Below are 288,358 nucleotides of genomic sequence, written 5' to 3' on the forward strand. Positions count from 1 at the left end.
AGGCCTTGTCAGACAACCATTTTGCCTTTTTGCATTTCTTTTTCTTGGGGATGATTTTGATTGCTGCCTGCTGTACAGTGTTACAAACCTCTGTCCATAGTTCTTCAGGCACTCTGTCTATCAGATCTAATCCCTTGGAAAGCCTCCTGATATTAGGTGCTATCAAATATATAGGTATTCTAATAAAATAAAACACAAATTTTAGGAATAGTTGAGGTTCAAATTTATATAGTATGTCTAATAACATCATGTGATTGGGGGGAGCAACGGAGAAAGAAGTTCAAAAGATAACAAGAAAAAAGTCAGCATGGAAGGCTTATTTTACCTTTTTTCCTTAGTTAACCAGTGACAGTGCATAAGGGTCATGTGGAACAGTCACTGCAGGTAAAACAGCATTGCTGGTTCTTGAACTTGTTCCAACTTTGGTGATAACAAAGCTCTGCAAAATAAAAGGACTGTCCTACTTACCTCTTTAGGCCTAAACGTCTATTCTGTTGTTATTAAAAAAATAGGCACTAGACTGAGGAAGAAAAGTGAGTGTCAGCAACCAAAATTAAACTCCATTCCTTAAAGATTTAGGATGCTTAGTATACTTCAGACTTGGTGGTAAGCAGTGGGGACACAAGTCTGTATTTGTGAGAGGCTCAGGTGCATATAACATACACCCTGATTCCTGCAGAGCCTTGAGTAGCCATTCAGAAGAATGAAGTTAGTGCTCAGCATCCCTGCCCTGTGAGTCCCCAGCATCACTGTGGTTAGGAGGGCATTGGGATCGCCAGAACTGCCCCTGCTGTGCAGTGGAAATCAGTGAGCTGGATGAAAGAGTAGGGGTGGAGATGGACAAATCCCCGCTCAAAGGGAACAATACTTGCTGGCCTGTGGCAGAGTAGGGGTGGTAGAGGAAGAACTGGAACCAGCTTGGGAGAGTGTGTGAGCCTGGACACTAGTGAGGGGAAGGCAAGCTCAAAGGAGTCTGTAACTCTCAAAGTCACACTTGTTGGAGTTACAGCACTCATGAAATTAGATCACAAATGAGCTATTTGCTGTTCCCTGGAGAACACAAGTTCACTAAACTATGTCATCATGAGGACAACATGAAACCATTGTGAAAAAAATAAAAGTGTAATTTACCAAAATGTAGGCAGACCTGAAGTTTAACGTATAATTGTGTGAGAATAGTTCAGTTCACTTCAGTTGCTCAGTTGTGTCCGACTCTCTGCAACCCCATGAATCACAGCACGCCAGGCCTCCCTGTCCATCACCAACTCCCGGAATTCACTCAAACTCATGTCCACAGAGTTGGTGATGCCATCCAGCCATCTCATTCTCTGTCGTCCCCTTCTCCTCCCGCCCCCAACCTTTCCCAGCATCAGAGTCTTTTCCAGTGAGTCAACTCGTCGCATGAGGTGGCCAAAGTATTGGAGTTTCAGCTTTAGCATCAGTCCTTCCAATGAACACCCAGGATTGATCTCCCCCAGAATGGACTGGTTGGATCTCCTTGCAGTCCAAGGGACTCTCAAGAGTCTTCTCCAACACCACAGTTCAAAAGCATCAATTCTTCGGTGATCAGCTTTCTTCACAGTCCAACTCTCACATCCATACATGACCACTGGAAAAACCATAGCCTTGACTAGACACACCTTTGTTGGCAAAGTAATGTCTGCTTTTTAATATACTATCAAGGTTGGTCATAACTTTCCTTCCAAGGAGTAAGCGTCTTTTCATTTCATGGCTGCAATCAGCATCTGCAGTGATTTTGGAGCCCCCCAAAATAAAGTCTGACACTGTTTCCACTGTTTTTCCATCTATTTCCCATGAAGTGATGGGACCAGATGCCATGATCTTTGTTTTCTGAATGTTGATCTTCAAGCCAACCTTTTCGCTCTCCTCTTTCACTTTCATCAAGAGGCTTTTGAGTTCCTCTTCACTTTCTGAAATAAGGGTGGTGTCATCTGCATATCTGAGGTTATTGATATTTCTCCTGGCAATCTTGATTCCAGCTTGTGCTTCTTCCAGCCCAGCGTTCCTCATGATGTACTCTGCATATAAGTTAAATAAGCAAGGAGACAATATACAACCTTGACGTACTCCTTTTCCTATTTGGAACCAGTCTGTTGTTCCATGTCCAGTTTTGACTCTTGCTTCCTGACCTGCATACAGGTTTCTCAAGAGGCAGGTCAGGTGGTCTGGGATTCCCATCTCTTTCATAATTTTCCACAGTTTATTGTGATCCACAGAGTCAAAGGCTTTGGCATAGTCAATGAAGCAGAAATAGATGTTTTTCTGGAACTCTCTTGCTTTCTCCATGATCCAGTGGATGTTGGCAATTTGATCTCTGGTGCTTCTGACTTTTCTAAAACCTGCTTGAACATCTGGGAGTTCACAGTTCACATATTGCTGAAGCCTGGCTCGGAGAATTTTGAGCATGACTTTACTAGCGTGTGAGATGAGTGCAATTGTGAGGTAGTTTGAGCATTCTTTGGCATTGCCTTTAACAACCTGATAATATTTGTAAATTAGAAATGAAGATATACACTTCATACTTTGGATGAAATTCTATCACAGCTGTTTGAATTAATCCTTAGCATCCTGTTGGGAGCATCTCTTTACTGTATCACTTAATATCTTCCTGCATGATGGTCCATATGTGAGTAGGTGCACCCTTCAGTGGTCCCCTCACTGGAGTCACTCTTTGGAATGTGACATTTTTAAAGAAATATAATTGATCCCAGTTTTAAACCCTGGAGAGAAGAAACTGACTGGGTCAAATGGAGGTGTCAAACAGGAATTGGGTCTGGCTTGGAAATCTGTAGTGAAGTGCCAGTCATTCTCCCTGGGGCAGAGCCAGTGGGATGAACTCCAGCTCATTCTGCAGCTTTATAATGTGCAGCACTGCTGACCAGCAACTCATCTGGTGAAGTTCTCAGAGATCGTTTGCTTCTCAGGGAAATGTTATTCATTCACATCTGTTTTCAAGGTTGTTAGGAAGAAAAACACATGATTTTCCTGTCTCTACAGGCAGGCTTGGAGAATGACACTGCCATGCCTTTTTTTTTTTTTTTAATATTAATATTTTCTGTGTGTGTGTGTGTGGTGTGTGTTACTTGTTCAGTTGTGTCTTACTCTTTGAGACTTCATGGAATTCTCCAGGCAAGAATACTGAAGTCCATTGCCATTTCCTTCTCTGGGGGCTCTTCCCAACCCAGGGATCGAACCCAGGTCTCCCAAATGGCAGGCAGATTCTTTACCATCTGAACCATGAGGGAAGCCTATAGTTGTCAAGTAATGTTTTTTTCCCAAATTATTCTTAAAAGAAAGACAGTGGGCATGTATTGGGGGAATGTTTTACTTAGGAAGCAACTTCAGTATTACCTCTGAAATATTTTTCTAACTTAAAATGATTAAGCATAAAAAGGGGAAAAAAAAAAAACAAAAACCTAGTCTTTTTAGTTATTTCCCTGAATTTTGCTTAAGAAATCCTTTTACCAAATTAGAAAACTTGCAAGAAAAAAAAAAACGTTTCACTGCAAGGAGATCCAACCAGTCCATTCTAGAGGAGATCAATCCTGGATGTTCATTGGAGGGACTGATGCTAAAGCTGAAACTGCAATACTTTGGCCACCTCATGCGACGAGTTGACTCACTGGAAAAGAGTCTGATGCTGGGAAAGGTTGGGGGCGGGAGGAGAAGGGGACGACAGAGAATGAGATGGCTGGATGGCATCACCGACTCTGTGGACATGAGTTTGAGTGTACTCCGGGAGTTGGTGATGGACAGGGAGGTCTGGCGTGCTGTGATTCATGGGGTCGCGGAGAGTCGGACACGACTGAGCGACTGAACTGAACTGAACTAAACTGATATTTACATTGGTATAACTAGATATCTATGTTTATTTTGCAAAATATTTTAGTTTCTATACTATTGAGTTAATCTTCATAATTATGACAATAGTCTTGAATTATTGGGTTAGTAATTATTTAATTTCTGTACACTATTTTAAAATATTGAAAAAAATGAACAGAAAAGCACACCCTGACTGTCAGTATAAGGTTTTGCTGAAATTAATCTACCACTAAAATGTATGGGACAAAATTATTCACAAATAATTGACTAAAATTTTCCATTTTTACCATTTTTAAAGCTATGTTTTATCAATTTAAGCACATATATAAAAGAGAGAGATTAAACTATTATATGCTTACAGATATTAGACAATAGCCAACTAAATTTAGATAACACTGTTAGAATAAATAGATTTTTATGTTATTCATTGGATGTGATAAATTATTCTAACAGCAAATATATTAAAGCTTCATAGCTATTCAAGCTAGTCCTGTCTCATACACATACATTCTGATTATGACTATTATTGGAATTATTGTGCTGTTTTAAATTACATATTTTGATAATTCTCACCCTTACTAAGCTGTTGCTGCTAAGTCTATTCAGTCGTGTCAGACTCTGTGCAACCCCATAGATGGCAGCCCACAAGGCTCCCCCATCCCTGGGATTCTCCAGGCAAGAACACTGCAGTGGGTTGCCATTTGCTTCTCCAGTGCATGAAAGTGAAAAGTTAAAGTGAAGTTGCTCAGTTGTGTCCGACTCCTAGTAATGCCATGGACTGCACCCTACCAGGCTCCTCTGTCCATGGGATTTTTCAGGCAAAAGTTCTGGAGTGGGTTGCCATTGCCTTCTCCGTACTAAGCTGTTCAGTTCAGTTCAGTTGCTCAGTCGTGTCTGACTCTTTGTGACCCCATGAATCAGCACGCCAGGCCTCCCCGTCCATCACCAGCTCCTGGAGTTCACTCAAACTCATGTCCATCAAGTCGGTGATGCCATCCAGCCACCTCATTCTCTGTCATCCCCTTCTCCTCCCACCCCAATCCTTCCCAGCATCAGAGTCTTTTCCAGAGAGTCAACTCTTCGCATGAGGTGGCCAAAGTATTGGAGTTTCAGCTTTAGCATCAGTCCTTCCAATGAACACCCAGGATTGATCTCCTTTAGAATGAACTGGTTGGATCTCCTTGCAGTCCCAGGGACTCTCAAGAGTCTTCTCCAGCACCACAGTTCAAAAGCATCAATTCTTCGGCGATCAGCTTTCTTCACAGTCCAACTGTCACATCCACACATGACCACTGGAAAAACCATAGCCTTGACTAGATGGACCTTGGTTTGCAAAGTAATGTCTCTGCTTTTTAATGTACTATCTAGGTTGGTCATAACCATAGGTTTCTTTAAAAGATGATATTTACTAAACTGATCCAAAAATTCATGTAGTCTGAGAATAAGGAGCCAAGAGAACTAAGAGAGTTTGAGGATTGAGAATAAGGAGAAAGAAAGTGACCTGTCAGTTATCAAAATGGTTTACTCTGGTAATTCAGACAGTGGAGTGGAACTGGCATAGGAATAGACAAACAGATCTATGTAATATGTTAGAGAGTTAGAAACAGATCCAACACTTATTAGAAATTGATACTAAACATCGTTGGTTTAGTTCTAGGCAGGGAAAGGATAGACTGTACATTTGGTTAAGAGTGCTGGGACAGTTGGATATCTATAAGACATGTATGCACTGATATATTTAAAATGGATAACCAACAAGGACTTACTGTATAGCACAGGGAACTCTGCAATGTTATGTAACAAACTAAATGGGAAAAGAATTTGAAAAAGAATAGATAAATGTGTATATGGACAACTGAATCATGAAAATGGTATTGTTTACAGGCAAGAAATTGGGCTTCACTGTTTAGCAGAAGAGAAATGAGATAGAATTTCAAGGAATTATTAGGATAAATACTCCAGGGATAATCTATAGCAATTTATTAGATAATGGTAAGCAGTTTACAGTTCAATATGTTAGTCAACTTACATTCATAGTGGTATAGATCATTTATGGCCAATTAAATCATACCTACTTGACTGCAGAATTCTTATGGTATATTAATATAGTTTAGGTTCCCAGCATATGGTATACAAACCTGTGAAAAATCCCATCTAAAATCATAAATTTTATGATTATACTGATAAAGGGTAGTTCAACTCACTGCAGCAAGTACTGACTAAGTGTCTTCTATAGCCAGTACGCTCTTCAGTTGTTGCTGTTCAGTCATTCAGAACATTTTATTTTCTACGACATCAAATTTCCCTCTCTAAGAACATTGTACACCATCCCACTTGTTCATCTGCACTTTCAAGACTTGAACCATTATACGAAATTGTTGTTATTGTTTAGTTGCAAAGTTGTGTCCAACTCTTCGCACTTAATGGACTGTAGCTTGCTAGGCTCCTCTGTCCTCCACCAAATATCTAAATATTCAGTCCTCTGCTTTGTTATTGTTCAGTTGTTCAGTTGTTACCTACTCTCTGCGACCCCGTGGACTGCATCACGCCAGGCCTCCCTGTCCCTCGCTATCTCCCGGAGCTTGCCCAAGTTCATGTTCCTTGCATCAGTGATGCTATCCAGCATTCTCATCCTCTGCACCCTCTTCAGGCATGAAGCTAAATGAGAAAAATTCAGTCCCTCTTCTCACTGAAGGAGGTTTAGTTATCAAGGAAGTATAATACCCTCTGTTAAGCGATGTGATTGGGTGAGTTACTCACGCTATGAGAAACTAATCTATTTTAATTGGTTAAGGTAGGACGTCAAAGAACTAACAACTGTGATGAGAACTGTAGGAAATTAGAAATCAGACCATTTAAACAGTGGAACATACATTTTCTAGTCAGAGAAGAGTATCTGGAATGGCTCAAAATTGAGAAGACAGCATTGTTAGAATATAAAGCATAAGTGAGGGGAAAGGGGGAGACCTTGAAAATCATACTGAGAAATGTATATATTTTTTTTTTTTTGAACAGAGGAAAATTTATGCGTCGAACCTGGACTGGTCACTTATGATAATATACATGCTACAATTCCGTTCTCTCCAATCATTCCACCTTCACCCTCTCCCACAGAGTCCCAAAGACTGTTCTAAATGCCTATGTCTCTTTTGCAGTCTCTTATACAGGGTTTAGGTTACCATTTTTCTAAATTCCATATATATGCATTAATATACGGTATTGATGTTCTTCTTTCTGGCTTACTTCACTCTGTAAAAAAAAAAAAAAAGAAATGTATATTTAAGATTCATAACTTCATGGAGATGTTTTACCAGGATAACCACATGATCAAGTTTTGTTTAAGGAAAATCATTGGTAGTGGTGTAGAGATTGAATTGGAGAGGATGAAATAGTCAATCTGAAGGATATTTCATAGAACTGTGCAAAAGGAATTATTATTATATCCATTCAAAAATGATAATAAGAATAAATAGTGCAGGTTCCAGAGCTATGAATAGCATAGCTATCCTCAGAAAGATTTGGTGCTAGATCTGGATCCTGAGAGGAAAAGGATGTTAAGAATTTATGACCTTTCAACGTGGTAGAATGGGTAAAGTACCAACAGATGTTGCTATTTTCTGAGACATTTCTGAGAAAGGAGAAATGCATTTTGGGACTAAAATTCATGAAGTTTTAAGGCATTTTAAAAATTGAGTTGCTCTTGAAACGAATATCAAAATAGATGGTATCAATACCATCAAAAATATACTGGACTTGAGATGGGGAGAAAGATGTGTTGCAGTAGCTTCAACTTACTTTTTCAGCTTGTGTAGGACATTTCCCAAGGTTTATTTACTATGGGCTGGACAAAATCTCTGCTGTAACTCTTGTTGCACACTTGGGCTTGAGGAGTAGCCAAATGATGGCTGTTTGAAGAGATGGGGGAATTTTGAAGAGACCGTGATTATGTGGACAAGGTTTCCACCTCAGATACTCAGGAGCTCCAGATGTCAGAATTGTAGGTAGGCAGGGCTAGGAGTCTCCAGGTGTACTGATGCACCAGGCTGTAAAACTATTAAATGTGGCCATATATAAAAAGATTTTCACAGGAGTTTGTTAGCAGTAGAACTTTGCTAAACAATTCAAAATGCAACGCTTTATTCATAAGCAAAATAAAAGACAACTTTAAAATACTCTACTATTCAAAAGAAAAACAGAATAGAAAAATAAAAATAAAGATGACCCATGCTGCTGCTGCTGCTAAGTCACTTCAGTCATATCCAACTCTGTGCGACCCCATAGACAGCAGCCCACCAGGCTCCTCCATCCCTGGGATTCTCCAGGCAAGAATAGTGGAGTGGATTGCCATTTCCTTCTCCATTAAGATGACCCATAGAAAGCATAAAATAGAGCTATAAATAAAAAATTAAAATAATCAATAATCAGTTTAAATAGTTTAAATCTTTCAGCATAAGATCATCAGGAGAATGATAAAATATACTCACTTGTGTGATAATAAAATATACTCACAGTGTTTAAAAGAAGCACATATAAAATATAAGAAATGAAAATGTTAAAATCTAAGAACACACATACATATTCAAATGTGTGTCTATATATATATGTGTGATAACAATTGTAAATTAGCATGCACCTATGAATATAGTTTTGCAATTTGTCTTTGGGTCGAGACCCTACAGTTGCAAGCCACGGATTGCATAACTAAGGTAGAAAGGAAAATTTTGATACAAAATGTATTGCTTAGCTCATAGTGTTGGGAGGGCCCAAGACAATTAGGCGACAGAAGGGAAGACTAGGCTCTAAGACCTGTAACCAAGGGCATGAGGCAAGGAGCAGGCAGAGTCCATTGCCAAAGGAGATGTGGCTGGCACCGCAGGACACGGACACTGCTGTCTGACACAGCAGCTGCCACTACCCGATGCCAGCAACACTTCCTCTGGATCTGCCTCCATAAGCCAATTCTATAATCCCCTATTTACCATTGTGTGGCTGTTTACTACCCAAAGGTTCAGAGTAGGAGCACTTCTTTGTGTCTCAACTTTTAGACATCAGGGAAGGAGAAAACTTCCTCTGGTTTCCTTAGGGGATAATGCAGTATTGTATGTATTGTACCTTTTTTATTTTCTCTTTGATTGTGGATTGAATGAAGATCTTCTAACATTTAGGTAATTACCTCCATTTTCTGAGATACAGTGTATTACGTAATTTCCTAATAAATATATGACCACCTAAAATGAGAAGTTGGTGATGGACAGGGAGGCCTGGCGTGTTGTGATTCATGGGGTCTCAAAGAGTCAGACACGACTGAGCGACTGAAATGAACTGAACTGAATTGAGAATGAGAAGTGGGTGTGGCTGTATGCACGCACATGTGTGCCCCTGCATAAGAATAAAAAATGGCGCCGAAGCATCTTGATTATAAGTTCCTTTCTGTGTTCTGGCTACAACCTTGTACACACTCTTACCACCTACCCTGCTGCTGCTGCGAAGTTGATTCACTCGTGTCCGACTCTGTGCGACCCCACAGACGGCAGCCCAGGAGGCTCCCCCATCCCTGGGATTCTCCGGGCAAGAACACTGGGTGGGTTGCCATTTCCTTCTCCAGTGCATGCAAGTGAAAAGTGAAAGTGAAGTCGCCCAGTCGTGTCCGACTCTTAGCGACCCCATGAACTGAAGCCCACCAGGCTCCTCCATCCATGCGATTCTCCAGGCAAGAATACTGGAGTGGGATGCCATTGCCTTCTCCGACCACCTACGCTACCACACACATGTTCATTTAGCAGTGATATTTAGTAAAAGGAAATGAAAGACTAAGATATATCGAGACAGACTACTAGCCTAGCAAATAAGAGAATAAAAATTTCCCTCAAAACTCTAGCCTAAGCTTCAAAAATTCAATTTTTCTTGGCAGTTACCACTTAGAATGAATTCTACTTGCCTTTTCATGCCTAACTCTGAATGGGATTTCATTCATCTGTAAGAAATGTTCCTAAAATAACCTTAATAATTAAAATAAAAAAATTTGATTTCCCAACAATTAGCTTGTCTCATATTCACTTCCAGCACATACTCACACACACATATGGTACTGAGACCTTTGTATATGGAACTCTGCATACCAGAACTCGCTTACCCTGAACTACTCACAGGAAGCTGCTGGCAATTTGTTAGGGGCAGAAAAGCTGACAACTTCTCATCACATATCAAACACTGTCTTGTTTCTAATGTCAACCTGGATCTGACGTTTAATGTTAAAGGTATCTTAACATTTTGGCCACCTCATGCGACGAGTTGACTCACTGGAAAAGAGTCTGATGCTGGGAGGGATTGGGGGTGGGAGGAGACGGGGACAACAGAGAATGAGATGGCTGGATGGCATCACCGACTCGATGGACATGAGTTTGAGTGAACTCCGGGAGTTGGTGATGGACAGGGAGGCCTGGCGTGCTGTGATTCATGGGATCACAAAGAGTCGGACACGACTGAGAGACTAAACTGAACTGAACCCACAATAAAATAGATAGCAGCTACAAAACTGATTTTGTCCTCTTCAGTGCTGAAAAATGCCTCTTGCCCAGAAGGAAGAATTATTTTAAGAAAAGCATCACTGCTGTACCTCTGGGAGTATTGGCAGTACTAAGAATACAGCATTTTCATAAGTTCAGGATACTGGATTTAGCTCAGAAAGGAAATAGTGGTGTTCAGTAAGAAAATTGGATTGCTGTGAATATAAAATTTCTATTGATATGTTTATTTACCAATTTGGATAAAAGTGTACTCTACTAGCATGTATTTATATCTGTGTATGCACATGTGTGTGATCCTAAATGCATATAAATGTGTATACATAAACGATACATATATCATATAAACTTGCATTTATATGATGCACATTGCATCTTATAGATTGTATCTTTTTTTGAAAAATAAGGGCTTTATCAGCTCATGGCATATATTTAGAGACTAGAAATGACATTGTTTTAAAAATAATTGTATTTATTTATTTGGGGGGCTGTGATGGGTCTTCATTTCTGATGAACTTTCCTCTAGGTGCAGGAAGCAGGGACTTACTCTCTAGTTGCAGTGCACCGGCTTTTCACTACAGAAGGTTCTCTCGTTGCAGACCACAGGCTTTAGGACACATGGGCTCGGTAATTTCGATTCCCAGGCTCTAGAGCACAAGCTCAGTTGCTGTGATACACAGCATGTGGTGCACATGGCATGTGAACTCTTCCAGGGTCAGAGGTCGAATCTCTCTCTTCTGCACTGGCAGGTGGATTCTTTACCACTGAGCCAACAGGAAGCCTGAAATTATATTTTGATTTCACAGGAAAACAAGTACATTCTTCAGATCACTCAGTCATGTCTGACTTTTTATGACCCCATGAACTGCAGCATACCAGGCTTCCCTGTCCATCACCAACTCCCAGAGCTTGCTCAAATTCATGTCCATCGAGTTGGTGATGCCATCCAAACATCTTATCCTCTGTCATCCCCTTCTCCTCCTGCCTTCAATCTTTCCCAGTTTTAGGGTCTTTTCAAATGTGTCAGCATTTCACATCAGATAGCCAAAGTATTGGAGCTTCAGCTTCAGCCTCTGTCTTTCCAATGAATATCCAGGACTGAGTTCCTTTAGGATTGCCTGGTTTGATCTCCTTACAGTCCAAGGAACTCTCAAGAGTCTTGTCTAACACTATAGTTCATTCTTAATATAACACAAATTATTAATATAGTATTAATATAATATAATGTGTCAGATTGAATATATTTTCACCATATTATCAACTTAATAAAAATGTTTCAAATTTATTTCAATGTGATAAACTTTTTAAAAAATATTTTGGTGAATAACAGATTTCAGTATATAGTTTTCAGTGTATCAGGTTGTATTAGGACATCAGAGTTTAATATACGTCATAATCCCTTGAACTTCAAATTAGATTATAAACACTTGGCTAAATTAACACAGTAAAAATTATAAGAAAATTATTTACTTGTTACCATAAAAAGACTTTGAGTGGCAATGTCTTAGGTTTAAAATGCCTGCTCCTTCCTGTGCTAGTAGTAAGCTAGACGTTACTGTTGTGTCAGGAACATTTCTTATAACCCCCTTTCTTCAATGGTTCCAAATTAGAATTTGCCAATGAATGGCCATCACATGTGTTATATAAAGCAGAAGAAAACCCCTTATAATCTCATAAGATGTTGTTTTTATTCAGTCGCAAAGTGGTGTCTGACTCTTTGCAATACCATGGACTGTAGCACACCAAGCTTCCCTGTCCTTTACTATCTCCTGGAATTTGCTCAGACTCATATCCATTGAGTAAGTGATGCCATCCAACCATCTCATCCTCTGTTGCCCCCTTCTCATCCTGCCCTCAATCTTTCTTAGCATCAGGGTCTTTTCCAGAGTTAGATTTTTGCATCTAGTGGACAAAGTATTGGAGCTTCAGCTTCAGCATCAGACCTTCCAATGAATAGTCAGAGTTGATTTCCTCTAGGATTGATTGGTTTGATATCCTTGCTGTCCAAGGCACTCTCAAGATTCTTTCCAGAACCACAGTGTGAAAACATCAATTCTTCTATGCTCAACCTACTGTATGGTTCAACCCTCACATCCATACATGACTACTGGAAAAACCATAGCTTTGACTAGACAGAACTTTGTCAGCAAAGTGATGATGCTGCTTTTTAATACACTGTCTAGGTTTGTCATAACTTTTCATCCAAGGTGCAAACATCCTTTAATTTTGTGGCTGCAGTCATTGTCCACAGTAATTTTGGAGCCTCAAAAAATAAAATCTGTCACTATTTCCACTTTTTCCCTATTTACCATGAAGTGATGTGACTGGATATCATGATTTGGTTCAAAAAACATTCTTAGCTTTCTGAAAGTTGAGTTTTAAGCCAGGTTTTTCACTCTCCTTTTTCACCCTCATCAAGAGCCTCTTTAGTTCCTCGTCACTTTCTGCCTTTAGAGTGGTATCATCTGCATATCTGAGGTTGTGCTATTTCCCCAGCAGTCATGATTCCAGCTTGTGAGTCTTCCAGCCCGGCATTTTGCATAATGTACTCTGCACATAAGTTCAATAAGCATGGTTACAATATACAGCCTTGTATATACAGTATCCTTTCCAAGTTTTGAACCAGTCTGTTGTTCCACATCCAGTTGTAGATATTGTTTCTTGTCCTGTAAATATTGCTTCTTGTCCTGAAAAAGAACTAAAGAGCCTCTTGATGAAAGTTAAAGAAGAGAGTGAAAAAGCTGGCTTAAAGCTCAACATTCAGAAAACTAAGATCATGTCATCTGGTCCCATCACTTCATGGCAAATAGATGGGGAAACAGTGAAAGGCTTTATTTTGGGGGGCTCCAAAATCACTGCAGATCGTGACTGCAGCAATGAAATTAAAAGATGCTTGCACGTTGGAAGAAAAGTTATGATCAACCTAGACAGCATACTAAAAAGCAGAGACATTACTTTGAGGTCTGTCTAGTAAAGGCTATGGTTTTTCCAGTAGTCATGTATGGATGTGAGAGTTGGACTATAAAGAAAGCTGAGTGCTAGAGAATTGATGCTTTTGAACTGTGGTGTTAGACAAGACTCTTGAGAGCTCCTTGGACTGCAAGGAGATCCAACCAGTCCATCCTAAAGGAAATCAGTCCTGAATATTCATTGGAAGTACTGATGCTGAAGCTGAAACTCCAATAGTTTGGCTACCTGATGTGAAGGACTGATTCATTTGAAAAGACCATGATGCTGGGAAAGATTGAAGGCGGGAGGAGAAGGGGATGACAGAGGATGAGATGGTTGGATGGCATCACTGACTCAATGGACATGAGTTTGCGTAAACTCCAAGAGTTGGTGATGGACAGGGAGGCCTGGCGTGCTGCGGTCCATGGGGTCGCAAAGAGTCGGACATGACTGAGCGACTGAACTGACTGACTGTCCTGCATGTAGGTTTCTCAGGAGGCAGGAAAGATGTTCTGGTATTCCCATCTCTTTTAACAATTTTCCAGTTTGTTGTGATCCACAAAGTCAAAGGCTTTAGCAGAGTCAGTGAAGCAGATGTAGATGTTTATTGGAATCCTCCTGTTTTTTCCATGATGCATCAGATGTTGGCAATTTGATCTGGTACCTCTGCATTTTCTAAATCCAACTTTTACATCTGGATTTCTCGGTTCACATACTGTTGAAGCCTAGCTTGGAGAATTTTGAGTATTACCTTGCTAGCATGTGAAATGAACACAGTTGTACTGTAGCTTAAACCTTGCTTGGCATTACCTTTCTTTGGGATTGGAATGAAAACTGAACTTTTCCAGTCCTGTGGTCATTTTGAGTTTTCCAAATTTGCTGACATGTTGAATATAGCACTTTCACAGCATCGTCTTTTAGGATTTGAATTAGCTCAGCTATAATTCTGTCACCTTCAGTAGCTTTGTTCATAATGTTGCTTCATAAGGCCAGTTGACTTTCCACTCCAGGATGTCTTTAGCTCTAGATTAGCAAAAACACCATCATGATTATCAGGGTCATTAAGACCATTTCTGTACAGTTCTTCTGTGTATTCTTGCCACTTCTAATATCTTCTGCTTCTGTTAGGTCCTTGCTATTTCTGTCCTTTATTGTGCTCATCTTTACCTGAAATGTTCCCTTGGTATGTCCAGTTTTCATGAAGAGATCTCTAGTTTTTTCCATTCTATTGTTTTCCTCTATTTCTCTGCATTGTTCATTTAAGAAGGCTATTTTTCTCTCCTTGCTATTCTCTGCGACTCTGCATTCAGTTGTGTATGTCTTTCCCTTTCTTCTTTGCCTTTCATTTCTCTTCTTTTCTCAGCTATTTGTAAGGCCTCCTCAGACAACCTGTTTTGCCTTCTAAGATTTCTTTTTCTTGGATATGGTTTTGGTCACCATTTCCTATACAATGTTCCAAACCTCCATTCATAGTTCTTCAGGCACTCTTTATGAGATCTAACTCTCTCCTAACATATTTTTGGCTGAATATGGCTGCTGCTCAGTTTTCCCTGCATTTTCCAGCTTTCCTGTTGCAGTTTGAGACAGTACGTAGGATGGTATCCATATAATTGAGAGTTGTGGCATTTTCCCTGCAATCATATGAAAGCCATTTCATTTGGCTGGCCATGATGTCACAGTACCTTCTGTGACTGTTTCTCTAACCTTCCAGCCACAGCCCCCTCACCTGCACAACCCACTCTCTTTCTACGTATGCAAAAGCCCAACCCCCTTTATTAAACCCGTTTGTCTCATAATACTTAGTGTGGCTCTATTTACTTGTGAAAATCCAGAATGATGAACTTCATTAAGGACCTACACTGACCTATAGCAATAATGCAAGTACAGCAGCTACAGAGCATTTAGGGGTTTGCTTTCTTCAAGTTCCATCACAGGCAGGACTGGCCTGTTATCCAAATAAACAGCAAAAAAAAAAAGAAAAGAAATTAAAAAGCAACTATCAAAAAGGCAAAAAAAAAAAAAAACACCCTTTCTCATGTAGAGATTAATGACATAAATTTTGTTTTTTAATATCCTTTATAGATACATTTTATTTCCTTTTACATAGAAATACCTAAAGGGGTATTATAATAAATAGTGGCATTCATGTATATCTCACTATAAAGAACAGTCTAGGGCTGTATTCTCTACCAGAGCATGCCATTCTAGTGATCTTTATTATTTTACTTCTATCTGATTTCAACAAGTCTCTTCAAGGAGAGAATGATTATCATCTTTTAGCTGAGACAAGACTTAAACCTTGGAATTTTAAAAGAAGCAGATTTCCCCTGTCACTCAGCAGTAAAGACTCCACCTGTAATGCAGAGATGTAGGAAATGTGGGTTTGATCCTTGAGTTGGGAAGATCTCCTGGAGGAGGAAATGGCAACCCACTCCAGTATTCTTGCTGGGAAAATTCCATAGACAGAGGAGCCTGGCACAGTCCATAGGGTTGCAAAGAGTCGGACACAACTGAGCAAATGAACATATACACACACACACACAACTAAATACGTGTTCCCTTTTGGAGAAACATGAAGGAAGGTCTGTCTCAAACTCAGAAAATATTTTTTTCCTTTACATCATAATGTAAACTGCTTGTGGACAAAAACCAAGACTTCTCTGTCAACACACACACACACGCCTTTTGTCTTTTCAATTGCAGCATACAGCACTGTTCCTACACATAAATAGGTGCTTTTTAAGTGTTCATAATTAAAATAATGAATTTCAGTTCAGGTGAGTAAAAGATAGGAAGGTTAAACAGAGAAAATCTATGGTTGGATTATATTTACTATATAGGTATGGTAGGACTAATTCATGGCATGGTAAGAATAAGAACAATGACAAAGATATTCCATCTTCATCAGAGGTTTGTAACCTTCTGTTCCATATGCTTGTATAATTATGTATACACTCCTCTGTGCAGGAAAAAAAGAAGCCATTATGTTTTACTTTCTTAAACTTGTTAAAATGATTCTGTGTGTTTTATAAAATCTGATGCTTTCAATAATCTGATGTAACAGAAATAACCACTACTTACAAAATCAAATTTGAACTTCTCATATATCATTTTCTCTGAGAAGCTTTTGTTTTCTATTTCAAATCAAATTATTCACTCTCTTCTTTATGACCTCATATTATACCAACTTTTATCACAGCAATTTAAACATTTTATTGTATCTATTTCTCTACTGAACTGCTGAATTCTTATATTGTGCCTGCCTCGGGGACAGAAAATAAGCATTGAAAGTACATCTACCTCAGCTAGTGTAGCCCTAAGAAAATTGCTTGTTTAATGAATGAATGTTTTCGAAGGAATGCAAGGAGAAACTGTTCTTTCCCTCTAGGTTTGTACATCCAAAATTATTTTTATTTGAACCTTTGAATAGAGTGTTTGTCATTTATAATCAGCCGATAGAGAGGTCACAGAGAAGGATAACAGACTATTTGACTCATTTCACCCAAAATGAAAGTGTCAGTGAAAAACTGTTGCCTGCCACCTCAGTCAACAAACGTTGCAGCCATCAAGTCATCACATTACAGCCACCCCCTGAGTGTGAGCCCTGAGGGAACTCAGGATAGAAGCAGGATGCCTACCATCAAGCAATCAGCCATTGCTGTCATGACCCCCAAAGGTGTACCTGAGGAGCCTCAGGAGGGAAAAGCATGGCATACTGGCCACAGATGGCGGAGGTGCATATCAAAGGAATGACTTCAATGAGTCCAGATTCTGCACTTTCCCTTACATAGAAAAGTACTAAGTTCATTACCTTGGGCTCATTAATTAACAGTAATCTTTTGATGTTCCAACCATCTGGTCTTACCATGGCTTCTATCTTACTTCTTCTGAGTAGTCTCTCAGAGATATCCGAGAGGTTGGCTCTCAGACTTGAAGTCCTCATTTTTGCCCACCAAATAAAACATAATTCTCAACGTTTAGATTGTGCATTTTTTTTCAGTTGGTCACACCATTAATCTAACCTGGACACTCCATCTCTGTCTGCAATTATCTTTTTGACGTCCAGTAGTAGAAAAGGTATTTTTGTTAGAGGAGGAGCTGGAGGGGAAAGAGAGAGAGTTTAGGGTAAATGATGACATGTCTATTTCCTTTGTGGCACCAGGGAAGAAACTTGAATAGCTAGGTGAAGAGGTAGGGCCACAAATTCCCAGGATTAGATTGGAAAATACTGCAAGTCTTTTATTGGGAGCCCAGCTACTTTGATGTTCAGATAATCACATGTGATCACAGGTTGAGAGGAACCTTTTTTCTGCCACAAGGTTGAGCTTTGCATCATTCTAACTCTGCAAGGGAGAAAGGTGCTTAGAGCATTGAGTGATAGCATTCCTGGTGGTGATGTTATGATATCAAGATAGTGACTGGCAGTGGGGAGGTTTTCACAAGCAACTGTGTGCAGAGTAGGTGTGGGCAAGTGGAAGCTGAAGTAGTAGAGACCAGGGTAATGCAGTGTGGGGATCACAGTTCATAAATTCATAACTCAGTGTGTGCAAAAGACTCAGAAATAAGTATAGAATGCTGAGGATGGGAGATACGGGCTCACACCATTTCACAGGTCAGAGCCATTAAGCTCAGAGTCGTTTGAGTAAATGAATTGACAGCAATTTTGAGGACCCAACTGAAATTGGAAACTATAAATCTGCCCCATCTGGCAGAGTTATGTGATTTTTCTCCAGGAAAGCTCAGCAACTCAGAAGATGGAAAATATTTGTGATTAGAGAGATTGCAGGTTGCAGGTATGTTCAGAAGGAGGTAGAAGAAAATCAGAACAGGAGTCTGAAGATATCAAGAAGATGAATAAGAAATGGCCAAACATAATGATGAAATTCATTAGGAAAGTAAAGCCAAGAAGCATAGTATGAAAAAAATATATTGGGAGGTTTAATATGAAACTAAGTGAAAAAGAAAATACTTCATGGGGATAAGAATTTGCTATCAGAGAGAGGGATTTAGGGCATAGTTCACATTATAGGATTATTAAACTTGCCTTTGGCCTCAGGAGTAGTTTATTAAAGAAAAATTAAGGGAAATTATAGTCATTAAAATATTAAGAAATTCAGAATGTAATAAAGTTATCTGGGATAATGAAAATTGTGGAAATAGAAACAAAATGAGTGAATCATTACATTCTTCTTGTAATTAATGATTGTAACCTGGTATTTAGAAGATGTATTTATCCCTGTAACTCAAACGGTAAAGAATTTGCCTGCAATTCAGGAGACCAGGGTTCAATCCCTGGGTCAGGAAGGTCCTCTGGAGAAGAGAATGGAAATCCACCCCAGGATTCCTGCCTGGAGAATCCCATGGACAGAGGAGCCTGGCGGGCTACAGTTCGTGGGGTTGCAAAGAGTCAGACACCGCTGAGTGACTAACACACATACACATTAATTAAGAACAGTAACAATAGCTATTATTTTTTGAAATATTTATTTATTTGGCTGTGTTGGGTCTTAGTTAAAGCACATGGGATCTTTGTCATGTCAAGCGGGGTTTTTCCTTGTGGTCACGGCCTCTCTTGTTATGGTGCTTGATCTCCAGAGCATGTGGGCTTCAGTAGTTGTGGTGGGAGGGCTTAGTTGCTCTGAAGCATGTGGGATCTTAGTTCCCCCACCAAGGATTGGACCCATGTCCCTTGTATCAGGGAAGTCCCATAGGTATTCTTGTTAGCCTCAAATTTCTTTCATTAAAAGAAGAAACCTCTGTATGCAAATGAATGTGTGACAGGGTATAGAGGTAGCCAGGATTTGTCCCCACCCTTGGGCACCTTGGAATTTGCTTCATCTGGCTGACAGAGGAGGGAAGAGAGGGAGGTGGGAAGAGTTCAAATGAGAAGTTTCACAGGCCAGCCCTGTAAATGGTACACTTCAAATTCACTGAATTTCCGTTACCTGGAACTCAGAAGAAAGCACAACATGATTGCAAGAGAGCTGGAGATTCAAATGTATTTCTCCACCTTTGAGAAAGAGGAGAAATAGGAGTATTGGCCAGCATCGGCATTCTCTGCCACAGGAGGTGATGGTGAAAACCTTGCCGTGTGGTCTGAATCTCCAAGAAAGTGATTTTATGTAAAGAAGAACAATAATAACAAGGTTGGTGTCTGGAAGAATAGTGTAGATCTTGGAAAATTCTTACCTTGTCCCCAGAGAAAAGGTTTGTGAGAAAAAAAGTAACTTTCTGAGGCTATTGCAATAAGCAGATATTATTCAAATAAGGGTTTTAACTACCATCTGCAAAACAGCAGGAATAGATGAGAGTTTTGTAGGTCACAGTGTCAAAGGGAGGGTTACTGTTAAGTAAGGATACTCAGAAGAGGTGACGTTATGAATAGCTAAGGACCGAGATAAACGGATGAAGGAAGATTCTCCCCATGAGCATCATTCTCCCCATGAACATCGTGGGATGATATGGAAAGGATAAAGGACTGTCTGAGAGTGAAAGAATACAGAGGTGACATATGCCAACAATTTTAAATATAACTTCAGTGAAATCAATTTTTTTTAATTGGCTATTTCTGTAACCAGGTGTCCCATGTGTCAATGGTTATGAAGATAAGCAGATAAATCACTTCTAACAGGCATTATCGGCATTCTGGTGGTATATTTCTGTGATAAGAGAATGAAGCAAAATCTACTTATTTTCAGGAGATATTTAGATATGATATATTGTGATATATCTTGAGTTATTATTTTATTCACAATAGTCTTACTTATCCTTTCAAACAATGCACATGTATCAGTTCAGTTCAGTTCAGTCCTCAGTCGTGTCCGACTCTCCGCGACCCCATGAATCACAGCACATGTATAGTCTCTTGCTATTTGCTTCACCCTGCAGGAGAACAAAAATATGGGCCAGTCTAACCTCAGAGTACTTAAAATCTAAAGAAGGAAGCATGGGTATGAATGTGAGTTCTGCACTTAAGTATGAACATGAATATGGCTGGAGTAAGAGAAATACCACTGAAGTGGATAACACATCCACACACATACATCCACACACTTACACCCAAATTACAAAGCTTGTTTGGCTACCTGGGAAACACATACATATGTTGTGGAGCAGGCAGTAGATACAAAGTGGAAAGCATAGTGCAAAATAAGTTGCTTTCCCAACAGCAGGCATTTCTAGGGAAATTCTAGAGTTTTGTGTTGATAAGAAAGAAGAAATAGCTAAAGAATTGCCAGGAGACAAAACTATAAAAGTTGGTACCAGCCAGAGCAGGAAACACTTTTGGCTCCATGTTAAGACATTTAAGCCTGTAGTGACTCACTGAATAACTATAAAGGGAGACATGGCTTTGCCAGTGAACGTTATAGGAATATCTCTCTGGCTGTGGTGTGGAGAATGGAGGGGAACACAAGAATGGCTGTGCAATTTATTAGGAGGTTAGTCCAGTTGTTCAGGTTAAAATGATAAATCCTAAACAAGGGTAATGACCAATGAAAATGAGGGAAGGGAATGGGTATAAGAGACGTTAAGAGAGTAAATTCTATAACTCTTTGTGGCTGATTCAAAGAACAGGATGAGTGAAATCAGAAGCTATTTCCTTGGGTGATACTGGCTGAGTGAGTCCATTCATTGAGACAAGGAAAACAGGAGGACACCATCGTATCATCAATATCTTGTTTTGAGATATCTATGTGGAAGTGCTTTGTATGTGAATTAAACTTTAGTGATGAGACTCAACAGAAATGATTGAGTTGGAGATCTTGCTCTGAGATTCATCAGTGTTTATATGGAATGTAAAATCATATCACGCATAAGGTCACAGAGGAAGATACATATAAAAGGATTTGATAAAAGAAAATGTAAGAGATGATTGGAGGAAGAAAGTAATGTAAAAAATGAAATAAATATGGAAGGAAATTTGGACCTTGTAAACAAGAAGAGAATTTCCAGAAAGAGAATGGGCAACAATTGTAAATAATGCAGAAATCTTTACAAGACTTAAATGTGTTGAATCACCTTTATGAATAGTATGATGAAATTATTATCTGAATAATAAAAACTGCAGAGGCATTGAAGAAGTCACGGTGGTGGATTTCTTAAATTATTCTTTTGTCAATGCTTTTCTGTAGTGATGTCTAAACTAGTAGTGTCCAAAGTTTACCCTTGTATTTCTTTTGTAAAAGTAATTAAAACATGCTTCTTGTGAATGTGTGCTGAATGCATAAAGGGCAAAAGATACTGTTCATGCTCTTTGTTAAAAAAAAAAAAAGAAAACAACAGCAACAATAAAACAAATAAAAGAGAAAATATAATTGGAGCAGCAGAATATGTCAAGGAGAAACTCTGTTAAAATTATATCTGGAAACCCAAGAGTAGAATACAGTAACATATTAGAGTTCTATATAAGGGTAATTGACTTATATCAGCTGCCTCAATTTCTTCCCATAGTTGACTATGTCAATGTTTGGGGAAGATTCAAATGAAGAGATGAAAGTAAGTGATTTTTATTATGAGTTTCCCTTATGGCTCAGCTGGTAAAGAATCTACCTGCAATGCAGGAGACGTGGGTTCAATCCTTGGATTGGGAAGATCCCTTGGAGAAGGGAAAGACTACCCACTCCAGTATTCAGGCCTAGAGAATTCAATGAACGATATAGTCCATGGGGTCTCAAAGAGTTGGACACGACTGAGCAAATTTTATTATGGATGTAGACTTAAAACAGCCAAGCTGTAAAGAGTATATGGCTAATATTTTCCTAAAACAGATTACAAGGCCGACTCCAAGGTGAGCCACTGTGAATATAAGGGAAATCTGTCCATTTAGCAATTGCTTGAGACACCCTATTTTGTTAAAACTAAATAATCTAACTAATTCCTTATATTGCTGAAACTTTTACTTTTTCTGAGAATGGTAGATATGAATACCAAAGCTTTCCAAATATTGAAGATTAGCACAAAGGTCCTCCAAGTAGTTATGGAGGTGGTGGATTTGTTTTAATTTTAACTTACTTAATGACAATTGTATATTTTCTGAGGATTAGGATAAGGTCATGCGTTCTATTACTTTACTTTGTAGTATAAGATATTGAAACTCTTTAATTCTAATTAATAGGGAAACTAAAAATGTATTTTTTTGGTGAAAGGTTTTTCAAGCAGTCTTAAGGAATAAACAAGAAGGAATTACTTGAGAGGGAATGATAGTAACCTAGGGAATAAATAATCCTAATGATGGCATCTTCATGTTTATGATAATTATGCAAATGAAGATAGGTCATTCATGGACCCTAGAGTTTAGGAAAACAAACTTCAAAAGTTAAAACACAATTTATTTCATACATCTGAAATGAAGAATATCTCATACACTCTGAATAGCACTAAATTTTTTTGAAGTATATCTCTCTGTGCAATTATATATGACCTCAGTGTGGCAAAAGAAATGGAAGTATAGTTTAAAAGTCAGTATAGCTATATATGAGATCAGAAGAAATTCAGGGGTGAGATATATTTATCTAAGATGCAAATAAGGAAATTAAAGCATATAAATTTAACACTAGCAAAGAATTTAAGAAGAATATCAGAAGGTACAATGCCTCAATAGAGCTGATTTTATAACATGAGCTTTAATCATTGCTAATTCTTGCAATAAATGCTTTTTAAATATATTCCAACCAAATGATTAGAGTAGCTGGATCACTGCTTAAGGCTGACGTTGTGATGTTTATGTATCATATTGCAGTGGCAGAATCTGCCAACTTTTGTTTGCTTCAGTTTTCTATAGAAAAAAGAAGAATTTAAAAGTATTTATAAAGAATATATAATTTCATTTGAAAGAATGAATTGCAACCTAAGATGAAATAAGTAATTGTAAGATCAACCTAACTTCTCTTTATAAATCAAATTTGCCTATGGCAAATATTCACTAAATAATGGTGAAAAAAGTAAAAGTTACCAGAACATTGAGAGCAAGCAAAGTGTGATTATTTTAATCTGCTCATTTTAATGTTGGTTTAGACATAGATGATGAATCAGTACTTTGATGAAAGGTGATATAACCCCTGGCTTCCCAGGTGGCTCAGTGGTAAACAATCCACCAGCAAGAGATATAGGTTCAGTGCCTGGGTGGGGAAGATCCTCTGGAGGAGGAAATGGCAACCTACTCCAGTATTCTTGCCTGAGAAATCCCATTGACAGAGGAGACTGGTGGGCTACAGTCTATGGGGTCACAAAGAGTCAGACATGACTGAGCCCCTGTGCACGACAAGCATGATATAACCAATACCAGTGTGGATTAATTCATATTTATAAAATACCCAGTCCTTTATTCTTTTTATTTTTTCTCTCTTTTTTTTGGTAATTAATTTATTTTTTATTGGAGGCAAATTATTTTACAATATTATATTGGTTGGTTTTGCCATACATTGACATGAATTCGCCCCAGGTTTACATAAGTTCCCCCTCCTGGACCCGTCTCCCACCTCCCTCCTCCCTTTATCCTCCCTCTGGGTCATCCCCATACGCCAGCCCCGAGCATCCTATAACATGCATCGACCCTGAACTAGTGATTCGTTTCACATATGACAACATACGTGTTTCAATGCCATCTTCCCAAATCATCCCACCCTCACCCTCTCCCACAGAGTCCCAAAGACTGTTCTATACATCTGTGTCTCATTTGCTGTCTCGTATACAGGGTTATCATTTCCATCTTTCTAAATTCCATATATATGTGTTAGTATACTGTATTGGCTGTATATACACACGCACATACATATTTTGGCTATGTCATGAAGCTTGTGAGACTTTAGTTCCTTGACCTGGGATCAAACCCAAGCCCTGTTCAGTGAAAGCGTGGAGCCTTAACCACCAGTCTGCCAGGGAAGTAGAAAAAACCACTAGACCATTCAGATATGACCTAAATCAAATCCCTTATGATTATACAGTGGAAGTGAGAAATAGATTTAAGGGACTATATCTGATTGATAGAGTGCCTGATGAACTCTGGACGGAGGTTCGTGACATTGTACAGGAGACAGGGACCAAGACCATCCCCATGGAAAAGAAATGCAGAAGAGCGAAATGGCTGTCTGAGGAGGCCTTACAAATAGCTGTGAAAAGAAGAGAGGCGAAAAGCAAAGGAGGAAAGGAAAGATATAAGCATCTGAATGCAGAGTTCCAAAGAATAGCAAGGAGAGAAAAGAAAGCCTTCCTCAGCGATCAATGCAAAGAAATAGAGGAAAACAACAGAATAGGAAAAACAAGAGAACTCTTCAAGAAAATTAGAGATTCCAAGGGAACATTTCATGCAAAGATGGGCTCGATAAAGGACAGAAATTGTATGGACCTAACAGAAGCAGAAGATATTAAGAAGAGGTGGCAGGAATACACAGAAGAACTGTACAAAAAAGATCTTCACGACCAAGATAGTCATGATAACGTGATCACTGACCTAAAGCCAGATATCTTGGAATGTGAAGTCAAGTGGGCCTTAGAAAGCATCACTACTAACAAAGCTGGTGGAGATGATGGAATTCCAGTTGAGCTATTTCAAGTCTTGAAAGATGATGCTGTGAAAGTGCTGCACTCAATATGCCAGCAGATTTGGAAAACTCAGCAGTGGCCACAGGAATGGAAAAGGTCAGTCTTCATTCCAATCCCAAAGAAAGGGAATGCCAAAGAATGCTCAAACTACCGCACAATTGCACTCATTTCACACGCTAGCAAAGTCATGCTCAAAATTCTCCAAGCCAGGCTTCAGCAGTATGTAAACCGTGAACTCCCAGATATTCAAGCAGGTTTTAGAAAAGGCAGAGGCACCAGAGATCAAATTGCCAACATCCACTGGATCACGGAGAAAGCAAGAGAGTTTCAGAAAAACATCTGTTTATGATTCATTGACTATTCTAAAGCCTTTGACTGTGTCGATCACAATAAACTGTGGAACATTCTGAAAGAGATGGGAATCCCAGACTACCTGACCTGCCTCTTGAGAAACCTGTATGCAGGTCAGGAAGCAACTGTTAGAACTGGACATGGAACAACAGACTGGTTCCAATTAGGAAAAGGTGTACGTCAAGGTTGTATATTGTCACCTTGCTTATTTAACTTATATGCAGAGTACATCATGAGGAACGCTGGGCGGGAAGAAGCTCAAGCTGGAATCAAGATTGCCAGGAGAAATATCAATAACCTCAGATATGCAGATGACACTACCCTTATGGCAGAAAGTGAAGAGGAACTCAAAAGCCTCTTGATGAAAGTGAAAGAGGAGAGTGAAAAGGTTGGCTTGAAGCTCAACATTCAGAAAACGAAGATCATGGCATCTGGTCCCATCACTTCATGGGAAATAGATGGAAAAACAGTGGAGACAGTGTCAGACTTTATTTTTTTGGGCTCCAAAATCACTTCGGATGCTGATTGCAGCCAGGAAATTAAAAGACGCGTGCTCTCTTGGAAGGAAAGTTATGACCAACCTTGATAGTATATTAAAAAGCAGAGACATTACTTTGCCAACCAAGGTCCGTCTAGTCAAGGCAATGGTTTTTCCCGTGGTCATGTATGGATGTGAGAGTTGGACTGTGAAGAAAGCTGATCGCCAAAGAATCGATGCTTTTGAACTGTGGTGTTGGAGAAGACTCTTGAGAGTCCCTTGGACTGCAAGAAGATCCAACCAGTCCATTCTAAAGGAGATCAATCCTGGATGTTCATTGGTGGGACTGATGCTAAAGCTGAAACTGCAATACTTTGGCCACCTCATGCGACGAGCTGACTCACTGGAAAAGACTCTGATGCTGGGAAAGGGTGGGGGCGGGAGGAGAAGGGGAGGACGGAGAATGAGATGGCTGGATGGCATCACCGACTCTGTGGACATGAGTTTGAGTGTACTCCAGGAGTTGGTGATAGACAGCGAGGCCTGGCGTGCTGTGATTCATGGGGTCGCGGAGGTCGGACACGACTGAGCGACTGAACTGATACTGTATTGGTGTTTTTCTTTCTGGCTTACTTCACGCTGTATAATAGGCTCCAGTTTCATCCACCTCATTAGAACTGATTCAAAGGCATTCTTTTTAATGGCTGAATAATACTCCATTGTGTATATGTACCAAAGCTTTCTTATCCATTCATCTGCGGATGGACATCTAGGTTTCTTCCATGTCCTGGCTATTAGAAACAGTGCTGCAATGAACATTGGAGTACATGTGTCTCTTTCAATTCTGGTTTCCTTGTGTGTATGCCCAGGAGTGTGGTTGCAGGATCATATGGCAGTTCTATTTCCAGTTTTTTGAGGAATCTCCACACTGTTCTCCATAGTGGTTGTACTAGTTTGCATTCCCACCAACAGTGTAAGAGGGTTCCTTTCTCTCCACATCCTCTCCAGCATTTATTGCATGTAGGCTTTTGGATAGCAGCCATTCTGACTGGTGTGAAATGGTATCTCATTGTGGTTTTGATTTGCATCTCTCTGATTATGAGGGATGTTGAGCATTTCTTCATGTGTTTCTTAGCCATCTTTATGTCTTCTTTGGAGAAATGTCTATTTAGTTCTTTAGCCCATTTTTTGATTGGGTCATTTATTTTTCTGGAATTGAGCTGCAGGAGCTGCTTGTTTATTTTGGAGATTAATCCTTTATCAGTTGCTTCATTTGCTATTATTTTCTCCCATTCTGAAGGCTGTCTTTTCACCTTGTTTAGAGTTTCCTTTGCTGTGCAGAAGCTTTTGATTTTAATTAGGTCCCATTTGTTTATTTTTGCTTTTATTTCCAATATTCTGGGAGGTGGGTCTTGGAGAATCCTGCTGTGATTTATGTCGGAGAGTGTTTTGCCTACGTTCTCCTCCAGGAGTTTTATAGTATCTGGTCTTACATTTAGCTCTCTAATCCATTTTGAGTTTATTTTGGTGTATGGTGTTAGGAAGTGTTCTAGTTTCATTCTTTTACAAGTGGCCAACCAGTTTTCCCAGCACCACTTGTTAAAGAGACTGTCTTTTCTCCATTTTATATTCTTGCCTCCTTTGTCAAAGATAAGGTGTCCATAGGTGCGTGGATTTATCTCTGGGCTTTATATCTTGTTCCATTGATCTATATTTCTGTCTTTATGCCAGTACCATACTGTCTTGATGACTGTGGCATTGTAGTAGAGCCTTAAGTCCGGCAGGTTAATTCCCCTAGTTCCATTTTTCTTCCTCAAGATTGCTTTGGCTATTCGAGGTTTTTTGTATTTCCATACAAATTGTGAGATTATTTGTTCTAGTTCTGTGAAAAATATCGTTGGTAGCTTGATAGGGATTGCATTGAATGTATAAATTACTTTGGGTAGTATACTCATTTTTACAATATTTATTCTTCCAATCCACGAACATGGTATATTTCTCCATCTATTAGTGTCCTTTTGATTACTTTCAGTAATATTTCATAGTTTTCTACGTACAAGTCTTTTGCTTCCTTAGGTAGATATACTCCTAAGTATTTAATTCTTTTCGTTGCAACAGTGAATGGAATAGTTTCCTTAATTTCTCTTTCTATTTTCTCATTATTAGTGTATAGGAATGCAAGGGATTTCTGTGTGTTGATTTCATATCCTGCAACTTTACTGTATTCATTGATTAGCTCTAGTAGTTCTATGGTAGAGTCTCTAGGGTTTTCTGTGTAGAGGATCATGTCATCAGCGAACAGTGAAAGTTTTACTTCTTCTTTTCCAATTTGTATTCCTTTTATGTCTTTTTCTGCTCTGATTGCTGTGGCCAAAACTTCCAGAACTATGTTGAAGAGTAGCAGTGAGAGTGGGCACCCTTGTCTTGTTCCTGACTTTAGGGGAAATGCTTTCAGTTTTTCACCATTGAGGATAATGTTTGCTGTGGGTCTGTCATATATAGCTTTTATTATGTTGAGGTATGTCCCTTCTATTCCCACTTTCTGGAGGGTTTTTATCATAAATGGATGTTGAATTTTGTCGAAGTCTTTCTCTGCATCTATTGAGATAATCATATGATTTTTATTTTTCAGTTTGTTAATGTGGTGTATTACATTGATTGATTTGCGGATATTGAAGAATCCTTGCATTCCTGGGATAAAGCCCACTTGGTCATGATGTATGATCTTCTTAATATGTTGTTGGATTCTGATTGCTAGAATTTTGTTAAGGATTTTTGCATCTATGTTCATCAGTGATATTGGCCTGTTTTTGTTTGTTTTTTTTTTTTTTTTTGTGGGGTCTTTACCAGATTTTGGGATTAGGGTGATAGTGGCCTCATAGAATGAGTTTGGAAGTTTCCCTTCCTCAGCAATTTTCTGGAAAAGTTTGAGTAGAATAGGTGTTAGCTCTTCTCTAAATTTTTGGTAGAATTCGGCTATGAAGCCGTCTGGACCTGGGCTTTTGTTTGCTGGAAGATTTCTGATTACAGACTCTAGTTCTGTGCTTGTGATGTGTCTATTCAGATTTTCTATTTCTTCCTGGTTCAGTTTTGGAAAGGTGTACTTTTCTAGGAATTTGTCCATTTCTTCCAGGTTTTTCATTTTATTACCATATAATTGCTGATAGTATTCTTTAATAATCCTTTGTATTTCTGTGTTGTCAGTTGTGATCTCTCCATTTTCATTTATAATTTTATTGATTTAGTTCTTCTCCCTTTGTTTCTTGATGAGTCTGGCTAGTGGTTTGTCAATTTTATTTACCTTCTCAAAGAACCAGCTTTTGGCTTTGTTGATTTTTGCTATGGTCTCTTTTCTTTCTTTTGCATTTATCTCTGCCCTAATTTTTAATATTTATTTCCTTCTACTGACCCTGGGGTTCTTCATTTCTTCCTTTTCTAGTTGCTTTAGATGTAGAGTTAGGTTATTTAGTTGACTTTTTTCTTGTTTCTTGAGGTGTGCCTGTTTTGCTATGAACTTCCCCCTTAGCACTGCTTTTACAGTGTCCCAGAGGTTTTGGGTTGTTGTGTTTTCATTTTCATTCATTTCTATGCACATTTTGATTTCTCTTTTGAGTTCTTCTATGATTTATTCATTATTCAGCAGCGTGTTGTTCAGCCTCTATACGTTGGCATTTTTAATAGTTTTTCTCCTGTAATTGAGATCTAATCTTACTGCATTGTGGTCAGAAGAGATGCTTGGAATGATTTCAACTTTTTTGAATTTACCAAGGCTAGATTTATGGCCCAGGGTGTGATCTATCCTGGAAAAGGTTCCGTGTGCGCTTGAGAAAAAGGTGAAATTCATTGTTTTGGGGTGAAATGTCCTATAGATATCTATTAGGACTAACTGGTCTATTGTATCATTTAGAGTTTGTGTTTCCTTGTTAATTTTCTGTTTAGTTGATCTATCCATAGATGTAAGTGGGGTATTAAAATCTCCCACAATTATTGCATTATTGTTAATTTCCCCTTTCTTACTTGTTAGTAATTGTCTTACATATTGTGGTGCTCCTATGTTGGGTGCATAAGTATTTATAATTGTTATATCTTCTTCTTGGATTGATCCTTTGATCATTATGTAGTTTCCTTCTTTGTCTCTTTTCACAGCCTTTGTTTTAAAGTCTATTTTATCTGATATGAGTATTGCTACTCCTTCTTTCTTTTGGTCTCTATTTGCATGGAATATCTTTTTCCAGCCCTTCACTTTCAGTCTGTATGTGTCCCTCGTTTTGAGGTGGATCTCTTGCAGTCAGCATATATGGGGGTCTTGTTTTTGTATCCATTCAGCCAGCCTTTGTCTTTGGTTGGGGCATTCAACCCATTTACGTTTAAGGTAATTATTGATAAGTATGATCCCGTAGCCATTTTCTTTATTGCTTTGGGTTCCAGTTTATATACCCTTTCTGTTTTTCCTGTCTAGAAAAGATCCTTTAGCATTTGTTGGAGAGCTGGTTTGGTAATGCTGAATTCTCTCAGCTTTTGCTTGTCTGTAAAGCTTTTGATTTCTCCTTCTTATTTGAATGAGATCCTTGCTGGGTACAGTAATCTGGGCTGTCGGTTATTTTCTTTCATCACTTTAAGTATGTCTTGCCATTCCCTCCTGGCCTGAAGAGTTTCTGTTGAAAGATCGGCTGTTATCCTTATGGGAATCCCCTTGTGTGTTATTTGCTGTTTTTCCCTTGCTGCTTTTAATATATGTTCTTTGTGTTTGATCTTTGTTAATTTGATTAATATGTGTCTTGGAGTATTTCGCCTTGGGTGTATCCTGTTGGGGACTCTCTGGGTTTCTTGGACTTGGGTGATTATTTCTTTCCCTATTTTAGGGAAGTTTTCAACTATTATCTCCTCAAGTATTCTTTCATGGTCTTTCTTTCTGTCTTCTTCTTCTGGGATTCCTATGATTCGAATGTTGGAGCGATTAACATTGTCCCAGAGGTCTCTAACGTTCTCATTTCTTTTAATTTGTTTTTCTTTTTTCCGTCTCTGTTTCATTTATTTCTACAATTCTATCTTCTAGCTCGGTTATCCTGTCTTCTGCCTCTGTTTTTCTACTGTTTGTTCCCTCCAGAGTGTTTCTGATTTCATCTATTGCATTATTCATTGTATATTGACTCTTTTTTATTTCCTCTAAGTCCTTATTAAACCTTTTTTCCATCTTCTCAATCCTTTTCTCCAGGTTATTTATCTGTAACTCCATTTTGGTTTCAAGATTTTGAATCATTTTCACCACCAAAATTCGAAATTGTTTATCAGGTAGATTCCCTAAATCTTCCTCTTTTGTTTGTGTTGGTGGGCATTTATTTTGCTCCTTTACTTGCTGTGAAAGTGCTGCACTCAATATGCCAGCAGATGTGGAAAACTCAAGCACTGGCCAAAGGACTGGAAGAGGTCAGTCTTCATTCCAATCCCAAAGAAAGGCAATGCCAAAGAATGCTCAAACTACCGCACAATTGCACTCATCTCACACGCTAGTAAAGTCATGCTCAAAATTCTCCAAGCCAGGCTTCAGCAGTATGTAAACCGTGAACTCCCAGATGTTCAAGCAGGTTTTAGAAAAGGCAGAGGCACCAGAGATCAAATTGCCAACATACGCTGGATCATGGAGAAAGCAAGAGAGTTCCAGAAAAACATCTATTTCTGCTTCATTGCCTATGCCAAAGCCTTTGACTGTGCCGATCACAATAAACTGTGGAACATTCTGAAAGAGATGGGAATCCCAGACCACCTGACTTGCCTCTTGAGAAACCTGTATGCAGGTCAGGAAGCAACAGTTAGAACTGGACATGGAACAACAGACTGGTTCCAAATAGGAAAAGGTGTACGTCAAGGTTGTATAATGTCACCTTGCTTATTTAACTTATATGCAGAGTACATCATGAGGAACGCTGGGCGGGAAGAAGCACAAGCTGGAATCAAGATTGCCAGGAGAAATATCAATAACCTCAGATATGCAGATGACACTACCCTTATGGCAGAAAGTGAAGAGGAACTCAAAACCCTCTTGATGAAAGTGAAAGAGGAGAGTGAAAAGGTTGGCTTGAAGCTCAACATTCAGAAAACGAAGATCATGGCATCTGGTCCCATCACTTCATGGGAAATAGATGGAAAAACAGTGGAAACAGTGTCAGACTTTATATTTTTGGGCTCCAAAATCACTGCAGATGCTGATTGCAGCCATGAAATTAAAAGACGCTTGCTCCTTGGAAGGAAAGTTATGACCAACCTTGATAGTATATTAAAAAGCAGAGACATTACTTTGCCAACCAAGGTCCGTCTAGTCAAGGCAATGGTTTTTCCCGTGGTCATGTATGGATGTGAGAGTTGGACTGTGAAGAAGGCTGATCGCCGAAGAATCGATGCTTTTGAACTGTGGTGTTGGAGAAGACTCTTGAGAGTCCCTTATACTGCAAGGAGATCCAACCAGTCCATTCTAGAGGAGATCAATCCTGGATGTTCATTGGAGGGACTCATGCTAAAGCTGAAACTGCAATACTTTGGCCACCTCATGCAACGAGTTGACTCACTGGAAAAGACTCTGATGCTGGGAAAGATTGGGGGCGGGAGGAGAAAGGGACGACAGAGAATGAGATGGCTGGATGGCATCACCGACTCTGTGGACATGAGTTTGAGTGTACTCCGGGAGTTGGTGATGGACAGGGAGGCCTGGCGTGCTGTGATTCATGGGGTCGCGGAGAGTCGGACACGACCTAGCGACTGAACTGAACTGAACTGAACTTACTTGCTGGATATTTCTCTGCCTCTTCATCTTGCTTATATTGCTTTGCTTGGGGTGGTCTTTCCCTCTTCTGGCCGTTTGTGGAGTTCTTTTTATTATGTAGTTTCCTCGTTGTGTGTGGGGTTTGACGGGTGACTTATCAAGGTTCCCTGGTTATGGAAGCTTGTGTCAGTGTGTTCTGGTGGTTGGAGCTGGATTTGTTCTCTCTGGAGTGCAATGAAGTGTCCAGTAATGAGTTATGAGATGTCAGTGGGTTTGGAGTGACTTTGGGCAGCTTGTATTTTGAAGCTCAGGGCTAGTTTCCTGTGTTACTGGAGAATTTGCGTGGTATGTCTTGCTCTGGAACTTGTTGACCCTTGGGTGCTGCTTGGTTTTAGTGTAGGTATGGAGACATTTGATGAGCTCCTATCGATTAATGTTCCCTGGAGTCAGGAGTTCTCTGGTGTTCTCAGGATTTCGGCTTAAGCCTCTTGCCTCTGGTTTTTGGTCTTGTTCTTGGAGTAGCCTCTAGACGTCTCTATCTGTCATTTCCAAGGTGGTTCCCTCTGTTTTAGCTTCTGTTTGCTGGTCTCTTCAGTGTCTAATTTCCACCCTGATACTAGGGGTTGGGTGGACACTTTTTAAGGCTCAGTTGTTCAGTCCTGTTCTGGGAAGGGAGGAACGCTGCAGACGAATATCTCTGGCATCTGTGGGGAGTGCTCACAGCGTCTCGACCACACTGGGTTTGCCCCCCCTCACAGCACGTATGCTGTCCCAGTCTACACTGCACAGGCTCTAGGTTGCTCCGCCGGGAACTGTCTGAGGCCGGTGCCGGGTTGTATGCACTTCCCAGGTCTGAGCGGCTCAAGTTCAGGTTCTCAGGTACTCCACAAAGGCGCACACTTGGTTGGGCCTGCGTTTTGTGCCTTCCCTGGTCCGAACAGCTCAGGGGACCAGGTGTTTGGCGAGCACGGTCTCTGTGACTTATTGCCTCCCCAGTCCCCGCCACTCAGTTTTCTGGGTGTACAACTGGCGCACCTTCTCAGGGGGATATCGACTGGCCCGAGCCCAAGAAGTCCTGATTAGCAACAAGCCTGTCTGCAGTTTGTATCAGATGCCTTTCTGGGGCCGCGGTTGCCCGCTCCGGCTCTGGCTGACCTCCCTGCCTGTCTTGGCGGGGGATGGGGGATGGGCCGACCGCAGCCTGCTCGCTCTGCTCAGTCCTTTATTCTGTGAGCGGGGCTGGCTGAGTCTTAGGTTAGAGCTTTCCGCCTTTTCGTGGGGAAGCTATCCCACAGTCTGCTTTGTTCTCCCCAGTTCTCTCAAATTGTTCTCGCGGCATTCAAGCCCAGTCCTCTCTCTAAGCAGTTCAGCCGGCTCCTCCCTGCCCAGCCCCCACTTGCTAATGGCGTATGCAGGCGTCTGCGCTGCTTCTCCCCTGGGAGTAACCGTTTGGCAGGTAATCTGTGGTTTTTAAAAAAATCTTAAAAAAAAAATAGGGTTATGTGGCCCTCTGAGCTTCCAAGGCTTGCCACAGATTCGCCAGTGAGAGTGTTTCCTGGTGTTTGGAAACTTTTCTCTTTTTAAAGCCTCCCTTCCTGGTACGGAGCTCCGTCCTTACTTCTTTTGTCTCTCTTTTTATCTTTTATGTTTTTTCCTACCTCCTTTCAAAGACTATGGGCTGTTTTTCTGGGTGCCTGATGTCCTATGTCAGCATTCAGAAGTTGTTTTGTGGACTTTACTCTGCGTTCAAATGTTCTTTTGATGAATTTGTGGGGGGAGAGAATGGTCTCGCCTTCCTATTCCTCTGCAATCTTGTTCCTTCTCCTCAGTCCTTTATTCTTAATCTTGCTCCGGTAAACGATTGTGGCAATGATATCTTCAGAAAAATAAAAAGGAAAATCAACATTTTTTTTGTGCATGTGTAGTTGAAGTGTAGAATATCTCAACAGAAAGAAAAAACAGACGGTAATTTAAATCTTAAGCTTTCTTTCTGTAGCACTTAAATATGTTCTTTCATCTAACGCTCAAATTAATTCTATATATTAGATACAGGCATAGTTTGTTTAACCAGGCTTTAGATTATTGCACTTTGTAAATATGTGTTGTTGTTTGTTGTTTGTTTGTTTGTTTTTACAAATTGAAGGTTTGTGACAAATCTGTGGTGTTAAACAAGTCCATTGACGCCATTTTCCAATACTGTTTTCTTACTTCATGTTTCTGCATAATATTTTGGTAATTCTTACAATATTTCAGACTTTCCATTTTCATTACTGTTATATATTAATGGTGATCTGTGATTAGTGTTTTTCCATGTTAGTGCTTTAACTGCAAATGTGGCAAAAATAGCAAGAGAACTACAATTATAAAGTGGAGACTAAACATGTGACAAATTGCATCTCATGATAAAACAATCTACTGTAAATGTCATCAAATGGAATTATATGCTACAGAGAAATCACTCATGAAAGAGTTAATCTATGCAGTACACTTAATAGACTACAGTATAATATAAATATAACTTTTATATACACTAGGAAACCAAAAAATTTTTTTGACTTCATTGTGATACATTCTGTATTGTGGTGATCTAGAACATGCAATGTCTATGAGATATACCAATATTGTTGTAAGTATTGTGATAGCTCTTTATGCATCAACTTGACTGCACCACAGAGTGCTCAGGGTTCAGTAAGACATTATCCTGATGTCTCTTTGAGGGTGTTTCTGGATGATTTTAACATTTAGAATTGGTATACTGAGTAAAGCAGATTGCTTTTCCCAATATGGGCAGGCCTCATCCAATAAGGTGAAGACCTCAGTAGGACAAAACACTGAAGCTATGCTGATAAGAGGGAATTCCTCCTACCTAACTGCCTTCAAGCTGGGACACTTTTTTTTTTTTTCCTCCTTTCAAACTCAACTAAAACATTGGGTATTCCGTGTCTCCACCTTCCAGCTTTCAGACTGAAACTGTACTCAGCCTTCCAGCTTGTCAATTACAGGTCTTGGGATTTTGAGCCAATACTTTATAAAAATTTCTCTCTCTCTGTCTGCCTCTCATACACACACACACAGTAGAAATGGAGCCTCTCTGACCTTGGATGGCCCCAGGTAGTTTTTCTCTGGTTTGAGGTATAGTCAGGAGCATTGTGTGTGTGTTGAAGGGAGACCATCTTCCACAGTCCCAGAGATGACTGACGTAGGATCCAAAGTGCCATGTCCTGTCTCACAGTGTAGCATAAATTTTCTGTAGTTTCACTGAGACATAAAACACAATCCCTACATATGGAATGGGTGATAGTATATACTGTGAGTTCAGAACGTGGCCTCCCTGCTTCACATCTACCTAAACATTTAGCCATTGTCCATCTAGGTCTGGACACCACATAGTAAGCTAAGCATAACTTTATATTAAGAGTTGACTTATGGAAGAAGAAACAAGGTTAGAAAATCACCATGTGGAAATACTTCAGAATAACAAATATTTTTTTTCCCCTCCTATCAAAGGCTTTGCTTTGATTAAATGTGTACTATAGATAAATTAAGAATTTTACCAATAAATTCCTTAAGCATGAACCACAAAATCTCTTGGGAGAGAAGGTCTATCATTTATTCAAATGATATTACTTAACTTCATTTCTGTAATAGTAGCCCCAGATTAAATAATGACTCAAGCACCCCATCTCCTACTCATGTGCATGCACACACATGCACGCACGTACACACACACACACATCCTCATGTGTGTCTCTCTAAAAGCAGATGTTTCTCATAGCACATTATTGTTCTCAGTGTGGTGATCCAGATGCAGGGTGCCTCTGTGATGTGGTTCTGCCTTTCCGAGAGCCCTGTTAATCATCAGTCCTTCTGAGAACTGAAGGAGAAAAAGGGACACATTCTCTTTCTTAAAAAGAGTGTGCTGTTATGTAGCAGAACTCACTTCTGTTCACATTTCACAGGAGGTTAAAAATCAGTCATATAACAATGTTTAATTGCAAGGGAGGTTGTAAAATGAGGTTAGTTATAGTTTTAAAAAAAGGGGGATACATATTTTTTGGTAAATAGTATTAGTCACACCACACATGGATCATTCATTGTCTGGATGACCTTAGGTTCCCTTTTATGAGTCTGTGTGCTGTGTCTAACCCAATGACTTTGAACCCACTGGCATCATATTGGTTAGCAATGGACAATAATTATAGATTTACTGTGAATAAAAATTAGTCTTGTGACATTAATCCAGTTCTTTTTACAACAGTGTATTAGATTACACATTTGCATACATAAACGTTGTATATCTACTTTTGTCAGATGTTTGGCAAAGTTTCTCAAAAAATTATTTGTCTCGGAAATAGAAATGTGGAGTAGATCTCAGTTTAGTTAGATAAATTAACACCCATTACAATGACCATATCTAAAATGTGCCAGTGTTTATATCAGTGTTGATCTCTTTGGGGGTCTCCAATGCTGTAGCTCAGGACTCAGGCTGACTCTGTACTCATTAAATACTTTAAAGGTAAAAATGTTTATTTTATCATCCTTTACCACTAGGTAGGACTTCCCTGGTGGCTTAGATGATAAAAAATCCACCTGCAATGTAGGAGACCTGGGTTCAATCCCTGGGTTGGGAAGATTCCCTGGAGGAGGGCTTGACAATCTACTCCAGTATAGTTGCCTGGAGAATCCCCATAGACAGAGGGGTCTGGCAGGCTACAGTCCATGGGGTCACAAAGAATAAGTCATGAATGAGCAATTAAGCACATTACAGAACCACTAAATAAAGCAAAAGACTATGGCTGTATTGGTTTGGCTAATACCATTGTTAGGGTTTTTCTATAAGATGTTAGATAAAAACCCGAATGAACATTTTGGTCAACACAATACAAGCCAATTTTTAAAAGTTCTGTTCAGTCTGAAACCTGTTACAAGACTAAAATAGTAGGACTGTGTATAGACATCTAGAAACTCCTATGCTAGTCTGTTTGCACCTTAGGAAGCATCATTATGAACAAAGCTGGTGGAGGTGATGGAATTCCAGTTGAGCTATTTCAAATCCTAAAAGATGATGCTGTGAAAGTGCTTCACTCAATATGCCAGCAAATTTGGAAAACTCAACAGTGGCCACGGGACTGGAAAAGGTCAGTTTTCATTCCAATCCCAAAGAAAGGCAATGCCAAAGAATGTTCAAACTACTGCACGATTGTACTCATCTGTAATGCTAGCAAAGTGATACTCAAAATTCTCCAAGTCAGGCTTCAACAATACGTAAACCTTGAACTCCCAAATGTTCAAGCTGGATTTAGAAAAGGCAAAGGAACCAGAGATCAAATTGCCAGCATCCATTGGATCACCAAAAAAGCAACAGAATTCCAGAAAAATATCTACTTCTGCTTTATTGACTATGCCAAAGCCTTTGACTGTGTGGATCACAACAAACTGTGGAAAAGTCTTAGAGATGGGAATACCAGACCACCTGACATGCCTCCTGAGAAATCTCTATGCAGGTGAAGAAGCAACAGTGAGAACTGGTTATGGAACAACAGACTGGTTCCAAATTGGGAAAGGAGTACATCAAGGCTATATATTGTCAGCCTGCTTATTTACATTATATGCAGAGTACATCATGAGAAAAGCTGGACTGGATGAAGTATAAGCTGGAATCAAGATTGCTGGCAGAAACATCAATAACCTCATATATGCAGATGACACCACACTTATGGCAGAAAGTAAAGAAGAACTAAAGAGTCTCTTGATGAAAGTGAAAGAGGAGAGTGAAAAAGTTGGATTAAAACTCAACATTCAGAAAACTAAGATCATGGCATCTGGTCCCATCATTTCATGTCAAATAGATGGGGAAACAATGGAAACAGTGACATATTTTTTGGGGCTATGGGGTCAGGCTCCAAAATCACTGCAGATGGTGACTGCAGCCATGAAATTAAAAGACACTTGCTCCTTGGAAGAAAAGTTATGACCAACCTAGACAGCATATTAAAAAGCAGAGACATTACTTTGCCAACAAAGGTCTGTCTAGTCAAAGCTATGGTTTTTCCAGTAGTCATGTATGGATGTGAGAGTTGGACTATAAAGAAAGCTGAGCACTGAAAAATCGATGCTTTTGAACTGTGGTGTTGGAGAAGACTCTTGAGAGTCCCTTGGACAGCAAGGAGATCCAACCAGTCCATCCTAAAGGAAATCAGTCCTGAATGTTCATTGGAAGGACTGATGCTGAAGCTGAAACTCCAAAAGTTTGGCCACCTGATGCAAAGAACTGACTCATTTGAAAAGGCCCTGATGCTGGGAAAGATTGAAGGCGGGAAAAAAAAGGGGATGACAGAGGATGAGATGGTTGGATGTCATCACTGGCTCAATGGGCATGAGTTTGAGTAAACTCCGGGAGTTAGTAATGGACAGGGAGGCCTGGTGTGCTGTAGTCCATGGAGTCTCAAAGAGACACGATTAAGTGACTGTACTGAAACTGAAGTCTGTTTGCACAACAGCTGAAGAAAACAATGAATGAGACCCTTGGCTGATTATGATTCATGTGGGAAGAATAAGTTCAGTAAGCCATCAGAAGAGCTGAAAAAAAAAATGAAAAGAAGTAGTTCCCTTTGCATTCTGTACCCCTTTTGGAGCATCTCTGGGGTGACTTTTGTTCTGGGTACAGTATTTGAGGGAAACAGTGAGATATTTGTTGTGTCCAGAGGAAGATATAGAGGATGGTGAAAGTAGGAAAATGAATCTTTAAAAGAAGAATTGAATAAACAGAAATTTTGTTATTTGGAAAAATAGAAGGTAAAGAAATATATATCAAAAGCTATTCAAGTGGCACAGCAATTGGGTGTAGGACATCTGACTGGAAACTAGTGAACAAATGCTGTTTTAGAATAATTTCATAGCAAAAACACTTGCTAATATTGATTGTGATTCTGATATTGTGCTTAAGTTTTTAGTTGTGATATCTCATTTAAAAGGTTGAATATAAATACACTCAGCAATCACTAGTTTCAATCTGAAAATTACACTTAGGTGAATGTTGCCAGATCCTTCTACTAGCAGGTATTATATGTTTCTTCATTAAGATTCAGTCCTGCTCCTTGTGTGAGTTCCCCAGTTAATTTTATTCCAGTGTTCTGCTGATCTTTGCAGGCCTTGTTCAAGTTGGCTTGCTCCCTCTGGTTTCCCTGGTTTTGGATGACTTGGTTGGAATGATACAGTTGAGCTTCTCATAGTCTCCAATCTAGCCTTCTAGCCCAGGCTTATTTACATGGCAGTGAAAATGCCTGTTGAGTCCTGGATCACAAATGCTATCCTATTACTCCTGATGTCTTGTATGGGCCAGTCACAGGGCCAGCCCAGATTCAATTGGATTAACATTGTAATTCACATAATATCACAGAGTATGGAGAACTGGTGTTATTTTTAGGTTCTACATGTAGCAAGAAGTATAAGAAAAATTTTGTAGCTAAGAGAAACATTTATTTTGATTGTCATAAACTTAAAAATTTTTTTTGGAGCTGTCATGTTCCAGTTAAGATTTCAGTACTTCTTTTTAATTTGGGAAGATGAAAGTAAGTAAAAACTGTGTATCCTGTACTTTTAGCATTTCTCATGAGAAACACTTTTCAGAAATCAGTGGTTTCTAGGGAAATGAACATCAGTAAAAAGGAAGAAATAATTTTGAGATCTGTAATAAAGGGTACTGGAAGGAGGTGTTCATGGAAAAATATAAGTACTTATATTTTGTACAAAATCTGTGGTATATTTAATGTGAGTAAACATAAAATTTTCTTTCTCTCTGATTTATTTAAAATCCAATTTAAAAATAGATCACATATGCTTAAAAATACCAATTGTAGAAGGCAGTGAATTGTGTGTCACATTAGTTATACATAAAAAGAATTCTGTAAAAATTCAAAGGGAGATTGTTTAATTTGTCTGTGTAATTAAGGGAATTTGTTGTCATATAAATAGCACTAGTCAAGGCTCAGAGAATAAATACACAGATCATGGCCAGAGGCCACTGAGGAATCTAACTGCAATGTTGGGAATTAAATAAAAGGAAAAATGTTGACTGAAATTTAGATTAATCAAGCTTGAGAAGTTTTAAATGAAAGAATTGCTAGGCATCTAAATTATCAAAATGTGAAACTAACAAAATTATTCAGGAGAATTAACACCAAGAAATGTATTTTAATAACATTTAGGTAGAGTTAGTTTTTGTTTTTTTTTTTAAATAATCTACTTAAACTAAAAACAAAACAAATATTTGACCCATTTTTTACCTCCTACCTTCAACTTTGGCAAACACCAATCTCTGTATATATGTGCTTTGTTTGTTTGTTTTAGATTCTACATGTAGGAGAGATAATACATTATTTGATTTCTCTAATTTATTTCATTTGGCATAAAGTCTTGAAGTCTATCTATTTTTTCACAAGTGACACGATTTCATTTATATGGCCGAATAATATTCTATGAAAGTAAAGTCCAATGCTTTAATGAACAATATTGCTTAGAAACATGGAATGTTAGGTCCATGAATCAAAGTAAATTGGAAATTGTCAGACAAGCAATGGCAAGCGTGAACATTGACATTTTAGGAATCAGTGAGCTAAAATGGACTGGAATGAGCAAATTTAATTCAGATGACCATTATATCTACTACGGTGGGCAAGAATCCCTTAGAAGAAATGGAATCACCTCTTAGTCAACAAAAAAGTCTGAAATGAAGTAATTGGGTGCTATCTCAAAAATAACAGAATGATCTCTTGTTTCCAAGGCAAGCCATTCAATATTACAGTAATCCAAGTCTATGCCCCAACCACTAATGCCAGAGAAGCTGAAGTTGAAAGGTTCTGTGATGACCTACAAGACATTCTAAAACTAACACCAAAAAGATTTCCTTTTCATTATAGAGGGCTGGAATGCAAAATTAGGAAGTCTAGAGATACCTGGAGTAACAGGCAAGTTTGGCCTTGGAGTACAAAATGAAGCAGGGCAAAGGCTAACAGAGTTTTTCCCAAGAGAACACACTGGTAATAGCAAACACCCGCTTCCAACAACACAAGAGAAGACTCTACACATGGATGTCACCATATGGTCAACAAGAAAATCAGATTGATTATATTCTTCGTTCCAAAGAGAAGTTCCCTACAGTCAGCAAAAACATGACCAGGAGCTAACTGTGGCTCAGAACATGAACTCCTTATTGCCAAATTCAGACTTAAATTGAAGAAATTAGGAAAAGTCACTAGAACATTCAGGTATGACCTAAATCAAATCCCTTATGATTATACAGTGGAAGAGACAAATAAATTCAAGGTATTAGTTCTGATAGACAGAGTGCCTGAAAAACTATGGACAGAGGTTCGTGATATTGTACAGGAGGCATTAATCAAGACCATCCCCAAGAAAAAGAAATACAAAAAGATCAAATGGTTGTTTAAGGAGGTCTTACAAATGGCTGTGAAAAGAAGAGGGGCTAAAGGCAAAGGAAAAAAGGAAAGATATACCCATTTGAATGCAGAATTCCAAAGAATAGCAAGGAAAGATAAGAAAGCCTTCTCAGTGATCAGTGCAGAGAAATAGAGGAATAAAGTAGAATGAGAAAGACTAGAGATCTCTTCAAGAAAATCAGAGAAACCAGGGGAATATTTCATGCAAAGATGGGCACAATAAAGGACAGAAACAGTAAGGACCTAAAAGAAGAAGAAGCTATTAAGAAGAGATGGCAACAATACCCAGAAGAACTATCCAAAAACGATCTTAATGACGGAGCTAATGACAATGCTGTGACCACTCAACTAGAGCCAGATATCTTGGAGTGAGAAATCAAGTGGTCCTTTGGAAGCATCACTATGAACAAAGCTAGTGGAAGTGATGGAATTCCAGCTGAACTATTCCAAATTCTAAAACAATGTGATGTTAAAGTGCTGCATTCAATATTCCAGCAAAACTGGAAAACTCAGCAGTGATCACATGACTGGAAAAGGTCAGTTTTCATTCCAGTCACAAAGAAAGAATATGCCAAAGAATATTCAAACTACCACAAAATTGTACTCATCTCATACGCTAGCAAAGTAATGCTGAAAATTCTCTAAGCAAGGGTTCAACAGTACATGAACTGAGAACTTCCAGATGTTCAAGCTGGATTTAGAAAAAGCAGAGGAACCAGATATCAAATTTCCAACATTTGAAGGATCACATAAAAAGCAAAATAGTTTCAGAAAAACATCTGCTTCTGCTTTAGTGACTATGCCAAAACCTTTGACTGTGTGGATCACAACAAACTGTGGAAAATTCATAAAGAGATAGAAATTCATACAGAGACCAGTTGACCTGTCTCCTGAGAAATCTTTATGCAGGTCAAGAAGCAACCATTAGAAACAGACATCCAACAATGGACTGGTTCCAAATTGGGAAAGGAGTATGTCAAAGCTGTATATTGTCACCCTGCTTTTTTAACTTACATGCAGAGTACATCATGGGGAAAGCCGGGCTGGATGAAGCACAAGCTGGAATTAAGATTGCCTGGAAAAATATCAATAACCTGTTATGCAGATGTCAGCACCCTTATAGCAGAAAGGGAAGAGGAACTGAAAGTGAAAGAGGAGAGTGAAAAATCTGGTTTCTTAAAACTCAACATTCAGAAAAGTAAGATCATGGCATCCAGTCCCATCAGTTCATGGCAAATAGATGGAGAAAGAATGGAAACAGTGACAGACTTTATTTTTGGGGGGGCTCCAAAATCACTGCAGATGGTGACTGCAACCATGAAATTAAAAGACACTTGCTCCTTGGAAGAAAAGCCATGGCCAACCTAGACAACATGTTAAAAAGCAGAGACATCACTTTGCCAACAAATGTCCATCTAGTCAAAGCTATTTTTTTAGTAGTCATGTATGGATGTGAGAGATGAACCATAGAGAAAATTAACCAATGAAGAATTGATGCTTTTGAATGGTGTTGGAAAAGATTCTTGAGGGTCCCTTGGAGTGAAAGGAGATCAAACCAGTCAATCCTAAAGGAAATCTGTCCTGAATATTCACTGGAAGGACTGATGCTGAAGCTGAAACTTCAATACTTTGACCACTTGATGTGAAGAATGGACTCATTGGGAAAGATCCTGATGCTGGGAAAGATTGAAGGCAGGAGGATAAGGGGACAACAGAGGATGAGATGATTGGATGGCATCATGGACTCAGTGGCCATGAGTTTGAGCAAGCTCTGGGACTTGGCGATGGACAGTGAGGCCTGGCCTGCTGCAGTCCATGGAGTTGCCTGGCCTGCTGCAGTCCATGGACACTACTGAGCTACTAAATTCAACTGAGTATTCTATTGTATATTTGTATCACATCTTCTTTATCCGTTCATCCATTGATGGACTCATAAATTGTTTCCATATTTTTGCTATTGTAAATAAACCTGCTATGAACCTGGAGGTGATACAGTGGTAAAGAATCTGCCTGCCAATGCAGGAGATGCAAGAGACACAGGTTTGACCCCTAAGTTGGGAAGATCCCCTGGAGTAGGAAATGCAAGCCACTCCAGTATTCTTGCCTGTGAAATTCCATGGACAGAGAAGCCTGGAGGGCTACAGTCCACAGTGTCACAAAGATTGAGACAAAACTGAGCGCGTGCACTCACACACACACACACACACAAACTCGAAGGTGCATATATCATTTTGGCTTAATGTTTTTCCCCCCCTTTGGGTAAATATTCAGAAATGAAATTGCCAGATCATATGTCAGTTCTACTTTTAATGCTTGAGGAACTTCCATACTGTTTTCCATAGTTCAGTTCAGTTCAATCGCTCAGTCGTGTCCGACTCTCCGCGATCCCATGAATCACAGCACGCCAGGCCTCCCTGTCCACCACCAACTCCCGGAGTTCACTCAAACTCATGTCCACAGAGTTGGTGATGCCATCCAGCCATCTCATTCTCGGTCGTCCCCTTCTCCTCCCGCCCCCAACCCTTCCCAGCATCAGAGTCTTTTCCAGTGAGTCAACTCGTCGCATGAGGTTTTCCATAGTGGTTACACCAATTAATATTCCCTCAAGCAGTTCATATGGAGAAGGAAATGGCAACCCACTCCAGTGTTCTTGCCTGGAGAATCCCAGGGATGGCAGAGCCTGGTGGGCTGCTGTCTATGGGGCCGTGTAGAGTTGGACACTACTGAAGCGACTTAGCAGCAGCAGCAAGCGGTTCATAAGGGTTCCCTTTTGTCCATTCTCTTGACGTTTATAATTTCTTGTCTTTTTGATAGTAGCCATTCAACAGGTGTGAGATATTTCACTGTGGTTTTAATTTGCATCTCCCTGATGATTGATGATGTAGAGCATATTTTTATGTACATGTTGACCATCTGTATATCTTCTAGGAAAATATCTATTCAGACCTTTTGCCTACTTTTTAAATTGAATTTTCCTTTTACTTTTAGTTCATTATATATTTTGGATATTAACCCCTTATCAGATATATATTTTGAAAGCATTTTATCTCATTCAGTAGGTTGCCTTTTGTTTTCTATTCCTTTGCTATACAGAGGCATTTTTATTTAATGTAGTCTTAATTGATTATTTTTGTATTTGTTGCTTTTCCTTTTGATATCAGATTCAAAAAGTCATCACCAAGACCTGTGTGAAGGACCTTTATTGCCTAAATTTCTTATAAGGAGTTTGAAAATTTCATGTCTTAGGTTCAAGCCCTAATCCATTCTAAGTATGGTATAATAAGGTGATCCAGTTCAATCTTTTGCATATGGTTGTCCAGTTTTCCAAATATCATTTATTATAGTTATTTATTTACTGTCTTTTCTCCATATATATTATTGACTCCTTTGTCATAAATTAATAGGCCATATATATATGAGTTTATTTCTGGGCTTTCTATTCTATTCCATTGATCTAATAGTCTGTTTTTATGCTAATACCATATTGTTTCAATTACTAAAACTTTGCAATATAGTTAGAACTCAGCATAATTCCTCCAGCTTTTTTCTTCTTTTTCAATGTTGCTTTGACCATTCAGAGTCTTTAATAGTCCCATACAAATTTTAAGACTGTTTTTTTCTATTTCTGTGAAAAATACCATTGTGATTTTCACAGGTATTACATTCAATTTCTTTTTTTATTTATTTTTTAAAATATATTTATTTTAATTGGAGGCTAATTACTTTACATTATTGTATTGGTTTTGCCATACATTGACATGAATCTGCCCCAGGTGTACATGTGTTCCCCATCTTGAATCCCCCTCCTACTTCCCTCCCCATCCCATCCCTCTGGTTCATCCCAGTGCATCAGCCCTGAGCATCCTGTATCATGCATTGAACCTGGACTGGTGGTTCGTTTCACATATGATAATATACATGTTTCTATATGCTTTAGGTAGTATGGAATTGTAATGGTTTACTGGGTAAAGGTCACTAACCTTTGTGGTTAAATTTATTCCTAAGTACTTTATTCTTTTTAATAAAATTGTTAATGGGAATCTTTCTTATATTCTCTTTCAGAAAGTCACTTATTTGTGGACAGAAATGCAATGATTTGTGCATATTGATTTTTAAATCATGCAATTTCACTGAATTCATTTATTAGCTATAATAATGTTTTAGTGAAGTCTTTATGGTTTTCTATATATAGTATCATGACATCTGCAAATAGTAAATGTTTTACTTCTTCTTTTTCAGTTTGGTTACCTTTTATCCTTTTTTTTGATCTGATTAAATTGATTAAGACTTCCAATACTAATACTGAAAAAAAAAAATGGTGACAATAGGCACCTGATCTTATAGGGAAAGCTCTTACTGAAACATGAATGTTGGCTATGGGCTTACCATATTTATTTTACTGAAGTATGTTCCTCGATATCCACTTTACTGAGAGATTTTATCATCAGTAGATGTTGAATTTTGTTAAAGACTTTCTCTGCATCTATTGAATTGGTCATATGATTTTTATTTTGTCTTGTTAACATGATTTATCAAATTGACTTGTTTATGGATGTTGAACCATTTTTACACTCCTGGAGTAAATCCCAGTTGATTGTGATGTGTAATTCTTTTAATGCATTATTGAAGTTGGTTTATTAATTTGTTGTTGAACATTTTTACATCTGTGTTCATCAGGGATACTGGCCTGTAATTTTCTTATCTTATGGCATCCTAGTCTGGTTTTGGTATCAGGGTGGTGCTGGTTACATAAAATGAGTTTGGAAGAGTTCCTTTCCTTTTCTGTTTTTTGAAAGAGTTTAAGAAAGATTAACATTGATTCTTCCTTGAACGTTTGGTAAAATCTACAAGTGAAGCAGTATGATCCTGGACTTTTGTTTGTTGGAGGTTTTTGATTACTTCTTTAATCTCTTTACTAGTAATTGGTCCGGAGAAGGCAATGGCAAGCCACTCCAGTACTCTTGCCTAGAAAATCCCATGGACGGAGGAGCCTGGTAGGCTGTAGTCCATGGGGTCGCTACGAGTCAGACACGACTGAGTGACTTCACTTTCACTTTTCTCTTTCACACATTGGAGAAGGAAATGGCAACCCACTCCAGTGTTCTTGCCTGGAGAATCCCAGGGATGGTGGAGCCTGGTGGGCTGCCATCTCTGGGGTCACACAGAGTCGGACACGACTGAGTGACTTAGCAGCAGCAGCAGCAGTAATTGGTCTGTTCAGATGTTTGTTTGTTTGTTTGTTTTTTCTGTTTCTTAAGTCAGTCTTGGTAGGTTGTATCTATCTGTTGTATGTTCCAAAGAGTTTATTTCTTCTAGGTTGTCGAATTTGTTGACATGTCATTGGTCATATTGCATCATATCATTGCTCACAGTCCTTTTTATTTCTGCAGTATCAGTTGTAAAATCTCCTCTTTCATTTCTTAATTTATTTCAGTCCTCTCTTTTATTCCTTGCTGAATCTATCTAAAGGTACGTTATTTTTGTTTATCTTTGTAAAGAACCTGCTGTTAGTTCCTTTGATTTTTTTTTTTCTATTGCCTTTTTAGTCTCTATTTCTTTTTTTTTTTTTTTTTTTGGTATAATTTTTGTTAGTTCCTTCCTTCTACTGACTTTGGTTTTCATTCTTCCTTTTCTAGCTCCTCAAGTTGTAAAGTTATGTTGTTTATTTGAAGCTTTTCTTGTTCCTTGAATTAGATGTTTATTATTGTGAACTTCTTACAGTTGTTTCTACTGCATACCATAAATTTTGATTGTTAAATGTCCATTTGCATTTGTCCCAAGGTAACTTTTCATTTCTCCTTTGATTTCTTCTTTGACCCATTGGTTGTTCAATTGTATGTTGTTCAATCTCCATATGTTTGTGAAATTTTAATTTTATTTGAGTAATTCATATCTAGCCTCATAAATTGTGATTTGAAAAAAAATGCTCGATAGAATTTCAGTTTTCTTAAATTTGAGATTTGTTTGTGTCCACATGTGTATTCCATCTTGGAAAAAGTCCTATGTATTCTTGAAAAGAATGCATATTCTTTTGCTTTTGAATGGAATATTCTAGAAATATCTGCTAAATCTCTCTAGTCTAATGTGCCATTTAATGCTAGTGTTTCCATATAAATTTTCTGTCTGTTAATGGAGTATTAAAATCCCACTGATGTAATTCACTGATCTAAGTGAGGTAACAAATTTCTCTACTATTATTGTGTCAATGTCTATTTCTCCCAGTAGTCCTGTTAATATTTACTTTATATATTTAGGTGCTCCTATGTTTAGTGCATAAATATTTACAGATGTTGTATCTTCTTATTAAATTGACTTTTTTATTGTTATGTAACATACTTTCTTTTCTCTAATTACAGTCTCTGTTATAGAAGTCTATTTTGTCTTATATTAGTATAGCCACTCCAGCTTTCTTATAGCTTCCATTTACATGGATTTTTTTTTTTTTACATGGATTTTAAAAGTTCGATTCCTTCACTTTCAGTCAGTGTGTTCTTAACTCTGAAGAGCTTCTCTTGTAGGGTGCATATAGATGAATCTAGGTTTTTTGTTTTTGTTATTATCCATGAAGCTAGTCTGTTTCTTTTGATTGAAGAATCTGGTCCATTAGTATTTAAAATGATTATTGATAGGTATGCTTGACATGTTATTAATTGTTTTCTGGCTGTTTTTGTAGTTTTTCTCTTTTTTTCTTCTCGATCTTTGCTTTGTGTTTTGATGAGTTTCTTTAGTACTATGCTTATATTCTTTTTTTTTTTATCTTTTGTGTGTTAACTATATTTTTGTTTTGTTTTGTGGTTATCAGGAAACTTACATATAACAAATTATATTTATAACAATCTATTTTTAAGTTGATAATAACTTAAGTTTGGTCTCATTGTAAAGCTCACTATTGTTACTCTCACCTCAAATACTGTGTTTTTATGTCACATTTTACATCTTCTTATTTTCTGTATCCCTTAACTGATTATTATGATCATATTTTTACTACTTTTGCCTTTTAACCTAACTTTACAAGTGATTAAAGCCTGACATTTACTATATGTTTACCATTCCTTTGAGATTAATTTTTTCATATGTTTTCTTGTTACTAATTAGCACTCTTTCTTTTCAGTTAAAAAAAAAATGTCCCTTTAATAATTTTTGTAAAGCCAGTTTAATGGTGATGAACTCCTTTAGTATTTACTTGTCTGTAAAAATCTTTCTCTACTTCTGAATGATAACTTTGACTTGTAGAATATTCTTGCTTGATTTCTTTCCTTTCAACATTTTTAATATATGGTGCCTCTCCTTATTAGCCTGTAGTTTTCTGGTGAAAGTCTGCTGTAAGTCTTATAGGGTTCTTTTGTAACTAATTGTTTTGCTTCTGCTGATTTTAATATATCTCTTTGCTTTAACTTTTGACATTTTAATTTTAATGTGTCTTGGTGTGGGCCTCTTTGGGTTCCTCTTGTTTCAAACTCTGGGATTCCTCAATCTGGATGTCTTTCTTTTCCCAGGTTAGGAAGGTTTTCAGCCATTATTTCTTCAAATAAGATTTATTCCACTTTCTGTCTCTCCTCTCCTTGTGGGAGCCCTGTGAAGCAAATGTTAGTCCATTTGATGTTTTACATAAGCCCATTAAACTAACTGTCCCTTCACTTTTTTCATTCTTTTTGATGCTCTTATTGTGTTCCACTGCCTTGCTTTGAGCTGACTGATCCTTTCTGCCTTTTTATTTTGCTATTAAAAAAATAAATATATTTTTCTGCTCAATTATTGTATTCTTCACTTCTGTGACTTCTGTTGGGTACTTTCTTATATTTTCCATCTCTTTGTTTAATTTCTCACTGTGTTCATCTATTCTTCTCCACAATTTTGTTGAGTATCATTATTGCCATCATTACTTTTAACTCTTTATTGGGTCAATTATTTATCCTTGTTTCATTAGCATTTTTTTTCCTGAGGTTTTATCTTGTTTTCCTCATTTGGTTCATGGTCCTCTGTTCTTCATTTTGCTATTTCTGTATTGGTTTCTATCTTATCAATGAAACAACCACCTTTTCAAATTTGGAAGGACTGGCCTTGTGTAGGAGATGAACCTTGTCATTAATCTGTCTCAACTCTTGATTGTCTCCCAAGCCTCTGTGCTTGTCCAAGCTGTCTATTATTTGAGGATTTGTCCAGTATTTGAGGATGTGCTAGGTCCTGTCAGTGTCTTATATTGGAGAATCTCCTCACATAGATTTAGACTGACAGGAAGCCAATCTCTCAGGCATCAACATTTTAAAGTATGCAAATATATACAATCCCATAGGACTGTAAGCATAACTTCTGCCATCCACCAGAACCAGACAATCTGGAGTTGTCCCTGTGTGGAGGTCACAGAGATGAGTGCCCCAGATGAGTGCATATGCTCTTTTCTGGTTGATACTGGTGAGCTGGGGCAAGGAAGAGGGAAGATACAAGATGCATCTGCAGCCTGTGTTCCTTGAGAGCAGTTCCATAGGCTACGAAATGTGTGCCAGACCTGAAGTCTGCCCCTCAGGCCAGAGTTCTAGAACAATTTTTCTCGTAAAGACTGGAGAGAGTACTTCAGTCCACAGTCTGTGAAGTGCCTTGGAGGGGTGTGTGTGTATGCATGTGCATGCGCACATGTGTGTGTGCGTGTGTACAACCTCTAGGTCGCTTCAACCGTGTCTGATTCTTTGCAACCCCATGAACTGTAGCCTACCAGGATCCTCTGTCCATGGGATTCTCTAGGCGAGGATACTGGAGTGGGTTGCCATGCACTCCTCCTGACCCAGGAATTGAAGCAGTGTCTCTTATGTCGACCTGCATTGGCAGGCGGATTCTATACCACTAGTGCCACTTGAGAAAGAGTTGCCTCCCAAGAAATGTCTCTATAATTGCCACAATCCTATGAGATCCAGGAATGAAAGATCCTTCAGCCACCAGAGACAGATGATCAAAGGCTGTCCCCTGGGTAGAAACTGAAAAAACCAGGGCACCAGAAATAAAAACCAGGGTACAAGACACATGTAAAAACTCCCCTCCAGTAGATGCTGGTGCTCCGGCACATGGATGGAGCATGAAGATAGCTAACACTCTCTGAGGTCTCTGGAAGGGACTGCAGTCAGCCCCTAGATGCATGTTTAATTAAAAGTCTGCTCCTTAGGCTGTAGTCATTTTGATTACCTAATAGAACTTCTTCATAGAAACAATGAGCTCCTGGATCTGTTGCTTTTTGCTGTGCCCTGGGAGTGGTAGATGATTAAAGATCCTTTTTCCATTAGTTACAGTCCTGTGGGGTCCACTGGGCTCCCAAACCAGGCAATTTAGAGGTGACCCTAGCTGCAGTCACAAAAAACTGGGGTACCAGGCAGGAATATGTACTCCTTTTTGGGTGACATCAATTATTATAGTTGCATGGCACCAGGAATGTAAGCTCTGCTGGACTCCAGAGCCAAGGTAATAAAGAGGCATCCTTGGGGCAGCAGGAGTAAAAAATGGGGGAATAACCAGTGGTCATGCATGGATGTGAGAGTTGGACTGTGAAGAAAGCTGATCGCCGAAGAATTGATGCATTTGAACTGTGGTGTTGGAGAAGACTCTTGAGAGTCCCTTGGACTGCAAGGAGATCCAACCAGTTCATTCTAAAGGAAATCAGTCCTGGGTGTTCATTGGAAGGACTGATGCTAAAGCTGAAACTCCAATATTTTGGCCACCTCATGAGAAGAGTTGACTCACTGGAAAAGACTCTGGTGCTGGGAGGGATTGGGGGCAGGAGGAGAAGGGGGCGACAGAGAATGAGATGGCTGGATGGCATCACCGATTCGATGGACATGAGTTTGAGTGAACTCCTGGAGTTGGTGATGGACAGGGAGGCCTGGCATGCTGTGATTCATGGGGTTGCAGAGAGTCGGAAACAACTGAGCGACTGAACTGAACTAAACTGAAACTCATGTAAAATCTGTCTCCTGGGAGATACTGGTGTTCTAGAGCATAGCAAAAGGAGAGCACAAAGATCGCATCAGCTAAGCCTCCATCCCTGGAGAGTGTTCCAGCAGGCTGCTAGATGTGTTTGCTGGATTAGACACCTGCCCACTTGGCTTGTATTTTAATATCAACACAGGAGTCTCCCTCACTTTCAGTCTGATGCAGTCAACTGCTTTGATCTGGGCCCTGGGGTGGGTGAGTCTGAGCGCGTTAAAACCAGTTTTTCATATTTCTTCACTTCAGTGTGGTTTTCTTCTCATTTGTCACAGTCTTGAGGGTTTGCTATAGGATATGAGTCTCACTGGTTTTCAAAGGTACATGTTTTGGGGTTTTATCTCTCACGTGCATATTCTTTAAAGTTGGGGTGCTTCATTGGGTTTTAACTGTTTCACTCCTTAGGGAGAAGCTCTGGGTTCCAAGTTCCCTCATATTGTGACATGCTATAACCAGGGTAGGGTTTATGGCAAGATTGTGTGCTGGTCTGTCCTATCCACTTCAGTGTGGTTTTATCCTCATCTGCCTGATTACCAGTGGCTTAGTTGCCACTCAGGCAGCCTTTATGTTTTTTTTTTTTTTTTTTTTTTGGGGGGGGTTGTTGTATTTGTTTGTTTTTTAGAGGAAATTGTTCTATATTGAGCTGTAGATTTAGGGTGTTTGTGGGGGCAAGTGAGTACAGGGTCTTCCCACATCACCATCTTGAACTGGAACCATCTAATTTTGTATTTAAATTAGAAGGTAATGAGACAGATCAGTGAGGAAGTTGTTTTCATAAATTTATAGACTTTGGCATTAAATTTTAATGGTAAAGATCCCCCCTGCCAGTACAGGAGATACAAACAAAAAAGGGTTAAATCCCTGAGTTGGTAAGATCCCTTGGAGGAGGGCATGGCAACCATGACTGAAGCAACTTAGCGTGCATGCATCCATTAAATACTGGGACTATAACTTTGATGGTGAAATAGAGCGATTTTATTATGGAATCATTAAAAGAGAAATCACAGGTAAATACTTGTAAATACTGTCATAGGTGAAGTTATTACTAAACCTCTCATTTATTTGACTGGAACATGAGCATGCTGTGTGAGAAGAATGGCCTGACTAGTGGAGGCACCATCAGGAAGATTTTCATGTACTTGCCTCCATAGAGAGCAACAAATATTGTCAGTTATTCCTATTTGAAACCATGCTGAGAAACCGACAAAGCACTCAAGTTACTTGCCTTGATAAATCTGTTCTCTTGCTGAAGAGCAAACTGCCTCCCTTGACATCTTTCTGCCAAAAAGTTCATTCAGAAAGAAATTATAATAGTCCTTTCCCACAGACTGAATTCTGCCTTTAAAATGTTACATTTGCCTTTGTTTACAGTTATAAACTATATCTTTAAAATTTGCACCAATAATTATAAATGCCTAAACTATAAGTGATAGGTGCAGCCACATTGTGTGGTACAAATGAAAGGTATTCTGCAAAACATTTCACTGCTACTAATATTCCTGTTTATTTTTAGTGGCCCTCTTAAACTGAAATTGTTTCCTAATTGTACCCTAATGTTTTTCTACCTTAATATTTCCAGGTTATTAAGGCATGTCTAAAAATGACAGGGGAGTCATTGCAAATCTCATTAGTTTTTATATCCCTGAAATTCAATTTTGTCAGAGAACTCCTGTATTTTAAGTACATCCTTAATTTTATTCCTGTAGCTGATTTGAAATATATAATCATTCATTTGAGGAAATAAATATTTGCAGTTTGAGTTTAGCATATCTTTAACTTTTGCTGGAATTCACACTCTGCAGCAATTAGAGAAGGGTTCTGGTCATGTGAAATTTTTAGAAGATTAATTAGAATAACAATATGCAGATGACACCACCCTTACGGCAGAAAGTGAAGAGGAGCTAGGAAGCCTCTTGATGAAGGTGAAACAGGAGAGTGAAAAGGTTGGCTTAAAGCTCAACATTCAGAAAACAAAGATCATGGCATCTGGTCCCATCACTTCATGGGAAATAGATGGGGAAACAGTGGAAACAGTGTCAGATTTTATTTTTTGGGCTGCAAAATCACTGTGGATGCTGATTGCAGCCATGAAATTAAAAGACGCTTGCTCCTTGGAAGGAAAGTTATGACCAACCTAGATAGCATATTAAAAAGCAGAGACATTACTTTGCCAATCAAGGTCCGTCTAGTCAAGGTTATGGTTTTTCCCACGGTCATGTATGGATGTGAGAGTTGGACTGTGAAGAAGGCTGATCGCCAAAGAATCGATGCTTTTGAACTGTGGTGTTGGAGAAGACTCTTGAGAGTCCCTTATACTGCAAGGAGATCCAACCAGTCCATTCTAAAGGCGATCAATCCTGGGTGTTCATTGGAAGGACTGATGCTAAAGCTGAAACTGCAATACTTTGGCCACCTCATGTGATGAGTTGACTCACTGGAAAAGACTCTGATGCTGGGAGGGGTTGGGGGCAGGAGGAGACGTGGACGACAGAGAATGAGATGGCTGGATGGCATCACTGACTCGATGGACATGAGTTTGAGTGAACTCCGGGAGTTGGTGATGGACAGGGAGGCCTGGTGTGCTGAAAGTCGCTCAGTCATGTCCAACTCTTTGCGACACCATGGACTATACAATCCATGAAATTCTCCAGGCTAGAATAATGGAGTGGGTAGTTGTTCCCTTCTCCAGCCGACAAAGGTCTGTATATTCAAAGCTATGGTTTTTCCAGTAGTCATGTATGACTTGGACCATGAAGAAGGCTGAACACCAAAGAATTGATAGTTTTGAACTGTGATTCTGAAGAAGGTTCTTGAGACTCCCTTGAATAGCAGGGAGATCAAATCTAATCCTAAAGGAAATCAACCCTGAATGTTCATTGGAAGGACTGATGTTGAAGCTGAAGCTCAAATACTTTGGCCACCTGATGCGAAGAGCCGACTCATCAGAAAAGACCCTGATACTGGGAAAGACTGAGGGTAGGAGGAGAAGGGGATGATAGAGGATGATGGCCGAATTGCATGAGTGACTCAATGGACATGAATTTGAGCAAACTGTGGGAGATAGTGAAGGACAGGGAAGTTTGGTGTGCTGTAGTTCATGGGGTCACAAAGAGTCAGATGATATAGTGACTGAACAACAAGATTATAATTTTTTCACCTTGATCTAGCACACTGAGAATTCCCTCCCATGCATATTCCCCATAATTTGTCTACATTATTGGCTAAATTTTGCAATTCCTTTGTTGAGGCTAAGTCTTGCTGAGTCAGACTAAGTACCTGAATCCCCTGGGCTTTCATGGTGCGGGGATGAGCTGAATCAGCTGTCTTCTGCCTGAATACTACCTTGGAGGAGGCTATAACCCTTTCTTCAGATAAGAGTAAACCAAACACCTCAGACAAAGAAGGAAGGGCTTCTGTTATTGGCAAAGGTTTGGTAGAATTAAAAGGTTCAAGGTCTTTACCTTCATCAGAATTTCCACACATTCAGTCTTTACTTATATAACTCATTTTATTGTTTTCAATTGAGCCACTAACAAAGGATACTGCTTGCATATGACCATGACATTGTTTTGGTAAACTCTTTTTTTCAGTTTTAATTGGAGGATAATTGCCTTACAATGTTATGTTGGTACACATACAATCTTGATGTTTAGGTTCTTTCTTCCTCCCAGTCTGTGTCCTATAGTAATGCCATGTTAGTGCTCAGTATTTTTCTATCTTGCTAATTACTAAGTACTGACATTAATCAGATCTTCCTGGTTGAAAGGAAACCCATATTGTTGAACCCAGGTATGATCTTTATTTCTAATATTTGTATTTTTTATTGTAAGCCTACTGAGTAATGGGATAACTCAGAGAAAAGACTGATGGACATCCACAGATTGAGTTACCAGATCTGCCTGATTTTTGACTACCTTCTCTTCTTTGGTGAGCATTCATGCAGAACAGACTCAAAGTCCATTCTGAGAGGTTCAACTGCATAGCGTTTCCTTCCCTTATTTGTCATCAATCTTCTTTTCAAGTCTGTGAACATCTATATGTGTGAACCAATAGCCTGTGTTAAGAGTATAGATCTATGATTCAAGCTAAAAATCCCCTAGAGGCAGAATAAAAACAACAAAGCAAACAAATGCAAAAAAAGAGATATACCGCTCCAAGTTCTGCCTGTTACAGAATTTTCTTTCCAAATGTCTGTTGAGAATAACTCAGCTGGGACTATAGTTGTTTATTCTGGTAGATGTCTTCACGTCATGAAAAACCAACTGCAAAACATTAAACTTGTCATATTGAAGTCTCTGTGAAGACTTATGTGGACTGAGAAACTGCTAATGGCATAAAAGAAATACCTAGGGTGTAAGAACCATTTATTCCCCAAATTTAATAGTGCTTCTAAGAACCTGCTTGAGTTCAATATTGAATGTGATTGGTTTTAGGTGCCAAATAACACATTGATTTTATTCCCAGTCTGACTTAGCCATATACCATTATTTTTTTTAAAAAAAGATCTGTGTTCCACTCAATTATGTAATGAATATATAACAAAGTACCTATTTATATTCTCTCCTCCCTTATTTAGTACCATCAAAATCTGTTCCCCATGCCAGGATCACCATTACAAATAAACACAATCTTATAATTCCTTTGGCATGTAACCTTTTTGTTCTTAGATTTGATTTTGTAATTTACTCCTCAGCCATAACTAATTCTGATTGTAGTTATCAGTCAGGAGTCATAAGGAAAGTTGGTTATCACCTTGCAAAGAAGCTACATCATGTGATGTCACAATGGGATCCTCATGAAAAACAGGACCAGTGTCATATGGCAGGAAGGGACATCCCACTCTTACCCACAATAGTTCTTGTTTCCCCATAATAGGCTGGCCTGGCTGTGAGTTTGATCGACTTTGTGACTTAGCAGTGCACAAAATTAAATTCTGTATCTGACTTTGGTATGTCAATCATGTGTCTTCAAATGGACTGCTTTAAAGTAGTCATGCTTGCCATGCTCTGGGCCAGGCAAGTGAAGTCGCTCAGTCATGTCTGACTCTTTGCGACCCGGTGGACTGTAACTCACCAGGCTCCTCTGTACATGTGATTTTCCAGGCAAGAGTACTAGAGTAGATTGCCATACCTTCTCCAGGGGATCTTCCTGACCCAGGGACCGAACTTGGGTTTCCTGCACTCCTGTTATTTACTCTTTGGGCCTCACTTTTCAATGGTAACTGCATAGTTTCAATACCTCCAAACATGTTTTTGAATAGATAAATTCTAACACTGGATAAATAGATCTAGGGGGCTTATTGCCCCAAATCACTTCAAGTACCAAATATTATGTAAAATATAATCCATAGTAAAAAAAAAAAAAAGAAACCTTTCTAGCTATTTTAAAGAGAAAATATTTTTGGACAACCACTCATTTAGTTGAAGAATCAAGGAGGCACATACTCAGGGTTCCATTGACTGTGATGCAGAGACTAGGAAACTTCCTTGAGGAGTCTTATATCCAACTTTCTGAAAGAATTCTGGTGTTTAGTTTTAAATAATATTCAGTGCAAGTCAAAGTCATACATCTATTTTTCTTCAATTCTTTTCAACAGATTGGTAGTAACTTGTGAAGTAAGATTAGAGAATTTGTGTGTCTATTTTTTTTAAATAATGTTAAATTTATGAAAACTCAGAAACTGTAGAATAAAATGCTGAACCCTCTGGACTATAATTCCATAAATAGCTACAAAGTTTAAAGAAAATAGAGAGAAAAGACACTATTTTATAGGAAAATAAGTCCTTGCTTAAAGCCAAAGAAAAAAATACCCTCAAATACAAAGGACCAGTTTCATAAAATGCGTAAGTCCAAGCACAAAGGTATTGTACCAAGGATACATATAGTAAAGACATTGATTAAAACAACAATGAAAGTCAGGGAGAAGTATATTGAGACAAGTTTCAGTTCAGTTCAGTTCAGTCACTCAGTCGTGTCTGACTCTCCGCGACCCCATGAATCATAGCACGCCAGGCCTCCCTGTCCATCACCAACTCCCGGAGCACACTCAAACTCATGTCCACAGAGTCGGTGATGCCATCCAGCCATCTCATTCTCTGTTGTCCCCTTCTCCTCCTGCCCCCAACCTTTCCCAGCATCAGAGTCTTTTCCAGTGAGTCAACTCATCGAATGAGGTGGCCAAAGTATTGCAGTTTCAGCTTTAGCATCAGTCCCACCAATGAACATCCAGGATTGATCTCCTTTAGAATGGACTGGTTGGATCTCCTTGCAGTATAAGGGACTCTCAAGAGTCTTCTCCAACACCACAGCATCAAAAGCATCGATTCTTCAGCGATCAGCTTTCTTCACAGTCCAACTCTCACATCCATACATGACCACGGGAAAAACCATTGCCTTGACTAGACGGACCTTGGTTAAATTTCTATTTTTTTTTTAATGTTACAATTTACTTCTTTTGATGCCAGTAAGATTTTATATAGCAGTATTTTGTCAGGAGGACTGTCATATTGAAATATTGTATTTCTAAGACTTTGGCCACCTCATGCGAAGAGTTGACTCACTGGAAAATACCCTGATGCTGGGAGGGATTGGGGGCAGGAGGAGAAGGGGACGACAGAGGATGAGATGGCTGGATGGCATCACCGACTCAATGGACGTGAGTTTGAGTGAACTCTGGGAGTTGGTGATGGACAGGGAGGCCTGGAGTGCTGTGATTCATGGGGTCGCAGAGTCAGACACAAGTGACCAACTGAACTGGACTGGACTGAAGAGAAAAGAACAAAACCAGCTATTGGAATCATATACTACTCTTTCATTTTCTTAGGGTATGAAGATTGTCCATTTCGTTCTCTCACACAGTTAATAACTGTACATTCATGTTCTTTTTATCCTGAATTGTCCAGGAAAGATTTTGAGTTTGTCTTTGCCAGATTCTGAAGGTTTCACATTTTCTGGACTGACACGATTCTAATTTCTCACATTACATTTCTGATACAATGTTTGTAGTGACTTATCAGTGGCCTCAAAAAGACATGTCCAAGTCCTCACCTCTAGTACTTGTGAATGTGACCTTATATGGAAGTAAAATCTTTGCAGGTATAATCAAGTTAAGAATCTCAAATATTATTCACAATAGCCAAAAGTTTGAAGCAACCCAAAAGTCCATCAATGAATGAATGAATAAGAAATTGTGGTACTGACATACAAAGGAATTTATTTCCTTATAAAGAAAGAAAGAAATCCTGTAACATGTTGCAACATGGATGAAATTTGAGGATATTAGGTGAAATAGGTATTCATAAAGAATACTGTATGGTTCCAGTATATGGATCAAACTTAAAGAAGCAGAAAGCATAATGGTGGTTGCCAGGGCCTTGAGGGTGGGGAGAGAACAGAAATATAGGGAGACATTCAACAGATACAGAGTTTCAGTTTTGCAAGATGAAAAGTTCTGGAGTCAATGTAAACGGGTTTCCTTTGTGGCTTAGCTGGTAAAGAATCTGCCTGCAATGCGGGACACCTGCCCTGGGAAGATCCCTGGAGAAAGGAAACACTACCCACTCCAGTAGTCTGGCCTGAGAGAATTCCATGGACTGTATAGCAAAGAGCTGGACATGACTTAGTGACTTTCACTTCACTTCCATGTAAATAGAGTTAACATTAATAAACTGTATAGTTAAAAATGGATGGCTTTGATTTTTTAAATTTTTTAAAAATGTATTTATTTTAATTGGAGGCTAATTACTTTACATTATTGTATTGGTTTTGCCATACATTGACATGAATCTGCCCTGGGTGTACATGTGTTCCCCATCTTGAACCCCCCTTCCACCTCCCTCCCCATCCCATCTCTCTGGTTTATCCCAGTGCACGAGCCAACAAATCACCAGTCCAGGTTCAATGCATGGCTTTGATTTTTTTTAATTTAAAAAAAAAAAAAGATGCAGGGGTCCTCTCAGACCTCTAATATAAACATAGCAGGAAATAAGAGAATTCTGGCTACTTGCTGCTGCTGCTAAGTCACTTCAGTTGTGATTCTCCAGGCAAGAACACTGGAGTGGGTTGCCATTTCTTTCTTCAATGTGTGAAAGGGAAAAGTGAAAGTGAAGTCGCTCAGTTGTGTCCAACCCTTAGTGACCCCACAGACTGCAGCCTACCAGGCTCCTCCATCCATGGGATTCTCCAGGCAAGAGTACTGGAGTGGCTTGCCATTGACAGCATATTAATTAGTTCAGTTTAGTTCAGTTCAGTCACGCAGTCATGTCCTTGCACAGTTCTTTAGATATTCTAAAGACAGAAGGTCATATATGAAAGCAGGGTGAACAAGTTTACCTAAAAACCTTACAATTTTTATATAAGTACCTAATATATCACTAGATGTAGAAGCAGAAACCACTGACTCTGAAGCCAGCCCATAAACTCGACGTCTGATGCAATGTGTTGTGTTAAATGCAGTCACCCACTGCTGCATCCAGCCTTCCTCCAGGTGATGTGCAGCAGCATCACTCCCCTGAGCCACCTCCTTAGAGCCATACCCAAATGACAGGTCTGTAAGTCACAGAGCTTTGCGGCACATCCCAGTTCCTCCTCACTTACGCACGTCCCAGCAGTGCATGCAATATATCTTAGGCAGCTTACCTAATGCATGCCTGTTATTGCCTTTTTTTTCCAGATGGAACACAGAAACATCCCAGGTCCTTTTCTTTAAAAACATCACTCATGATTTTCTATTTGTCTCTTCTCCTCCAACTTTGTAATATGTATCTGTGGTAACAGGAAGGAGCCTCTGATTGTGATTATGTTTTGCCATCCTCTAATGACAGGTTGTGGGACTATTAAGATACTGATTTGAATTCAACACTTCTAAAAAATTTGAAACCAAATGGGCTCCAGAACGCATGTCCCTTGCCAGGCAGTGTAGTTTCCAAGTCAGAATCTCTGAACAGGTATTGCTGTCACCTACTTCAGGACCAACAGACATCTGGAATGTGCCTTTCTTATATTTTGTTGACTCTTGGCAAACGTTTTCTGCCCATATGTACTGCACAACATTGATGTGAGAAACTGCTTCTCCAGATGCTGTAATAAGTAATGTATGGATACTTTTGAAGAATTTTTATAATGGTCAAATTGTGAGAGACTTCACTGTTAACTACATGTCAAAGGTAATACTGTAGGATGTCTCAAATATTATTTTGATGAAAAGCAAATTATAATATAGATAGCAATTTGTCTCTATCAAAGGGTAAGTCTAATTTTGAAATTTACATTGCTACTGAGAATTACATAGACCATATTTTCACAATTTAATTATTGATGAGAAATCGTCTTGTGTTTGCTGGGTTCTACTTGTAGGCCAGAACATAGCACAGTCTTTTTTTTTCTCTCTGTTTTGCCTATTTGGACAAGATTGAACATTTTAGAATATAGGAATCCCAAAAAGGAGAATTGATATCAAATGCTTCAATATGCCTTAAGGGAGCTATTTTAAACAGCTTTGGTTTCCAAAGTCAAGGACATGTTTAATTATTTAACAATATTTTGGAGAATGTGTATCTACTTTCCGGTATTTTCAAAGTTGTCTTTTATCAGAATTCTAACTTTACCAGCAAACTGTAGTATTAGTATGAGCAAAACAATCTAGGGATCAGCAGATTCTCAACACAGAATGCTGTCGGGGTCAACTACACAGTTTGTGGGGCTCAGTGAGAAATTAAACCGTGGAGCACCTTGCTCAAAATGCAGGAAAAATGTGCTGTTTGAGGTACTAACACATAGAGGTTTTCCCACTTTCTCTGAGGTTTCTCTCTGAGTTCTCATGGTGTTTCAATTTGCTATGTGTCAAAGTAAGAAAAATTAATGTTTTTATTTAGTTAAATGTTAGTCTAATGTTACTAACATGAATTTTACCATTCATTTTTATTTTGTACAATGCCAGACTTATTTTTAATTAATTTTTATTGGAATATAGTTGCTATGCAGTGTTGTGTTAGTCTCTCAAAAAACTAAAAGTATAAATATCATTTGATGCAGCAAGCCTGGTGGGCTTCTGTCTATGGGGTCACACAGAGTCGGACACGACTGACGTGACTTGGCAGCAGCAGCAGCAGCAATCCCCCTATGGGGCATATACCCAAAGAAAAACATAATTCAAAAAGATATATGCACCTTAATGTTCATTGCAGGACTATTTACAATCACTAGGACATGGAAGCAAACTAAATGTCCATCAACAGAGGAATAAAGAGGATATGGTACATATAATGCCAGTTTTAAATGCAAATAGAACATTCTCCTCATATGCAGAACTGCCCCCAATGCCTAACTTGTCTGTCCCAGTGTGTGCACACACATGTACACCTACTGAAACCGTGGACATGCTGCACAGAACTGACTCACGTGCTTTCTTGTTGTTTCTGTACACACACACAGTCAGCCACCACTCTCTGCCTTTGGCTTACTGATTCTGATAGGGAAGATCTGAAAGGGAAGGGAGTGATATGTTATGCTGTCTTTCTGTTTCCTTCTATGGAAGAAATATATGAATAAGAAAGAATTCAGAGGGTTCTTCGATTGTCGATGTTTCTTGGAATGTCATTGCCTTCTTTGTGAGTTCTGTTTCAGGTGCAAAGCATGGCTTCTTATTGTTGTTAGTACCCAGGCTTACTCAGTCCTAGAAGTCACACACACCCACTTCCCCTGCACTTGTTTTGAATCTTGCTTAACCCTTTTCCTATGGTACATGGGTCCACAGACGTCCTATGCTCATGAGTACATATGCAAGTCAGATGACAGGGAATGTCTGCCTGTCAGACATTAAGTGTATCTCCTTTGCTCACAGCTTACTTCATTGCACTGTTAGATTCCCTTGTAAAACAGCAGCTCTGAGATAAAGAACATTATTAGTTAACATAGTTACAGAACATTAATCATGGGGGCCCTTCTCGGTGAAGGGCTTTATGCTCTTGCATTTTTACTGGTCACATGCCCATGAATTCAGCCCTAAATGCTGCCTTAATGCAAAAATGATTCAGGAGTAATTTTATTTGAAAAATCATTGCAGTGTATGATTTTAGCAATAAAAATTAATGTTACTCATAATAATTGTTAGTAGCTCATGTATACAAATCAAGGAAGCTTGAACAGAACACTAACAGATAGTTATAAACCAAGTTCAATTGCTACCCCAAGCCTAGAAAGCAGTGGGCACCAGCAATTAATTATTTCAATATTTTAATTATTTAATTGAATAAGTATATATTGGCATGGATAATTTTCACTCCTTCTTAGTTTTAAATGATTGAATACTTTAGAAAATAACTCTCAGTAAATGCAAGATACTAGAGACAGGCATAAAACTCAAACATTAATGTTTACTTTTAAAAAATATAAAGATTGTCATTATATTTCTGATTTAGTAATAGACTTCATTTTAGTTTAATTCATTTTGCCCCTCCCCCACATTTCATGCTAAAAAATAACCAATTTATATTGTCTTTCCTATTCTTATATTTTTTTCTTTCTTCCTGCTTGTCCATTAGCTTTAGGAGAAGGTTACAAATTGGAAAGGACCTCTGGTGCTATTCTTTTTTACAAATCTTTACTGCTATCCATAAAGGTTGTAAGGGGTCTACATCTGCCTCTGAGTATGTGTGAATCTCCACTCTCAGTATATGTAACCACCCCAAATGCCCCGCATTTTGAGATCTCCATGTTTTGAGATCTTCTTACCCAAAGCCCAAAACTTTTTAGATCCATTGCCTATGTAATTTGCCTAAGCCTTTTTCCCCCACTGAGGCATTAAAAAACACTCAAGCTTCCTGCAGACCATAACCAGAACATGAGAAGGAGGATGTCTTGTCCTGAGCTTTCTCTCTAACCCAACCATTCCATCTCTCCTGCAGTCACTACATGTTGGCACTGTGTATTTTTCTCAAGAATCTCTTGTCTCAGAGTTTCAAATGGGAAGCAGATTCTTTCTCATTGGAATTCTCCTGAAGACTATCATATTTTTCCAAAATGTTGGCAGAAAAAAGGGGTGGAAACGTTACTGAAAACTCACTCAAAGGGAAGGATCTTCTCTCTAGTTTTAGCCCAATTAAATTTCTTCCTGAAATTTCACTCCCACAAAGGAGGAAGGACTTTTGTCTCCTTATATGAGAAAAAAAAATTCTTAGTCTGTTGATCATTTGTCCTATTTTATGTCATTTAGGAAACACTTGAAATTCCGAGAAAAAAAAAATCTCATCTGAAGCAGATGATTTTTGCAATGAAACACCATGCAATATTTTGTCTGTAGTCTTTATGCAAGGTCTGTTTTGAAAGGCAAATATAAACAAAATTTTGTTTCCTGATTTTAGGAGAGCTTACAAATTGTCATTGAAAAGTCCTATACTCTTCTTCAAATCCATATGGATATCCACCGGGGATGCAATGAGTCCATGGCTCTGGTTATGCATAGATCTCCACTCCCATTGTATGTGTTAGGCAGTCGTGACTGACATTTTGTGATCCCATGAACTGTAGCCTGCCAGGCTCCTTTGTCCATGAAATTCTCTAGGCAAGAATACTGGAGTGGGTTGCCCTGCCCTCTTCCAGGGCAATCTTCCCAACCCAGATATTGAACCTGGGTCTCCTGCATTACAGGCAGATTCTTTACCCTCTGATCCACCAGGGAGCTCAGGGTATGTAACTACCCCCCAAAAGAGAGGATATATACATATATGTATATATGTATACATATAGCAGATTTACTTTGCTGTACTATAGAAATTAATACAACATTGTAAAGCAACCATACTCCAATTAAAATTAATTAAAAATAAATAAAAATAAGGTTAAAACAAAAGCAGTTCCTCCCTCTTCTGAAAATGAATCTTGACCAGTTATTTTTGAAAGCAGCAGAATCATCCACATAATAAAGTTCTCAAAGTACTGTACCTTCCTTCCCCTAGTGTAAAATCCTCCTCTGGAATTGCCTCCGTATTTGGAATGAAGGCTCATGTTTAACGATGCACTGGGTGATTTTGTTGTCACTCTACTGTAAGAAATGTCTGAAACATTTCTACCAAAGAAAAAGTTTGATAGAGCTATCATTACTATGAGTGCTTTTCTCTTAAAGGAAAGGTGAAAGCAGGATGAAGGTTCACAGTATATAGTTTAAAAACATTTTTAACTATCATGACTAGGATAGTTGAGACTATTAGCATCTGGTGGATAAAGGTCCAGTATGCTAGTCAACTTTCTACATTGCATAGGACACCCTCTCAGAACAAAGAATCACCTGATGTAAAGAAATGTCAATAGTGACAAGATTGAGACACTCTGGCCTGGAAAGCAGATATGGTGCCATTTTTCTAAGTAATTTATGTACTTCAGTGAAATGAGTAAATTAATTATTTTACCAAGCATATGAACTCTTTGAAACCACTACAAGATTAGTGACTTTCTTCAAAGGATTAACACGTTTATGGGAAAGTTCCATTATATCTGGAAGAAGATAGATTAGAGTTTAAGATTATGGAGATGAATCCTAGTTCAAGATTATGGAGCCTCTGATCATTGGTGAGGGGGCTTCCTTGGTGGCTCAGCAGTAAAGAGTCCTTCCAATGCAGGAGACACTGGTTTGATCCCTGTGTTGGGAAGATCCTCTGGAGAAGGAAATGACAACCCACTCCAGTATTCTTGCCTGGGAAATCTCATGGACAGAGGAACTTGGCAGGCTACAGCTCATGGGGTCACAGATTGGGACATATCTTCAGTTCAGTTCAGTTGCTCAGTCGTGTCTGACTCTTTGTGACCCCATGAATCACAGCACGCCAGGCCTCCCTGTCCATCACCAACTCCCGGAGTTCACTCAAACTCATGTCCATCGAGTCGGTGATGCCATCCAGCCATCTCATTCTCGGTCGTCCCCTTCTCCTCCTGCCCCCAATCCCTCCCAGCATCAGAGTCTTTTCCAGTGAGTCAACTTGTCACATGAGGTGGCCAAAGTATTGGAGTTTCAGTTTTAGCATCAGTGCTTCCAATGAACACCCAGGATTGATCTCCTTTAGAATGGAATGGTTGGATCTCCTTGCAGTCCAAGGGACTCTCAAGAGTCTTCTCCAGCACCACAGTTCAAAAGTATCAATTCTTCGGCGATCAGCTTTCTTCACAGTCCAACTCTCACATCCATACATGACCACGGGAAAAACCATAGCCTTGACTAGACGGACCTTTGTTGGCAAAGTAATGTCTCTGCTTTTTAATATACTATCTAGGTTGGTCATAACTTTCCTTCCAAGGAGTAGGCGTCTTTTAATTTCCTGGCTGCAATCAGCATCTGCAGTGATTTTGGAGCCCCCAAAAATAAATCTGACACTGTTTCCACTGTTTCTCCATCTATTTCCCATGAAGTGATGGGACCAGATGCCATGATCTTTGTTTTCTGAATGTCGAGCTTCAAGCCAAACTTTTCATATCTTAGCAACAACAATTAGCTGGTAAGAGGCATATGTGTGTGCGCTCAGTCACTTCAGTTGTGGTACCTGGTACTTGATAAATGGAAAAGCTAACATAAGCTCTGCACTAATTTATTCAAATATTTTTATGTATGTTTTATGTTATTTTCTTAAGCAAAAATCATTAGGAGTAGGAACCCAGGAGTATTCAGTTAAAAATTAATAGTAAATTTAAATCTAAAATACTTTCTTCCCTCTTTTGTTGAAAGAATTCTCTTCCAGATTAATATAAGTCTAAAGTAGATATAAATCTCCCAGGAAAAAGTTTTCAACATTGAGCCTTCTGTAGACTCTTGGATTTACCCTGTGATAGAGTCATATTTTACAAGTTTCATAATTTTAGTTTCTTTTTTATAAAAGAGACTTTTCTCTGTTAGAAATCTCCTTTTTGAACCCAGAGGAAAGTCACAGTGCTAATATATCTTTTATAACCCTAAAGTGTCTTTTAAAAGATATTTTTCACAAAAGGTAGAGGATTTATAAACACCTGGGAGTTGACTGTAATAACAGTCAGATGAATAGGGGAACAAGCTGGAATTTAGGAGGTAAACAACATGCTTTATTAATAGCATGGGAACACTAGTCTAAGATTCAATGACTGAGAGCACTCAATTTCCCTTAAGCTTTCTGTAGTCTGGTTGTATATTATTTCAGAATGTCAGTTTCGTCTACTGAAATAAAAGGGCCCTTTCTCTATGTAATCTTCCTTAAGTAGAAAAATTTGAAGAGTCAGATGATTTAGTTAAAAGTGAAGAATATGTGAAATTTAAAAAAATATATATATATGGGGTATTTAAAGTAATATGTTTTTTGAAGAGATGATATTCATTATTGATGAACTCCTAATATTTACATTCCATTCAGTTAGAAAGACTTCAAAACTGTTAATATTTATAGTAAGACTTTTTCATAAAGCTCTCTAAAGTTTTAAAGAAACACTTCATTCTTCCTCAGATTGAATGGTTATAACTTTTTCAAAGAATCGTCCTGGGAATTGTAGTGTGTCTCTTACTGACAGTAATTCACAGTAGTTTCATTGTTTGTCTCGTCCCTGTTCAATGATGTATTGTCAGCAGTCAGAAGTCAGAAAGAATAAAAGACCCATATAAATAATGCTTCCCTGTGAACAGTTGAGCTCAGTCATTTGTATGGATATGGTGAAGACTTGAATATTACCAGGAATTAGGTAAAGACAGTTTAAACCTTTATATTCAGTTACTGCAGAGTCAAAAACAATTGGGGTTGAAGTTACAGATGTATTTTTAGTCACTAATTGTTTTCATATGTGAGTGTATGCAACATGGGAATGGTTTTAAACCATTTCAGTTTTTTTGTCTCTTTTGCTGATATTTTTTATTTAGCTTTCACTCAATTATTTTTGTTCTACTTGTTTTCAAGCATTTTAAATTTTGTCCTGCCTCTCAGGGAATTGTCTGAGAGTAAAAAGCTACCAATGGTTGTTTTGAAATTATTCAAGTATTTTCTTTTATAAAAGTGGAGATTAAGACATTTGAAAATCATTTGAATTAATTTTTACATTTTCTCAAGTATTTTTATTTTAAAACTTTGTATTTGAGGAACGATGGCTATATTGCCTCTCTAAATATGTTTTTATGATTTTCCTTACGTCTCTAATTTATAAATTTCTGCCACTCATTTTGTAGTTGATTAATACAATTTCTGCTTTCACGACTAAAGCTTTTGAAGGTATCATATGCCATCTCAGTCACACTGAGTGACATGTTTAGACACAGAAAATGAAACTATGATGCTAAGAATCTAGTGTAAGTTTTCAAAGCTATCTCGGAGTTTCTGAAAATTTTGTCCCAGATTTAAATTAAAAGGTGAAAATGCTCAAAGGTGCAGTAAAATGACAAAACTCCTCCGTGTGCACAATGTTTCTAATCATTGAAAGTAGCTAGAAATCATTGTTGATCAACTTGACTTTTTTGAGTTACATGTCATAATTATCCTTTTTTGAGTCAACAGGCTCTTTTTCAACTACTTCATTTTGAATTAAACACAATAGGCTATGTTTCTCAGTGCTAACCCTGCCTGAAAATTATGTTTGGCTCATTAAAAATAAATTCTCATGAGGAAATTAGATTTTTTTCTCTTTATTCATTGAGGAATTGTGTGGAAATATCTTAGAATTCTCAACTATACTTCAGAAATGAAAGATGTCTAAGAATATATTATTGAATAAAAGTAGCACTTTTCCAGGAACATATGGTTAGTATTACACTGCTTTCATACAAGAAAAACATGATTAAAAATGTCTATGTGCAATTGATTATCATTTCTCTCAGGATAGTAAATAGTAGTGATAGGAGTGTTCTACCAGTCCTTGGGTCATCTTTCAGCCCCATCAAACTGACACATATAATTAACCACCATGTAGCCCTATATTGCAGGCTACTCAATGCAGTTTTGGGGAAAAATGATCTGCCTCACGATTGAACATTAAGACCATGATTTTAGTATACTTTGCCAATAAAAGTCCATATAGTCAAGGCTATGGTTTTTCCAGTAGTCATGTACGATGTGAGAGCTGGACCATAAAGAAGGCAGTGAAAGTCACTCAGTTGTGTCAGACTCTTTGCGACCCCATGGACTATATATAGTCCATGGAATTCTCCAGGCCAGAATACTGGAGTGGGTAGCAGTTCCCTTCTTCAGGGGATCTTCTCAACCCAGGGATCAGACCCAGGTCTCCCGCATGGTAGGCAGATACTTATTAACTGAGTCACCAAGGAAGCCCAAAATTACTGGAGTGGGTAGCCTATTTCCTTTCCAGGCGATCTTCTTGACCCAGGAATCAAACTGGGGTCTCCTACATTGCAGATGGATTCTTTACCAGCTGAGCTACCAGGGAAGCTGGTAAAGAAGGCAGAGTGCAGAAGAATTGATGCTTTCAAATTCTGTTGCTGGAGAAGAATCTTTGTAGTCACGTGGACAGCAAGAAGATCAATCAGTCTTAAAGGAAATAAACCCTGAATGCTCATTGGAAGGACTGATGCTGAAGCTGAAGCTCCAATACTTTGACTACCTGATAGGAATAGGAGACTCACAGGAAAAGCCCTTGATGTTGAGACAAATTTAAGGCAGAGGAGAAGAGGGGGACAGAGAATGAGAGGTGACATGGCATCACCAATTCAATGGACATGAACTTGAGCAAACTCCAGGAGATGGTGAGGGACAGGGAAGCATAGCGTGCTACAGTCCATGGGATCACAAAGAGCTGACCACAACTGAGCCACCGAACAACAAAGCAAAGGACTAAATATATGTTTAGTGGGGAAGAGAGGAGCCTGGTGGGCTACAGTCCGTGGGGTCACAAAGAGTCAGACAGGACTTAGTGACTAAACAATAACAACAATTTAGTATAGTAGGTAAAGTCTTGAAAGTGCAGATGAATAAGTGAAATAATGTACAGTATTCTTAGAGAGGGAGATTTGACAGCATAGGAAATAAAATGACCTTTAACTATTTTTGTACATGTTCCCTTTCAGAATTTGAATAATTGGAAAGGAGGGAAAAAGAGATCTTGAAATTAATAGGGTAATCAGTATATTAGACTGTCTAAGAATATTGTCAATAGAAGACCTATGATATGAACTTACCTTACCAAATTTCACAGCATGTGATACAGAATTTGTAATGTAATCAACATGATTTAAGTATAGGCAAGTAAATGAATGAAGCAGAATAAGACATCCAGAAAGAGATTTCAGCGTACATGGAAAATTAATATTCAGTATAGCTGTTATCTCCATCAGTGAGAAAGAATGGGTTATTAATATATGTTGTTGGAAAAACTGTCAATCCATAAATAATTATATGAAACTAGACCTTATCTCAAGTCTTACACAGAAAATAAATTTGTAAATGATTAAATAATATTAAAAAACCCTGAAATAACTTTCAAATAGTTTTGAAATTTAGCTCTTATCGAATGAGAAAACTCTTTATTTACAAGGACCACTATTTTGGTGTCTGACTATAAATTCTCACAGTGGAAAGAACCCAGTGTATGATCACATTCGTTTCTTCTTGTCTAGGAGGGAAGTGGGGCACCCTTAGAGACGGCAGGACTGGAGACCGGAATGTGAAGGTAACTGACCTGGAGCAGAGTGGAGTAAGGACCTAGTGCTCCACGCATAAGCATGGTTTGTGTATTGAGACCGGCAGATGACAGAAGCTACAGAAATACCTGCACGGTTGTCCTACTTCCCTGCTGACTGCAAGATAGTACAGAAGAGGAGAGCAGAAAGAGCAGAGGGAATGTCTTCTCAGGAAGCCAGGGCAACAGCATTCTTCAGATTCTCTTGCTCAGTGGAGGCCGAAAGACTCCAAAATGTTTCATGTGCTGCACGTGAACCTGCTGGTGTCCTGGCTTTTTGAGCAGACACTTCCTTCTGCTATTTCTGCTGGTATTTCTGTAGCCTTTTGCTGCACAGCTGGTGGTCACTGGCAATGTGTATAAAGTGAATGGCCTCCCTTCTTGAAGAAAAATAATTATTTCTGTGTTTTTGTATACATCAGGAACTGAGGAGGGTGCTAGAGTACCCCATGGGGACAGACTGCGTAGGAAGTTTGAACATTACATTGACTGAATAAAATGCCCCCAAATAACTCAGAGTGAGAAAAGAAAGGGGGAGAAATAATGACATGTTTAATCTCCTAGTTATTTTTTCCCTTCCATCAGTGGAAATTAGAGTTTGTGAACAAGCTAATATAGAAAAAATGTTCCTTTAGAGATATTTTTGCATGCATGGCTTCTACTATATAAATATTAGTATCATTAGAACTTCCTGGAGAATTGTTATTGCTTTTATTTCCCATTATAATTTGTATAGAAACTCCGAACAAAAGCTATTGGACATCAAAGAGGTAAACTCATCTTAGAAAAACTAGTCCCAGTCCCTATGTATAAAATTTTACAATTGAAAATACTTGTTTGTTAATTTCTGCTTGACATTAACTGTATCATATGTTTTGCCATCACTTAAAATAAGAAATCTATAAAAAGGAAGAAAAATAAATATTATATATTTATAAAGAAAGAAAAATTTTAGTTTTCAGTGAAATTTGAAAAATAATCAGAAATCATGGCAAAAACGTCCTCTGTCATATTTCTATGACATTCTGTACTTCTGACCTTTCCTTAATCTTTTTATCACTGATGACTTTCTTCAGTGTTTGTTGGGAATGGGGGCTGAGGTTTTCTTCATGTCATTCTTTGTTGCTTTTATAGTTTTTCAATTTGTGATTGATCTCTCACGTTATCATTCCTGAGGCCCCTCTACATTGAGAAATATAGATGATCAGTAGGTTAGGAAAAGGCAGATCTTGGAGGGAACATTTTATTTTATTTTATTTTTTAAGATAGCAGAGTCTTGAAAATGTTTGCTTCTTCATAAAGGCAATTCAGTTCAGTCACTCAGTCGTGTCCACCTCTTTGTGACCCCATGGACCGCAGCATGCCAGGCCTCCCTGTCCATCACCAACTCCCAGAGTTTACCCAAACTCATGTCCATTGAGTCGGTGACGCCATCTAACCATCTCATCCTCTGACGTCCCCTTCTGCTTCTGCCTTCAATCTTTCCCAGCATCAGGGTCTTTTCTAATGAGTCAGCTCTTCGCATCAGGTGGCCAAAGTATTGGAGTTTCAGCTTCAACATCAGTCCTTCCAATGAACACCCAGGACTGATCTTCTTTAGGATGGACTGGTTGGATCTTCTCGCAGTCCAAGGGATTCTCAAGAGTCTTCTCCAACACCACAGGAGCTGTGCCTAAATAGTTAAAGAATCATGCAAGAAGGAGCAAAACTGAAAAGAACGGCAACAAAACCCCCACATCATTAAGGAAGAAATGAAAACACAATTTGGGCTCCAAATTCCAGGTGAGAGGAAAAACCTGGAGAAGAAAATGCTCACATTTTTCTTTAACCTGAGGAAAGATATAAATTGAAATGTTACTAGATAGCATGCTCATGGGCATTTATGTTCCTCACTCATATATAACAAATACCAAGTGGGCTTCCCAGTAGTTCAGTGGTAAAGAATCCACCTGCTAATGCAGGAAATATGGGTTTGATCTCTGGGTCTGGAAGATATCCTGAAGAAGGTAACGGCAATCCACTCTAGTATTCTTGCCTGGGAAATCCCATGGACAGAGGAGCTTGGTGGGCTACAGTATATGGAGTCACAAAAGAGCTGGACACAATTTAGCAACTAAACAGCAACAAGTGGAAACATAAAAAATGATTTGATATTCTGGATTTTAGTTCAAATCTAGGCCCTTTCATATGCAATACTACAGAATTAGTGAAAGTGAAAATGTTAGTCACTCGGTTGAGTCTGACTCTTTGTGACCCCATGGATGGTAGCCTGTCAGGCTCCTGTGTCCATGGAATTCTCCAGGCAAGAATACTGGAGTAGGTTGACATTCTCCTCTCCAGATCTTCCTGACCCAAGGATCGAGCCCAGATCTCCTGCATTGAAGGCAGATTCTTTACTGTCTAAGCCACCAGAGAAGTCCAAAGAATTAGTAAATTTCATATAGTTAAGTGAGAAAATATACTGTTCCAGAAGAGACCAAAAGCAGATGAATAGGAGCTCCTAAAAGTTTTAATGGCTAGGTTCCTGAGTATTGTGAACTTAATTTTGACATTAAGTTACTCAAGGATCTGAATTTTCAGTACCTGTTCTAACACAAGATCCAGTTCTATTCATCCAAATCATGATTTTCAGAAAAGACTGCATACTTGCCAAAGTCTTATTTATATTTTTGTTTATTGTTCATACAGATTCTGAGTGTAAGAATAATTATATGATTTTAGGGAAGATAAATTTGAGGACCAGAGAGATTAAATAAGCTACTGAAAGTCACACATACAGTATTTGATGGAAAAGAAAAAGATTCAATGCCTATTACTTTTCCTAAATCACAATGTACTTTGGGATAAAAGCTTTACTCTTCAAGCAACTAGTATAATATTTATAATTCACAAAAATTCATTGATTGATTATATAAATGATTTATTGATATGTTAGATTTCCTTTGATATCCATACTTTCTATATAATATATTTACTATTTTCTTAACAATATTTGAATAAGAACAACAAAAATAATAGCCTAATGTTAGGGTATGCTTCAGTTCCGTTCAGTTCAGTTCAGTTCAGTGGCTGTCATGTCCAACTCTTTGCGACCCCATGAATCACAGCACGCCAGGCCTCCCTGTCCATCAACAACTCCAGGAGTTCACTCAAACTCACCTCCATCGAGTTAGCTTCCCCAAATAGAGAAGTTAATTTGCATTTAAGACACTTGGAAATATTGTTTCCAATTTTTGTCATATTTTTTCTTTGACCTGTTTTCCTAATCAGCTTCTCTAGTCCTTCTACTTTATGTTTGGCTTATAGAGAGGTAAGTAGGGAAAATCACTTTTTGTAAAATAACTGAGGCCTTAATGCCCATTTCATTCTTCAATCCATGGAACAACAAGTCCAGTTTTGGAAAACCACCTCAGATCCAGGAGTGGGTCCTCACTAGTTAAGCCCAGTCACAATATCCATCCTTCTTGTCTGTGTTTGGTTCCGTGGTAAGAAAATGGTTAACTCAGCAGGACTGGCTTGCTGCGACCTGCATATTCCAGAGAAGGGCATTTGGTCAGCTCTCTGGAAGATAACCCTTGAGTCCTTGGAATATTCTGCCTAAGAGGTTTACCTGAGGCCTTGTTGTATGAGTGAATATGTATATCACAACAATATGATGTATCATGGATGCAGGTGATGATGTGTGAGTAGCTGAGGTCAGTCATATGGGGTACTGCCCCTGTGATGCTGTGGCTTGTATGAGCTTCCCAAGTTGGCAGCGTTTTGTTTTTTTTTTTTTTTTGTGTGTGTGTGTGTGTGTGCACTTGCTGGGAGAGTTAAGCCCACCCCAAGGTGACTTAGATGCGAGCTATTTCCAGAATTGCTGGAAACATGGGCTGTTTTTTCCTGGACTCTGCCACATGAACTCTTTCTTTTTGCTGATTTTAACTTGTACCCTTTCACTGTAATAAATCATTTAAGAGCTACTGATTTTTGTGAGTCCTTCTAGAGAATCATCAAAACTAAGGGACTTAGTTTTGTGTCTTGTGTCTTGCAGACTCCTGACACATTCAGAAATCCAACTCATGCTGTTCATTGAAGTGTTTACTCCTTAGAATTAAATAAGCATGTAGCCTTAGTGGGCTTCCCAGGTGGTGGTAGCAGTAAAGACCTCAGCTACCGATGCAGGAGACTTAAGAGATACCATCCCTGTGTGGGGAAGAGTCCCTGGAGGAGGGCGTGGCAACCCACTCCAGTATTGTTGCCTGAAGAGTCCCGTGAACAGAGGAGCCTGGTGGACTATGGCCATGGGGTCACAGAGAGTTGGACATAACTGAGCGACTAACACACACAGTCTTTTTCAGCCCAATCAGAATACAAAATTTAAATATCAGACTACTGCTAGATTTTGTGTTATTTCCACATTAAGCCAGTGAGTTTTAGTTTTGTTGCTTGTTTTTTCTGTCTTAGCCCCAGAAAACATTCTAAGTGAAACACACAGGATATATTATTCAAGAAGCAGTTCCTTTTGGGTTCAATGTTATTTCAAATGGAGAACTTATATGACCTATAGTATTACCAGAGTTTAAGAGGCTATAAGGCTATTTTTAAGGTAACATGCAGGTAATTGGATTGCCTCTTTAAATATAGATCAAATATAGGTCAACATTTTGTAAATATTATAGAGTATCAAACATGTTTGTGAGTGTGTGTATGCCTCTATGTGTGTATAATTTGTATATAATTAACAAATACATGTATTTTCCCCAAATGAGAAATTGTGGCACTGGTAAGTTATCTTCTAAATAAACATCTGCAGAAGTTGCTTCAGCTATAACACTTTTCAAATTAAAAAAATATTGCTTGCTAATGATGTTAACCCTGTAATTTGCATTCCTATTGTCAATAACAGTAACAACAGCGAACACGTTATTTCTGCAAAATATCCTTTGTGGCATTCAGATTTTAAAAGCAAACTGAGCAGAAATAATTAAACAGGGTAAACTTAAAAAAGAATGTGAGAAGGAAAGTTTTATATGAATACAATGTATTTTGTGTTTTATGTAAAATGTATATTTTATTATTAGCAAAAGTTTAGTTTCCTTTGGACAGGGGAAAATAGAATGACACAAGTGTCCATTTCACTGTGCCAAAAGAGGAGAGACACATATGTTTATTGAAGGAGTCTTTAAACTACTTTTTTCTTTGATCTTTAATATTGAATTTTTAAAGACAACCCAAAAAGTTGTGTAGCAACTAGCTGGTGATACTTTGCATATTATATCATAAAAAACATAATGTATTGTGACACTTGTAAAGTATTATATCAGATAGTAAGTTAAAATGAATAGATTTTAGAGGCTATTTTCTTACATTTTCTTGATGTGAACAATTTAAAGTTAATTGAGTTTGGCATTTAGATAATCGAGCTAAAAGACCACATTTCTTCCCCTCCATTATTATAAGTTTTACTTTATCCCAGCCCTTCCTCTTCCTCCTCCTCATCTTTTCCTCATTTTCTTGAATTTGCATTTAAAAACACTACATGCTCTAAGAACATATTTATATACCTAAAGCAAAATCTTAGTTATAAGATTTTTTATCTTACTTTTTCTAAGAGTTCCCAAATGCTCTTTAATATCAACTTCAGAAGAACTTTCTTTAGACTCAATAGTTTCTTGATGTCATTAAGCTTGAAGAAAATATTTAATTTTGCCTGTTGGAATAAATTCTATTAAAATATACTCTTTTTTAAGATTGGAAAGCTTGGTCCTATTTGGAGAAAGTTTGGTTAAAAAGTTAACCAAACTTTCTTTTGGTTAAGAAAGTTTGGTCCTATTTGGAGAAAGGCATTATCTATACATGAGAAAAATACAGAATAATTATAAAGCAAACGAAAACATAAAGAATAGTTCCAGAGGAAATTAATTAGACACTAAACTTATTAGTCGGTTGGGTTCATATCTGTTTATTAAAATCTACAAAACAAAGACTAAAATGATATACATGCAATTTTTCAGTTCAGTTCAGTTCAGTCGCTTAGTCGTATCCGACTCTTTGCGACCCCATGAACCCAGCACACCAGGCCTCCCTGTCCATCACCAACTCCTGGAGTTCACTCAAATTCATGTCCATTATTCTGATATATGAATATAATGAGAACTATTGTTGTTGTCCAGTTGTTAAGTCATGTCTGACTGTTTTCCACAACATGAACTGCAGCATGCCAAGCTACCCTGTCCTTCACTATCTCCCTGACTTTGCTCAAACTCCTGTCCATTGGATCAGTGATGGCATCAAACCATCTCATCCTCTGTCGGTCCCTTATATTCTTGCCCTCAGTCTTTTCCAGCATCAGGATGTCAGCTCTTTGCATCAGGTGGCCAGAGTATTGGCGCTTCAGCACCAGCCCTTCCAATGAATATTCAGGATTGATCTCCTTTAGGACTGACTGGTTTGATCTGCTTGCAGTCCAAGGAACTCTCAAAAGTCTTCTCCAGCATCATAATTTGAAAGAATCACTTCTTTGGCACTCAGCCTTCTTTATGGTCCACTCTCACATCTGTACACGACTACTGGAAAAAACATAGCTTTGACTATACATATTTTTGTTGGCAAAGTGATACCTCTGCTTTTTAATATGCGGTCTAGGTTTGTTGGAGAAGGCAATGGCACCCCACTCCAGTACTCTTGCCTGGAAAATCCCATGGAAGGAGGAGCCTGGTAGGCTGCAGTCCACAAGGTCGCTAAGAGTCGGACACGACTGAGCGACTTCACTTTCACTGTTCACTTTCATGCATTGGAGAAGGAAATGGCAACCCACTCCAGTGTTCTTGCCTGGAGAATCCCAGGGACGGGGGAGGCCGTCTATGGGGTCACACAGAGTCGGACACGACTGGAGTGACGCAGCAGCAGCAGCAGCAGCTAGGTTTGTCAGTCTTCCCTGAGGTGCAGCTGAAAAGAATTGCCTGCAATGTGGGAGACTTGGGTTTGATCCCAGGGTTGGGAAGATCCCCTGGAGAAGGGAAAGGCCACCCACTCCAGTATTCCGGCCTGGAAAATTCCATGGGCTTTCTTGTCCATGGGGGTCACCAAGAGTTGGACAGGATGGAGTGTCTTTCACTTCACTAGGTTTGTCAATGAGAACTATACTAATTCTTAAATTTAAGATGGTGGTGATAAAGACTCTCTCCTTTGCTAAATTTTAGTCATGTTCCTCAAAGCATTCGTTTTTGACTAGGCTTCACTCTTAGCCCCTGTCCTGTCCTTGAGCTGACTGTTCAGTCTTAACAAAGAATCCTGCTATCTCCCCACACACACAACTTTGATATCTGATCACTCATGATATCAAGTTCCATCCACCACTTTTGATATATAAATACTTTGTTTGCCTTTGAAAGAATGTATTAAGCCACCTTAACAAGAATGCCCTACGTTTTTAGTGATTTTCCATCCACTGAACTTCTTACTCTGTTCATTGAATACAAATTCCCACGTATATTTTCTGTATTCAGATTCGACGACAGTTTTCCCTATTGCAAAAATCATGGCTGCTATTGTAGTTGCCTGAAATAAAGGCTGTCTTATCTTCCTTAATGAGTTTCAGGATTATTTTGATCTATAACAGTAGCTAGTGTTGAGGGATTCAGTGAATGAATAACAAGTAAGGAGAAGTCCTGAATTTTATGCCAAATTATTAGCTGGAGCTTAGAATTCACACTCTAACACTTAGTTTAGTATCTTCAATAAAGTTCATTCAATTTGTTTGTTTGTTTTGTGCAAAATGGAAAACAAAATGCTAATAAATAGAGGAAAACAATAGAATGGGAAAGACTAGAGATCTCTTCAAGAAAATTAGACATACCAAGGGAACATTTCATGCAAAGATGGGTACAGTAAAGGACAAAAATGGTATCAACCTAACAGAAGCAGAAGATATTAAGAAAAGGTGGCAAGAATACACAGAAGAACTATACAAAAAGATTTCCATGACCCAGACAACCATGATGGTGTGATCACTCACCTAAAGCCAGACATCCTGAAATGCAAGTCAAGTGGGCCTTAGGTAGCCCTAAGGTGATGGATTTCCAGTTGAGCTATTTCAAATCCTAAAAAAGGATGCTGTGAAAGTGGTGCACTCAACATGCCAGCAAATTTTGAAAACTAAGCAGTGGCCACAGGACTGGAAAAGGTCAGTTTTCATTCCAATCCCAAAGAAAGGCAATGCCAAAGAATGATCAAACTACTGCACAGTTGCTTTCATCTCACACACTAGTAAAGTCATGCTCAAAATTCTGCAAGCCAGGCTTCAACAGTATGTGAACCATGAACTTCCAGATGTTCAAGCTGGATTTCAAAAAGGCAGAGGAACCAGAGATCAAATTGCCAACATCTTTTGGATCATTGAAAAAGCAAGAGAGTTACAGATAAGCATCTGCTTTGTTGACTATGCCAAAGCCTTTGACTGTGTGGATCACAACAAACTGTGGAAAATTCTTAAAGAATCTGGTACACCTGGCCACCTGACCTGCCTCCTGAGAAAGCTGTATGCAGGTTAAGAAGCAACAGTTAGAACTGGACATGGAACAGACTGGTTCCAAATCAGGAAAGGAGTACGTTAAGGCTGAATATTATCATCCTGTTTATTTAACTTATATGCAGAGTACATCATGAGAAACATTGGGCTGGATGAAGCACAAGCTGGAATCAGGACTGCCAAGAAGTGTCAATTACCTCAGATATGCAGATGACACAACACTTATGGCAGAAAACAAAGAAGAACTAAAGAGCCTCTTGATGAAAGTGAAACAGGAGAGTGAAAAAGTTGGCTTAAAACTCAACATTCAGAAAACTAAGATCATGGCATCTGGTCCTGTCACTTCATGGCAAATAGATAGGGTAATAGTGAAAACAGTAACATATTTTATTTTGGGGGGCTCCAAAATCACTGCAGATGGTGACTGCAGCCATGAAATTAAAAGACACTTGCTCCTTGGAAGAAAAATTATGACCAACCTAGACAACATATTAAAAAGCAGAGACATTACTTTGCCAACAAAGGTCTGTCTAGTCAAAGCTATGGCTTTTCCGGTAGTCATATATGGATGAGAGAGTTGGAGTATAAAGAAAGCTTAGTGTCCAAGAGTTGATGCTTTTGAACTGTGGTGTTGGAGGAGACTTTTGAGATTCCCTTGAACTTCAAGGAGGTCCAACCAGTGCATCCTAAAGGAAATTAGTGCTGAATACTCATTGGAAGGACTGATGTTGAAGCTGAAACTCCAATACTTTGGCCACCTGATGCGAAGAACTGACTCATTTGAAAAGACCCAGATGCTGGGAAAGATTGAATGTGGGAAGAGAATGGGATGACAGAGGATGAGGTGGTTTGATGGCATCACCAACTTGATGGATATGAGTTTGAGTAAACTCCAGGATTTGGTGAAGGACAGGGAAGCCTGCCATGCTGCAGTCCATGAGGTCACAAAGATTCCGACATGAGTGAGTGACTGAACTGAACATTTCTGTTTGTTTTTTTTTTTCTGGCAAAATGGAAAATACAATGTCACATCCCATTCTATCTATAAAATGTTGTTGCTCCATCACAAAGTTGTGGCTGACTCTTTGTAACCTCATGGACTGTAGGATCCCAGGTTCCACTGTTCTCCATATCGCTCTAAGTTTCTTCAGATTCACGTCTATTGAATTGCTGATGCTATCTTTCTATCTCATTCTCTGCTGCCCCTTTCTCCTTTTGCCTCAATCTTTCCCAGCATCAGGGGCTTTTCCAGTGAGTCGGCTCTTCACGTCAGGTGGCCAAAGTATTGGAACTTCAGCTTCAGCAACAATCCTTCCAATGAATATTCAGGGTTGATTTCATTTAGGAATATCTGGTTTGATCTCCTTGCAGCCCAAGGGCCTTTAAAGAGTCGTCTCTAGCACCACAATTCAAGTGCATGAATTATTTGATGCTCAACCTTCTTTATGGTCCAATACTCACATGCCTATTATGAAAATGATAGCTTTGACTATATGGACTTTCGTCAACAAAGTGATGTCTCTGATTTTTAATACACTGTCTAGGTTTGTCATAGCTTTTTTCCAAGGAGCAAGCTTATTTTAATTTCACTGCAGTCACTGTCTGCAGTGATTTTGGAGCCCAAGAAAGTAAAGTCTGTCACGGATTCCATATTTTTCCCTTCAATTTGTCATGGAGTAATGAAACTGGATGCTCTGATCTTAGCTGTTCCCAAGTTGAGCTTCAAGCCAGCTCTTTCACTCTCCTCTTTTACCCTCATCAAGAGATTCGTTAATTCCTCTTCACTTTCAGCAGTTAGAGTGATATCATCTGCATATCTGAGGTTGTTGATATTTCTCCTAGCCATCTTAATTCCAGGTTGTGATTCATCCATCCTGGCATTTTGCATAATGTACTCTGCATGTGTGCCTACTAAGTTGCTTCAATTGTGTCCTACTCTCTGTGACCCTATGGACTGTAGCCCCCCAGGGATTTTTCAGGCAAGAATACTGGAGTGGGTTACCTTGCCTCTTCCCAAACCAGGGATCAAAACTACGTCTCTTATGTCTTCTGCTTTGGCAGGCAGGTTCTTTACCCCTAGTGCCACCTGGGAAGCCAATGATGTACCCAGCATAAAAGTTAAATAATAAGGGTGACAGTATACAGCCTCGTCTTACTCCTTTCCCAGTTTTTTGAATCAGTCAATTGTTAGATATCCAGTTCTAACGTTTGCTTCTTGACCTGCAAGAAGTTTCTCAGGAGGCAAGTAAGGTGGCCTGGTATTCCCAACTCTTTAATAACTTTCCACAGTTTGTTGTGATCCACACAGTCAAAGGGATAAAGCAGAAGTAGATTTTTTCAGGTATTCCCTTGTTTCTTTATGATCTAATGAATATTGACAATTTGATCTCTGGTTTCTCTGCCTCTTCAAAACCCACCTTGTACATCTGGAAGTTCTCAGTTCATGTACTGCCTGAAGGATTTTGAGCATAACCTTGCTAGCAAGTGAAATGAATGGAATTGTATGGTAGTTTGAACATTCTTTGACATCGCCCTTCTTTGGGATTGGAAAGAAAACTGAACTTTTCCAGTCCTATGACCACTGCTGAGTTTTCCATCTTTGCTGGCATATTGAGTACAGCATTTTCACAGTATTGTCTTCTGCATTTTAGATAGCTCAACTGGAATTCCATCACCTCTACTAGCTTTGTCTGTAGTAATGCTTCCTAAGGCCCACCTGGCTTCATACTCCAGGATGTCCAGCTCTAGGTGAATGACTACACCATTTGATTATGTGGGTCATGAAGACACTTTTTGTATAGTTCTGTGTATTCTTGCCACTTCTACTTAATCCCGCCACTTATATTAGGATATTATCATTTCTGTCCTTTATAATGCCTATCCTTAAGTGAAATAGTCCCTTGATAACTCTAATTTTCTTGAAGAGATTTCTAGTCTTTCCCATTCTATTGTTGTCCTCTATTTCTTTGCACTGTTCATTGAAGAAGGGCTTCTTATTTCTCCTTGCTGTTCTCTGAACTCTGCATTCAGTTTGGTATGGCTTTCCCTTTCTCCCTTGCCTCCCACTTCTCTTCTATGCTCAACTATTTGAAAAGGCTCCTCAGGCAACCTCTTTGCCTTCTTGCATTTCTTTTTCTTTGGGATGGTTTTGATCATCACCTCCTGTACAATGTTATAAACCTCTGTCCTTAGTTATTAAAACACTCTATCAGATCTAATCACTTGAGTCTATCTGTCCTTCTACTAACCCTGGGGTTCTTCATTTCCTCCTTTTCTAGTATCTTTAGATGTAGAGTTAGGTTATTTAGTTGACTTTTTTCTTGTTTCTTGAGGTGTGCCTGTATTGCTATGAACTTCCCCCTTAGCACTGCTTTTACAGTGTCCCAGAGGTTTTGGGCTGTTGTGTTTTCATTTTCATTCATTTCTATGCATATTTTGATTTCTTTTTTGATTTCTTCTATGCTTTGTTCGTTATTCAGCAGCGTGTTGTTCAGCCTCCATATGTTGGCATTTTTAATAGTTTTTCTCCTGTAATTGAGATCTAATCTTACTGCATTGTGGTCAGAAAAGATGCTTGAAATGATTTCAATTTTTTTGAATTTACCAAGGCTAGATTTATGGCCCAGGATGTGATCTATACTGGAAAAGGTTCCATGTGTGCTTGAGAAAAAGGTGAAATTCTTTGTTTTGGGGTGAAATGTCCTATAGAGATCTATTAGGTCTAACTGGTCTATTGTATCATTTAACATTTGTGTTTCCTTGTTAATTTTCTATTTCGTTGATCTATACATAGTTGTGAGTGGGATATTAACATCTCCCACTATTCTTGCATTGTTGTTAATTTCCCCTTTCATACTTGTTAGTAATTGCCTTACATATTGTGGTGCTCCTATGTTGGGTGTATAAATATTTAGAATTGTTATATCTTCTTCTTGGATTGATCCTTTGATCATTATGTAGTGTTCTTCTTTGCCTCTTTTCACAGCCTTTGTTTTAAAGCCTATTTTATCTGATATGAGTATTGCTACTCCTGCTTTCTTTTGGTCTCTATTTGCGTGGAATATCTTTTTCCAGCCCTTCACTTTCAGTCTGTGTGTGTCCCTCATTTTGAGGTGGGTCTCTTGTAGACAACATATATGGGGGTCTTGTTTTTGTATCCATTCAACCAGCCTTTGTCTTTTGGTTGGGGCATTCAACCCATTTATGTTTAAGGTAATTATTGATAAGTATGATCCCGTTGCCATTTTCTTTATTGTTTTGGGTTCAAGTTTATACACCCTTTCTGTGTTTCCTGTCTAGAGAAGATCCTTTAGCATTTGTTGGAAAGCTGGTTTGGTGATGCTGAATTCTCTCAGCTTTTGCTTGTCTGTAAAGCTTTTGTTTCTCCTTCATATTTGAGTGAGATCCTTGCTGGGTACAGTAATCTGGGCTGTAGATTATTTTCTTTCATCACTTTAAGTATGTCTTGCCATTCCCTTCTGGTCTGAAGAGTTTCTGTTGAAAGATCAGCTGTTATCCTTATGGGAATCCCCTTGTGTGTTATTTGTTGCTTTTCCCTTGCTGCTTTTAATATTTGTTCTTTGTGTTTGATCTCTGTTAATTTGATGAATATGTGTCTTGGAGTATTTCACCTCGGGTTTATCATAAAGACAGAAATATATATCAATGGAACAAAATAGAAAGCCCAGTGATAAATCCACACACCTATGGACACCTTATCTTTGACAAAGGAGACAAGAATATAAAATGGAGAAAAGACAGTCTCTTTAACAAGTGGTGCTGGAAAAACTGGTCACCCACTTGTAAAAGAATGAAACTAGAACACTTCCTAACACCATACACAAAAATAAACTCAAAATGGATTAAAGATCTAAATGTAAGACCAGAAACTATAAAACTCCTAGAGGAGAATATAGGCAAAACACTCTCCGGCATAAATCACAGCAGGATCCTCCATGAACCACCTCCCAGAATATTGGAAATGAAAGCAAGAATAAACAAATGGGACCTAATTAAAATCAAAAGCTTCTGCACAGCAAAGGAAACTATAAGCAAGGTGAAAAGACAGCCTTCAGAATGGGAGAAAATAACAGCAAATGAAACAACTGACAAAGAGTTAATCCCCAAAATATACAAGCAGCTCCTGCAGCTCAATTCCAGAAAAATAAATGACCAAATCAAAAAATGGGCCGAAGAACTAAACAGACATTTCTCCAAAGAAGACATAAAGATGGCCAACAAACACATGAAAAAATGTTCAACATCCTTCATAATCAGAGAAATGCTAATCAAAACCACAATGAGATACCATTTCACACCAGTGAGAATGGCTGCTATCCAAAAGTCTCCATGCAATAAATGCTGGAGAGGGTGTGGAGAAAAGGGAACCCTCTTACACTGTTGGTGGGAATGCAAACTAGTACAGCCACTATGGAGAACAGTGTGGAGATTCATTAAAACTGGAAATAGAACTGCCATATGATCCAGCAATCGCACTCCTGGGCATACACTCCAAGGAAACCAGAATTGAAAGAGACACATGTACTCCAATGTTCATTTCAGCACTGTTTATAATAGCCAGGACATGGAAGCAACCTAGATGTCCATCTGCAGACAAATGGATAAGAAAGCTTTGGTACATTTACACAATGGAATATTACTCAGCCATTAAAAAGAATACATTTGAATCAGTTCTAATGAGGTGGATGAAACTGGAGCCTATTATACAGAGTGAAGTAAGCCAGAAAGAAAAACACCAATACAGTATAATAACGCATATATATGGAATTTAGAAAGATGATAAGGATAACCCTGTATACGATACAGCAAAATAGACACAGGTGTACAGAACAGTCTTTGGGACTCTGTGGGAGAGGGTGGGACGATTTGGGAGAATGACATTGAAACATGTATATTATCATATGTGAAACGAATCACCAGTGCAGGTTCGATGCATGATACAGGATGCTCGGGGCTGGTGCACGGGGATGACCCAGAGGGAGGAGTAGGCGAGGAGGGAGGTGGGAGGGTGGTTCAAGAGGGGGAACACATGTACACCCGGGGTGGATTCATGTCAATGTATGGCAAAACCAACCAATATAATATTGTAAAGTAAAGAAAAAAAATTATTCTTGAGTAAACTTAAAAGTCTTTTATTGCAAATATATATGTGTGTGTGTGTGTGTGTGTGTGTGAAGATACGGTCAATAGAGTGAAAAGGTAAACCACAGAATGTGAGAATATATTTGTAGATCATATATCTCATAAAATTAATAATAAGAATGTAGAAAGAGCTCCTGCAACTCACCAATAACAGAAAACAACCCGATTAAAGAGGACTTGAATAGATATTTATCAAAAGAAGATGTAAAAGTAGTCAGTATGCACATGAAAATTTGCTCGACATGGATCAAGTGGTGAAGAATCCACCTGCAATGCAGGTTTGATCCCTGGGTCAGGAAGATCCCTGGAGAACTAAACGGCAAACCACCCCAGTAGATTTTCCAGCCTGGAAAGTCCCATGGACAGAGGAGGCTGGAGGGCTATAGTGCAGGGTTGCAAAGACACGACTGAGTACTGGATGGATGGATACTTATGACAATTGATTTTTGCAAATTGAAAGGCCATTAAAAATTCCAAAGAAACCTGGGAACACTATGTTTTGTTACATGTTTTTACTAACTTATATATTAAAATTTTTATTTTACAATTTTTGGTATTAAATTTTTAAGCAAGGTCATCCATATAAGGTTTACATGTTAAATTATTGTCTTTGTGTTAGTTAAATAGATAATCCTGTTTTCTAACCATGTCACAAAATATATACATTAACAATCTCCGACTTATTGGCAGTCAATGGTATCAGTGTCATAAACCCAATCCTGAATCCAGCATTATTTTGTATCTTTAAACCATATGCAAAATATTATAGTCCAGTGAATCACCAACTAGTTTGGTTAATGATCTCTACCTAGACATGAAAATATGACAATTCAAAATCTTGTCCACTAGAAGGTTTATAATTTCTTGATAATTATTAACATGCCTTCTCTTCTTATTCAACATAAAACTTTTGAAAGCAGTTGTCTTCATTTCCTGTCTTTAAGATGCTTCAAATGTTTTCTACAAAATGTCCTTTAGTATTATACAATGTATGCCATCAAGGACAGAACTTATACCACAAACAGATTTCTTACCAGCTATTAAATAATTTATCAAAGGGTAGCATCTGCTAGTCACTATGAAAGTTGGCAGATGTGAAGCCATATGGTAATTGGTAAAAAAAATCTCATTGCATTCATCCTTAGTGGTAACTATCGTTCTGTTTTGAAGAAAAGTCCCACACAAGGGTTTCATATTATTTGAAACATTTTCTTGATATCAATAGGCTACCCAATAATATAAATTAAAATCTGGGAAAATGTTTCTAAAGCTGTAACATAATTATACAGTCTTCTGGAAGAAAATCTCAATGCTTTATAGTTTGTCTCAAATATAATCATTGAATACTAAATAGTGTGAATATATTTATTACATTTCCTTCTTATTTTTATTCCAAGTTACATTTTAGGCCTCACATATATGTATTTTAAATGTTCTTTAAGTAAAATCAAAGTTCATATGGAAAGAAAGATAGAAGGAAAGCATAAGTTTTTATTCAGTCACTTATTTAATTATATCCAAACTCGTCTACTGTCCAGAAAAAAACATGCATTGCATGCTTTCTTATAATCTTTGTTAATGATTAATTAAAGCTTTTAATTTTTAAAATTTTATTAATTAAAGTTTTAAATTTTCTTTGACTCAGAAGAACAAAGTTCATTTTGTTTTTCATGTGAATTTACTTTATTGGAAGTACAATGTGTGCCTCAGATTTCCACTGTGTGCAGTAATGGACATAAAATTATTAAATCAGAATAAACTTTTAATGGTTTAAAATTGTCTTGGTATTGAAAGTTAGACTTAATAGCATTTTTTTCTAGAAAAAAAATGCTCTATCAACAAATTTAGATGCATTTGAAACAAACCCCAAATCTACAAAATTGTGGTCAATTATTTAAAACATATAATACCCCTGGTTTACAAAGCAGAGGTCATAAAATAATTTTCAACCTGAATTATAATATTCCATCATAAATATCTATTGATAACTTAAGAAAAGTTGCATTGTACTAGTGCTGGGTTTTAAACTAGTAAATAGATGTCCTTTGCTTGAACTCAGTTGGAAGTCTCAAAAGACTGTCCTGCAATAGAATTGCCAGAATGAAAATAGAAAAGTAAAGACCAAAATTTGAACAGAAGACTTTTGTGATGGTTATATATTTTATACTATATTTTATACATATTCTTATATGTATAAAAATATTTTATGTATAATTATATTCTATTTTTATACTATATTCTTTGATACTATTATATACTATTCTTCTTGTACTCTATTAGTAAACAAAGCTACTATGACAGCTTTTAATTGTTCTCCAATCACATCAGTAGTCTAGAGAGCTTGAGTCAAAATCCAGGGAATCCCTTCACATTCTCTAGGGAAAGAGTAAATTGAACTCTGCATTAGGTCCCTAATAGATGGATGCGGGCTATCATATATTCTGCTAGAACCAGTGCCATTTAGCTTTGTCACTTTCTAGACTGTAAATTTAGATTTTTTTTGCAAGTGATGCTTATCTCAGATATTTTCTTTCAGCTATAGGTGGATACCATCCTATTAAATATTTATTTTACAACAAAGTACAAAATAGGTTGTTTGTAAGAGCTAAAAAAACAAACAAAAAAAAAACCAGCTCGCCTTCCAGGAACAATATATTCACATTTTACTTTGTTTCACTTGGGGAAGTAATAAAACATCCTTGCCCAGTTTTCATCAGGGATTCAACCTAGATTGTTGCAGAAAAAACTCACAAGAAAATATCTACATGATGACATCTGGAAATGCTCCAGACAAACCTCTTCTAATACACAATCCATCTGGCTCCTGCCTATGAGAAAAGCTTCAAAGAGAAGCAAAATACAGTGCAAATATTCTCTCAAGTGACACCCAAAGGGATCTGCAAACTCATCTGGTGTATCTTTGCTTGATTGAATCTTTGCTTCAATTTGGTATCTGTTGGTATGAAATTTCTTTTTTTTTTCTTTTAACAGTGTCCTATTTATGGAATTTTAGCCTATAAGTTCATTTATTTGTCTAAGTTTTAGCCTCTATTCTTTTCTTAAAATATTTCTAATATGATTTATTACAAGATATAAAGTATAATTCCCTGTGCTGTACAATAAGGCCTTATTGTCTGTCCATTCTATATATACTAGTTTGTATCTGCTTATCTTAAACTACGACTCCAATCTTTCCCCAACCTCTCCTCCGCCTTGGAAAACACAAATCTGTTCTCTATGTCTGTGAGTCTGTTTCAAACTTCCATTCTTTCTTGGACAATGTTATGTTAGTTTTTTATAGTGAAACACAAGGAAGAAAAGTTTGCTCCATCTTTTTTTAAATTGAAGGATACCTGCTTAACAATGATGTGTTAGTTTCTGCTGTACAACACGGTTAATCACCCATAAGTGTACATATATCCCCTCCCTCTTGAGCTGCCTTCCCACTCTCCCCACCCCCATCCTGCACCTTCAGGTCATCAAAAAGCACCAGACAACTCCCTGTGATATACAACAACTTCCCACTTCTTTTTACTCTTTAATTTCATGGTGTACCTGTTTTGACAGGATAAAATTGTCCCTACAGAGCCCCTCCTGTCTTGCCTTCATCTCCCTTTGCCTCCTAAATTATTACAAGGATGGAATAGGATGGTACATATACTGAGAAACTTTTCTTCCTTTTTCTGTTCCTTAAAGCTGTGAAAATGCATCCCTTGCTTGAAAATCCAATAGATTTTTACTCACTTACATTTTATTTCATATAACTTGTACATTTTGTACTCCAAGGCCAAATTTGCCTGTTACGTCAGGTGTTTCTTGACTTCCTACTTTTGCACTCCAGTCCCCTATAATGAAAAGGACATTTTTGGGGGGTGTTAGTTCTAGAAGGTCTTGTAGGTCTTCATAGAACCATTCAACTTCACCTTTTTCAGCATTACTGGCCAGGGCATAGACTTGGATTACTGTGATAACTGAATGGTCTGCCTTGGAAACGAACAGAGATCATTGTCATTTTTGAAATTGTATTTAAGTACTATATTTCAGACTATTTTTCTGACTATGATCTCTACTCCATTTCTTCTAAGGGATTCTTGCCCACAGTAGTAGATATAATGATCATCTGAGTAAAATTCATCTATTCCAGTCCTTTGGTTCGCTGATTCCTTATATGTCGACATTTACTCTTGCCATCTCCTGTTTGACCACTTGCAATCTGCTTTGATTCATGGACCTAACATTCCAGGTTCCTGGAAAAGGTTTTCACTCCAATCTCAAAGAAATGCAGTGCCAAAGAATGCTCAAACTACCGCAAAATTGCACTCATCTCACATGCTAGTAAAGTAATACTCAAAATTGTCCAAGCCAGGCTTCAATAGTACCTGAACAGTGAATTTCCAGATGTTCAAGCTGGATTTAGGAAAGGCAAAGGAACCAGAGATCAAATTGGCAACATCTGTTGGATCATAAAAAAACCAAGAGAGTTACAGAAAAACATCTACTTCAGCTTTATTGACTATGCCAAAGCTTTTGACTGTGTGGATCACAATAAACTGTGGAAAATTCTGAGGGATATGGGGATACCAGACCACCTGACCTGCCTCTTGAGAAATCTGTATGCATGTCAGGAAGCAACAGTGGGAACGGGACATGGAACAACAAACTGGTTCCAAATAGGGAAAAGAGTATGTCAAGACTGTACATTGTCACCCTGTTCATTTAACTTACATGCAGAGTACATCATGAGATACGCTAGGCTGGATGAAGCACAAGCTGGAATCAAGATTGCTGGGAGAAATATTAATAGCCTCAGATAGGCAGATGGCACGAACGTTATGGCAGAAAGCAAAGAAAAACTAAAGAGCCTTTTGATGAAAGTGAAAGAAGAGAGTGAAAAAGTTGGCTTAAAACTCAACATTCAGAAAACTAAGATCATGGCATCCGTTCCCATCACTTCATGGCAAATAGATGGGAAAACAGTAGAAACAGTGTCAGACTTTTTTTTTTTTTTTCTGGGCTCCAAAATCACTACAGATGGTGATTACAGCCATGAAATTAAAAGACGCTTACTCCTTGGAAGAAAAGTTATGACCAACCTAGACAGCATGTTAAAAAGCAGAGATATTACTTTGCCAACAAAGGTCCATCTAGTCAAGGCTATGGTTTTTCCAGTGGTCATGTATGGACGTGAGTGTTGGATTATAAAGAAAGCTGATTGCCGAAGAGTTGATTCTTTTGAATTATGATGTTGGAGAGGATTCTTGAGAGTCTCTTGGACTGCAAGGAGATCCAACCAGTCCATACTAAAGGAAGTCAGTCCTGAGTGTTCATTGGAAGGACGGATGTTGAACCTGAAACTGCAATACTTTGGCCACCTGATCTGAAGAACTGACTCATTGGAAAAGAACCTGATGTTGGGAAAGATTGAAGGCGGGAGGAGAAGGGGACAACAGAGGATGAGATGGCTGGATGGCATCACCGACTCAATGGACATGAGTTTGAGTAAAGTCCAGGAATTGGTGATGGAAAGAGAGGCCTGGTGTGCTTCAGTCCATGGGGTTGCAAAGAGTCAGACACTACTGAGCAACTGAACGAGCTGTATATTTTGTAAACTTGTATATTTGGAGAGTTTAGCTCTAAAATTCTTAACATCAAAGACCTTTTCAAAATTGCCACAGAGTCATACCATTCGAGCTTCTAACACTCAAAAATTGCAAATTGTGAATTTTTATAAACCATTGGCACCGTGATTAGGATCATAAATGTGTGCAATATATTTCACTTAATAGTAATGTCACTTACTGGGCACTCAGGAGGAGATTATTTTCTAAAATTTTTATATGGATTTTTCTCTCTATCTCAAAATAATTGAAGCTAGTACTGTTATTCTCAATATACACATAATGAAATGGAAGAACTAGGATTTTATGATAAATGTCCATATTCAAGTAGCCAATCAATTGTGGAACTGGCATCCAGTTTGCAAAGTGATTTTAATAGTCTGAAAATCATCCTCTAGGACTGAATTTTCATCTCAAAATTATTCATGTTAATATGAATTAATGAATAATATCATTAATGTCTGAAGCTGAGATTTTATAAAACATTTACTTTACTTGAATATTGTGATCCACTCCATAATTTTCTTTCTAGTACTGTTTATTTCTACAAAATTCATCTTCATATATGTTTATTCAACCTATATTCATTTATCTTTATAAATATTTATATATGAATGACTTTTTAGTTTGAAAATATTTGGTCTTGACTTTTCCCATTGAGATCTGTTCCAAAGAGAAAACATTGCAATCTCTGCTTTACACCACCTGCCTTTGGAATAATTAATTTCTGTGATGACAGAGAGCCCTTACATGGCCAAGAAGAAAATCAGGATCCTTGTTCATTGTCAAAAGTGTCTGAAGCTATTGACATTGAATCTAGAATCTTGACTTAAGTGTGTTCCCTAAGACCTCCTCATCATATCCCTGATCTTAAAACTACTCTCAGGACTTACTGCAGTGTCTTTTTGCTTCATTAACTACAGGTGTAAGCAGCTGCCAAAGGTCATGCATGTGAGGTCCACAAGGACAAGAGGATGGAGAGAAAATTGTGCTATTTCTCCGCATAAGGATAAGAAGAGCTAAAGTAACCATAAAATAATACTGTGGGAAGCAAGATGGTCTGTAAGGGTTATATGTGATGGACAGCACTAAGAAAGATAAAAGGGAATTATATTAGCAATATAACGTTTCTCTCAGTCAATAGGCAAAGTCCCCCCCTTGAGTTAAAGAGGTAAATTTTTCCAAAACACAAACACACCCACACAATTACTCCTTCTTCACCTTCCAGTTGGCTTATGATATGACAACATGCAGTTAGTTTGTATAGAATGATTTCTTACCTGTATGTTTTTTTAATTTATTCATCATATCTCAATTTTTTTTTCAAATGAACATGTATTATGTTTTTTACTGTCCATGTTCTTAAAGAGCTGTTTGTAAGTCAGTGGAAAATTCTGAATATAAATATTATTACTGTAAAATTACCCAAAGGAAAAGATGCTAATTTAGAAGCAATGATTTTAGCTAATAGTTGATGCAAAGGGATATTTCAATTGATTTTTAGATCAACTAATAGATCACCGACTCGATGGACATGAGTTTGAGTGAACTCCGGGAGTTGGTGATGGACAGGGAGGCCTGGCGTGCTGTGAATCATGGGGTCACAAAGAGTCGGACATGACTGAGTGACTGAACTGAACTGAACTGAACTGAATAGATTATATTAGTGGGTCCAAATTTAAAACTGTAACTTATGGGCACATATATTCGTATATACACACACCCACAGATGCACACAGGTGCTGACACAAATTTGGAAGTTTTGACATTCCCTTCTCTTTGTCTCCAAATCCACAGTGAATTAGCCAACTTCTATTTAAATGTATCTTGTTTGCATGTCAAATTGCTTCTGTTGTGTTGCACTCTTTGCGACCCCAGGGACTGTAACCCACCAGGCTCTTCTGTCCATGGATTCTCCAGGCCAGAATACTGGAGTGGGTTGCAATGCCATTCTCCAGGGGATCTTCCCTACCCATTGATCAAACCCACGTCTCTTATGTCTCCTGCATTGGCAGGTGGGTTCTTTACCACTAGCACTGCCTGCATAGTATCAAAAGTGTTTCTAGATTACAACAAACATCTAGAGATTTAAATGAACACATTCAGAATTCAGAATCAATGAGATATGGAGACCAGTTTTTTAAAAAAGTAAAAATGAAAGGCTGTAGCTGTGAATGTACATATAGAACAACTGAGAAAATATGGAGATTCTACAGAAAAAAAAAAAAAAAGCTGTCTGCACTGGTCACACCTAGGTTTACTTTTGGGCACTGTTTCAAACTGAAATTTATCTAGAGGAATATGTAAAATTTGGGGGTGGGGGGGAAATAAAGAATGTGGAACAGTGTTCAAACCTAAACTGATCAAGAAGAATATTAAAGATCTGGAAAAATGTGTTGATGGATTTGAACGTTTATTACCATAAAGGAAATAATTTAGTGGGAACATGACATTAGAGAGGCATAATTCTGTTCAGAGAAACACTACAATGGTGAAAACTATTCCAGTGAACTTTACTGTAAGAAAAATGTGTCTTAAATGGTTGTAATCCTTTACAGCTTCAGTGCCTTTCAAAAAAAAATAGAATATAATTGCTTTACAAAACTGTACAACATAGTGTATTGGCTATATATACACATACATCATGAGGAACGCTGGGCTAGAAGAAGCACCAGCTGGAATCAAGATTGCCGGGAGAAATATCAATAACCTCAGATATGCAGATGACACCACCCTTATGGCAGAAAGTGAAGAGGAACTCAAAAGCCTCTTGATGAAAGTGAAAGAGGAGAGTGAAAAGGTTGGCTTGAAGCTCAACATTCAGAAAACAAAGATCATGGCATCTGGTCCCATCACTTCATGGGAAATAGATGGAAAAACAGTGGAAACAGTGTCAGACTTTATTTTTTGGGCTCCAAAATCACTGCAGATGCTGATTGCAGCCATGAAATTAAAAGACGCTTGCTCCTTGGAAGGAAAGTTATGACCAACCTTGATAGTATATTAAAAAGCAGACACATTACTTTGCCAACCAAGGTCCGTCTAGTCAAGGCAATGGTTTTTCCCGTGGTCATGTATGGATGTGAGAGTTGGACTGTGAAGAAAGCTGATCGCCGAAGAATTGATGCTTTTGAGCTGTGGTGTTGGAGAAGACTCTTGAGAGTCCCTTATACTGCAAGGAGATCCAACCAGTTCATTCTAAAGGAGATCAATCCTGGGTGTTCATTGGAGGGACTGATGTTAAAGCTGAAACTGCAATACTTTGGCCACCTCATGCGACGAGTTGACTCACTGGAAAAGACTCTGATGCTGGGAAAGGTTGGGGGCGGGAGGAGAAGGGGACGACCGAGAATGAGATGGCTGGATGGCATCACCGACTCGATGGACATGAGTTTGAGTGAACTCCGGGAGTTGGTGATGGACAGGGAGGCCTGGAGTGCTGTGATTTATGGGGTCGCGGAGAGTCGGACACGACTGAGCGACTGAACTGAACTGAACTGATTCTCTCCCTTTGAGCCTTCCTTCACCCACCCACCATCCAACCCCTCTCAGTCATCACAGAGCACCGGGCTGAGCTCCCTGTGTTATACAGCAACTTCCCACTAACTGTCTATTTTAACATGGAAGTACATATATATATATGTCAATAGTACTCTTAGTTCATCCCATCCTCTCCTTCCCCTGTTGTGTCCACAAGTCTGTTCTCTAAAATTTCTGTCTCTATTTATGCCTTGCAAATAGGTTCATCAGTAACATTTTTACAGATTCCATATATATGTATTAATATATGATGTTTGTCTCTTTCTGACTTATCCTGAGTCTTTTAACATTAATGATTTTATTGTTCTCTTACACCTTAATTGAAACAATGCAAAGTGGACATTTATAAAGGAAGAAACTGAGGACAAGAAAGATAAAAAGTCATTACAGTTTCAAATCTCAAATACTGATTTTGTTATTCTAACCATCTTTTTTATTCACTACTTCACAGTGGTCTCTAGTAGGTCCAATGGCTTGGGCGATATGGCTTAGTTGTATAAGTGCCTAGAGCTGAACCTAAGAGAAGTTAGAGAGGAGCGAAGAGGAATACAGACTCTGGAACTAGATGGTGTTAATACCGATCCTAACTCTAACTCTTACTAGCATTTTCTCCTTTGTAAAATGGTGTTAAAATGTGTGCATGCCTTAAAATACTGGTCATGAGTTTGTCTGACTTTATCTCAAGTGGAGAACCTCAGGGTGACCTGGCGACATCACCAGCTTTTCTTCACCAGATCCTTCTGCTCTGGGGTCTAGGAATTGGAAATATTCAACAAGGAAATATACTGTTTCAAAAGTGAAATACACTCGAGATTTACCTAGATAATCTGAACTCCTAGTGAAATTTTCAAAACATCACACACAAAATGTTGTTTTGTAAGAATTAAACACATTATGGAAAGTATTTAGCAGTGTGTAAGAACTGTGTGTTAGCTAAGATCATCACCATCATTACCATCATCATTTGGCATATGAAATGTGCTCCAATAATGTTAACTTCTTAATATTGGCTCCAAAATGTTATTTTGGGGGACACTTTTTAAAATTTATTTTTAATTGAAGGATAATCACTTTACATTAATATTGTGTTGGTTTTTGACATATATCAACATGAATCAGCCATAGGTATATGTCCCTTCCCTCTTAAACCTGTCTCTTGTCCCTTTGCTCTTGAACCTCTTCTCATGTCCTTTCCCTCTTGAGCCTCTCTCCCACCTCCCTAGAGGATAGATTTATATTTGTAGTAGGAATTGTAACAATACAGGAGTTGAGAGAGTGTGTGGTGGTGGTGGTGGTTTAGTTGCAAAGTCATGTCCAACTCTTGCAACCCCATGGACTGTAGCCTGCCAGACTCCTCTGTCCATGGGATTCTCCAGGCAAGAATACTGGAGTGGGTTGTCATTTCCTTCTCCAGAGACAGTGGGTAGTAAGTTTGAAAATGATAACCTCTTGAGTTGACTTCTCACTCTGATAATCTGCTATGCATATTATTATATTGTAGCTGCCAAACAGAAGTCATCCCCCAAACCAGATATTTCCTTGATTTTTTTCCCTATAGGATGTATCCCTATGGGATATAACTCAATCCCATAGGTTTCTAAACTAGATTCAAAGTGAAAGGAATGGGGATGGGGTGGTTGATAGGAATTGGAATACTAATATGATCTTTAGTAGAGAAGGAGAATTTGAAATCTTATTTAGTAATATATGTTTAAATTGTGCTAACTGGATGAATTTTCTTGAAATATTCAGTTTTGTTCTTAGTATGCAGTATTTCCAGGCTTGCAGTCTCCTAACTTGGTAAAAAAAAAAAACAAAAACCTCTTACTTGCCTTCTTGTTCACAGGGCTGAAATTCTTAGGACAATAACCAAGTTTACATATTTACTTTCATACTCTAAAACACTCAGGATTTATTTTCTTAACAACTTTCATATATAAAGTACAGCAGTGTTAACTGTATATGCCATGTTGTACAGTACATCCCTGGTGCTTATTTATCTTGTAACTGAAAGTATGTAGCTTTTGACCACCTTCATCTAATTCCCCCTCCCACTACCGCTTGCCCTGGTAATCAAAGACCTAATCTCTTTTACTATGAGTCTGTTCATGTTTGTTTGTTTTTGAAGTGTAATTGACCTACAATACTATGTTAGTTCTTGTTATACAACAGAGTTTTCTATTCACTTCAAATCATCTCCACAATTGGTCTAGTTATGACACGTCACCATACAAAAATATTACTTAGTTGAATGTATTTCCCAAACATTTCATATGTGTGAATCATTTACTTTCCAACTGGAAGTTTGTATGTCTTCATCTTCCTCAATTTCTTTTCACTCCCTCATCCCCATCCCTTCTGCCAACCACCAGTTTGTTCTCTGAATCTATGACCCTGTTTCTGTTTTGTTGTTGTTTTTTTTTCATTTGTTTTGCTTTCTAGACGTCACATATAAGTGAAATCATACAGTGCAGAACCCTCAGACTGGGGATCCAGATGTGGGGCTCAGACCACTCACTGCTTGGGAAAAACCTCTACAATTGTAATTACCCTCCCATTTGTGTGTTACTTACCTGAGGGTGGTAATCTTCACTGTGTAGCATCTCCACTCTTTCCACTGGTCTTGTTGTGATTCCTTCTTTTTATCTTTAGTTGTATAAGACCTTTTCTGCTTGTCTTATGGTTTTCCTCATCAGTGGTTTTGCTGTAAATAGTGGAAATTTTGGTGTTTCCATGGGAGGAGGTGAACTCAAGGTCTTCCTGCTCTGCCACGTTGGCCACTATGTCATTTAGTTTTTCACTATTTGCTCAGAAATGTGTATGAAATATTGGTAGGCATTTTGTTATTATAACCATGTATATGAGACAGCAAAAGAGACACTGATGTAAAAACAGTCTTTTGGACTCTGTGGGAGAGGGCAAGGGTGGGATGATTTGGGAGAATGGCACTGAAACATGCATATTATCATATGTGAAATGAATCGCCAGTCCAGGTTCAATGCATAATACAGGATGCTCGGGCCTGGTGTACTGGGATGAACCAGAGGGATGGGATGAGGAGGGAGGTGGGAGGGGGGTTTCAAGATGGGGAACAGATGTACACCCGGGGCAGATTCATGTCAATGTATGGCAAAACCAATACAATAATGTAAAGTAATTAGCCTCCAAATAAAATAATTTTTTTTAAAAAAATCAAAGTTTATCTATGTGACAATGTTTTTTTTCCTGGTTATTATGCAAAACTTGAACCAAATCTTTAAAAATGGCAACTTGTGGATATGAATTAGTTAATTTTGACTGCTTTTCATCTCCTGTGCTAAGGGCAAAGTTTGAAAACATCAATAAAACAGTGTATTTTCTTTTTTCCATAAATGAAGCTTCAGGTTTTAGAATCTCTATGTGTGGGTGGATCTTCCATCATGTGCAGGAGAACCAAATACAACTAAACTGATGATTCACTCCTGCTTAGAGAAATGCTAATACTTCAGGTTTCACTGCCATCTTTTCAGACTGAAATAGTTCACATTCTGGGCACCAAACAGGGAAACAAACTCAGTAGTAAGAAAAGGATCAGGACATGAACAGCTGTGCAGACTACAGCACTTTGGTTGTGGGGAAGCTGAGGTATGTGTGGGATCTGCTATGGATCTGCTATGGCAGAGCAATAATGTCAAGTGAAAACATACAGGAAATTAAACTCGATAGACCGATAATGAAGAAACCATTCAAAATTCACAGTGGTTTTCTCTAAGGAGGCAATTATGGTCCTTGTTAAAATAAATGGTTTATTTTCTTCTTGTCTAAATACTTTCCCAAGGAATCCTATTTTAAAGGATTTTATGTAGATATTCTCACAAATGTTAAACTGATAATCTGCTGTGATCTTTCTCCATATCCTGCTACCTGTTGCTTAACACTTAATTGTTATTATTTCATTAATAGTGTAGTTATAATAGAAGGACCTTATTAGTAGTTTTATCACATTATTTTTTCCTTACTGATGAATGAAAATCCAAGAACCATCACTGAGTTTATCTTTTAGATTGCCCTAAACTGACTTTTTTATTCTTGAAAATGCTTAAGAAACAGGATTCTGTAATCTTATCTGGTACCACACATATTCATGAAGTTTGTTTGTACTTTTGTATTTTTCTTTATATCAAATCCAGATTGCTCCTATTACAAATTATGCCCATTTCCTCTAGGTCACTAAGGATAAATGCAGCAAATGTTTGACATTTTCTATGTATTGACATTTAGGATGAAATTTGTTAGAGAGAAGTATAATTGTGATACAAGGAGCAGAATGATGAAGAAAAGATGAACGTTTGTTAATATACATCAGGTCAATATGAAATCATTTCAAAAAAATTCACAAAAATTTTCTGGGATGACACTTCCCAATCTCAGATTGCTGGGAAAAATATCAACAACCTCAGATACCACTTTAATGGAAGAAAGTAAAGAGGAATTAAAGAGCCTCTTGATGAAGGTGAAAGAGGAGAGTTGAAAAAGATGGCTTGGAACTCAGCATTCAAAAAACTAAGATCATGGAGTCCGATGTCGTCACTTCATGGCAAATAGATGGGGAGAAAGTAGAAGCAGCAATGGATTTTATTTTCCTGGGATCTAAAATTACCGAAGATGGTGACTGAAGCCATGAAATTAAAAGATGCATGCTCCTTGGAGAGAGACCTATGACGAAAGTAGTCAGTGTATTAAAAAGCAGAGACATCAGTTGCCAATAAAGGTCCATCTAGTCAAAGCTGTGATTTTTCCAGTTGTCATATATAGTTGTGAGAGTTGGATCATAAAGAAAGCTGAGCAATGAAAAATTGAAGCTTCTGAATTGTGGTGCTTGAGAAGACTCTTGAGAGTCCTTTGGACAACAAGGAGATCAAAACAGTCAATCCTAGAGAAAATCAACCCTGAATATTCATTGGAAAGAGTGATTCTGAAGCTGAAGTTCTAATACTTTGGCCACCTGATGCGAAGAGCTGACTCATTGGAAAAGATCCTGTTGCTAGGAAAGACTGAAGGTGGGAGGAGAAGGGGGTGATGGAGGACAAGACACTTGGATGGCATCACTGACTCAGTTGACAAGAATTTGAGCAAACTCCAGGAGACAGGAAAGGACAGGGAAGCCTGGTATGATGCAGTCCATGTAGTCGCAAAGAGCTGGCTCCACAACAAAGAGTGACTAACAACAAACCCCAATAAACTTAATAAAGTATAACAGAATTCAATACACTCTGAAAAGTGAAAGTGAAGTCATTCAGTCGTGTCCGACTCTTTGTGACCCCATGGACTGTAGCCTATGAGGCGACTCCATACATGGAATTTTCCAGGCAAGAGTATGGTAGTGGGTTGCCATTTCCTTCCCCAGGGGATCTTCCCCACCCAGGGATCGAACCCGGGTCTCCTGCAATGCAAGCAGATGCTTTTACCATCTGAGCCACCGGGGAAGTTCATGTACTCTCTCTCTAGCCTTCTTATATTTTTTCAGATTAACATTTTATTTTATTCCTCTGCACATGTATTCAATGCTGTAGGCATTTAGCAGTTGCCTCACTATACACAACTTAGCTAGGAAACAAATCACTTAGAACGTTATTTACAGTTGTTCTGTGTTTTTAAATGTCAGGCCTTACATATAAGTATATAAAAGATTGGGATTAATTGAAACATTTTTAACTTATTCAATAAACATACATAGAATTTGCCCAATTTCTGTGCATGAAGCTCTTAATAATTATACTCAATGTAATCCTCCCCCAAATATTATGGGATAATTAGCATAGTTATTCCATTTTATATTTGAGGAAAATGAAAAGGGAGGACTGTTTGAAGAACTATGGCGTAGTCACTTGATGGTATGCTATGAAGCCAGAAAAAGGAATGTAAAAGATCACTATATCATATAGTTTTAGCTTTGAAAATTTATGGTTGATTTAAATATAAAAATATTTAAAAGGAACATGCAATTCCTAAAAACTGAAAGGCCTGGCGTGCTGTGATTCATGGGGTCGCGGAGAGTCGGACACGACTGAGCGACTGAACAGAACAGAACAGAACATTTTAGATAATGAATGTTGATTGTATATTTTTAAAATAATGTAGTTTGAGGGTAAATAGATCTGCAATAAAAGCTTAAAATTCTTTTCAGTGATTTACTGAGTGAAGTTACATTGATGAGTTATATTAAAAAACTGTATACATTTCATAGAATAATACACATATTTAATTACTCTTTTTAGCAACCACCATGTGCAATGTGACAGAATTTATACAAGTATATAATCAAACATCCATAATTCTATAATTGATATAAATTGAGAATGCCATATATATTTAATATATTATCTATATATACTTAATACACAAAATGCATACCATTTTTTTGGCTTTATTAGCTGACTTTGTCTAGCTATAATTCCAATCCAGTAGCAACAGATACACGTAGTGTTTGAATGTATTTCAGGTCTAAAGAGGAAACTCATTCATGAAGACTCTGATTCTTCTTTGCTAGAAAGTAATGAAGATATTGGAAACTAATAAGCATTAGTGAACTTGTGACAAAGGGAACAAAGACATACATTGTGGTCCAAAAGTAAACTGCTTAAACATCAGAAAGAATCATGAGTGTAGTGTATAGATATACATTGCATTTATCAATGTATGGCAAAACCAATACAATAATGTAAAGTAATTAGCCTCCAAAAAAAAAAAAACTGTGAAATTTCACTGATTGTTATATATAAACAGAGGAAACCAGCAAGACAACAGTGAGTCATTTTAAGCCACTTGACTAGAGCATGAACACTTTATTCTCATGATTAGCTATTTAGGAGGAAAAATCTAGGCCATGGCCAGTTTTACCCTTTGTTCCCTTGTGTAAACTGCATTTCAGCTTTGATGATGTAAAGTTCTTCTTTACAGTAGTTTTCCATTGAATAAATGTAGAAAGTATTATGGAAACAGAAGAAATAAGTGATAATCATGCAGCTCATTTGGAATAATTGATTCAAAGGTTACCAACAGATGAATGATTAGATGACAGGTTATCAGAATTTGTATGGTGACAGTATCAAGGGTCACAAGGTGAATCTTTTGATCAAACTTAGTATGGTTATAGAAAAAATTAAACTTTCACTGATGAATTTGCTGAATACCTTATTAAATTTGCTTATCATGCAAATTTTTACCTATTTTTTTATAACAACTATTTTTGCTTTAGTCTTGTTGAGAAATTAAATATACTTTATTATGTCTGAATTAATAGATGTAATAGATTCAAATTTTAAGGTAGAATTAAACACTGACTCTTTTGTTGAAGTGATTTGGAGGACCATCAGACATCTGTTTCATTATTCAGAGGCAGTAAATTTGGTTTTATCTACTGTTTTACGTCATCTACTAGGTAACATGTTGTGGAATGTTATGCCACATTAATTTCTTATATAATTTTATTTATGGTTATGCTACGTCTTTGTTTTTATATGGCTTTTCCCTAGTGCAGTGAGCAGGGGCAGCTCTCACGTTGAGATGCACAGGCTTTTCATTGTGGTAGCTTCTCTTGTTGTGGAGCATGGGCTCTAGGGAGTGTAGGTTTCAGTAGATGCAACTCCTGGTCTTTAGAGCGATCGCTCAGTAGTTGTGTTGCATTGACTTAGTTACTCCACGGTATGCGGGATCTTCCCAAATGAGGGACTGGAGTCATGTCTTCTGCATTGGCAGGCAGATTCTTATCCACTGTACCACCAAGGAAGCCCTAATTTTTAATCTCTCTTTTTGTCTTAAAATATTTTCAGTGCAATTATTTTTTAAATTACTGTATTCTTATTTATTTTTAGCACCAAAAGCATTTAGTATTGGGGTATAACTAATTAACAATGTTGTGATAGTTTCAGGTGAACTATGAAAGGACTCAGCCATACATATATGCATTCTCCCCCAAACTCCCCTCCCATCCAGGCTGGCACGTAACATTGAGAAGAGTTCCGTGAGCTATACAATAGGTTTTTGTTGGTTACCCATTTTAAATATAGCATTGTGGACATGATCTTCCCAAAGTCCTTAACGATACCTTCCCCTCTGGCAACCATGAGTTTGTTTTCTAAGTCTGCGCGTCTCTTTCTGTTTTGTAAGTTCATTTGTATCGTTTCTTTTCGATTCCATAGACAATGGGTGTCATATGATGTTTCTCATTCTCTGACTTGCTTCACTCAGTATGACACTCTCTAGGTCCATCCATGTTGCTGCAAATGGCCTTATTTCATTCTTTTTAATGGCCAAGTCATATTCCACTATATATGTATATACAATACCTTCTTTATCCATTCCTCTGTCAATGGACATTTAAGTTGTTTCCATACCTTGGCCATTGTAAACAGTGTTGCAATAAACAATAGAGTGCATGTATCTTTGGATTCACATTATTTTCTGGGTATATGCACAGGAGTGGGATTGGAGGGTCATATGGTAGCTCTATTTTTAGTTTTGTAAGCAGTCTCCATACTATTCTCCATGTGTGTGCTTAGTCGTTCAGTCATCTCCGACTGAAGCAACCCTATGGACCATGGCCTTCCAGGCTCCTCTGTCCATGGGATTCTCCAGGCAAGATTACTGGGGTGGGTTGCCATTTCTTTCTCCAAATCTGATAGTGCTATAATAATTTACATTCCCACCAACAGTGCGGGAGGGTTCTCTTCTCTCCACACCCTCTCCAGCATTTGTGTTTTGTGGATTTTTTGATGATAGCCATTCTGACCAGTGTGAGGTGATATCTGATTGTAGTTTTAATTTGTATTTCTCTAATAACTGGCAATTTTGAACATCTTTTCATGTGTCTATCAGCCATCTGTATGTCTTTTTTAGAGATATATCCATTCAGGTCTTCTGCTCAGTACAATTCTATAAACAGATTGTAGCCTTACAAACTCATTTATTTATTTCAGTTGAACAATTAAATTCATCTTTAGATGGTAAATAAAGCATGGATAATATAATATAATATTTTCAGAAATTGCTTTTCCCCCATTTGCCAAACAGATGTCAGAGAGACTTGAGAACAAGACGGCCATATGCCAACACTGTCAACTGTTTCATACCTTTAGTCTCTAAAGCTAAATCAAATTTACTCTGACTTTGTGAGACAGCTACAGAAAACACTTCTCAAGAAGCCTTCTCATTTTATCTAAATTCATAAATTTTTCATTTATGAAAGTTGCCATCCACTTAAATGTAAATAATGTCTTCTTCTGATGTCTTAGTTTCTCAAAGTAAAAGGGACATGTTTTGCCATAGGCATATCATTTCCATGAAAAGCCATATGGGGAACCAGACAATAAAAAATCCGTCAAGTTGGAACAAGATTAAAGTTAAGCACCCTCTAAGTTTGCCCCCATTTATGACTATCTTTAAAAGCTTCTTACCAATAAGGTTATTTGAAATGTGTATAGGACTGCTTATTTTTAGAAGCAAATAAAGTAAAAAATTTTGAAATACATCTATTAACAAACAATTTAATGCAGGATATTTTTATTTTTAGAAGTTTACTCTGTAGTAAAGTTTATTTCACACATTAATGAAGGTAATATATTTGAAACAACTCATGTGATACATTTATACAACGATGCATGCATATGTATTCATTACAGTTTATAGTATCAGTTCAGCTCAGTTCAGTTCAGTCCCTCAGTCATGTCCAACTCTTTGCAACCTCATGAATCACAGCACGCCAGGCCTCCCTGTCCATCACCAACTCCTGGAGTTCACTCAAACTCATGTCCATCAAGTCGGTGATGCCATCCAGCCATGTAATTCTCTGGCATCCCCTTCTCCTCCTGCCCCCAATCCCTCCCAGCATCAGAGTCTTTTCCAGTGAGTCAACTCTTCGCATGAGGTGGCCAAAGTATTGGAGTTTCAGCTTTAGCATCAGTCCTTCCAATGAACACCCAGGACTGATTTCCTTTAGAATGGACTGGTTGGATCTCCTTGCAGTCCAAGGGACTCTCAAGAGTCTTCTCCAACACCACAGTTCAAAAGCATCAGTTCTTCGGCGATCAGCATTCTTCACAGTCCAACTCTCACATACATACATGACCACTGGAAAAACCGTAGCCTTGACTAGACGTATACATATTAAAATAAGTTGCTTTTTAAGTCTAATTGATTTTTCTCATATAAATTGTTTTGCATTGTACCAAACTCCATATATATTTAGATGCACATATATTTATATGTATATCAATGTATTCATTTTTATGAATATATGTATATTTCTGTTTATATATATATACATACATTTGTGTTTATATGTACCCACATGTATATGAAAGGAAATTGAAACAGAGAAGAAGTTAATGAAATTAACATAAGAATTTAGTTCTGGAGGCAGTGAAGATAATATAGTATTTTAATCCAAAATCAGTATAAATGTCAACATTTCAAAGAAGAAAATATATTCAAGAAAAACAAGCAGAACAAAGACAATAGGGGTAAGCTACTTTAAAAACAATAAATTTTAGCAGATAACATTTAATGTTTTCAAGGATACAGAGAAAAAAAGAAATCGAGACAACATGGTGAAAGGTGTGATCGTGTGTATCCACTCTCTATCTCAGGCTTCCCTGGTGGCTCAGTGGTAAAGAATCCACCTGCCAATGCAGGAGACATGGGTTTGATCCCTGGGTCAGAAGATCCCCTGGAGAAGGAAATGGTAATCCACTCCAGTATTCTTGCCTGGAAAGTCCCATGGACAGAGGATCCTGATGGGTTACAGTCCATAGGGACACAAAAGAATCGGAAACAACTTAAAGACTAAATAACAATGATAACATATGACGACTACTGGAATTATAGAGCATGTACTTTTCTCTTATGATTTACCTTTCTAATGTAAGTTTCTCCTTAGAAGCCTTTGAAGTAACTACCTGGCTTCATCTATCTAATAATGACACAGACCGTTTCCACAATAGGATGCTGGAGATACAAACTAGTACCTCAGAACAACTGAAAGCCATAAACCATTGAGTAGTGGGGAAATCAGCAGATGTCAGAAATTACTGATAATATATTTGGAGAAGTAAATATCTTCTGAAGTCAGAATCTAACTTATAGTTACCAGTATATATTGAACAATGCCTGTCTGTGCTTGTTCATGTTGATGACAGGAGACAAAAACACATGTAGTTGATGCAGGGTCTATTTCTTTGCAAGTGGAAAGTGGAATTGCAGACACCAGAATAAAGTTAGGCCCAAAGAAGTTAGGCAATTTCAGTGCAAAAGCAATAAATGGAAATATAGTGGCCTGATTTATTGCCTTAACTTTAGTTCTGGATTGAGCAGGAATACACAAATATATCCCTTGAGACTCCTACCACAACTCTGCCCTTCTGTTCATTTGGAACTGATTCACAGTATCTCAGCCCATACTAAGCATGAATTTGTTTCCTCAGACATCTAGAAAAAAATAAACTCAAAACTAGTTCCTGGATGAACGTGCTATAAACCTAGGCCACAAGGAATTTCCACATATATATTTCCAAGATCATTTTCCCATAACAAAAGATACAGGAAAACACAATCTACTGTTAGTAAACAAAAGCAACTAAAGAAGTACTTAATGTTGTAATGACAATGTAAAATACATGCAATATTAATATTTTATATGTTAAAAATTACAGTGTATGACTAAAGATCAGGAGACTGTCAAAATTGGCCTGGCAGTTTCAGAAAGTACTAACTAGAGCTTTTAAATTTAGATATACATACATTTATATTAAAAAAAATAGATTATATTTAAAGCAAGTTATATGCAGCTAAAGGAGCCAACTGTAATGAAACTTTATCTGTGTAAATTACCTAGAATATATCTAAAAGAGTCAAAGAAATAAAGACTATGAAAGACTGAGAGGCATTAAGGATAGTAAAAAGAGTCTCAGTTTAGTTTAGTTCAGTCTCTCAGTCGTGTCCGACTCTTTGTGACCCCATGAATTGCAGCACGCCAAGCCTCCCTGTCCATCATCAACTCCCGGAGTTCACCCAGACTCATATGCATCAAGTCTGTGATGCCATCCAGACATCTCATCCTGTCGTCCCCTTCTCCTCCTGCCCCCAATCCCTCCCAGCATCAGAGTCTTTTCCAGTGAGTCAACTCGTCGCATGAGGTGGCCAAAGTATTGGAGTTTCAGCCTCAGCATCAGTCCAATGAACACACAGGACTGGTCTCCTTTAGGAATGGACTGGTTGGATCTCCTTGCAGTCCAAGAAACTCTCAAGAGTCTTCTCCAGCACCACAGTTCAAAAGCATCAATTCTTCGTCACTCAGCTTTCTTCACAATCCAACTCTCACATCCATACATGACCACTGGAAAAACCATAGCCTTGACTAGACAGACCTTTGTTGACAAAGTAATATCTCTGCTAACATGCTTTTAATCTGGGTTCCAAAGAGTATAATGGAATATACAAAAACAGAAAAAGATTAAAAGTGTCCAGTATTTTAAAAGACATCTATTCGTAGATTAAAAGTTCTCTACAAACTTTTAGTCTAGAGTGGTAGCCCCAATTAAATTCTATTCCAAACATGAGTATAAATAAACATTTAAAAACAAACTTACACTGAGTTTATCACCAACCTTGCACCGAGTAATCCCCACAGGATATAACTTGGGAAAAAGAAAAACAAATATTAGATCAGGAATTATTCTTTAAAACTGAGCTAAAATTCATGCTGAGTGAGCAATTATTACATGGAAAAAACCTGGAAGAGGTCAAAATTCCACCTATGATGGAAAAAGTAAGACTTTTAACTTTGGAGGATGAGAAATAGAATTAACTGAGAGAAGCTGGAAGAGATATTGGGGGTTATGTTCTTTCTCTTCCTAGATGTTTGGGTTACACAAGTGTAACCAACCAAGTTTCTGTACTTGTGAAAATATTGTTTGCTCATTTTATTATTTATAAATTTAACCTCAACTAGAGTATAAACACAGCTTACCTGGTGGCTCAGTGGTAAAGAAACTGCCTGCAAGGCAACAGATGCAGGAACATGGGTTAGATCCCTCTATCAGGAAGATCCCCTGGAGGAGGAAATGGCAACTCCAGTGTTCTTCCCTGGGAAATCCCATGGACAGAGAAGCCTGACAGGCTACAATCCATGGGGTCACAAAGAGTCAGACACTACTGAGCATGCACACACACACAAAGTATAAACATATGGTGAAATCTCATTAATGATATGTCTTCGGCAGTCGGCAGTGTTTAGTGTTGAAATGTACTGATACCTGTAATTTGCTTTGTGCTGTGCTGTGCTTAGTCACTCAGCACTCAGTTGTGTCTGACTCTTTGCCACCCCATGCACAGTAGCCTGCCAGGCTCTTCTGTTGATAGGGATTCCCCAGGCAAGAATACTAGAGTGGATTGCCATGCTCTCCTCCAGGGGATCTTCTCAACCTAGGGATCGAACCCAGGTTTCCCACATTGAAGATGGATTCTTTACTATCTGAGCCACCAGGGAAGCCCTCAACTTGCTTTCAGTTCAGTTCAGTTCCGTCGCTCAGTCGTGTCTGACTCTTTGTGACCCCATGAATCACAGCACGCCATTAGGGAGGTATTAAAATAAGACGCATTGATTAATGGATAAAATAATGAATATATGGCTATTTACATGTTAAATAAAATTAACAGTAGTTATATAGGTGTTCACTGTGTGTCTTTTGTCTTTTTTCAATATATCTTAGATGAGTTGATCAAATAATGTGCCATAAGAATCAACTTTGTTGGAGGAGTAGGTGGACATGGAGTACATCTCTCTCCACAGATACATCAGGAATACACCTTCAGACACAGAAGTGCACGCAGAACACCAGCTGAGAGTGTACAGGAGGACTTAAACAGTGGAAAATAATATATAGAACCATGCAAAATTCAGTAGGATGAAGGAACTAGGGAAAAAACAGGAGTATTAATAGGACTTGACCTACTCTCAGCAGGTAGGGGAACTGAAGCAAGGGTCCAATCCCCACAGAGGGGCATTTGTCTGAGTCAGAGGCGAAACATTTAAGGCTGAGAGTGAAACAGCTGATCTGTGGCTGCCTAAATGGAATGAGAATCAGACAGTGCTTGCAGCAGCCATACATATGCTGGGCAGGAATGAGGGTCTCCTGGAAGGGCAGCGGCTGGGAGCTGGAGGTTAGGGGTTGTGGAGCAGTCCCAGTGCAAGGGCTGCTGTTGACTGTGGAGAGACAGATTGAGGGGATATGAGGATGTGATAGGGCCATAACTCCTGCCAAAGAGGCAGTTTGTGTCCCTGGCACTTGGCACTGCCAGGGTCCCTGTAAACCAAGCAGGTGTACCACCTTCACATTCAACTCTCACTGGGGCAGAGCTGCCACAGGCAAAAAAAATATTGTGTTTATGCACACAGAGTTGCTTCAGTCTTGTCCAACTCTTTGTGACCCTGAAATGTGGCCTGCCAGTCTTCTCTGTCAGAGAGGGGGTTCTTCAGGCAAGAATACTGCAGCATATTGGCCAATACTGGCTGCCATACCCTTCTAGAGCACTATATTTCCTTCTGCCCTAGCCGCCAACCCTCCTGAGTACCTGGTGCTGCCAGAACCCCTGTAACCCAAGCAACTGCACCACCTCCACACCTGGCCCTCACAGGGGCAAACCAAGCCCTCCAAGGCAGCCTCATGTAGACCCACAGGTAGAGGTGGAAATAAAACGACATTTGAAACCTAGGGGCAGTGTGGCTAAGGAAGGAGACCCAAAACCTTCCTGCCAGCTGTACTAGCTGCAGATTAAATCCACACGATCAACTAAGCAGACTCTGTGCCTATGGAATATAGAAAAATGTTCAAATGGTCACTGAGAGCTCCCACAAAAGAAAACACACAAGCTCTGATAGCTGTGGACTTTGAAGGCAAGAACACACAGGAGTAGGACCAGATTAGAATCTGAACAGCCCTCACAGCAGGACCAGAGATCAGTACAGTGTTGGAGGGCATCCTAGGAAGGTAAGGTGGGCTATGACTCCCAGGGCGGGAAAGGACTCTGACAGCAGAGACTCAAGAAAAGCATCTATTATTCTTATTTTTTGACTTATTCTGTAGATTGTTTTGGATTTTTTTCCCCTCCCTTCCCCCGTTGTAGTTGTCGATTTTATTGGCACAAAGAAGTCCAATTAAGCTTTTGAGCTTTTTTATTTTTCTTTTTCCTTAGTCACATTTTTGCCATAAACCTCTCCCTCTATGTTGGGCTTTTGCACTTCTATGGAATTTGCCTCTTCTATTTCCCTCCTTTTTTTTTAAATTTTTTAAACCTATAATTATTTTTTCTACATTCATTCCTTCATTCGCCTTTCATACTGTTCTTTTCCCCTTGCAGTTAATCTTCAGTTCAGTTGCTCAGTCATGTCCGACTCTTTTGCGACCCCATGAATCACAGCACACCAGGCCTCCCTGTCCATCGCCAACTGCCAGAGTTCACTCAAACTCATGTCCATCGAGTCAGTGACGCCATCCAGCCATCTAATTCTCTGTCGTCCCCTTCTCCTCCCCCCCACCACAATCCTTCCCAGCATCAGAGTCTCTTCCAGTGAGTCAACTCACTGAGGTGGCCAAAGTATTGGAGTTTCAGCTTTATTATCAGTCTTTCCAATGAACACCCAGGATCGATTTCCTTTAGAATGGACTGTTTGGATCTCCTTGCAGTTAATCTTAAATGTATGTAAAACTTCTTTATCTACCTCTATTTAACAATGCATATCTATTCTTTCTTTCTTTTTTTTCCCCTTTCCTCTCAACATATTTGTTAGTTTTGTTTTCATTGCTTTATTCCCCACTTGGGTTTAGTTTTGTTTTCCAGTTTGTGCTTAAGTTAATTTTGTTCTTAACTGGTAAATATAATTTTTTATTTCCTTTGCTTGCTGGATTAGTATACTGTACTTTATTTTTGTTGGGCTGTTTTTACATTGCTCATGGGTATATATGTATATTCCATTATTTTAATTATTATTTGCCTGATTTTGCAATTGCCATTTGTCTGGAGTTCATCTTTGGTTTCTCATTTTTGGATATTTGTTTACTCTTCCTTAATGCCATAATAAACCATTTAAGGAATATTCGATCCTGACCAGAGATCAAGCCCTGAGCCTTTGGAGTGGGAGCACAGACTCCAAGACCCTAGATTAACAGAGAACTAACCCTCAGTTCAGTTCAGTTCAGTTCAGACACTCAGTCGTGTCCGACTCTTTGCGACCCCATGAATCACAGCATGCCAGGCCTCCCTGTCCATCACCAACTCCCGGAGTTCACTCAAACTCATGTCCATCGAGTTGGTGATACCATCCATCCATCTCATTCTGTCGTCCCCGTCTCCTCCCGCCCCCAATCCCTCCCAGCATCAGAGTCTTTTCCAGTGAGTCAACTCGTCCCATGAGGTGGCCAAAGTATTGCAGTTTCAGTTTTAGCATCAGTCCCTCCAATGAACACCCAGGATTGATCTCCTCTAGAATGGACTGGTTGGGATTTCCTTGCAGTCCAAGGGACTCTCAAGAGTCTTCTCCAGCACCACAGTTCAAAAGCATCAATTCTTCGGCGATCATCTTTCTTCACAGTCCAACTCTCACATCCATACATGACCACGGGAAAAACCATTGCCTTGACTAGACGGACCTTGGTTGGCAAAGTAATGTCTCTGCTTTTTAATATGCTATCTAGGTTGGTCATAACTTTCCTTCCAAGGAGTAAGCGTCTTTTAATTTCATGGCTGCAATCAGCATCTGCAGTGATTTTGGAGCCCCCCAAAATAAAGTCTGACACTGCTTCCACTGTTTCCCCATCTATTCCCCACGAAGTGATTGGACCAGATGCCATGATCTTTGTTTTCTGAATGTTGAGCTTCAAGCCAACTTTTTCACTCTCCTTTTTCACTTTCATCAAGAGGCTTTTTAGTTCCTTAGGTAGTATCAAATAATGAGAACTCACACAAAGGAAACCACTTGAAAACAAGATCTGGCATCACCCAGCCACCAGTAGCATCCTGTGCAGGACACCTCATCTAAACAACAAAGAAAACAAAAATACAAACACAATCATCAAAAGATAGAATTACCACCTCACACCCAACCTTGTTCACCAGAAGAAAAACAAACAAATACTCAGTACAAATCTCATTGGAAGGACTGATGCTAAAACTGAAGCTGCAATACTTTGGCCACCTCATGCAACGAGTTGACTCACTGGAAAAGACTCTGATGCTGGGAAAGGTTGGGGGCGGGAGGAGAAGGGGACGACGGAGAATGAGATGGCTGGATGGCATCACCAACTCTGTGGACATGAGTTTGAGTGAACTCTGGGAGTTGGTGATGGACACGGAGGCCTGGAGTGCTGTGGTTCATGAGGTCGCAGAGAGTCGGACATGACTGAGCGACTGAACTGAACTGAACTGAACAAATGTCAACCTATATGAAGTTAACACAAATCACTGGACCAACCTTACAGGGCAGAAACCAAAAGGAAGAAAGAATTCAACTTTTCTCGAAGCCTGGGAAAAGGAGACTGAAAACACAATAACTTAAAAAGAAAAAAAAGAAAGAAAAGAAAAGGTAGAGAAATAGGCACAAATGAAAGAAAAAATTAGAAACATAGAAATCCAAATAAACGAAGAGAAAATAGGAAAATTACCTGAAAAAGAATTCAGAATAATGATAGTAAAGATGATCAAAAACCTTGAAAACAAAATGGAGAAAATGAAAGAATCAGTTAACAAAGACCTAGAATAATTAAAGAAGAAACACAGAGACAAGCAACACAATTACAGAAATTAAAAATACTCTAGAAGGAATCAATAGCAGAGTATCTGAAGCAGAAGGACGAATCAGTGAGCTGGAAGACAAAATGGTGGAAATAACTTCTACAGAGCAGAATAAAGTCAAAAGAATGAAAAGAAATGAGGATAGTCTCAGAAACCTCTGGGATAATATCAAACGCACCAACAGTCGAATTATAGGGGTCCCAGAAGAAGAAGAGAAAAAAGAAAGAGTATGAGAAAATTTTTGAAGAGATTATAGTTGAAAATTTCCCCACCAAGGAAAAGGAAATAATCAAGTCCAAGAGGCACAAAGTGTCCCATACAGGATAAACCCAAGGAGAAACATGCCAAGACACATACTAATCAAACTAACAAAGACTAAACACAAATAAAGAATATTAAATGCAGCAAGGGAGAAGCAACAAGTAATGTACAAGGGACACCCCATATGCTTAACAGCTTATCTTTCAGCAGAAAATGGAGGTCAGAAGGAAATGGCAGGATATATTTAAAGTACTGAAAGGGAAAAATCTACAACCAAGTTTACTGTGTAACTTGCAAGGATCTCATTCAAAATTGATGGAGAAATCAAAAGTTTTTCAGAGAAGCAAAAGTTAAGAGAATTTAGTAAAACCAAACCAGCTTTATAATAAATGTTAAATGGCTTATATAGTCAAGAAATACAAGAGAAGAAAAAGATATCCAAAATCAAGTAATTAGAAAATGGCAATAGGAACATATATATCAATAATTACTTAAAGTGTAAATGGATTAAATGCACCAATCAAAAGACACAACTGGCTGAATGGATACAAAAGCAAGACCCATATATATGCTGTTTACAAGAAACTCACTTCAGACCTCAAGACACACATATACTGAGAGGATGGAAAAATATATTCCATGCAAATGGGAAGCAAAAGAAAGCTTTAGTAGCAATCCTCATATCAGACAAAATAGACCTTAAAGAGGATTACAAGAGGTAAGGAAGGGCACTACATAATGATCAAGGGATCAATCCAAGAGGAAGACATAACAATTGTAAACATCTATACATCCAACATAGGAACACCTCAATCAATACATAAGAAAAATACTAACAGACATAAAAGGAGAAACAGACAGTAACACAATAATCGGAGAATTTAACATCCCACTCACACAGATCATCTAAACCAAAAATTAATGAGACACACATTTTAAATGATACATTGGATGAGATGGACCTCATTGATATCTTCAGGACATTCCATTGAATTGCAGAAGAATACACCTTTTTCTCAAGTGCACATGGAACATTCTCTAGGATAGACCACATCTTGAGTCACAAATCAAACCTCAGTAAATTTAAGAAAATTGAAATTGTATCAAGTATCTTCTCTGACCACAATGCTATGACACTAGATATCAATGACAAGAAAAAAAAAAAAAAAAAAAAAAAACCTCTAAGAAACACAATAGCATGGATATTAAACAACACATTTCTAAATAACCAACAGGTTATTGAAGAAATCAAAAGGGAATTCAAAAAATTTCTAGAAACAGATAACAAAGAAAACATGAGAAATCAAAACCCAAGTGATGCAGCAAATGCATTTCTAAGAGGGAAGTTTATAGCAATACAATCCTATCTCAAGAAAAACATCAAATAGACAAACTAACTTTATACCTAAAGCAACTGGAAAAAGAAGGAAAAAAAATACAAAATTAGTCAAAGGAAGGAAATCATAAAGATCTGAGCAGAAATAAATGAAAAATAAATGAAAGAAACAATAGTAATGTTAACCCTGTATGCGAGACAGCAAAAGAGACACAGATGTGTAGAACAGTCTTTTAGACTCTGTGGGAGAAGGCGAGGGTGGGAAAATATGAGAGAATAGCATTGAAACATGTAAATTATCATATGTGAAACAGATCACCAGTCTAGGTTCAATGCATGAGACAGGGTACTCAGGGCGGGTGCACTGGGATGACCCAGAGGGATGGGATGGGGAGGGAGTCGGGAGGGGGGTTCAGGATGGGGAACACATGTACACCTGTGGCTGATTCATGTCAGTGTATGGCAAAAACCACCACAATACTGTAAACTAATTAGCCTCCAACTAAAATAAATAAATTTAAAAACAAGATTAATAAAACTAAAGCATGTTCTTTGAGAAGATAAACAAAATTGACAAACCCTTAGCCAGACTCATCAAGAAAAAAATAAGAATCAAATAAACAAATTAGAAACGAAAAAGGAGAGGTTGCAACAGACAATGCAGAAATACAAAGGATTATAACAGACTATTATCAACAACTATATGGCAACAAACTAGATAACCTGGAAGAAATGGACAGATTCTCAGAAATTTTAATCTTCCAAGAATAACCGGGAAGAAATAGAAATTATGAAGTATCCAATTACAAGCACTGAAATTGAAGCTCTGATCTAAAATCTCCCAAAAAACAAAAGCCCAGGACCAGATGGCTTCACAGGAGAATTCTATCAAACATTTAGAAAAGATCCAATGCCTATTCTCCTAAAACTCTTTCAAAAAATTGCAGAGGAAGGAACACTTCCAGACTCATTCTACAAGGCCACCATCATCCTGATACCAAATCCAGAAAAAGACAACACACAAAAAAAGAATACTATAGGCCAATATCACTGATGAACATAGATGCAAAAAACCTCGACAAAATTTTAGATAACAGAATTCAGCAACACATCAAAAAGCTCATATAACATGATCAAGTTGGGTTTATTTCAGGGATGCAAAGATTCTTTAATATTCAGAAATCAATCAATTTAATACCTCATATTAAAAAAATTGAAAGATAAAAACCATATGATCCTCTCAATAGATGCAGAAAAAGCCTTTGACAAAATTCAGCACCCATTTATGATTAAAACTCTTCAAAAAATGGGCATGGAAGGAACCTACCTCAACATAGTAAAGGCCATATATGATACGCCTACAGCAAACTTTATTCTCAATGGTAAAAAACTGAAAGCATTCCCCCTAAGATCAGGAGCAAGACAAGGGTGTCCACTTTCACCACTATTATTCAACATAGTTCTGGAGGTCCTAGTTACAGCAATCAGAGAAGAAAATTAAATAAGATGAATCCAGATTGGAAAAGAAGTAAAGCTCTCACCGTTTGCAGATTACATGATACTGTACACAGAAAACCTTAAAGATAGTATCAGAAAATTGCTAGAGCTAATCAGTGAATTTAGCAAAGTTGAAGGATACAAAATCAACACACAGAAATCACTTGCACTCCAACATACGAACAATGAAAAATCAGAAAGAGCAATTAAGGAATCAATCCTATTCACCATTGCAACAAAAATAATTAAATATCTAGGAATAAACTTACCTAAGGAGAAAAAAGAACTATACACAGAAAATTATAAGACACAAATGAAAGAAATCAAAGATGACATAAACAGATGGAGAGATATTCCATGTTCCTGGGTAGGAAGAATCAATATTGTGAAAATGAATATACTACCAAATGCAATCTAAAGATTTAATACAACCCCTATCAACTTACCAATGTCATTTTTCACAGAACTAGAACAAACAATTTCACAATTCATACGGAAACACAAAAGACCCCAAATAGACAAAGCAGTCTTGAGAAAGAATGGAGCTGAAAGAATCAACCTTCCTGACTTCAGGTTATACTACAAAGCTACAATCATCAAGACAGTATATTATTGACACAAAAACAGAAATATAGACCAATGAAACAAGATAGAAAGAGCAGAAATAAATCCATGCATCTATGGGTTCCTTATTTTTGACAAAGGAGGCAAGTATATACAATGGGACAAAGACGGTCTCTTCAATAAATGATGCTGGGAAAACTGGACAGCTACATATAAAAGAATGAAATTAGAACACTTCCTAACACGATACACAAAGATAAACTCAAAATGGATTACAGACCTAAATTTAAGGCCAGAAACTATAAAACTCTTAGAGGAAAACATGGGCAGAACACTTGAAGGCATAAATTAATACAAGATCCTCTATGACCCACCTCCTAGAGTACAGGAATAAAAGCAAAAGTAAACAAGTGGGACCTGATTAAAGTTAAAAGCTTCTGCACAGCAAAGAAAACTATAATCAAGGTGAAAAGACAATGCTCCAAATGGGAGAAAATAATAACAAATGAAACAATTGACAAAGAATCAATTTCCAAAATATACAAGCAGCTCATACAGCTCAATACTAGAAAAACAGGCAACCCAACCAGAAAGTGGGGAAAAGACATAAACAGACATTTCTCTAAGAAGACATACAGATGGCTAACAAAAACATGAAAAGATGCTCAACATTGCTCATTATTAGAGAAATGCAAATCAAAACCACAATGAGATATCACCTCACACCCGTCAGAATGGCCCTCATCAAAAAGTCAACTAACAATAAATACTGGAAAGGGTGTGGAGAAAATGGAACATTCTTGCACTGTTGGTGGGAATGTAAATTGATACAGCCACTATGAAAGATGGTATGGAGATTCCTTAAAAATAGGAATAAAAGGAACATATGACCCAGCAATCCCATTCCTAGGCTTATACCCTGAGGAAACCAAAATTGAAAAAGACACATGTATCCCATTGTTCACTGCATCCCTATTTACAATAGCTAGAACATGGAAGCAACCTAGGTGTCCACTGACAGACGAATGGATATAGAAGTAGTGGTATATATATATACACACACTGGAATATATACAGTGGAATATTACTCAGCCATAGAAAGGAACACATTTGAGTCAGTTTCTAATGAGGTGGACGAACTTAGAACCTATTACACGGAGTGAAGTCAGTTAGAAAGAGAAAGAAAAATACCATGTTCTAACACATATATATGGAATCTAGAAAAATGGTGCTGAAGAATTTACTTACAGGACAACAGTGGAGAAACAGACATAGAGAATAGACCTATGGACATGGAGAGAGGGGAGGAGAGGGTGAGATGGATGGAAAGAGTGACATGGAAACTTACATTACCATAAATAGGTAGCGAATGGGAATTTGCTCTATGGTTCAGGAAACTGAAACAGGGGCTCTGTATTAACCTAGAGGGGTGGGATTGGGTGGGAGGTGGGAGGGAGGTTCAAACGGGAGGAGATATATGTATACCTGTGGCTGATTTATGTTCAGGTTGGACAGAAAACAGCAAATTCTGTAAAGCAATTATCCATAAATAAAAAAACATATTAATAAAAAATGTATTGGAATCATATTCCAACATGAAATGATTTCAAACAAATTTATGTAATGACCTGACCTACATTTCCAAAAGTCAATCTGGCTTTCAGTGGAGAATATTTTAGGATTAGTTGTAGAAGCCTGTTTGGAGGCTATTGAAGAGTCTAGGTACCAGTTATGGGGGACCAGCTAAGGTGGGAACAGTGGAAGGGAGGAGGGCATGTGTGTGGTTTGAGATCAATTGGGAGTGGGAGCTGCTGTTATGGAATGACCTAGATGGACATAAGTAGGTACTGACTGAAAATGAAGACTCATTATTGCTGACTTCTAGGTTTCTGGCTTGAAACCTATGTGATTTCAATAACACCTTATATGTGAACAGTACTTGAGAGTTTATATAATACATTATTATTTTATTTATTTAGTCTTTGTTCTATATGTTAGCTTTGCTATGCAGAAAAGAAAACCAGAGTTCTGAAAAGCAGTGTTTATCAAAGTTTCATTGATATTAAACAGCAATTTTAAAACCTGTGTCTGAGTTTAAGCCCTATATACCATCCATAATCCCACTACTTTTCTACAGTCCCAACCATTTTTCTTCTTCAACAACAAAAATGACAACAAAATTGCTCTCAGATTGGTCATATATGGAATGTGGGTGGGGAGCAGAAAATATATGGTCTCTTAAACAGTTCAGTGAAGAACAAGGGCAAGAAAACAGGAAGCAAAGTTAATTGAGATGTAAACTTTTGAGTTAATTATTGGTTATGTTTTCTGTAAAAGTACAGTGCCCAGGGCACAAAAAAGTCTTACAAACTGTTAAAAAAAAAAAAAAAATCAAGACTGCTAGAAGACATTTTAGTTGTTAAGATCTATTTTTGTGTACTCCTTGACTTTTATCTTCTGTAAGCATTTTAGGACTCCCCACAGGTACAATAATACAGTTAAACAATAAATCTAAACACATGCATTGCTGGAATATTTTACCAGAAGTAGAATTTTTTTAATGCTAAAATTCCTTCTATTGGCACAAAAAATGAACATCTTACTATGTAAAGTAGAATTCAAAAGTATATATCCAGTGAAATAATTACAAAGTACTAACTGTGAAAATTTGGAAATAAAATTTCTTCTGTATCTGAAATCTCAGCAAAAATAAATGAGTAGAAAGAAAATCATTTCTTGAGTCAGCTAGAACTGAAATTGGCTTCACATTAATAAGATCATGGATATTAGAGAAAGCAGATATCAAGACCTTCTATTTTGAAAGGTTAGATTTCCATCATTTTTTATCTTCATTCTGTATGAATAGTTTTATTGTATTGAAACATTAAATGTGTTTGGAGGCAGTAAATTTTATATATATATATAATATATATATATGTATATAAAGAGCAATGATATAATTTCAGATTCATTGTTGCAAATAAAATTAAAGACTTTGGATGAAAATATTCAGATTTATATAAAATTATTAGACGTTTTGAATATTAAGATGAATGAAAGCTATGACAAACCTAGACGGCATATTAAGAAGCAGAGACATTACTTTGCCAACCAAGGTCCATGTAGTCAAGATTATGGTTTTTCCAGTAGTCATATACGGATGTGAGAGTTGGATCATAAAGAAGGCTGAGCACCAAGGAATTGATGCTTTTGAACTGTGGTGTTGGAGAAGACTCTTGAGAGTTCCTTGGACTGCAAAAGATTAAACCAGTCAATTCTAAAGGAAATCAATCCTGAATATACGTTGGAAAGACTGATACTGAAACTGAAGCTCCAATACTTTGGCCAGCTGATGCGAAGAGCCAATTCATTAGAAAAGACCCTGATGCTGAGAAAGTCTGAAGGCAGGAGGAGAAGGGGACAGCAGAGGATGAGATGGTTGGATGGCATCACTGACTCAATTGACATGAGTTTGAGCAAAATCCAGGAGATGGTGAAGGACAGGGAAGCCTGGCATGCTGCAGTCCATGGAGGTCACAAAATGTTGGACACACCTGAAGTACTGAACAAGAACAAAAATGAATGAAAATATTTTGAAGATGTATATGATTAAAGACAAATATCATACTAACTAGAAAGTAGATTTTCATAACTCAGAATTACAAAATAGGAGAATAGTGACTGAGAAGATTAATAAAGAATTGAGCATTGTTCAGTTCAGTTCAGTTCAGTCGCTCAGTCATGTCCGACTCTGCGACCCCATGAACCACAGCACACCAGGCCTCCCTGTCCATCAAAAACTCCCGGAGTTCACTCAAACCCATGTCCATAGAGTCGGTGATGCCATCCAGCCATCTCATTCTTGGTCGTCTCCGTCTCCTCCTACCCCCAACCCCTCCCAGTATCAGAGTCTTTTCCAGTGAGTCAACTCGTCGCATGAGGTGGCCAAAGTATTGAAGTTTCAGCTTTAGCATAAGTCCTTCCAATGAACACCCAGGATTGATCTCCTCCAGAATGGACTGGTTGGATCTCCTTGCAGTCCAAGGGACTCTCAAGAGTCTTCTCCAACACCACAGTTCAAAAACATCAATTCCTCAGTGCTCAGCTTTCTTCACAGTCCAACTCTCACATCCATACATGACCACGGGAAAAACCATAGCCTTGACTAGACGGACCTTTGTTGGCAAAGTAATGTTTCTGCTTTTTAATATGTTACCTAGGCTGGTCATAATTTTCCTTCCAAGACACTGGCATTATTATTATTATTTCTTATTTTAAATTTCAGTTTCTTTCTACTTTTTAAAAATTATGCACAGACACCATTTCACTTTCCTATCCTGGTTTCATTTTATCCCATGCCTAATTCTATGTTATGTATTTATATATTAGTTAATGTATATTTATATCCATTTATGGTTATATGTTTACCTGTGGTTAAAGAGAATGATTTTCAGCCCTCCATGGATGTATAAGTTATTTGCAGTCATTTACAATTTGAGATTCCTGAATTCTATAAGAGTATTAAGGAAATATATATAGAAGTTAGCAAATTTTAAAATTCCCCTGGTGATTTTGACCCAAACCTCACTCTTGGAAATCCCTTTTTTATAAAGACAGTATATGAGTATTTTTATTTCTCCAGATTATTACCAATATTTGGTGTTGTCTAACTTTTAAACTTTCCCAGTCTATTGAGTACAAACATCTTCCCATTGTTGTTTTAGTTACTATTTCTAATATAAGCAATAAGTATGTACTGCTTCTTGGAGAAGGAAATGGCAACCCACTCCAGTGTTCTTGCCTGGAGAATCCCAGGGACGGGGGAGCCTGGTGGGCTTCCGTCTATGGGGTCACACAGAGTTGGACACGACTGAAGTGACTTAGCTTAACGTGTACTCCTTCTTATTCTTGTTAGTTAGCGGAGTTTGTTCTTCTGCCAATTGCAAATTTATGCCTTGATAAGTTTTCACCTAAGGTTTTTTCTTTATTGCTTTGATTTGAAAGATTCCCTTTGATATTATAAATATTCCTTTTCATGTTTCTATAATATGATTTGGGCGACTTTTTTTCATAACTTGAAGACAAAGAATACCATAGGAATTCTATATCTAAACACCTCTGGAGACTTTTGTTGTTTTCCTAAGTGTGTATGTATTGTTCCTTGTCTTTCCCACTAGTCTTTCCTACTTAACTGTACAGTCTTTATGGACAGAGTACATACATGTTTCATCTGTGAAATGTACAACATGCCTGAAAAATGTCAGTACAGATTTAACACATTTAATATTTTTATTTGTCTATTTTTAACTTTTTTATTTTCCTTTTTAATTGGAGGATAATTGCTTTACAATTATGTGTTAGTTTCTGCTGCACATGAATCAGCTGTAAGTATTTAAATATATATGATATTTTGACACAAAAAATAACTATATCCTCAATTGATAGATAATTATTAAGAATCATCTTTAAGGAAGGATCATTTTCTTTATATATGTGTGTGTGTGTGTGTGAATATTTATATATTGATTTATTTGCCACTGTTGGGTCTTAGTTGTGGCATGTGGTCTCCAGTAGTTGTGGTGTCTTAGTTGCCCCTTGCCATGTGGGATCTTAGTCCCCTGACCAGGGATTGAATCCATGTATGCTGCATTGCAAAGCGGATTCTTAACCACTGCCACAGTCCCAAGGAAGGATCATTTTCTGATTTTTAGCAGATAACTTAGAAATGTTCAAAAATTGTCCTTGTGATAACAAAACTTTTAAATTCATTCTTGCTTGTTTCTATAAAGAATTTTGTTCTACACTACTTCTTTAAAAATGAAAAATAATAATATGATTGTTTAGTTATATGTTTAGATATAAAAGGGCAAATTTGAATATGTAAGCTATCTATGCTTAAAGATTTTATGGGACACACCATTGGATTCTTGTAAAATTTTAAGATTTATTATAGGATTGCATTTGTTAAAAATCTGAGTCACATTTATTAGTTTCAGTCAATTATTCAGTCATTTGAGTAGGAAATGAGTAGATTATATCAAGGCAAATAATTCTACGTTTGTTATTCAGTAGCTCAGTTGTGTCCTACTCCTTGTGACCCCATGGACTGCAGCATGCCTGGGCTCCCTGTCCTTCACCATCTCCTGGAGCTTGCTCAAGCGCATGTCTGTTGAATCAGTGATGCCATACAACCATTTCATCTTCTGTTATCTTCTCCTCCTGCCTTGTATCTCTCCCAGCATCAGGGTCTTTTCCAGTGAGTCATCTCTTTGCATTAGTTGGCCAAAGTATTGGAGCTTCAGCTTCAGCATCAGTCCTTCCAGTGTATATTCAGGATTGATTTCCTTGAATATTGACTGGCTTGATCCCATTGCAGTCCAAGGAACTGTCAAGAGTTTTCTCCAAATTCTACCTAAAATGTGTATAATAGCTGGGTCTGTCAGTCTGCCATCTGTTACAAATATTACCATCTTGTTTTCATGAGCTCCCAAGTCTTACCCATGTTTTCCTCATGATTTAAGATTCACCAGTCATTTGACAAGTATCAATATACTGTGGGTATGTGTCTGTTGGGTTGGAAGAGATTGGAAAAAAAAGATTAAATTTAGAGATTATCCATTTATTTATTTGTAAGAGATTCTGCTACCCAATGAAACCAATTATTTAAACAAATATTTTTATATTGTTAGATTAGCTGCAGCAATTATTTCTAAATGTTTGTTTTATATTTAAATGCTAACTATAAAGTCTTTGTAGCTCAGTCGGTAAAGAATCTGCCTGCAGTGCTGGAGACCCGGGTTTGATCCCCGGATTGGGAAGATCCCCTGGAGAAGGAAATGGCAACCCACTCCAGTATCCTTGCCTGGAAAATCTCATGGACAGAGGAGCCTGGTGGGCTGCAGTCCATGGGGTTGCAAAGAGTCAGGCACGACTGAGCGACTAACACTTGTCTTTTTCTAATGAACATACTATGTTAAATTATATTATTTTGTTAATGCAAGCAGTAAAACAAATGCTATGTTTATATATTTTGGCATAAAATATTTTGTTTTCATTTTCTATGAGAACATGAACATTCACCATTGCTTATTTTTTTAGTTTTTTTTTTAAATTGAAATATAGTTGATTTACAATGTTGTGCCAATCTCTGCTATACAGCAAAGTGATTCAGTTATACACACATTCTTTTTATTATATATTCTTTTTCATTACTGTTTACCATAGGTTATTGAATATAGTTCCCTCTGCTATACCGTAGTAGGACCATGTTGTTTACCCATTCTATATATAATAGTTTGCATCTTTTAATCCCACACTCCTAGTCCTTCCCTCCCGCACTCCTTTCCCCACTGACAACCACAAGTCTGTTCTCTATGCCTATGAGTCTGTTTCTGTTTTGTAGATAGGTTCACTTGTTCTATATTTTAGAATAGACTACACATGTATGTGATATTACATGGTATTTGTCCATATGAATTTCTGACTTATTTCACTTAGTAGGATAATCTCTAGTTTTATCCATGTTGCTGCAAATGAACATTATTTCATTCTTTTTGATAGCTGAGTAATATTCCATTGCATGTATGTACCACATCTTCCTTATCCCTTAATCTGTCAGTGGACAATTAGGTTGTTTTCATATCTTGGCTATTGCAAATAAGATTGTTGTGAACAATACTATTGTGCATGCATATTTTAAAATGAGAGTTTTGTCCAGGTACATTCCAAGGAGTGAGATTTGTCAATAATATAGTCATTCTATTTTTAAATATCTGAGGAACCTCCACATTGTTTTTCATAGTGACTGTACCAATTTACATTCCCACAAACAATATAGAAGGGTTTCCTTTTCTTCACACCCTTTCTAGCATTTGTTATTTGTAGACTTTTTAATGATGTCCATCTGACTGGTGTGAGTTGGTACTTCACAAAAGTTTCGATTTTCATTTCTACAGTAATTAGTGATGTTGAGCATCTTTTCATATGCCTAGTGGTCATTCCTATGTCTTCATTGGTGAAATGTCTATTAAGGTCTTCTGCCAAATTTTTGATTGAATTGCTTGTTGTTGTTGTTTTTTTGTTGAGTTGTATGATCTATGTGTATGTTTAGAGATTAACCCTTGTCTGTCGTATCTTTTGCAAATACTTTCTCTTCTCCCATGCCTTAAATTGTCTTTTTGTGTATGTATGTGGGGTTACATTTGCTGTGAAAAAACTTGTAAGTTTGACTAGGTCCCATTTGTTTAGTTTTGTTTTTATTCCTATTGCCTTGCCATTACTTTTTATATCAGAGTTCTATTGCAGGATAAAGAAACTATTTAAAATATTTTAAGTAAAAAACTTCAATAATAATGTAAGTGCTTATGCTATTATTAGAAAGGCTAGAGGAATTGTCTTTAGTCGAGGTCTACAGGAATGACTGAAAGATGCTTTAGCAGAGGGACTGCTGCTTCCAGCACTATCAAGAAGAAAGGGAGGGAAGAGAACTCCACAATTTCACACAGTTGTATTGCTGCCAGAAAAACAACCAAGCCAAAATCATTTCTGCCTTCCAAATCTAATTTGGCAGAAACCAATCTCCTGATAAGGACTTCCTTGGTGGCTCAGTGGTAAGGAATCCACCTGCCAAGGCAGGAGACCTGGGTTGGGTAGATCCCTTCCTGAAGGAAATGGCAACATTCTCCAATATTTTTGCCTCAGAAAATCCCGTGGACACAGAAGCCTGGCTGGCTAAAGTCTATAGGGTCACAAAAGAGTCAAACATGACTTACCAACTAAACAGCAACAACAACAAATCTTCTGATAGGAGTCTGGGAACTGTGTGTTTTAACATTTTACCTTTCCAGGATAAGAAGGCAAAATGAATAAAAGGGTGAAGAATGAGAGAATTAATTCTTCATATTCATCACAATTCTAAATTACCTTTTTTTTTTTTTTCAAGTCACTATTGATTGTATGGTCTTTTCTAAATTAGAACAACAAAATGAAAATAAAGACAAACAAATATTCTAATGGGTACCTGTATGCATGAAATCAAATTGCTTTATCCAAGAGGAAATACTTTTGTTGATGCAAACTTCATTTGCAGTTGTTACAAAATTCAAATTTTCTAACATGCTAACCTGTTACTTTGAATTGCATGTTAAAATGTATACTGGTTGAAATACCCCAACAATGAACTTCACACTCCATATAGCCTCAAATAGAGTCAAAGGCTTTCAAGAAGCCATCACACTTTGAAAATATTAGAAAATGGAAGGGGTATGAGAGTGAAAAAAAGGAGAAATAAAGTACCTGATTTAGGAAATGTTTCTGTCCAGCAACAGAGTCACAGGTGTGTTTATAGTCAATTCAATATTGCTGCTCTTTCACGAAATTCAATTAGTCTTAGTGACTATAGGATTCTAAGTTTTTCCACTTGTTTTCTTGTCTTCTGTGGTCTTCTTCATAGTATCAGGCAATTAGGTGCATTTTTTTTAATACCACAAATGCCAAAATCAACCCACTCTGGTGGCATCTTGGGTTTGACTATTTTCTAACCATGTTTTCTTGCACAGTTTGCTTACTCTTTGTTCCTCAATTTCTTCATCTATAAAATGGGGACCTTTTACAGGATTGTTGTAGTGTTTAAATGTGATTCTGTAAAGTTCTTTGTATAATAAGGACTCAATAATTAATTCATAGCAAATCTGAATCAATCAGAGTTATTATAGTATTGTAATTTAAAGAGGCTTTTTCTCTTAGAGAATTGTGGAAACATTGTGTAATAAACTCCAAGTGCACACAGAACAGGTGTTTGCATGTTCATTCACTTAGCAGTTAATATTTATTGATCTATTTGAGAAACATAACTATATTTTTGTTTGTTTCTGATTTATTTATTTATTTATAATTTATTTATTTTAATTGGAGGCTACAGCAAAAGAGACAGAGATGTATAGAACAGTCTTTTGGACTCTGTGGGAGAGGGTGAGGGTGGGATGATTTGGGAGAATGACATTGAAACATGTATATTATCATATGTGAAATGAATCGCCAGTCCAGGTTCGACGCATGATACAGGATGCTCGGGGCTGGTGCACTGGGATGAACCAGAGGGATGGGATGGAGAGGGAGGTGGGAGGGAGTTCAAGATGGGGAACAGATGTACACCCGGGGCAGATTCATGTCAATGTATGGCAAAACCAATACAATATTGTAAAGTAGCTAAAATTGCATTAAATTCCTACAACATATTTCACACTTGTACATACACAATATACCATGAAAATAATGTAGTAGTCATTTAACTCTAAGTTTATTTTAGTTCTTATAAGCAGAAAAAATAGGAAAAAAGTTAAGTGATGAGGCACAAACATATAAAAGATTGAATTATTTATTTGAATGAGATGATAGTAAGTATTATGACTTATGAGAGAGTATTATGACTAGCATATTCCTATGACATATGTGCATTGCTTATTAAATTCATTATATAAGGTGAAAATTCACCAACAGTGATAATTTCAGTGAAACTATTTTTAAGGATGAAAGCTAAGCTCCAAACTTGCTTTACTATATAAATCACAAAATTTCCTTGAAGATAAGAAATTTTTTAGGTACAGAACTGGCATTCAACTTATGATCTATATACATTTGTATGTAATTAAATTATAACATAAGTCATATACCACAATTTTTAAATTGTGACAAAAACTGAATGTAAATTTAAAAAATCATGAGAGAGTTCAGAAAGTTTCATTGTATAATGTGTAAATGTGTATATAAATGATTCATCAATACTTAAAGGGAATTATGAATAAATGCCAAAAGTTAGTTTTGAAAATAAAACCTAGAATTTAATATCATAGTATTTGAAGGGAATAGTTTTTAAATAATATAGATGATGGGGATTTTTATTCTCATATTTACTTTAACAGTTGATTCATTTACCTATTGGAAAATAAATCATTATAGAACGCTGTAATTATATGAACTATATATATTTGCATGTTTTCCAGTCATTTTCCAACACTTTATTTTGTTATGCTGCCAGCAGGATTTTGAAATACAGTTAGGTTTGATCTATTATTGATGGATGACCTTTTGACTAGATTGGGTGACATCAGTGCTAATAAGCTGGAGGATGTGATGTCTAATGAACCTGTATATAAAATAATAATATTAGATTTAGTTGGGATTCTATAATTAGAGTACAGTCAAGTATTTTGAAGCTAACCTATTTTAGAGAAAAGTTTTATTGATTACATGAGAAAGGGCACTTTTTAATCATTTTTACATCACTCTATTGCCTAAGGCATCAAAATCCATTATATGAGGATTATAAGCTTTGCTTTCAACTAGATTTTAAATTGATTCTTGATGTATTGTCAACAAAAGCTCTGGAAGATCTATCAGAGCTACTAAGCCATATTAAAATTAACTTATTTATTTTTAATTGTTCATATCGTGGCTCTCTGAGATGTTGCTGTTCGTAAATCTAAATAACCTTTCTCTTGGATAATGTAACAGTTGTGTGTCACATTTCACTCAAAAATATAGCTTTTGGTGGTTCAGTTCAGTCACTCAGTCGTGTGCAATTCTTTGTGACCCCATGGACCCAGCACACAGGCTTCCCTGTCCATCACCAACTTCCAGACCTTGCTCAAACACATGTCCATTGATTTGGTGATGTCATCCAACCATCTCATCCTGTCATCCCCTTCTCCTCCTTCCCAGCATCGGGGTCTTTTCCAATGAGTCAGTTCTTCACATCAGGTGGAGCCAAAGTATTGGAGCTTCAGCTTTAACATCAGTCCTTCCAATGAATATTCAGGATTGATTTAATTTAGGATTGACTGGTTTGATCTCCTTTAGTCCAAAGGCCTCTCAAGAGTCTATTCCAACTCCACAGTTCAAAGGCATCAGTTGCACTCAGCTTTCTTTATGGTCCAACTCTCACATCCATACGTGACAACTGGAACCTCTGGCAGTAGGAACATTTATGTTCTACTTTCAGACTATTTCAACTATAAATAGAGTGTTATCAGCTATAGTCACCATGTTATATTATACATTGAATAATCAAGACTTGATCATCTTATAACTGAAAGTTTGTATTGTACATTTTATCTACCATTTCATATTTCTGCTATCCACCAGATTATGGCAACTTATTTTCTATTTTTTGCTTCCATGCGTTTGATTGATTGATTAATTGCTATTTCAGATAGGTACATAGATAGGTGTAATATAATATGATATAGACAAATATAAGGTATTTGTCTTTGTCTTATTTCGTTTATAATAATGATTATTTTCAGTTCACTGATGTCAAAAATAGCAGGATTTCCTTCTTTTTATGGGCTGAATAATGTTCCATTCCATATTTTCTGTATCCATTCAATTATTAATGGACACTTTGATTTTTTTTTTTTTTTGGTCTTCGCTATTTTTAAAAATGCTACAAGGAACATGGGACTAGAGCCTTATCTATGAGATATTGATTTTGTTGTTTTGCATGCAAAAGTGAAAGTTAAAGTGTTCGTTGTTTACTCCTGTCTGACTCTTTACAACCCTATGGACTGTAGTTTACCAGGCTCCTCCATTCATGGAATTCTCCAGCAAAGAATTTTGGAGTGGGTTGCCATTTCTTACTCTAGGAGATCTTTATACCCCAAAGTGGGATTTCTGGATCATATAGTAGTTCTGTTTTTAGCTTCTTAAGAACCTTCCATACTGTTTCACATAGTGGCTATACCAGTTTACATTCCCACCAACATTGTACAAGATTTCCCTTTTCTCCACATCCTCAACAGCATTTGTTTTCTTCTGTCTACTTGATAATAGGCATCCTAACAAGTGTGCGGTAATATCTCACTGTGATTTTGATTTGCATTTTCCTGATTATTAGTGATGTTGAACACCTTTTCATGTGCCTGATGGTCGTTTGTATATCTTATTTGGAAAATTGGCTGTTTAGGTTCTTTGCCTATTTTGTTGTTGTTGTTGTTGTAGAAAACTGGATTTTTTAAATTTTTTTGTTTAATTTTAATTTTTTTTTACTTTACATTATTGTATTGGTTTTGCCATACATTGACATGAATCTGCCCCGGGTGTACATGTGTTCCCCATCTTGAACCCCCCTCCCTCTTCCCTCCTAATCCCATCCCATCCTTCTGGTTCATCCCAATACACCAGCCCCAGACATGCTGCATCATGCATTGAACCTGGACTGGTGATTCGTTTCACATATGATAATATACATGTTTTCACTTATTTGCTATTGAGTTTTTTTTTTTTTATTTTATTTTACAATATTATATTGGTTGGTTTTGCCATGACAGCAATCGCACTCCTGGGCATACACACCGAGGAAACCAGAATTGAAAGAGACACATGTACTCCAATGTTCATTGCAGCACTGTTTATAATAGCCAGGACATGGAAGCAACCTAGATGTCCATCTGCAGACAAATGGATAAGAAAGCTTTGGTACATATACACAATGGAGTATTATTCAGCCATTAAAAAGAATACATTTGAATCAGTTCTAATGAGGTGGATGAAACTGGAGCCTATTATACAGAGTGAAGTAAGCCAGAAAGAAAAACACCAATACAGCATACTAACGCATATATATGGAATTTAGAAAGATGCAAATGATAACCCTGTATATGAGACAGCAAAAGAGACACAGATGTATGGATCAGTCTTTGGGACGCTATTGAGTTTTATGAACTCCTTTTTGTATGTTAGATATTAACCCCTTGTGAGATATATAGTCTGCAAACATTTTCTGTCATTCCACAGGTTGCCTTTTCATTTTGTTGATGGTTACCTTTGCTGTACAAAAGTATTTTAGTGCAATGTAGCCCCACTTATTTCTTTTGCTGTTGTTGCCTTTGCTTATGGTGTCAAATAAAAAAAAAATTACCAAAACCAATGTCAAAGAGTTTATCCACTATGTACTCACTTAGGAATTTTATGGTTTTAGGGCTCACATTCAGGTAAATTTTTAGTTATTTTGGAGTTGATTTTTGTGTATGGTGTGAGGTAGGGGTCTAGTTTCATTCTTTTGCTTATGAGTATGTTCCCAACACCATTTATTGGAAGACTGTGCATTCTTTGTACATTCTTGATTCCTTTGTTGAAAATTAATCAATCAGATGTGTATAAGCTTATTTCTAGGGTCTCCATTTGGTTTCATTGATGTATGTGTCTGTTTTTATGTCAAACCTATACTGTTTTGATTACTATAGTTTTTTAATATAGTTTGAAACTAGGAAGTGTGATGCATTCAGCTTTGTTTTTCTTAAGAATGCTTTAGCCTCCAATTAAAATAAATAAACTAAAAAATAAAGAATGCTTTGACTTCTAATTTTTAAATTTGTGATTTGTTTTCCTCTATGAAAGGTTAATAACAATATCTCCTTCTGTACAACTGACATGTATTTGATGTTTAATAGACTTTAAAGTACTGATTATTGTTAGACAATAGCTAATTTTCTTGTTAATTTGTTTGCTTACACATTTCTTCAGTGGTTCATTTAAAAGATAATTTTTGAAACTCTCATATTTATCCTCACTTATCCAGGCCTTTGGGATAGAGTAATGAACAAAGATACAAAAGTCCCTCTCTTACAGTTTACATCCTGGTAGTTGCAGGATTATAGCAGCAGTGTAGACAATTATTCCAAATGAACTACAAGAAAATAAAAAAGAGCAAACTTTTATAGATTTAAAGGGTGGTGATATATCACGTACTACATGACCGTTTTTTTAGATTTCTAAATCAGTAATTCACTTCAATTGACATGAAGGTGGATTGGATGGGCTTTGATTTACTGCTTTATTTTTGTGCCACTTTCATGTCCAGGATCTACTTTTTTAACTTATTATTATCTTGTTAGAAGTAGTTTTGTCTTCTTTTGATTAGATTATCATCCCTATTCCTATATGTTTACTGCACAGTTGGCCATGATTAGTGTAAATTTATATAATGATTATGGCTTTAAGCAATTGTTTTGACTATATTAGCTGAAAATTTGTTTAAACAAAGTAGGCAACCAAGATATCATTTGAATTTTCCTTCACATTTATATATTTTTGTTTGATATTAAAATGAAAGAGAAACCAACTAGCATTTTTAAGTCCTGTTGATCTGCATAATCAACTTCCTTAGTGTCTCAGGCTGTAAAGAATCTGCCTGCAATGCAGGAGACCAGGATTCAATCCCTGGAGATCCCCTGGAGAAGGGAATGGCTACACACCCCAGTATTCTTGCCTGGAGAATTCCATGACAGAGAATCCAAATGGTTATAGTCCATGTAGATGCAAAGAGTCAGACATGACTGAGTGACTAACACATTCACTTTTTCTGCTTCATGAATTATTGCACTGAAATACTTATAGTAATTAGGGGACATAAAAATTGTTTAAAATTTTAAAATAATGAAATGAAGTCTCACCAGGTATATGGTAGAATGTAAATTTGAACCTTTCTTTATTTGTCTCCATAGCCATATTAATTTTCTTCCTCCAATCTGACAATAGATAGGTTAGTTTGAGAAAAATCAGTATCTTATTTAGATGCAGACTATTATGTATACATGATAAACTGAGGTGTATTTAAATTTAAATATAACTTTATAGCAAGTACAGAACACTTAGATTACAAGGATAACACTGGTCCTTGATGAAATCTTTGTGTGATCTTTAAAAGTCTCTGGACTGAGCAAATGAAAATGATTCAGCTATACCTATCATAAAATAGTGAAGCCAATGCCAAAACTTAGCAATTTTTGTTAAAATTACTTTTGACCAACGTTTTGTTTAATAAATCCTTTTTATAAATTCTAGTCTTTTCGACCCACCAGGAATTTAGTGTAGCCCTGTTCATAGAACTTCTCATTGCTCTCTTGTGCACAAACCCATGGACCTAAGCTCCTAAATATTTTTCAAGCAACAGCTTCATCAGTCATTCTGACAGCCATTGAGATAGATCAAAGGCCCATAAAGGATTGCATTATGGATGAAAGAACAATGCAGTCAAAAAGTGTTATGGATAAAATTTTTCATTATCCTATATATGACCTACTTGAGTCTTCATACCTTAGGAAAAAGAAGAGGATGAAATGAGCAAGTGCAATGACAGGTGAGGATTGAAGAAGTAGGCATGTTTCCAATGTTTTGAAATCTATAAATCTGTTTTTCTGAAACATGTCTTTCACCCCACTTTCTTTTTTATTATGATTTGTATGCTTATATAATTTATTTTTTCAGATTGCTCTCATATAGTTACTAGTGATTCATTCAAAACATAATAATTTTAGACTTTCCAAGATAGAATGCAAGACAGTGAAGAAATTTATTTACTAGTAATAATTGAAGAGCAAATATCTTTATAAGCGTTGAATTAATGTGTTCTTAATAGTCTCATAGAGAATATACTTGATACTTACTTATAGAAGAATTACAGGCTCCTAACTTCCTAGGCTTGCAGTCACTATTTGGGGATTTATCTATTCGTAGAGTCAATTCAGTTTTCTCATCATGTCTTCCCAAGCTTTGATACTACCAGCAAATATAGATCTGCAAAAGGACTTTCCAACTAATTGTTAAGTAATCTGTATAGAGTCTTATAGAAATGGATGGCCAGAGTTGTCAGCCTGATCAGATAAGATTGTGGAATCCTCAGAAATATCTTTGATATTTGTCCTTTTCTCACTCCTCACTATAAACATATTAAGCCTTATATTTCTATGGGTCTCTTTCCTAAGAGATCTTTTATAAAGATTTTTTGTGCATATGTGAGAGAAAGAATAATGTTGGTTCACAACACCACTTCAGCAAGTACTCAATGAAATAGACTTAAAAAGACAAACTATGAACATGAGAAGGGTAAAACATAAATGTAAGTTAAAATATATTGTAGTGAAAAGGTAAATTATTTTATAATTAATTCATTTTAATTGGAGGATAATTACAGTATTGTGATGGTTTTTGCCATACATCAATTTGAAGCAACCCATGGGTGTACATATTCAAAGTTCATACTTTAATTAGATTAGTGTCTTTCATTTCTGAGCTAAATAGCATTCATCTTCTAGAAACCTCCTCACACATTAGTTCCCATCTTGGTTCAAAACTAAGATTCTAAATTTTAAAACATAACATTTATGTAAGTATTTGAATAACTAGTAAAACATTTTCATACCCACACCTCTATAATTAAGGGACCTAAGAATGACTTTTGTCCATGTGCTAGTCATTGTAATAATTTTCCTTCTTTGAGAAGGATTAAAATGCTCCAGAACATAAATAGCAAATTAATCTCTTTTATATATGTTGACTGAAAACAAATAGAATGCCAGTCATTTCTCCAACAACAACAAAAATAATGGCTTTATTTGGGATCAGCACAGAACTTCAGTTTGGGATTTATAACCATGGAAAGTCACATGAAAAAATGGAAAAGAGAAGTCTTTTGTAGAGAGGAAAAGGAGGCTTGGTGAGCTATAGTAAACAAAGAATCCAGGATTTTCAATGACTGAGTTCTGACAATCTTTCATTGGCTGAGCTCTTGACTGTGAAAAAGAGACTTTCTCTTGGGCTCTGCTACCAACCTAGAGTAGAAGAGTTCCCCACTCTGGTCTCCAATTTCTATATGATTTGTTTCTAACAAAGTTTCTTTGTTAATTTTTAACATATGCATGATTTAAAATGCTAAGCAGATTTCAGATTTTGAGGTCACCATGAATAGGAATCTTGTCATTAAGTTTGAATAGATTTATTTTTTAATTTGAAGTAGAGTTGATTAACAATATTGTTAGTTTAGGGAATATAACAGAGTGATTTGGCTTTATACACATATATGTGTGTGTGTTAGTCACTCAGTTGTGTCCGACTCTTTGCAACATGGACTATAGCCTTCAGTTCAGTTCAGTTCAGTTCAGTCGCTCAGTCGTGTCCGACTCTTAGCGACCCCATGAACCACAGCACGCCAGGCCTCCCTGTCCATCACCAACTCCCAGAGTTCACTCAAACTCAAGTCCATCGAGTCGGTAATGTCATCCAGCCACCTCATTCTCTGTCTTCCCCGTCTCCTCCTACCCTCAATTGCTCCCAGCATCATAGTCTTTTCCAGTGAGTCAACTCGTCACATGAGGTGGCCAAAGTATTGGAGTTTCAGCTTTAGCATCAGTCCTTCCAATGAACACCCAGGATTGATCTCCTCCAGAATGGACTGGTTGGATCTCCTTGCAGTCCAAGGGACTCTCAAGAGTCTTCTCCAGCACCACAGTTCAAAAGCATCAATTCTTCGGCGATCATCTTTCTTCACAGTCCAACTCTCACATCCATACATGACCACGGGAAAAACCATAGCCTTGACTAGACCTGGCTCCTATCTCCATGGAATTCTCCAGGCAAGAATATTGGAGTGGATAGCCATTCCCTTCTCCAGGGGATCTTCGTGACTAAAGGATGGAACCTGAATCTCTCACATTGTGGGCAGATTCTTTACCTTCTGAGCCACCAAGGAAGCCCTTATACACACACACACACATGGGTATATATATACAGCAAGAGAGAGAGAGAGAGCTTTCCTGGTGGCTCAGATCATATGGAGTCTGCTGCAGTGTGGGAAACCCTGGTTCAATCCCAGAATCGGGAAGATCCCATAGAGAAGGAAACGGCAACCCACTTCAGTATTTTTGCCTGCAAAATCCCATGGATGGAGAACCTGGCTGACTATAGTTCATGGAGTTGCAAAGATTCAGACATGACTGAATGAATAACACTACCTTATATATACATATATGTATATGTACATTTATATATATGTGTGTGTGTACATATGTATATATGTGTGCGTGTACATATGTATATATCTGTGCATATATACACACATATGGACTTCCCTGGTGGCTCAGACAGTAAAGTGTCTGCCTACAATGCAAGAGATGAGGTTCGATCCCTGGGATGGGAAGATCCCCTAGAGAAGGAAATGGCAACCCACTTCAGTACTCTTGCCTGGAAAATCCCATAGACAGAGAATCCTGGTAGGCTACAGTCCATGGGGTCACAAAGAGTCGGACATGACTGAGCAACTTCACTTTCACATATACACATCATCTTTTTTATTCTTTTCCATTACATATTATTACAAGTTATTGAGTATAGTAGCAATAAATCTTTGTTATTGGTCTCTTTTACATATGTTCAGTTCAGTTCAGTCACTCAGTCATGTATGACTCTCTGCAGCCCCAGAACTGTATCACATCAAACCCCCCAGTCCATCACCAACTCCCGGAACGTACTCAAACTCATGTTCATTGAGTTGGTGATGCCATCCAACCACCTCATCCTCGGTTGTCCCCTTCTCCTCTGGTCTTCAATCTTTCTCAGCATCAGGGTCTTTTCAAATAAGTCAGTTCTTCACATCAGGTGGCCAAAGTATTGGAGTTTCAGCCTCAGGATTAGTCCTTCCAATAAACATTCAAGACTGATTTCAGTTAGGATGGGCTGGTTGGATCTCTTTGCAGTCCAGGGGACTCTCAAGAGTCTTCTCCAACACCACAGTTCAGAAGCATCGATTTTTCAGGGCTCAGCTTTCTTTATAGTCCAACCCTTACATCCATACATGACTACTGGAAAAACCATAGCTTTGATTAGATGGACCATTGTTGGCAAAGTAATATCTCTGTTTTTTAATATGCTGTCTAGCTTGGTCATAACTTTTCCTCCAAGGAGGAAACGTCATAATTTCATGGCTGTAGTCACCATCTGTAGTGATTTTGGAGCCCCAAAAATATATTGTTTCCCCATCTATTTGCCATGAAGTGATAGGGCCAGATGACATGACCTTTGTTTTCTGAATGTTGAGTTTTAATATTTGAGTTTCTTAATGTTGAGTTTGCTGTAATGAACACAGTCAAAGGTTTTGGTGTAGTCAATAATACAGAAGTAGATGTATTTCTGGAACTCTCTTGCTTTTTCAATGATCCATCGGATGCTGGCAATTTGATCTCATGTTCCTCTGTCTTTTGGAAATCCAACTTGAACATTTGGAAGCTCATGGTTCACATAATTTTGAAGACTAGCTTGGAGAATTTTGAGCATTACTTTGCTAGTGTGTGAAATGAGTGCAATTGTGAGGTAGTTTGAACATTCTTTAGCATTGCCTTTCTTTGGGATTGGAATGAAAACAGACCTGTTCCTATCCTGTGGCCACTACTAAGTTTTCCAAATTTGCTGGCATATTGAGTGCAACATTTTCACAGCATCATCTTTTAGGATTTGAAATAGCTCAACTGGAATTCCATCACCTCCACTAGCTTTGTTCATAGTGATGTTTCCTAAGGTTCACCTGACTTATATATGTTAGTATGTATATGTTAAGCAAAACTGCTGTCTGAGGAGACCTTACAAATAGCTGTGAAAAAAGAGAAGCAAAAACCAAAGGAGAAAAGGAAAAATATACCCATTTGAATGCAGAGTTCCAAAGAATAACAGGAGAGAGGAGAAAGCCTTCTTCAGTGATCAATGAAAACAAATAGAGGAAAACAACAAAATGGGAAAGACTAGAGATCTCTTCAAGAAAATTAGAGATACCAAGGGAACACTTCATGCAAAGATGGGCAAAATAAAGGACAGAAATGGTATGGACCTAACAGAAGCATAAGATATGAAGAAGAGGTGACAAGAATACAGAGAAGAACTACTCAAAAAAGATCTTCACAAACCAGATAATCTCAATGGTGTGATTACTCACCTAGAGCCAGACATCTTGGAATGGGAAGTCAAGTGGGTCTTAGGAAACATCAAGTTTCCTGGGAAAATATCAATAACCTCATATATACAGTGGATACCACCCTTATGGTAGAAAGGGAAGAAGAACTAAAGACCCTCTTGATGAAAGTGAAAGATGAGAGTGAAAAAGTTGGCTTAAAGCTCAACATTCAGAAAACTAAGATCATGGCATCTGGTCCCATCACTTCATGACAAATAGATGGAGAAACAGTGGAAACAGTGACAGACTTTATTTTTGGGGGCTCCAAAATCACTGCAGATGTTATATGCAGCCATGAAATTAAGAGACTTGCTCCTTGGCAGGAAAGTTTTGACCATCCTGGACAGCATATTAAAAAGCAGAGACATTACTTTGCCAACAAAAGTCCATCTTGTCAAGGCTGCGGTTTTTCCAGCAGTCATGTATGGATGTGAGAGTTGGACTATAAAGAAAACTGAGCAGTGAAGAATTAATGCTTTTGAACTGTCGTGTTGGAGAAGACTCTTGAGAGTCCCTTGGACAGCAAGGAGATCCAGCCAATCCATCCTAAAGGAAATCAGCTCTGAGTATTCATTGGAAGGACTGATGTTGAAGCTGAAACTCCAATACTTTGGCCACCTGATGCGAAAAACTGACTCATTTGAAAAGACCTTGATGCTGGAAAAGATTGAAGGCAGGAGGAGAAGGGGATGACAGAGGATGAGATGGTTGGGTGTTATCACTGACTCAATGAACATGAGTTTGTGTAAACTCCAGGAGTTGGTGAAGGACAGGAAAGCCTGCCATGCTGTAGTCCATGGGTTACAAAGAGTATATATCTATTACTTTAGAATAGGCCATCTTATTTGTTTCCGCATCTTGAGGATATTTTATGAAGTATTTGAGAGAGACCATAATAAGAACAGTAAGCAGAAAGTGTTAGTTAAGAGCCTTTAGTTTTACATTTTTTATTCTGTTCATGTTATCAAATTTATGACATGTTAGTAGCCTTCACAAATCTTACAGCGAAGATACAGTCATATGAAAGATTCTCAGCATAATACTCAGGAAAAAATAGAAGCCAAGAATAATAAAAATATCCCCCATTGATAAATCTATCCATGTCATATGTTCACTTTTTTGCACAAGCTATTGACTGAGTTAATCTTCTTAAATATAAATTGGCAAGCTTTATAAACCATATAATAATTATAGTCCACCAGGTTATGACTGTATTTCACTAGTATCTCAGGTGATAATGTTAGATGCAGTATCATCAGCATGTAGCAATGTGAATCTAAACAAAATGTATGTATTTATGTTCATTTCTACTCACATTAAGACCTACAGGGCACAGAATGTATCATTAGCCTATCACCTAAAAATAAGCAGATGTTGGTTTATTTTTCCGATTTCTATTAAATATCCAACTCACTCATATGTGAAAGTGAAGTGGCTCAGTTTTGTCTGACTCTTTGCGACCCCATGGACTGTAGCCTACCAGGCTCCTCCCTCCATGGGATTCTCCAGACATGAATAATGGAGTGGGTTGCCATTTCCTTCTCCAGAGGATCTCCCAACCCAGGGATCGAACCTGGGTCTCCCACACTTCAGGCAGATTCTTTACTGTCTGTGCCACCAGGGAACTAAGAGTGAAATATAGAATCAAAAAAATTTATTAACGTATTCCACAAAAATTATCTTTCATTAAATTTGAAAAACTTTGATTTTTTAAACAAACAAACAAACAAAAAAATATATATATATATAAACTTGAAGGAAAGTATATATAGCTATTTTTGGAATTCAGGATTTTCAGTTTACAAAATTACCTCTGCACTACATATATCTTTGTCACCTAAGCAAAATGGCATAAAATAATCCTGAAAATATTTACTAATGTTTGATTTTTTTATATTGTATTCTAGACTCTAGAAATAAAAGAATTGATTTTAACAAGGAAAATATTTAGGTGGGACTTTTAATGCACTGGAGATTTAAGAAATGTATCCTAAAGAACCTGAAACAGGAATGAAAAAAAAATGTCACCTGCAGATAAGAGTCCACAATATGACATTTGTTGTCTGCCTTCAGTAAAGGCCCTGGAAAACATGAGCTTCTGCAGAGACTAGGGCCATCATACTGTTTCTTTTACTTCGGCCTTTCTGCTTGACAAATACACTGTAGAATTTAAGACCCAAATGTGTCTAAACAATGTATTAACTCTGGTATATAGGAGAGTTGGAATATACTCTGGTATATACTATACGTCTGGTATATAGCATATAATGTTTATATACTATATATAAGTATTAACTTCTGATATATAGTATAAGGAATGTACTTTTAAAAAGTATGGTGTATAGTCTAGCAAATATCATATATCCATAAAAGATACAGAAAATAATTTGAAATTGCAAAATTCAATCAGTCCAAAATTAAAGGAAGGCATGTCCCAGAAAATATGCAGGTACATATGAAGAAATTGGGTAACTGGCATGCATGGAAGGTGGAATATGTGAGGCTGGTAAATGAGGGAAAGAAGAAAGTCTGTTAGCCCGGTGAGTTGGAAACCTGCAGAGATAGAAAGGAAAGCAGATGGTAGTGCCAAGGATGTAGACATTATAGTGATCGTCCTTCCACTTAACTTGGGGAAAAAACATTTAATAACCTGTCTAAGGTCACACAGCTAGTGAGTGACTTGGAGCTGAATGTTTTTGACAAACATTCTCACTCCACATTTCATACCATCAGCAGCCAGACCTTGTTGCAGATATTTAGTGTCATTTTTCTAGGTTATTACTCTTTGTTTTTCCCTTTATCATCTGAAGGAAAAAAATGCATATTCTACATTATCTTTCTTCTGAGTCTTTTTTTACCCAATATTTAGGCTTTACCAACAAAGATGATGTGTTAAAGATGACACTCTGAAGCTTTAAATCTTGATTTTCTTGTAGGTAAAATATAACTTACTTAGAAGCAATAATTTTTGAGACTTTTCTCTCAGAAGGAATATTAAAATCTAATACAAAAAAATAATCAGTAAATGAGATTTTTCTCAAAAGAGAACAATAATAGAAAATAAGACTATGATGATGATTCATGTTTCAGTTGCAACATACAAAAACTGTGGAAGTCATCACTTTTGTCCCTACAACAAGAAAAATCTGGGCAAACTGAAAATCAATGACTTTTCCTGGACCCATAGAGAACTGAGGTCACAGGCAAACCATCCCTTCCAAATGCAGTAACTGAGATCTGTATTTTTTTGGGTAGAAGTTGCTGGAGCCAGGAATAGGTAGAAGCAAGTAATTTTGATGGCTTGCTGGAGACTTTGTATGGTCTAACATTAAAGTGAGAAACTGACAGCTGGCCATGGTTTTAATGAAGCCACAGAAATATCTTGGGACTTTTCTCTAGGAGCCCCACAGTGTTCTCACAGTGAGGATAAAATGAGGAGTCTTCCTCATGGCCCTGGTAGGACCCCAACAGTTTCATACATTTCCTGTGACTTTTTTAATTTGGTGTGTTAAATCTTATCCTAGTTATACTATCTTGTCTGGAATTGGACATTTCATTACTTTTTAAGGAGCTATTATTTAAAAATACTTATTATGTATTTTCAGCATAGAGTCAATGTTGTAGGTTAGATTGCTTGGAAAGCAGCCTCTGATACGTAGTTTAGTCTCTTAATAAAACAGCATGTCTCACCTTTCCTCTCCTTTTAAACCTTAGCTCAGTTAATGTAATTCTTCCTTTCCCCAGCTATAAACTTTCTCTTTAGTTTATGGAAGGAAAGAATATCCAAACGTTTGAACAGGTTTCATCTAGAACTGACCTTTGTAGTGAGTTTCGGATGAAAGTGAGCACACTTAAATGTATGGCTAACGTAACTTGTATACAAATCAATGTCCACCAAATTTTAATGCCAGTGGAGAATTCCGTATTAACATTGATTTTTGCAATACATCATATCTTTGAAATTTACATATGTGGAAGTGATTAGGAGAATAAGATGGTGATGTTGAATGTGGGGACTAAAGACGCCATGCCCAAGTGATTTTAGGTGAAACTCCAATACTTTGGCCACCTCATGCGAAGAGTTGACTCACTGGAAAAGACTCTCATGTTGGGAGGGATTGGGGGCGGGAGGAGAAGGGGACGACAGAGAAAGAGATGGCTGGATGGCATCACTGACTCGATGGACATAAGTTTGAGTGACTCCGGGGGTTGGTGATAGACAGGGAGGCCTGGTGTGCTGTGATTCATGGCATTGCAGAGTAAGACACAACTGAGCGACTGATCTGAACTGAACTGAACTCTTCTTCCATTTGAGAGAAGATTCTCAAGTTATGTGTGGCAACATTTCCTCATGTTCCAAGAGCAAAAGTACATGCAATAGTTTGTAGAATTTGTCATTATGTCTCAGTAGAGTTTTTCTCCCCAGTGGGCTAGAGCTGCGGAAATGTGAGACACTTCTCACAGACCACAGATAGTGCAGGAAAACTTGAAACATTAGTCTAGGCATATTTTAATTTGCATAGGACACAGAAACTCTGTAAAGCAGAATTTAAACTTTATCTCTCTGGTTCAAACCTGTTCTTGTTTGAATGCTGGAGGGGTGAGAGGGGGCAAGGACTCCAAGGAAGACTGCACTAGAGGGAGGAATGAGAAGCCCCAGAAAACTATCAGGAGAGAATTAACTGAGCACAAGACCAGGAGGCAAAACAGAGAATTGCTTCCATGGGCTGTGTGAGATGGAGATACAGTGAGGAGGGGAGGGAGGGGTGCCTTTGAAGGAAAGAAGCCTGTCAGTGAGACCGCAATGGAAAGAGGAGCCCCTATCTGGGATGTGTACGTTACAGGTTCTTCATGTCAAGCACACACATTAGACACGTTTAATCTAGCACTTTCAGGTTTCTTTATAACTCAGGATCTGAGATAAGAGTCTGGTACATCAAAGCCTGTAACCATCAACAACTACCTCAGAAGTGACTGCATTCCAGCTTCAGGGAACTGAGTCTCCTCATCTCTTGTGTTTTGACATCAAAACACAAGGTCATTGCGTCAGACACTAAGAGAGCACTGTGACTTGTGCACTTGTCAGCATCCCAAATAGACACTCGTTGGAGTTCACTTAAGACTTGAACAGGAATGGTGGTTAGAAAGAGAAGTGGAAAATAACTGACATGACACACCCTTCCTCTTAGGTCACATTACTGCAAGTGACCCTTGCATACTAAAGCATCCTTTATTGGCAAGGGCCTCTTTTCTAGTCCTTCCCTCTGCAGTACATGGTTCCAGTGAAATTCACAAAGTAATGACATTTCCAATGGCTTCACATAGTGACTGAGGAACAAAGGTTATGATTGCTTACACGGAATGCTATTTATTGCCTCTGAAAGCATATCAACTTAGTAGGATAGAATACATTATTTTTAAGTTCATCTGTTGATTTGTAACTGCAAAATGGGCTTCCTTGGTAGCTCAGCTGGTAAAGAACCGCCTGTGATGCAGGAGACCCTGGTTCGATTCCTGGATTGGGAAGATCCCCTGGAGGAGGGCATGGCAACCCATCCCAGTATTCTTGCCTGGAGAATCCCTATGGACAAAGTAACCTAGTGGTCTACAGTTCAAAGGGTTGCAAAGAGTCAGACATGACTGAGTGACTAAGCATACACACACAACTGCAAAATTCATAGTAAAAAGATGGTACTGTTTCCATCACTACTGCTCCAAACCCAAACAACTTAGATAGTATTCTTTGAAACAAAGTTGTAACTTAGATAGGTCCTTCTCTTAGTACTAATCAATATTATTTTGACAAGATAATGTACAAAGGACAATAAACTGTAAGGTTCTAATTTGTACTCCTCGAGAAGAAAATAGCTGATATTTAAACTGAGCATAATCTGACTAAACTAGGCAGACTATAAAGAAGTGACTTTTTGATTCTGAGTCATTTTTTGCATAAACACACATCATCTCACTGCAGTACAGAAATTGACCAGCTTCAGGTAGTAAGTAGTCTCCAAGAACCATTCTTGATATCTGTTTGCAGATATTCAAAATTAAAATCTGAAATCTTATGTAAAAAACTGATTCTGTGAAAAGTGAAATTTAAACTTCATTCAAAGAGAAAAGAAAAGGAAAATGTTGTCTGGACTGGCTTCTTCTAGTCAAATGACTATTTTATTGAAGACCTAAAAAGTCATACATGCTCCCTGCCATTACATTTGAATTTCCAGTGAAATGATATCACTTTGGCAATTCTAAATTGTTTAAATCAAGGAGTCTGCTAACAGCTAGAGTTTTGTTTTGTTTCCCTTTATCACCCTTACCATTTACACTCTATGACTGTCAAAAAAGACAACTAGTAACTTCTATGCATAACTTTGCACTGAGACCAGAAGAAATTTAAATGATATGTGGTAAAAATAAAAGTAAAAAATCACCTTTAATGAAAGTGGTTGGCACAGGTACAACTGACTGTCAGCTTAAGTGATATTAGTACCTTTCTCAGTGTGAAATTTAATTTTGTTTTATATGCTGGCAATGTCTAGTGTCATTTCTTGTAAACTGGCTTGTCAGAATTTGGCAGCAAACATGTTAAGAGGTATGCTGAAGTTAACCATAAGGAAGAAAAACTATGCTAGATCTCAGCAGCAAATAGATACCAACAGACCTTATTCTCTACTGTCAATAGGTCTAAAGTTAATTAGAGAAATAAATTATCTTTGTTTAGTCATAAGAACCCTCTTTTATCTTCCTGAGGCAAAGAAGAAAGTATTTGAAATATATAAAATTAAAAGATAAGAGAATGCAAAATAGAGCAACAGCTGTTATATGATTATGCTCATCAGTTTTACCTAAATATGACATGAGTAGAATGAACATGCAGGCCTAATATATTTCATCTTCAAGACACCAGTCCTATACCAGCCACTTCCTTTCATTCCACCAAAAGATAAACTATTAATACAAGATAGAAGGAAAATCTGTTGATTTTTTTCACTGCTGAATCTCCAGTAACTAGAGTAGTGACTGACTATATGTAGCAGGTGATAATGATCAATTGTATTCATGAACGAAAGAATGAACATGGAATCAGTTGAAATGTCAACTGTGAAGATGTCCCCAACTGAGCAAAATTGAAACATCAAAAGATTAAGTTAACCACGGTTGTTAAAACCCTTATAAATGTATTTTAATACTACCCTCTCTTCTCCATTCCCCCTGCTTTAATTAGAGTTTAATTATTTTCCATCAGGGGATCTTACAGTGCCTTCATGCACCTTCACAATTTCATCCTCCATATTACAACTTAAATTATATCTTATTAACTGTGTATATAATTCTGTTTTTTTGCCTGCTGTGCAGTCCCAGTAATAGAAAGGTTGCCGTGAAATTCCTTATCATGGAAGGAACTGCAACGTTGCAGTTGTCTGGCTACAGCTTAGTTTTCAACTTCATTCTAGCCATAGAGTCATTTCTAAAATGCTTAGTGCTCTTTCACATTTTTAAACTTTTGCATGAGCTATTCCCTCCCCTAGAAATTTCTGTGCCCATATGTCAAATGGCTATTATATTTGTCCTTTAAGATTAGTTCAAATAATCCCTCTTCTGGAAAATAATTTCTGATAACATTTTCCCCTTTCTCTCAAGGAAATTCAACATTTTCCACCCTATGGTTCTAAACTATTCATATAAATAGTCAACATGCTGTTTGTTATATAGTCAAGATGTATTATAAGCACAATATACTATGAAATACTAAAAGCTTTAAAATGGATCTCATTCATCTATCTGTGCCCAGGAATTTATACTTAGCACCATATAACCTCAAAAATATGTATTGGAATAAACAGTAAATTTACATGGTCATATAATATTTAAAGTTCTTTTATTACACAAAGCTTCCTAAATGCTTCCAATATAAAGAAAATAAAAAGACATTGTCCTTATCCTCAAAGAGTTTAGAATCCAGGAAGAAGATACTCATGCAAATAAACTATCATAGCATCATATTATGGGCTCCCCTGATAGCTCAGTTGCTAAAGAATCTGCCTATAATGCAGCAGACCCCAGTTCAATTCCTGGGTTGGGAAGATCTGCTGAAGAAGGGATAGGCTACCCACTCCAGTATTCTTGGGCTTCAGCTGGTAGTTCAGGTGGTAAACAATCTGTCTGCAATATGGGAGACCTGGGTTCGATCCCTGGGTTGGGAAGATCCCCTGGAGAAGGGAAAGGCTCCCCTTCCATTATACTGGCCTGGAGAATTCCAAGGACTGTATAGTCCATGGGGTTGCATAGAGTCTGACACGACTGAGCAACTTTCACTTTCACAACATATTACAGTTGCAGAAATACAGAAAGGTAGTCAATTCATAGTAGGAAGAGTATCTTTATCTTGGGGAGAAAAAAAGCTTCACATGAGTGACAATGTTAAAACTGAAATTCGAAAATAAAGGAATTTGCCAATTGGGGAAAAATTTCCAAGTAGGTGAATCAAGATCCAAAGAGCTCCAACCAAGGAGGAAAGTGAACTAGAGAAGCTTCAAATTATTTGCTTCAATTCTTATTTCAGTTTGAAGACGTAGATGAGATATTTAAGATAGTTGATTTTATAATAGTATCCTTACCCTTCAAATTATTTCAGAATGAGCATAAGTCAGATACCATCATTTAGAAAATAATAAGTTTCAACACTGGCACCTATGATACGAGTTGGTAAAAGTGAAAGTGAAAGTGTTAGTTGCTCAGTGGAACCTAAATGTAAAAATATCCGGACACCATTACCAGCCTCTTGAGTTTTTAGGCTTCATTCATTTGTTGTGAAATGATCCATTTTCTTATAGATACTGATTATCTTGGTTATAACTTAAAAATTTGGCATATATGATTCAGTTCAGTTCAGTCACTCAATCGTGTCCGACTCTTTGCGACCCCATGAATCACAGCACACCAGGCCTCCCTGTCCATCACCAACTCCCGGAGTTCACTCAAACTCATGTCCATTGAGTCCGTGATGCCATCCAGCCATATCATTCTCTGTCGTCCCCGTCTCCTCCTGCCCCCAATCCCTCCCAGCATCAGAGTCTTTTCCAGTGAGTCAAATCTTCGCATGAGATGGCCAAAGTATTGGAGTTTCAGCTTTAGCATCAGTCCTTCCAATGAACACCCAGGACTAATCTCCTTTAGAATGGACTTGTTGGATTTCCTTGCAGTCCAAGGGACTCTCAAGGGTCTTCTCCAACACCACAGTTCAAAAGCATCAATTCTTCGGCGATCAGCTTTCTTCACAGTCCAACTCTCACATCCATACATGACCACTGGAAAAACCATAGCCTTGACTAGACGGACCTTTGTTGGAAAAGTAATGTCTCTGCTTTTTAATATACTATCAAGGTTGGTCATAACTTTCCTTCCAAGGAGTGAGCGTCTTTTAATTTCATGGCTGCAATTAGCATCCGCAGTGATTTTGGAGCCCCCAAAAATAGTCTGACACTGTTTCCACTGTTTCCCCATCTATTTCCCATGAAGTGATGGGACCAGATGCCATGATCTTAGTTTTCTGAATGTTGAGCTTTAAGCAATATATGATTAGGAATGTTAAAACTTAAGTGTATTTATTATCTATCAACAATCATATGTTGTGAACACAAATTATGTAACAAAGTTAGAGCTGATATATTAATTTTCACCTAAAACTGTAAAATAAAAAATTGTCACATTGCAAAGTAATTTTGATTCATATCCTTGATATATTTGATATTTAAGAATAATTTGAGTTTATATCCCCTTCCTACCTATTCTCTCAATTTTCTGAAAATAAAATTGTTCAAAAATATATTTTAAAGCAAATAGCTTAAAAAGTTTTTTTTCTGATGACACATTTAAGAATTTTAAATTTGACAAGAAATAAAAAGTCATTATTCCACAAAGTATATTTCCAGTTATACCATCATTCTCATGATATTTTAATAGCCTGCATTTTTCCTGGCAAGTTCAAACATTTTGGAATTATTATTTCATTAAATAAAATTAAAAAGCTCTCATTCTGGCTTTTTTCTCATTCAAAAATTTAGATCTTGCTGAAATAGTCAATTTTCTCTCTGTGAACACTACATATTAGAGAGTTTTTTGGAATCAAAGGAACGAGAGAATCAGAAGCAATTATCATGCATATTGATCTGGTGATGCTGAGGCAAGGATTTCTGAAGGGCAGTAACTCTTTTTTCTAAGAACATTCAGTTCTTCTGGAAAAGGAGCACTGCCTAATCTTCATGGAGCTTTACAGAAAAAACATAACACTAGACAAAAAATTATCTAGATCTCCACATTCTTACTCTGTTAACAAAAAGTTAAGAAGCAGTCAGAGACAAAAATGGAGTAGTGAATTGAGACTTAAAAAATAACAGAAGTTTGAGGAAAACTGAGGTCATAGAGTTATAGCACTAATGGCCAAAAATGTTCTAAGTCTCTGTAAAACAAACAAACAAACAAAAAATTAGCAAGTAGGATTCAATCAGGGAGAAAAAAATAAAAATAAAAAATAGAACTGGACATTATGTTTGGTCATTGATAACACTTGCACTGGGAAGCAAAGGAGAAAGGAAGATTTCACTAAGATGAAAGGTATGAATAGAGAACTGAACACATATGTTTTACTCTTCTTACTAGGGCCTGAAACTGTCTATCAACTCTATCATGTCTGTCACTGTCACTGTCTATATATCTATTCATCCATTACCTATGTATCCATGCATCCATTCATCCCTCTATCATTATCGATCTAATCTGTCATCCATCTAGAAATAGAATATTCAGAAAATGAAGATCATGGCATCTGGTCCCATCACTTCATGGGAAATAGATGGGGAAACAGTGGAAACACTGTCAGACTTTATTTTGGGGGGCTCCAAAATTACTGCAGATGGTGATTGCATCCAGGAAATTAAAAGACGCTTACTCCTTGGAAGGAAAGTTATGACCAACCTAGATAGCATATTAAAAAGCAGAGACATTACTTTGCCAACAAAGGTCCGTCTAGTCAAGGCTATGGTTTTTCCCGTGATCATGTATGGATGTGAGAGTTGGACTGTGAAGAAAGATGATTGCCGAAGAATTGATGCTTTTGAACTGTGGTGCTGGAGAAGACTCTTGAGAGTCCCTTGGACTGCAAGGAGATCCAACCAGTCCATTCTAAAGGAGATCAATCCTGGGTGTTCATTGGAAGGACTGATGCCAAAGCTGAAACTGCAATACTTTGGCCACCTCATGCGAAGAGTTGACTCACTGGAAAAAACTCTGATGCTGGGAGGGATTGGGGGTGGGAGGAGATGGGGATGACAGAGAATGAGATGGCTGGATGGCATCACCGACTCGATGGACATGAGTTTGAGTGAACTCTGGGAGTTGGTGATGGACAGGGAGGCCTGGCGTGCTGTGATTCATGGGGTCGCAAAGAGTCGGACACGACTGAGCGACTGAACTGAACTGAACTGAGAGTAGGGATGAAGATCAGAGGAGAAATGTGATGTTAACATAGTTTGAGATGTGGGAAATAGTCAGATAAGCACTAAGTGACATAACTCAGACAAAGCTGAAAGCCAAGTACCTGTGGATGAGAATGGCAAGATGAAACAAGCTGTCTGTGCTACAGAAAGAACCTGTGGGAAAATGTCTGATGTGGAAGCACTGAAGGCAGGGAGAGGAGTGGACCTACAGACCAGTTTGCGTTAATGACAAGGTTAAATGTCCAGGTTCACCCTCACATTGTCCCAGACAGACAGGTGAATATATCTTCAAGACTAGGCAAGAGATGAATGATTTATCTTCTGTAAAATCTTAGAATAAACCAAGACACAAGACTGCCAAGGATACCTAAGAGTGAGGTAGAAAAACTGTCCTGACACCAAGGAATTAGATGAGATTTTAAAATTTAACCTGTGATTCTGATCTTAGTTGTCTAACCACTATTGTGTGGACACTCAGACTATAACACCAGGCAAGAGGTAGAAAATGTATCACTGAAGAAACTGACGAGCTGAAGGGAAAACAAACAAACCTAGAGACACAGACCTTAGGAAATCCAAGTAATTTTGCTTATTTCACAAAATTTCACTGTAGAGTAAAGCTGCCATTCAACAAGGCCCCTTTATACATAAGCACACACAGAATGTCAATAGGGTGTTCTATTGTGTTTTTTTTTTCTTCTGTTGTGTTTTAACTGCCTTGTTGAGATATAATTTACACACCATAAAGTTCACCTATCTACAGTGTACAATTCAGTGATTTTTAGTGCATTCACAGAGTTGCGAACCCATGAACACAATCAGCTTTTAAAATATTTTCTTTACTCCAAATATTTTCACTCCCCATTTTATCCCAATACCAGCAGCCCTAGGCAATAACTAATCTACTTTGTCTCTCTAGATTTGCCAATTCTTGACATTTCATATAAATGAAATCATATATTATGTATACTTATGAATAGCTTCTTTTAGTTTAGTGTTTTCAAGGTTCACAAATAACTTTTTTGAAATATATGTGACAGCTGTATTGACATATGATTCACATATCAAACATTTTACCTGATTGAAGTGTAAAATTCAGTGTTTTTTAGTATATCCACAGTTTTGCATCTATCACCACAATACATTTTAAAACATTCCATTACTCTAAAAAGGGCTTCCCTGGTGGCTCAGAGTTTAAAGCTTCCGCCTGCAATGCGGGAGACCTGGATTCGAACCCTGGGTTGGGAAGATTCCCTGGAGAAGGAAATGGCAACCCACTCCAGTATTCTTCCCTGGAGAATCCCATGGAGAGAGGAGCCCGGTAGGCTACAGTCCACAGGGTCACAAAGAGTCGGACACGACTGAGTGACTTCGCTTCACTTCACTCTAAAAAGAAGTCCTATTTACTCTAACAATCACAGCCCATTTCTCTTTGACACCTCAAGGTCTAGGCAATCCCTAACCTAATTCCTGTCTCTATAGATTTGTTTATACTCAACATTTCATATTAAGTCATACAATGTATGGTCTTTGTGACTGGATTCATTCACTTAGCATAATGTCTTCATGGTTCATCCATTTTGTACCATATATCAGCAGGAGTCTTTTTTTTTTATCATCAATAAGCTTTTTAAGACTTAATTATTCAATTATCATTCAATAGCCAAAGGTCAAAAATTAGTTGATGAAATCATGAAAATATTGAAGAAATCTTTTAGAAAGGAGTAAAAATTACAAAGATAGAAAAGGAAAGAGAGGAGTAGAATATTATATAAAATGTCCAATATACTACTAACAAAAATGGAAAATTGAACCAACAAAAAATGGGAAATTATTAAATACTTTGCATTTAAAGGAATCAAAGAAAATTTAATATCATATCAAAAGATCACAATAATTGCCCTAAATCACAATTAGAAAAATGATCTTCCCAGGGGCAATCATCCAATGATTCAGGATATAGAGACACAGAAAAAAATCCTAAGGGGTAAAAATAAGCCAGTCATGTAGAATACAACATAAACATCATCAGACTGTTCAGTAGTAATACCAAAATTCTGGTATTACTGATACACTGGTGCAGGCCTTCAGAAGGTTGAGACAAATTGATTTCCAATTCAAAACTCCATACCCAAATATCAACTATGGTTGAAGCCATTGTCAAGCTATTTTCAGATATGTAAATATTAAAGAGACATTTCCCTTCCCAGGAATCTATTTTGGGGTAAGCAGTCTCCAAAAGAGAGTAGGCTAAGAGACAGAGGCCTGCCCAAGAGACTCAGTGGTAATGAATCCACCTGCCAAAGCAGGAGAGACAGGAGATATGGGTTTGATCCCTGGGTTAGGAAGATTCCCTGGAGGAGGGCTTGACATCCCACTCCAGTATTCTTTCCTGAAAAATCCTATGGACAGAGGAGCCTGGTGGGATATAATCCATAGGGTTGAAAAAAGTCAGACATGACTTAGCACACAGGAGATAGGAATATGCCTGGATCCAGGACTGGAGGATTAGACAGGAGGGAGAAGGCAAGGACAGAAGATGCACAGTTGAGGAAGGACACCTGGGACAGTGACTGTGGCTGGAAAGAGGTCACACAGGACAGAGGCAGCTTGAGGAGAAGAGACTGGAATGAAAATTTCCTTTTCTGATGGCTCAGTTGGTAAAGAGTCCACCTGCAATGCAGGAGGACCCCGGTTGGATTCCTGGATCAGGAAGATCGGCTGGAGAAGGGATAGTCTACCCACTCCAGCATTCTTTGGCTTCCCTTGTGCCTCAACTGGTAAAGAATCTGCCTGCAATGAGGGAAACCTGGGTCTGATCGCCGGGTTGGGAAGATCCCCCGGAGAAGGGAAAGGCTACCCCCTCCATATTCTAGCCAGGAGAATTCCATGGGCTGTGTAGTTTGTGGGGTCACAAAGAGTTGGACACGAATGAGCAACTTTCACTTTTATTTGATGTGTTTAACTTCAGGGTGAAGAGTTTCAGAGGTTTTTTGTTTTGTTTTGTTTTGTTTTGTTTAATATACTGTTCAGCTCAGTTCAGTTCAGTTCAGTCGTTCAGTGGTGTCCGACTCTTTGCGACCCCATGTACTGTTAGGATGAAGAAAATGGAACCCTGTGGGTGGATAAGAGCTGGGGATTGGGGTTAACTTTTATCTCCCATAGTGTAAAATAAACAGATTATTTCCAAAGTTTAAAAAATGAAATTAAAAAGTAGCAGTATTATAACATCACTTAGCAGTAGAGAAGTAAATACTGTAATGAAGAGATAATTTGTGAGAAGTTAACTTTGGGATTCAGAACTCAAAGATGACAATGAATTGTTTACCATAATTTTCTTTTCCATTGTCTTCCCTACTTCTCTTCTCCATCCCACTCCCTCCCTACCTTCCTCTCTTCCATTCTTTCTTCTAATTCCTCCTCTCCTCTTCCTTTCATATTTTCCATTCATATTTTAATGCTGCTGCTGCTGCTAAGTTGCTTCAGTCGTGTCCGACTCTGTGCGGCCCCATAGACGGCAGCCCAACAGGCTCCCTCGTCCCTGGGATTCTCCAGGCAAGAACACTGGAGTGAGTTGCCATTTCCTTCTCCAGTGCATGAAAGTGAAAAATGAAAATGAAGTCGCTCAGTCGTGTCCAACTCTTCACGACCCCATGGACTGCGGCCTACCAGGCTCCTCTGTCCATGGGATTTTCCAGGCAAGAGTACTAGAGTGGGGTGTCATTGCCTTCTCCGCATATTTCAATGAGTTAGTTTAAAAAATCATACCAGAGATAGTCCATCAGAAAATCTATCATTCAATAAAACAGAAAGAACTGTACGTATATTTTTCAGGTTAAAAAAAAAGTATTGATTGAAGCAATAAAACTGTTCACATACACTTGCCAAAGAGTACTAAAAGTTTCATCTAAATTCAACTAGAATTAATAAAATAGACTTCCAAAAATTAGCTTAACTCCCAACCTGAAATGCTCTGACTACATAAAATGAATGATTAAGATGCTTTGAATATTTATGTATATTTATAGACATCAGCTATGCAATAAAATATGTAGGGATACACATCAGATTCACCAGTAAGTAAAAAAAAAAAACACAATATTTTTGCTACGTATGCATCTTTGCCTAGCTATAACAAAACAGGCAACAACACACTATGCCATGTCCCCCATAAAGACAAAACCACATTCATTGAAGTTGCTCTTGATTGTTGGCTTCTTGATTATTGTGTAGTGTTCTCCACTTCTACAAGCCAGTTATCAATAACTAAAGAAATACTCAATAGTTGCAGGTTAAAGTCTATTTCCTATGAATTTCAAGTAGAAGAAATTGGGTACTATAGTAAATTATAGTAAATTACATTTTCTTAAGCAGGATAACAAGTTGGAAGAGAAAAAAATAAAAACTAAATCCAACTGTTGAATAACAGCATAGTTCTGTACCTGTGATTGCAACCAGAATAATATATAAGCCTGTGTTTCCACTGTGTGGCAGTCAGCTGACTGCCTTCCTCAATATTTCTAAAATCATCCATTATTATTCATTCAATTTTATTATATTTGGTTAACTGCCATTTATTTCTCCTTTATTTCTTTTTAGCTGTCAATATGTCAGTGTCATGAAGAATGAACCTACACATGCATCAGAGAAAAAAGGGATACAAAAAAATTACTAATAAGTTCCTTGATGTCTGAAAGCAGCTTCAACTTTAGCTTATTTAGTATGGAGACTGAATTCACCTTGTAGATGAATTAGCAACATTTACAAATGCATGGCTAGACACAGGATGCTAAATTAAAATGACTAGGCTGCAAAAAACAAAGCTGGCAAAGCCAAAGCTATTTTGTTCACTAAATGGATTTTTCTGTAATTGGGGAAAAAAGAAAAACTAAATTAGTCACATTAATGTAATTCAATCTTAATTATTGCCCTAAGAGTGCATTTAAATATTTATGAACAATTCCTTCCAAATGCTTTGTCAGCTCTATTCCATTAAACAGCATTCTATCAGTGGTACTTTTTGAAAATAACTTTGGTTTCTTCATTACACTGTGACTCCTGATATTCAAAAATTTTGTACCTAAGAGCCAAAGGTGTCTGAAGCTGGGGTCATTTAGAAACTCAGATACTGCTGATTTCTGAGACCCTAGACAGTGGCTCTTGGGTGGGGGTCAGGCATCACATGAAAACTAGGAATATATGTATAAACTACTTGGTCCAACAGTATTTGTATCTGGATATTAAGAGTTGCTCTTCTGTTCAGCTGAAGGTCACTTACTAAGCTGAGGCCATTTGTCTATCTCAACACAGAAAGTCAGTGAATGTGTGGAAGCAAGAATCAACACATTTTCCTGCTTCCTAGGGGAGGGAAGCTGAGCTATTATACACCTGACAACTGTGTCAGATTTAACTTACAAAATGTAACATTATTCCTCTCCCTTCACACTCCTTAAAGAAAATGGGAGGAAATGCTTGCTGTCATATACTTGAGATTTATCTCATTTATTTATTAAGATCTATTAAACATAATCAGTTATTTTTACCTGCCTGAAATGAACTATATCATGGGTATTATCAGAGCCTATCAGCCATCATTGTACTAAATGTCATATTGACTTATTATCTGCACATCAACACTACTCTGTGTGTGCATTGTTTTCATTTGCTGTCTTTTTTAAATTTCATCTCCAAAATTGAGAGAAAAGAGTTCTATTCATTATGCAAAGCAGAAAAAACAGGCTTTGGAAAAGTAACAACTCATTTTGTATTTTGTTCATCCAGTACCTTGAATTTACAGAAACAAAAGAGGTAAAGGTTCTATTTTTTTTTAATGTTGGACATACCTACTGCTCATAAGGAAAGTAGGAACACCTATTTAAAAAGCAAGTGTTTTTATGAGTTATAGACTATCACAATTTCTAATTTTGTTCTATTCAGCATATCTTATTAAATAAGGAACCAATTTTTATTTATAGTCTGAGTAATTACAAGTTTCCATCTGAATCTGTTATTTAGTCTGTAAAAACACCAGGATGCAGATAAAAGAATGAAGCTGACTTATTCACTGCTTTTCTCCTACTTTGGTTTATTTTCTTAGAGTAAATCTCTTTTATTCAACATTGGAATTCTTAAGAAATAGAAATTCTTTTATGAGGAACTAAGAAGATTTAAAGAATCCTATTCTAAATGAAAGAATCCCACCTTTGCCTCCTGTTTGACTACAGGAAGCAAGGGTGGAAAATCCATTTGTTCAAGAACATTTACCTACTTTCATTTCAAGTGAAGAGTAAGAAGATACCTGTCAAACCCTCACCAGAGACTCATTCTGATATGACTCTGACACATCCCCACCAGTGAGTCAGGCTTGGCCCATGAAAACCTCCATGCACAAACAGATTCATGTCAGCTTGGTCAGACCAAGAGCACTAGAGTTCCAAACAAGTAACAGTGATTCTTTCCCTCTTCTGTAAAAGCTGATTATTTGGGATGAATGTGGGAGCAAGGTGTCTTACCTAGCTTTCTCTAAATCTTTAAAATTTTATCTTGATTGGATGAAAAATATAAATCACCTAGCTATTGCAGTGTAATAATAGAGTGTTTGAGCAGACACGAACACAGCAGATGCAAAGGCCCTTATTTATCCTGTCCACAGAGCATCATTAAGAGACACACAAATCATAGCTATGCCTGACCTCAGTAAGTTTCATCCAGCTAAATGTCTGCAATGAAGGACTCTTAACCTCTCCAGAGAATCAAAAACCTTCTTTCCGTTGGTAACTTGTGTTTTTATGCAAATCTGTATCCACCTTTTGCCCCTCAAATTACTGCCTGTACACAAAAGTAGTCACACTCTATTACACCACACAGTGGAATGCTGAAAATGTCATGATGACTTCCCATATGTACCTCAATTGATTTCTCAATGTTTGAAAAGCTCAACTTAATTTCTTGTATTTTCAACATTTGACACCAAAAATAAATATTCTCTAATCATAACTAAATTGACTTAGAAATGTTGTCAGCATTTCAAGAAGCAGATTTTTAAGTCCGTTTCAAATCTCCACAGCTAATCTCATTTGTATGGCATATATCTATATCTAGCGATATGTTTTGTCAGTAATTTAAATGTTTAAGTGACACAGAAAACAAAGGATGCAAATATATATGTATATATGTATATATATATATATATATATATATATATAAAGTGAAAGTGTTAGTTGTTCAGTTGTATCTGACTCATTGTGACCCCACGAACTTGTAGCTTGCCAGGGGCCTGTGACCATGGAATTCTCCAGGCAAGGATACTGGAGTGGGTTGCCGTTCCCTTCTCAAGGAGATCTTACCAACCCAGGGATTGAACCCACATCTCCTGCATTGAAGGCAGATTCTTCACTGTCTGAGCCACCAGGGAAGTGTATATATATAAGCCTAGGCTATCTATACGTTCACACATAGTCAGTTTTCTGCTCACATAGGTCATAATATATTTGAAACAGGTATGAAAGTACAGTGAAAGAAAAGACAATGTTTCTACTTTACATGGAATTTGAATTTCATACTTCAGATATTTTAACAGCCCAGCAAGTTAATCTATGGTTCTTGTCAATTATGAACAAATTGAATACCATTTTAAAAGTGAAAATTAGTATGAACTGTAGACTTTCTAGCATATATTCTGCCTCTTGAATAGATTGTGAGTGTTGCTTCAGTTATATATTCTAGGGTTTCCTTGTATTATTTCAGTTTACAAGAAAATGTATATTATTAGTTAAAACAACCATTTCACATTAAGTCAGGCATCATTTTTCTTGTTATGCAGATAGGAGACTGGCTGAAAGGTTGAATCCAAAGTAATAGACCCAAAGAACCACAATGCCGAAACTCAGTATCCTACAATAATGTTAATAATTTTTTGTTCTTACTCTTAATTGCACAAAGTGGTAAAAATTTAGATATTATAAAATGTAGAACACATGTTCTGGTGGGAGGTGGAAATATAGCAGTGGAGCATAGAGCAGTGGTTAGGAATCATCATATAGATTTTGTACTTTGCACTTCCATGATTCTTATAAGTCTATCCTGGAGATTAAAAATGTGAGCAAATTTGAGTGTATAATACACAGAAATAGGGGGCATTGAGAGTTTGAATTTAAGGTTTATAATTCAATGTTCAGATTAAAATACTTAGAAGAAAGTTTCTAAAGGCAGTAATCATACTCCCTTCTCTTTATAAATATGTGAATTAAATTTAAAATGAGCTGAAAGAAAAGAAAGCAGGAAAGCAAAAGAAAGTGAGGAAGCATGTGAACAATACACAGCTTTCTAGACTCAAATGATAAGTATGGGTCTTAATTTGAACTGATGTGAATTCTAATCCCCAAAAAAAGCAATGCCAAAGATTGTTCAAACTACCCCACAATTGCACTCATCTCACATGCTAGCAAAGTAATGCTCATATTCTCCAAGCCAGGTTTCAACAGTACATGAACCATGAATTTTCAGATGTTCAAGCTGGATTTAGAAAAGGCAGAGGAACCAGAGATCAAATTGCCAACATCCTTTGGATCAGAGAAAAAAGCAAGAGAGTTCCAGAAACATATCTACTTCTGTTTTATTGACTATGCCAAAACCTTTCACAGTGTGGATCACAATAAACTGTGGAAAATTCTTAAAGATATAGGAATACCAGACCACCTTACCTGCCTCATGAGAAATCTATATGCAGGTCAGGATGCAACACTGGACATGGAACAAAAGACTGGTTCCAAATTGGAAAGGAGTACGTCAAGGCTGTATATTGTGACCCTGCTTATTTAACTTATATGCAGAGTACATCATGAGGAACGCTGGGCTGGATAAAGCACAAGCTGGAATCAAAATTGCCAGGAGAAATATCAATAACCTTAGATATGCAGATGACACCACCATTATGGCAGAAAGCAAAGAACTAAAGAGTCTCTAGATGCAAGTGAAAGAGGAGAATAAAAAGTTGCCATAAAACTCAACATTTAAAAAACTAAAATCATGGCATCTGGTCCCATCACTTCATGGCAAATAGATGGGGAAACAATGAAAACAGTGATAGATTTTATTTTCTTCGACTGCAAAATCACTGCAGATGGTGACTGCAGCCATGAAGTTAAAAGACACTTGCTCCTTGGAAGAAAAGCTATGACCAACCTAGACAGCATATTAAAAAGTAGAGACATTACTTTGCCAACAAAGGTCTAGTCAAAGCTATGGTTTTTCCAGTAGTCATGTATGGAGGTGCGAATTGGACTGTATAGAAAGCTGAGCACCAAAGAACTGATGCATTTGAACTGTGGTGTTGGAGAAGCCTCTTGAGAGTCCTTTAGACTGCAAGGAGATCGAACCAGTCCATCCAAAAGGAAATCAGTCCTGGATATTCATTGGAAAGACTAATGCTGATGCTGAAACTCCAGTACTTTGGCCACCTGATTCAAAGACCTGACTCATTGGAAAAAACCCTGATGCTTGGAATGATTGAAGGCAGGAGAAGAAAGGGACTACAGTGGATGAGATGGTTGGATGGCATCACCGACGCAATGAACATGAGTTTGAGCACGCTTGGGAGTTGGTGATGGACACGGAAGCCTGGTGTGCTGCAGTCCATGGGGTCACAGTCAGACATGAGTGAGAAGCTGAACTGAACTGATGTGAATTCATAGAATATAAGGAACATCCAATTTTAATGGTGTTTTCTACTTCTTTTATATTATTTTTAGTCTCTAGTGGTACATGAGAATGAAATTTAATTTTTGAATTTTTAAATTTCAGTGTTTTGCTCACATCTTTAACTTTTCATATAAGGTGTTCCTACTACATCAAGTGAGAACAAGATATTGATTATCTATAATAGCCAAATAATATATTTTAGAAATTTGAAAATTTTTCTAATCTGTATTTTTCACCTCACAGTTTTTTTTTTCCCTTTGTGGAAAGTAGGACATGATTTGTCCAATTTGCATGTTTCTACAAATAATCTGTTCTTAATAATTTACAAAAGATAAAAGAATAGCTACATAGTGTCGAACTGTTTGCAACTCCATATACTGTAGCCCTCCAAGCTCCTCTCTCCAAGGGGTTCTCCAGGCAAGAATACTGGAATGGGTTGCCATTCCATTCTCCAGGGCATCTTCCTGACCTAGGGATTGAATCTGGGTCTCCTTGTTGCAGGAAGTTTCTTTGCCTTCTGAACCACCTATTGCATTGTAGTACAAAGAAAATCAGAGAACTTTCTCTCTGCACTCATACTCTCAGCTCCGCCTAAGATTTTTTCCCCACAACAAACTAAAGCATATTGTGTTTTAAGGGAAAATATTGAGTCTACTTCTGTAGTGTCGTTAAGAGCATCTACTTTAAGAAAATTTACATGATAAGGTTCCCTCTAGATATAAAGCTTGCCTGTCTTCTGCTTTTTCCAAAAGTCATGGGGTCATTTCTTAAAGTATTTGAAACTGTGAAATATCTATAAAATCAGTTCACTAGTGTAACATATTCTTCCCATCCCAACTATCTTAGACATTAATTCTGTTATTGCTGGGACATATTTTACACATCACCTGTTTTATAACGAGTTATTTTTAGCTCCATCTTACAAAGAGGTAACTATAAGATGAACAGTATCAGATAGAACTACTCAACCAGTCCTGTCTTCACTGTAAAAAAAAATATAGCTTATCTGCCCAAGGGATAGTAGACCATAGCTTGATGTGAGAAGAGGTTTAACGTTTCAAAGAGAAGGAGGTATTCTCATCCTACTTCAAGGCTCAGTTTCTCTTAGAAGGAAGCTGAAAATGAATTTTTTAAATCATTGCCTTCACAATTTAAATATTTATAAAATATTATTGAAAACTTTAGTGTCACATACAAAAAAAACTTTAGTGTCACATACCTCTCAGCATGGAGTGGTTTTGACATATAAGTAACAAGTGTGGTAAAGTTAAAAGAGGCTTAAAAAAAAAAAAGGATCACTGAAAACTTTTTACCAATTTTTACTTTACCCAGGGAAAGAAAGAAAAATTTGACATATGGACATTAAATCTTGTTTAATTAATTAAAGAACAACAATCCCGCTCACCAAGCACAATTTGTACCTCCTGGCAGTTACTTAAAGATTTGAATATCTTAGAAAAAAATAATATACAAACTCATAAATCTGCTCTTGATATCAAATATCTACCAAGCTTTTTCAGGGATGTTTATAAATTGTTGTACCTAAACCAATAGTGTTGGTGTGTAAACATAGATAAAGATTAACTGAATGCATTTTTCTATAATAATTTATTACACACTGAAAAATATCTTGTTTGATAAATGTAAACTACAGCCTTGAAATTTCTTTAAAAACCTTTTGTTTTCTTTGTTTCAAACAAAATAAGATTTCTAAAAGCAATATTCCCAATGAAAAATCAAAACAATATCACTGTGCTAGTCTCCTGAATTAATTAAATCTGCTTTTCTAAAATGATGATATTTTATTGGACAAAACACAAAGGTCTATTTTTCACTTTCTTCCTAAGTTGTAAAGAAATCAAAATAAATGTAATTTGAGTCAGTATAATCTAGTTTTAGCCTTTTGTGTGTTTATTTATATTACTAGCATTTTATATCATACTCCAGTCTTATCAGAAGTTTGAGAAAAGAATTCACTGACTTCACATATTATTGAAGAGCTGACATCAAATATAATGTTCTAGATCTAATTTGTTAATTTTAAATGTGTAAGTTTCTCTTAATAGGATCTTTTCAGCTGCTGTCATTAGCAAAATCACAACATATCTAAGCATCCATTAAAGCTTCTGCTCATTCCATTTCACATTTTGAAATTGTTCTTTTTGAACCTGATATATCACAGGGAAAGATAAATCAATTTCTATAGAGAGTCTTGCACTTTAAAGAATGCATCTATTTGCTAAGAGATTAGTACTATTGATGGTTTTTAAATGTGTTTTCTTTGAGAGGGAGAATGAGGACACTAATGCAACTTTTTTTTTAATGGGGAAACTAAGGTTATAGCAAAGGGCTTCTCAGGTGGTGCTAGTGGTAAAGAACCCGGAGACTAAAGAGATGCTGGCTTGATCCCTGGGTCGGGAAGATCCCCTGGAGGAAGGCAAGATAACCCCCTGTAGTATTCTTGCCTGGAGAATTCCATGAACAGAGGAGCCTGGTGGGTTATGGTCCGTGGGGTCGCAAAGAGTTGGATATGACTGAGTAACTAAGCACAGCATATATGTGCGTGCGTGTGTGTGCGTGTACCTACAAACACAATATCTTCTTTATCCATTCCTCTGTCGACAGACAGACATTTAGATTGTTTCCATATCTTTGTTATTCTAAATAACACTGTTATGCTAACTGGAGTGCATGTTTCTTTTCAAATTAGGGTTTTTATCTTTCCTGGATATATGCTCATCAGTAGGATTGCAGGATCATATGCTACCTATTTTTAGCATTTAAGGAAATTCCATACTGTTCTCCATACTGCCTGCACCAATTTACATCCTCACTAACATTGCAAGAGAGTTGCCTTTTCTGCAAACCCTCTCCAGCATTTATTATTTTTAGACATTTTATTGATGATCATTCAGACTGATGTGAGGTGGTACCTCACTGTAGCACTGGACATGGAACAACTGACTGGTTCAAAATTCAGACAGGAGTAGGACAAGGCTGAATATTGCCAGCATGCTTATTTAACATATATGCAGAATTCACTTCAGTTCAGTAGCCCAGTAGTGTCCAACTCTTTGTGACCTTATGGACTGCAGCACACCAGGCCTCCCTGTTCATCACTAACTCAGGAGTTTACTCAAACTCATGTCCAAGGAGTCGGTGATGTCATCCAACCATCTCATCCTCTGTCATCCCCCTTTCTTCCTGCCTTCAATCTTTCCCAGAATTAGGGTCTTTTCAAACGAGTCAGCTATCCACATCCAAATTATTGGAGTTTCAGCTTCAACATCAGTCCTTCCAATGAACACCCAGGACTCCTTTCAGATGGACTGATTGTATCTTCTTGCAGTCCAGGGGACTCTCGAGAGTTTTCTCCAACTCCTCAGTTCAAAAGCATCAATTTCTGAGTGCTCAGCTTTCTTTACAGTCCAACTCTCACATCCATACATGACTACTGGAAAAACCATAGCCTTGACTAGACAGACCTTTGTTAGCAAAGTAATATCTCTGCTTTTTAATATGCTGTCTAGGTTGGCCATAACTTTTCTTTCAAGGAGCATGTGTCTTTTAATTTCATGTCTGCAGTCACCATCTGCAGTGATTTTGGAGCCCCCCAAAATAAAGTGTGCTACCATTTCCACTTTTTCTCCATCTATTTGCATGAAATGATGGGACCGGATGCAATGATCTCAGTTTTCTGAATGCTGAGCCAACTTTTCACTCTCCTCTTTCACTTTCATCAAGAGGCTCTTTAGTTCTTCTTCACTTTCTGCCATAAGGGTGGTGTCTTCTGCATATCTGAGGTTATTGATATTTCTCCTGGGAATCTTAATTCCAGCTTGTGCTTTATCCAGCCCAGATTTTCACATGATGTGCTCTGCATATAAGTTAAATAAACAGGGTGACAGTACACAGCACTGATGTACTCCTTTCCCAGTATGGAACCAGTCTGTTGTTTCATATTTGGTTGTAACTGTTGCTTCTTGACCTACATATAGGTTTCTCAGAAGGTAGGTAAGGTAGTCTCATGTTCCATCTGTTTAAGAATTTTCCACAGTTTGTCATGACCCACACAATCAAAGATTTTAGCATAGTCAGTGAAGCAGAAGTAGATGTTTTCTGGAATTCTCTTGCTTTTTCTGTGCCCCAGCAGATGTTGGCAGTTTGATTTCTGGTTCCTCTGCCTTTTTAAAATCCAGCTTGTACATCTAAGTCATAGTTTCATATACTATTGAAGTCTAGTTTGAAGAATTTTGAGTGTGACTTTGCTAGCATGTGAAATGTGTGCAATTGTATGATAGTTTGAACATTCTTTGGGTTTGTTTTTCTTTGGGATTGGTATGAAAGATGCTTTTTACCAGTCCTATGGCCATTGTTGAGTTTTCCAAATTTCCTGGTATGCTGAGTGCAGCACTTTAACAGCATCAGCTTTTAGGATTTGAAATAGCTCACCTGGAATTCCATCACCTCCACTAGGTTTGTTTGTAGCAATGATTCCTAAGGCCCACTTGACTTCAGACTACAGGATGTCTGGCTCTAGGTAAATGACCACACAATCTTGGTTATCCAGGTCATTAAGATCTTTTTCATAGTATTTCCACGTATTCTTGCCACCTCTTCTTAATCTCTTCTGCTTCTGTTAGTCCTTGCCATGTCAGTCCTTAATTTTGCCTGTGTTTGCATGAAATGTTCCTATGGTATCTCAAGTTTTCTTGAAGAAATCTCTAGTCTTTCCCATTCTATTGTTTTCCTCTAATTCTTTCCATTGTCCACTTAAGAAAGCTTTCTTATCTTTCCTTGCTATTCTCTGGAACCGTGCATTCAGTCGGTATATCTTACTCTTTCTCCTTTGCCTTGCACGTTTCTTCTTTTCTCAGCTATTTGGAATGCCTCTTCAGACAACCATTTCCTTTCTTGGATTCCTTTTTCTGGGGATGGTTTTCATCACCACCTCCTGTATAACGCTGCTAACTTTCATCTGTACTTCTTCAGATATTCTGCCTACCAGAACTAGTCATGGCAAATAGAAAGGGGAAAAGTGGGAGCAGTGACAGATTTTATCCTCTTGGCCTCCAGAATCACTGAGGACAATGACTGCAGCCATGGAATGAAAAGACACTTGTTCCTTGAAAGAAAAGCTGTGACAAACCTAGATAGCATATTTAAAATAAACACATCAGCTTCCTGACAAAGGTCCATATAGTCAAAGCTATTGTTTTTCCAGTCGTCCAGTAGAACTGGACTATAAAGAAGGCTGAGCAACAAAGAATTGATGTTTTTGAATTGTCATGCTGAAGAAGACCCTTGAAAGTTTCCTTGAACTGTAAGGAGATAAAACCAGTCAATCCTAAAGGAAATCAATAGCAAATATTCATTGGAAGGACTGTTGCTGAAGCTGAAGCTTCAATACTTTGGCCACCTGGTGCGAAGAGCCGACTCACTAAAAAAGACCCTTTATTTCCAATATTCTGGGAGGTGGGTCATGGAGGATCCTGCTGTAACTTATGTCGGAAAGTGTTTTGCCTATGTTCTCCTCTAGGAGTTTTATAGTTTCTGGTCTTACATTTAGATCTTTAATCCATTTTGAGTTTATTTTTATGTATGGTGTTAGGGAGTGTTCTAGTTTCATTCTTTTACAAGTGGTTGAGCAGTTTTCCCAGCACCACTTGTTAAAGAGATTGTCTTTTCTCCATTGAATATTCTTGCCTCCCTTGTCAAAGATAAGGTGTCCATAGGTGCATGGATTTATCTCTGGGCTTTCTATTTTGTTCCATTGATCTATATTTCTGTCTTTATGCCAGTACCATACTGTCTTGATGACTGTGGCTTTGCAGTAGAGTCTGAAGTCTGGAAGGTTGATTCCCCCAGTTCCATTCTTCTTTCTCAAGATTTCTTATAAATTAAAAAAATAAAAATTAAATTAAATTAGATTAAAAAAAAAGACCCTGATGCTGGGAAAGATTGAAGGCAGGAGGAGAAGGGGACGACAGAGGATGAGGTGGTTGGATGGCATCACCAACTCAATAAACATGAGTTTGAGCAAGCTCCAGGAGATGATGAAGGATCGGGAAGCCTGGCGTGCTGCAGTCCATGGGGTCGAAAATAGTCAGATGTGACTGAATGACTGAACAAAAGTAACAACAATTAGTGATGTTGATCCTCTTTTCATGTTTCTTTAGATCATCTGTATTTTCTCCTTAAAGAAGTGTCCATTTAGGTATTATGCTCATTTTTTGTTGGGTTCTTTGATTTTTTAGATTGAATTCTATGAACTGTGTATTTTTTGGAAATTAATCCTTTTTCAGTGATATCATTTTCAATTTTTTTTTTTTCCTATTCTGCAGGTTGTCTTTGCCTCTTATGGTTTCTTTTGCCGTGCAATAGTTTTAATTTTAATTAGGTCCTATTTGTTTATTTTTGTTTTTATTTTTATTATTCCAGGAGACATTAAAAAGAAACATTGCTGAGATTTATGCCAAAGAGTGTTCTGCCTATGTTTTCCTATAGGTGTTTTATGTATTGGCTTTACATTTAGGTCTTTAATCCATTTTGCATTTGTTTTGCTATGTGGTGTTAGAGAATATTCTAATTTCATTCTTTTGCTTATAACTGTCAAGTTGTCCCAGCACCGTTTGTTGAAAAGAATCTTTCTGCATGTTATATTATTTTCTTCTTTGTAGTAGATTAATCGATCATAAGAATGTGGATTTATTTCTGGGTTTTCTGTCCCTTTGTATTGATCTATGTGTCTTTTTTTTTTTTTTTTAAACCAGTACCATACTCTCTTGTAACTCAGCTGGTAAAGAGTCTACTTGTAATGTGGGAGACCGGAGTTCGATCCCTGTGTTGGGAAGATCCTCTGGAGAAGGGAAAGGCTACCCACTCCAGTATTCTGGCCTGGAGAATTCCATGAACTGTACAGTCGATGGGATCACAGAGTCGGACATGACTGAGCAACTTTCACTTTCACCATACTCTCTTCTATACTATTGCTTTGTTCTGTAGTCTGAACTCATGGAGACTGATTTCTCCAGCTACATTTTTCTTTCTCAAAAATATTTTGGCTGTCTGGGGTCTTTTATGTGTCCACACAAATTTTTAAAAAATTGTGTCCCAGTTCTATGAAAAATGACTTTGGTAATTTGATAGGGATTGCTTTGAATCTGCAGATAGCCTCAGGTTTTATAGTCATTTTAATGGACCTGATTCTTCCAACTCAAGAATACAGTATATCTTTCTTAGAATGGTACAATCTCCCAACATTGATCAAGGAATAAATGCAAATATGAGCAGACCAAGTACCAGTGCTAAAACTGATTTTCAACAAGCAGAAGCACAGAACCAGTGACTTTAGAGGAGCATTATACCAAACATTTAGAGAAGAATTAACACTTTTCTTAAACCACAACTAAATTTGGAGTGGAAGGAACACTTCCAAACTTATTCTATGAGGCCTGATATTTTACCAAAAACAGATACCACACAAAAAAGAGAATTACTGGCCAATGTCACTGATGAACTTAGATGCAAAAATTCTCAACAAAATATATGCAAACCAACTCCAATGATACATTAAAAAGATCATACACCATGATCAAGTGGAGTCACCACAGAGATGCAAAATTTTTCCATATCTGCAAATTAGTGTGATATACCACATTATCAAATTAAAGAATAAAAGCTATATGATGACCTCAGTAGATGCATAAAAAGCTTTTTTAAAGTTCAACATCCATGTTTGATTAAATCCTCCAGAAAGTGGGCATAGAAGGAATATACCTCAACAGAATAATGGTATATAACAGATTTACAGCTTATATCCTACTCAATGGTAAAAAGTTGAAATCACGTCATATAAGATCAGGTTAAGACAAGGATGTCCACTCTCACCACTTTTATTCAACATAGTTTTGGAAATCCTATCCATAGCAATCAGAAAAAGAAAAAAAAAATGAAAGGAATTCAAATTGAAAAAGAAGTAACACTGTAATTGTTTTCAGATGACATAGAAAATCCTAAAGACACTACCAGACAAATATTAAACTTCATCAGTGAATTATATAAAGTTGCAGGATACAGAATTAATATACAGAAATCTGCTACATGTCTATACACTAGCAATGAAATAACCCAAAGAGAAACTAAGGAAACAATTCTATCCACCGTTGCATCAAAAACCAAAAAACTAAAACAAAGGAAACAAACAAAAACCCTAGTAATAAACCTACCTAAGCTTCCCTGGTGGCTCAGAGGTTAAAGCTTCTGCCTCCAATGCGGGAGACTCGGGTTCGATCCCTGGGTCAGGAAGATCCCCTGGAGAAGGAAACGGTAACCCACTCCAGTATTCTTGCCTGGAGAATCCCATGGACGGAGAAGCCTGGTAGGCTACAGTCCACGGGGTCGCATAGAGTTGGACATGACTGAGCGATGGAACGGAAAGGAAGGAGACAAAAGACTTGTACTCCAAGAACTATAAGATGCTGGTGAAAGAAACTGAAGATGACACAAACACACAAACAGGGAGAAAGTTGCTACATTTTTTATTTTTTTCTGTTTAAAATCTGGTATGGTTTTGGAGGATTTAAGTATATAAATACATATTCATTTTATAATGTGCTCTAGAAAATCATTCTAGCTTCCCCTCCCCACTTGACTCAGTTAATCTTCTTGAATTAATTTGTTTCAAAAGAACCATGTGCAATTCTATAATAATGACATTGGAAAATCTGAAGGTTCATCATTAAGACAAACAGTGAAAATTACAAACAGCAAGAGCAAAGAATACAAAAACTTATATAGTCTTTGTGAGAGAGCCCAAATGTCAGACTTAATAGACAAAGACTTCAAACAAGCCATTATAAATATTCAGTGAATAAATAAAATTATCCTTAGAAAATGTAAAGGAAAGTATAATGATAATCTCTCATCCTGTAGAGAATATCAAGAAGGATATAAAATTATATAAATGAACCAAACTAAAATTCAGTAGTTGAAATTTAAAATAATTGAAATAGAAAGTTCAATCGAGGTATACACAGCAATAAATTTAACTTGACTGAAGAAAAAAAATCAGTGAATTTGAAGATAGGTCAAAAAAGATTATGTAATCAGGACAAAATGAAAAAAGAGTGGAGAAAAATGGATAAATCCTCAGAGAAATGTGGGACAACATTACATGTTTCAACACACACATAATGAGCCTACCAAGAAAGAAGAAAGAGAAAAAAAATTAAATATTTGGCTGAAAACTTTACAAATTTGATAAAATCATTAACCTGCACATCAAGTAGTTCAATAAATTCCAAGTAGGACAAACACCAAGAATAGACACACCCCAGTAAAAGTGCTGGAAGAGAAAGGTAAAGAAAAAGTTTTGAAAGCAGCTAGGGACAAGCAATTCATTTTGTATAAAAGAACTTGATAATATTTTTGACTGACTTCTCATCAGAAACTATGGAGAGCAGAAGTTAAGGGATTACATCTTCAAAGTGCTCAATACTTTATATCCAGTAAGGAAATAATAAAATTATATTATCTTGATCATTTGAAGAGTGTTTGTAAGTTTAAAATTCAAGAGTATATCAAAGATCCTGTTTCAAAGAAACATATATTCTACCTTTTTAACTTCTTTTTAATGAGTATGGAGAAAATATTGCCACCTAAATTATAAAGGCATATGCTTTGAACAATAAAACATCGTCTATGAACACTTTTAATAGGTAATGCCTAGGTCTATGGAGAAATAAAGAGTTTTTTAATGAAACAATGTAGTTCTTTTTTTTTTTTTTATTGCAGGCTAATTATTTTACAATATTATATTGGTTGATTTTGCCATACATTGACATGAATCCGCCTTGGGTGTACATGAGTTCCCCTTCCTGAGCCCCTCTCCCACCTCCCTCCTCCCTTTATCCTCCCTCTGGGTCATCCCCGCACACCAGCCCCGAGCATCCTGTAACATGCATCGACCCTGAACTGGTGATTCGTTTCACATATGACAACATACATGTTTCAAGTTCTGAGCAAACATCACAGTTTCTCCCCGACAGAAACACTAAGATTTAATCATCCAAAGCTGCTTTTGCAGCCGCTGCCAAAGGCTGTTAGTTTCACCATCAGGGAGCTTGATGCTTGTCAAGACCGCAAGAAAAGCAATGAAACTGCTGCCAATGCACTGCTTGCGGAAGGCGGATGATCCTCACACACCATTTGTTTTACTTCAGCACTTGTTTGGTCCTGTGTTATCTATAGAACTTACTGAGCCTCCATATCACTACAAAAGGACTTCTAGTGGGAAAAGACTGCTGTTAAGTTAGGAAAACAGAAAAGCATATGATTCTTCAGAGTTTAATGAAGCAATTAATCAGAAACTTTCTATTGAGTAAAGCATATACTCATTTTCATCATAATATCAAAAGTTACTAAGTTTTAGAGGAACATAAAATATTTTGACTTGAAAATGAGTAGCTGATAAAAAGATTTCCATGGTTTATATCTAACCCTATATATTTATATCTAATCCTGTGTATAATTTCTCAACTTCTAATTCATTAACATCATTGTAATTCAATAATTATTAAATAATTTATCAGATTACTATATCAGTGATTCTGTATTATGATGCCTATTTGTGCTGCAAGGATGAAACAATAGAGACAAATTAGACAAATGAGGACAAGAGAGACTTTCTCAGTGTTAAAAACTAATTTTTACAATTTGAAGTTTCCAAGGGATTCATCTTGACACATTCTTATGCACTTCCATTTGGTCCGACTCTTCCCGACCCTAAGGACTGCAGCCCACCAGGTTCCTCTATCCGTGGGATTTTACAGGCAGAAATACTGGAGAGTGTTGCCCCTCCTGCAGGGGATCTTACTGACCCAGGGATCAAATCTGCATCTCCTGAGTCGCCTGCATTGCAGGTGGATTCTTAACCTTTGAGCCTGAGGAAGCCCATTATTGTGCTTATAGGGGTGAAATTATGTGAAAATTTGGCATTCAAGTAATGTCTGCAGAAATTACCTTCTTATATGTTATACATTTATAAAATAGTAATCATACTAAAAGTTACCAATAATCAGCAGTTACCAAGCAGTTGTAATGTGTTCATTATAATAGACACTTGATATACTATCTCACTTAGTTGTCATAGTGATCAAAATAAGTAGATATTGCTATTCCATTTTCTATATTAAGAAACTTTGATTCAGAGAGGTAAATACTTAAAGGTCACATAGCTAGTAAATCACTTGGCCAATATTTATACATGGATCTCTCCATTTTTTTAACCTTATATTTTTTCCTTTATATACCCCCACGTTCCTCTAGTTCCTGTGGCAGAGATAATCTCCCACTTATTATTTTCTTCCCACTTTTCTACCATATTTTTAGGGAAAAAAGGAAGGAATAAGTTCATGGTGTCTATACATTAAGATTTATATCATTTTGCTTTAGGTCAATGTCTCAGAAGTGGGTTGAGGAGGGAGAAAACACTGAAGATCTGATTAGTGTTAATACATAAGGCACTCCGCATAGTTGGAGAGCCAGGGAACTGACTGATGGCACTAGAAGATCATTGTTAAGGTGGGCTTGGTATCTCAGAGCCTGAGGGGACAGGCTTTCTTTTCGTAGGTGAGGAACCCTATCCATAGTATTAAACCTCCTTCCTATTGTTTTCTCATAGTTCTTGAAAGAAGCCTCTGGGTTCGTGGATGATAGGTTCGGGGCTGCCAGACCATCTTTGAGACAACTCTCACTGGGCCCGCTAGGAACTGCTCTGTGTAAAAATAGAGACTGCCAGGGGATTCTCCCAAAGCAAAGTCAGACCTGCCAATCAGCTCCAGCCCTGGACATTCACATCCACTTCCATGAGGTCAGTTGGTCACAGATTATTTGCAAAGGTTAATCTGCAATGAAGTCCTCATTCTTTACCCTGTTTTTTTAAGTTATTTCTCCCTTCTTCTAACTTCTTTATCTTATGTATCTTGATTATCTTTCTCTTCTTGCTTATGTTGATATCTGTGAGAACTTCATTTTCTTTCCCATTCTTATTTATCTAGAAATAAAGATAGAACTTTATCAGAGGAAATTTCTATTAAGTCCGCTGTGAAATAAAAAAGTTTAAATATCTGTCAATCTGATTTGATCAGGAGAAAATAATCTGAAGAGTAGTGTTTAATTTTTGCATGTATGAAATATAAAATATTACTTTTTAAACTTTCAGTTAAGTTACATAAAGCCAAAATTAAATCATTATATGGATCAATAATTTTGTTCAGGGAAAACACACATAAAGATCAAATAGGTTGTGTATATTAGTCGCTCAGTCATGTCTGACTCTTTGTGACCCCATGGACTGTAGCCCACCAGGTTCCTCCATCCACGGGATTTTCCAGGCAAGAATACTGGGGTGGATTTCCATTTCTTTTCCAGGGGATCTTCCGAGGTATCTAACCCGGGTTTTCTGTATTGCAGGCAGAATCTTTACCATCTAAGCCACCAGGGAAGTTTATCTTCACCCTAAGTGAAAGTGAGTACTTGATGAGACTGTGGCTTTTAATTTAAATCTTTGACAGAAGGGAGAAAAAAAAGAATCCATCATGTGACTGAGTCTCAGATACCACAGTGTAAAAGCATTACACTGCTCTCTCTAATTTGTTTTTTTTTTTTTTTTAAATACCATAAGGAAATTTTTCCACACCCATTATTTCAGCAGTTTTTAAGTATCTACTCAGTTTGTGGCACCAGTAAGGTATTAACTTGCAAATCAGTCCATCCTTAGCATGAAAATAAAATGGTTGCATGAGATATTGACTTACTCATATTTTAGGTGAAACCAAATACCTATTTTGGAAATGTTTGCTTGATCTTGGAAAATAACATTAAATGTACTCAATGGTGCTACTAATTTTCACAATTCTCAGTGCTGTAGTCTGTAAATAATATGGCTTTTCAGACAAGATAATTTAGATTTGATTCTAGGCTCCAGCCCTTAGGTGTTCCCTGTAGTGCAAAAGTAAAGAATCTGCCTGCAACGTAGGGGACCTGGGTTTGATCCCTGGGTTGAGACAATCCCCTGGAAAAGGGAATGGCAATCTACTCCAGTATTCTTGCCTGGAGAATCCCGTGGACGGAGGAGCCTGGGGGCTACAGTCCATGGGATCACAAAGAGTAGGACAGGACTGAGTGACTAACACCACTACTACTCCAGCCTTTATATTCAGGCCATAACTTTTAACTTCTCCAAGTCTTAGTAACTTCATCTATAAAATATAGAAAGCAGCAGTTCATGTAAACTTTTGATTAAAGTTGAAATAAAGTATTGCATATTCAAGGCTTGGATATAGTATTTGTTTCATATATATTGAGTTTTTGCTGTTTTCAATCAACCTCTTCACAGAAATAGATATTTAATGACATACTATATAAACACAATAATTTGTAAGAACTCACTGTCAAGATCTTTGTGTAAGTACTTTAAATATTATTATGTAACAAAAACAAAAAGGATATATTTCTTCCTTTACATCTATTAGATGTTTTATAATGGGAAGTGCTAAGGGAAATACCACAAATCTTGCTATTATGTTAAATCTTGTTGGAATAATTAAACAAACACACACTCACACTCACTCAGTTCAGTTCAGTTCAGTCGCTCAGTCATGTCCGACTCTTTGTGAACCAATGAATCACAGCACGCCAGGCCTCCCTGTCCATCACCAACTCCTGGCGCTCACTCAAACTCATGAGTTTCAGCTTTAGCATCAGTACTTCCAATGAACACCCACGATTGATCTCCTTTAGAATGGACTGGTTTGACCTCCTTGCAGTGCAAGGGACTCTCAAGAGTCTTCTGCAGCACCATAGTTCAAAAACATCAATTCTTCGGCGATCAGTTTTCTTCACAGTCCAACTTTCACATCCATACATGACTACGGGAAAAACCGTAGCCTTGACTAGACGGACTTTGGTTGGCAAAGTAATGTCTCTGCTTTTTAATATGCTGTCAAGGTTGGTCATAACTTTCCTTCCAAGGAGTAAGCGTCTTTTAATTTCATGGCTACAATCAGCATCCGAAGTGATTTTGGAGCCCCCAAAAATAAAGTCTGACACAGTTTCCACTGTTTCCTCATCTATTTCCCATGAAGTGATGGGACCAGATGCCATGATCTTCATTTTCTGAATGTTGAGCTTCAAGCCAAACTTTTCACTCTCCTCTTTCACTTTCATCAAGAGGCCTTTGAGTTTCTCTTCACTTTCTGCCATAAGGGTGGTGTCATCTGCATATCTGAGATTATTGATATTTCTCCCAGCAATCTTGATTCCAGCTCGTGCTTCTTCCAGCCCAGCGTTCCTCATGATATTCTCTGCATAGAAGTTAAATAAGCAGGGTGACAAGATACAACCTTGACGTACTCCTTTTCCTATTTGGAACCAGTCTGTTGTTCCATGTCCAGTTCTAACTGTTGCTTCCTGACCTGCATGCAGGTTTCTCAAAAGGCAGGTCAGGTGGTCTGGTATTCCCATCTCTTTCAGAATGTTCCACAGTTTATTGTGATCCACACAGTCAAAGGCTTTGGCACAGTCAATGAAGCAGAAATAGATGTTTTTCTGGAACTCTCTTGCTTTCTCCATGATCCAGCGGATGTTGGCAATTTGATCTCTGGTTCCTTTGCCTTTTCTAAAACCTGCTTGAACATCTGGGAGTTCACGGTTCACTTATTGCTGAAGCCTGGCTTGGAGAATTTTGAGCATGACTTTACTAGCGTGTGAGATGAGTGCAACTGTGCAGTAGTTTCAACATTCCTTGGCATTGCCTTTCTTTGGGATTGGAATGTAGACTAACCTTTCCAGTCTTGTGGCCACTGCTGAGTTTTCCAAATTTGCTGGCATATTGAGTACAGCACTTTCACAGCATCATCTTTCAGGATTTGAAATAGCTCAATTGGAATTCCATCACCTCCATCAGCTTTGTTCGTAGTGATGCTTTCTAAGGCCCACTTGACTTCACATTCCAAGATGTCTGGTTCCAGGTGAGTGATCACGCCATTGTGATTATCTTTGTTGTGAAGATCTTTTTTGTACAGTTCTTCTGTTTATTTTTACCACCTCTTCTTAATATCTTCTGCTTCTGTTAGGTCCATACCATTTCTGTCCTTTATCGAGCCCATCTTTGCATGAAATGTTCCCTTGATATCTCTAATTTTCTTGAAAGATCTCTTGTTTTTCCTATGCTGTTGTTTTCCTCCATTTCTTTGCATTCATCAATGAGGAAGACTTTCTTATCTCTCCTTGCTATTCTTTGGAACTCTGCATTCAGATGCTTATATCTTTCCTTTTCTCCTTTGCTTTTCACTTCTCTTCTTTACATAGCTATTTGTAAGGCCTCCTCAGACAGCCATTTTGCTTTTTTGCATTTCTTTTCCATGGGGATGGTCTTGGTCCCTGTCTCCTGTACAATGTCATGAACCTCCATCCAGAGCTCATCAGATATTCTATCTATCAGATATAATCCCTTAAATCTATTTCTTACTTTCACTGTATAATCATAAGGGATTCGATTTAGGTCATATCTGAATGGTCTAGTGGTTTGCCCTACTTTCTTCAATTTAAGTCTGAATTTGGCAATAAGGAGTTCATGATCTTAGCCACAGTCAGCTCCTGGTCTTGTTTTTCCTAACTGTATAGAGCTTCTCCATCTTTGGCTGCAAAGAATATAATCAATCTGATTTCGGTGTTGACCATCTGGTGATGTCCATGTTTAGCATCTTCTCTTGTGTTGTTGGAAGAGGGTGTTTGTTATGACCAGGACCTTACCAATTTATTCAACTAAAGATATAAAAAAAAATTAACGTAAATGTCGTAGGCATAATAATGCCCCCCCCCCCAGTTTTCAACATCCTAATTTCTAGAACCTGAGCATATGTTTCCATAGATAGCAAAAGAGACTTAAAAAGTCCACAGGATGATGGAGAGATTATCCATATGAGACCAATCCGATCACATAGGTCATTTTTGAATTGTATTATCACTTGGGACAATATTTTTTTTTTGCATCCCACTTAGTACCAATAATATTATTTTATAATTTACAAGTTGGATATATATCCACACTTTTGAGAGCAGTATAATACATTCTTTCCTGATGGCTCAGATTGTAAAGAGTCTGCCTGCAATACAGGAGACCTGGGTTCAATCCCTAGGTTGGGAAGATCCCCTGGAAAAGGAAATGGCAACCTACTCCAGTATTCTTGCCTGGACAATCCCATGGATGGAGGAGACTGGCGGGCTACAGTCCATGGGGTCACAAAGAGTTGGACAGAACTGAGCAACTAACACATGCGTAGTACACTGAACATCTTATTTACTGCTTCTCGAGTGTAAAAGAAAGAAAAGAAAACAGTGTCCACTTCATGGTGAGTGACAGTCATAGTCCAAACACTTGATCTGGTGATTACACTTTCTATCCTCTCTTCAGAGAATCCTGGGATTCTCCGTGTTTGGACTGGTGCTAAGTGCAGACAAGATTGACGTTGGAGAATTCAGTGTGGTACAGTTACATTGTTCAGTGGTTAAAAAAGCTCCTTTTGGTAAGGAAGAAAATGTGTTCATGCAAGGATTCCTTAAGGAAATGCTTCTCCAATGAGGAGAAAAAGAGTTAGACCAACAATGACAAAACTTACAAGCAAAAAAGATTAGACCTAGGATTTAGTAAAGCAATGTCTTTTCAAGAAGTAAAAACTGTAAAATGTTAAAATGCAGATCATTGAATTGTTGATCTTAACCCAGAAATTATATGCACTGGGGTAATCTAGACAGAGAGTCTTCTAGGGAGAATACCCTTTCTAAATATGTCTCTCTAGCAGCAGATTCCAGATGGCATTTTAGTGCACTTAAAAAACAAGAACACTGGCAGCTCTGTGAGAACACCTTATTCTAGCAGACCCTCTTACAGTACATTTCATGGATTTCCTTCATCTTCATCATCCACTCAAGAGTCTTCTTAAGATATCTGCTCTGGGCATTCAAGGTAGGTGGAAGCAAAGTGAGAGAGAATGGTGTCCAAGAGAGTAACAATAGAAGTGGGAAGCTAAGTTGACTTCTCATCTTAAATATAATTATTTATACTTATTATGATGCATGATATTATTCATGTTTTATAGTTTACAAACACAATCTTATCTGTCCTCTGATCTTAAATTGTCAGGAATTTTTTCATAATGAATTGCATAGCATGTATAAGGATAATTTTATTATGTGAACTAACTACCAGTTCAGCTTTCTCTTTTACCACATTTCTTTAATCCTAAATAGTGAAGAAGCTGAAACATTAGTAGTTCCCTAACAAATCTCTTACCTGCTCTTACCTCTGTCTGTGATATTCCCCTTTCTTCTTAATCATCTAAAAATCATGTAGTACTCCTTTTATGACTGAGGTTTATGACTCCTGTGGGAAGCCTTCTAGCCGACACAGATTTAAGCTTCTGTTTCCCTGTACAAATTGTTAACTGTGTATATACAGCCATCAAACATTTTTAAATTTTGTATCATATCATATGCCTGTCAGGTTCCTACTGGAAACCACTGTGGGTATAGATAACATGGTTTTTGTAGTACTTTTTAAATTTTGCTCAAGGCTGAATAGATACACAGTTGTTGGAGAATGAATAAATTGTTTACTCATAAGGAAAAAGATGGAGGTAAGTTATACTTCAGTTCAGTTCAGTTCAGTCACTCAGTCGTGTCCGACTCTTTGCGACCCCATGAATCATAGCACGCCAGGCCTCCCTGTCCATCACCAACTCCCAGAGTTCATTCAAACTCATGTCCATCAAGTTGGTGATGATATCCAGCCATCTCATTCTGTCATCCCCTTTTCCTCCCTCCCCCAATCCTTCCCAGCATCAGAGTCTGTTCCAGTGAGTCAACTCGTCGCATGAGGTGGCCAAAGTATTGGAGTTTCAGCTTTAGCATCAGTCCTTCCAATGAACACCCAGGATTGATCTCCTTTAGAATGGACTGGTTGGATCTCCTTGCAGTCCAAGGGACTCTCAAGAGTCTTCTCCAACACCACAGTTCAAAAGCATCAATTCTTAGCCAAACTCTAGGTCAAATGTTAGAGCCCAATCATCATTGATTTTTATTCAGAAACAAATATAGTAAACTGATTGCTCTTAGGACTCTCAGTCTTTGGAGGCGAATGAATCACTATAATAATAATAATACAAATAACTTGTTCTTTAAAAAATTTATTTTATGTTGGATTATAGCTGATTAATAATGTTGTGATAGTTTCATGTGGGCAGCAAAGCGACTCAGTCATACATATACCTGTACTCATTCTCCCCCAAATTATCCTCCCATTGAGGCTGCCAAATAACAGTGAGCAGAGTTCTCTGTGCTATACAGTAGGACCTTGTTGATTATCCATTTTAAATATAGCAGTATATACATGTAAATCACAAATTCCCTTACTATCTCTTCCCCCATCCTTCTCCCTGGCAACCATAAGTTCATTCTCTAAGTTTGTGAGTATATTTCTGCTTTGTAAATAAGTTCATTTGTATCATTTCTTTTTAGATTCCACATGTAAGGGGTGCCATGTACTATTTCTCCTTCTTTGCCTGACTTCATTCATTGTGACAATCTCTAGGTCCATCCATGTTGTTGTAAATGACATTATTTCATTCTTTGTAATGGCTGAGTAATATTCCATTGTGTAAAAGTATCAGAAGTATCTTTATCCAGTCCTCTGTTGACATTTAGGCTGCTTTCATGTCTACAAATAACTTGCTCTTATCCCCATACATCTGGGGAAATTATCCAGCCTCCTCCAGTGTCTGTGCCCAAGTATTTCTCAGCCCCAAGTATTTCTAGGGAATGGCCCACTTGGGCTCTCAACTTTCTTTACATTTACCTTGACACTTCTACTCTGACCCTTCTGTCCTGTTCCAGCTTCCCCTTGAGAGTATCTTCTTCTTATGAATATACTGGAGTGTACTTCACTGCTGCCATTCTTGATGGCATGTACCATGTAAATTCATCAAGAATATTCTCTCTCAAGGGTCCTAAAACCATACTCTTCAAACTTCAAAGAAGTGTCATGATTAGAATGAACTCTTTCAGTTTTCGCTCCATGCTATCGTTTGAGCACACTGGGCAGCACTATTATTCCTAGTCCTCCACCATAACTCAGGGAGTTCTCCAGGGAACAGTGCTCTCAGTCTCTGCTGTTCTTGACAAGAACTCAAAGTGTAAGAAAAAGACAAGTCTAGAAAGATGAGAAAGTTAACACCCTAGTGGTCTCTTGGCCAGTAAAGACCTTGAGTTGCTGTAATAAAGTATCACAGACTGAGTAGCTTAAAGCATCAGAAATCTCTTGCCTCTTAATTTCAGAGGCCAGAGTCCAGCATGAAGGTTTCAGGAGGGCCGTGCTCCCTCTGAAACCACTAAGGAAGACTGTTCCAGATCCCACTCCCTACTCCTGAGAACCTCAGATATCCTTTGATTTTTACATCCTTCATTCCAATCCTCCTTCTTCACAAGATAGTCTTCTAGTATGTTTTCACAATGTCTTTCCACTATATTTGCACCCAAAGTTCTCCTTTCGATAAGGACATCGGTTATATTGGATTAGGACCAAGTCTTGTGACCTCACCTTAGTCAGCCTTGCAAAGACCCTATTTCCAAATAAGGTCCCATTCTGTACTACTGAGGGTCATATGTGCAACATAGCTTTATTGGGGGACTCAGTTCAACTCAAATGCGTCCAGACATTCTTTCCTTCGCCTATAACCACATAGACTTTCAGTTCAGTTCAGTTCAGTCTGTAGTTGTATCCGACTCTTTGCAACCCCATGGACTGCCCAAAGCCAGGCATCCCTGTCCATCGTCAACTCCTATAGCTTGCTCAAACTCATGTCCATTCAGTCAGTGATGCTGCCTAACCACCTCATTATTTGTCGTCCCCTTCTGCTCCTGCCTCCCTTATTTCCCAGCATCAGGACCTTTTCCAGTGAGTTCATTCTTCACATCAGGTAGCCAAAGAAGTGGAGCTTCAGCTTCAGCATCAGTCCTTCCAATGAAAATTCAGGACTGATTTATTTTAGGATTGATTGGTTTGATTTCCTCTCAGTCCAAGGGACTCTCAAGAGTCTTATCTAACACCACAATTCAAAAGCATCAGTTCTTCAGTGACCAGCTATCTTTATGATCCAACTCTCACAACTATACATGACTACCGGAAAAACCATAGCTTTGACCGGACAGACCTTTGTTGGCAAAGTTATGTCTCTCTTTTTTAATATGCTATCTAGATTGGTCATAGCTTTTCTTTGTAGGAGTACGTGTCTTTTAATTTCGTGACTCTGCAGTGATGTTGGAGCCCAAGAAAATAGTCTCTCACTGTTTCCATTGTTTCCCCATGTATTTGCCATGAAGTGATGGAACCAGATGCCATGATCTTCGTTTTTTGAATGTTGAATTTTAAGCCAGCTTTTTCACTCTCCTCTTTCAATTTCATCAAGAGGCTCTTCAGTTCCTCCTCACTTACTGCCATAGGGTGGTGTCATCTGCATATCTGAGATTATTGTTATTTCTCCCAGCAATCCAGATTCCAGCTTGTGCTTCATCCAGCCCAGAATTTCACATGATGAATTCTGCATATAAGTTAAATAAGCAGGTGACAATATACAGCCTTGACATACTCCTCACCTAATTTGGAATCAGTCCATTGTTCCATGTCTGATTCTAATGGTTACTTCTTGACCTGCATACAGGTTTCTCAGGAGGCAGGTTAGGTGGTCTGGTATTCTACTCTAAGAATTTTCCACAGTTTGTTGTGATCCACACAGTCAGAGGCTTTGGCATAGTCAGTAAAGCAGAAGTATATGTTTTTCTGGAACTCTCTTGCTTTTTAAAAGGCTTTGGAGTAGTCAATAGAAGCAGAAATGGATGTTTTTCTGAAGCTCTCTTGCTTTTTCTATGGTCCAACAGATGTTGGCAATTTGATCTCTGGTTCCTCTGCCTCTTCTAAATCTAGCTTGAATATCTGGAAGTTCTTGGTTCACATATTATTGAAACCTGATGTGGAGAATTTTGTGCATTACTTTGCTAGCATGTGAGATGAGTACAGCTGTGTGCCAATTAAAACATTCTTTGACATTGCCTTTCTTTGGGATTGGAATGAAAACTTACCTTTCCAGTTATGTGGCCACTGTTGAGTTTTCCAAATTTGTTGGCTATTGAGTGCAGTGCTTTCACAGCATCATCTTTTAGGATTTGAAATAGCTCAGCTGGAATTCCATCACCTCCACCAGCTCTGTTTGTAGTGATGCTTCCTAAGGCCCACTTGACTTTGGACTCCAGGATGTCTTGCTCTAAATGAGCCAATGGTGATAACCACCATCATGGTTATCTGGGTCATTAAAATATTTTTTTGTATAGTTCTTCTGTGTATTCTTGCAACCTCTTCTTAATATCTTCTGCTTCTGTTAGGTTGATACCATTTCTGTTCTTTATGGAGCCCATATCTGCATGAAATGTTCCCTTGGTATCTCTAATTTTCTTGAAGAGATCTCTAGTCTTTCCCATTCTGTGGTTTTCCTCTATTTCCTTGCACTGATTGCTGAGGAAGGCTTTCTAATTTCTCATTGTTATTCTTTGGGACTCTGCATTCAGATAGATATAGTTTTTCTTTTCTCCTTTGCCTTTTGCTCCTCTTCTTTTCTCAGGTATTTGTAAGGCCTCCTCAGACAGCCATCTTGCCTTTTTGCATTTCTTTTTTGGGGAATGGTTTTCATCACCGCCTCCTGTACAATGTCACAAACCTTTGTCCATAGTTTTCAGGCACTCTGTCTATCACATCTAGTCCCTTAAATCTATTTGTCACCTCCACTGTATAATTCTGAGGGATTTGATTTAGGTCATATCTGAATAGCCTAGTGATTTTCCCTGCTTTCTTCAATTTAAGTCTGAATTTGGCAATAAGGGGTTCATGATCTGAGCCACATTCAGCCCTGGGTCTTGCTTTTGCTGACTGTATAGAGCTTTTCCATCTTCAGCTGCAAATAATATAATCAGTCTGATTTCTGTATTGACCAAAGACCTTCATGTTGCTGTTTTTAAAAGTGAAAGTGTTAGTCACTCAGTCATCTCTGACTCTTTGTGACCCCATGAATTGTATCCCACCAGGCTCCTCTGTCCATGGAATTCTCCAGGCAAGTGTACTGGACTAGGTTTGCTTGCACTTCTCCACAGAATCTTTCTGAGCCAGGGACTGAACCTGGGTCTCCTGCATTGCAGCAGATTCTTTACCGTCTGAGCCACCAGGGAAGGCCTGGTGTTTCACAAGGGGCTTACAGTCACAGCCCCCAGACAGATGCAGCGATTTGAATTCTCATTTGCCTCAGTTATGTATTAGTCTGTTAGAATGCTTTTGGAACATTTAAATAATTGTAGTCTCACTCTTTAACACATTCTGTGTGATAAAAATGAACTATTGTAATAAATCTCCAATATCTACAGTCTATATGTGCCAGAAATCTTTTGCATGAAATAAAAAAGAGAGATTGCTTAGAATGAGGTTGTGAAGAGGAAGGGCTTATCTATTCAGGTTGGAGAATATTTACAAAAGACTAAATAAAACTCACCATACACAGTGGAATGCTTAGGAGTCCTCAGAGATATTAGGTATTTGACATTATTTGAAGAAGATTTGAGTGTTATCAACATTTTACCACTTACGAATACTTTGCATTAATTTTCAATTGGAAATAGCACAATTTTTGCATTCCTTCTCTTATTCTAGTAATTTTATGGTTAAATATCATAAATTTACTATACGATTCATCTGGAATTGATTTTGGGTTAGGATTTTGCTGTGCATTTCCACATGGCTATTCAGTTTCCCACCAAAAGTTATTGGATAATTAATATTAACAACAACAATATTTATATTTAGTAATATTGATATTTAATATTTTAATGTTAAATAATATTTAATGTTAGCAATTAATATTTAATAATAATATCATTTAATATTATGTAATTAATATTAAGGGTGTCATCCAGAAATATATTACATTGTCATATATATGCATATCTATTTCTGAACACTATTATATTTCTTTGACCTGTTTGTCTAGAGTTGCACTATTAGCAATTTATTTTTAATTGCTCCACATTACATTTTTTCTAAATTTGCCAATATATTTATACACACCTTTCTATACAAATTTTAGAATCAGTTAAAATATATGCATGTGTGTAAATCTATTGGTTTTTAAGTAATATCTCATCAAAGTTATAGAATATAATAAAAGGAATTGATAACTTTAGAAAATATTTTATATTCAATATTTATATTCTAAAATAGACCTAATATTTTCCTCTTCTCATAGTTGCAAAAATCTCTTTCATATATATCACTCATATTTCATAGTCTAATTCACTTGTTTACTATGTGTGCTGATTATTCACTTCAATTATTTCGCTGGTTGTTTATTTGTTTTATTTGTTGTTTTCTGTTCCTTTCTTTTTTTTCCTACAATTTATTTCTAAAGCCTTTTGGTAGGGAACAGTAAGGTAGGGGTACTTGATGGCAGGATCAAGAAGAATCCAATGCAAGATAAGGAGAAATGCATACCAGATGTTGGACTGGTGTGGGATATTGGAGCCAAAGCAGGTTGGAGGTGTTGTGCTAAGTCCAAGATAGGGGTAGGGTACAGAGTGCCCAGGAAAGGGGAGGAGACTGTCCCGGTCAGGGGAGGGATTCGTGCCAGAAATGGGAGTTGATTTTAGTCAAGAATATTGATCAAATGAATTCAAGAGTAAGGGAAATGGAAGCAGGTTTCTTTCTCTTTGTAAAGGAAGTTGTATACATCAGAAGAAGGAGAAATGAGTATGTCAATATTTTATTTATAAGTTTATTTATTTAAAAATGTATAGATACAAATGTTCCTTAGCTTTCTCCACTCAGAGGACTTAGGAAAACCAATACTCCAAGTACAAACTGTGCATGAAATATATTATTATATCAAAAAGCAGGGAGATGCTCAAAGAATGAAGAGCACGTGTCAGAAAGACTCAGAATCCAGATGGAATGACTTTTTTCTGGGCACATTGGAAGTTCTTTGAGTCTGTTTGGAAATACTACTTATTTTATATTGTGTTTTACTCTTATTTTAAGAGATCTTCACCTGCGTAGAAATGAGGAAGCAACTGTCATGTACATTTATTCATTTGGGAAAAATTTCTTAAAACTTTTTTTCCTTACATTTTTTCACTAATTAATTTATTTTAATTGGAGGATAATTATTAACAATACCGTGGTGGTTTTTGCCATACACTGACACGAATCAGCCATGGGTGCACGTATCCCCGCATCCTGAACCCCCCTCCCACGTTCCTCCCCACCCTATCCTTCCAGATTGTACCAGAGCAGACACTGAGTGCCCTCTCTATGCATAAAACTTGCACTGGTCATCTATTTTACATGTGGTAATATACATGCTTCAATGCATTCTCTCTAGATATGTAAATAATTTCATTGTGTTGATAACCAGAGATCTTTTGTAAAGAAATATTAGCTTTTTGTAAGGAAGTGTGAAACAGAAAAAAACTTATTCCACAAAATGAAGTATCATCAGTGGCAGCTTGGTTGCTGTGAGAGTTAGCTGCAGAAGGGACGAGACTAGGGGACATCTCTTTGAGCCTCTTTGCAGGTCAAACAATGCTTATGTGCAGTGCACATTAGGGGTTCCTTAATAGAGATTGTGGATGGAGGTTCATGACATTGTACAGGAGACAGGGACCAAGACCATCCCCATGGAAAAGAAATGCAAAAAAGCAAAATGGTTGTCTGAGGAGGCCTGATAAATAGCTGTGAAAAGAAGAGAAACAAAAAGCAAAGGAAAAAGGAAAGATACAAGCATCTGAATGCAGAGTTCCAAAGAATAGCAAGGAGAGATAAGAAAGCCTTCCTCAGCGATCAGTGCAAAGAAATAGAGGAAAACAATAGAATGGGAAAGACTAGAGATCTCTTCAAGAAAACTAGAGATACCAAGGGAACATTTCATGCAAAGATGGGCACAATAAAGGACAAAAATGGTAGGGACCTAACAGAAGCAGAAGACATTAAGACGAGGTGGCAAGAATGTACAGAACTATACAAAACAGATCTTCATGACCAGATAATCATGATGGTGTGATCACTCACCTAGAACCAGACATCCTGGAATGTGAAGTCAAGTGGACCTTAGAAAGCATCACTACGAACAAAGCTAATGAAGGTGATGGAATTCCAGTTGAGCTATTTCAAATCCTGAAAGATGATGCTGTGAAAGAGCTGCACTCAATATACCAGCAAACTTGGAAAACTCAGCAGTGGCCACAGGACTGGAAAAGGTCAGTTTTCATTCCAATCCCAAAGAAAGGCAATGCCAAGGAATGCTGAAACTACTGCACAATTGCACTCATCTCACACACTAGTAAAGTCATGCTCAAAATTCTCCAAGCCAGGCTTCAGCAATATGTGAAGTGTGAACTTCCAGATGCCCAAGCTGGTTTTAGAAAAGGCAGAGGAACCAGAGATCAAATTGCCAACATCCACTGGATCATCAAAAAAGTGAGAGAGTTCCAGAAAAACATCTCTCTGATTTATTGACTATGCCAAATCCTTTGACTGTGTCAATCACAACAAACTGAGGAAAATTCTGAAAGAGATGGGAATACCAGACCACTTGACCTGCCTCTTGAGAAACATGTATGCAAGTCAGGAAGCAACAGTTAGAACTGGACATGGAAGAACAGACTGGTTCCCAATAGGGAAAGGAGTACTTCAGGCTGTATATTGTCACCCTGTTTATTTAACTTTTATGCAGAATACATCATGAGAAATGCTGGGCTGGAGGAAGCACAAGCTGGAATCAAGATTACCAGAAGAAATATCAATAACCTCAGATATGCAGATGACACCACTCTTATGGCAGAAAGTGAAGAAGAACTAAAGAGCCTCTTGATGAAAGTGAAAGAGGAGAGTGAAGAAGTTGGCTTGAAGATCAACATTCAGAAAACTAAGATCATGGCATCCGGTCCCATCGCTTCATGGCAAATAGATGGACTAACAGTGGAAACTGTGGCTGACTTTATTTTTCTGGGCTCCAAAATAATTGCAGATTGTAATTGCAGCCATGAAATTAAAAGCCGCTTACTCCTTGGAAGGAAAGTTATGACCAACCTAGATAGCATATTAAAAAGCAGAAACATTACTTTGCCAACAAAGGTCTGTCTAGTCAAGGTTATGGTTTTTCCAGTGGTCATGTATGGATGTGAGGGTTGGACTATAAAGAAAGCTGAGCACCAAAGAATTGATACTTTTGAACCATGGTGTTGGAGAAGACTCTTGAGAGTCCCATAGACTGCAAGGAGTTCCAACCAGTCCATCCTAAAGGAGATCAGTCCTGAGTGTTCATTAGAAGGACTTATGCTGAAGCTGAAACTCCAATACTTTGGCCACCTGATGCGAAAAACTGACCCATTTGAAAAGACCCTGATGCTGGGAAAGATTGAGGGCAGGAGGAGAAGGGGACAACAGAGGATGAGATGGTTGGATGGCATCACCGACTCGATGCACATGGGTTTGGGTGGACTCCGGGAGTTGGTGATGGACAGGGAGGCCTGGTATGCTGTGGTTCATGGGATCGCAACGAGTTGGACACGACTGAGTGACTGAACTGAACTGAACTGAATATAGATTATGGGCTTCCCAGGTGGGAAAGAACCCGCCTGCCAGTACAGGAGACATCAGAGGCACAGACTCTATCCCTGGGTCTGAAAGATCCCCTGGAGGAGGGCATGGCAACCCACTCTAGTGTGCTTGCCTGGAGAACCTCATGAAGAGAGGAGCCTGTCCACAGGGTCACACAGAGTCAGACACAACTGAAGCAACTTAGCATGCACACATGCAATACAGATTATATAAGAGCAACATCCCCCTCCACCAAGCCAATGTTGTCATTACTGAATAGCTTGTATTGAAAGTCACCAATGCAAAATCATGCAGTATTTTTTCTGCCACACTGCAGCACTACAAGCCACACTTTCTTTGCATAATGAACTCTCCGGGTTCCACATAACCATAGTCATTGTTCACCAAATATTTATAGCTTAGATCAAAATTTTGCTAGCATTACCCACCAGATGTATTTACTGCAGTTGAAAGGCAAGGCATAGAAAGGGGGACGCTCTCAGCACATTGTCAGCAAGGTATTTTTAGCTCAACAAATGGCGTTGGGGATCCTAAAGAAAACATAAAGAATTTTACTAACAAGGTGGGTGGCTGCATGGAAATGAGAATCCCTATATCAGGCATCCAACCACTGTTGTTAAAGCAACATGAAACACTTGGCTTTTAAACAAAAATTAATATCAGACCTATTTCAATAAAATCAATTTAGTATTTCTTGTTATCTAAAATAATAGCCCTGAACTAAGCTTATATACTAGTGGAGAGAGTGTTTTATCACCGATGTCTTTGCCTTGCATAAATCAACACACTTGAGTCTCTTATACTGTAGTATCTGCCATTCTTCCTAACATATTATAGAGTTTTTTGCAAAACTTGGTTTATTAGTCTGTGCTATTGTTGTGTGTGTACTTGGTGCTATTTCTAAAGTGTCTGAAATCAATTATGAGGCAGGCAAATAACAGTGTAAGTTTGTAAGTGGAAGTTGGGAATCATCTCATATACAATAGGTATGTCTGTTTAAGAGTCTTTCAGAGTAGTAAAGATTTTAATGGAAATTCTTCTCAAGAGCAGTGAGAGAATATCACTTAGACATCTGCCTTCCCTTTACAATCATAACCACAGGGTTAAACTCAGCAGCTAGTCCTTCTTTTATTGGAGAGAATGAACATGTGGACACAGTGTAGGGAAAGGAGGATGGGACGAATTGGGAAACTAGGATGACATATATCCACCACTGTGTGTGAAGCAGCTCCGTCTGGTGCTCTGTGATGATGCAGAGGGATGGGGTGGGGACAGAAGGGGAGGGAGGTCCAAAGGGAAGGGATATGTGTATACATGTGACTGATACACTTCATTGTATGGTAGAAACTGACACAGCTTTGTAAAGCAATTATACTACTTACATTTCAAATTATTATCTGAAAAAAGCTGCTGTTTCTGTTTAGACACAGTCCAAGGGGATATGTGGTACCAGTGGAAAAGTTCTCTTTCATTTTAAAAAGTGCAAAACAGTAGTAATCTCTGCTATGAAGAACTTGTGCCAAAACGTGGCTGGTGTAGTAAGTTTTACATGATCCTGAGTTCAAAGAAAATAGAGCAAGAGAAAAAGAATACACTGTAAATTTTGTTTCTCTATCGGTCACACTATGTAAAGAAACTATAAAAGTTTATCATGTGCTAAGTTTTCCACTTCGACTGAAGTGTAAACCCAGCTTTAAATGACATTGTGTTCCGAGCTGCTGGCTCCAAAATGTTGGAAAGTGAAGGAGGTGCAGCGTGGGGAAGCATTTTGCTTGTGGCAACACTTGTGTGTTTGAACAGCTTTCCCTTTGTTGAGAGTCACCTTGAGTGGCTGGTGATGCCTGAATCCCCACAAACTGAGAGCATCTGTAACTTCCATCCTAATATTTCCTCAGATATAGTCAAAGTTTCATCTGTAAGAACTGAGTCAAAAAAGAGAGAAAGCTGGTGTTTAGAAGTCAGGTCATGGGCAAACCCAAAGTTTGATTAAAATAACACCAGCTAGGATAGCTCTCTGCTTTTTCCATTTGTGAGGACAGATGCCCATGAATTCACAGCCATGTGCAGTACATATTTGAGAATAGTTTTGTCAAAACTAGACACCCATTCAGTCATCTAACGAAAATGTTAAAAGTGTCCTATGGAATATGGCACCATGCTGTATATTGTAGGAGACCATGCTGGTGCAATTCTCTGTGAAATGGAAGAACTAAACTGCCCAATCAACTTAAAGATTAAACATTTTTATTGCCATAAAATGCTCTCAGAGTCTGACTGAGGTAAAACTGTAGTAGCTTTGGTGGTAGTATTAATAATAGTAATAACTGATTACTACCGTTTATTAAATAACCATCATAAGCCAAATATTGTGCTGCATCATTTATCTCATTTAATAACTAAATAGTGTCTCCAGCTTCCGCAACTTGGGGTATAATCAATATCACCGCACAGTGTGCCCCGCATCCTCATAGCGTGAGGATCAGCATCGAGACCAATTTCTCATGACTACTGTTGTACACAATACCTTGGGCATTTAAACAGGCATGTGGGTAGGTCCGCTTTATTCTCCTAGCTCTCTGGGAATGTGGGCATTCACAAAATGCTGTTTAGTTGCTAAGTTATGTCTGACTCTTTGCAACTCCATGAACTGTAGCCCGCCAGGCTTCTTTGCCATGGATTTCCCAGCAAGAATCCTGAAGTGGGATTCCATTTCCTTCTCCAGGGAAACTTCCTGATTCAGGGATTGAACCTGCTTCTCCTGCATTGGCAGGTGGGTTCTTTACCACTGAGCCACATGAGAAGCTATTCACAAAATACCAAGGATGTCTCATCCAGGTTCTAGAGGACCCAGAAACTGCCCTTGCTACATACACCATTATATCCCAAAAGGATAGAGCAGGAGATTGGCAGGTTTGTGATTGCTGTGACAGGAGCTTGAAGCTGCCCCAAGGAAGCTGACATAACAAGTTAAGGTCAGGCTCCAAAGCACGGCAGCCCTTCAAGCTCTGACCAGTGTGGCTGGCCTGGTTATCTTCTGTGACAGTCTTTCAGAAATGGGCTCCAGTGGGGTACCTCTTTCCTCTACTCATCCTGAAGTCTTATTAACACAAGGGACAGAGACTCAGGATAGCCCCTGCTATCTCCACCAGCACTTATTTTCTTCAGTTCTTGTGGCTGCCATCACTGAAATGTGGGTTCATAGCTCAGCTGTGAGCAGAGGGGAACGGATATAGTGGGATTAGTTAAGTGTTCTGTACATTCTGGGAAAAATCAAAATTGATATTCAGACCTAGTTACTGACTAGAGTCATAAACAACTGCCTCTCAGGTTTATATTGGTGTCCAACACACTACAAGATTGTTTCCTTATTTAGGAAACTAAAGTATAATGCTACTTGCCCAAATTGTTTTCAATTGCTTTAACATAGATTATACAATCAGAAAACAAAAAGAAAGAAAGAAATCTAATGCCTAAGAAATAATAACATCACTTTTTTGCATGCTAGTAAAGATATAATCATGGAATCTATCCTAATCCTTAATTTGAATCGTAAATCATTAACTCAATGTTTTCAGGGGTCCTTGAGGTAGTGTAGTACGTTGGTATTGTTGTTCAGTGCTCAGTCGTGTCCAACTCTTTGCAGCTCCAAGGACTGCAGCACCCTAGGCTTCCCTGCCTTCACTGTCTCCCAGAATTTGCTCAGACTCATGTCCAGTAAACCAGTGATGCCATCCAACCATATTATCTTCGGCTGCCCCCTGTGCATCTTGCCTTCAATTTTTCCCAGGATCAGGGTCTTTTCTAATGAGTCAGCTCTTCGCATCAGGTGACCAAAGTACTGGAGCTTCAGTTTCAGCATCAGTCCTTCCAATGAACATTCAGGGTTGATTTCTTTTAGGATTGACTGGTTTGATCTCCTTGCTGTCCAGGGGACACTCAAGAGTGTAATATGTAACCTTCAGTAATTTTCAAAGTTTGTCATTTTAATAACAGGCAGAAACAGGCTTATAGAGAGGCAGAGTTGATGGTTATCTCATGCTTAGAGTTTGAAAAGTGTCACAAACAGCACACTAATACTGATCCCATCCAGAAATATCTTGCCTTCTAAACAAAGGTGTTTCATGGCCAGGATCAGAATTACAACTCAAACTAGCAAGCAAAAGGGGAGGAAGTTTACTCTTTCCTTAACTGGGAAGTCTGGGGATGATTCAGGCATAACATCCAGGTTCACAAACATGCTGCTGACTTTTTTCTCTCCCTCCCTCTGTCTCTCTCTCTCATATGTGCACACACAGATACATACAGACACAGATCGATATAAACAGAGAGGCAGGCACACACGCGTGCACATGCACACACACACACACTCACACGACCTTAATGTACCGGCAATGTTACTGCTGTTGCCATTCCCATTCAGTTCTTATGCAGACAGGATTACTTAACGTAGTCAGGCAAAGTGGTCTAGACAGCTTGGGAGTAGCATCCTTCCAAGGTTATAAATATCTCTGGGGATAAATACCCTTCATAATATCGATTTATGTTCCTTACAAGATGCTGAATTTAAGCAAGTTCCCTCCTACATGATCTGCGTTTGAGGAACTACAGAGAACAAATTAGAGGAAGCTGTGAGGCAGCCTAAGGAAGAACTAAATGTTGTTTGAAGTGTTCTGTGTTGGGCTGCAGGGTACTGCAGCCTCAGGCAGGGGGTGCATTAAAAAAATTGTAAAGCAGTTGAAAAGCAGCTCTTAGTTCTTCTTGTTGTTGCCTTGGGAAATGACTATTCTGGGGGAATTGGTGCCAATGCTCAAACAGCTGTGTACAGGATGTATAGAAGAGTATCATCAGGGACGCAGGGAAATCTTGGTTGAGAAACGTTTGAGATGAACTTTTCCCAAAGCAATTTGCTCAAACCTCTACTCCCCAGCTCCTGCTCTTTTTCAAGAGAGAGATTTAATGAAAAGAGGACTTCCTCCTAGTGCTATTTCTTTCTGGCTATTCTACATACTGCATTTCGTTTTGAGATGTTGAATAAACTTGAATTTCTATAAAAGGTCTACTAGGACTAAGTGAGATTGTATTGATTCTATAGATCAATTTTGGAGAAAGAGATGTTTAACAATAGTGGGCCCTTAGACCCATGAACAAGTTGTATCTCTCTGTTTAGGCTTTTTTTTTTTTTTATCAGTAATGTACAGTAGTTTTTAGTGTGTAGTTCTTGGAAAACATTTGTTATATTTCGTATTTTCACATTTCAATGTTATAGAGATGGTCCTGGTTTTAAATTAAATTTCTTATTTAATTTACTATATATACTATTTACTATATAGTAGCTACTCCAATGTTCTTGCCTGGAGAATCCCAGGGACAGGGGAGCCTGGTGGGCTGCCGTCTATGGGGTCACACAGAGTCGGACACGACTGAAGTGACTTAGCAGCAGCAGCAGCAGCAGCAGCTACTATATGTAGCTACTATATATAAAATAAACAGCATTTTGTACATTGATTTTCTATCCTGAAAACTTGTAAAACTCACTTGTTAATTTAGGTAGCTTTGATGTATTTTCCATCAAGTTTTCTACGTAAACAATCATATTGTCAACAAATAAGACATACACTTCTTTTTTTCAAATTTGGATGACTTTTTAACAGTTTTTTAAAAAGGAACTCTTGTATACTGTTTGTAGGAATGTAAATTGGTACAGCCACTATGGAAAACAGAATGGGGTTCCCAAAAAACTAAAAGTAGGACAATCATATGATCTAGGAATTCAACTGCTAGGTATATATATGAACAAAATGAAAACATTAATTCAAAAAGATAAATATACCCAAATATTCACAGCAGCAATTTTTACAATGGCCAAGATATAGAAGCAAAATAAGTGCCTGTTGACACATGAATGGATAAGGAGGATATGATATAAATATATATAATGAAATATTATTCAACCATAAAAAAGAATGAAAAATTTTCATTTGCACTTAACTTGGACAAGCTAGAGAATATTAGACTTAGTGAAATAAGTCAGAGAAAGACAAATACTAAATATGTATCACTTATATGCAGAATCTAAACTATAAAACAAATGAATGTATATAATAAAACAGAAACAGACTCACAGATATAGAAAACAAACTGCTGCTGCTAAGTTGCTTCAGTCGTGTCCGACTCTGCTACCCCATAGACGGCAGCCCACCAGGCTCCCCCGTCCCTGGGATTCTCCAGGTAAGAACATTGGAGTGGGTTGCCATTTCCTTAGCCAATGCATGAAAGTGAAAAGTGAAAGTGAAGTCACTTAGTCGCGTCCGACCCTTAGCGACCTCATAAGACTACAGCCTACCAGGCTCCTCTATCCATGGGATTTTCCAGGCAAGAGTACTGAAGTGGGTTGCCATTGCCTTCTCCGAGAAAACAAACTAGTGGTTGCCAATAGGGAGAGGGAAAGGGAAAGGGGTGAGATATGGGTATGGGATTAAGATATACAAACTTCTTTGTATAATATATATATGGTACAGCACAGGGAAATATAGCTATTATTTTGTACTAACTGTAAATGTGTTTCCCTGTGATTTTTTTATATTGACCACCTTTTCATATATGTGTTGGTCATTTTTATCTTTTCTTTAGAGAAATATTTATTCGAGTCCACTGACCATTTTTTAACTTGGTTTTCTGCTACTGAGTTGTAGGTATTTGTTATACATTTTAGGTATTAATTCCTAACAGATTTGGGGCTTGCAGATACTGTAGTCTCATTCCAAGGTTGTGTTTTCATTTTATTGATTTATTTTCTTGCTGTGCAGAAGCATTTTAGTTTCTGTAGTCCCAACTGTCAGTGTTTGATTTTGTTGTCCTTTTAGTGTCATATTCAACAACTCATTCCCAAGACCAGTGTCAACAATTTTGCCACCTATGTTTTCTTCTAAGAGCTTTTCAGTTTCAAATCTTATGTTTGTCTTTAATCTATTTTGAGTTAATTGTATATGGTGTATGGAAAGGGTCAAAATTTACTCTTTTGCCTGTAGCTGTTCAGTTTTTCAAGAACAATTTGTTGAAGAGATTATCCTTCCCCAACTCTTTCTTAGCTAATAACCAAGAATACCCCACTGTATTCATGGCTCTTTTGTCAAAGAACAGTTGACTTTAAATGCATAGGTTTATTTCTGGACACTTTTTGCTTCTTCATTGGTCTAATATGTCTGTCTTTATTCCAGTACCATATTGCTTTGATTACTATACCTTTGTTATATATTTTGAAATCATGACATGTGGTAATTCCAGCTTTCTTTTTTTCTCAGTATTGTTTTAGCTATTTGGGACCTTTTGTGGTGCCATATGAATTTTAAGATTGTTTTTTAGTTTCCATAAAAATGTTTTTGAGATTCTAATTCTTTTTTTTTTTATAAGTTGATTTATATTTTATTCTGTGTTACATTTAGGACTTCAAGCCCTGGAGACATCATCTCTGATAAACCTGAGAGAATTGCTCCAAGGAGGCAAAGAGGGGCAGTCAGGATATATAAGAATTTTACATCGAAGGATAGGTTGTATAAATGTAAATAATAATAATAATATTCTTAATTAAAGAAAACCAGATATGTAAGGTTAAAGAATTTATCACTTTTCTTTTTTTTTTGAAGTAAAATAATATACATATGCTTATACTTGTAATAAACACTTTCATTACACTTATGATATACTTTACAAGTGAGTGAAAAAGAAACATATCAAGTAACATCTAATTAAGAACAAAGAGTACAAAATAATGAAAAAAAGAAACATCTTTCATTTAGCATTTTGGTTATGATATTCAATTTTAAAAGTACCATATAAAAATAAGAACATATTTCTATGTCTCTATCACATATCAGCTTAATATTAGCCATGAAGTTGAGAAATGAGATAAAACATCTAATTCTTACCTTACTGTTCTGGCTAAAACCACCAGTATTTAAATATTGAAAGGGGACATTTTTACTTATTCCTAATTTTAGGAGAAAGCATTTAGTTTTTCACTGAGTGATATTAAGTGTTGGTTTTTGTACATGCTTTCTGTGAGTTTTGAGGTTTCCTCCTATACCTAGTTTTTAAAGATTATTTTTAAAATATTTCAGATTTTGTTAGATAATTGTTCTGAGTTGATTGAGATGATCATATGATTAAGTTTCTGAATATGGTGAATTACATTGATTATTTTGGAATATTAAACCATTACTGGGATAAGTCCTACTTGGTCATAAGGTAATTTTTTACACAATTTAGTGTTTTCTTTCACTCCTACTCTGTATATTCTTTCTGATGTAACTCTCAGTCTGGTATTGAAATTTTGGGATTAATATTCTAATTTCCTTATTTTTTTGATGCTATTTTAATTTGGGCTTCCCTGGTGGCTCAGAGGTTAAAGCGTCTGCCTCCAATGCGGGAGACCCGGGTTTGATTCCTGGGTAGGGAAGGTCCCCTGGAGAAGGAAATGGTAACCCACTCCAGTATTCTTGCCTGGAGAATCCCACGGACGGAGAAGCCTGGTAGGCTACAGTCCATGGGGTCGCAAAGAGTCGGACACGACTGAGCGACTGAATGGAACGGAATTTATATTTATTTTAAGAGAATCTCTTTTACTTTCAACCCTAAAATTGGGTCTTTTTTTAGAAAAAAAAATCCATCTATATTATTTTTAATTTCTAAGAACTCTTTATTATTACATATTAAAAATGTCTGTACTTTTTCTTGGCATTTTATTATACTGCCTGTATCATCTCGATTTACTTTGTGTTTCTATTTTAATTATTTGATTTGTTGCAATATTTCATGGTGAAGAGTTTTCTCAGATGTTTCATATTCATTTTTTGTCTGTTTTTATTTAATACTATGGGATTTCCCTAGTGTCTCAGATGGTAAAGAATTTGCCTGCAAAGCAGGAGAGCCGGGTTTAATCCCTGGGTCAGGAAGATCCCCTGACCCTGGAAGATACAGGAAGATTCTTGCCTGGAGAATTCTATGGACAGAAGAATCTGAAGGGCCACAGTCCATGGGTTACAAAGAGTCAGACATGACTGAACAACTAACACATGTTTAATAATAGGGTGATTACAAGGCAAGTAGTGAGGACCACAATCCAGATTGCCTCCTTCTAATTCCACATTTTTCTGCTGTATCGTGCTGCCAAATAGAACATCATATGCCTTTTAGCAAGGGGACTGCCCATGCAGACTGGCAAAGTTCAGCTTCCATGTGGATCTGTGGGGACTGTGCCAGCTCCTCGAATCTGCTTTACCCAGTCAGATCACCCAGCCCTCCCGATTACAAGGTTTACAATTTCTCAGTCTGCACAATGAAAGAGAGGCCCTATGAACTCAAATTACTACCAAAAAATCTACAAAAAAAAGGGGGAGGAGGGGGAAAGGGAAAAATTGCTATTGGGAGGGCTTTTTATTTGTCCTGAAAAAAAAAATATTTTACTGAATATAAATTCTGCATGAGATTCAGGGGAAGAATCTAGTAGGTGTAGGAAATTTCTATTCTGTTTTCTTTTTATCCACTTTGCTAAGCATCCTTTCTACTTCCAGTGAGCTTTTAAAAGAATGCAAGAGGACTCGGACTCTGGGATAAAGAGAGAAAGAAGAATCCTAGAGTTACAGAGCCTGGCTAACTCCTTTTCTGTGAAACTCTGTGTGTTCTTTTGTGCAGTAATGGAGAGATGGGAAAAAAAGAATTGTCCCCACGTTATCCACCACTAGGCCAGCCAAAAGGACCTCTGACTCAAGGAGCAAAGCATACCCACTACTGGCTCAATCCCCTAGCATCTTCACCGCCAGATGATACTCTCAGAGAACTCTGTCCTCACAGCAATTGTCCAGAATTTGGGGGTCAGAAGCTGCCATGGGAAAAGTATCTAATTCCACTTTCACACACTTGTGCTGTCATCAACCCAAATACGGAAGTCTATTTTGGCTGTATTTTCACTACACAAAGGCAACAGTGCAGGGAAAGAAGCCCACTTGCCAGAACCAATGAAGAAATCTTCTAATTCATTTCTAAATTATAATCATCCTGAATTCATCTCACCAAACATCCTACAAGGTCTGGTGCTCCAAGTGACTGTGGGGTTTCAAAGTGCAACTCACATTACATACCAGTCCATTCTAAAGGAGATCACTCCTGGGTGTTCATTGGAAGGACTGATGCTAAAGCTGAAACTCCAATACTTTGGCCACCTCATGCGATGAGTTGACTCACTGGAAAAGACTCTGATGCTGGGAAATGTTGGGGGCGGGAGGAGAAGGGGACGACAGAGAATGAGATGGCTGGATGGCATCGCTGACTCTATGGACATGAGTTTGAGTGAACTCCGGGAGTTGGTGATGGACAGGGAGGCCTGGCGTGCTGTGATTCATGGGGTCACAGAGAGTCGGACACGACTGAGCGACTGAACTGAACTGAACTGAGCTGATGCTCTCTGTGTGTGAGCAGATCTTGGAAACTGTGTATTTGACCAGAAATCCTAGTGCTTTTTTGAGCAAGCTGTAAATATTAATAACCTCATATCTTTCTTCTGGAGTTGTTCAATTTCCTTATAGGAAAAAAATCCTCTAATCCCATGTTGAAAAGTAAACTCTTATTTAGCAGTAATCTTTTAGCTAAGTTCCAAAGGGCACCAGCAATTGAGTCTCACTATTCAATATGGAAAGTTCATATACTCATCATGTTTTGGCATGGTTGTCTAGTTAACATCTTGCACCTTGCTGTGTTAAATGTTCCCTGGACTGGAGTATCTCTTGTTCACTATCTTCAGAGGGAAAGTTTATTATCCCCCCAGATTTAGGGGTAGATGGACAGATGCCTACCTGGATTGGATATGTTGGAAGATCAGGGTGTCTAATTGGTCTAACTGTACTTCCTGAGGTTTGAAACAATTTTATTTTTGGTACATCCTTTAGCATCAGGAACTTTTATTAAATATATCACACCTGCCTTTGGAACTAAAGCAATATTAAGATTGTTGACATAATTTTCCTTTTAATCTTCTCCTGAGACTGAAGGTAAAAGGTATATTTTTTATTTGTAATTATCTATTTATCTAATTCTTCATTTTCCATTCAGTTAGCAACTCTGTACCTCCAAGGTCATTTCACAATTTTCTTTGGATACTTCTCACTGCCAGTGAAGCCAACATTTATGTTTTTTTTTAACATAACATAAAAAAATGTAACCTTCAATCTTGGTTCCTCTGAACTTATACTTCATTTTTTAATAGTGTCAGAATTCAAGTGAAGTACTACTTTTCTTCATATAAATCCAGAAAAAACATAACTTAAACTCACACAATGCTCAACAGATCTCAGTATTTTTCAATTGCACTTTTCACATGATTACCTTATGATAATCCATATAATATTGAAAATAATTTTAGGTATTTTCTTTATTTTTCAAGATGGAAATATGAAGACTCCTTAACAACCACAAGCACATTAGTGGTAAAAACAGGATCCAGCATGTATTCTTTATTTTTTCCTGCTTTTTCTACTGGAAAGACTTTAAAACATATGATCTATATTCTTATAACATGTGGATCTGGGTGGTTTATTAAAATGTCCTTTTTGACAGAAGTGAATACTATGTATGCTCTGTCTGGTATCTTACAGTGACCCCTGGGTAAGCGGCATATTTTATGTCATCATCTCTAAAATAGTAACTTATTCCTCAGTGGTTAAAAACTTTTCTTTCTCCAATTGGTCTCCAAACACTAGAACTTGAGCTTCATTTTTCTCCTTTGAAACTTCCTTGTATCTTAAGCCTGAAAAGGATGCTAACTCCCTTGTAACCTGGGTGCTTACCCAGCCCAAGGATTGTTTCAGAAGCCTATCCTGGCACATTTGTATTCTTTCAATCCCCAAATTATAAAGAAGCTATAAGATCATCATCAGTTATTTTCCAGATTTCTTTCAATAGAAACACAAATAAATATCCGGGAAGTGTTCAAGTGTAAATGACAGAAATGCCATTTCCATTTCAAACAGCTGTGATATTTTTCCTCAGGAATAGAATACTTACGACTTGCAGTTATAAACCATTTGGGAATAAATTACTCCTCAGAAGCTTAAGTTGTCGATAACAAAGCAACGCATTTTGACTCAGCTTTCACTGAGGCAAGTGATGAATTAAAAATATGCTATTTCATCCTACTACATGTGAATAGCTCACAATCATGTCTTAGGGTCTTAAAAAATGATGACCTTTATTTAGTCATTTCTATAATTAAATAATATCTAGTTGATAAAATTTAAAAGTGTAATTCGTATTTCACTTGATAAGGTCAATTTTTGTGGATACATGCATATAAAATTATTTTAAAATTGACAGTGACAGTCACTTCAACAGTAAAGGGAATTCATTGGTATATATAACTGAGAATCTGAAAATGCCTGATTTCAGACAAAGCTTGATACAGTACCACAAATAATGTCACTAAAGACCAAGTTTCCTTCTAGGTCTACACTCTTGTAGTAAATGTGTGACTCATAAGTTTCACACAGATAAAGTCTTCAGTCTGTATGCTGAGTGGTAGTCGCTGAGTTGTGTCTAAGTCTTTGCAAACCCCTGGGGATTGTAACTCACCAGGTTCCTCTGTCCATGGAATTCTCCAGGCAAGAATACTGTAGTGGTTTACTATTCCCTCCTCCAGGGAATCTTTCTGACCCAGGGATTGAACCCAGGTCTCCTGCATTGCAGGCAGATTTTTTATCATTTGATACCCCTGTAAAAGTTTCCTTTCATCTCCTAAATTAGCTGTGGCATATGCTTATCCTTAAATTCATCATTACTGATAGTAAGAGGACCATACTTGGGGGCTGATCCTACTTCCTTGAAGAACATTTTTCAGAACACAGATATGTCTTATTCTGTTCTGTTCTGTTCAGTCGCTCAGTCGTGTCCGACTCTTTGCAACCCCGTGGACTGTAGCCAACCAGGCTTCTCCATCCATGGGATTCTCCAGGCAAGAATATTGGAGTGGGTTACCATTTCCTTCTCCAGGGGATCTTCCCAACCCAGGGATCAAACCTGGGTCTCCCGCATTGGAAGCAGACACATTAACCTCTGTGGGTTATAAAATCAGTACATCACTTTTCTATACCATTTAAAAGTAATATTCTATAATAGAATAAATAGGAAGTTATGACAGTGAGTGAGTGAAAGTCACTCAGTCGTGTTCAATTCTTTGCAACCCCATGGACGATATAGTCCATGGAATTCTCCAGGCTGGAAGAGTGGAGTGGATAGCCTTTCCCTTTTGCAGGGAGTCCAAACCCAGGGATCGAACCCAGGTCTCCCTCATTTCAGATGTATTCTTTACCAGCTGAGCCACAAGGGAAGCCCAAGAATACTGGATTGGGTAGCCTATCTCTTCTCCAGAGGATCTTGAATCACACATAATGGCAGTACCTGTATTTGTCTATTATTTTATGAATATAAATATTTTTCTGAAACACTTTTGTTTCGTGTGTGTGTGCTGTGTGTGTGTGTGTCTGTGTGTGTGTGAACTTCAGTTCAGTTCAGTTGCTCAGTCATGTCCGATTCTTTGTGACCCCTTGGACTGGAGCATGCCAGACTTCCCTGTCCATCACCAACTCCTGGAGTTTGCTCAAACTCATGTCCATCAAGTTGGTGATGCTATCCAACAATCTCATCCGCTGCCTTCTCCTCCTCCTCCTCCTGCCTTCAATCTTTCCCAGCGTCAGTGTCTTTTCCAATGAGCCCATTCTTTGTATCAGGTAGCCGAAGTATTGGAGTTTCAGCTCAACATTAGTTCTTCCAGTGAATATTCAACTGATTTTCTATAGGATTGACTGATTTTCTATAGGATTCCCTGGTGGCTCAGATGGTAAAGCGCCTGCCTGCAATGTGAGAGACCTGGGTTCGATTCCTGAGTCAGGAAGATCCCCTGAAGAAGGAAATGGCAACCCACTCCAGTACTCTTGCCTGGAAAAACTCATGGATGGAGGAGCCTGGTAGGCTACTGTCCATGGGATCACAAAGAGTCAGACACAACTGAGCAACTTCTTTCTCTGTTGACTGGTTTGATCTCTTTGCTGTCCAAGGGAATTTCAAGAGTCCTCTCCAACACACAATTCAAAAGCATGTAAAGTAATTAGCCTCCAATTAAAATAAATAATTTTTTTTAAAGTCTACAAACAATAAATGCTGGAAAGGGTATGGAGAAAAGGGAACACTCTTGCACTGTTGGTGGAAATATACTTTTTTAAAAAAGCATCAATTCTTTTGTGCTCAGCTTTCTTTATAGTCCAACACTAACATCCACACATGACTGCTGGAAAAACCATAGCTATGACTAGATGGACCTTTGTTGACAAAGTAATGTCTCTGCTTTTTAATATGCTGTCTAGGTTGGTCATAACTTTTCTTCCAAGGAGCAAGTGTCTTTTAATTTCATGGCTGCAATCAGCATCCGCAGTGATTTTGGAGCCCAAAAAAATAAAGTCTCTCACTGTTTCCCTTGTTTCCCCATCTATTTCCCATGAAGTGATGGGACTAGATGCTGTGATCTTAGTTTTCTGAATGTTGAGTTTTAAACCAACTTTTTCACTCTCCTCTTTCACTTTCATCAAGAGGCTTTTGAGTTCCTCTTCACTTTCTGCCATAAGGGTGGTGTCATCTGCATATCTGAGGTTATTGATATTTCTCCCAGCAATCTTGATTCCAGCTTCTGCTTCCTCCAGCCCATCGTTGCTCATGATGTAGTCTGCATATAAGTTAAATAAGCAGGGTGACAATATACAGACTTGACATACTCCTTTCCCGATAAGTGTGTAACTTACTGTTCTTCTATAAGATATTGTGCAGAAGCTTAAAATATTACTTGGCCTGTGAAAATATAAGATCAGTGTGCCATTTGAAAAGTAGAATGGGTATTGTTCAAAACAATCTGAAAGCCACAATATGATATTTATTTATCACCTATTGCTTTTATTTGGAGAAGGAAATGGCAACCCACTCCAGTATTCTGCCTAGAGAATCCTGTGGACAGAGGAGCCTGGTGGGCTTGTCTCCATAGGGTCACATAGAGTTGGACACGACTGAAGCGTATTAGCATGCATGCATGCATTGGAGAAGAAAATGGCAACCCACTGCAGTATCCTTGCCTGGAGAATCCCAGGGACGGAGGAGCCTGGTGGGCTACCATCTATGGGGTCTCACAGAGTTGGACACAACTGAAGCAACTTAGCAGCAGCAGCAGCAGCTTTTATAACACATGCTAAAGGAAAAGCTGCGACAATTCTAGAAATGTTTACTCTTTTGAAACATGTAATTTTACTGTTATATTTAAATATTTTTTTCTGAAACCATTCTATGCTCTCCCCTGTATTAAATGAAATACTATGTGTGAAACATCCAGCATATTGTTCGGATAGCAGAAAGACTAAAGGACCAGGGAGAAACCTACCAGTGTCATCAAGGGAATGATTGCTATTAGGAGCTAGATAAAAATCTAATTGCCTGCCTTGGACTGGAGCCAGCCTGCTGTAAAGCAGGTCTGCATCCTGAACTAAGGGCATGATTTATCTCAGAACCTCAGGCACTGCTCAACTTGGACACGGAAGTTTAAAGTTTCCTGCTGTATAGATTGGGCATCCAGGAGCTGGGATTAAGGAAGATTGCTATATCACAGAAATCAATATAGCATGCAGATCTTGACTTGCATTTGCAATATATAAGGGGTATAGAATTTTGCATTTTAAAAATGACTGTAAAGTTTAATGGGACTTAATATTTTCTTTTTTGAAGTATTTTCAATTCTAATGCGATCTAAAATGTGTTTAACCAAGGAAACTTAACCAGGAAGGTAGAGAATTTCCATAAAAATATCAGCTGACTGTCAGAGCATTTGTTTCCTTTTCAGATTGTAGGTTATGTATTTCATACTTATTCTGAACTTGCCTCATTTTTTTAAATAAAAAGCTAAATTACAAAGGTAAAAAACAATTACTAATGTTAGTTAGCAAACCTGTTCAGGAAGCAATCCTGGTGCAATGAAAATGCTAAGAGATGTAGGAAACTTGTAATGGGTTGGTTGAAATCATGAACACTATTTGCAGGCTCACCATTCTCTTATAAGTAATTATTTTAAAATATTTTTAAGTATCAAAAAGTGAGGAGAACTATAATCACCAAATGAAATTGATATACAGAAAAAGGAATAAATTAAGCCACAAATATTTAATAAACTCTTAGAGTAAAGGCATATTTCAGTCTTGAAGTATAGATGGTATCTGTGGAGGTGGATGCAATATGTTATTCTCCATTCTTGGATGTGCAAAAATGCAAAAGTATCGTATTCAGATTAAACGTGGTTCAAGACTAAAGTCATTTGAATTCTGCTATTACTTCTACACCATGTTGGACTGGAGACTCTGGTTGTGCTGGAAACATGACACCCAAAGTCTCTCCTCGCCAGGTGTCCTAGAAATCAAGCCTTTGTTTTTTGAGATCTTCATCCCTGTCCTGACAGTATTTCTGGTAATGATTCTTTCCAAAGCATCACTTTAATTAGGTCATTTTCTCTGCTCAAAACTTAAGATGCAACTTATTACCTAGAATTTTATATATAAATTTTCTTCAAATATTCTAAACTTTGTTTAGGACATTTCTCAATAAGTTTAGGACGTTTCTATTTTCTCTATTGGAATTATTATAGAGGTCAACATTCTGAAATCCTACTGCTGAGAATAGACATTTGGTAAATAAATAAAGCAACCAAAAGTTTCCATGGGAATAATTGTTTTCAAAGGCTAATGCCATTTGGGATGTAAAATGTAGCTAAATTTCCACTTTTTGTATGTGTTTGGTTTCTGCTTTTAGAGAATGAATTTTTGTAGTACTAGTGGAATTCTCCGGAAAAGGCAATGGCATCCCACTGTAGTACTCTTGCTTGGAAAATCCCATGGATGGAGGAGCCTGGTTGGCTGCAGTCCATGGAGTTGCTAAGAGTTGCATGACTGAGCGACTTCACTTTCACTTTTCACTTTTATGCATTGGAGAAGGAAATGGCAACCCACTCCAGTGTTCTTGCCTGGAGAATCCCAGGAATGGGGGAGCCTGGTTGGCTGCCATTTATGAGGTCACACAGTCAGACACGACTGAAGCAACTTAGCAGCAGCAGCAGCAGCAGCAGCAGTGGAATTCTCCACACTCAGAATTATTTTATCCTTATTAGGAATGTGGAGATTTAGAAGATTCCATTTAAGAGAAACTTTAAGATTTTCATATATTCTAGACTTGTTAGATATTCAGGTAATAAAATATTTTCTATATTTGGTAGATCCAAATGCCCAGAAATATTAATGAAGCTTAAAATACTGAAAAGCCTGTTTTCATCAACTAACAAAACACATAATAAATCTCTCTATATGCAGATGGGTAAATGAGTGATAGCACAGGGAAGTCCATTTCCTCAGGGACATTCTTTTTGTTGGGGTGTCCAGGTGGCGTTAGTGGTAAAGAACCCATCTGCCAATGCAGGAGACATAAGATACATGGGTTCTATCCCTGGGTTGGGAAGATCCCCTGGAGAAGGGCATGGCAAACCATTCCAGTATTCTTGCCTGGAGAATCCCATGGACAGAGGAAACTGGGGGAGCTATAAGTACATGGGGTCACACAAAGTCGGACATGACTGAAGTGACTTAGCATGCACGCAAGAATGTAAGGAAATAGCAAGTGTGTAATGCCGTTTAAAAAGTGTATACCACTGGTTATCAAACTTGGCTTCTAAATGGAATCTTCAACAGAGTTAAAAAAAATACTGATGTCTGAATTCCACCAGAGAGATTCTGATTAACCTGGTATAGAGTGTGGCCTTTACAGCAGTCTGTTTAAAATCTCCTTAGGTGATTCTAATGTGGTGAAAAGTTTGAGAATCAATGGTTTAGACAGGATATGCTATGACTAGAGAGAGAAGAATGGGGATCACAGAGGTCTGTTTTAAACTAGGGGACAGTCCCTGCAGGAGCTGAGGGGTCAATGAACTTGTGTAGAAAGGGTAGCATTTAGATTTTCTGTGAATTTTAATAAGATACCTCTCACAGTATGATTTAACAAATTTCAACCTTTAAATAGACTAAGCTAAGAAAGTAGAAATTTGTGTTGCCATAATTTTTATCAACCCCTTAAAATATTAATGAAAATCATAGTTTTTTATGCAACAAATAAGACTTAGCTGATTGTTTGAGTTTCACCTGAGGAAAAAGGACTTGAACAATTTCTGTTCTTCAGAATAAACTTTGACATTAATACCTGCAGCCTGGGGCTTACATAACTCCTGGCATCTCTCCTCACCATGGATAGCTTTAATTTCCACAAGATTCTCCCTGATTAAACATCAAGCCTGCTTACACCACAGCCCAGACCTACTTCAGACTGTTTTCTTGCTTTTCTCCACACAGCTAGTGGCCTTTAATGTTAACTGGCATATGGGTTAAAGCAGTATTTCCAAGCATGGAAAATGATGCTTTAAGAATTCAGAAAAGCATACCAGGCATACCATAATTTCCTTACTAGCCCTGGGAAGGGAAAGATGGATTGCTTTGTCCTTTGCTTTGGAAGAGCTATCCTGGCATGTCCCTGACCATAGGGCCCCTGAAAGTTATATATATATATATATATATATATATGTATGCATATATATGTAGTAGTTATATATATATAGTAGTTATATATATACTATATATGTATGGTAGTTATATATATATATAGTAGTTACATATATATATATATATAGATATATCTATCTTTGTACACCTTTTGGAGTCCATTTGTTTTACCAAGCCTTCCAAGACACTAGTCACTTCTTGCAGACCCAGTTTGGTTATTATACTGAACACTATGACATTCTGCAGGATGTCCAGCTGCTTTAGACTTTTCCAGATTCTACTATAACATGTGACAAGATAGTTTTAAAAAGAAGAGAGAGTTAACATCAATGTAGAGTGTTTAAAACTCCTGTCCGTTCCACATGAATGTAATCTGTTAATAAGCATGGCTGCTTGTCTGCCTCTAGAGGATTTGACTTATGTCACAACCCTGTCTTTGAGACAATACCTATCATTAGGTGGCTATAATGACATCAGTGACAAGTCTACTGCCATGTCCCTGCTGTCAGGGCAGGCACTTTGGATCATCTGCAATGAAGGAGGGAAGGATGATCAGCCCTTATGTGTTTTGTGCTGTTAGAACCAAAATGAGGTGAGGGATGGGGAGATGGCTAAGCCCCTTAATCAGACACCGATTTTGGAGAATAAAACAACAAAAATATTATTTCAGTTTCTGGTGTGCCCTTGCTTGCTAGAGCCTGGGAGAAATGGTCATTTAGAAAGTTATCTAATAGAGGAAAACACTCAGCTTTCCTCCTTGAATTAGTTCCTTCTGCTCATCCAAGACTCTCTGCCGTCGTGAACCTTCTATGCCCAGGCACATTGCTGGATTCTGAGAACTGAGAAGCAACAGCTCAGCCTCTTCTTTGGGGAGCTGTCAGTTGGTCTGTGGCTTAGAGTCGGGAACTTGTGACCCTGAGGACTCATGCTGAAAAACCACCAAAAGTCAAGGAGAAAGGCGATCTGTACTAATCAACTGTCAGGTCAAGTGGTAGTCATCCTAACTTTATGTAGTGAGTAATGTGTCTCTTCCCACCCACCGTTCTAGGAGTGGGGGGTATAGGATCCTGCGTTTGCGCCCTAACTTTGGGGCTTTTTGAACAGCTGCCCTCTTGACACTGCTTCACGGACTCTTCCCAGGGCGGGCGGGTGCCCGCGGGCCCGGATCCTCTAGGCGCTGGGATCCCGGCCTTGCGTGGCCCCCGAGCTCCGCCAGGACGGCGGGGCGATCGCGAGGAGGCGCGGAGGCCGAGGACCCTGGACGGAGGATCCAGCGGACGCCCGCAGCCCGAGGGAATCACCAGGGACCCGGCGGTCCTCGCCCAGACATCGGCCCCAGGAGACTTGGAACGCGGACTCCAGAGGCGGCGTGCACGGTCAGGACAAGTTTCTTGCGGTTTGAAAAGTGATTCTGAAACGTACTCATTTTATTTAACCAGCTTTTCGTCTCCGGTTTTAAACAAGTTGACTTAAACAACAAAACAAGAGTCTTTTGGTGACTATAGAGTTTTGAATATAATCCTGAACGTTTTTGCTTCCTGCTGTTATATACATGTGCTTGTTTATTAACCTGTTGATATTTTGCTAGTCAGATGGTTGACATTTAAACTTTTCTCAGAGGCACATCACAACTTGGCTACTGCTTTGGGAAGTGCTATTATTTTCCACTTCTGTCTTTCTATAGTTGTACCCAGTGGATCCTTTGGAAATGGCTTTTGCATGTGACACTCTCCAGAACTTTAGCAGGTTGGCAGCCTTTTGATGGCTAATATGATGAGGTTTCAAATTACAGGAATGTGCCTTTCAGGGCTGGTGCAGGTTACTACAGTGAAGTCTTTATCCTTAGCTGATATGAGTGGATACTGCAATACATATCCTATTTCTTAAAGCTTTTTTCAAGCTCTTTCGTCTTTATTCCGATTAAGTATAATTGTTTATATGCGTCATACACTAATAATGCTGCTGCTGCTGCTGCTGCTAAGTCATGTCCGACTCTGTGCGATCCCATAGACGGCAGCCGACCAGGCTCCGCCGTCCCTGGGATTCTCCAGGCAAGAACACTGGAGTGGGTTGCCATTTCCTTCTCCAATGTGTGAAAGTGAAAAGTGAATGTGAAGTCGCTGAGTTTTGTCTGACTAATAGCGACCCCATGGACTGCAGCACACAAGGCTCCCCTGTCCATGCGATTTTCTAGACAAGAGTACTGGAGTGGCTTGCCATTGCGTTCTATACAAAGTAGGGTGCACTGGGGGCTTCCCGGGTGGTGCAGTGCTAAGGAATCTACCTGCCAATGCAGGAAATGTGGGTTTGCTCCCTGGGTCCAGACGATCCCCTGGAGAAAGAAATGGCAACACACTCCAGTATTCTTTGCCAGGAGAATCCCATGGACAGAGGAGTCTGGCGGGCTACAGTAAATAGGGTCACAAACAGTCTGAGAAACCAGACTGAGCAACTGAGCATGCATGCAGGGTTTATTGAAAAGGGAAATCATATTCTATTTAATGTATCTAGCCTAGACAACGGAGAAGGCAATGGCACCCCACTCCAGTACTCTTGCCTGGAAAATCCCATGGAAGGAGGAGCCTGGTAGGCTGCAGTCCATGGGGTAGCTAAGAGTCGGACACGACTGAGTGACCTCACTTTCACTTTCACACACTGGAGAAGGAAATGGCAACCCACTCCAGTGTTCTTGCCTGGAGAATCCCAGGGACAGGGGTGCCTGGTGGGCTGCTGTCTATGGGGTCGCACAGAGTCTGACACGACTGAAGCGACTTAGCAGCAGCAGCCTAGACAATGTCTCAGAGTGCATTTTTCCTACCCTCTGTCTTAAAAGGTTCTAGAAGTGGGAGTTTTCTTTGTTGTACTGCAAATAAACTTTCTTCCTACTTGCCTACCATAGCAGTTAATTAACTTGACACAATTTCACACAGTTCACATATGTTTTCTCCAAGAAAATCATATTCTCTACTGGATTCTAATATTAATTATTTTCAGCAATTCTATGTAAAAATGAACATTTTTTATTTATAGTTTATTTTGTGAAAGATGGATATTTTTCAAGAGCTAATTAATAGATTTTAATTATTGGAAAGCACCTGATGTTCTTAGTTCCTAATAAACATATTCCAGATGGTATTCTTTTTTTTCTTTCACATTGTTTATTCAATCAACTTGAGGATGATTTTGTTTTACTTGTGATATTTTTTGTTCAGCAAGGCATAGTTTCAGGCATTTGAGGAACCAAAATAGATTATACTGAGAAATATGTGCATCCCCTTGCTGATTTTGCAAAGCTGGCAATCAATACTTTGCAAAACTTTGCAGAATATACTTTGTGCTATATGAATTGGGTTTTATTTCTGTGTATGTGATTTGGCTGTGCTTCCAGAAAGTAATTAATAACTAGGTATTTTAAACAGCTTTAAAAAGAAAAAACAACAACTAGGTTTTCTCGTTGTTCAAGTCTTGAGGATGGAGAAGAGAAAGTGTATGCATTATATAATAAGTCAGTAAATATATATGTATATATATATTTTTAGAAACTCCAGAATGGGAAATTTAGATACTCAAGTGAGATTGCATGAAGGGCACATTATACATCTGAATAAGCCTGATATATAGGACTTCCCTGGTGGCTCAGACTGTAAAGCATCTTGCTTACAATGAGGGAGACCTGGGTTCCATCCCTGGGTTGGAAAGATCCTCTGGAGAAGGAAATGGCAACCCACTCCAGTACTCTTGCCTGGACAATCCCATGGACAGAGGAGCATGGTGGGCTACAGTCCATGGGGTCACAAAGAGTCAGACACGACTGAGCTTCACTTCACTATGGTGGTTCTGGTAGTCAGTACCATCCACAGTGTTGATATTACTACTGAAGTTTTACATGAATGTGATTGATGGAGAAACACCCATTCGTTGAAAGCAGTTTGACTTAAAAAATACCCTAGTGGCTGAACTCTTATTTGTGGATTTTAGTGATGACTCTATTCACTTACATATCAGAAGTTCACTGGGCTGCCATCATACAAAACTCAGTTATGTCATGCCCTGACATATTGTTTCTGTCATTTATTATTTAAGAGCCTAGACAGGTGGATGTGACTTCTTACAGAAGCTTTCCACAGTACACAGATAATCACACAAGTAATTAACTATGGCTGAAATACATGCTACAGAGGAAAGGTAACGCTTGATTGGAGGGTAAGTACAGTAGGGAGAACTGGGATCTGGGTAATCAGGAAAGATTTTCTGAGGCAGAAACATTTTAAACTTAAAGTCAGAGGATTGAGAAGATAAAGCCAAAAAAAAGTGGTGTAGAACATGTCTAGACAAAGGAGCTGACTGCGATAACATCTTGAGGCAGAAGAGATGGACTCACTAGAGGAACTGAAAAAGGACCTCCTTGCCAAGAACTTACAGAGGGTACATCACATAATCATAATTATTTTGAGATATGAGTTGAGGAGGGAGCAAAATGCCCTATAAGACAGGTTAAAGAATTCAAGTAAGCAAGTACAATATGATAATTGTGGGGAAATACAAAGGAAATATGAAAGGACTGTGAGTTACTGGGTCTTACAAGTTTGTCACAGGGGAATTGCATGGAGGAATGTAGTTTTTTACACATACCTGCTCTTCTAATGAAGTTGCATCAATGAAGGGCTCATGGTGGGCCAAGACCTACCTGCTACAGTGCCATCGCCTTTGCAAGAAGTGACAGCAACTGATAAGTCTGAAGTGAAGTTTTCAGAGCTAAAGAGACAGAGTAGAAATGAGAAGTAGCTATTGCAGGACCAGGTCTCAATAGGCACACAGTATTCAGTCAGTCTACATCAAAGACTAAATTGGGCCACAGCAGGGTGCGGTTGAATAAAGTAATTGTATAAAGTCTGATTTTAGGTGAATCTTTAATGTACTTATTTATTTATTTTTCTTTATTTATAAAATTTGATAAATGGTACAAAGCACAATGCCATAAACATTAACAGTTAAATATCACCAAATGAAAAAAAATACTATAGAATACACAGTTGCAAAAAGCTACATTAAATTATTTTACAACTGCCTCAAGCTGCAAAAAGAAAAATAAACCCAATGCCTTACCTAAGTTATCCCTCTCTCAAAATAATGCCATTTATATTATAGACCACGAACTCCCCATCAAAAGATGGGAACTGCTTTTGTTAATTCATATATATATATATATAAACTGTATCACTTTGCTATACACCTGAAACAAACACAACACTATAAATAAAATATAGTACATTATAAAATAAAAATAAGTAGCAGATCTTTGGGGCTTTACACTGAGTTAGAGTTCCTATCAGAGGGATAACAGCACCACAGCCACACTGAATCCTCATAAAGGAGGCACACGAATGACTGGATTACAAGAGTTACAGGAATGAGAGCTGCTCACTTCCCAGAAACTACAGCTCACAGAAAACCAACAAAGGCACGAGATACAGACCATACACTTATGAGTGTGTAAAACTCAAAAAAGTCCACATCACTCCTACAACATGTCAAAAGTGCCTCAGAATTCACACAATACCAACTTTCTCATGGTTCTGGTTAAATTACATATACCAGTTTATAACAAATGGCAAAATCTGTATCTCTGTTCAAAGTTTTAAAAAATTACTTAAGAATAATTTCTTGTATTTCTATGCCACCTTTATAGTTCTGGTTTCTCATTTCTTAATTAGTAAATTCAGCATGCAGTTTCTATCCCAGGCTAATTTATACACTTCCGGAAGAAATGGCCTCTTAAATCCACAGAGTGTTGAGGTGGGGAGCCCCAAACCATGTCAGATTCATTTCACATATGATAACATACATGTTTCAATCCATTCTCCCAAATTATCCCACCCTCGCCCTCTCCCACAGAGTCCAAAAGACTGCTCCAAGCATCCAAGTCTCTGCTGTTGTCTCGTATACAGGGTTATCATTATCCTCTTGCTATATTCCATATATATGTGTTAATATACTATATTGGTGTTTTTGTTTCTGGCTTACTTCGCTTTGTATAATAGGCTCCAGTTTCGTCCACCTCATTAGAACTAATTCAAATGTATTCTTTTTAATAGCTGAGTAGTAGTCCATTGTGTAAATGTACCAAAGCTTTCTTATCCATTCTTCTGAGGATGGACATCTAGGTTGCTTCCATGTCCTCGTTATTATAAACATTGCTGCGATGAACATTGGAGCACATGTGTCTCTTTCAATTCGGGTTTCCTCAGTGTGTATGCCCAGGAGTGGGATTGCTGGGTCGTATGGCAGTTCTCGGAGAAGGCAATGGCAAGCCACTCCAGTACTCTTGCCTAGAAAATCCCATGGATGGAGGAGCCTGGTAGGCTGCAGTCTGTGGGGTCGCTAAGGGTCGGACACGACTGAGTGACCTCACTTTCACTTTCACACATTGGAGAAGGAAATGGCAACCCACTCCAGTGTTCTTGCCTGGAGAATCCCAAGGACGGCGGAGCCTGGTGGGCTTCCGTCTGTGGGGTCACACAGAGTCGGACACGACTGAAGTAACGCAGCAGCAGCATGGGAGTTCTATTTCCAGTTTTTTAAGGAATCTCCACACTGTTCTCCATAGTGGCTGTACTAGTTTGCTTTCCCACCAACAGTGTAAGAGGGTTCCCTTTTCTCCACACCCTCTCCAGCATTTATTGCATGGAGACTTTTGGATAGCAGCCATTCTGACTGGCGTGAAATGATACTTCACTGTAGTTTTAATTTGCATTTCTCTAATTATGAGTGATGTTGAGCATCTTTTCATGTGTTTGTTAGCCATCTGTATGTCTTCTTTGGAGAAATGTCTGTTTAGTTCTTTGGCCCATTTTTTGATTGGGTCATTTATTTTTCTGGAATTGAGCTGCAGGAGTTGCTTGTATATTTTGGAGATTAATGCTTAATCAGTTGCTTCATTTGCTATTATTTTCTCCCATTCTGAAGGCTGTCTTTTTACCTTGCTTATAGTTTCCTTTGCTGTGCAGAAGCTTTTAATTTTAATTAGGTCCCATTTGTTTATTTTTGCTTTTATTTCCAATATTCTGGGAGGTGGGTCATGGAGGATCCTGCTGTAACTTATGTCGGAGAGTGTTTTGCTTATGTTCTCCTCTAGGAGTTTTAGTTTCTGGTCTTACATTTAAATCTTTAATCCATTTTGAGTTTATTTTTGTGTATGGTGTTAGAAAGTGCTCTGGTTTCATTCTTTTACAAGTGGCTGACCAGTTTTCCCAGCACCACTTGTTAAAGACACTGTCTTTTCTCCATTGAATATTCTTTCCTCCCTTGTCAAAGATAAGGTGTCCATAGGTGCATGGATTTATCTCTGGGCTTTCTGTTTGGTTCCATTGGTCTATATTTCTGTCTTTATGCCAGTATCATACTGTCTTGATGACTGTGGCTTTGTAGTAGAGCCTGAAGTCCGGCAGGTTGATTCCCCCAGTTCCATTCTTCTTTCACAAGATTGCTTTGGCTATGCAAGGCTTTTTGTATTTCCATACAAATTGTGAAATTATTTGTTCTAGCTCTGTGAAAAACACTGTTGGTAGCTTGATAGGGATTTCATTGAACTTATAAATTACTTTAAGTAATATATTCATTTTCACAATATTTATTCTTCCAATCCATGAACATGGTATGTTTCTCCATCTATTAGTGTCCTCTCTGATTTATTTCACCAATGTTTTATAGTTTTATATATATAGGTCTTTTGTTTCTTTAGGTAGATATATTCCTAAGTATTTTATTATTTTCGTTGCAACGGTGAATGGAATAGTTTCGTTAATTTCTTTCTATTTTCTCATTATTAATGTGTAGGAATGCAAGGGATTTATGTGTGTTGATTTTATATCCTGCAACTTTACTGTATTCATTGATTAGCTCTAGTAGTTTTCTGGTAGAGTCTTTAGGGTTTTCTGTGTAGAGGATCATGTCATCTGCAAACAATGAGAGTTTTACTTCTTCTTTTCCTATTTGAATTCCTTTTATGTCCTTTTCTGCTCTGATTGCCGTGGTCAAAACTTCCAAAACTATGTTGAACAGTAATGGTGAGAGTGGGCACCCTTGTCTTGTTCCTGACTTTAGGAGAAACGCTTTCAATTTTTCACCATTGAGGATAATGTTTTCTGTGGGTTTGTCATATTTAGCTTCTATTACATTGAGGAATGTTCCTTCTATTCACACCTTCTGGAGGGTTTTGATCATAAATGGATGTTGAATTTTGTCAAAGGCTTTCTCTGCATCTATTGAAATAATCATATGGTTTTTATTTTTCAATTTGTTAATATGGTGTATTACGTTGATTGATTTGCAGATATTGAAGAATCCTTGCATTACTGGGATAAAGCCCACTTGGTCATGATGTATGATATTTTTAATGTGTTGTTGGATTCTGATTGCTAGAATTTTGTTAAGGATTTTTGCATCTGTGTTCATCAGTGATATTGGCCTCTAGTTCTCTTTTTTTGTGGCATCTTTATCAGGTTTCGGTATTAGGGTGATGATGGCCTCATAGAATAAGTTAGGGAATTTACCTTCCTCTGCAATTTTCTGGAAGAATTTGAGTAAGATAGGTGTTAGCTGTTCTCTAAATTTTTGGTAGAATTCTGCTATGAAGCCACCTGGACCTGGGCTTTTGTTTGCTGGAAGATTTCTAATTACAATTTCAATTTCCATGCTTGTGATGGGCCTGTTAAGATTTTCTATGTCTTCCTGGTTCAGTTTTGGAAAGTTGTACTTTTCTAAGAATTTGTCCATTTCTTGCAAGTTGTCCATTTTATTGGCATATAATTGCTGATAATAGTCTCTTATTATCCTTTGTATTTCTGTATTGTCTGTTGTGATCTCTCCCTTTTCATTTATAATTTAATTGATTTGGTTTTTCTCGCTTTGTTTCTTGATGAGTCTGGCTAGTGGTTTGTCAATTTTATTTACCCTCTCAAAGAATCAGCTTTTGGATTTGTTGATTTTTGCTATGGTCTCTTTTGTTTCTTTTGTATTGATTTCTGCCCTAATTTTTAAAATCTCTTTCCTTCTACTAAACCTCAGTTCAGTTCAGTTCAGTAGCTCAGTCGTGTCCGACTCTTTATGACCCCATGAATCACAGCACGTCAGGCCTCCATGTCCATCACCAACCCCCGGAGTTCACTCAAACTCATGTCCATCGACTTGGTGATGCCATCCAGCCATCTCATTCTCTGTCGTCCCCGTCTCCTCCCACCCCCAATCCCTCCCAGCATCAGACTCTTTTCCAGTGAGTCAACTCGTTGCATGAGGTGGCCAAAGTATTGGAGTTTCAGCTTCAGCATCAGTCCTTCCAATGAACACCCAGGATTGATCACCTCTAGAATGGACTGGTTGGATCTCCTTGCAGTCCAAGGGACTCTCAAGAGTCTTCTCCAGCACCACAGTTCAAACGAATCAATTCTTCGGCTATCAGCCTTCTTCACAGTCAAACTCTCACATCCATACATGACTACGAGAAAAACCATAGCCTTGACTAGACGGACCTTGGCTGGCAAAGTGATGTCTCTGCTTTTTAATATGCTACCTAGGTTGGTCATAACTTTCCTTCCAAGGAGCAAGCGTCTTTTAATTTCATGGCTGCAATCAGCATCCGCAGTGATTTTGGAGCCCAAAAAGAATAAAATCTGACACTGTTTCCACTATTTGCCCATCTATTTCCCATGAAGTGATGGGACCAGATGCCATGATCTTTGTTTTCTGAATGTTGAGCTTCAAGCCAACCTTTTCACTCTCCTCTTTCACCCTCATCAAGAGGCTTTTCAGTTCCTCTTCACTTTCTGCCATAAGGGTGGTGTCATCTGCATATCTGAGATTATTGATATTTCTCCCAGCAATCTTGATTCCAGCTTGTGCTTCTTCCAGCCCAGCGTTCCTCATGATGTACTCTGCGTATAAGTTAAATAAACAGGGTGACAATATACAACCTTGACGTACTCCTTTTCCTATTTGGAACCAGTCTGTTGTTCCATGTCCAGTTCTAACTGTTGCTTCCTGACATGCATACAGGTTTCTCAAGAGGCAGGTCAAGTGGTCTGGGATTCCTATCTCTTTCAGAATGTTCCACAGTTTATTGTGATCCACACAGTCAAAGGCCTTGGCATAGTCAATGAAGCAGAAATAGATGTTTTCCTGGAACTCTCTTGCTTTCTCCATGACCCAGCGGATGTTGGCAATTTGATCTCTGGTGCCTCTGCCTTTTCTAAAACCTGCTTGAACATCTGGAAGTTCATGGTTCACATATTGCTGAAGCCTGGCTTGGAGAATTTTGAGTATGACTTTACTAGCGTGTGAGATGAGTGCAATTGTGTGGTAGTTTGAGCATTCTTTGGCATTCCTTTTCTTTGGGATTGGAATGAAAAATGACCTTTTCCATTCCTGGTCCCACTACTGAGTTTTCCAAATTTGCTGGTATATTGAGTGCAGTACTTTCACAGCATCATCTTTCAGGATTTGAAATAGCTCAATTGGAATTCGATCACCTCCACTAGCTTTGTTCGTAGTGATGCTTTCTAAGGCCCACTTGACTTCATATTCCAAGGTGTCTGGTTCCAGGTGAGTGATCACGCCATTGTGATTATCTTCGTTGTGAAGCTCTTTTTTTTGTGCAATTCTGTGTATTCTTGCCACCTCTTCTTAATAACTTCTGCTTCTGTTAGGTCCATACCTTTTCCCTAGGGTTCTTCATTTCTTCCTTTTCTAGTTGCTTTAGGTGTAGAGTTAGGTTATTTAGTTGGCTTTTTTCTTGTTTCTTGAGGTATGCCTGTATTGCTATTAACCTTCCCCTTAGCACTGCTTTTACAATGTCCCACAGGTTTTGGGTTGTTGTGGAAGAGATAGGGAATCTACCTGATAAAGAATTCCAAATAATTATAGTGAAATTGATCCAAAATATTGAAAGCAAAATGGAGTTACAGATAAATAATCTGGAGACGAGGATTGAGAAGATGCAAGAAAGGTTTAATAAGGATCTAGAAGAAATAAAAAAGAGTCAATATACAATGAATAATGCAATAGATGAGATAAAAAACACTCTGGAGGGAACCAGTAGTAGAATAATGGAGGCTGAAGATAGAATAAGTGAGTTAGAAGATAGAATGGTAGTAATAAATGAAGCAGACAAGAAAAAAGAAAAACGAATTAAAAGAAATAAGGACAATCTCAGAGACCTCTGGGACAATTTTAAATGCCCCAATATCTGAATCATAGGAGTCCCAGAAGAAGAAGACAAGAAGAAAGACCATGAGAAAATACTTGAGGAGATAATAGTTGAAAATTTCCCTAAAATGGGGAAGGAAATAATCACCCAAGTCCAAGAATCCCAGAGAGTCCCAAACAGGATAAACCCAAGGAGAAATACCCCAAGACACATATTAATCAAATTAACAAAGATCAAACACAAAGAACAAATATTAAAAGCAGCAAGGGAAAAGCAGCAAATAACACACAAGGGGATCCCCATAAGGATAACAGCTGACCTTTCAATAGAAACTCTTCAGGCCAGGAGGGAATGGCAGGGCATACTTAAAGTGATGAAAGAAAATAACCTACAGCTCAGATTATTATACCCAGCAAGGATCTCATTCAAGTATGAAGGTGAAATCAAAAGCTTTACAGACAGGCAAAAGCTGAGAGAATTCAGCATCACCAAACCAGCTCTCCAACAAATGCTAAAGAACCTTCTCTAGACAGGAAACACAGAATGAGTGTATAAACTTGAACCCAAAATAATAAAGAAAATGACAACAGGATCATACTTATCAATAATTACCTTAAACATAAATGGGTTGAATGCCCCAACCAAAAGACAAAGACTGGCTGAATGGATACAAAAACAAGACCCCTATATATGTTGTCTACAAGAGATCCACCTCAAAACAAGGACACACACAGATTGAAAGTAAAGGGCTGTTGCAGCAAGTATTTCCCACTAGGAATGTAAGGAGCTTGGAGGGTACAAGGGTTGAGGAAGCAATCTAGAAAACCACAATGCAGCTTGTGGGTCATTTCCCCACAAATAACCTTTTTAGACGGGGTCCATAAAATGTAGTATATTATCTAAATTTTTTTAGGGAGCTTCTATTGTTAAAAGGTTGTGTATTGTCACCTTGCTTATTTAACTTATATGCAGAGTACATCATGAGGAACGCTGGGCTGGAAGAAGCACAAGCTGGAATCAAGATTGCTGGGAGAAATATCAATAATCTCAGATATGCAGATGACACTACCCTTATGGCAGAAAGTGAAGAGGAACTCAAAAGCCTCTTGATGAAAGTGAAAGAGGAGAGTGAAAAGGTTGGCTTGAAGCTCAACATTCAGAAAACAAAGATCATGGCATCTGGTCCCATCACTTCATGGGAAATAGATGGAAAAACAGTGGAAACAGTGTCAGACTTTGTTTTTTTGGGCTCCAAAATCACTGCAGTTGCTGATTGCAGCCATGAAATGAAAAGACGCTTACTCCTTGGAAGGAAAGTTATGACCAACCTTGATAGTATATTAAAAAGCAGAGACATTACTTTGCCAACCAAGGTCCGTCTAGTCAAGGCAATGGTTTTTCCCGTGGTCATGCATGGATGTGAGAGTTGGACTGTGAAGAAGGCTGATCGCCAAAGAATCGATGCTTTTGAACTGTGGTGTTGGAGAAGACTCTTGAGAGTCCCTTATACTGCAAGGAGATCCAACCAGTCCATTCTAAAGGAGATCAATCCTGGATGTTCATTGTAGGGACTGATGCTAAAGCTGAAACTGCAATACTTTGGCCACCTCATGCGACGAGTTGACTCACTGGAAAAGACTCTGATGCTGGGAAAGGTTGGGGGCGGGAGGAGAAGGGGACGACAGAGAATGAGATGGCTGGATGGCATCACCGACTCTGTGGACATGAGTTTGAGTGTACTCCGGGAGTTGGTGATGGACAGGGAGGCCTGGCGTGCTGTGATTCATGGGGTCGCGGAGAGTCGGACACGACTGAGCGACTGAACTGAACTGATTGTTAAAAGAACCACTATCCTAATTCCCTTTAAAATGCAATCCTTAAAAACAAAAATCAACTCTCAAGTCTTTTGCAAAGAGCTTAAATCATCTGGCGATAAATATCACTTGGTGTCCTTGTTGCCTAACAAATGCCTTTTTCCATTGTTTCCATTAATTTCACCCATATTTGTTTTTTTAAAAAACAAGGCCCTTATCCTCATCAGCAAAGGACAGACGTATGATTTAGCATATAAACCCGTTAATTACATACTAATTTACGAAAGATTAATTTTCTTTCTCTTTTCATCAGTTTTCAAGAAGTCTTCCCCTTGAAATTGTAAACAGGAATGGTTTACACCTCAAATTAGAAGCCATTAATTAGCGTGACGAAGTCAACTGCAAGATACACAAATAAATTATTTAATCACCAATCACCTCGACTAAAGTGTTCTATACTATTTCATGATTCCTCGGTTAGGTTATTGAACTGTCACTACATTACCTCCAGATCAGTTAGAGATAAATATTAGCGTTCTTGGCCTTTCTCTCAGATTTACATTACTCCTTCTTGTAAACACTTAAAAAAGCTTTAAGGTTCTTCAATCCCAAATCCCTAATTAGCCATTACTAGCCTTTTTGTAGGAGGTAAAAGAGTCTCTGAAGTACAGATCAGGAGTTCGCTGTGCCCAGATAACAATATATATATATATATATTTAATGTACGCTTAAGGCAATGGCAGTAATAAAAGATATGCAGAGGTGGCTACAGCAAATAATGGGCTCGCAAACTCAAGCGCTTCTAACAAAAAGCACCTGAAATCTCTATGGCAATATACAGCACTCCAATAAATTACACAACACTTTGCATAGGCTGCAGAAATAACGCAGGACAAGTCTTACACAGATGCCCATCCGCAGCATTTATACACATGCACATGGCAAAGAGACAGAAACCAAACACTATCATTCAACTCGGGCAGGGTAGCACGATCCCGAGTTTGCCCAGCGTGAGAGTGCTTTCTGCGTGTAGTGTCTGTGCGCGCGCGTGAGACCGAGACCCGTCCTCGGGGCATTTCCCCTCTTTGGGCAGTTTTGCTTCATTTGTTTCCTATTTCTGCTACAGAGAAACTAACTCCATCTCAGCCCCAGCCAGCGGCCGCTGAATAGAGGCTGCATTGCAACACTACACCGGTGTGATGCCTTGTACTGAAACAGCCAGAAATCACCATACATGTGAGAGGGGAAAAAAACACCTAAACCTCTTTGGAATAATGGGATGTGAAAAATTGCCTTTTATAACAATCTTAACCAAATGTTTTTAAAAAGAGAAGTTATCATGGCTTGTTCTATGACAGCCCAGTTATCAGAGTTACTGTTATTTCTTGAAATGGCTATCCTTCAAGTCCTGAAATATTTGCATTTTTAAAGACAGTAATCCATTTTATGTATTATAGGTAAAATAGCTTGATTCTAGCTGGTTAGGTTTGAAAAGATAGACATTTAATATGCTTTTTTGAAATTCTGTTTATTTCTATGACGAATGCTCCCTATTTTATCTTAAATTTTTAGAAGTATCTTTCTTCAAAAACTGTTTTTTTTTTTTTTTTTTGCATTATGATCTTAAAATAAACAGATTTTTAGAAACTAAAAATTACAGTTAGAATTTTGAAGTTTTGAAATGCATGTATTACTCTGATTCTTACTAATAGATGTTTTATCCTTGCTAAGGAAAATAAACGAAATTATGACATGGAATATAAAATTACTCTGGGTAAAGTTTTCTATATATATCTTGTTAGTATTCTGTAAACATGGAGAGCTAGTATGAATATCTCATGTATGCTTTTCATTTATAAGCTTTTCTTAAGTATGCTACTAGTACTTAGCTCCTAAAGCAAATTTAAGGAAAATTGTCCTTGTAAATTTTCTGAATATGATGTTCCTATCATTTTGACTAACCTTTGACAATGTTTATAGTTTCTTTTTCGAAGACCTAATTTAAAGATAGTTTTAAGCCTGCCTTTGAATTAATTTATAACTATCAATCTGTTATGAGAAAATGGAGGTTAAACTGCTAAAAAATGAAAACTTTTCAGCAAAGTAAAACTATTTGTTTTTAACAACAGATGTTAAACTGAATTTTACAAAGTTATTCAAATGTAACAAATACTCCTTTATAACATTTTAATATTTATTTAAACATAAGACATTTCTGGAATCTGATATCATCAGTTAACTATAGAGTTTATTATGTCATTTGCTGTGCATGTGTACACAAAAGTGTCTGCACACACCAAATAGGAAGAAAATCTTACTTTGAAGTCCTATATTTTAGTTCCCAGGGCAGTGGCATTCTCAGCTAACTCTTTTGCACTTCTATAAGTTCAAATTCCATCTGTATCCCTTTCTATTTGTTTATTTTAACTTTTTCATGAACTTCAGAAATAAAATGCCAATTTAAAAAGAAAAAAAAAGAAAGTAAAGGGCTGAAAAAAGATATTCCATGCAAATAGAGATCAAAAGAAAGCAGGAGTAGCAATACTCATATCAGATAAAATAGACTTTAAGACAAAGGCTGTGAAAAGAGATAATGAAGGACACTATATAATGATCAAAGTCTCAATCCAAGAAGAAGCTATAGCAATTATAAATATATATGCACCCAACATAGGAGCACCACAATATGTGAGACTAATACTAACAAGTATGAAAGGGGAAATCAACAATAACACAATAATAGTGGGAGACTTTAATACCCCACTCACACCTATGGATAGACCAACTAAACAGAAAATTAACAAGCAAACATAAAAGTTATATGATACAATAGACCAGTTAGACCTAATAGATATCTATAGGACATTTCACCCCAAAATAATGAATTTCACCTTCTTCTCAAGTGCACACGGAACCTTCTCCAGGATAGATCACATCCTGGGCCATAAATCTAGCCTTGGTAAATTAAAAAAATATTGAAATCATTCCAAGCATCTTTTCTGACCATAATGCAGTAAGACTGGATCTCAATTACAGGAGAAAAACTATTAAAAATTCCAACATATGGAGACTGAACAACACGCTGCTGAATAACAAGCAAATCATTGAAGAAATCAAAAAGAAATCAAAATATGCATAGAAATGAATGAAAATAAAAACACAACAACCTAATGTACTTATTTAAATTCATTGCATCAAACCTTTCCTTCAGTTTTACTAGTCTTTAACTTCCTACTATTAAGGAAACAGACAAGCAAACAAACAAACAAAAATAAAAACCCTGTTTGAAACATTCACCAATCTCTATGGTATAAATATTCCCACCTTGGTGTTTAGTCTACCAACCTGTAGTCACTGAATGTGGATTTGGGAAGTGATAGGAATTATTTCTATCAACATTATATTGATAATCATTTCTCTTGACCTTCAGTTTACCATTGCATTATTTTTGCCGACAGAAGTAGATGTGGAATGCTAACTAAAAAGCATATATATGTTTCAGTGTTTTTGCATCTTCTAAAAGGAAAAATACTCTGAATGTTTTCCTAGTATCATTCACATATGTTGAGAGAAAATACATTTCTTCATAATCACAGAAAATCCATCAGTGAATTGCCTTTCACTTCTGATATTAAGATATGAACTGAAATGTTGGTATCTGAAATGTGAAGTGTTGCAATACATTTTATATTCAGTGAAAAGACATTTCACAAAGACATTAAAAAAGCTACAGTTGTAATATAGGCATAGATAGATGTGTGATATACCCTGAAATTATAACCTATCATTTTATTGTAAGAAGTTATATAATATCAAATGTGCAACACTGTTAACTATTATTCATATGAAGAACGTCAGTTTCAATCAGATCTCACTTACCTTGGGTTATTTATATTTGCTTAAATTGCACATAGGTAGGTATATATAGAGCTGTGACATAGCAGTGTCCCTCACATACATTCTATCCGTTCCCCACATTTTCTGTTTCAGTATCTAAATTCTATCCTCCTTCCAGATTCTCTCTAAGTCCTCTCTCTTTCTGGAACATCATACGAACTGCCCTGGTTACAGTGATCTCGTTTTTCTCTTACCCCATTACAGTTTCTCTCTTCCATCATTGCCTTTGCTTTGTAACTGAAAATGCTTTGTAGAATTAAATGGCTGCATGCACACATACATGCACACACACACACATATATACATATTCATACGCAAATACTTGTACATAAAATATGTACATATATATACACACATGTATATATGTGTCTATGTCCATGTAAACATGTGTTAAATGCATTAAATATATACATTAAATATTCAGTAACTCAACTGAAATATATCATTTAAAGGCAAATCATATAATTAGGTTCATTGAGATATTGAGACATTTTATTTGTTTCAGTTATCTATTGATATTATAACAAACAATTCAAAACTTTAGTGACTCGGGCAAGACCATTTCAATATCTCTTATGGTTTCTGTTGATTAACTGAGGTCCATTGAGTACTTCTCTTCCTGATCTCACTGGGCCTCATGTAGCTGCAGTCAGATGGGCCTGTGACTCGGTCAAGGGGTCTGCTGAGCTGCTCCTTCTCTCTGTCATCTTCAGAGCCTCTCCTCCCCACAGGAGGTCTCTGGGTGTATTCTCCAGTAGGACAGCTAAATGCTTACATGGAACTTGGCAGCTGCCCGCCCATCTTAAGGTTTAGCCAACAGGTAGTGTCACTTCCTCCACCTCCTCTGGTTTAAGCAGATATTGGGCCAGCTTTAATTACATTACTCCTTGACTAGGGAAATGGCAAAGAAATTTGTGAGCGTCTTTAATTTACCACAGTAATCTTCACTGATAATTCTATAGGTGAAACTTAGCAGAATTTGGGGGCCAAAAGTTTCCTGGAAATGATTTCATCATACCCCACCCATTTACAAATGAAGGTACTGAATAAAGTTATGAGGAGGCAGAGATGGGTCGACCATCCTGATTTAAAGTTGTAATACTTTACAGCACTTTTCAAAGTGCCTAGTATATAGTAAGTATGTTCATTTGGGTCCTTAGATAAGAAGAAATCAAAATGGGATTAAATTGTTCAGGAAATAGGGGAAAAACCAGAAAGTGAAAATTGGGCAAGGGAGATGAGAAGAATGAAGAGACCCATCCAACCACTATGCAGTTCTGACCCAGGGTAAAGGAGAGAGGGAAACAGGAGAGACAGTTTGTTGGAAGTAGCTTTGGTGCAGTACTAAGAAAAGGTCAACAAAGCTGTGAGGAATCCTCAGTTGCCCTTAAACCAAAATCATCATCAGAAGACCCATGAGTCTCCCAAGAATGCCCCACCTTAGTTTCTCTGCCTTGTGTAGTGACTGGCTGGGAGCAGTCTGTGGTGAGTATGGCCCCCAAGTAAACAAGGTGGTACCTCGCAGAGCTTAGCTGCTGGGGCTGTCAGGTCATTTTGCTTCCTGTAATTGAAGATAGGAGATGTACTCTCATGGCTAACATGGTAGATGGTCTATAAACACTTGATGACATAGAGAGTCACTATTAAATACATGCAAGATTCTAATATATTTTCCTTTAATAAACATCAAAATACTTACTTGTTATAAACTTCCCTTAGTTTTTAAAAGTCACTAAAACCTGAAAGGGATTTCAGACAATATTATAGACAAGGATTCTACCAATATATATTTAATTAGTGATACATACCAACCTTGTGTTCTGTATCCAGAGTTTATTTTGTCTCAGGACGTGTTAAATTTTTCACAGTCAAAAAGAATACCTTCATGCAAAAGAACATAAAGGTATGTATTCACATTTCTAAAATAATAAATTAGATTCTAGAAGACTGTTTGCAAACTGACCACAAGTTTATAGCTCTAATGAATTCAAAATGTAAATGTACTGAATGAAAAAAGATATTGTGCATTAAACTTTTTAGGAATAAAAAAGATTATTGTTTTAAGTGGGAGCACTTAATGAAATAGTTCTAAACTTTCTGGACTGTTCTGGTGTGTATAATCAGGTATAAATAGCTTAGCTAAGCATTATGTGATGCCTACCTAGATAATAATATGATGATATATTGTACAGTTACTTCTCTGTATGAGTTACAGAATTTGGCGCTCTGCTTGTTGAAATGAAGGAAACTCCTTGTAGGTCAATGCAAAGTCTTCTAAGTAGTGGAGATTGAGACACTCAACAAGAGGCAGGTCTCCACTCTGTTCAGTGTTTGTGTTCCGACAATCTTCACATCATAAACATGTTCTCCTTCTACCTCCTTCAATATCTATATACACATGAAGAAGGAAAACATTTTCCTACTCACCAAAAGCATTTTACCTTTCTGATAGTCTGCCACTTCTGCAGGTTAGTTCAGTTCAGTTCATTTCAGTTGCTCAGTTGCGTCCGACTCTTTGTGACCCCATGAATCACAGCAGCCCAAGGACTAAGTATTTCATACTGAATCCTTCATAAACACATTCTACTGTTAAAATAACTTCCCTGGTGGCTCAGTGGTAAAGAACTCACCTGCCATGCAGGACATGTGTGTTTGATGCCTGGGTAAGGAAGATCCCCTGGAGAAGAAAATGACAACCCACTCCAGTATTCTGGCCTGGGAAATCCCATAGACAGGAGCCTGGAGGTCTACAATCCATGGGGTTGCAGAGTCAGACATGACTTAGCGACTAAAAGCAACTGTAATACACTTTACCTGAGTCCTGATTACTCTTGGAATAGTAATACTGTCAGTTGAGTTCAATTGCTCAGTCGTGTCAGACTCTTTGTGACCCCATGAACCACAGCATGACAGGCCTAACTGTCCATCACCAACTCCTGGAGTTTACACCAACTCATGTCATTTGAGTCAGTGATGCCATTCAACCATCTCGGTCCCCCCCTTCTTCTCCTGCCTTCAATCTTTCCCAGCATCAGGGTCTTTTCAAATGAGTCAGTTCTTTGCATGAGGTGGCCAAAATAGTGGAGTTTCAGCTTCAGCATCAGTCCTTCCAATGAATATTCAGGACTGATTTCCTTTAGGATACACTAGTTGGATCTCCTTGCAGTCCAAGGGACTCTCAAAGTCTTCTCCAACATCATAGTTCAAAAGCATCAGTTCTTTGGTGCTCAGCTTTCCTTATAGTCTAAATCTCACATCTATACACAACTATTGGAAAAACCATAGCCTTGACTAGATGGTCGTTTGTTCACAAAGTAACATCTCTATTTTTTAATATGCTGTCTAGGTTGGTCATAACTTTTCTTCCAAGGAGTAAGTGTCTTTTAACTTCATGTCTGCAGTCACCATCTGCAGTGATTTTGGAGCCCCCCAAAATAAAGTCTGCCACCGTTTCCACTGATACTTCATCTATTTGTCATGAAGTGTTGGGACCAGATGCCATGATCTTAGTTTTCTGAATGTTGAGTTCTATCCCAACTTTTTCACTCTCCTCTTTCACTTTCATCAAGAGGCTCTTTAGTTCTTCTTCACTTTCTACTATAAGGGTGGTGTCATCCGCATATCTGAGGTTATTGATATTTCTCCCAGAAATCTTGATTCCAACTTGTGGTTCATCCAGCCCAGCATTTCTCCTGATGTAATCTGCATAAAAGTTAAATAAGCAGGTGACAATATACAGCCTTGATGTACTCCTTCTGCTATTTGTAACCAGTCTGTTTTTACATGTCCAGTTCTAATTTTTGCCTCCAGGCCTGTATATAGGTTTCTCAAGAAGCTGGTCAGGTGCTCTGGAATTCCCATCTCTTGAAGAATTTTCCACAGTTTATTGTGATCCACACAGTCAAGGCTTTGGCATAGTCAGTAAAGCAGAAGTCGATATTTTTCCGGAACCCTTTTGCTTTTTCAATGATCCAACAGATGTTGGCAATTTGATCTCTGGTTCCTCTGCTTTTTCTAAATCCAGCTTGAAGATCTGGAAGTTCACGGTTCACGTACTGTTGAAACCTGGCTTGGAGAATTTTGAGCATTTCTTTACTAGCATTTGAGATGAGAGCAGTAGTGTGGTAGCTTGAGCATTGTTTGGCATTGCCTTTCTTAGGGATTGGAGTGAAAACTGACCTTTTCTAGTCCTGTTGCTACTGCTGAGTTTTCCAAATTTGCTGGCATATTGAGTGCAGCATTTTCACAGCATCATCTTTCAGAATTTGAAATAGCTCAACTGGAATTCCATCACCTCCACTAGCTTTGTTCGTCTTGATGCTTCCTAATGCCCATTTGACTTCACAATCCAGGATGTCTGGCTCTAGGTGAGTGATCACACCATCTTGATTATCTTGGTTGTGAAGATCTTTTTTGTACAGTTCTTCTGTGTATTCTTGCCACCTCTTCTTAGTATATTCTGCTTCTGTTGGGTCCATACCATTTCTGTCCTTTACTGAGCCCATATTTGCATGAAATATTCCCTTGCTATCTCTAATTTTCTTGAAGAGATCTCTAGTCTTTCTCATTCTATTGTTTTCCTCTATTTCTTTGCACCGATCACTGAGGAAGGCTTTCTTTCTTTCCTTGCTCTTCTTTGGAACTCTGCATTAAAATAGGTATATCTTTCCTTTTCTTCTTTATGTTTGGCTTCTCTTCTTTTCACAGGTATTTGTAAGCCCTCCTCAGAAAGCCATTTTACTTTTTTGCATTTCTTTTTCTTGGGGATGATGTTGCTCCCTGTCTCCTGTACAATGTCATGATTCTCTGTCCATAGTTCATCAGGCACGCTATCAGATCTAGTCTCTTAAATATATTTCTCACTTCCCCTGTATTATTGTTAAGGATTTGATTTAGGTCATTCTTGAATGGTCTAGTGGTTTTCCCTACTTTCTTCAATTTAAGTCTGCATGTGGCAATAAAGAGTTCATGATCTGAGGCCACAGTCAGCTCCTGGTCTTGTTTTTGCTGACTGTATAGAGCTTCTCCATCTTTGGCTGAAAAGAATATAATCAACCTGATTTCAGCATTGACCATCTGGTGATGTCTATGTGTAGAGTCTTCACTTGTATTGTTGGAAAAGGGTGTTTGCTATGACCAGTGCATTCTCCTGTCAGAACTCTATTAGCCTTTGCCCTGCTTCATTCTCTACTGCAAGGCCAAATTTGCCTGTTACTCCAGGTGTTTCTTGACTTCCTACTTTTGCATTCCAGTCCCTATAATGAAAAGGACATTTTTTGGGGGTGTTAGTTCTAGAAGGCCTTGTAGATCTTCCTAGAACAGTTCAACTTCAGGTTCTTCAGCATTGCTGGTTGGGGCATAGACTTGGATTACCGTGATATTAAATGTTTTGCCTTGGAAACTAACAGAGATCATTCTGTCGTTCTTAAGATTGCATCCAAGTACTACATTTTGGACTCTTTTGTTGATTATGATAGCTACTCCATTTTTTTTCTAAGGGATTCTTGCCCATAGTAGTAGATGTAATGGTCATCTGAGTTAAATTCACCCATTCCGGTCCATTTTAATGACCTGATTCCTAAAATATAGACGTTCACTCTTGCCATCTCCTGTTTGACCACTTCCAATTTGCCTTGATTCATGGACCTAACAGTCCAGGTTCCTATGCAATATTGCTCTTTATAGCATCAGATCTTGCTTCCATCACCAATCACATCCACAACTTGTTGTTGTTTTTGCTTTAGCTCCATTTCTTTTTTCTTTCTGGAGTTATTTCTCCACTGATCTCCAGTAGCATATTAGGCACCTACTGACCTGGGAAGTTCATCTTTCAGTGTCCTATCATTTTGCCTTTTCATACTATTCATGGGGATCTCAAGGATAGAATACTGCAGTGGTTTGCCATTCCCTTTTCCAGTGGACCACATTTTGTCATAACTCTCCACCATGACCCATTCATCTTGGTTGGCCCTACCTGGCATGGCTCATAGTTTCACTGAGTTAGACAAGGCTGTGGTCCGTGTGATCAGATTGGTTAGTTTTCTGTGATTGTGGTTTTCAGTCTGTCAGCCCTCTGATGGAGAAGGATAAGAGGCTTATGGAAGCTTCCTGATGGGAGAGACTGACTGAGGGGGAAACTGGGTCTTGTTCTGATGGGTGGGTCCATGCTCAGTAAATGGTTAATCCAATTTTCTGTTGATGGGTGGAGCTGTGGTCCCTCCCTGCTATTTACCTGGGACCAAAGTGATGGACAGGGAGGCCTGGCGTGCTGTGGTTCATGGGGTCGCAAAGAGTCAGACACGACTGAGCGACTGAACTGAACTGAACTGAACTGAAACTATGGTGGAGGTAATGAAGATAATGGTGACCTCCTTCAAAAGACCCCATGATTGTACTGTTACATTCAGTGCTCCCAACACTGCCTAATAATGGTAAAATTATTATATGATTTATCAGTTGAAATTTATACACCTCAGTGACTCACACATGAAATTGTCTGAGATGGCTTTACATGTGGGTTGTGGTGATTTTTGTCACCTTATAGAGACTATTGGCAGTGACACCCATTGTTTACTTAATGAGAGACCTCATTTTCTGAGTACTTGTGGACAGCCAGAATTCACCTTTTTTTTTGCAGGTCAAAACTTTGGTTTTGAAATCAGTTAGATTTCATTATCAATTAAAATGGCTCTGAGAAAGGGGGAACTTCCAACAATGAAAAACTAAACTACATAAATATGTATTACAGTGTTTATGACATCATCTGAATACATGTAAATTTGAATCCTTGGGACCAAGATATTTAAATAACCATTATTGAAGTCCACAAAACCAATGACAAGGACTTAGCAGAGCTTACTGTTGAAAGGTTTCCCTTTATTCACTTACAGACATCTTGCTGTAGTTGTTTATTCTCTTTCTCTGCTGCTCATTGTGACCAAATCTTCTATGTGTGGTGATAATACTTTACTTGAATTGACTGAAAAAAGCTTTTCTTAAATGAATCATTATCCAATCATGAAGTAATGAATAAATAGTATTTCCCAAAAACCTCAGAAAATCCTTCTCTCCCATCTCAAAATGTATATTGTTTGCTACTATCTAACACTTGGGGCTTTAAAATTCAGTGAGTGTTTTTTGTCAGCAATTTAATTTTTGGTTGGAAAAGAACATTTTCATAGATGTCATCTCCTCCCTTTCAGGGAAGTACCTGACAATTTTTGGATAGGTTCATTGTCAATATTGATGATCTTTGAAGGAACAGAGGAAACAACCTTGATCACCAATCATGTTAAGGTAGGTAAACACCTACCTCAATTACCTCAATAGTTCTAATGTGACTTAATTTCTCCACCTCAGGTCAATCTAAGATCATATATCTCTCTCTGAATTGTGAAAAATAAAGGCAGTATCAAGTCATATAGTGTGGCGTGATCTTAAAACCGTTTTCTTTATGGATCCACAGTTACAAAAGGGACATCATTTTTAAGAAGTGCCTTTGAAGAAACTACTATTAATCATGTTACTAGTCTAACCAACTTAATTATGAAATCAAGATCAGTATATATTGATAATAATTATGTAAATAGTTTTTATGAATTAAAATTTGTGCATATGGCAAATTCAGAATTTTGGGTAAGCCAATTGTACTGTTTACTTCTGTTATTTTTTTTAACTCTGAAAATTACCTTAGATAGGCAGAGATATGCACACAAAACACCTTTCCACACGTAAATATGAAAATTTAAATTTAGTTTCCACATTTACGAAGCATTTATGAAGGTACACATTTATGAAGGTACACATATGAGGACCATTGTGCTGTGTTTAAATTACAATTAAATTACATTTTATCTCTCATCATGTAAAACTGCATGCAAACAAATAATTTTTAAAGAAGTTTAGCATTTTAATGTATTTTATTGCATAATGATTTGTATTTATTATTAATAGCAAATTATTAATAATAGCATTAAACATATAACAGCTACAGTTATTTGTTTTTATTCAAATCACTGGGTGATCTTACCTGTTTTATTCTATACACTGATTACTCACAAATGCAGGCAGAGATATTTGATTCCTAATCTTTATTCTCTATGGCTTTGTCAATTTTGGAAAATATCAAGGATCAAATTGACTCAATGGACATAAGTCTGAGCAAACTTTGGGAGTTGGTGATGGATAGGGAAGCCTAGCGTGATGCAGTCCATGGGGTCACAAAGAGTAGGACATGACTGAGTGACTGAACTGAAGGATCAAATTGTGGAGCCATATTATATCTTGCTAAAGATTCATTTTTTTGTCTAGGTACGAAATATCTCCCAAATAATGGTGATGTGAATTCTTTTGTTAAATATGTTGAGAATACGCTAAAAATGTTACCAACCAAGTGTGCAAAGACTGAAAAAAAAAAAAAATTCCAAATAGTTTGTAATATTTCAGTCTCTCCCCTTTAACATAATAGAAAATAATTAATAACGAAGTTATATTCAATATTTTGTTTAGTTATTTTTTAAAATTCAGTAATGTATATGCAGCTGAAGAAAAGATTCAAATGTATTATGTGCTGGAAAAAAGAATATATATAGTTTCCCCAGCCCCCAAATTGCCATTTCAAACTATTGTGGTGAAAAGTTAAAATTTTTCATTCATATGCTGTTATTTGCTGAAATTTTAGAATATGGTATCTTGGCAATTAGTGAATTTCTATGAAAATGCAGTTTTATTTTATTTTTATGCAAATACAAAATGTGCCTTTTTGCTCTTGAAGTTCTTTCCTAAGAGTGTGCAGAGCTTAAAGGCTACCAGACATACTCTGTAGTAATTGAGCTGGTGTAACTTGCTTTATCACACTCTAGTAAAGTCATGCTCAAAATTCTCCAAGCCAGGCTTCAGCAATATGTGAACCGAGAACTCCCAGATGTTCAAGCAGGTTTTAGAAAAGGCAGAGGCACCAGAGATCAAATTGCCAACATACGCTGGATCATGGAGAAAGCAAGAGAATTCCAGAAAAACATCTATTTCTGCTTCATTGACTATGCCAAAGCCTTTGACTGTGTGGATCACAATAAACTGGAACATTCTGAAAGAGATGGGAATTCCCAGGCCACCTGACCTGCCTCTTGATAAACCTGTATGTAGGTCAGGAAGCAATAGTTAGAACTGGACATGGAACAACAGACTGGTTCCAAATAGGAAAAGGAGTACATCAAGGCTGTATATTGTCACCTTGCTTATTTAACTTATATGCAGGGTACATCATGAGGAACACTGGGCTGGAAGAAGCACAAGCTGGAATCAAGATTGCTGGGAGAAATATCAACAACCTCAGATATGCACATGACACCACCCTTATGGCAGAAAGTGAAGAGGAACTCAAAAGCCTCTTGATGAAAGTGAAAGAGGATAGTGAAAATGTTTTGAAGCTCAACATTCAGAAAACAAAGATCATGGCATCTGGTCCCATCACTTCATGGGAAATAGATGGAGAAACAGTGGAAACAGTGTCAGACTTTATTTTTTTGGGCTCTAAAATCACTGCAGATGCTGATTGCAGCCATGAAATTAAAAGACGCTTACTCCTTGGAAGAAAAGTTATGACCAACCTTGATAGTATATTAAAAAGCAGACACATTACTTTGCCAACCAAGGTCCGTCTAGTCAAGGCAATGGTTTTTCCCGTGGTCATGTATGGATGTGAGATTTGGACTGTGAAGAAAGCTGATCACCGAAGAATTGATGCTTTTGAATTGTGGTGCTGGAGAAGACTGTTGAGAGTCCCTTGTACTGCAAGAAGATCCAACCAGTCCATTCTAAAGGAGATCAATCCTGGGTTTTCATTGGAAGGACTGATGCTAAAGCGGAAACTCCAATAGTTTGGCCACCTCATGCGACGAGTTGACTCACTGGAAAAGACTCTGATGCTGGGAAAGGTTGGGGGCCGGAGGAGAAGGGGAAGACGGAGAATGAGATGGCTGAATGACATCACCGACTCTATGGACATGAGTTTGAGTGAACTCCGGGAGTTGGTGATGGACCGGGAGACCTGGCATGCTGTGATTCATGGGGTCGCGGAGAGTCGGACACGACTGAGCGACTGAACTGAACTGAACTGAGCTTGCTTTATCACCTGCTTATCAATAGGTAGAGATGTTTGGTCGAAATTACATAAAGACTACAAAAGATATGTTTTGAAATACTTGAGATTTTATCTAATTTTTAACTAATTTTATTAGTCGAAATAAATTTAAGTATTTGATCTAATTCTAAATCATGTATTCGACTGTAACTCAGAAAACTAAATCTTTGGATAGGGAGCTTCCAGTGATGGTTGGTATCTTCACAATCCTGGGCCCCCAAAGTTGAAATTTTCAGCAATTGTCATGCCATGCCATGTGCCAAAACACAGGTGATTAACATGATACAATAAGTAGACATGACTCTGGAGTCAGTAGACATGACTCCAATTTAAAGGGCTTATTGAAGGAGATGGATTGACGGTTAGCTACTAAACAAACAGATCAATATATTGCATGTGTCATAATAAAAATATACTTTAGTTTTATTGAAGCATCAGAGAAATGCTGTGGGAAGGTAAGTGTAATTTTTGCTGTGTTCTAGAAATCATATGTTTGAAGAACAGAATTTGAATACAAGATTACAGTATTGTGATAAGTCAACATCCTATCAGAGAGGTTCAGACAAAGATGTAACATCTTAAACCTAAAAGAGGGGTAGCAGGAGTGGAGGGTGAAGAAAAGCATAAAAATTTGGGGGGGTCACATTGTAAGATCATGTTGGTGATTGTATAAATGATGTTTGTAATACTTTGATATTTGACTCTCTTGCTGAAACTCGGCTTCTGTTCACTGGTGTGTAATGGAAACATGGAGACAGAATTTTGGGTAAAGTAGAAAAGAGTAGCTATTATTGCTTTGCCAGGCAAAGGGGTCTGCAGTGGGGTTAATGCCCTCAAGACTGTGTGACCCATCCTGGAATGGGTAGTGAGGATTTTCATAGTCTTCAAAGAGCAGGGTGTTATCCACTCCCAGACAATTCTTGGATTGGTTGGGATCAAGGTGAAATTTTCAAGCATCATCAACCTTCTGGTTTCAACCAGTCTACAGTTTACGTTCTTGTGGTCAGCAGTTTTCATCTGGATAGAGGTCTGCTTCCTGGAAAAAGCAATTCAGGAGTCAGGCCTTTATCTGTATCCTTCAGGGAACTGGGAGCTCGGTGATTCTGCCATGTGGCAGAATTATAGTCTAAATTGTTCCCAGTTCCCAGTCCAACAGCTAATCTTTGTTTCTACATCTTGACATTTCCCGGTCATTAACTCTGGAGTCAGTATTTTACATCAAAAGGCAAGGACACAGGGGCTTGTCCACAGTTTCAACTGAAAAAAGCAGCTCCTGAACCTCAGACCAGACTTTTCCAGTGCCTCTCATCTGGGCCCTATGAAAAGGAAGCCCAGATGTTCCTCAAATTCCCTGCCTCCCAGCCCTGCCCCCAATATAAAAAAAAATAAAAACCTCAACCCAGCCCACTATCCTGGTTCCCTCCAGCATTCTCTGGCCTGTTGGTGACTGCTCTGCTTATCCCAGAGACCTCCATTATTTAAGTTATAAATCTTTTCATACTTTCTTGGTGTGTGTGTATCATCTGCCTTGACGTTCAAACCAACTTTTGGGTGAAGGTTTCTCCAGGTTTTGCAAAGGGGCCTGGCTACAAAATTGTTGCAGAGACTTTAACTGAGAAACTTCCAGAATTTTACTGTAGGTTACTAGATATTTATGTTTTGGTTGATTCTCAAAAAATAAAGGTAAAGAATAGTGAAAGGGGCTGGAATCATAATGAAACTCTTTAGGAGTACTAATTTTTCACTTTTCATGCCTGTTGAATTTGTTTCAATTGTGTAGTCCATTTTTCACTTCAGAATTCAGGAGAGAATATAACAGTCAAGATCACTTTAATATAAGAAATAGTTGAAAGCATGAGAAAGTTCAGAGTCAACCAGGAAAAAAATTTCTTTTTGAACTAAAAGAATGGAATCATTCATAATTCATACAGTTTAGCTTTTTCTTTTAAATTTTCTTCATGGATATAGTGGAAGCAAACTACTCATTTTTACCTATTAAATTGAAATGAAAATGCCATTGAGCATTAAATTTAAAGAACTAATCTTAACAACAGATGAGGTCTCTCATTTTACATATCTATATAGCCACTTCTCAAGTTTTGGGTTAAGTGTTTTAACTTCAGAGCTAAACTAAGAGCTTACAACATATGTTCTAATTATAAATATTCTTTTGCCTTTAAAATGTGTTAATAGTATGGATTATGCAGAACTAAATACTGATTTTCTCACAAATCCGTGTGAAGATTGTCAGTGGTGGTTTAATCGCTAACTCGTGTCTGACTGTTTGGGACCCCATGGACTGTAGCCTGCCGAGCTCCTCTGTCCATGGGATTCTCCAGGCAAGAACACTGGAATGGGTTTCCATTTCCTTCTCCAGGGATCTTCCCGACCCAGGGATTGAACCCAAGTCCCCTGCTTTGTAGGCAGATTCTTTACCCACTGCTACGAGGAAATGAGTGAAGCCTGCACCTATTGTTGAATGAATACAGTAAGAAAAAATAGAATCTTTGAGGCTGTATTCCACTTTAGGCAATGCTGAGCACTTATTTCACCAAACCTTATTACAAGGTGGGAAATAAAACACAAAAATGAGGGTAAAATTTCTCCCCTGTTATTGCATTGCTGTGTAAGACTGAAAATGTTTGAAATACAGAGCCCTTCTCCATGTTGAGTGAACCTCTGCTAGGATTATTTGGTTCTTCCTTATTCTTTCAGTCACTTACACGTGTTTGGTTATAATTACCTTCTTTTTCAAAAGCAATTCTGCATCTGAACATATCGTCTTTAGATAGTTCATTTGATTAACTCAGTTCTATTCTCCGATTAACTTATTCAGATGGATGGGTAATTAAATTTCTTTGGGCAGTAAGGCCATTTCAGTAAACAAAGGAAGCACAACAGCAACCTGAAATTAACATATTTTTTATTACTTATGATGAACAGTACTAAAAAATATGAAAACATAAAATTAAATGGTATACCTAGGTAAAATAATTACTTTTAAACTTAGTTCTGATCATGCCAATTATAAAAATATTAAGATATTAAAATCTTAATTATAATTAAATGACAAGCACTTTTCCTATATTTAACGTTAGCCCTCTTATTTATCTTTTTTACTTACATGAAAATGTCTCAAAGTCAGAAAATTAGACTACTTATTCTTTTCTCTCCCCTTAAACTTTTAACTTTAATAACCCATTGCCTCTTTCTAAAATCTGAATTATTTAGAATCAACAAATATATGTATAGAAATGAAGATAGTTGCTTTTGATCAGATTCCTACACAATTCCAGGTGAAAAATACTCTGCCACTGAAACAATCCATATCCAAGTCAATACTCACTATCATATATGAAAGAGGTACTTGAGTTCAATTACGAAATATGTTTCTGTTACTCAGGGTAAATGAACAGAGTTAGTGTGCCAATTGCTCTCCTAAGCAATTGGCACATATATCTTTTCTGAACTGGTTTTGAAAATACCCTGAAAACAACTTTAGAGAACGTTGTATACTTTAACTGAAATCATCTGGCAGTATAGGTCATCATAACAGGATCACATAAAGGGAAAAGCATAATGAAAATGTGATTTTAAATACAATGTATGGACTTTATTCTGGTTAGTTTTTCCTGGGAGAGGCCTTTCTGGGGAGAACAGAGTGTTCTGGTTTCAAAACAGTGCCTTTTCTCAGCTACATGTTGTAAGCTCAGCAGATATTCTGTAAAGTTCACTGTGAGAACCTGGTGGAGCTCATGAAGGTAGGTCCCTCAAAGTCGTGGGAGGCTCCCAGTGATTGGGTACCCTTGGCATTTTTAACTCCAAATCTCCCATGCTGGCCAGCAGCATTTGTCTATTCCCATTCTGGCTTTCCTTACCCTAGTGCTAGTTATCCCCAGGAGGAATAGGCTCTCAAAATGAACATTGGAGAAAATTCCCCTTGTTCTTCTAGCAGAATATCAAAGACTCTATTTTGAAATACACCAGAACACTCTGGTCTTCTTAGCAAGACCTGCCCTCAAAATTAAGATAGTGTAAAACTCTAACTGATCTGGGGAAAGGAATATACCCAACCCCAGCCCACTGTATCCATGCTGTCCCACTGAAGGAGTGTTGACTTAGTAAAAGATGCACAACATGATAGTTGCAAGTTAAGTTGTATTTGAGGTAAAATGAGGACTGTAGCCCAGGATATTGCACCTCAGATAGCGCTGAGAAACTACTCCAAATAAGTCGGAGGGAAGGTCAGTATATATGAGAATTTGGTGAAGAGGAAATACATGCAATCAAGTACATATTGTTCCAGATTTCTGGTTGTTTTGTGAAGCTTTTGCTAGTCACAGGGAACCATCATCAACATGAAATATTTTAGTATTCTTCTAGATATAGGCAGGTATAAGAATTGGGCTCATAAGATCAGCTCCTGAAACTACCTAACTTACCTAGACACCTGTCCTGTCAGCTCTCCCACCTCTTCTGAGCACAGAGTGCCTCATTTCTGCTCTCCACTCTGAACTGATTTCAGGAAGTGTTGAAAATCAGCAGCTGCATCAGTGCATGATTTATTTAATCCTTGTAGAGGTAGTTTGCAAGCGCCAATTTGTGGTTGACAAGGGAGAGGGAAAAAAATACTTATGGCTCAGAGTTCAGAGGCAGATTCTCAATAAGAGACTGATATTTAATTACACACCCCACTCCAGTACTCTTGCCTGGAAAACCCCATGGACATAGGAGCCTGGTAGGCTGCAGTCCATGGGGTGGTGAAAGGTCGGACACGACTGAGCGACTGAGCGACTTGACTTTTGACTTTCATGCATCGGAGAAGGAAATGACAACCCACTCCAGTGCTTTTGCCTGGAGAATCCCAAGGATGGGGGAGCCTGGTGGGCTGCCGTCTATGGGGTCGCACAGAGTCGGACACTGCTGAAGCGACTTAGCAGCAGCAGCAGCATATATATATTAAATGAATGATTTAGGGTATGGAAAGAGGGAATTAGGATTATTTATCACTGAAAGATATTCTCAGTTCAGTTCAGTTCAGTTCAGTCGCACAGCACGCCAGGCCTCCCTGTCCATCACCAAATCCCAGAGTTCACTCAAACTCATGTCCATCGAGACGGTGATGTCATCCAGCCATCTCATTCTCTGCCATCCCCTTCTCCTCCCACCCCCAACATTTCCCAGCATCAGAGATTTTTCCAGTGAGTCAACTCACCGCATGAGGTAGCCAAAGTAGTGCAGTTTCAGCTTTAGTCCTTCCAATGAACACCCAGGATTGATCTCCTTTAGAATGGACTGGTTGGATCTCCTTGCAGTACAAGGGACTCTAAAGATTCTTCTCTAGCACGACAGTTCAAAACCATCAATTCTTCGGCGATCAACCTTCTTCACAGTCAAACTCTCACATCCATACATGACCACGGAAAAAGCCATAGCCTTGACTAGACAGATCTTGGTTGGCAAAGTAATGTCTCTGCTTTTTAATATACTATCCAGGTAGGTCATAACTTTCCTTCCAAGGAGTAAGCGTCTTTTCATTTCATGGCTGCAATCAGCATCTGCAGTGATTTTGGAGCCCCCAAAAATAAAGTCTGACACTGTTTCCACTGTTTTTCCATCTATTTCCCATGAAGTGATGGGACTAGATGCCATGATCTTTGTTTTCTGAATGTTGAGCTTCAAGCCAACCTTTTCACTCTCCTCTTTCACTTTCATCAAGAGGCTATTGAGTTCCTCTTCACTTTCTGCCATAAGGGTGGTGTCATCTGCATATATGACTTCATTGATATTTCTCCCGGCAATCTTGATTCCAGCTTGTGCTTCTTCCAGCCCAACATTCCTCATGATGTACTCTGCATATAAGTTAAATAAGCAGGGTGACAACATACAGCCTTGACGTACTCCTTTTCCAATTTGGAACCAGTCTGTTGTTCCATGTCCAGTTCTGACTGTTGCTTCCTGACCTGCATACAGGTTTCTCAAGAGGCAGGTCAGGTGGTCTGGGATTCCCATCTCTTTCAGAATGTTCCACAGTTTATTGTGATCGACACAGTCAAAGGCTTTGGCATAGTCAATGAAGCAGAAATAGATGCTCTTCTGGAACTCTCTTGCTTTCTCCATGACCCAGCGGAGGTTGGCAATTTGATCTCTGGTGCCTTTGCCTTTTCTAAAACCTGCTTGAACATCTGGGAGTTCACAGTTCACATATTGCTGAAGCTTTATTTGGAGAATTTTGAGCATGACTTTACTAACGTGTGAGATGAGTGCAATTGTGCGGTAGTTTGAGCATTCTTTAGCATTGCCTTTCTTTGGGATTGGAATGAAGACTGACATTTTCCAGTCCTGTGGCCACTGCTGAGTTTTCCAAATCTGCTGGCATATTGAGTGCAGCACTTTCACAGCAACATCTTTCAAGATTTGAATAGCTCAACTGGAATTCCAACACCTCCACTAGCTTTGTTCGTAGTGATGCTTTCTAAGGCCCACTTGATTTCACCTCCAAGATGTCTGTCTCTAGGTCAGTGATCACGTTATCGTGACTATCTTGATTGTGAAGATCCTTTTTGTACAGTGCTTCTGTGTATTCTTGCCACTTCTTCTTAATATCTTCTGCTTCTGTTAGGTCCATACCATTCCTGTCCTTTATCAAGCCCATCTTTGCATGAAATGTTCCCTTGGAATCTCTAATCTTCTTGAAGAGATCTCTTGTTTTTCCTATTCTATTGTTTTCCTCTATTTCTTTGCATTGATCACTAGGAAGGCTTTCTTATCTCTCCTTGCTATTCTTTGGAACTCTGCATTCAGATGCCTATATCTTTCCTTTTCTCCTTTGCTTTTCGCTTCTCTTCTTTTCACAGCTATTTGTAAGGCCTCCTCAGACAGCCATTTTGCTTTTTTGCATTTATTTTCCATGGGGATAGTCTTGGTCCCTGTCTCCTGTACAATGTCACGAACCTCCGTCCAGAGTTCACCCGGCACTCTATCAGATCTAGTCCCTTAAATCTATTTCTCACTTCCACTGTATAATCATAAGGGATTTGATTGAGGTCATATCTGAAAGGTCTAGTGGTTTCCCCTACTTTTTTCAATTTCAGTCAGAATTTGGCAATAAGAAGTTCATGATCTGTGCCAAAGTCAGCTCCTGGTCTTATTTTTGCTAACTGTATAGAGCTTCTCCATCTTTGGCTGCAAAGAATATAATCAATCTGATTTCGGTGTTGACCATCTGGTGATGGCCATGTGTAGAGTCTTCTCTTGTGTTGTTGGAAGAGGGTGTTTGCTATGACCAGTGCGTTCTCTTGACAAAACTCTATTAGCCTTTGCCCTGCTTCATTCCGTGCTCCAAGGCCAAATTTGCCTGTTACTCCAGTTGATTCTTGACTTCCTACTTTTGCATTCCAGTCCCCTATAATGAAAAGGACATCTTTTTTGGGTGTTAGTTCTAAAAGGTCTTGTAGGTCTTCATAGAACCGTTCAACTTTGGCTTCTTCAGCATTACTGGTTGAGGCATAGGCCTGGATTAATGTAATATTGAATTGTTTGCCTTGGAAACGAACAGAAATCATTCTGTCATTTTTAAGATTGCATCCAAGTACTGCATTTCGGACTCTTTTGTTGAGCATGATGGCTACTCCATTTCTTCTAAGGGATTCCTGCCCACAGTAGTAGATATAATGGTCATCTGAGTTATATTCACCCATTCCAGTCCATTTTAATTCACTGATTCCTAGAATGTCTACGTTCACTCTTGCCATATCCTGTTTGACCACTTCCAATTTGCCTTGATTCATGGACCTAACATTCCAGGTTCCTATGCAATATTGCTCTTTATAGCACCGGACCTTGCTTCTATCACCAGTCACATTCACAACTGGTTTTGCTTCTGCTCCATCCCTTCGTTCCTTCTAGAGTTATTTCTCCACTGATCTCCAGTAGCATAATTCTCACCTGCCGACCTGGCAAATTCCTCATTCAGTATCCTATCATTTTGCCCTTTGATACTGTTCATGGGGTTCTCAAGGCAAGTATACTGAAGTGGTTTGCCATTCCCTTCTCCAGTGGACCACATTCGGCTGTGGTCCATGTGATCAGATCGACTAGTTTCCTGTGATTATGATTTCAGTGTTTCTGCCCTCTGATGTCCCCTCGCAATACCTACCGGCGTTTCTCACGTCTGCGCCGCGGGAGCCGGTGTCTCTCACATCTGTGCTGCCGGGGCCAGTGTCTCACTACTCTTGAATTAGTATCCTGTAATTTGAATTACATTAGTTATAAGTGTATATTGCAAACTCAAGGACAACCACTAAAATTGTATTTTGCTTTTTTTTTTTAATGACTGATATACTAAGAAATAAAGAATGGAATCATAAAATACTTAAAGCCACAAAAAGGAAGAAAGAATAAACTCAAATACAAGGAACTGTTAAATAGTTAGAATAGGAAAAAAGAGTCCAAAATAGTGTTGGCTAAATGACAAAGAAAGGAAAAAGCCCTTGAAAGTAAAACAAAAGAAGGTCTGAAAACTGGAGTGAGAACCTCAGGTGAAGCAAACGCCCCTCCTGGCTAGCCAAGTATACATAGGGCAAGCTCAGGGGGAGGAGAAAACAATATATAAAAAGAGGAGCCCAAATTGAGTCTCTTTCTTCTCTTCGCTTCTTTTGACTCGTCCCACCTTCATGCCTCGAGGATGTATTTTCCTTTACTAGCCAAATAAAACTGAGCTGTAACAAAGCTGTAACACTGGTCTGCCTCTGAAACTGAGCTGTAACCGAGCTTTAACACTGGTCCAGCACTTCAAATTTTTGCTGCAGTGAGACAGAAGTGAGGAAATTACACACTTCCCCAACATCTCTGGTGCCATTTCTCGGTTTTGACCTGGCTGAAACAACCTTGGCCTGGTCCCTACAAGGTGGAGGCCAGACACAGCAGAGGCCCAACTCGGCGAAAGGACTCACAGTGGAAGCTGAACATGAAGAAAACCCAGCGTAGTGGAAGTGACAAGAAGCCCAGCGTGCTGGAAACCAGGACAGCTAAAACAAACTTGGCAGATAGCTCTCACAGCTCAGTCTCAGATTCCATAAAACCTCTGGTTAAGGTAGGAAGTCCTTGCCCCTATGGCTGAAAGGACATATGGCTAAAAATCTTAATTTCTTTACAGTCTCTCATGTCTTGTTTCCTCGAACCCCCTGAGAACACGCGAGCAGCAGTGGGTACAATAGAGGGACTCTGGCTGGGGCTAGTCCCCAGTGTGTCCCAAAGGTTCTATCTGCTGTGCCTTAGTAGCTGTTGCCCAAGTGGGTGAAGGTTCGTCTGTCCTTAATCTTCTTTGTGCCAAGGATCATGCCAATGAAAACTGTGAGCTCAGGTCAGGTATTTAGCATATTTTCTAGCAGGTAATGAGGGGGATTCCTTGGCATATTTTTCCCACTTCTTTTTTCTCCTGTCCTTCAGCTCCTCTCTCCATCTAAGCCACTGCTTACAAAGTATTGGACAGGTCATCATCTTTCCATTTCTCAAAGTTGTGTTTCAAACTACATAAGATTGGGACTCAAACCCACATGGCAGGGACTCTGTGCTATGCTTATTCACTCAGTTGTGTTTGACTGGGAGTTAGGCCCAACCAAAACCCAGAATGCCAAGTCTTAAGACTTAATGAAGCTCAAGCTCTGATGTCTCACTGCAAAAAATTCACTGAGAGACACAGAGATAGGTGAGAGGTGGATTTATTTGGATTTAGAGAGAAGCACAGTTCATAAGGTGTGGGCCATTGCAGAGGGAAAATGCCCAGGCCGTGGAATGTGGTGTGGTTAGTTTTCACTAACCCATTGAGCTGGGTGATTTCAAATGCTAATGAGTGGGAGGATCACTTCAACAATTGGGGAACCACCCACTCCTCAGTCTTCTGACAGTGCCTTGGAATTGTAATGGCACCTCTGGGTGTGTCACTTAGTTTGCAGATTGAGCATCAAAGTTTAGTTGAATTTGACTCCTCATCTTGGACCCATTTGATTTTAATCGGCTTATGGTATGCCCCTGGGCTATGTCATACTTTCAAAGGTTGTGCCTTGCCCCCTTCCCTCCTGTTCCCTGCTCTTTTCCTGAGTCATTTCTGGGCCCACAATGTTGCCTCTATAGTCTTCTGGAGGGACAACCAGAAAATAGCTGGCCCTTGGGAAGGAAATACTGTATAATATCCAATCCCTCTAGATATTCAGGCCTTCATCTTCCATGTTTCCTACAACATGTGCAACAGCAGCGTCTCTCAATGAACCCGCTAGGGTGGGTGACAGGCATAAAATGCCTGCTGTCCATTTGTTGGTGGCATCACTTCAAGGGCAATTGGGCTTCCAGGAATAATGTTTGCCACTTTGAGAGTTAGCCCTGCAGGCTGTTTGGGCCCAAACCCTTACCACCTTTCTCCTAAAGTTACAAACATATCCCAGGATCAGATCTCCAGTCCACTTTTATGGAACATCTGGTTAATTACCTCTTATCAACTTGTTCTTAAGCCACTTACTAACACCTACAACCAGGATCCTTCCCCCTTGTAGGTAACATCATTCCACCCTACTTATTATTAAAATACTCTTAATGTCCCTAAAAGGACCAGATAACCCACTTCTTTGTCATTACTTCTGCTATTACCTAAAGTGTGTCTATGACAATGAAATGTTTACCATTGAAAACACCCTAAATTCCTCCTATGGAGGACTAGGATCTGCCAGTCTGGGGTCCCAGGAGGTCAACATGCCTCAACCTGCCAAGGGACCCACTTATTGGGAGGCTGATATGCTTGACCTGCCTGGGGATTCGATCTCCAGGAGGTTATCATGCCTCAACCTGTCTGGGGATCTGCACCCTGACCTAGGGATGCCTGCCTCTCAGGTTGCAACAGTACTGGGTAGGATAAGCTTCAGAAAGACTCACCCATAAGGAAGTCTGTCCACAAAAATAGAAGGAAGCCTATTACTTGTGGGACTGTGCCCTGGTCTCAGCAATAAGTCAGGAGCCTAATGAGAACTCCATTGCCTTTCTGGAAAGGCTGAAAGAGGCCCACCAAAAGTTTACCAATCTGGGCTTAGACTCTTATGAGGGACAGGTGATTTTAAAGGACAAATTCCTGTCCCAATGTGCATTAGACAGCAGGATAAAGCTAACAACTACAGCAACAGGACCCTACTGCCTCTTTAGATGAGATGGTCCAGACAGCCATCAATACTTTTTATAACAGAGAACAGGAGAGGGAGGCCAAGGCCCAGGAAAGGGAGAAAAGGAAAGAGAAAAGACATGCCTAGATTCTGGCTGAACCTCCAGGGAAGTCCGATGGCAAACCCCAAGTCCTTGAAGGACAAGGCACCAGGCAAATGCCTCATCTGTAGACAGGTGGGGCATTGGGCCAAAGAGTGTCCAAACCATGCCAAGTCTCCTAAAATTGCTTGCTGCAAATGCCATCAGTTGGGACATTGGGCAGCACTCTGCCCTCAAGACCCAAGAACCTCAAGGTCAAGTGCAGAGCCTTCCCTCACAATGGGTCAACAGGACTGAAACAGCCCACTCCAGCCAGCCCTCCTGTCACAGATAACCGTTATGGGACTAGAGCCAAGGGTGCAACTGGATGTGGCAGGTAGGTCTGAGAATTTCTTGGTTGACACAGTGGCTTCTTACTCTGTCCTGACCTCCTACTCTGGAGTCTTCACCTCCCAAACCTGTACCATTTTGGGTGCTACAGTAAAAACAATTATAAAAAGATTCACCCAAGTACTTCTTTCTTTTGGGGATGGACAAATGTTTTCCCACCAGTTTCAGCTGGTTCCTGAGTGTCCTATTCCCTTATCGGCAAGAGATCTTTCCCTGCCTTTGAAATCTTGCAGCTATTGAAATCCTGATAGAACATGTTTTAAAACTCTCTTTTGGTGGCAAACTTACTAATTTTACCATCCACCAGCTGAAATAATCCCTGAATGGGAGAGGCAATTTATGGTTTTCTGATCAAAGAATCCTCAGATATCAGGTAGTGATGATGGAAAATCCAGCCTAACTGTATCCCTTTGTGAGGGTCTTAACCCAGCCACCCTCCTGCCTATCCCCGAGGTCTCTCTCCCCTTTCACTCTTGCCTAGAAACCTTGGGCCATTGGACAAAACCCCGAGAGGGACTGTCAGAAGATCCTATGACCAATCCTGAGGAAATCTGGTACACTGATGGAAGCAGCTTTGTCTTGGATGGAAAAAGAAGAGCCAGATATACTGTAGTCTCCAGTTTTGAGACCATAGAGGCTAAACCTTTGCACCAGGTACTTCAGTCCAATTTACTGAGATTATAGCCCTGACTTGAACATTAGAGCTGGGCAAAGGAAAAAGAGTAGCCATTTACCCTGACTTCAAGTATGCCTTTCTGGTGCTACATTCACATGCTGCTATTTGGAAAGAAAGAGGGCATTTGACCACCTGAGGATCCCAAATCAAATATGGTGATCAGATCCTTAGACTCTTGGAGGCAGTCGATCTGCCCACTGAGGTTTCAGTCTCCCACTGTGAAGGACACCAAAAAGGGAGCATGGAAGTGGCACGAGGGAACCAAGAAGCTGATCAGGCAGCTAAATGAGCAGCATTACAGAACAATGACCTAATAGGGGTTGCCACCTTAGTTCCACAGATTGATTTGCCAGAAACTCCTTCATATACTGAAGGTGAGACTCTTAAAGCTAATAGTGAGGGCTTTCAAGAAGATCATATGGGGTGGTTCCCAAAGGAGTGACTCCTTTTTCTGCCTGGGAACCTCCAATGGAAGTTGGTTAACTCCTTACATGCTACCACTCATTTAGGGGAGAAGGCCCTCCAAAGATTACTAGAAAGTTCTTTCAGAGGAACAGTCATCCAAATGACTATAAGACAAGTGGTCTCCTCTTGTCCCACTTGCCAATTAAGCAATCCCCAAGGAGCTCGAAGACCCCAGCTGGCCCAGCCCATCCAAAGATATGGGACCTACCCCAGAGAGGACAGACAGATGGACATCACCCAGGTGCCAGTTTCTCAAGGGTATAAATACATTCACAGGATGGATTGAAGGCTTTCCCACCCGGACTGAGAAGGCTGAGGAGGAGCTTAGAAAAAAAAAAAAAAAAACAAAACTGGTCCATGAAATCATTCCAAGATTTGCTCTGCTCAGGTCATTACAAAGTGACAATGGGACATCATTTACTTCTAAGGTCACCCAAGGGGTCTCTAAAGCATTGGGCATTACTTATTACCTCCATCGTGCCTGGAGGCCTCATGCTGTGGCAGTGCAGCAGGTAGGGATGAAAAATGGTTGACGCACAGTTTGGGAAAAAGAAACTAGAGACAGAATTAAAGTTTTAAAGATGCGACTGGGGGACTCAAGACCTCTTGGATCAAGAGCCCTGTTCCTTAAAGCCACATCACTTATTTAGTGTCTTGGCAAGCAGAAAGTATCTCTTGTGCTTTGATGAAGTGAGCCTCCTTTGTCCCTGGTCATGTCTCCCATTTTACTGATTACTTTATCTTTGTTACTTTCTTGTACAAGGACAAACACGTAGCTGGAGGCCATAGACCCGCATATGCCTTTGGGAAAACATGTTAGGGTGTGCACAAGCAGCGTTCTGAACTTGCGTTGACCTGGCATTCCAAGGTCCACACTGTATTTTTTCTTAGCTTAGCAGGGTATGATAACCCCAACTAATCAACCCGATGTACTTTTATTTGGGTTATGCTGTATTGCTATATTTGGCATTTACTCTTTTCCCATGGTGATTTTCTCATGGCTTAGCCAGAGCAACAGGCAGCTGACTATTAACCACTACAGTCTCAGTCTTCAGGAAAAGTAGAAAGAGCCAACCAATTCTTAAAATCAGCAATAAAAAGGATAACAAAGGAGACCTCCCTGGGATGGAAGAAGGCTTTACCAATAGCTCTCCTTCGCACCCATATTGCCCCTAAGGAATAGGTTGGTCTTTGTCCTTATGTGATGCTATATTAGAGACCTTTTGTTTATATCAATGACCTCTTCCTAACTCTAGAGGCTCAGACCCTCTGGTCTTATACCAGGGTCATTGGGCAATTCCCACAAGATTGTCAACAGTGTCAACCCCATTGTTGGCACTGTGGGGTGTCAACCAGGACCCAAAAGATTCTAAAGAGACACCACTGTATGCTCCAGGGACTCAAATACTAATTAAAATCTGGAAAGATGGGTCCCCAAAGGCGCAACTCCAGCTCACATGAAAGGGCCCCTACCCTATAATACTTTCTACCCCCACAGCAGTCAAGGTTCCAGGACACAATTCCTGTATTCACTACTCAGGAATCAAGCCATAGAAGAAAACAGAAGAGGACACTCAATATACCTGTGAGCTCCTGGGAGATCTGAGATACCTATTTAGAACTACAAATGAATGCAGTTCTAATGAACACCCCCCAAATTAAGTTTCTGGGGATCAGATTTCTCAGGATAGCTGTAAAGAACCAACAGAGCTTGGCAGAGGTTGTACTCCAAAATAGACAGGAGATAGAGCTCCTGATCCCTCAATAAGGAGGGACTTGAGCCATCTTGAATGAGACGTGTTTCTGGGTATATACCTACTGCTAAGTTGAAGAAAGTCTCAAAATCCTCAAGAAAAACTTTCAGATCCTACAGGATCTCAAAGAATGAGTTGGGGAGTTCTTGGGGTGCCTATAATCTCTCTTTGGGGGAATCCTTCTCCTGGCAAGGAGGGAATTTTAAGTTGGCTAATGTCCCTACTAATCCCTGTTATCACCATATTGATGCTGCTTATGATTGCTCCATATATCATCATTGTTCAACCTGTTTTCTCTCTGCCTTGGAGTACTGCAGTCCATGGGGTCACAAAGAGTCAGACACGACTGAGGCACTGAACTGACCGAGGTCAACAAGCTACAACATGCAGTACCAGTTCAACAAGGATACGTAAAACTACACCTGACCATGGAAAATATCACTCACCCTTAGATGGACTATAAGGACTCTGAAGCTTGAGACTAGCAAGAGGGGGAGGCCCAATGCCCCTCGCCATATCAGCTCAGCAGGAAGTAGCCAGAGAGACCCTGATGCCCCTATTCCTAAAGAATTGGGCCTCCCATTTCTTGAGGGGGGAATGTTAGGTAGTTAGACTAGGAAAAAGGAGTCCAAGATAGCAGTGGATAAAAGACAAAGAAAGGAAAAAGCCTGTGAAATAGAAAAAAGGAAGGTCCAGGACTGGAATGAGAACCTCAGGTGAAACAAACAGCCCTTCCGGCTAGCCCAATTTACATAGGGCAGGCTCAGGGGGAGGAGGAAAAAAAATTAAGCCTCTCTCTGGTTCTTTTGGGTTGGCCCACCCTCACGCCTCAAGGATGTATTTTCCTTTGCTTGCCAAATAAAATTGAATGTAACCAAACTGTAGCACTGGTCTGCCATTTATTTATTTGTTATTTTTATTTTTTAAATAATTTATTTATTTTAATTGGAGGCTAATTACTTTACATTATTGTATTGGTTTTGCCATATATACATATGACAATATATGGTCTGCCATTTAAACTGGCCCGCCGCTTCAAATTTTGCTGTGGCGAGACAGAACCAAGGAAATTGCTCACTACCCCAAGAGAACAAAGGCAACAAACAGAAAACAGTAATGAATATGGTTGGTAGTAATCCAACTATGCCTATCACTTTTAAAACGTTGTCAGAGTGAATAAAAAAAACAAATCAGTTACATGTTGTCTGCAAGAAGCTTACTTTAAACATAATGGTACATGAAATTAACAGCAATTGGATGTAGAAAACATACATTGCTAACACTAATCAAAAGAAAACCTGTATAGCTATATTTCAGACAGAACCGACTTCAAAGTAAGAAAGTTTATCAAGAAAAATATCACATTTAGCCAAAGGGTACATTTCTTCTAGTACACATAACAATTCTTAATGAGTTTGTACCTAACAAGAGTCTAACTACATGAGTCAAAAACAAAACTGCAGGGAGAAAGAGATAAGTCCATTAATAGACTGGGGACTTCAACATTCCTCTCTCAGAGTTAGATTCAGCAGGCAGAGAGTCTACGAGGACATGATTGCTCTCAACACCATCACTCAGTTGGATACAATTAACATCTATAGGTGTTGATTCACTATGGATCAACAGTAGCAAAATGCACATTCTGAAATATAGCCATCCATTTGCTTTATTCTTTTAGGCATTTTTTTTCTTTATTAGTTCCTTCCTCAACTATCTGGTAATGACCAATCCTCTTCTCGAATGTGAAAATGAGGTGTTAAAATGCTTATTGTAATGTTATTGTGTTTTATGTATTTGTTTACTTGTGGATTTGCTCTGGGATAGAGTTATTAGATAGTTACATTGAGATCTCTTTCTCATACTCCCTGCCCTGGGAGAATAAAATAAGGGAATTGAAATCTTGAGCTTAATTTCAAAATCTACATGTTATTTTTAATAGACTTAAATTCTAACGTTTTTGTTTGTATAATTGAGAAAATGAGAACTTGAAGCTTCACAGGGGCTTGTGAGAGTCACTTGTTCCTGAACGTTTACGTCTTTTAGTAATAATCCTGCCATATACCCCTGTTACTGGAAAAGACTCTAATGCTGGGAAAGGTTGGGGGTGGGAGGAGAAGGGGACGACGGAGAATGAGATGGCTGGATGACATCACCGACTCTGTGGACATGAGTTTGAGTGTACTCCGGGAGTTGGTGATGGACAGGGAGGCCTGGAGTGCTGTGATTCATGGGGTCGCGGAGAGTCGAACACGACTGAGCGACTGAACTGAACTGAACCCCTGTGCCTTCCTTTACCTTATTAGAACTTATCTTCTAGTGACCATTTCCAGATTATTATTTACAATTGCAGTTTCACTTTCTCTCCTTAGCATTTCTCAGTTTCTAAGCATACCATGTGCCTGTGTGTTTTTGTCCTCTAATTAGGATATAAGCTTTATAAATACAAGAATTTTTGTTTCTTTTATACATTGTTGCAACCAAAAGCTGTTGTGGGCATATAAATATTCATTGATTATGTGAATAATAATAGAAAATATTAATAATAGTAGTTTACTGAGCAATTCATATTAGGGACTCTTCTAAACCTTTATATTTTACTGTAATGTAATCAAAATTAAATTGACTCTGTTAAAGACAGAGTGAAAATTTTCTGCTTGATATTGACAAAATACTAATACATTTATAAACACTTCAGAGACTTATCAAAATTCAAAACATCTACAGATTTCTAGATGAAATCTTCTACATGAAATATACTAATATATTTTGAGTCAATGTTATTTTACATTTTTATTATAAAATTTATTTTATCTTAATTGTGTTTATATACATAATTAGCTAGGGAAATGCATATCTAGTTAGATTTTGATAAAACCAGGAATATTTTATCTATGCATTATTTTTCCCTTTACATTTGTAATAAACTTTGTCAATGTTAAATATTTTCTTAAACTTCTATTTTAATGATTCTTTATAGCTATATTTGCTAATATTATATTTCTTATTCCTACATATTTTGTAGTTATCAATCTAATTACTGCATGTGAAATGCATAATGAAGTTTTGTATACTCATATCTTAAAAGTGTGAATAATAATTTTATATATAACCTATCAGGATTTCTCTCTTTCTATAGTATGCTAAGGTTATTTAGTGTTACTCATGTAAAAATTAAATTTTTGTGCTCAATTTACTCAAAATGTAAATTAACTAGGATAGGGAATTAAGTTACATTTTCTGCCTTTAGTAACTTAACTTTATAATTTTTTTTTTGTAGAAAAATCAGGTGTAGTAGGTTTTGCAGTTTTAATAATGTCTGTGTCCTAATCTTTTCATTTTCTCCACAAGCCTCAATTTTCATCTTTCACTCTCCTTTACTTTGGATTTCACTTTTTCTGAGATTGCCCATGTTGACCAAATAAAGAAATACCAGATTGTTCTTCATGTCAGAGATGGAAAAATGGCAGAGAGTGTCTTGGGAACCCATGCCTCTATCTGAGAGACTTCAGTATGCCACATAAACTACTCAAAATAAATATACTTTGTTCTACCATCTACAATCTTTAGTTCATCTTTCATATTGAGTCTCAGGCACTGATATTAGTATCCTGGGGATTTCAAACACTTGTCTCCTATAGCACCAAAGTGCGTAGCAGGATCTGTGAAGTTTACTTGCTTTAGCAGTGTTTCAGAAAAGCACTTCTCCAGAATTTTATCTCAGAAACTTAGAGATATGTATTTATTATATGGTTTATGTAAAAGCAAGCAAACAAAACTATGTGTCTTTGTTATTTTATTCTTCATTCTAGGTTATAAAATTGCATTCTTTTTCAGGATCCCTTGGTGTAGATAGTTGTTATTGTTTAGTCACTAAGTCGTGTCCAACACTTTGCAATCGCATGGACTGCAAAATGCCAGGTTTCCGTGTACTTCACAATCTCCTGGAGTTTGCTCAAACTCATGTCCACTGAATCAATGATGCCATCCCACCACTTCATCCTCTATTGTCCCCTTCTCCTCCTGCCTTCACTGTTTCCCAGGATCAGGATCTTTTCCAGTGATTCGGTTCTTTGCATCAGATAGCCAAAGTATTGGAGCTTCGGCTTCAACTGATCACTCCTTCCAATGAATATTAAGGGTTGATTTCCTTTAAGATTGACTGGTTTGATCTTCTTTCCATCCAAGGGACTCTCAAGAATCTTCTCCAGCACCACAATTCAAAAACATCAATTCTTTGGTGCTCAGTCTTCTTTATGGTCCAACCCTCTCATTTATACATGACTACTGGAAAAAACATAGCTTTGACTCTATGGATCTTTGTTGGCAAAGTGATTTCTCTGCTTTTTAACACACTGCCTAAGTTTGTTGTATCTTTGGTGTAGATAAATATGGATAAATATACAGTTTTGATATACTTTGAATTTGAGCTCGTGGCTCTCTGGTTACCCACTGTTAAGATTGTGATCACAAGAAAAACAAAGATGTCATGCAAATAAACATCATTCATTATGCCAAATACAATACCAGGTTAATGGATTTAATGGTTGTTAAAAGTATTTTTAAAGTATTTGCCATCAAAGGAAATGCCTCATTATTACTAACTACTAGAAAAAAATGGCTGCATTAGAAGCTTGTTGGAGCAGGAAATGGCAACCCACTCCAGTGTTCTTGCCTGGAGAATCCCAGGGACAGGGGAGCCTGCTGGGCTTCCGTCTATGGGGTCGTACAGAATCAGACACGACTGAAGCGACTTAGCAGCAGCAACAGCAGCAGCAGAAGCTTGTACCTACTCTTCTTTTGTTCATCAGTTTCATGTATAGATTAGAAAATCAAAATAATTAGCAATAAAATAGATGAAAAGTATTCTGATATGAATACTTCCTATCGGGGACCTGCCTCGATATGGACCCAGGGTATCCTCGGGATGAACGGCGTCGGCGTCAGTGAGAGAGAGAGAAAGAGAGAGACAGAGGCTGATGATTCCTTGGTTTACGCAGGAAACCAATAAAACCCCAGCACGGGGTTTGCTCTGTTTACGTAGGCCGCAGGTGCCCTCTCGAATCACTGGAGGCACCCCACCAGGGCACCCCCTCGAGTGGGTTTTAGAAGCCCAGGCAGATAAATAAACACAGAGGACCCAGCACTCCAAGGATCTCAACCAGAAAAAGGAGAATAGAGAAAAGGACAAAAAAGAGAAAGAACGACACGGGGAGACCAAGCTTCAGTGAGCAAGGCCCAAAACTTTATTTTCCAGTGCTGCTTTTATACCCTAAGTTATACACATAAAAAATAGAAAAAGGGAGGTATAGAGTCACACCAAAATCACACGGGGTCAGCAGTCTTGACCCTTATCAGGGTCAGGGCTTATTTTTGTATGTCTCGTGATATACAAAAGTTTTAGGTGGTTTACATCATCTTCTGGCCAGGAGGCCTGCTAACAGTTTATGGCCCTCTCTCCTAACAAAGGTTAGTTAGCTAGAAAAAGGCTTATATTATTTCAAGGTGATTTTCCTAAAGTCAGGCGCTATTCTCCAAAGACACGACAAAGTTACATTCCTATAAGGCAAGGGTGTAGTGAGCTACAAGAAAGGAATTTATTAACTTAAGATCTGATGTGGTTAAATCAAAGGCTACTACTTATTTTCTCTATATGTGATTAATATATTTCCAAGGATACAATAGATAGAGGAAACTTTGCAGCAAGCATTGATTCAACAATGAAATCTTTTTTAGTACTATTCTAATGATTTTAACTTCTTCAACAAGTTCCTGTATTTTAGAATATTAGGCTTTCTGTCCTTGCATGGCTGGGAGACTGCAAACAGTCACACTCATAGTTGTAAGAGCCCGGACAAACTTGTCATGCAAGTTAGAAAGCTATCAGAGGGGCTTGGATTGGAACACTCCTATTAAGCCGAGGAGAACTTTTTAACTACAGTTCTGAATTAAAGTTTTCAGAGAAAGGTGGTTGGGGGGAAGCCCCCGTAAGTATTAGAGGACTTGGTAAGAGGAGTAAGATAGTAAGGCAGTCAGACTCCGGTTTTCTTTGGGGTAGATGCTCAGGTAAGTCCAGGGGGTTCCTCGAGTCCTGATTAGCCTTTGCCCGTCAGGCCTCTTCCCCAATTGACCTTTGCCACGGGTAGGATTTCCCTCGCTGGCTCCCGGCAACTTCCCTTGTTCAAAATACTGTACAAGGGTGAATAGTATAGCTATTGCTATTGGACTGAAGATTCAAATGTATACAAGTGCTACAGTTATTTTTCTAGATGATAATATTACTTCTGTGCATTACTCTATGTAGTTCTGTGCATCACTATTTGACTTGGAGCAATTGACTTAATATAACAAATAATTTTATCTGGTCATTTCCTCTACTTTATAATCAGAATCATCAAAGTCAGATCTCCTGAATTTAATGTTTCAGAACTTAATAGACTATATTCTTGATCTTTATAACTTCACCTTTAAAAATATTCTTAGTTCAGTTCAGTTCAGTCGCTCAGTCATGTCCGATACTTTGTGACCCCATGAATCACAGCTTGCCAGGCCTCCCTGTCCATCACTCCCGGAGTTCACTCAAACTCATATCCATTGAGTCGGTGATGCCATTTTGCCATCTCATTCTCTGTCGTCCCCATCTCCTCCCACCCCCAATCACTCCCAGCATCAGAGTCTTTTCCAGTGTGTCAACTTGTCACACGAGGTGGCCAAAGTATTGGAGTTTCAGCTTTAGCATCGTTCCTTCCAATGAACAACCAGGATTGATCTCCTTTAGAATGGACTGCTTGGATCTCCTTGCAGCCCAAGGGACTCTCAAGAGTCTTCTCCAGCACCACAGTTCAAAAGCATCAATTCTTCGGCGCTCAGCTTCCTTCACAGTCCAGCTCTCACATCCATACACGACCACTGGAAAAACCATAGCCTTGACTAGACGGACCTTTGCTAACAAAGTAATGTCTCTGCCTTTTAATATGATATCTAGGTTGGTCATAACTTTCCTTCCAAGGAGCAAGCATCCTTTAGTTTCATGGCTGCAATCAGCATCTGCAGTGATTTTGGAGCCCAAAAAAATAAAGTCTGACACTGTTTCCACTATTTCCCCATCTATTTCCCACGAAGTGATGGGACCAGATGCCATGATCTTTTTTTTTTTTTCTGAATATTGAGCTTCAAGCCAACCTTTTCACTCTCCTCTTTCACCCTCATCAAGAGGCAATTGAGTTCCTCTTCACTTTCTGCCATAAGGGTGGTGTCATCTGTATATCTGAGGTTATTGATATTTCTCCCAGCAATCTTGATCCCAGCTTGTACTTCTTCCAGCCCAGTGTTCCTCATGATGTACTCTGCATATAAGTTAAATAAGCAGGGTGACAAGATACAACCTTGACATACTCCTTTTCCTATTTGGAACCAGTCTGTTGTTCCATGTCCAGTTCTAACTGTTACTTCCTGACCTGCATACAGGTTTCTCAAGAGGCAGGTCAGGTGGTCTGGGATTCCCATCTCTTTCAGAATGTTCCACAGTTTATTGTGATCCACACAGTCAAAGACTTTGGCATAGTCAATGAAGCAGAAATAAATGTTTTTCTGGAACTTTCTTGCTTTCTCCATGATCCAGCGGATGTTGGCAATTTGATCTCTGGTGCCTCTGCCTTGTCTAAAACCTGTTTTAACATCTCAAAGTTCACAGTTCACATATTGCTGAAGCCTGGTTTGGAGAATTTTGAGCATGACTTTACTATCGTGTGAGATGAGAAATATTCTAGGTTATTAGTATTTAACTAAGCTATCATATTTGAGAATTTAAAGAACTTTTCCAATTTTGTGCTTTTTCCTGTGAATTAGTTATTAGAGACTATATGTCTGCAAGTATACTATATCTATTTAATATGACATTTTAGATTTTGCTGTTTTTATTTATATAGGTATTGATTTAATAAAGTAAAACCTCATACATTAGGTCAATACACAAAATGGCATGAGACTAAGTCCAGATATAACAAATGTATACTTATATGGGCCTGGAGACATAACTTAAGATAGGTGTAGGAAATAAGTGAAATATTTACTTCCTGAATAGTTAAAAAAAATACAGAAGGGGAAATGAACACCTGCCTAAAACAACTTGTGTCCAAATCATAAAACTCTATAAATAGCATTGTGTCCTCTCCCTTCTGAGGTTCTATGAAGACTGTCATAGTGGAGTCCTGTGGGTTCTGTACATTTAGACTTAGTTGACTCACTGGAAAAGACTCTGATGCTGATGCTGGGAGGGATTGGGGGCTGGAGGAGAAGCAGGTGACAGAGAATGAGATGGCTGGATGGCATCACTGACTCTGTGGACATGAGTTTGAGTGAACTCCGGGAGTTGGTGATGGACAGGGAGGCCTGGCATGCTGTGATTCATGGGATCACAAAGAGTCGGACTTGACTGAGTGACTGAACTGAACTAAACTGTATCAACATATGATTCCAGTGCACATTTTGTGGACACAGCTGTTAGCAAACCTGGAGACTCCAGTAAGATCCAGTCATGGCCTTCTCACCATTCCAGACTCAAGACCCTTGACTTGAACCAAACAATCTCTCTGGGCTGATCTAACCTATTTTGGAAATTCTAAATAAAGATCATTTAGAATTACAGTGGCTATATGTGGGGTACTTTTGATAGGAAACATACTCATTTAGAAAACAACTTGAATAATAAAAGAGATATACATATGTATTTTTAAAACCGTATATTTTATTAGAAGATTTCAAAATTTTAGACTCCAGAATCACTTCCTTAAGGTTGTTTACCAAGTCCCGTGTAGATGCAAAACATCTGAAACTATACTACTTTCGCATACTCCAAGTCACAACTTGAGTCTAATGGCTTTAACCTCACTATTTTCCTATTCTGTACTCTTCCATTACCCTCTGCCTTCTTTCTTTCTTAATAGAAAGAAATGATAAGCTTAATTTCTCTTTCAGTTAGAAAGCCTAAATTTCACTTGCTTCTTCACATTAAAGTTTTTGAAGAAGACACACTTTAATTTTAAACTCTAGTCTCATTATGAACCAAAAGACATCGTCTAAAAATTTTCAAACTTAAGCAAGAATGACAATTTCAGAGGACTTTAGAATAATAGTAGGCAATCTAGAGGTCCCCTGTCTATAGTATTTCTTATGAAAGGCAAGTTATGTAAGGATAAAGGGATATAGGAAGACCCTGAGAAAGAGCTAATTTCATGAAAAACCAGAAATGTTTAGAAAAGTCATACTCTTTGACAAGCTCTTTGGGAGATTATTTATAAAGCCTTTCCTGCCAAAATGGATATTTTCTCATCCTGAGAGGAGGGAAAAATCATGAACGCATGGAGTTTTCAGCAATAGGTAAAACATTATACATTACACAGCAAGAGATCCTAAAGGAAGTTCCGTGTTTCCTCACTTTTATGAATGACCTTAGCTATAAACAGAAGCTTTGAAATGAAAGTAAGAAATAGAATGGAAAGTAGTCCCATTGCTGAACCTTCAATTTGTTAGTGTACATTTTGAAAATGTCCTAGAACAAAATGTTAAGACTCAGAGTAAACTGTGATGGTCTCACAGTTGAGCTTCCCTGATAGCTCAATTGTTTAAAAAAAAAAAAAAAATCTGCCTGCAATGCAGGAGACCCTGGTTCAATTCCTGGGTTGGGAAGATCCGCTGGAGAAGGGATAGGCTGCTGCTACTGCTGATAAGTCACTTCAGTAGTGTCCGACACTGTGTGACCTCCCCCCCGCCCCCTCCCACCCCCGGTCCGTGGGATTCTCCAGGCAAGAACACTCGAGTGTGTTGCCATTTCCTTCTCCAATGTGTGAAGTGAAAGTGAAAGTGAAGTCGTGTCTGACCCTTAGCGACCCCACGGACTGCAGCCTACCAGGCTCCTCCATCCATGGGATTTTCTAGGCAAGAGTACTGGAGTGTCTTGCCATTGCTTTCTCCGAGGGATAGGCTACCCACTCCAATATTCTGGCCTGGAGAATTCCATGGACTATATAGTCCATGGGGTCACAAAGAGTTGGACACTACTGAGTGACTTTCACTTTTTCACAGTTGAAGACTATTCTGGAGACACCTGATAAAGATCCTTGTAGATGCTTTAAGCAGAAGGGATACTGTAGAAACAATTGTGGTGTACTAGCTAAGAAAACTGAAGGACGTTAAATAGATGTCCAAAGACAATTCTCTAAGGAATAAGTACCCAATTTCTCACTTTATAGTCACAGGGACTTTTAAAAAATAGTATAAATATTTTTCAAAAATATTTTAAAAATATACCAGTAAGTCCGGTCCTTATCCTACAATCTTTTACTTTCATTTATATGCTGTATCCAATAACTGTCAAACGTTCCTCTAACATAAGCATTATTCTAGGATCCAAATGTAAAAAATGCTCTTTCCTTTGTTGTGACTCAGCCCTCACCAAATCGGGAAGAATCTACTGTCTTTATTGGCTGAAAGCCTCGTAGAGAAAGAAGACATCATAATGGTTCTTATAATTCTTCTATGTTGTCGTGTTCAGTAGCTAAATCGTGTCTGACTCTTTGCGACCATATGGATTGTAGCACACCAGACTTTCCCGTCCTTCATTATCTCCCAAAGTTTGCTAACACTCCTGTCCATTGAGTTAGTGATGCTATCCAATCATATCATCCTTTGTTCTCCTCTCCTTCTGCCTTCAATCTTTCCCAGCGTCAGTGTATTTTCCAATGAGTCAGGTCTTCACATCAGGTGGTCAAAGTATTGGAGCTTCAGCATCAGTCCTTCCAATGAACATTCAGTGTTGATTTCCTTTAGGATGGACTGGTTTGATCTCTTTGCTGCCTAACCAACACTCGAGTCTTCTCTAGCATCACAGTTCTCCTATGCTTTTATTCAAAAGCAAACAATAGAGTGTATAGAGACATATGCAGGACTTCAGGGTCATAATGTGAATTTTTTGAGACTGCTGTTATTGTCAGAAATCTGCCATAACCCACTCCTACCAATGAAGAGTTCAAGGAAAACATCTTAATTAAGCCATAACTCTAAAATATACTTTATTTCAAAGTCAGTCTTTTTCACTGATAATTTTTATATCAATATAAAGAAGCTATTAGGAACTTTCAACACAGAACTGGTAAAAGAAAAAAGAATAATATGTGCCTATGTAACAAGAGATGTTTTTCTGATTTTATTTTTATTGAAATATAATTGATTTATAATGTGTTTATGTCTGCTGTACAGCAAAGTGATTGTTATACATATGTATACATGCTTTCTTATGTTCTTTTCATTTAGAGTTTATCCCAAAATATTGAATATAGTTCCATGTGTTATACAGTGGGGCCTTGTTTATCCATTTTGTGTATAATAGTTTGCATCTGCTAATCTCAAACTCCTAATCAATCCCTCCCCCAGCACATCTCCACCTTGGCAACCACACATCTGTTATCTATTTCTGTGAGTCTGTTTCTGCCTCGTATATAAGTTCACTTGTGTCCTACTTTAGATTCTACTTATAAGTGATATTATATGGTATTTAACTTTCTGACTTAATTCACTTAGTATGATAATTTGTAGGTCCATTTATATTACTGCAAATAGCACTATATCATTCTCTTTTATGGCCGAGTATTATTTTATTGTGAGCTTCCCAGCTGGCACTAGTGGTAAACAAACTGCCTGCCAGTGCAGGAGGCACTTGAGATACATGGTTCAATCCCTGGGTCAGGAAGACACCCTGGAGGAGGGCATGGCAACCCACTCCAGTATTCTTGCATGGAAAATCCCATGGACAGTGGAGCCTGGTGGACTACAGTCCATAGGATCACAAAGAGTTGCACATGATTGAAGCGACTTAGCACACACAGTATTCCATTGTGTGTATGTGCCATGTCTTCTTTATCCATTCATCTGTCAACGCACATTTAGGTTGCTTCCATGTCTTGGCTATTGTGAATAGTGCAGCTATGAACTTCTTGTTTGGATGAGTTCTTCCTAAACCTCTTTAAGAGTCTGAATCTAAAATTTTAAAATAGTTAACTATGAATGAATTGCATATATCACTTACTATCTTCAGTATTTTTACAGCTTAATTTCACAATTTTTGTGTAGTTTAATGGATTCTGAGAAGTCACAATTTGGAATAGAAAGCACTTGGATTTCTCACAGATACAATTGTCGTAAATATTTTTGAGAGAGATTCTAAATTTATATACAAGTTATAATCATATAAGCAATGAAGGAATAAAAAGTATTGACTGAGCTTGTGTATTTGCCAGTAAGAATGTGACATTGCTCAAAGTTGGCCCGTAGTTGACATCCCTGATAGAAAACACAAATAAAGTCCCTAATATTCTATTCCCAGAGAAATATCTGCTACTGCATTGGAAAACTGGTGTCTCTAAGAACAGTGCAGACTGCAGAGTATAAATAAACGTTTCAATCCTTAATGCATAGCCAGTCTCAGGAGATAAGAGAAATGGTGAGAAAATGACAGCTTTGATTTGTTAAATCAGCTTCATTATTAGTATCATCAGGTTTGACACATGGTTCTTACTGGTGGATGTTTATGTAACCTTGGGGTAAGGTACAAACTTTACTCTGTGTTTGACACATGGTTCTTACTGGTGGATATTTATGTAACCTTGGGGTAAGGTACAAACTTTACTCTGTGACAAACTTTACAAGTTTTGTGCCCACCACTCCACATATATCATCTCATTTACTCAGTTAAGATCTTCTACTTTACAGGCATGAAGCAGAGTCACTATATATATATGTTTTAGTATATATGTTATATGTTTGAAGTAAGTCTTAAATCTAAAAAGGAAATTGACAGTATCATGTGTACCGAGATATGTGTCAACTTTTTAAAGCATATGTACTGAAAATGATATTAAATTGTTATACATTCCTTAGAAAATTTCAGTAATAAAAGAAATTAGTAAACAGCCACAGAGAGCAGAAAGTACAGTTTAGGTGCAACGATGTAAGGATACAGTTTGGACAGTTAATAATTTTTATAACTGGCACTTTTTGATGATGTACCACATTGACTTTTGCTAGTAATTTGTGTGTTTAAGAGGGGAAGAAAGGAGAGAGAGAAAGAGAAAGGAAAGAGTTTTGCTTTAAACCAAGGAAAATTAATAAATATACGCAATTGTAAATAGTATGCAGAAGACAGGTACACGGTGCTGAACATGATTTAGGTATTTGTCTCCTGGCTGGAAAATAAGCCTCAGCACTGAATTCACAGACTTTTTAAAATTCTTCTGGTGTTTAGCATTGCAGGAAGCTGTTCCATAATTTGCTTGTGTACCCAGGAAGCCAATTGGCTGGTTTGTAAATTTATGCAACTGTGATACGTGATAAATTGGGTGAGTACAAGTATGATGGAGAGGAAAGAAGGTTTAATTTACTCAGAAGTATAATTCATGCTTAATAAAATGTAACAAGCATCAGTAAATAGAGGCTGAATAAAGCCAGAGGCAAAATAGAATTATGTTTTTCCATTTTAAATGTGCTTAATTAGCACAGTCCCTCCTCTCAGGGATGGAAAACCTCGAGTCCATGTAAACCATTGCCTCTAAATTACAATAGAGCAGCAGATTAATATAGGTGGAAGACACCCCTCCTTCATATGTTAAGAATTTGGTGGCCACTTGTTTATGTTCAACTAGAGAAGATAAAGAAAATAAAAGAAACATTTCTCTAATTCAGTGTGTTTTCCTAAGAATTTCTTTTTTTTTAATTTATTTTTTAATTGAAGGATAATTGCTTTACAGAATTTTGTTGTTTTCTGTCAAACCTCAACATGAATCAGCCATGGGTATATATATTTCCCTCCCTTTTGAAACTCCCTCCCATCTCCCTCCCCATCCCACCCTTCTAGGTTGATACAGAGCCCCTGTTTGAGTTTCCTGAGTCATACAGCAAATTCCCATTGTCTATCTAGTTTACATATGGTAATGGAAGTTTCCATGTTACTCTTTTCATACATCTCACCCTCTTCTCCCCCTCTCCCCATGTCCATAAGTCTATTCTCTATGTCTCCTTCTCCATTGCTGCCCTGTAAATAAATTCTTCAGTACCATTTTTCTAGATTCCATATATACACGTTAGAATACAGTATTTATCTTTCTCTTTTGACTTACATCATTCTGTATAACAAGCTCTATGTTCACCCACCTCATTAGAACTGATTCAAATGTGTTCCTTTTTATGGTTGAGTAATATTACATTGTGTAGATAGACCACAGCTTCTTTATCCATTCATGTCAATGGACATCAAGGTTGCTTCCATGTTCTAGCTATTGTAAACAGTGCTGGAATGAACAATGGGATACCCGTGTCATTTTCAATTTTGGTTTCCTCAGGGTGTAGGCCTAGAAGTGGAATTTCTGAGTCATATGGTGGTTTTATTCCTAGTTTTCTTAAGGAATCCCATACTGTCTTCCATAGTGGCTGTATCAATTTACATTCCCATCTGTTGACGTCCTTTAATGGACTGGAACGTGGTGGTCTGGAGTCAACAATAAGAAAGTAAAAGAGAGAGAGAAAGAGGCTGATATTCCTTGGTTTAAGAAGAAAATCAATAAAGTCTTTGACACAAGGCTTGCATTGCTACACATAGGCACCAGGTGCCCTCTCGAGGGGGTGACTGCACAGTGCACCTTCACAAGAGGGTCTTAGAAGCCCAAGCAAGAAAGTGAGCTCAGTGGGTTTCTATGCTCCAAAGAATTAGCCTGAGAGAGAGAGAAAGAGAGAGACACGGGGACCCAAGCTCTGATGGAGCAAAGGTGTTTATTTCAACATAGTGTGGGTATTTATACTGTCTTGCTGCTGCTACTGCTAAGTTGCTTCAGACGTGTCAGACTCTGTGCGACCCCATAGACGACAGCCCACCAGGCTCTCCTGTCCCTGGGATTCTCCAGGCAAGAACACTGGAGTGGGTTGACATTTTCTTCTCCAATGCATGAAAATGAAAATGAATGTGAAGTCACTCAGTCGTGTCCGACTCTTAGTGACCGCATGGTCTGCAGCCCACTAGGCTCCCCTGTCCATGGGAGTTTCCAGGCTTTCAGCAAAGATAAAAATAAGAAGTCCAGACTTACAAATTATCATAAGGCAACCCATATCAAAGAGATAGGGTTGTAAATAATCACTTTTATCATATGGTTCATATAAAGGAAGAGGGTCATAAATAGTTACTTAACACTGTATGGAAAAACTAACAAAGGAAATGCATGCATTCTTCAGGAGTAGTTTGCTGCTCCACTTAATTCCTGAATATTCAGGAGTTAATAAGGGACAGAGGATTCATGACAGATCCAAAACAGCACGCAGGAAGCCTCCTGTAAAATGCTTCCTGACACCCACCAAAAGTGCAAGAGCGTGCCCTTTTCTTCACACCCTCTCCAGCATTTATTGTTTGTAGACTTTTTGATGATGGCCATTCTGACAGGTGTGAAGTGATATCTCATTGTAGTTTTGGTTTGAGTTTCTCCTTTGAGCGATGTTGAGCATATTTTCATGTTAGCCATCTGTATCTCTTCTTTGGAGAAATACATGTTTTTGTCTTTTTGTCACTTTTTGATTGGGTTGTTTGTTTTTCTGGTATTGAGTTGTATGAGCTGCTTATATATTTTGGATATTAATCCTTTGTCAGTTTTTTCACTTGCTATTATTTTCTTCCATTCTGAGGGTTGTCTTTTCACCTTGCTTATAGTTTCCTTTGCTTTGCAAAAGATTTTAAGTTTAATCAGGTCCCATTTGCTTACTTTTGATTTATTTCCATTACCTTAGGAGGTGGGTCATAGAGGATCTTGCTTTGATTTATGCCATTGAGTGTTCTGCCTATGTTTTCCTCTAAGAGTTTGATAGTTTCTGGGTTTACACATTTATGTCTTTAATCCATTTTGAGTTTATCTTTATGGTGTTAGGAAGTGTTCTAATTTCGTTCTTTTACATGTAACTGTTCACTTTTCCCAGCACCATTTATTGAATGGCTGTCTTTGCCCCATTGTATATTCTTGCCTCCTTTGTGAAAAATAAGGTACCCATAGGTGCATGGGTTTATTTCTGGGCTTTCTATCTTGTTCCATTGGTCTACACTTATGTTTTTGTGCCAGTACCATACTGTCTTGATGACTGTTGCTTTGTAGTATAATCTGAAGTTAGGAAAGTTGATTCCTGCGGCTCCATTCTTCTTTCTCAAGACTGCTTTGTCTATTTGAAGTCTTTTGTGTTTCCATACGAATTGTGAAATTTTTTGTTCTAGTTCTGTGAAAAATGCCATTGGTAATTGATAAGGATTGCATTGAATCTGTAGATCGCGTTTGATAGTATAGTCATTTTCACAATATTGATTCTTCCTACCCAGGAACATGGAATATCTCTCCATCTGTTTATGTCAGCTTTAATTTCTTTCATTAGTGTCTTATCATTTTCTGTGTACAGTTCTTTTGTCTCCTTAGGTGAGTTTATTCCTTGATATTTTTTTTTTCCTTTTTGTTGCAATGGTGAATAGGATTGATTCCTTAATTTCTCTTTCTGATTTTTCATTATTAGCAAATAGAAACTCAAGTGATTTCTGTGTATTGATTTTGTGTCCTGTGGCTTTGCTAAATTCACTGATTAGCTCTGATAGTATCTTTAGGGTTTTCTATGTACAGTATCAAGTCATCTGCAAACAGTGATAGTTGTACTTCTTCTTTTCTGGTCTGGATTCCTTTTATTTCATTTTCTTCTCTGATTGCTGTAGTTAGGACTTTGAAAATTGTTGAATAATAGTGGTGAAAGTGGACACCCTTGTCTTGTTCCTCATCTTAGTGGGGATGATTTCAGCTTTTCACCTTTGAGAATAACGTTTGCTATAGTCTTGTCATATATGGCTTTTACTATGTTGAGTAAAGTTCCTTCTATGACCATTTTCTGAAAAGTTTTAATCATAAATGGGTGCTGAATTTTGTCAAAGGCTTTTTATGCATCTATTGAGAGGATCATAGGGTTTTTATCTTTCAATTTTTTAATATAGTGTATCACATTGATTGATTTCTGAATATTGAAGAATCCTTGTATCCCTGGAATAAACCCAACTTAATCATGGTGTATGAGCTTTTTGATGTATTGCTGAATTCTGTTTGCTAAATTTTGTTGAGGTTTTGTGCATCTATGTTCATCAGTGAATTGGCTTGTAGTTTTCTTTTTTGTGTTGTCTTTGTCTGGTTCTGGTATCAGGGTGATGGTGGCCTTGTAGAATGAGTTTGGAAGTGTTTCTTCCTCTGCAATTTTTTTGAAAGAGTTTTAGAAGGATAGGCATTTGCTCTTCTCTAAATATTTGATAGAATTCTTTGTGAAGCCACCTAGTCCTGGGCTTTTGTTTTTGGGAAGATTTTTGATCACAGCTTCAATTTCAGTGCTTGTATTTGGGTTGTTCACAATTTCTATTTCTCCCCGGTTCAGTCTTGGAAGATTGAACTTTTCTAAGAATCTGTCCATTTCTTCTAGGCTATCCATTTTATTGCCATATAGTTGTTCATAATTGTCTCTTATAATCCTTTGTATTTCTGAAATTTTCTCTTGTAACTGCTCCTTTTTCATTTCTAACTTTGTTGATTTGATTCTTCTCTCATATTTCTTGATGAATCTGGCTAAAGGTCTGCCAATTTTGTTTATCTTCTCAAAGAACCACCTTTTAGTTTTATTAATCTTTACTATTGTTTCTTTCATTTCTTTTTCATTTATCTCTACTTGGATTTTTATGATCTCTTTCATTCTGCTAATTTTGGAGGTTTTTCTGCTCTTCTTTTCCCAGTTTTTTAAGTAAAGTTAGATTGTCTATTTGATATTTTTCTTGTTTTCTGAAGTAGGATTATATTGATATAAACTTCCCTCTTAGATTTGCTTTTGCTGCAACCCATAGGTTTTGCATTGTTGTGTTCTCATTGTCATTTGTTTCTAGAAATTGTTTTTATTTCCCTTTTTATTCTTCAGTAACTTGTGGGTTATTGAGAAATGTATTGTTTACTCTCCATGGGTTTATGTTTTTTAGTTTTTTTCTTGTAATTGATATCTAGTCTCATAGTGTTGTGGTTGGATAAGATGCTTGATACAATTTCAATTTTCTTAAATTTACTGATGTTTGATTTGTGACCCAAGATGTGGTCTATCCTGGAGAATATTCCATCTGCACTTGAGAAGAAGGTATGTTCTTCTGCATTTGGATGGACTGTCCTGAAGATATCAGTGAGATCCATTTCATCTAATGTATCATTTAAGACTTGTGTTTCCCTATTAATTTTCTGTTTTGATGATCTGTCCATTGGTGTGAGTGGGGTGTAAAAGATGTTTAATATTATTGTGTTACTGTCAGTTTCTCCTTGTATGTCTGTTAGTGTTTGTCTTATGTATTGAGGTGCTCCTAAGTTGGGTGCATAGATATTTACAATTGTTGTGTCTTCCTCGGATTTATCCTGTGATCATTGCATGTCCTTTCTTATCTCTTATAATATTCTTTACTATAAGATCTATTTTGTCTAATATAAGGATTGCTACTGCAGCTTTCTTTTGCATTCCATTCAGTTCAGTTCAGTCACTCAGTCGTGTCTGACTCTTTGCAACCCCATGAATCACAGCACACCAGGCCTCCCTGTCCATCACCAACTCCTGGAGTTCACTCAAACTCATGTCCATCGAATCAGTGATGCCATCCAGCCATCTCATTCTCTGTCGTCCCTTTCTCCTCCTGCCCCCAATCCCTCCCAGTATCAGAGTCATTTCCAGTGAGTCAGCTCTTCGCATGAGGTGGCCAAAGTCTTGGAGTTTCAGCGTTAGCATCAATCCTTCCAATGAACACCCAGGACTAGCATAGAATATATTTTTCCGTCCTCTCACTTTCGGTCTTTATGTGTCTTTATGTCTGAAGAGAGTTTCTTGAAGACGGCATATATATGGGTCTTGTTTTTGTATCCATTCAGCTAGTCTGTGTCTTTAGGTTGGAGCATTAATTGTTTACATTTAAAGTAATTATTGATATATATGTTCCTATAGCCATTTTCTTAACTGTTTGGGGTTTGATTTTTGAGATCGTTTTCTTCTCTTGTGTTTCTTGCCTATATAAGTCCCTTTAACATTTGTTGTAAAGCTGATTGGATGGTACTGAATTCTCTTAACTTTTGCTTCTCTGAAAAGCTTTTTATTTCTCCATCAATTTTGAATGAGGTCCTTGCTGGGCACAGTATTCTTGATTGTAGATTTTTCCCTTTCAGTACTTTAAATATATCCTGCCATTCCCTTCTGGCTTGCAGAGTTTCTGCTGAAAGATCAGCTTGTTAAGCATATTGGGTTTCCCTTGTATGTTACTTGTTGCTTTTCCCTTGCTGTTTTAATATTCTTTCTTTGTATTTAGTCGTTGTTGTTTGATTAGTATGTGTCTTGATGTGTTTCTCCTTGGAATTTTCCTGTATGGGACTCTTGATGCCTCTTGGACTTGATTGACTATTTCCTTTTCTGTGGTGGGGAAATTTTAGACTATATTCTCTTCAAAAAATTTCTCATACCCTTTCCTTTTCTTCTCTTCTTCTGGGACCCCTATAATTCGAATGTTGGTATGTTTGACATTGTCCCAGAGGTCTCTGAGACAATCTTCAGATCTCTTCATTCTTTTTACTTTATTCTGCCCTTCAGAAGTTATTTCCACCATTTTATCTTCTAGCTCACTGATTGGTTCCTCTACTTTAGATATTCTGCTTTTGATTCCTTCCAGAGTATTTTTAATTTCAGTCATTGTGTTGTTTGTCTCTACACTTATTCTTTTTTCTTTTTTTGTATGCTTATTCTTTAATTCTTCGGGGCCTTTGTTAATTGATGTTTTCATTTTCTCCATTTTGTTTTCAAAGTTTTTGATCATCTTTTACTATCATTATTCTGAATTGTTGCAGGTTGTTTGCCTATTTCTTCTTCATTTATTTGGACTTTGGTGTTTCTAGCTTGTTCTTTCATTTGTGTACTATTTCTTGACCTTTTCATTATTATTATTTTAACTTTTTATGTTTGAGGTCTCCTTTTCCAGGCCTCAAGGTTAAATTCTTTCTTCCTTTTCATTTCTGCCCTTCTATGGTTGGTTCAGTGGTTTGTATAAGCTTTATATAGAGTGATTTTGGGCTGAGTTTTTTGTTTTCTTTGTCTGTTTTTCCTCTGATGGGCAAGGCTGAGTGAGGTGGCAATCCTGTCTTCTGATGATTGAGTTTGGATATTTGTTTTGTTTGTTGTTTAGATGAGGCATTCTGCACAGTATCCTACTGGTGATTGGGTGATGCCGGCTCTTATGTTCAAGTGGTTTCCTTTGTGTGAGGTCTCATTATTTGATACTCCCTAGAGTACATCATGAGGAATGGTGGGCTGGAAGGGGCACAAGCTGGAATCAAGATTGCCGGGAGAAATATCAATAACCTCAGATATGCACATGACACCACATTTGGCAGAAAGTGAAGAGGAACTCAAAAGCCTCTTGATGAAAGTGAAAGAGGAGAGTGAAAAGTTTGGCTTGAAGCTCAACATTCAGAAAACTAAGATCATGGCATCTGGTTCCATCACTTCATGGCAAATAGATGGGGAAACTGTGGAAACAGTGTCAGACTTTATTTATTTGGGCTCCAAAATCACTGCAGATGCGGATTGCAGCCATGAAATTAAAAGACGCTTACTCTTTGGCAGGAAAGTTATGACCAACCAAGTTCAGTTCAGTTCAGTCGCTCAGTCATATCTGACTCTTTGTGATCCCATGAATCACAGAACACCAGGCCTCCCTGTCTATCACCAACTCCCAGAGTTCACTTAAACTCATGTCCACAGAGTCGGTGATGCCTTCCAGCCATCTCATTCTCTGTCATCCCTGTCTCCTCCCACCCCCCAATCCCTCCCAGCATCAGAGTCTTTTCCAGTGAGTCAACTCGTCGCATGAGGTGGCCAAAGTATTGCAGTTTCAGCTTTAGCATGAGTCCTTCCAATGAACACCCAGGATTGATCTCCTCTAGAATGGACTGGTTGGATCTCCTTGCAGTCCAAGGGACTCTCAAGAGTCTTCTCCAGCACCACAGTTCAAAAGCATCAATTCTTCAGTGATCAGCTTTCTTCACAGCCCAACTCTCACATCCATACATGAACAGGGGAAAAACCATCGCCTGACTAGACGGACTTTTGTTGGCAAAGTAATGTCTCTGCTTTTTAATATGCTATCTAGTTTGATCATAACTTTCTTTCCAAGGAGTAAGTGTCTTAATTTCATGGCTGCAATCAGCATCTACAGTGACTTTGGAGCCCAAAAAAATAAAGTCTGACACTATTTCCACAGTTTCCCCATCTATTTGCCATGAAGTGATGGAACCAGACGCCATGATTTTTATTTTCTGAATGTTGAGCTTCACCAAACCTTTTCACTCTTCTCTTTCACTTTCATCAAGAGGCTTTTGAGTTCCTCTTCACTTTCTGTCATAAAGGTGGTGTCATCTGCATATCTGAGGTTATTGATATTTCTCCCGGCAATCTTGATTCCAGCTTGTGCTTCTTCCAGCCCAGCGTTCCTCATGATGTACTCTGCATATAAGTTAAATAAGCAGGGTGACAAGATACAACCTTGACATACTCCTTTTCCTATCTGGAACCAGTGTGTTGTTCCATGTCCAGTTCTAACTGTTGCTTCCTGACCTGCATACAGGCTTTTCAAGTGGCAGGTCAGGTGGTCTGGGATTCCCATCTCTTTCATAATTTTCTACAGTTTATTGTGATCCACACAGTCAAATGCTTTGGCACAGTGGACATATATGGATGTAAGAGTTGGTCTGTGAAGAAAGCTAATCACTGAAGAATTGATGCTTTTGAAATGTGGTTTTGGAGAAGACTCTTGAGAGTCCCTTGGACTGCAAGGAGATCCAACCAGTCCATTCTGGAGGGGATCAGTCCTGGGTGTTCATTGGAAGGACTGATGCTAAAGCTGAAACTCCAATACTTTTGTCACCTCATGCGAAGAGTTGACTCACTGGAAAAGACTCTGATCCTGGGTGGGATTGGGTGCAGGAGGAGAAGGGGACGACAGAGAATGAGATGGCTGGATGGCATCACCAACTCGATGGACATGAGTTTGAGTGAACTCAGGAGTTGGTGATGGACAGCGAGGCCTGGCGGGCTGTGATTCATGGGATCACAAAGAGTCGGATACGACTGAGCGACTGAACTGAACTGAACTCTTGGTATTGCACGTTCTAGGGGTTTAGACATAGGTATAGTGTGAACTTGTCCACCACCATCATATCACACAGGCACATTTTACTGCCCTAAAAATGCTCTGTCCTACCATTAAGAACCCTCACAGACCCTGCCAATCACTGATTTTTTTTTCTATCTCTGTAGTTTTGCCTTTACTAGAATGTAATCTTGACTAACAGTTCTTTAATCTGAGATGTCCTTTGCAAATATTCCCCCCACCCAGTTTGTGCTGTGTCTTCTGACTCTCTTGTCATTGACTTTTGATTCACAGAAGTTTTTATTTCAATGAAGTCCAGCTTGTCAATTATTTTTTTTTTTTTATGAACTGTGCCTTTGTTGTGTCTAAAATGCCATTGCTATACCTAGATTTTCTAACTTTTAGGAATTTTATGATTTTGACTTTTGTATTTAGGACTGTGATTTACGTTGAGCTAATTTTTTGAAGGGAGTAAGGTCAGTGTCTAGGTTTATTTTTTGATATGTGGATGTTGTCTGTTTTTTCCAGCAGCATTCATTGGAAGACTCTCTTGCTCCATTGTCTTGCCTTTGATCATTCATCAAAGATCAATTGACTAAATTCATGGGAGTCTATTTCTGAGCTCTCTATTCTATTGTTCTTTATTCTTTAAATTATGAAAATATGATAACAGTTACATGAGACTTGGAAAATACAGAGCAAATTACATATAGTTCCAAAGTTCCACTGTATATTACAGTAGTTTATTTTAAGCAGATAAATTAATATTTTTCCCAAAGAATCCTCCTGCTGATGCCAGAGACCCAGGTTCAATCTCTGGGTTAGGAAGATTCCCCGAGAAGGAAATGGCAACCCACTCCAGTATTCTTGCCTGAGAAATCCTTTGGACAGAGGAAACTGGCAGGCTACAGTCCATGGGATCACCAAGATTCAGACACGACTGAGTGACTAAAAAATAAACATATTTTGTTTGTTTTAGGTAGATAAATTTACATTTTTAGTTGGAGTTTCAATACTAAACTCTCAGAGATTAACTGAATGAATGTACAGAGAAGTAGAAGAATATAATAGGCCTGAAAAGCATTATGAACCAACTTGACATTACTGATTTATACAATTTTCACACAGCAGTAGGTTTCAAATTCTATTCAAGTTCCCATAGACTATAAACTAGGAGACACTGGAATATATCCAGACACATAAGACCAAGTGCAGAAATTTCTTGGTCTACAGGTATTGAAATTTTAGAGTCTGTTCTCTTATTCCTGTGTAATTAGTTCCACTGTTCTATTTAGTCTGTACTTTGACCTGTATCACACTGTCTTGATTACTGTATGTTTATATTCTTCAAGCCAGATAGTGCTACCTGCAACCATCTTCCTTCACTTATTTATTGTGATGGTTATTCTGTGTCTTTTGCCTTCCTCATACAGTTTAAAGTCAGTTTGTCAATATTCAAAAGATAACTTTCCGGGGCTTCAAATGGGATTGCATTGAATCTACAGGTCAGTTTGGGAAGACCAGACAGCTTGACAAAATTCAGGCTTTCTAACCACAAATATAGAATATCTTATTTATAATTTACTTCTTTGATTTTATTCATCAAAGTTTTGTAATTTTCCTCATGTTGATTTTGTACATATATAGTTATATTTATACTCATGTATTTCAATTTGGGAGGTGGTATGTAGGCTGCAGTCCATGGGGTCGCTACGAATCTGACACGACTGAGCGACTTCACTTTCACTTTTCACTTTCACACATTGGAGAAGGAAATGGCAACCCACTCCAGTGTTCTTGCCTGGAGAATCCCACGGACGGGGGAGCCTGGTGGGCTGCCGTCTATGGGGTTGCACAGAGTCAGACACAACTGAAGTGACTTAGCAGCAGCAGCAGTACAAATAATACCATGTTTTTAATCACAAATTTCACTTGCTCATTGCTAGAATATAGGAATGCAGCTGACTTTGATGTAATAACCTTTGTATTTTGCAGTCTTTCTATAATCACTGATTAGTTCCAGGAGTTTGATTTATGCACATTTTCTACATAGATAATCAAATCCCCTGTCAGCAAGTCAGTTTTATGTCTTTCTTCCCAGTCTATATACTTTTTATTTTCTCCCATTTATTTGCTTTGGTAATACTTCCACTAAGATAGTGGAAAAGGTGTATTGAGAAAGGACATTCTTACCTTGTCTCTTGAGTTTACTGAGAAAACCTCAGATTTCTCAACATTAACTAAAATATTAGGTGTGTACGTTGTTTTCAGTAGATATTCTTCATCAAGTTGAGGGTGTTCTTGTCTATTCCTAGTTTTTTGAGTTTTATCATGCATGGATGCTGGATTTTTGCCATGCTTTTTTCTACATTTGATGATCTAATCATGTGACTTTTCTTCTTTTGGCCTGGTTATAAGATGGATTACAATAATTTTCAAATTCTGAACCAGCTTTGCATACTTGGGATAAACCTCATATCATAGTTTATACTTATTTTGTGCTTTTTTGGATTCAACTTGATAATATTTTATTGAGGATTTTTGTGTCCATGTTCATGAAATATATTGCTTTGTAGTTTTACTTTATTGACATCTTTTTCTAGTTTTGACATTAGAGTAATGCTGGCCTCACAGAATGAGTTAGGAAGTAATTATTTTGCTTCTATATCTAAAAGAGATTGCAGAGAATTAGTAAAATTACTTGTCAAATGTTTGGTAGAATTTACTGGTGGATTCAACTGCATCAGGTATTTTATGTTTTAAAAGGTCATTAATTATTGATTCAATTTTGTTGGTACATATAGGCCTATTAAGATTATCTATTATTTTCCTCTGTGAATTCTGGAAGCATATGTCTTTAAAGAAATTGACCATTTTATCTAGGTTATCCAGTTTGTAGGAATGGAGTTGTTTATGGCATCCCTTTATTAGACTTTAAATTTCCATGGGATCTATAGTAATGTTCTGTTTTATTTATGATATTAGTAAGTCTTTTTTCCTAGTAGTGAGCTTGGCTGAGGTTTATTGATTTCTATTGATCTTTCAAAGAGCCGGTGTTTGATTTCAGTGATTATTTTTGTTGTTGTTTTCTCTATTGTTTCCAGTTTCATTGATTTCTTCTCTAATTCTTCTTTCCTTCTACTTATATTGCATATAACTTTCTCTGTTTCTAGTTTCTTGGATGAAAGCTTCGATTATTGCAGATCTTTTCTAGCATATGCATTCAGTACTATAAATGGCTCTAAGCATTGCCTTTATTTACTGCATCCCACAAATTTTGATGGGTCACATTTTCATTTTCAATTACTTCAAAATATTTCCTTTCCTTTGACACTTCTTTGGCTCGTGTGTTACTTAGAATTGTATTGCTTCTGTTCTGTTCTGTTCAGTCACTCAGCCGTGTCCCACTCTTTGCGACCCCGTGGACTGTAGCCTACCAGGCTTCTCCATCCATGGGATTCTCCAGGCAAGAATACTGGAGTGGGTTACCATTTCCTTCTCCAGGGGATCTTCCCGACCCAGGGATCGAACCCGGGTCTCCTGCATTGGAGGCAGACGCGTTAACCTCTGAGCCACCTTCATGTATTTTGGGATTCCAGTTTTCTTTGTTATTGATTTTTGGTTTAGTTCCACGTTGGTCTGAAAGGATGTATTATGTGATTTCTTTGTTCTGTGACCCAGAATGTGATCTATTTGGTGAATAATTGTATGTGAACTTGAAAAGAATGTGTATTCTTCTGTTGGATGAAGTAGCCTATAGATAATAATTGTATGCAGTTGAATGATAGTATTGTTGAGTTCAGTATGTATTGATTTTCTGCCTGCTGAAAAAATCTATTTTTGGGAGAGAGGTGTTGAGGTATATAACTAATAGTAGACTCACCTATTTGTCAGCGCGGTTGTATCAGTTTTTGCCTGATGCTGTTAAATGCTCTGTTAGATGTGTGCTCGTTAAGGATTGTAATGTCTTGTAGAAGAAATGTCCCCCTTTTCATTTTGGTATGTCTTTCATTATTCCTGATTAATTTACCTTGCTTTGACGTCTGCTCTATGAAATTAGTACAGCTAGTCCTACTTTCGTTTAGGTGAATTTGGTATATTTTTCTCTCTTTGCTTATTCTTAATCTACATGTGCTTTGTATTTAAAGTAGGCTTTTTAAGTTCACTTACGTTTTTTGATCCACTCTGACAGTCTTTGTCTATTAGTTGGTATATTCAGATCATTGATACTCAAAGGGATTATTGATAGAGATGGATTAATATCTACCATGTTCATCAATACAGTCTTCTTGTTGCCATTGTTCTTTGTTCCTATTTTTATCTTCAACTTTTTTCTCCTTTTGCGGTTTTAATTGAGAATTTTGTAATACCATTTTATCTTCTTTCTTAGCATATCAGTTATGCTTTTGTAAAAAATTTAGTGGTTACCTTCAAATTTGCAGCATATATTAACAACAACTCCAAGTTCACTTTCAAATTACAGTTTACTACCTGAAGGGTACTTCAAGTACCTTATACTAACCAAATCAGTCTCATTCCTCTCTCTCATCCCTTTGGCTATTGCTGTCATTCTTTCACTTTTATAAACATACATAAGCATGTAAATTATATACATAATAAAGTACATGTTGCTATTAATTTGAAGACCCAAGTTTCTGACATATTTTTTTTAACATGCTTTATAGGTGTACAAGATAGTGATTCCCAATTTTAAAGGTCATACTCCATTCATAGTTATTACAAATTATTGGCTATATTCCCTGTGCTGTATAATGCATCCTTGTAGCTTATTTTATACCTAATAGTTCATTCTCTTTAAAGAACTGCTTTTCATATTTCTTTCATGACAGATCTGGCAAAAAATTCAATTTTTGTTGGAAAAGTCTTTTTCTCCTTCCATATTTGAAGGATAAATTCATAGGGTACAGCATTGTAGGTTAGTGGTCTTTTTTTGACCATTTAAAGTGGTTCATTCTATCTCTTATTTTTTGCATGGTTTCTGAAAAGAAGTTAGATGCAGTTCTTGTCTTCATTCCTCTATATGCTTATAGAGTATAGAGGAGCTGCTTTTTTATCCTTTGGCTGTTTTCAAGATTTTTTTCTTTATCTTTGATTTTCCATATTTAGAAAATGATATGGTGTTGCTGCTAAATCACATCAGTCATGTCTGACTCTGTGCCACCCCACAGATGGCAGCCCACCAGGCTCCTCTGTCTCTGGGATTCTCCAGGCAAGAAGACCGGAATGGGTTGCTATTTCCTTCTCCAATGTATGCATGCATGCTAAGTTGCTTCAGTTGTGTCTGACTCTGTGTGACCCCATGGACAGAAGTCCACCAGACTCACCTGTCCACGGGATTCTCCAGGCAAGAATACTGTAGTGGGTTGCCATTTCGTTGTCCAGAAAATGATATGTTGAGGTATAATTTCTTGGGCATTTATATTGCTTGGTTTTCTAAAACCCTGCTTCACCTGTCATTACATGTCTGACATTAAATTGGGGAAATTTTCAGTCATTATTGTCTCAAATATTTCTTTTGTTATTTTCTTTTTCTACTCCTTCTGATATTCCCATTACAAATATGCTATAACTTTTAACTCCAGGAAATAATGAAAGACAGGGAAGCCTGTCATGCTGTAGTCCATGGGGTCACAAGGAGTCGGATATGACTTGGAGACTGAAGAGCAACAACAACAATAACTGTTATAGTTGTTTTCCTTGTCTCTCAGTCATTAGAAATTCTGTTCTAGTTTTGTTTTGTTTTTTTGCCCCCATTCACTGTTCTCTTCACTTTTCATTATTGGAGGTGTCTATTGATATATTTTCAAAGTCACAGATTCTCTCCTCAACTGTATCCAAAGTGTACTATTAAACCCATAAAAGTCATTCTTCTTTGTGAAAGTGATTTTTATTTATAGCATTTCTTTTTATTCTTACTATCTTCATTATTTACCTACATTGCCCTTGTGTTCTTGCACACTGATGAGCATGTTAGAGTAATTAGTCATACTTCTTTTAAATTTGTTGTGTTGTTTAGTCACTAAGTCATGTCTGACTCTTTTTGTGACCTCACAGACTGTAACCTACCAGGTTCCTCTGTCCATGTGATTTTTCAGGCAAGATACTAGAGTGGGTTGTCATTTTCTCCTCCTTATCTTCACAACCTAGGAACTGAACTTGCACCTCCTGCATTGGCAGGTGTATTCTTTACCACTGAACCTCCAGGGAAGCCCTTGTTTTAAATTCCTGGTATAATAATCCCAATTTTCCTGCCATGCCTGGTTCTGATGCTTGTTCTGCCTCTTCAAATTTTGTTTATTGTCTTTTGAAATAGTTTTCAGTGTTTTCTTGATAGATGGTCATGATGTAACAAGTAAAAGGGACTGCTGCAAATAGATCATTTTTACTGAGGTAGTGAGGTGTGGGGAAGGGAATTCTCTATGGTCCTGTGTGATTAGGTCTCAGTTTTTTATTGAGTCTGTATCTGGTCTGTAAGAAACACTTGTGAAGTTCAGTTTTTTCCACCCTCCTTAATAAGTGGGATAGGTTGGCTATTGGCTGAAGTTGAAATTTACCCTTCCCCGGGTCAGTTAGGCTCTGATGATTTCCGAGCACATTGGACTGTGGTTTGTTTATCCTGAGGGCAGACTTTGTTAAGGAGAACAGTGTGGTCTTGTGTATTTCAAAGTGGGTCCATTTACCCTTCCTCTACCACAAGTTAGAGGGGATTTTTTCTGTGATATTTGCTGTGGCAATCTGGTTGAGTTGCTGGAAGTAAATCTTGCAATACAGCAGGGGTTTCCCTATAAGTTTAATTTTTATTTATTTAAACATTTATTTTTGACTGTGTGGTCTTCATTGCTGTGTGGGCTTTCTCTTTGTGGGCAAATGGGGGCTACTCTCTAGTTGTGGTGTGTGGACTTCTCATTGCAGTGGTTTCTCCTGTTGTAGAACACAGACTCTAGGACCATGCACTTCAGCAGTTGTGACTCCAGGTTCTAGAGCACAGGCTCAGTAGTTGTGGTGCAGTCTTAGTTGCCCTGCAGCATGTGGGATTTTCCCATATCAGGGATTGAACCCATGTTTCTTGCATTGGCAGGCAGATCCTTTACCACTGAGCTGCCAAGGAAGTACGCCCACCCAGACTTTTCAGATTTCAGAGTTGCTGCACTGAGCTCCTGGCAATTTGTCAATCACAGTTTGGATTTCCTACCCTGGCTCTGGTTCCAGAGGCAGCTTCCTCCCCTCCATGTCTTCTCTGATGATGAGTTTTTATTCCCTGTATTTGTTTGTCTGCCCATCTTTCCAATCATGAGGGTGGTGGTCTTCTTTCCTCTCTTATGGGTCCTATCAGTTCAGTTCAGTTCAGTCGCTCAGTAGTGTCTGACTTTTTACAACCCCATGGACTGCAACATGCCAGACCTCCCTGTCCGTCATCAACTCCTGGAGCCTACCCAAACTCATATCCACTGAATTGGTGATGCCATCCAACCATCTCATCCTCTGTCATCCCCTTCTCCTCCTGCCTTCAATCTTTCCCAACATCAGGGTCTTTTCCAATGAGTCAGCTCTTTGCATCAGGTGGTAAAAGTATCGGAGTTTCAGCTTCAACATCAGTCCTTCCAATGAACTCCCAGGACTGATCTCCTACAAGAGTTATTTTCTTTTTTGACTTTGTTCATATTTTCATTTGTTAGGATGGAGTAGCAACTTCCAAGCTCTGGACATGCAAAACTGGAACAATCCTGACATATGCTGTCATATTCAGAAAACAGTGAGGTGATGTGGAGGCCTTATGTAACTTCACCTTAACTTGTCTCAGTTTGCAGGGTCCCATGGTATGGTCATAATTTGACAGAAGTTTCATATTTCTCTTGTATGCTGCTTGAATTTTTTTTTCAGCTAATATATATAAGGTAAAAGATTAAAAATATAACCTACTTTTCTTGATATTGTTGTTCAGTTGCTAAGTCATGTCTGACTCTTTGTGACCCCCATGGCCTGGAGTACTCAAGGCTTCCTTGTCCTTCACCATCTCCTGGAGTTTCCTCAAATTCATGTCCATTGAGTCGGTGATCCTATCCAATCGTCTAATCTTCTGTTACCCTGTTCTCCTGTTCTCAATCTTTCCCAGCAACAGTCTTTTCCAATGAGTTACTTCTTTGCATTATGTGGCCAAAGTATTGGAACTTCAGCTTTAGCATCCATCCTTCTGATGACTATTCAAGGTTGATTTCCTTTAGGATTGACTGGTTTGATCTCCTTGCAGTCCCTTGGACGCCAATACCACAAATCAAAAGCATCAATTCTTTGGTGCTCAGCCTTCTTTATGGTCCATCTCTCACATCCATACATGACTACTGGAAAAACCATAGCTCTGACTATGTGGACTATCAAACCTATTTTAGTACAGTGATGTCTTTACCTTTCAATATACTGTCTAGGTTTGTCATAGCTTTCCTTCCAAGGAGCAGGCGTCTTTTAATTTCATGGCCACAGTCACCGTCCTTAGTACTTAAATATTCAGTATTTAAGTAGAACATCCTTTGTAGGTAAGGCCCTTATAAAGCCTTTTAAGGGCTCAAAGCAACAACAACAAAGAAATAACAATTTCATATTAAAGTATATTGTCTTTATTTTTAAAATACCATGGAAAAGATTTGGCCACTATGAGATCTATGAAAGGTTTCCTCCTGATAACTGAAGTCATTGTGTTTTGTTTGTTGTTCACACAGTCAAAACATACAGTGATTTCTCTATTGTGTTCTTCTCATGGTTCTCTTAACATATGGCAGATGTAACATATCCATGCCTCTGATTTTATTAGAAGAATGGCCAACAAAAAAACAATGGGTCTTATATGCATAATATTTATATGCACTTAAAAATAAATAACATGAGTTTTTCATTTTCATGTCTTGAGTATTATTGATCTGAATATCAAAAAGGTTCAGGTGTAAGTTTAAATTAATTTGGGGGAAAATGCTTTTTATTTAACAATTATTACTCTGGTTTAGCTTTTACATTGGAAGATATAAGACACATTTGATCAAATTTATGACAGCTTATTTAGTATAATATGCTAGACTCTATTAAAGTAATTTGAATAATTTATTTTAAGCAATGCAATTGTACTGTGCAAATGAACTTTCAAAGTTCATGGAAAAAGCGTGAGACAAGTTGAAAAGGGATAACTATGCCAGATGTTCTGTTGCCTGTATTGCCAGGATCTCAGGACTTGATAATGAGCATATAAGGTCATAGAGGATTGTAAAGGATTAAGAAATATCATTACAAGTTATGATATTAAAAAGAGAAGAGAACAAAAATAAGATTCATGCCAACATTATCATTGTTTTATTTAATTTTTAAGGATTCTTGTTTTTAGAGCAGTTTTAAGTTTATAGCAAATTGTAACGGTACAGAGCTGTTCCATACTCCTATCTTCCACACATATATTATTCCCTTGTGTATGTGCTTGCTAAATCACTTCGATTGTGTCTGTCTCTTTGTAATCTTATGGACTGTAACCTGCCAGGGTCCTCTGCCTATGGGATTACACAGGCAAGAATACTGGAGTGGGTTGCCATTTCTTCCTCCAGGGCATCTTCCCAAGCCAGGGATCAAACCTGTATTAGTCCCTTAAAACCCTGTTATCAGCATCACTCACCAAATGCTACATTTTTTTGTTTTTTTAACCAAGGAAAGATGTTCATTGTCATAATCACCCAGAGTCAGTGGTTTACATTATGTTTAACTCTTGGTTTTGGACATTCTCTGTATAACAGATACGATTCATTACAGTTTCTTACAGAATATTTTCACTGCCCCCAAAATCTTTTGTGCTCTCCTACCCCACCCCTGACAACCACCAGTCTTTTTATTGTCTGCATAGTTTTTCCTTTTCCAGAATGTCATATAGTTAGTATCATACAGTAAATAACATTTCCAGATTGCCTGACTTCACTTAGTTATATACATTTAAGTTTCCCCTATGTCTTTTCATGGCTTGACAGCTCATCACTTCTTATCCCTGAAATAATAGTTGTCTGAGTATACCACAGTTTGTTCATTTACCAACTGAGGGGATATCTTATTTCAAAGTTTTTCTAATTAGGAATAGAGCTGCTATAAATAGGCATGTATAGACTATTGCACAGGTATATGTTTCAACTCCTCGGGGTAAATACCAAGGAGCTTGATTGCTAAATAATATGATAAGCATGTATTTGTGGTGGTTTGGCCACTAAGCCATGTCTCCCTGAGACTCCATGGACCATAGCCTGCCAGTCTCCTCTGTCCATGGGATTTTCCAGGCAAGAATACTGGAGTGGTCTAGCTAATTTTTTTTTAAATAAATTGTTGTCTGATATTTACTCCCCAGTTAAATTCAAATACTTTAAATCAAGACAGGTTATCAGAGGAGTGGCGATTAATTCATACAATCAAGTACATAGACTCTTACCCTTGTATTTTTTACCTCTATGAGCTATTAATGACCATGATCTATAAGAAATTTTCTAGTAGCTTCTAGGTTGTTTGGGATCCCAAAGTGACCCCCCTCCCAGTCATATTAAACTATTATCTTAGTTTTGTCATGTTCTTGGGTAACGTGTGTGCATGTAAACTTTGAGAGGTCTCATCCCCCTGTAGGCGAGGTACACAGAGCAGTGGCAGTGCGAGAGGGGAGGAGCTTCTTTATGGTTGGATGTGAGTCTCTTTGCCGTGATGCGGGAGGGGGAGGACTGCCCAACGGTGCTGGTGCAGCAGAGCCTGCGGGACCCTGTCAGCTTTCCCACGGCCTCACCTGTCCAAGGAAAGCACCTGATTTTCCTGTACCTGAGAGTCAGATCTGTCTATCAGCTCAATAAAGCCAATGCCTCTTGACTGAAAGCAGTCTTTTAATTTTGAGAGAAGGGCACCTGTGTTACACTTAGCTTTGACTGTATGGCCTCTCTCAGGTAGGACAGTGGACACTTCAGCAGATGATGGTGTTACCAGAATCCCTCCAAGACAAAATCACTGACTCCCCCAGTCAAATGCCAAGATGCTATATAAGCCACCCCACAGAACTCAAAAACCCCCTGAGGAGAAAGAAATAGCAACAACAAATGGGGATGGGAAACATATTGATATGACTAAATTTTCACCTAAGAGAGAGGTTAAATTGAACTTTACATATAGCCATATTTCATGTAAAACTGATTCTTGTGCACTGGAAAATTGTGTGCACAATATATAGCAAACATGGAAATCGAGACTATGTCATATTTTTGTCAAATAATTAAGCAATTGTTTGTCTAATTACTGTCATGCTGATAAACAGTGTCCTGTTTCTTAGTGTTTCCAACTTTCCACTGGATAGTATACTTACCTTGTAATTTGGGAAGTGCATTGACTTATTCTTCTCAGCTACTACAACAAAATACCAAAGACGGGTGGTGGTAACAACAGAAATTTGTTTCCTCACAACTCTGGAAGCTAGAAGCCTAAGATCAAGGTGCCCTTGGTGTTTGGTGAGACCCTTTTTCCTGGCTTGCAAACCACAGCCTTGTTGCTGTGTGTCCTTACCTGGCCTTTCCTCTGTGAACTCACACACAGTGCCATTGTATCATGAATCAGTAATATCCTTATGACCTCATTTAACCTCAATAATCTCCTTAAAATCCTTTTCCAAATACAAACACCTTGAGGGGAAAGACTTCAACATGTGAATGTTGAGAGCATACAACTCAATCTCTAGCACACATTTTTGGACAGACTGTTACATGCTCACTTGTTAGCCTCTAGGCCAGAATGTAAGGTAAATCTTGTCCTTTGTACACACATCATGGTGACCAGTGCTAGGACATCCTGAGAGACACTTGTAATTCCACCTCCAGATCAACTGCCAACATGCAGCAATTCATAGAGAATGTTGTGGCTATCATTTCTTCAGTGTCTGGTGTCATGGAAGAAGTTTGAGATGGCTGCTGCTGCTGCTATTGCTAAGTCACATCAGTCATGTACAATTCTGTGCGACCCCATAGATGGCAGCCCACCAGGTTCTCCAGGCAAGAATACTGGAGTGGTTTGCCATTTCCTTCTCCAAAATTTGAGATTAGGGTCTTAAAAAATAATATTTTCATTTGTTTGTAGTTTTTTTTGTGAAGTGAAATTTATTCCCTCTAAGCCTGGGTGAACTATTATCAGGAAGCCTGGCAGGTGTTCCACTCTGCTAATGGAAGTATCCATGATGACTCTTATCTTCTCTATATTACAAGTTCTTTTTATTTATGTTTTCAGTTCAGTTCAGTCTCTCAGTTGTGTCCGACTCTTTGCGACCCCATGAATCACAGCCTGCCAGGCCTCCCTATCACCAACTCCTGGAGTTCACTCAAATTCATGTCCATCGAGTCGGTGATGCCATCCAGCCATCTCATTCTCTGTCGTCCCCTTCTCCTCCCACCCCCAATCCCTCCTAGCATCAGACTCTTTTCCAGTGAGTCAACTCGTCGCATGAGGTGGCCAAAGTATTGGAGTTTCAGCTTCAACATCAATCCTTCCAATGAACACCCAGGACTGATCTCCTTTAGAATGGACTGGTTGGATCTCCTTGCAGTCCAAGGGACTCTCAAGAGTCTTCTCCAACACCACAGTTCAAAAGCATCAATTCTTCGGTGATCAGCTTTCTTCACAGTCCAACTCTCACATCCATACATGACCACGGGAAAAACCATAGCCTTGACTAGATGGACCTTGGTTGGCAAAGTAATGTCTCTGCTTTTTAATATGTGACATTTATGTTTTAATATGTGACATTCTCTGAGGATCAGATGAATTTGGGAATAGACCAAATAATATTTTTTCTGTAACTTATCTCTGATCTCTCCCAAATTTGATTAAATTATATAAAAATTTTTGTAGGTTAAATCTTTATGATTTTTTTTCCAGTTGCCTCAAATCCTGGCGATTCTGTTCATTTCAATAAATATTTAAGAATATGTATACCAGGTCTTTTAGACTTTTCATTTTTCTTTTACTTAGGCTTCTTTTGTTATGGATGGAAGGGAAAACCACTGTAAATAGCATTGAGATACAGAGATTATTGAGTAATAAAATATGACCCAACCCCTGGGGTATAATTGAACAGAAACCACAAAATTGTATCTCATTTCAGCTCTTCTCTGCATTCCTGCTTCATGCTATGATAGCCCCACTAGAGACACTTGTGCTAAGCAGGATAAGGATACTTAGCTGAGAGAGTAATGCCATCTGATACAATAGAGACAGGTCTTAGAAAAGGGTGACCAAGGCTGGTTAGGCATCATGTCCTTCAAGTACAACCCTGCCCTTGGAAACACAAGCTGCTCATGTGTTCTGAGCTCTCTGTGGATATTCTGTATCACTGGATCTATTACTGCTCACTTCCAGTATTCATCTCCAGGATTCTTAGATTAACCAAGCCTAAGACGAGTTGACTCACTGGAAAAGACTCTGATGCTGGGAAAGGTTGGGGGCGGGAGGAGAAGGGAACGACGGAGAATGAGATGGCTGGATGGCATCACCGACTCTGTGGACATGAGTTTGAGTGTACTCCGGGAGTTGGTGATGGACAGGGAGGCCTGGCGTGCTGTGATTCATGGGGTCGCAGAGAGTCGGACACGACTGAGCGACTGAACTGAACTGAAGATCAACCAAGCCTATTTCTAAACAAACTCTAATGTATCACTGAAAACTGCTATCTCCCACCCTAATTTCTATTTTGTTCTGCCATTGACTAGGCTTTACCATCATTGAATCTAACAACAGTAAGAACTTTACCACTGTCTTGGACGTCTTACCAAAGCATTTAAGAAATATTTTGTTTTTACCATAAAGATGTCATTTTCCTGGGAGAACAAGCCACCTAGACCATTTCTCAGCTTCATCCTGAAAGTAACACATGCACTAAATTCCAGCAACTATCATGGGTTCTCAGAAAAAATATTGCCACTAAAAATCTCCAGAACTGTCACCCCAGATTTATAGATGAAGAACAATAAAAGTCTAACATTATACTCAAGCTCCTTGAGAGTAATATCTTATGTTGCAATTTGTATCTCCCAATCCTGGCATGTTGCTTGACATGTATATAAGCTCGATAACTGAAGGTATATGCTATATTTCTAAACAAACTGAAAATATTCTTCAGAATTAGTCAAAATGATTGGTAATAATTAAAAAGTCAAGAAAATGAGTTATATGTCTCAGCTGTACTACTGTGTATCACTGTCAGTTTTTAATGTTTATTAATTTTTGAATTATATGCAAAATTTTAAGTGAGGAATTTTAAATAAAAAAACTTGCTTAGCATTTTAAAGGCATATTTTCCAAAATAATATAAAGAAAAATATATCTTCTGAATTTTTCAGTTCAATGCTCCTCATGTGTTCAGATATATTCAGTTGTTCTATCTAAAACTAAAGGTAATTTCTAAATGGAATTTCCTAGTCTTGTATCAAAATAAAAAGTTTGTATAGTAGACTGCATCTTTAAAATTTTAATAACTTTAAGTACATCAGAGAAGATATTAACAGAGCATACTATGTGTTTTTTCTTTTTCTAAACTTTTTAATTCCTTCTAGTAACAGTTAAACTTCTTCATTAATTATTCACTCCTTCATCAGTTACAGCTCGGGAAAAATAGTCTTGAGGATTCACTGGAGCCTATTGTACAGAGTGAAGTAAGCCAGAAAGAAAAACACCAATACAGTATACTAACACATATATATGGAATTTAGAAAGATGGTAACGATAACCCTGTATGCGAGACAGCAAAAGAGACACAGATGTATTGAACAGTCTTTTGGACTCTGTGGGAGAGGGCGAAGGTGGGATGATTTGGGAGCATGGCATTGAAACATGCATATAACCATATGTGAAACAGATCACCAGTCCAGGTTCGATGCATGAGACAGGGAACTCAAAGCCAGTGCACTGGGACAACCCTGAGGGATGGGATGGGGAGGAAGGTGGGAGGGGGTTCAGGATGGGGGACACATGTACACCCATGGCTGATTCATGTCAGTGTATGCCAAAAATCACCACAATATTGCAAAGCAATTAGCCTCCACCCATTCTAAAGGAGATCAATCTTGGGTATTCATTGGAAGGACTGATGCTAAAGCTGAAACTCCAATACTATGGCCACCTCATGCGATCAGTTGACTCACTGGAAAAGAGTCTGATGCTGGGAGGAATTGGGGGTGGGAGGAGAAGGGGACGACAGAGAATGAGATGGCTGGATGGCATCACTGACTCGATGGACATGAGTTTGAGTGAGCTCCGGGAGTTGGTGATGGACAGGGAGACCTGGCGTGCTGTGATTCATGGGGTCACAAAGAGTCGGTCACGACTGAGCGACTGAACTGAACTGAACTGTAAGTAAATAAATCAATTTAAATGAGAAAATAAAGAGATTTAGTAGGCATGTGTGAGGAGCATCAACTATAAAATTTTCACATCTGGGTCATCAAGTGTTGGTTACAATGTAGACCATATGCCAATAGACTAGGAAGATAAAGCCTTTAAGATTAATTGTGTGTCAAGAGAATACCTGCCCACATGATGTAACAAAAGTTAATTATTCATCAACAGTTCAGATATTTTTCTGCTTTCAGTTTTACAAATTCAGCTTTGACATTCAGATAGGGAAATAAACTTAGCAATATTGTGAAACTGAGAAATTCTCACACACTAACAAATCATCTATGCTTTGACTCAGTTACATTTTTCAACAACAGAATTATCCCAAACTCATGTCAACTAAAACATATTTACACTGAAAGAAATGATGATGAACCAAAGGGGTCATTCAAAAATTAACTTGGAAATTAACATGGAAGTTGACTATTATAAACTGTTTACTCTTGCTTTGTTACCTTTAATTATACATTTAGTTGAAAAACCACAATCTGAAGGAACATTTTATAATGCAAATCCAAATTAAGTATCAGAAATAAGGAAACACAAAAGCACTCAGCCCAAACTCTGAACTCTCAGTTCCTGACTTTCATTTCTCCAGGGATCTTTTCCCCTAACACACCCCATCCATGACTACTATAATGATGCCCAAGATGTTATCAGTAGGAATAACCACATCATTTTGTGGTATTTATATCAGGCCTCGTTTCTGTTAATATCACTTTACATCTTTCCAATTACTTACTCTAGCATTTTTAATCCCCAAATCTACAAAGCCATAAGATTTTCAATACAATATTCACTCTGCTCTGTAGCTCTCTTTCTCGTTTAACCTAATTTAGATTCCACATTTACTATAATCAACCTTCTTGCCACCCTACTGCCACCTTACTTTACTGGAAAAAAAAAAAGGAAACAAAGCAACCAGTTCTCACTGTCTACCATTTTTTTGGTTTCTGCCACACAGTGAAGGTGGCTGGAGAAAAGTATAGAAAGAAGTTCAGTATGTTGCTAGTCAAGCTCTGTTCTGTTCACCATACCATAGGCCAATGAATCAGGAGACAAGTTGTTGAGACAAGGAATAATCACTTCATTCAGAAAGCTAGCTGACTGACAGGAAGGCAGACTAATGTCCTAGAGAGCCATCTTACTCCAATAAAGTTAAGGTTTCTTTTATATTGAAAGGAGATTGGGAGTGGTTGGTTGGTGCACACATTTTTTCTGTAGGAATCCTTTGTTCTTGCAGCTGTCACAATGTTCCTATAAACCTCCAAGACAAATGCTATTCTGTGTTCTACAATTTATCATCTCTACACTAATGTAGATGTAGAAGCGCTTATACTCTTAAAGGTCAGAGCCTAAGAATAGGCTACCTTGTAAATTTCAGGGTATAGGCAACATTCTTTACTAAAAGCAAAAGTAATAGAATACAAAGGTTAAAGTAAAAGAAACATATCTATTGTAGAATCAGATTTATCCATCCCTTTTACAACTCAGTTGCTTTCTGTTGAGAAAGTTGCATCTCACATTGGCCTTCAGCTTGCCTGAGGACTTTCTGTAATACACTCATTTTCCTACTACCACAGAGCTCTAGCACAGTTTCACCACTCTTCTCACAACCCCAAAAATCTCTTCACACTTCTCATTCTAAATATATGTCATTGCTTCTTATTTCATAAGAAAAAAATAATGATCAGGAGAAATTTATCTAATTGCATTGTTATAAAACCTGTTAACCTCTATCTAAATGCAAGGAGATCCAACCAGACCATTCTAAAGGGGATCAGTCCTGGGTGTTCAGTGGAAGCACTGATGCTAAAGCTGAAACTCCAATACTTTGGCCACCTCATGCAAAGAGTTGACTCATTGGAAAAGACTGATGCTGGGAGGAACTGGGGGCAGGAGGAGAAGGGGACAACAAAGAATGAGATGGCTGGATGACATCACCAATTCGATGGACATGAGTTTGAGTGAACTCCAGGAGTTGGTGATGGACAGGGAGGCCTGGCGTGCTGTGATTCATGGGGTTGCAAAGAGTCAGACATGACTGAGTGACTGAACTGAACTGAAACACTTATCATTTTGCTTCCCTTCTGTTATTCTGGATTAAATGCCTCTGTTCTATACAATGAACACTTCACTAGAACTTCCAATTTCAGTTTCCAAAGTCCCTAATGATCTCCACATCAAATAAACATCTGAACAGACACCTCAGCAGCATAAACACAGTGGACCACCTCTTCTTTCTTGAAATGTTTTCTTTTGTGAAAGGATGCCATGCTGTTCTTCTTTTACTAATATTGTTTATGCCCTCTGTATCTCTTTTTCCAAACAGCTTTTTTACTTTCTAGAATGATCAGGACTCAGCCCTTAATTTTGATCTGTTGTCTATCTAAATTTAATCTGAAATTTTACTCAACCAGTCCCTTGGCTTTCAACAGAAACAGTTAATTTTAATGCCACAAATTTACATTTTATACCTATATACCAGATTCATATCCAGTTGATGAGGTTATATTTCTCTTAGATATATAATAAATTTAAAAGTCATGAAAGAACATTTTGCTTCACTTGAATCTGAAAAGTAAAAATCTGAATTGACTCAAGTTCTTGCTCCTGCAAATGAAACATGGAAATTTAGTCTCTTGGTTTGGGGGGAAAGAAAAAGTTATCTTGGATTTGGGGGTGGGAGGAAAGGTGAATTTGCATTAGCTTCCCTTTATCATAGTCCAGAAAAGTCTCAACTTTGTTTTAATCTAATTACAGGTTGGTTGCATTTCCTAAAAAGGTCTGTTGGTAAGAACTTGCTGCTGAAGCATCAAGAAGCTTGTGCCTCAGGAAGAACGTGATCCTTCTGGAGAGAATGGAATGTTTAGCATCCTATATCTTGTGACCATGACTTTTACAGGAGTTCAGTTCAGTCGCTCAGTGGTGTCTGACTCTCTGCAACCCCATAGACTATAGCACACCAGGCTTCCCTTTGAGGGAGAACAGAATTTTATTCTCCTATTTTTTGCTTTCCAAGTACAAATTCTGACATCTCACTTACTCGGCATGCTTCTTTAGTAACCATTCCCACTCAGTTAATAACACCACCATTCATTCTGTTATTTAGTTCTAAAACTTTAGGATCATTCATTAGTTAGGTTTTTTCATAAACTCATTTTATATGTAATAGTTGATTCTCTTTATTCTCAGTAGTTAGGTTTTACAAAGTCACCAGAAACAGAACACTGAATTAATGACTGCTAAATCATTAATCTCAGAGGAATTAATGATTATATAACCTGAATCTCGCAGGGTTAGGTCCCTGTGAGATTCTGGTTATAATATACTCATTAACCAGTCAATACATAACATCATTTTGTGTATTTCTTATTTACTTAACATATATGTAGATTCCGTACTGAAACCATGGCCAGTGACACTTAAGTCATGCTTGAAAGAAACTTACATAACACATACATTTCCTCCGTAACACCTGTCAGGCTTGCTGTGCTTAGTAAAATTATACAGCAGTTCAGCATGAATAAATAGCACAGAAATGTGAAAACAACACACTAGACTGCAGAAGGATTCTTGTTTACAATGTGAAGGCTGAAACAGGAAGGCAAAGTACCAGCCTGTGCTTGGGAACTTGTGGGAACTTGGGAACAAAAAAGCAATACTTTTTTGTCACTCTACTCATGAGTATTTCTGCAAATACCAGTACTTAGAGAATATTGACTTTGATGTTACAAATATTCTTGACTAGGAAAATGCACAAATAAAGAATATGTGAATAATGAGTGTCAATTGAATATATGAAGTTATGTAGAAAGATACATGTTTTGTTTTGTTTTCATGGTTGACTAGCAATTTAATTTGGGGTCATTTCTTTTATGAGTTGAATTTCTCCAAAATTTGTGTTGAAATCCTAACTTCCAGTGTCTAAGCATGTGATCTTATTTGGAAATAGGGCCATACAGATATAGTTAAGTTAAGGTCATACTGGAGTAGGGTAGTTCCTAATCCAGTATGACTGGTGCCCTGATAAAAAGAAAATTTGGACACAGACACACACACACATAGAATGCCATGTGAGAATGAAGGCAGAAACTGAACCAATGTAGCAAAAGCTAAGAAACACCAGAGACTTCTAGCAAACTCTTGGAAACTAGGTGAAAGGCAAGGAACACATTCTCTCTCAGAGCCTTAAGACGGAGGCTTAGTTCAGTTCTGGTCTTAAAGACAGTGCTTCTAAGAGTTGCAATTGCAAACTACTTTTGATTTAAAATTAATATTCATCAAAGGGCTTCCCTTGTGGCTCACATGGTAAAGAATCTGCCTGCAATGTGGGAGACCTGGGTTTGATTCCTGGGTTGGGAAGATCCCCTGGAGAAGGGATCAGCAACCCACTTCAGTATTCTTGCCTGTTCAGAGGAGCTACAGTCCATGGATTGCAAAGAGTTGGAAATGACTTCAGTTCAGTCTCTCAGTCTTGTCCAACTCTTTGTGACCTCATGGACTGCAGCACACCAGACCTCCCTGTCCATCACCAACTCCAGGATTATTGTTTGTAGATTTTTTGATGATGGCCATTCTGACTGGTGTGAAGTGATAACTCATTGTAGTTTGGATTTGCATTTTTATAATAATTAGTGATGTTGAGCTTCTTTTCATGTACTTTTCGCCATCTATATGTCTTCTTTGGATAAATGTCTATTTAGATTTTCTGCTCATTTTTTGATTGGGTTCTTTTATTTGACCTAGAGGTGCATGAGCCTATTTTAATCCATTGTCAGTTGCTGGGTTTGCAAATATTTGCTTCCATTCTGTGGGCTGTACTTTTTGTTTTATGGTTTCCTTTGCTTTGCAGAAGCTTTTATTTTTAATTAATTGTTTATGTTTCATTTTTATTTTCATTATTCTTGGAGGTGTATTAAAAAAGATATTGCTGTGATTAGTGTCAGAGTGTTCTGCCTATGACTTCCTCTAAGAGCTTGATAGTGTTTGGACTTATATTTAGGTCTTTAATCCACTTTGAGTTTATTTTTCTGTATGGTGTTAGGGAGTGGTCTATTTTCATTTTTATACATGTAATAGCCCAGTTTTCCCAGCAACACTTATTGAAGAGCTACATTAAAACAGGGATTGAATCATTTCCCCTTTCCTATTCAAGAGCAAACTTATTCTAATTAAAATCATAGGTATTATCTTATTTAAATCATCATATAAAAAACGTAAAACTTGTCACTATATTATGATAAGTAATCTTTGCTTTCACTCTGTACTGTTTCACAACATCATTCCATTGTTTTCTTCAAGTATTTGTTGTTGTTCAGTCCCTAAGTCGTGTCCAACTCTTTGTGACCTCATGGACTGGAGCATGCCAGGTTCCTCTCTCTGTCCTCCACTATGTCTCAGAGTTTGCTCAGATTCATATCCATTGAGTTGGTGATGCTATCAAACCATCTCATCCTCTACTGTCCTCTTCTCCTTTTGCTTCCCATCTTCCCCAGCATCAGGGTTTTTCCATTGAGTTGGCTCTTCACATCAGGTGGTCAAAGTATTAGAGCTTCAATTTCAGCATCTTTTTCAAGTATGATTTATTGTTTTATCATTTGACATTCCACTACTATTGAGAAAATTACTGATACCTGAGAACCAGATCAGTATCATTTACTTTTTTTTATTTTTTGATAAACTTCTTTTTAGAACAGTTCGGATTTAAATGTTAAAATTCACATATATCCCATGCTGTTTCCCCTATAAACATCTTTTATTAATGATATATTTATTATAATTAATGACTCAGTATTGATCACTATTTCCAGCTGAAGTCAAGATTGCATTCAAATTTCTGTCCCAGGATACCTCCTGT

This window comes from Moschus berezovskii, chromosome 5 (assembly GCF_049115385.1).
Source record: "Moschus berezovskii isolate FMDL1 chromosome 5, NW_MosBer_1.0, whole genome shotgun sequence".
NCBI classification, from domain to species: Eukaryota; Metazoa; Chordata; class Mammalia; order Artiodactyla; family Moschidae; genus Moschus; species Moschus berezovskii.